General features: G+C 39.4%; 1 protein-coding gene and 2 long non-coding RNA genes across 3 annotated transcripts; 2 read left to right on the forward strand and 1 right to left on the reverse strand.

Annotated features, from left to right (window-relative positions):
• Window positions 1-4,517: 4,517 nt before the first annotated feature.
• Window positions 4,518-211,333, reverse strand: LOC144206056 (cadherin-4-like). Its single transcript, XM_077730752.1, has 16 exons — window positions 210,863-211,333; window positions 209,180-209,291; window positions 71,989-72,215; window positions 65,314-65,508; window positions 43,983-44,138; window positions 41,690-41,834; window positions 40,621-40,793; window positions 33,612-33,749; window positions 27,824-28,009; window positions 26,031-26,287; window positions 23,323-23,465; window positions 14,852-15,091; window positions 12,925-13,161; window positions 10,207-10,346; window positions 9,955-10,119; window positions 4,518-8,510 (listed from the first exon to the last, which is right to left on the reverse strand). The coding sequence occupies exons 1-16, from the start codon at window positions 210,917-210,919 to the stop codon at window positions 8,304-8,306; spliced, it is 2,778 nt and encodes a 925-aa protein (XP_077586878.1). The 5' UTR covers window positions 210,920-211,333; the 3' UTR covers window positions 4,518-8,303.
• LOC144206062 (uncharacterized) lies at window positions 63,258-65,905 on the forward strand. The gene is made up of 2 exons (XR_013328286.1): window positions 63,258-63,771; window positions 65,401-65,905. It is a non-coding gene; the product is annotated as an uncharacterized LOC144206062 (long non-coding RNA).
• LOC144206066 (uncharacterized) lies at window positions 146,725-157,482 on the forward strand. Its single transcript, XR_013328287.1, has 3 exons — window positions 146,725-146,937; window positions 155,030-155,189; window positions 155,268-157,482. It is a non-coding gene; the product is annotated as an uncharacterized LOC144206066 (long non-coding RNA).
• Window positions 211,334-288,358: the final 77,025 nt, after the last annotated feature.

Genomic DNA, 288,358 nt, shown 5'->3' on the forward strand with positions numbered 1-288,358 from the left:
GAGCTTTTCAGACAATACAACCGTACCAGGGGGGTGATTTCCCCGGGAAAAGACTGTGATGGATGTCAATGGCGAAGCGGCAAAAATTGGACTAAAAAGGTGTAAAATCCACTTCCTAACAACATTTAGTGATTAAATACAAACACTGGAGCTTTTCAGATAGCAGAACCAGGCCCACAATTGAAATATTATTGTTAGGAATATAGCCATATTTTACTCACCAAAAATCCTTTTTAACTGTACACAATATCCATCCTCCTTTAGTTCTTCCTTCTTTTCTATCGCCATCAAAGCTAATGATGAAGGCCGAGCATGTCTTGTCATATTTCTGGCATAGTCTGTCTTGAAAATGGCTTTAAATCAACACACCAATATATTTGCTAGTGCAGCTTGCTCCAAATACAGCTTGGTAGCTCTCCTAGTAAGTGCACTGAAATTGGCGGACACACCCTTTTCCCGGCTGTCACAGGTTTGGTAGCTTTGGTGTTGACCGCCCTTTCTTAATGATGTCCATTTTTTTCTGGAAAAGTCCGACTGGAAAATAGCTTTGTGAGCAAATCTGCAACCAAATCAATTTGTTTTCCCCCGTCTACCATCATGGTTTGTGAAAGCGATGACGTATCCCTCCGCCTGCGAAATGGCCTTGGTGTCACCAAATTGAATTCTGATTGTTTAAAGCAACAGTCTTATCGACGCTTGTTTAATGCAGCAGAGCCCGCAGAACTGATTGTGAAGGCCTTGAGGCAGATTTCTAACCCTGGCAACAAATAATGGCTGAAATGTAATTGGTTAAATGCTTCAATATGAAAACACACATCCGGAAGCAGTGCAACTAGGGGGAAAAGCAATTAAAGGAAGCTAACAGACAATTTGGAATTCTTTAATAAGTATTGATGGACAAAATATAATATATGATTCAAATATATTTTAGGCCAGCAAAGAAGGCCTTGAAGACCCCGAGGTCCCGCCACTGCTGTAAAGACCACACAAACAAACATAATATCCAATTACACTATATATATATATATATATATATATATATATATATATATATATATATATATATATATATATATATATATATATATATATATATATATATATATATATATATATATATATATATATATATATATATATATATATATATATATATATATATATATATATATATATATATATATATATATATATATATATATCAGGGAGATATAATCACAACAGTGACTAGTTGTTGTCCTCAATACAACTTTTACTGTCATGACTATGAATCTCACGTGCCTCAAATTATGTGCACCGACACATCAATAATCGAATACCGATACAGACTTTAACATGTCACTCTTGCTATTTGGATCAAGGCACCAATAATCGAACACCGATAAACATCCAATCCAAAACTAGTTGTACATCACCATGTAATCGTTAATAACAAACACTTGTCACAGCATGTCACATTATCATTGAATTGTTATCATTTGAACTCACTTTTATTTTTCCTGAGAACTCACTCCTTCTCGGTGATGCCATTGCTCCCTGCAAGGATTAGACAAAGAGTTCACCGCGGGGGCACCGGGGGATCTGCATAACAGCCCCCCACGGTAGTAAACCAAAAAAATCAACATTGATGTAAGACAATAAAACCTATGAAGTCTACCCCATGTGGTTGTTGTTCTTTGGTATAAATGCATTACATTTAGAGATTTTCTTTCCAAGATATCTCATGTCAGCCAGGTTTGGGTCCTAAGGCTATGCAGACATGTACTACGGCTGCTATTAGATGAAGATTAAATCAGACTTGGGCCATTCCTTGTTCGTTTTCTCATACCCTCAGGCCATGAGTGGACATTTGTTTTAACTTGACAACTCACTGCACACATTTGTGATGATTTCCATAGTGTATTCCATTCCTACAAATGCAGATAAATATCACTGCAAGGGCAAATGGCAATGCAGAAAAAAAGTCTTAAGCAATATAATGTTATGTTATGTTTATTAAAATGATTAAACTAATGTCATATGAAGCTGAAGAATAGAGATTTTGGTTTTAACATGTTTCCTTTGAACAGTTTACTGTTATCCTTCATGGCTACAGTGCATTGTGGTTTTTTATATTATTTATTAAAAAAAGTTCATGAAATGTCAAAATTCATGCTGAAACTAAACGAAACAGGATAAAAAACGGCGGAAGTCAAGTCCCCGCTTCTTCTTCGGCTCTGAAATGGGTAGCACACAGCATTGAAGAAGAAGCGATATTTCAAAGTCGAAGAAGAATAACTCGCCAAATAATATAAGGCGAGAAGGACGACATCTTGTTTTCTCTTGTTTGTTAAAATTCATATTAAACATAGTTGCATAAACTACACAAAAGCACCTCTAATGTGTGATTATTTATTTTCTTCATATTTTCACTTTGGGTTACAATGTTTTACCAAAAATAACACCAGAAAATTGCTTATTATAGATAATATTGTAAGCCTTTGCTCTGAAATTGACCTGCACTTTTCCCTTACGTTTTCCTAAAAAGCACACTCCTCCTTCTGTATATAGTTTACATGTCTTTTTTGCATACTTTAGATACGTTTTCACAGTCATTTTCACCAATTATGGCAACCAAGAGATCTCATTTCGTATCGAGTTGGGAAAGACGTAAACAATTGTAGCGCACTAAGATGGCAGTACAATCTTCTGCATTCTAAAGTGGTGGCGAGGCTTCCACCTCGGCAGGAGCTCATGATTCTGCATCTATATCATGGTTACATAGCCCCGACCATGCTCAGATGTGTATTACTGAGAGTGTGGACTTAGCAGGGGAAATATCAGCTGTGGGGCCCACATGCGTGTAACTGAAATTTTCCTTTGTCTTCTAACCCATTTTTCAAAAGAGAATTTTTTTAATAGCGCAACAATTGTCTTTTGGTTCTAAACAAGCAGTTGGTACTGGTCAAGCCAGGCCCCCTGCTTTTCTATAATCCTTATGAAGCGTGATTTATGGATAGTCTACAATATAAACATAGGAATTTACACCCATCATTGCTCCTTAATCTAGGATTGTTTTACATACTGTGCCTTTAACCCTTTATAAAGCAAGTTACATGCATTTTTTTCATACACAAAAATTAATAACCTTATTCATTTATTCATTCAGCTTCCATAATGTGCATCCTTGTAAGGGTTGCAGGGGTTGCTGAAGCCTGTTCCAGCTGACTTTGGACGAAAAGCAGGCTACATCCTAGATTGTTCGCCACTCAGCTGTAGTGCACCCAGAGATGCAGACGACCATTAGCACTCACAACCATACCTCAACCAGCAGGAATTGCGCTTGTGCCTGACCGCACAGAAATCAGGCGAGAGAATCCCGCCACCATGAGGAAGCAGAACGCTATAAATACTTTAGTTATAATAATTTACATTATATAGTACATTTAAAATACAAGTGTCGCCTTCATGACCCAAAGTTAGTTGTCTACATATGAGGATGCTAGGTCTCAAATTTACTAATATGATTACTATCATAAGACAATTATTCTTTATTTTATCCTTAATTTTATATACTGTCTTGCACATTTGCAACCCGTTGAGCAATTTGAAATGCCAATTACGGCAGATAATCAGTGACAGTGACGTAAATGAATGCCCAATTAAGGGTTAATGGTAAACTTTATTAAGGGTTAATGGTAAACTTTATTTCCTTCAACAAAAGTCAATTAATAATTTAATCAGCCATGCATTATATGATTCAATCTGTGTTACAGAGTCATGCATGATCCATTCAAAGTCAAAAAGCAGCATGGTGTCTAAAGGACGATATTGTGACCGTTAAGTGGATTAATCCAATGTGACCCACAATGGAGTTTTGCCATTTGAGAGAAGTTTTCTTCAATCTCATTATGGTATAGTAAATTTTCTTTACTAAGGGTGACATTTGGCTGAAATCAGTTTGGAATTGTTACGGATTTGGTTTTGTTGTGTTTTTTTTCCCCTGTTTGACCTGTCCCTGTTATTGCCCATTGAGTTCACCTGTGTGACCCTGGTGTTTCTGATTGTCTCGTCAAACCATGTCTGTCTTTTAAAACCCTGGGTGTTTGTCAGTCCTTATCGGATAATCTGTTTTTGTCATTCTCAAATCCATGACCTGTGATCTTTGTTTCCCCACATTGTCCCTGGCAGGTTTTATATTGTTATTCCATTTCTTTCTTATTTTTTGAGAATCCTGCCGTTTCCTCACAGGCCGACCAGACTTTCCTGGTACTCTGGTTTCCTCCCACATCCTAAAACATGCAGCATAGGCTGGTTGAACACTATAAATTGTACCAGTGTGAACGCTACTGGTTGTGTCTCCTTCTGCCCTATGGTTTGTCGGCCACCGATACAGCGTGTCCCCCGGCACAAAAACATTAAATCACCAATTTTATGTACCTTTTATTCTAATGGGTTGAGCCATGTGCAAAACTACTTGAATAATACAGAATGTGGAATTGCAGATGCAAAAATAAGAGAAACAGTATTCTTTAAAGGATGGTTTCTATTCTTTTATTATTTATAACACACAGTGCTGAAATGTATTCTTCTGCTCAGCATCTATTTTACAATGTTGATCTGCATGGCTGCGCAAGTATAGTCGACGGTATTTGGAAATCAAAATTGCTGTAGCACTAAAAACACACGCTTGAAATAACAATCTTTTTTGGCACATTTTTCTCTTTTTTTTTTTACAAAATGGGTACAAACACCAATACAAAATGCTTGTGCTGTCGACAATTTACAAAAACGTTTTCTTAAAGATTAAACACCTGTGCAATTTTCAATATAACTTTTCCTCTGACACTTGTGGATATTGTTTGCCAGATCTCCATGCAACCTTAGTCATGCGGGTTGCAAAATATTCTCACATTTTATGGTTACTATATTTCGGAAGCGTATTGCATTCACTTAAAAAAACAAAAACAAAAAAAAACAGAACAAAAAAACACCTGACCATTTTTCAAAATAATTTATTTTTGGAGTTGTTTTTTGAGTTATTTTTTTCTCCCTCATTTTTTCTTTTTAATTTATGATAAAAACTGTGAGTTGAAAACACCCCAAAAACAACCACTAAAATAAAATACTTATAAAAACACAGTTTTCAAAATAATTACTTTATAAAACAGGCCCTTAAGTAAATTATTTAGAAAAACATAGTGCTTATTAAAATTTCTATTTAAAGTGAAAGCAATGCGCTTCCATATCATGGAACTCATCTGGACATCATTAAAAAATGATAAAAGAAACAAAAAAAACATGCAAAAATCTCCATTCGTACGTTAACTTGGTCTGTTTGGCGAGCAAAAACATTTTATTTACATTTGGATTTAATAGATTTGGTGAAAAACAACAGTGATGAAGATACTGTTTGTTAATGAGTCCTGTGCTCTTTCATCATTTGCTATCTTACCACTCAATGTAACCTTTGAAACAGAATATTTCCTGATGGCATAAATTGGGAACATTTTTGACAGAGGAAGCCATAAACAATTAACCTTTTTAAATTGTATTCCTTGACAGCCATACTCAGAATGTAAAAGTAAAATTATAAGAGTACAAAGTACAAAAGCAAATTGTTGAATTCTTGAATGTTACGTTGTTGCTAATCAATGATGAGAATGTGTATGGACAAACGAGTCAATAAATAAATAAATAAAAAAAGCGGCGTTAATGGTACTGTCGGTGCTGTAGCGGAGTGTCAACGAAACGTTCCTATTGTTGCGTCCGGTACTCAGCTCTTTAACTAGCAGTTTCCACATTTTAGTTTACAGATTGGCGGAGAGGTATATATGGCATGCAAGCCATAGATTCAGTATTCCTGCCATAAATTAACTTTTTTTTAAAGATGCAACATAAGAACAGGTTGTTATTTTTGAAAGGTCAATGTGTGTTAATGCACTGTTGCAATTGCCCCATAATTTGACCTGGATGTGTTTTTAGAGATTATAAACATCAACAAACTTCTGTTTGTCCTCAGCGAGCAACCGGTTTGAGGTCTATTTGGAATTTCCAAAGGAATTACAACACGGTAATTGCACTCACATATGTACAGTAAGGCGTCGAAGAGTGTTTGCATGTTTGTATTTAAATGTGTCTGCTGAACTATACAAGTCGGTTTGGGTTAACAGAGGGTTCACTCCTTGTACTAACAAAACTCAAATGAAATGGCGGCGGTACGGCTGTGTTAGTATGTTCAAAACCAATCAGTTTCTCTTCACCATGACCTTTTAGTCTGACATACCGATCTGATTTGTTGGTCTCACTAGCAGGAGTGAGACAGAAAAGCAAAATCACATGTGTATCATGTTGACAAATGTATATACAGAAAGATTCTGTATAATATACAACATTTGTGTGTCAGAAACAAATCACAGATAGTGGAAAGTAACAGCTGTGTTTATTTTGTGAGGATATCTGTCAGGTGTCGGAGCAACCGGGAGATTAGCGATAATCTGGTAGGTAGGAAACATCACTTCTTGCTTTTAATATGATTGTGCTTGAAGTTGGCAGCAGTTAGGAAAATCATTGCTGTCAGGTTTTGCACTGCAAATTGTAATCTCTATCTATTTATCTGTCTCTGAATTATGAGATTCGAACCCTGTTCACCTGAATGATTACATCATAACTTCTCTCTTATACACATATTTGCATTGTTTCATCAGTGTCAATGAACTTCGTTTTATACTAGTCATGCAGCTACAAAATAGCTACATCAGAGGAGTTTTGCACCCACTACTCTGGAATCCATTTGCCTTTTTGAATGATTTAAGCGTACCATTGAGAAGTCTTTCATTTCTGTTCACCATTGGAGCCATGTAAAATAACAAGCCTATAAGCAGATCTGCCATTTCAGTCAGTCTCAGCAAAAGTTCTTATGATAGAAGATATGTGTTAAAGAGTCGGATTTAACAAGCCAACTTTGATATGGTACTTCGTAACAAACTTGCCGAGTTTAACTTCTACATGAAAACTTTTGAACTTGGAGCCAAATACTTCAGGGCATCGTTTCAGATGAATGTTGAAGTGTGCCTGAACAGAGACAGATTGAGGGACTGAGTTATCCCTGGATGACGCCCAAATCCCTCATTCTCAGCAAGCACCAATATTTTTATATTTAGACATTCTCAAAAAACATCATTGGATCAATCAAAATAAGAACGATACAAGCAAGGAAAAGAGCAATAGAGTGAATAGGCATAACAAATGAATTCCTCTCGTGTGTTCATTTAATGTGTATTAGCAAAGTTGTATGATTTTTTTTTTACCAGAGTTGAAAAAGAGATGTAAAATCTTCAATTGAATGGGTATGCATGCAAATCTCAGCACCCTCAAAGCTAACTAACTATCCTCATCGACTCACATTAGACTGCACACGCTTCTGCTGCGAACCAGTCATGTTAGGTTATGATTAATGCAAGCTCAAAACAAACACAGCTGCTAGCGAAGCCACAACAAAGACACTTCTCTATGACAGTCCCATCTTGCATTGTTGTGATTTCTACAACCACATTCAAGTTGGATGCCATCTGAGGACACACCTATAATATTTAATACATTTTTTGATTGGTCCATATTGGCCAGTGAAGTGCATGCCTACATAACATGCCCCTCGTTTGCCAGTGAAATATCTGGCACCTCACACAGCTACCATAGTCGTACAGGACAATGGGAAGGTCTGAGTTAAAGGGTCAGGAAAATGGAAACTTATCCTGAGTTAGAGGGAGTCTGTTAAAATACGCACCACTCAAGGCACTTTTACTTTTCTTTCTTTCTTTCTTTTTTTGTGTGTTATTAAACAAAAGTGCTTCTATTGTATGTAATTCAGGTTCAAGAGAGAATAAACCAGGGATGTCGAAATATGAAGAACTGTCATATATGGACTCTTGACCTTTTTGTCCCCTAGACAATGATGCTGAAACCTATATCTTCTGGAGAGAGGCAGGCGGGGCCTGACAGAGAGAAGAAAGTGAAAATCTTCAGGAGTACTGAACGACTCTTGTAGAGAGAAAAGGAAAAAACATCATAAACTTAATAAAAAAAACACTGGGAATAAAGGCACAAAAACAAATCTGACAGAAACAGCTGAAGCCAATATTGGGCTATGCAACCCATCTATTCAAAGCTTCTGCTCAGTCAAATATGGAACAGCGCTAGACTTCTGGAGTTTTAATTTGATTGGTTGATCGGTCTTTGTGAACTTTATTGTTTTCGGTAATAACCCGCCGTGTTGACGGGACTGAGCCATCCTGGCCAGTCGCAAAGAATGAGGGTGAGTGATCTTAATTCTGCTCTCCCCCTCCATACATGTCAGCCAGTTTCTTAAAGCGGGGCCCCCAGTCATTGAGGTAGTCATAGTCCTGCTCCCCCGTACTAGAGGAGTTGAGAGAACTGACCGATCCAATAGTGGAGCCACTACCCTCATAATCAAATACCAGCAGAGAGTCATATGGGGGTGCCGTGGGATCATTGTCAGCTGCACGCAGCCCCTGAGAAAACAAGAATAAGAATGAATTGTCAGTCTGTTTCTTCAAAGAAAAAAGAACAATTTGGTTCTGTTTACCTCAGTGAAAACTCTTGTTTGATAAATCGACAAAAAAAACAACAACAACAAAAAAACAGAATTTCATTTTGCAAATGTGGCCGAGTGGTTAGCATTGTAATCATGGGTTACAATCTCCGTGTGTGGAGTTTGCATGTTCTCTTTAAGCTTGTGTAGTTTTTTTCCGGTTACTCGGGTATCCTTCCACATCTCAAAAACATATGTGTTAGGCTGGTTGATAACTCTTAATTGCACATAAGTATGAGTGTGAGCATGAATTGTTGTTTGTTTTATTTTGCCCTGTGATTGGCTAGCAATCAATTCACGGCGTCCCCCACCTACTGCCAATAGTTGGCTACGATAGGCTCCAGCACCCCTTAAAACCCCTGTGAGGATGAGTGATACGGAGGACCCATGTGGGATCGAACCATTGACCACAGAACTCTGAGGCGGATTCTGTAACCACGTGCTCATGGGCCAGCCATATTTCAATTTTTTCAAAACCTAAATCCCCAAGAACTCATCAATATTAGTTTGTGCTAATAAGTATTTTGCCAAATAGTTTCAGTAAAGTATATAAAGTGGGGGACAAAATTAATTGGTGGCCAGCCAATGGCATGGCACAAGGAGACGGACAACCATATCATGAACCGTTTATGTTTTATACAATATTTTCGGGGCCATATCTTGAACGACCGCTTAAAATAGAAAAACACATTTTTCCTTTGTTAACAACTTTGATGATGGGTAGTCATCAAATAAAAATCGCACAAAAAGACAAATTCCAATGAATTCCTGTATAATTAATTAGTGTGTCTTTTTGGGCAATGCTTAAAGGTCACCTGCTTCTGAGTGTGACAAATGAGCGCTTTGAAGTGGAAGCTAGGCAGGTGATGACGACTCCGTCTACTTAAAAAAAAAGCAACGGACAGAACCAAAACTGCCTTAATCCCATGGGACCCAGTGGGTGGCAGGGAAGCTGCATGTTTGTTGTGTTTGTGTATTAACAGGCTGCTGGAACAAGATCAGGAAGGTGTGTGGGTATGTGTGTGTGTGTGTGTGTATGAGAGACAAGGTTGGATGGATCAAAGCTGAACAGCTGCCAACACCTCTCGAGTGCGAACATGCTGCCACGAATCCATCAATCAGCATTTTCTCACATCAGCGTGCGTTCCGACATTCAAGTTGTGTGTGCGTGTGTGTTTGTGATTGCAAAAATCTAAAGCTCACATGATGAGCAAAAGAACAAATCAGCAAAATTGGTTCTATTTATGTCCAAAGTAGAGACCACATACTGAACATGGAAATGTAGCGTATATGCCCAGTGAAAGGCGAGTCTGCCGAAGACAATTGTAACAGCACGTGCTGATTTTGCTTTCTCGAGTGTTCACCTCATGTATGAAGTCTCCGATGTCGCCAGGATGAGGCACAACAGGCCTAATAGGGTACTGGGATTCCGGGATGATTGGCCGTTCATCCACCCTGCGGACACCGGGAGGTTTGCTGATGATGTGTTCCAAAGAGTCGGGCTGTTGCAGCTGGCTCAGGTCGTAGTCCTACAAGTCCGTAGAGTGGCACGGAGGTAATCGGTACAAGAGGTCATTTTAGAGTGCACGCGAGACTGTTGTCTCTTGAGCTCTCACCTGATCCTCCTCTCCACCTCCCTCTTCATCATATTTCAATATGTTGTCCCTGACATCATCCTCAGGGTCAATGAGCAGTTGTTTGGTGTGCCTCTCTTTCTCCTTACGCTTGATCCACACCACAAACAGTAAGACCATGCCTGCGAAAACAAAGAATGTATTCTCAGTGATTGAGATAATACGATTTGTTTTTTTATCGAACCTCATCTACCAGGGAAATCAAAGTCAAATTGGGCCTTCACGGTGGCCGTGTGGTTTACGTATGGAGTTTGTATGTTCTCCCCGGACTTGCCTGTGTTTCTCCAGGTACTCCGGTTTGAGTTTGACTGTGTACCCAAAGGCTAATTCCCATCTATACTCCCTTGTACAGGTTGATGTTAAAAACACAAGATAAAATCAATAAGGCAATCGTAGGGAGGAGGGTGAGAGAAAAAAAACATCCCTTAAACAAGCAGGCTAAAAAGGTTGAAAACTCTAAATTGCCCCTCAGTATGAATTGTTGTACGTCTCCGATTCAGGGTGTCCACCTCCTGGCGCACATAGTTAGCTGAGTTAGGATTCTCTGGGGCCCTTGTGAGCAAAGGTGGTTTGGAAAATGAATGAATAAAAAACGATTCAACTGTCTTGGCACTTAATTTAGGTTAGTTAGTTAGGAATTTCATGTGCTGTTGCTGGCAAAGACTTCAGAATCCCTGTGGAAAGACCAATCATACCCAATTGACAAATGAACTGCTTTGATTTTGTTTCTTGTATTGAAAAATGTTTTTTATTTACTTTTTAAATAAAAACACATTTGGAAAATGTGACCCTAACATCTGACCCATTAAATCGGTGATAATAAATGTGTGGTAACGTTTCAGATTCGGGGGAATGCAAATTTTCAAATCACTGTTTGAAAAATAATTTATTTTTTAATTAAACTGAAAAGTAAATATATTGTCACATTTAAATACAGTGTTTTACCATGTGTTGTTACAAGAAACCTATCATTGAAATAGTTGACATGATATTGAAAAACCTTCAACAATTCTATATTCGGAGGAACAAAACTGCGTGATTAGACATTTTTATTAAAAACAATTATCAACAATGATGTTTTTGAGTAATCTTATTATCATTTGTTAAAGGGCTGTATGAAAATAACTGGGTCTGAATTGAAAAATACAGTAATATGAAGAGACAATCAGGTGTCTCTCCGATGTGTTTTCAAATCCCTCAGCAGAAAAAATCTATTTGTCAAGTCTGGCAGCGACTTTTTTCCAATTGTTGGGGAATGTGAAGATTTTCAGCTGTCCGACCTCCATTTTATATAGGAATCTGAAAATTATTTGTCCAAACTTTAGGTACGATTGTACCAAAAATAATCCAATTCATATCTCGCTATTCAATTAAATACGAAACAAACAGGCATGATTGCATTGTTAATCTAATATTATGTCTGTATAAAAGTGGGTTTTTGTGTTGAGACAGTAACAAAATAGAACACATAGAGAAAAATACCCAACCTCATAGGAAAAAAACAGATAAGTTTTGAATTTCGTTGTTAGACGTAAACTAAAAAAAAAAATCGTCCATTATCATTGATGAATTGCAGCAATTCCAGACTATATACAATGTTATCTATCCTGAATTTGTAGGATGTAAGGCAACTTTTGCTGTTATTCATCAAGGTTAAGTCTACCCAGGGGTCAGTAATGTTTCTAAGGCTGCCTGAACACAAGGTTGGAACCAATCACCATCGTTCATGTTAAATACAGTGGTGCCTCGAGATAAGAGCTTAATGATTTCCGGGACTGAGCTCGTATGACGATTTAACTCAAATGAACGTTTCCCATAAAAATTAACTAAAACAAATTAATTCGTTCTAACCCTCTGAAAAAATACCAAAATCAGCATTTTGGATTGTAAAAACATTTTTATTTGTTCTAATTTGGTATCTAATAACAAAGTAACAAATAACTAGTTGTTTAATAGTAATAAAATTTGACAGATTTCGCAGAGGGGAGAGAGGCAGGGAGGGACAGAGAGAAAGAGAGAGAGAGACTTTTTGCATGGCAATGCGCTTGTAACATAACATAAACCAATTTAAATGAACTTGGATTACGATGCAAACGCCCTAAAAAATAAGTTTAATCAGCGCTTGCACTAAACTTAATTCAAATTTAGTTTTACATTTTTAAACCTTTCTTCCCCCAAGTTGGCTCTATTTGCCCCGCCTCCACCCTGACTTTAAGATGAAACCTATCGAGGGTTGTTTGCTTTTGTCTTCTCTTCAAAATATTCCAAAAATGATGCACACAAATGTCCTTACAATAGGATATGGCATGATCACTTGCCAACTAGCCCAGGAAGTAGCATTCCTCTCGTATTAGTGAGCAAGCTCCGCTATTTGCACTGACTAACGGGAAAAAACACTGAAAAAATGCAACGCTCTGTCCACGCAGTGCTCGCAGAGACATTACACAAGGGACTTGCGACCAGAGAGACATTACATGAGGGAGTTGGGGAGAGAGACAGTGCCGATGATGTTCTTGTGAGTAGCCTCTCGCGTCCGCTGTATGCTCATATATCAAAATTTGTCTTGTATCTCAAGATAATTATTTGCTCGAAATTTTACTCTTATCTCAAATTGCTCGTATATATGTATGTATGTGTTTTGGTATCTATGGTAGTCAAAAAGCTGCAAGGTATTGTGCAATCTATGCAAATGATACTCACTGAGCAGAATGATGATGCATATCAGGATGGAGATGATTGCACCGGTTCCCAGGCCGGCAGCTGCCACAGCGCCTACAGTGGTGCAGTCTCCATTTGGATCACATGGACAAACCTTTACTTTGATGACTGATCTGTTATACAAGGTTGGGTTTCCAGAATCTGACACAGTTATGGGAACCTCGTACATCCCCGGCTCCAAATACACCTGATATCGCAGACTAAGACGGGCATAGTAACCTGTGTAAGAGGAAGGAAAACATTGTCAAATATGCTAAATATTTAAAACATATAGTAATCAACAATTGTATTCATGTACAAGCACACACCCTTTCCAGAACTTACTTGTCCTGATTTTAAGACAGCTATGGTAAATTTAGATCAAATAATTTTAATGAACAGTTTTTGGGGGATTCTGGGTGAAAAACAAACAAAAAAAAACACAAACTGATGTTGGGCAGTCGAGAATCGGAGGTCAAAACATTTTCCTTTCCAATTGTACAATAATTTAACGATACAAAATGGTTTTGCAGAATTATTTAGCACCTGATGGGGCAATTTATTTTTTAAATTGCCTTTCTAAAGCACAGTGTATAACATTTCATGTATGGGTTTTCCAGCCCTCTTTTTAAGCAGTTTACTATTTTTTCTTATATACTTATTTACAGTCGTAGCTCTACTTATGAATGCCTCCACGTACGACATTTTATGGTTATTAAACCTTTTGAAATACAAATTAGTGCCTCAAGAATACCAAACAAAATTCAAGTTACGAAAACGTCAATACATTTCCAGTATCCGTTATTTCATTTGGAAATTGTCGCAATGTAATTCTTCTTGCGTGAAAATTTTACTACACTCTAGTTGGCTGTCTCATAACAACATGTTTCAAGATTTTTTAATCTCCTTTTGACCACCGTTCATGGCAGAGAAAAGCAGCTTTTGGCTCTGGCTTAGGAGGAAGGACAGGAGCAACAACAGCTAACATAAACAACGGCTGCAGGACACAACAGCTATCAGCTGCAGGGGGTGACAGGGAGACGTCTCTGTCACTGCTTCGGCGCCCAGAGATGTTCTAGGATTAAAGGAGCGAAACATCAGCGGTGGCAGTCTTGGCTGATGACCCTGCAGCTGACCTGTGGGCACTGGAGGAGGTGTGGCAGAAAGCAATGCCAAGCAGCGTAAAAAATAATAATAATAATAAAATAATGATAATAATAATAAATAAATAAATAAAATAATTATATATATATATATATATATATATATATACATATATATATATATATATATATATATATATATATATATATATATATATATATATATATATATATATATATATATATATATATATATATATATATATATATATATATATATATATATATATATATATATATATATATATATATATATATATATATATATATATATATATATATATATGACGATCAACATATGCTTTTATATGTTTTTTTTAAATCAACTAAAAGCAAGCATTGGCCACTTTACCTTTATATCTTCCAATAATGATGAAACTACACAAACAGGTCAACAGCCTTCAATTGTTGTCACAGCTTCAATGTTTTGATTAGGTAATTATCTTTTGTAATGAAAGAACTTTCTGGCTACCACTGATAGCGATTGACATCCAATCTATCTTGATCATTCACACTGAAACACGATCATTCAATGTCAGCCATCCAAGATCAAACTAATTTTACCTCTATTGCTGTCAATGGCAGTGAATATGTTGTGCGTATTTTGAAAGCGAACAACAAATTGATTTTGATCCTGAGGATAAAATAAAGATTTTCATCCTCTGCTAGCCTCCCCAATGAAAAGGCGAAGGAGTGGAGATTCTTTATGACGGATTAATATTGTCCTATAATTGGAGGGATTTGGATATTTTGGGGTTGTCTCTCACCGCTGATTCGTGTAATTGTCCAATTGGGTCTGATACCAGGAGGATAAGTAGGTAGCTCAAAGACAAAAGGCCCAGCATTGGAGTCCGTATCGGCGTCCATGGCAGTGATATTGACACCGTTGGCATTCTTGTTCATCTGCTCACAGATCTGAGACTCCTTGGGAATGAGCGCTGGAGGGTTGTCATTAATATCTATCAGATAGATCTGCAATGTGCCGGTCCCACTGGCTAGAGGAGAGCCTGCAAGCAAAAATAAGAGGGATCATGTCAGAAGGAAAACATGCCAAGAGAAGATAGGCGCTATAAAAAGCGAAGGGAAGGGGGCTGGTGTTTTTGGGCCCATCAGTTTAAGGCTGACGGATTGAATCCTAAATAGCAAAGGGGGAACAAAATGAAGATGAAGAAGCCATGATACTGTTTGTAGAACGGGAAGGGAGTTTCTTTCTGACAGAAATACTTTTGAGAGCGGTGCTCTAAAACTTCTTAGTTAGCCTTGCAGGCAAATCAAAGGCATCACGATAAAGGTTGATATAGACGAGGCTGCAGCTCTTCTTCGCTCACCAAAAGATCTGCATAATGATGAATGTAATACAATAAAACAAGTGCTTGCCTGTTTAATAAACACTACCAAAAATGTAGAATGCATCTTTGTCTGCCAAAATAATAAGTAATGAATATGCCCTGAATTTGGTGTTCTCTTATAGTTCTATATTCTCACTTTTTCCATAAAAAGCCTTGAAAAAACTTCCGAACTAAGTTTCGTCTCTGAAAGTATATGCTGTATTATTGTAACAATGCCAGTTTGCTTCATGGTTGGCACATCTTAGGACATTTCCGTACTCCAAAATAGTACTGCAAGTAACACAATGCACTGAAGACATAAACTATCTTTGAAGCCTAACAATGGTCTCCAATAATTTTTGGCAGGCTGAACAAACACATGTAAAATTTACTTATTCAAGAGTTTTGATGGTTCAATCTCGTTTTATCTGAGGTCATGTTACGGGAGCAGCAGCTTTAGAAGGGAAGCCGAGACTTCCCCCTCGCCAGCCACTTCATCCGGGGGGATTTAAATGTGTACACGGGCCATCCAGGAGACAGAATCCCTCCGGCATGTCTCAGGTAAGCCCTGAGGCCCCAGCCTGGTGGGATGTGCTCTTAACATTTCAGAAGGGAAGCGTCCAGGGGGAATCAGAAACCTGAGCAAACTCATCTGAGCCTCGATCTCTCCCGAACCCTCCCGGATGACCACACTTTTCACTTTATCTCTAAGGAAGAATCATTTTTCCCGCCTCTTCCCAGACACAAGAGAAGCTGATATTTCAGTATCTGGTATCTTGTTCTATCAGTCATGACCCATGACTCGTGACCATAAATGAGGATAAATTATTTAATATATTTGTGGACAAAACATATAGTTGTATGTCTGGACAGAGGGAAGATTGGCTGTGCCAATCGCCCTCCCGCTCCTCCATCCCGCATCGGTAGCACGGGCGAGAACTCTTGATACAAGATGGTGGTGCGTACTGGTGCAGCGGCTCTATGCTTTCCAGTTTGTTGTTTTGTTTTTTCAATCTTATCGTTATTTACTAACATCAGCCAGAAAAACTTTCTACAGTCGCCAGGATTTATTTACTCTCGGAAGGAGATGTGATGTATCCATCACAACAGATTACCAACGGACCTACAATATCCCTGAGGACATCTCGAGACTACTGGGATCTCCGCGGATATTCAGCCCACTCAGAGTACGACGGAGGCGGCGAAGGGAAAGAAAGCAAAATCGTGGATGCCGGGCAGGCCTAGCTGGCTAAGGAAGCAACCACACTGAGGACCGCTTCCGAGTATCTTCTTGGCCAACGCCAGATCCATCACTCACAAAATGGACAATTTGGAACTTCAGCTTGCTCCCAACAGCTTTGTCAGGAACTGCAACATTATTTTCATCACTGAAACGTTGCTACACCCGCAAATCCCCGATGCTGCAGTATCGCTAGCTAGCCTGACGTTTTTTCTAAATTATCGTTCGAAAGAACTAATAGGGAAGCGCAAGGGAGGGAGACTTTGGTGTGTACATACACAACAAATGGTGCTGCAACAGTATGATCATTAACACTCACTGCTCCACGGATTTAGAGCTCTTAGCAGTTATATCTACCTAGAGAGCTAACGATCGTCATTGTAATGGCTGTTTACATCCCACCCGATGCTAACATTAGAACAGCATTAGCCTTCTGCTAGCGACTGTAAACAAACAGCTGCTTGACCAACCCGATGGAGTCTTTATTGCCGCTGGTGACTTAAACAAAGCATGTTGAAAGACTGTCGTGCCTAGGTTTATCCAGTACATGAAGTGTCACACCAGAGGAGATAAAACTCCAGACCATGTTCAAACATGCTTATAGAGCCACACCCCTCCCTCACCTGGCTGGATCAGACCATCTCTGCCGGTCCCTCATGACAAATCAGACCCAGTCTCAACACATTCACTGCCACCCTGCAGCAGTACACTGGAGTGTCAGGAACATGAAGTGAGAGATGTACTGTGGACTGTGAAAACCTGGAAGGCTCCCGACCCTGACAGAGTACCTAGCAAGGTGCTCAAAGCCTGTGCTGACCAGCTGACTGGTGTTTTCACAAAGATCTTCAATTGTTACCTGCAACAATCCATCATCCCATCCTGCCTGAAATCTGCCACCATCATCCCTGTCCCTAAAAAGCTTTGAAAAGTGTGTCGCCCGCCATATCAGGGATACAATCCCTCCCTCAGCTGACCCTCACCAGTTTGCCTATATTGCAGTGGTCTCAAACCGGTTCTCAAAGGGCCGCAGTGGGTGCAGGTTTTCATTCCAACTCAACAAGGATACCTTTTGCAAGTGCAATCAGTTAATTAGAGTCAGGTGCTACTTATTTTAAAGACACCTGATTGGTTAAAATGTTGGCACTGGATCGGTTGGAACAAAAACCAGGACCCACTGGGGCGTTATGTGGAACCGGTTTGAGACCACTGCCATAGAGCAAATAGGTCCATCGAGGATGCCATCGCCGTAGCTATACACATAGCACTGAGCCACCTGGAGCACCATGGGAACTACGTGAGGATGCTTTTCATTGACTATAGCTCAGTCTTCAACACTATAATACCGGATATTCGGGCTGACAAACTCTCCCACCTTGGACTATCCTCTTCCATTTGCTACTAGATTAAAAACTTCTTAACCAACTGTCCACAAACTATTAGACTTGGTCCCCACTTCTCTTCCTCCATTACACTGAACACTGGCTCCCCTCAAGGCTGCGTGCTGAGTCCTCTTCTGTACTCCCTGAACTCATACGACTGTACACCAACCCACCAGTCTAACTCCATCATCAAATTTGCTGATGACACCACTGTGGTTGGACTCATCTCGGGGGGGGGGGGTGCGTCTGCTTACAGAGATCAGGTCAAAAAACTGTCTTTGTGGTGTTTGGCAAAAACTATAAACTAAATCCTGGACGTTTGCAAATGCAGCACAGATCTGGCCCCATTCCTCATAAATGGAGTATGCTTAGACAGGGTCCAGTTCAAATTCCTGGGGGTCTACGCCAAAAGGCAAGCTCTCCGGGTCTAACAACACCACGGCAACGGTGAAGAAGGCCCAGAAATGACTCAATTTCCTGGGGTACTCAAGAGGAACAACTTGGACACTAAGCCTCTGGTAACCTTCTATAGAGCCACTGTGGAGAGCATCCTGGCATACCACCCTGGTCACAACCTGTGCCAGCTGCTGCACTCTGGCAGATGTTACAGGTCTCACAAAGCACGGACAAATAGGCTTAAGGACAGTTTTTTTTCCCACAGTCATCAGGACTCTGAACTTGGATTAGCATGACACAATCCCTTCTGTGCAATAACTTCGTGGTGTGCAATAACAATGTGCAATGTCTCAGATTGTGCAATGTTTTAGAATTTAACTAGCCGGGATGTGACTTTTTATACTTTTATATTACTATTGATGTTTTTTTTACTGGGAAAAAGCACTTTGTGGAGTAGCACCACCAATTTCGTTATACGCAGCTCTGTATGGTGACAATAAAGGCTTTTGATTGTTTGATGTTTGGTATCTATACTTTTCCTATCAAGGCTTGCAAAACCAGCATATTTTGGATTTACAAGTATTTTCATGTAGAGGTACAACTGTTCCTCAAGTTAATAGATATATACCTCCCTTTCAGAATACTCATAATGAACTTTCAACGCTAGTTCTAATGACATTGGTAGCATAATTATGATTTTGTTTTGTGCTATTCAATTTTCTCTGTTTTCACCTTTACCCTTCAATCTTCCTAAAACAGGGGTGACCAAGTCTAGTCCTTGAGAGTCCTTTTCAGTCTGTTTTCCATGTCTCCCTCAACAGACACACCTCAATCAAATACCCGAGATTGGTCTGAAGCTTCTGGACAGCTTGCTGATTAGTTGATGAAGTGGGGTAGAGGAGAGAGCTATTGAAAATAGTCTGGATAGGGGCTCTCGAGGACCGGACTTGGCCACCCCTGTCCTAAATATTATTCTCTCTAGGTGAATTCTCTTAATAAAACAATTCAAAATAAACCACAAGAGCAATAGACTAAACTCCAATGAGGCACATTAAAACTTTGGGGCTTTGTAGAGAGTCAGATTTATCATTCTCCATGTTAAAAAAAGCTGAACACGGCAAGTGAAAAATTGGCAGATTGTAATTGATTCCATTACAATCGTAATGTGTAAAAATCTGTGATGACCACACATAAACCTTAAGTGGAGCTGAATGAGTTAATAGGAAGAGATTGTGATGCATTAAACAGTTTTTTTTCTCAATCAACAAAATCCTTCAATAACTTCCTGTGTTGACCCATATTTACATAATACCAACTGTTTAACAAGTGGCTACCTGCACATTCATTGCACAATATGTGCACAGTCTCACATTATGCAGATAAAAGTACACCCGGTACCCAAATGCCGAACACACAATCACAGGGAAACTCACACATCCTCATTTTTCCATGCCACTGCTTTCCTAATCCCAGCCATGTATGGGGGACAAGTTGAAGCAGCTTGCGAGGGTTGATAGGAGAATTATGTGGGTTTTAACCAGCTAAATAAAAAATTATGTTTTTGTAAATTGTTCAAAAGGATTTGTATTCCGTCTTTTCTATGACAGCAGCTCAGGCATATTGAGGCACGGTAAAAAATACAAGTGGTAAGTCTGGTTCGTATTCTGCAAATCACATATTTACACATCAACAAAACCATCAGGAAGGTACTACTAAGTGTGTAAGAGGGTGTGAGGTGATATGACTGTAGTTAGGAAAAACTGTAAATTAAGGAGAAACGATACTTTCATCTGAGTGTCACCACCTCCCCATGCCACCTTGCTACTCACTGTTTTACTGGACTACTTAATTCTTCCATAATCCATCACATTTTGTGATGGCTGGAACATCAGCACATTCTGTCATCAATCACATCAAGTCCTGAACAGTAAACAACTTAAAAGTGAAGGATGTTAGCAGGTCTTGGTGGCAGGTTTGCCCTTAACTCCCTGGTGGGAAAGGGCAGTATATATCTATGTATATGTATATGTATATGTATATGTATATGTATATGTATATGTATATGTATATGTATATGTATATGTATATGTATATGTATATGTATATGTATATGTATATATATATATATATATATATATATATATATATATATATATATATATATATATATATATATATATATATATATATATATATATATATATATATATATATATATATATATATATATATATATATATATATATATATATATATATATATATATATATATATATATATATATAAGAACCTATTGTTGAATCAATGAGGTTAACATTGAATTTAAATAACTTGAAATCACAAGGAAAGCTAAATTTGTCAATAAATTAAAAGTCTGCAAAGTCCATACTATACGTGGGTGTCTACTGCGGGCCGGATCAGTTTACACTTTTGTGTAGAAATATTTGTTGCTGTCAATCATTCCAAATTCACGTCTTGATACATGCCTATATTTCAAAGGAGAAGATTCAGACATGCATGCATAAAGCAATACATATTTCAGAGTGAAGTCAATTTTAAATAAATAGTCAACTGCCTGTCACTGATAAAGTAATTTGGATGGGAGAAAATCTGATGGTGGGAAAGCTTGTCTGCACTTACACTTGAGAAAGGGACATGTATTGGTTTGCAGTGATTTTGTTCTCACAAGTGATATATTTGTCAAATGGATTGGATGCATGAGAAGGAAAGCATGCAGGGACGATAAGAGGGACCGTAGGATCAGCTACTGTGTGGAACCCAGATTTATGCCAATTTCTTCTTGAGTTCACCTCAAAACCTTCTGATGCTATGTCCTCATTTTCCTTCAAACCTACCTAAATTCCTCCATTGTTTGATTCATTAAGAAAAAGCTCATCAGTAAAATAAATACATTTTCTATCATTTGGAATGAGTTGGCAGACAAATGTTGTTTGTGAGTGACATTTAGACTGAGTAAATATGAAAAAAAAACAAAAAAAAACAATGAACTGTCACTCCCTTAGAGTGGTTATTAAAAAATTAACATTGTTTTTGGATTTGAAAAACCATTTGTTTGGACAACATGTCATCAGCTTGTCAGAATAATGATGCCCAAAAATGTCTTCAGAAGTGGACAAAATATAATGACTTAAATTTACTTTTAAAGGCCTTTAAATTATTTTTGCTTACCTATTAAATGATAGAATCTTGTAGAAGGGTATTTAAAAAAGGGGAAATCAAGAAGTATTACAATTGTACCAAAAATAAAGAATTTATGTAACATTGCCATCAGCTTTCTTAAAAAAATAACCGTCATTATGAAATGTAATTGTACCCTACTGCACCATAATATTGCCCCGAGATGCAGAAAAGGAGAGACACTCCTTGCGTGGATGCGTCTTGGGCTCCATTCACATAAGAACTAATGAATGATAAATATTTACCTTTACGACCATTCGACTCTGCAAACAAACCTGGCAATTGAAAATCTATTATTTCATCATTTGAAAATAAAACCCCAATTTTTAATGGTGCACTTTTGACGAAGCTGGCCGAGACTACAACGACAGCTCAAGTCTTTGTCTTGGTTTGCATGCAAAGAGCAAAATGTCATTTTTCACTTGGTCAAAGCAGTCTTGAGGAAAATATTTGGATTAAATAACAGAAGTCTGCCCCACTTCCTTGTATAAACAGACTGGATTTTTTGCCCTCTAGGACCGGAGTTGGGCACCCCTGATTTAGAAAGTTCAACCGGCCTACGATGCATGTTTTTGGGATGTGGCATGAAATCGAGGTACCTGGAGAAAATCCACATAGACATGGGGAGAACATGCAAACTTCACACAGGAAGGTCAGATTCCAATGGGGATTAAACCAAATCTCAACACTGTGAGGCAGATGTGCTAATAATAAATAAATAAATCCAAATAGCCTTGATTAAACAGTCTTTGACTTAACAAAAAAATGCATTTTGTTTTGTCTGTATTTACAAGTAATTTGAGTAATTTGCCGATTTCAACATTGATCAATCAAGTTGTAAAAACTCAGAGGTCTTAGCAAGTGTGGGTACTGAACAGGATATAACAGTGTCTTCAAGCCAATGAATGAATATTCTTTCATTCATTCCCTTTCTGCTTTACCCTCAGAAGGGTCTCAGGGGGTGCTGGAGCCTATCCAAGCTGACTTTCGGGCAAAAGGTGGGGGACACCCTGAATTGGTAGCCAGGGCAACCTAGGGGCAATTAGATAGTCCAACCAGCCTACCATGCATGTTTTTGGAATGGGGGAGGAAATCAGAGTATCCGGAGGAAACCCACGCAGGCTCCGGGAGAACATGCAAATGCCACACAGGTCTCTGACCTGGATTTGAACCCTGCATCCCAAAAGTGTGAGGCGCGCTAATCACTCATCCGCCGGGGCGCTCCATTTAAAATATTTTTTCTAAGCTCATTTATGTAAATAATGAATAACGATGGAGGATAAGTGGTACGTAAAATGAATCAATGAAAAACAATGGACTGAGCACAGATCCTAGGGGGGGATGCTTTATTTTCTTCATTTGCGTTTTCAGGCTCTGTTGGTAAGATATTTTTGGAATCTTTCATTTAAGTAACATGATCAACAGTTTTCAAATAATCTGAAAAAGGGACAAACAGCACAGCTTCTTGTCCAGAGCTTCAACTATATCATTTATGACCTCTGTGGCATCACAAGCAGAAGTATAATTTTCTTTATTATGTTGATATTTATGATTCATCATAACTTTAGTGTTTGTGATGATCAATAAAAGAAGTAAAGGAACCGCTAGAAAATAGTAACAGGAATAATGGGTCTAGATACAAATGACAAATGTACTGATCACATCACATCATGCTTAGTATTTGAAGAGGTTTTTACCATTATCTGTTGCGAGGAATGTGGCTTCATATATGTTGTTTTTGACAAAAACAGACTCTCTGTCGAGGATTGCCGTGGTCATGATCTGCCCATTGCTTCTGTTAATAAACAACCAGTCTGCAGGGTCATTCAGCTTGGAGTACCTAAAACAAGACACAAGACAATAGGCTATTTTGGTGTTTACAAGCATTTATACACTTTCTTGTGCATGTGCATATATAGATCTTTCACACAAAGTGCTATTAAGTCATGAGTCCCTAACCTTCACAGACTTTAATTCCTTATTGACTTCTTTTCCGGAGCTTACAGCCTACAGTCGATTTCACCACGTTCTCACTCCTATCTACTACATTTTGTGGTCAATTAGCTTCCTTGTTAAGCACTATTACAATTGCTTTGTGTTTCTTCTTGTGCAGTATGAGAGGGGTTTGTTTCAGGGAGAGCAGGTTAAACTGCTTGCTAGTGTTATAATAGCTGGATATCTATAGGGGCCTGCACAATATGAATGGGTGCCATGAGTGACCAGAAATATGAGGCCCATTTTTTGGTTCCAGTTTACTGGTTGCATCTGTGTAGTGATCTTTAAACATGAAAATCGACTATGGGATAACGGGCAAAGAAGGACTCATAGTATTTCTCATCTGCCACATTTGTCTCAGTTCACACTTGTAATTTACCTTAATCTATCTTTTAACCCGCAATGCCTTACCTCATATTGCTACTTCTGTGTTTATACATTTTCCTATCACTGTCAGTATATTTTCATCTGCATGGGATTGCGATGGAGTAAGTCAACTACATTCTTTTTAGTTAACTTTCACTCTATCTTAGAATTTGACAGCATTTGGAATCTTGGCCTTTACCTCATTCACTGCCATTGACCGCAAAATATTCTGCAGCAGGAAGAATTTGACACGTTGGCAGCTCATTGTACATTCTGTTTAGACATATTTGTGTGGAATTGTATTGCCATACATGTTTTGTCTCACAAAGAGGTGATTTTTTATTGTTTTCTGGAATTGGAGGATGGGAAATTATACGTTGGACAGGAGAATATAATCCTTATCCTGCAGCAAGAGGGTTGGAATTTTCCCAGCAGGCAGTGAGCATGATCCTGAGTGAAGCAGCATGTTTCAAAAAGGGTTCACAAAGATGACATTCCCACACTCCGGAGGCTTTCACAGGCCAGGCAAGCCTGTGGACACAATCAGGCGGACTGTAAAATCCTTAGCTGGAATACAGTGAATTCATCACAGCGGGGCTGGCAGCATAAGGCAGTGAGACAAGGGAAATGTTTTTTTGCCGCAAGGAGATGCTACAATGGCTACATGAACTGCTTGGTTTACTTATTAAGACAAAACCTATCAATAGTCTACTGGATACATGTTTGTTGGGCTTTCTTTATGGCTCAATTGAAGGAACTCATGCAAGTGAATGTTTTCTGAGTCGTGTTACTACAGATATTTTGAAAAGTGAATTTTTATCGTTTTATCAAGTAACATAGATACATTTTAGTAAGAGATTGTTTTTTTTTATTATTATTATTTTTGTAATATATTACTTTCCTACTGCTCCGGTAACGCTGGTTTTCTTTTGCAGCAAAGGCTGTATGTATGTATTATTACACAAGATACGAAGACACAAGGTTTAAATACACAGACAGGGGTTGATGAGACAACTGCGAACACATGGGTCACAAATGGGAAACAAGTTTGCAATCACACGGACAGGACACACAAGAGAAAACACACCCAACCACAAGAAAACATGACTTAAGTCTTTGAAAGCTCTGCAGTACCTGATATTTCCACCAAATAATGACTTCAAAACAAACAATTTCACGCCTAAAATAAACTGGTATAAAGTCTGGGACAAACTTTTGTGAAACAGTTCCAGCAGCCAGAAAATTATTAGTAACCGAGGATTTTGTTGGTGAGTAAAACTTCCTTCCTTCTGTAGGTTTCTCTCATTTGGGACTTGGTTGTTATGCTTATGACATGATTATCCCGGACAGATGAGTGATCTTAGCAAGCTGCAGGAAGAAATATGACATTTATTTTTCAAACTCCTGACCTAGAGGATGAAAAATGCATGTCTCCAGCTTTGGCAAGGTGTTTTGGGTAATCATTTATGCCTGTGTCTCCAGTCCCATGTCTCGACCTTACTGGATAGGTGTCTGACAAGTGATGCATGAGTCTTCCTCTCACGTACATGTGCATCCACCGAGTACTGTCCACATTGCCTTCCTTCTGTTCCCAACAGGATGCTGTCAGCCTGTCTCTCCTTTGATAAGCACCTGTAAAGTATAAACCTTGACCCAGAGTCGGCGGACATGCTCAAGTCCCTTTTCTCTTTCCTTTTATCACCCCCTCACATTTAGATGTTTCAACAACATTTATATCCCGACACTGTGTCGTATGAATTCATCATCTACTGACAAACGTATCTTTGTGGGATGCAAAAAAGGCAGTACAAATCAGACATTATACAAAATGATTTATATGTCATGTTTAGATCCCTATCTGATGCATTGTGTTTTTCAGTGTTTTACAATGTAATTTTCATTCTAGTTAGGATTTAAAGTATGACCAAATAAGATTCACTATGCATAGTCCATGGAGTTTATCGTTTTGTTTGTCAACACACTCCAGGCTTTACTAAAAATGTGCTGAAATAATATTCTGTAAAAGAATATACTTTGCTAGTACCTGATTGTCTGCTGCATCTGTAGTCGATCGGGATCCGTGGCCGAAAAGGTTGTCAGACTTGTGCCGGCTGGAACGCCCTCCTGAAATCGGATGTGTTTTGGGTTTGTGGGGAAGTATGGGGCTTCATTGACATCCTGCACTGATATGGTGACACCCGCCGTGGACTGAAGGGAGGACTGGATCCCACTGGCCAGATGGGCCTGGTTGGACACCACAACTGTCAGCATGAAGGCTCGGTTCATTTCAAAGTCAACTGCCTAGAAGAAAGGACAACGCAAAAGAGTTATTGTAGTACTGTGTATTTGATCTCCATTATTCAACTTTTCCTAGGATCCAGATTTAAACAAAACATTGAAAGACATAAATAGGTACAACTCTGCTACTTCCACTATCGCACATCACTGGGTCCTTTAAAATTTTGCCTCGTCTATACTTCCATCCGTCTTCTGCTGATTTGTGTGTTCATCATCTTTGATTTGTATACCTTAATGACTCATTAATGTGTATTTTTTTTACTTATGTTGATTGTCAAACCTATTATCTATATCCTGAAATATGAATGCCTTCTTGGCATCTCCCCAGAGAGCTCTATAAATATGACACACTCTAGTTAAGACTTTTGGTTTTGTTCACAGATGGCTTAGGTGCCCCATGGGAGGTTGTTCATATGTGGTTGGTGGGTGTCATCCTGTGTGCACCAGCAACACACCGGGGGAAATAAGTGGGTCTCTTATAATGTCTTGACTTTACGTAAGACATGATTTCTCTGAACCATGCCGCTGTTCCCTGGAGTAGCTCTCTGTTTACCTATCGAGGCTTTCTATTTCTTGTCATTCCCAGGGGGGGAATACTATCTTTTATTTTATGATTTCTTCATAATATCCCATGGGTCACTGTGGAAACTTGTGGCTATTTGGACACCTGCACAATTTTACATTGGGGAGTGTGAGGGATGGATTATAAAATGTACAGCTAAAAATCTAACGAAAAAAAAGCAACATTCCAATGTGAATGAGTCAGTTGTTGTTCTATTTTTGACACCTACAATCACAAAACTTTTGAGATTATGTCAATACAGAGCACAAAATCAAATGACTGAAAACATTACATATCTTTTACCAGTTCATAGTTACAGTAATACCTTGAGATATGAGCTTAATGTATTCTGGGACCGAGCTCGTATGTCAATTTACTCATATTTCAAATAAATGTTTCCAATAGAAAATTAATGAATGCAAATTAATCCGTTCCCTCCCTGTGGAAAAATAGGATTTTACAATGTAAAACATCTTTTTAATTGTTCTAATTCACCACCTACTCAGAAATTAACAAATTCCTATCGAGTGGTTATGATTTTCAATATTAAATTTTTTTAATTACTCAGTACAGACATACCGTAGCGGTGGAGTGCACGGACGAGAGAGAGAAAGTATAGGAGAGACGGAAACGCGCTTGTAACATAACATAAACATAAACATAACATAACATAAACTTTAGATGGAACTTAAATGAACTTGGATAACGATACACCTGCTTGGGAGTTCAACTTTAATTAAGGAAATAGTTCGAGTTGGCAGGACAACAGTAGCTCAGAATGGAGCAATTCTGAGCACTAGATACTTTCTGGTTTCTTTACAAGCTCTTTACTATCACTTTTTTTCTGATGGATACGATGTGTCAAAAACATGGTCTGCCATTATTAAAAATCAAAAGCATGAATATTTCATTGTACCTATAAAGTTAAGAGAAGCAACAATGTGATGAACGTCTCTGTTACAAAGTGATTTGCTTACCTTTACCACTGTCACCATGCCATCATTGGTTACAGGGTCAGTCCGAATGGTGAAGTGCCCGGAAGGGTCACCACTGATGGTCCTGTAAATGGCATTCCAGTTGGGGGAATGAGGTTGGTCGGCATCTATAACTGTCAAGTTAGCTACCACAATATCCACCCGATTCTCAGGAACTTCACCGGAAAACTGCAGAGAATAGAGAGAATATAACCTGTAATTTGAAATCAATATCTTATGACAACTGTCTTTAAGGATATCTTGTGCATTGAGAGTGTGGCGCTTGGTTTAGAGCAGGGGTGGCCAAGTCTTGTCCTCGAGAGCCCCAACCCAGTTTGTTTTCCATGTCTCCCTCCCCCAACACACCTGAATAAAACAATTGGGCTCAGTATCAAGCTTCTCGACAGCTTGCTGATGAGTTGATCATTTGATTCAGGTGTGGGAGAGGATATGAATGGATAAGGGCTCTCGAGGACCCAACTTGGTCACCGCTGGTTTAGAGCATATGAGTGTTTCATTTCTCATAAGTGGGGCTTTTCATGTAGAAACCTCAATGATCAGACTTGTGATCTTTACAACAAGTGATACAACACAATTGGACACCGGGGCGCTGGCTGAAAGTTTGTTGCCTTTTTTGAAACACTTCATTTAAACACATTAGCGTCCACATTGGCTCGGAGACAGTTGGGATTGGGTCCAGCAGCCCCCTGACCATAATTAGGATAAAGCGGTTCAGAAAATGAGATGAGATGTCCCTTTCAAAGCTAAAGTGGAGAGAAAAAAAATAATTGAAGAAAGCAAAGAGGAGCCATCAAAAGAGGAAGAGAAGAACATCTGTTTGGGGGAAAATTAGTGGGTTTTAGTTGTCTTCTTGCAGTGCACATGTTATGTTCTGATAAACCTGAGTACAAGTGAGCTGCTGTCTGTTATTGTGTGGATTGACCAAAGTCAGAGGATGAAGCTAACCAGACAACTGAATCTCCACCTCTCGCGGGTCATTATTCCTGGTTAGAAAGTTGTGTCAGTGAAATGATCTTCATGGCATGGCTTCTTAACTTTTTGTGAGTCATTATGAGTAACTATAGCTGGTGCCTTCTCTGAGGCCATTCAAATAGGGCTCATTGGATGCAAACACCCACAAACACTACAATGGGAAAGTCAAAGGAGCTCTACATGCTGCTGAGAGAAAATTCGTCAGGAGGGTGAAGATTCAATCGAGTACGACCAAAACAGCAGATCTGCCAAGAATTAGAAACTGCAGGAACACAGGTGTCAGTGTCCACAGTCAAGCATGTTTTGCATCTCCATGGACTGAGAGGTTGCCATGCCACCATCAAGAACGGTGGTGGTGGTAACATGCTGTGCGGCTGTTTTGCTGCCAATAGAACTGGTGCTTTACAGAGAGTAAATGGGATGATGAAGAAGGAGGATTGCCTTCAAATTCTTCAAGATAACCTAAAGTCATCAAACTACACATAAGACGGTCTCAATCTCAAAAGTGTGAGGCAGAGATGCTAACCACACATATTTGGGCAGTAAAAATAATGCAAAAAATAATGTAACCAGGACATGACAAATCATTATTTTTAAATTTTGTATAAGATGAGCCTTGCTAGTACGTAATCATAAGGTGCGACTGAGCCAAGATCAGGGTAGTGGTAGAGTGGCCAATCCCCAAGTCTAATGATTCCTCTGCTTTGCAAATTTCCACACGTCATTTATCTGCAATTATAGCATGGAGGCCTTTATTTAGTTTACATGCCCTTTACTTACTAGGCTAAGTGTCCGAGGCCGCATTCCTAGGTCTTAAACGAACGCTCACAAATGCTCCAGTTTCAGTTGGATACTGAACTGCCTTTTGTGGTCGAGGTTGATGCGCCGAGCTCCGGAGTGGGGGCCGACCTGTGCCAGAGGTCCAAGGTTGACGAGAGCCTGCATACCTGTGGAGTCTACTCTGCCGCCTCAGCCAAGCAGAGGCAAATTATAACATGGGTGACCGGGAGCTACTGGCCATCGCCAGGCACTGCAGGTATGGAGACAGTAGTTGTGGGGAGTGGTGGCGCACTTCCAGGTCTTCACAGACCACAGGAACTTGAAATACTTTATGGCCACCAAGTGACTTAATCCACGGCAAGCCTGTTAGGCTATGTTCCTAAGGCATTTCAATTTCACTATCATCTACCGTTCAGGTTCAAAGAATGCCAAACCCGATGCCCTGTCCAGTTATACAAATTGGCAGAGGATACAATCTCCTGGGAAACCTGATTGTAGGTGCATTGAGGTGGGATGTCGAGGACCTTGTGAAAAAGGCATCAAAGGGAGTTATTGTAAGGATATGATGGACTACGTTTCAGTCTGCTCAGTTTGCACCCAAGGCAAGTCTGTGTATCAGGCACCAGCGGGATTGCTCCGCGCCATGCCGGTCTCGCCCTGTTTGTTCATGGTTCCACTTCGTGCTTGACTTCGTGACTGGCTTTCCTCGCTCCACGGGACATACTGCCATTCCGATAGTGGATCGTTTCTCCAAAGCTCCAAACCTCATCACACTTCCGAAGTTTCCATAAGCCTTGGGAACTGCTAATTCATTGGCAACTCACATTTTCCAGATTGATGGGCCCCAGTTTGTTTCACGAGTCTTGGAAGCTTTTTGCAAGTCTCAGACATAAAGCACCTACCAGGATCTGGAATCGGCCCTCTGCTGTGTCTCCCTCCACAACCCGAGATCCTGGGATCTGCATCTCCCATGGGTTGAGTATGCACACAGCACCCTCGTCCTTTCATGAGCGCCTATCGATACCAACCTCCTCTGTTGCCATGCCAGTCGACTTAGGTGGTGGTTCCGTCAGTACAAACCCACCGTCGACGGGCCCATGAAGTCTGAAGGGAGCTTAGGGCAGTACTGGTCCACATGGTAATCCCAGGGATTGTTGACCGTCACAGGAAACCTGCCTCGATCTATCAACCAGGCCAGATGGTGTGGCTCTCTACACAGGATTTGCATTTTTCCCGGGTTATCTAGAAAACTGGGCCCGAAGTTTGTGGGCTCATTTGAAGTAGACACGATTGTGAATCTAGTTGCCATCAGGCTTTTACTCCCCAGCTCCATAAAAAGGCATCCCATGTCTCACGTCTCGTCATGTTCTACTCCCTACTATTTACGAACTCTGGTCACATCCATTGTCGGAGTATTGCGTGCCTTGGCCTCAAATACCGTCCTGCTTGCCCAACATTTCACTGTTTTTGACATTTGTACTTTGAAAACCTTAGCATACTCGTCGACTTGCTCGAGTTGTTTTGTTGTACTTTTTGATCCTTAGTTTATTTGCTGACTTGGTTGTGCTGTTTTTGTTTTGCCCTTCTGAGACTTGTGTTTTTTGGCGTGCTCCTTTCGTTCCATAAATTCTAGTTTTTGTGAATTGACTCCTTCATTCTTTAGTTGTTGTGTATCCATCTTTAATCAGCTTGCCGATTCATAAAAATTTCGTGTTGTGGATGGAGTCAAGCTCAACTCCCAATCCTACTGCCGGTTTCTGGAAGACAAGGTGGTACTACATCTTTCTGCATGCATATCTAAAAATATGATTTTCATGCAGAACAATGCTCCATCACACACAACCAAGTACTCCATTGCATATCTGGCGGGAAAGAGCCTAAAAGAACAACAACTAATGACATGTTGTCCTTGTTCACCTGATCTGAATCAATAGAGAAAAGGTGTTTCCTTCTTGGATTGGATTGGATAACTTTATTCATCCCGTATTAGGGACATTTCGTTGTTTCAGTAGCAAGAGGGTTTGGATGCAGAAATAGGAAAATAATTTTAGACATAAATAGATAGGTAATAAGTTAATAAATAAATACATGACTAAATATATAAATAAATAACCGTGTTGCTGAAATATATATATATATATATATATATATATATATATATATATATATATATATATATATATATATATATATATATATATATATATATATATATATATATATATATATATATATATATATATATATATATATATATATATATATATATATATATATATATATATATATATATATATATATATATATATGATGGACATCATCCTGGTCAGCATCATTTGCACGGAGGGAAAACAGAGACCTCTCTGAACGGTTTCTGGGAGGCTGTGGTTGCTGTTGCATGCAATATTGATCGTGAGCAGATAAAATCACGGACATAATTCATGGATTGCAGGATTTTGAGTGTCCTTGCAAAGAAAAGTTGCCATATTGGTCACTAATTTGTTTTTGAATGTCAAAAATGTATACATGGGGATGTTGAACCGTCATATTGGTTTCCCTAGTGAAAAAGATGCAGATATTTTATTTAAGTTAAGTTGCCAAATAATTATGCTAAGTGTCCTTGCAAAGAAAAGTTGCCATATTGGTCACTAATTTGTTTTTGAATGTCAAAAATGTATACATGGGGATGTTGAACCGTCATATTGGTTTCCCTAGTGAAAAAGATGCAGATATTTTATTTAAGTTAAGTTGCCAAATAATTATGCTAAGTATTAGTCACTTAAACACACAGATATGCTCCTTAAATAGCTAGAATTAAAAAAGCCCCAGGCGAAGCTCCCAAAATATTCAGCTTTGCTATTACTGAGTCTTTTGCGTTCATAAAGAACATGGTTGTTGTTCAATAATGAAACTAATCTTTAAGAACACAACATACCTAATATTTCTTTACTCCCTTTATACTTCCATTACAGGAGACATTTTATATGAACTGAATAGTGAGTCCATCAATTGGCCTTTAATTTACAACATATGATGTCTGTTTTTAAGTTGCTGGGGAAACGCTGCTGAAATTGAACAATCCTTCATTTACTCATTATGTTCGTTTTTCTTGGCGTCCACATGTTGGCCCACTCATCAATTCCCAGCTCATCATGTTTGTTATCTGTGAATGTTTTTTTTCCCTCTTTTGCTCATCCTTAGTTACCCATTCTCGGAATATTTCCACCATACCATTTTTACATGTCTGACACATGCTAACATGTTAACTGTTAAAGGTTCTTAACTGCCTCGAGGGTAAGTGCTAATGTCATATTTTGTCCACTGCAGCACATCATATTTCCGTCTTTCACGGAACACTTGGAGCGTCGAAGAAAATCAACATGTACGATTGGTTCGCCTTCCAGTTTTTGCCCAGAAATGAACTCTAATCTCCACTACAGATTGATTAATGCACAACAAGAGCATGATAAAGTATACCACACTTTTTAATAACCCGAAATCTCCTGTTTTTCCAAGTAATTATCTGAGAATGCAGCTAAATCGATATCTATTTAGGTTGATTAAATCATCCATTATATAATACTATCATAATACAACATGGATTTAATTTAGACTTCAATTTTTACCTCTCAACTAATGACCTTGTTTCATGTAATAATTATTCTGAATATTACGATCAACAGAACAACCATAAATATTTTCCTGGTTGCAGGTTCATAGCAATGAAAATCAATTATATGGATCATTCATTTGCTTGTGTGTGCTATCTTGTACAAAAAGAGAAAGTGGCATTTGTTCCACTTATGCTTCTACAGAAAATCTTTTTTCATTCTACCCCTTTTCCCACTGACTTTCTCATGGGCATTTGAGCGGTGTCACACTGTCATTGTCACAACAATAGCTTCCACCTGTCTATAGGTTTTTCAGACTTTTCATGTTGGTGTTTTTCAGTGTTTGTAATTCTGTAACACTCAAGGACCATGGACTATTCTTCCTTCCTGCATTTTCAGACACTCACCGTTCTGGCTGTTAGCATAGGAGGGTTGTCATTTATATCGGTTATGGAAATGATGGCAGTTGCTGTGTTGGAAAGACCAAAATTCAGGTTTCCCTCCATGTCTGTGGCTTGCACAATTATGGTATACTGGGACACTTTCTGTGAATGTGAAAAGAAGAAAAATAATGTTGTCATTTTTCTGTGTCAGGTACAAAATTACTTTCAGAATTTTGTGTTTTCTTTTAACAAGCAACATGTACGTACTAAACCCAATTTCGGGCAAGTGACTATTTTTGCTAATGAGAAAACAAATAAACAATCAAACAAACAAACCCTTATAAAAAATACCTACGGTCCATCTATGTGGGCATTTAATAAATAAAGTATAATATCTGTTCACAATAACAAATGAAGTAATTGATAAATTAAATATTTATGGAACGCAAAATTACAACTTAATTTGTTACGATTAGCTCGGTTGTGGAACGTGGTTGGACCCAAATGCAGGGAAGCCGGCAATGGAAGTCAAATGTAGTAATCTCACAAAATTTAATTACTCAAGGCAGGGTCTTTAAAAAAAAACAAGGACTTAATATCAAATAACAAAATCAGACCTAACGTAAAAGGCATGGGGTAACGAGGAACTTGGCATGGAAATGTGGCATGGTACAAAGCATATGGTCCAAACAAGAACTAACAAACACATAGGGTTTAAATCTACAGACAAGGTCTAAGCAGCTGGTCACAAGAGGAAGGGAAGCCCAGAGGGACACAACAGGTGAAAAGCAAAAACATGCACCTCCATCCAAAACCCTAACAAGACATGACAACATTGCAGTTATGGTCTCCAAATAAACCAAAAAGTGAACAAGTTGTTAGCACGTCTTATTAACAGCTATAAAATCGAGGGGTCAATCCTCGGTGGGTTCCCTCCTTCCAGTGGGGAGTTTGCCTGTCCTGCCCAGGCCTGGGTGGTTTTACTTTAACTACTACGGTTTCATCGCACATCCTAAAAAAGTGCATTTTAGGTTTGTTGAAAACTCTTAATTGACCCTAGCTATGAGCGTGGCCATAAATGGTTGCCCATAGTTGGCTGGGACAAGCTTAAACTCCAGCACCCACCGTGACCCTTGTCTGGATAGGCTGCACAGAAATGGAATCATTATTTACTATTAACTCAATGCCCTCCATTTACAATGTTAGACGGCAAATTCATTTAAAGTGGCAGGATGTGAATGATGATCTTCCTTTGCCACTGACAACGTTAATTGTCCTATACAGCGAATGATGGCTGCCAACTCGATTAGTCAGAATGAAATGGGCATCTAGCGCCATCAGTGTCAGCCAATAATTAAAATAAGTGTCAGTTGGGATAGGCTCCCACACCCTCTTATGATGATCAAGCGGTTTAGAAAATGAATGAATGAATTCAAACTCCCAAGTTATTCTTTTGATGGCACAGTAACCCCTGAAATATGGCTGATTTCTTGTTGTTTGTTTCTCAAAAACATGACCAAAGTCAAGCCACCTCATGGTATAGAGGAGAGGTCTCCAAACCGGTCCCCAAGAGGTACTGTGGCTGCAGGTTTTTGTTCCAACCCATCCAACACATACAGTTTAACCAATGAGGTTTTTGCTGAAAAAAGAAGCAACTGTCTGCAATCCACTGATTGCATTTCTACAATAGCAGATTGGTGGAAAGGTTTCCTCTTACAGGTTGAAACGAAAACCTGCACCCACTGCGACCCTTTGTGGAATAGTTTGGGGACCACTGGTGTTCACTCGACTGACTTTGGTGAGGGGAGGCGCAGGTTTGATGACCCCTGGTGGAGGTGTGATTGGGAGAGCAGATGGCCGCTTGTCTATGTGTGCCCTACGACAAAATGGCAACCAGTCCAGGGTGTAGTCTGCCTTTTGTCCGAAGACAGCTGGGTTAGGCTCCAGCCCCCACAACCTTTTCGAGGATGGTCGGTATGGAGGATGAATGAATGAATGAATGACTAGATTTAGTGCCAATGATGGACAGATGTGAAAAGAAGAGCACAACAGAAGATTAATAGATGATCAACACACCCCCAATCGATGAATGCCTTTGGCATTTAAGGACGCTTGCCACAACCAGCATTTGCCGGATTATTGCGAGTGTCCCTTGCTCTTGCTTGCCGCCCTGCGTAACCTACACCTGGTTGAGACTCTTGATACTAGTATTCTGTGATTAGGATTTTGGGTTCTTAGCGCCGACTCAGTTGTGCCTTTTGTTGTTTTGATTCCAAGTATAATTCGTGCTTTTTTTACACTTTCATTTATAGTTTAGTTGCCTGACTCAGTCGTGCCTTTTGTTGTGTTTTGATTCCTAGTAAAACTGCCGACTCGGTCGTGCTTTTTGTTTAATAAATTGTAGTTTACTGTGAATCGACTCCCCTGCTAATTGCCGTGGATCCAACTACAATCGCCTTGCCCATCCTAAACAGGAATAGGGAATAATGAATGTCATTTCAAATCTTGAATGACACTGTTTCTTAAACAGAGAATGAAAAATATGGTTGATGGAATTTTGTATTTAGGCATACTTGTGTGTCTGCGTGATCATCTACTTGCAGTGGGAACCTTACCACCACCATCTCTCCCCTCCGCCCTCTTCTGTCTTTCCTACTGTCCCATGGTGTAGTTAATGGGCTGCGGAAAGGACAGAGCGCCACAGCCGACTGTCTGGCTAATGTGTCTTGTCACCGAGATTCCAAATTACATTTCAAGTGTTTCTCTAACCTGCTAATTATGCAGTAAATATCCCAATTAGGGCATGACGCCACATCAGCAAGGTCAGACAGCTTCTTTTGGTATGTTCCTGATGTTAGACAAGATATTGAACTTCACATGAACACCCTCATTACCTCAAATGCACAAACACACCACGGACAAACATGTGCGTACACACTGCTCCACTTTGGGTAGCCTTGTTTTGAGGTGGTGTGTACTTGATTGTCCCATCAGCCAGTGTATGGCATGTATACAGCACTCACACTAATTAGACAAGGGAGTTATTATGTACAACTCCTCTGAACCGCTCAGCGTTGCAGCAACACTGCAGCAGCACCAGCCGTCTCTGGAGGACTGTGGTCTATTACTGTCAACATGCATTTAAAGGTCCAAACCAAACGTGGGAGTTTGGAAAGCAGAAAAAGTTATTTCAGAAGGACAGAACACAGAAGTAAAGACTAAGAAACTGTTGGGACACAGTTGAAGCAGAGGGAAAAGGATTACAAAAATAGAATCCCATATTTTGCTCTCCTTGTTGTTGTTGTTTTGTTTTGTTTTATAGAGCCTAACATCCTTTACACGGAAAATGGAGGATGGGGGAAGGAAGCACATATTGTAGATGTTTCATGATACTTCCTAAACAAATAAACCATAAATTCAAAAATATTTGATAGCTATTCATGTTTTGTGATGGTGTAAAAAAAGGGTTTGCGCATTGTAGATATTTCTTGATACTTCCTAAAGAAATTATCCAGACATTCAAGGATGTTTGTTAGCTATTCATGTTTTTGTGATCAACCTCAAAAGTCTCCAACTAATGCAGAAAGAGACTGAACATGAATGATGAAAAAAACATCCTCAAATGAAATGCAAAGAATTTTCATTAAAAAAAAAAAAAAACTTGCCTTTGGCTTCACCTAAATAAAGAGTATGGTTGACAGTTCCAAATGAGAATTCCGCCTCCATACGCATAACCCTCATTAAAACAAGTCTGTTATTAAATAAAAGTGACACGGACTGCAAAGAATATGCCAGGAGGGATTTGCAGAAGAGTGAACATTGCATTCCCATGAGTTCTACTTCAAGAAAAGCTTTTTTTTTTAAAGTCACACAAAAAAGTCAGCATCACAATCCAAAATATTCAAGGACTGTTTGCTAAATATATCCATTTTGTACTGTTGGAACAAAACATTGGGATCGTTCCAAACTATTTAAATCAGGGGTTCCTAACAGCCAGGGCGGGGACCGGTACCAGTCCGCCGTCACCTGGTGCCGGTCTGACAGAGAAATAAAGAATAAAATAATTTTCAATGAATGAATATTTGATATGAGAAAAGTTGTCATAACACACTGTATTTCTACCTACGAAATGAATTGGTTCCAGAGCTTTTTTCGTAAATTCAAAATATAATACAGTGTGACCTCGCTACTTCGCGGTTCCACCATCGCGGCTTCAGAGCTTCGCGTTTTTTTGGGGGAAGAAAAAAGAAAAATATTACATTGAAATTCACCGGGGCTTTCGCTCCGAGCCGATCGGGGTCCGTCCACCACATCAAACTTTTTTTGATGAGACACCGCCATTTGACATCCTTCATCCTTTTTTCTGAGAACCAGGAAATTCAGCGGGACTTTTGCCCGAGCCTATCCGAGGATAGTGCATCCTTCGGACTGAACCATTCTGACGTCCTGCCTTTTGACTTAGAAAAATCTTCGGACTTAGAACATTTTTTGGACTTAGAAAATTTTCGAGAACCAGGAAATTCACCGCTCCATGGGAATTACGTGAGGATGCTTTTCATTGACTACTTATTTTAAAAGACACCTGATTGGTTAAAATGTCGGCACTGGATCGGCTGGAACAAAAACCAGGACCCACTGCGGCCCTATGTGGAACCGGTTTGAGACCACTGCTATAGAGCAAATAGGCCCACGAGGAGGCCATCGCCGTAGCTATACACACAGCACTGAGCCACCTGGAGCACCATGGGAACTACGTGAGGATGCTTTTCATTTACTATAGCTCAGCTTTCAACACTAATGCCGGATATTCTGGCTGACAAACTTTCCCACCTTGGACTATCTTCTTCCATCAGCTGCTGGATAAATAACTTCTTAACCAACCGACCACAAACTGTGAGACTTGGTCCCCACCTCTCTTCCTCCATTACAATGAGCACTGGCTCCCCTCAAGGCTGAGTCCTCTTCTGTACTCCCTGTACACACGACTGTACACCAACCCACCAGTCTAACTTGATCATCAAATTTGCAGGAGGGTATGAGTCGGCCTACAGAGAAGAGGTCAACGATTTGTCTTTGTGGTGCTCGCTGAGCAGCACAGATTTGGCCCCACTCTTCGTAAATGGAGTATGTAGACAGGGTCCAGTCCTTTAAATTCCTGGGCGTCCACGTCACGGATAAGCTCTCCTGGTCTACAAATACCACGGCAGTTGTGAAAAAGGCCCAGAAACGACATTTCTTCAGGGTACTCAGGAGAAACAACGTGGAGACTAAGCGTCTAGTAACCTTCTATAGAGGCACCGTGGAGAGCACCCTGGCATACTGCATTACAGTGTAGTATCCTGGTAGTACGGCAGCAGACAAAAAGGCCATGCAGAGAGTGATTAACACTCCCTGGAAGGCATCTCTCTGCCCTCAATGGAAGACATTGCCACCCCTCCTTACCTCAACAGGGAACATTGTCGGGACACATACCACCCTGGTCTCAACCTGTTCCAGCTGATGCCCCCTGGCAGATGCTACAGGTCTCACAAAGTACGGACAAATAGGCTTAACGACAGTTTTTTCCCACAGCCATCAGGACTCTGAACTTGCGGTAGCACCACACACAGTCCCTTCTGTGTAATACCTTTGGTGTGAGGTAACATGAAGGACGTTGATCTGCCTCCTACTGGCTGACTGAAGGTAAGTAAGGAGACAGTCAGAGGTAAGTGATCCGTCTTTTTCTTTTAATGGCATCTGCGAGGCAAAATTTTTCTGCAGTTGGCAGGATTTTGTTGCGCTCAGAGGGTGATGCGATGTATCCATCACGGCAGAATGCCAACGGGTCTGAAATCATCACTTATTTGGGTATTTTTCTGGGGAAAGAACACCTTGTGGAGAAGCACTACCAATTTCGTCATACGCACCTGGGTATGATGACAATTATGCTTTTGTCGAGTCAACAATGATGACAAAGCCTATGTCTGATTATTATTATTATCATCATCATCGTTATTGTTCTATTTTTTATTTTCTCCTTCTTCTTCTTATTACTATTTTTATTATTATAATCATTATTATTATTATCAACAGATTGAATGCCATATCAAGTACAACAACAATTGTGTGTTCATCAGGGTAGACGTTTTAATCCTACATTAACCCCGACAAGTTGTACCCCCAATACATTTGACTGAGACTATTTCACTTAAAATCATCGATCCGGATTGAATCATTATGCTTTCAGGTCTGAATTGTCAAAAATTAACTCCAAATTGACTCTTGACTTTTGTCTTTTATGCAGTAGTTCTTTCACTTTATTTTTCATCCGTCATCTTTGGATCTTATTTATCAAGTTGTCATGTAGTCATTAGAAGAATTTAATTGTCGACATGAGTCAAATAAATTTATTCTGCAATATATCCTCACAGGGGCCGCAGGGGGTGCTGGAGCCCATCCAAGCCAACTAGGGGCACCAGGCCAGGAACAACCTGAACCGGTGGCCAGCCAATTCCAGGGCAGTAGTAGATGAACATCCATTCATGGTCACACTCACACCTTGGGAAAATTTAGAGTGTTCAACCAGCCTACTCTTCATGTTTTTTGGATGTGGGAGGAAACCGGAGTACCCGGAGGAAACCCACGCGGGCCCGGGGAGAACATGCAAACTTCGCACAGTGAAGGAACAAACACTGGACCGCAGAACTGTGAGACCTATGCACTAACCACTTGGCAATCAGGCCCACTCACGGTATTTCTTTATCTGTTTCTCCTTTAAACACAGTTTTGATTTCAAAAGTCACCCAGAAAAATCCAAAATAACAACATTTCAATATTCCCTTTCAACCTTTTCTTGTTTTGAATACAAATATATATATTGTTAACTCTTTAAGAAGCCAGGCTCAAGATTGTGTCTTAGTGGGCGCTTCAATGTGCCATATGAAAATAAAATGTAAACCACAATTTTTGTGGTAATTATAATATCGCAGAGCGAAAGAAAAAACATGAAATTAGACATGAAATTACTGAAATTCAGAGTCAGTATATTACATACCTCTCGATCGAGACCAGGTGCCACCGTCACTATATCCCCCGTCTCACTATTGATGGTGAACATGTTTGGGATGGGACTGTGTGGTGTCTGGGACAATATTCGATAGCGCACCATTCCATTGGCCGTTGTGTTGTCATCAGCATCAAAAGCAAACAGATGCATGACATAGGTTCCTGATGAAAAAGTTTGCCAAAATGAAAAAAAAACACAAACAGATTAATCAAGCCTTTTTCTATTATGTGAGTCCGTCTAAAAAATATAAATGAACAGATTTAAATAAATAAATACAATATACAACGGTTGTTTTTTTAGCTGAAATGTTATAAATCCAATTAACGGGGGAGAAAACAGGTTTGTTATTACAATGTATGGAGTAAGTATAAAGAGTTCCTCGTCATATCACAGTAGTGACAGCCCCTGTCTGTGGATCATTGCAACCACAGCTCCAATTTCAAACTTCATTACATTTCAAAGCAACAATTTGGAAATGACGGGGCTCAGAGTAAGACTGTGAAGGCTTCATAGCAAGAAGAAAGCATTCAGTGTGGGATAAGAAAAAAAAAAAAAAAGAACAGGACAGGCCCTTGCTCAATTTGGTTTAAAGTGCAGGGGCTAATCAGTCCTTCGCCCTATGCTTTTCTTGTGAAGATAGTGCGATAGATAGGAAGGAGATAAAGAATGTGTCACACATGGGGGAGGTAATTACATTAAGCCCCACTCTTAAGAGGTTCAGTGCAAGCCCTTTGTACGGGTGTCCTAAATCGTGCCTGACAGGATTAAGTCCTTGTAATGACTCTTTAATTAGTAAAGTAATTCAAGTCTGTAATTGGCCTTCCATCGAAACCACTGGAGCACAAAAAAATCTTAGAGAGAGAGATGGAGAGAGAGAGAGAGAGAGAGAGAGAGAGAGAGAGAGAGAGAGAGAGAGAGAGAGAGAGAGAGAGAGAGAGAGAGAGAGAAAGATAATTATTTTGACAAGGTGGGCATATCCAACATTTTTCAACAAAGCTTAAAGCAAGACCAATGCCTATAGATGTACTATTCAAGCTATTTGATTCCATTCTGATACCTGGTTTTGAGCCTTCATCCACTGATCCATTATAGACTTGGTTCTTAAACTCTGGTCTGTTGTCGTTCATGTCTATCACAAAGATATATAGATCGATGGGGTTCTCCACTTTGTTTCCATTCATATCCACAGCATGTGCTCGGAGCTAAAAAAAAAAAGACAAGAAAAGAAAAATGAAACAGAGTGTGTGTGATTCATGTTGTTCAATTTGCTTGTACATTTTAGAGGTGTGTTGGAAAAGGAAGCATGTTGTCCAAGTACCCCCCTGAAACATTTTCTTATGAAATATTTGAAAGCTAAAATCACAAAATATTTATTTACTGCAAAAACGAAGGTGGCGACTTGAGTGGTTAGCGTGTCGGCCTCACAGCTCTGGGGTCCTGGGTTCAAATCCAGGTCAGCCCAACTGTGTGGAGTTTACATGTTCTCCTTGGGCATGCGTTGGTTTTCTCCGGGTACTCCGATTTCCTCCCACATTCCATGAACATGCAGAGTAGGCTGATTGGACACTCTAAATTGCCCTTAGGTATGAGTGTGTGAATGAATGGTTGACCGTCTCCTCGTGCCCTGCGAATGGCTGGTCACCGATTCGGGGTATCCCCCCGAAGTCAGCTAGGATAGGCTCCGGCACCCCCCGCGATAATGAGGATAAAGTGGTTCAAAAAATAAATAAATGAATGAATAAACAAAGGTTTGATTGATTAGTATCATGTGGTACTTTTTCTCTTTTATTCTGGTGAACGGAAGAGTGGCTAATCTATAATCATGTTAGAACTCAGCACAGGTGAAGGAGCCAGTGCAGAATATGATAGCTTTCCCAAAGCAAAGCAAGGTACATTTATCAAAAAGGGGTTGGGGGATGAAAACTCCAATGCTGACAAAGGCTTTGGGGAAAATAAAGTGCCATTTAATTTACAATTAATTGCTCTACCATGTATCGAAAATTGAGGTAGTCTTTTATCTGAGCTTGGCTGATGGGGAATAATATTTCTGGCTACTACGCGGACATGAGAGTCAGATAAGGGAAATAGCTCGCTGGCTCATTGCGGCAGGATATAGAATAAGCATAATCCTTTAATGGGTTCTTCTACTATGAGAGGTGAAGATACTGTCTTCGTCACCATTTGCTTCCATTCTCTACCTCCACTGAAATTGCTTCAGCAGGTCTCCTTGGGGTTAATTTAACTTTACTTTCACAATATGTCTGATTTGTCCTACACCCAATATCCGTGTATTGCCATCCCATCTCGATGGCTGAGAACAAAGTCCTTTATCTTTGCTCAACCTTCTCTCAACATTGCACATGTGGGGAACACTCTTTATTCACTAGCAGTGGGAATTGGACATTAAAGCTATATGATTAAAGTGGGCATAATGTAATTCTGGATTCACATTATCATGAAACACATAAGGAGAGAAAAATAATAACAATTGGACATTTTACTGGATTAGAGAATACAATGGCACGCGGAGACGGACAATCATTCATGTTCACACTCATGCTTAGGGGCAATTTAAAGTGTCCAATCATTCTATCATTCATGTTTATGGAATCCTTTTATTGGTTGTTCTATTTATTTGGGGGCCAACATGTGCCACATGCAGTAAAACATAAAAAATAGTTACTAAATAGGTTGAAAGGTGTTTTGATGTTACACCATACCCATATTTTAAGTATTTTTTTTAAATTCAAATGGAGCAAAGTGGAAGTCTAGAAACAGTTTTTTAAAATAACTATATATTAAAATTATTTTGTTCCTACATTAAAGTGGAATTTAGTTAAATTGAATTAAGATTTAGTTTCCATTTAAATAGTGTAATACATCAACATAAAAGAATCACAGATACATCTGCATCATTCCTATTATTTCAATTAATAACCTACAAATAGGGAATTCAACTAAGCTGCTCTTTCCAAACTCTCTTCCTCAACTCATTGAGAGGAGCTTAATTTTATTTTATGAATATATTTGCTTATTTATAAATAAACAGGTAAAGACTGCTTCATTAATAAGTTTATTCTTTGATTGTTGTACGCATAGTAAATATTTGCATTAAAGTGTTACAGTGATAGTGTGAGAAAGATACACAATAACAGAAATATAGTATGAAAGAAGAATAAGCTGGGTAAAGGTTAAGAATGTCAAATTTAATTCAAAGCACATAACATAAAAGCAGCTGTGATCGATATTGAACATGAACTCTACCATGTAGCTGGCATCATATTTTGTCACATATTCACAATAAATATTACCCTGAGGCATTTTGTGAAAAAAAAAAAGTTTTTACTTACATGGTAGGACGACCGATGTTCTCTATCCAGAGGCTTGGTGACAAACATTTTTCCAATCACCGGGTCAATGTTGAATACCTCATTGGGTGGCTGATCTGCACCCACACCAGTGATGCTATATCGTATTGAGATGTCCTGGTCCTGGTCTGAACGAATCTATGGTACCCCAAGTAAACAGAACAACATACAATGAAAGGCCTGCAGAAAATATTGGTTACAGATTGATTTTTTGAAGTGGCATTATCTGATTTTCTCACTTTCCCTCATTTGGGTCGCAGGGTGAGCCCAACCAGCTCTCTCTGAGCCAAAGACGGGACACCCTGAATCGATGGCCAGCCGATCGCAGGGCACTAGGAGACGGACAACCATGCACACTCACAACCATACCTATGGAAAATTTTGAGTGTCCACTCAGCCTACCATGCATGTTTTGGGAATTTTGGAGGAAATCGGAGTACCCAGAGGAAACCCAGCCAGGCCCGGGGAGAAAATGCAAACTCCACACAGGTGGACCGACCTGGATTTAAACCCAGGACCCCAGAGCTGGGAGGCCAACACGAGAACCACTGGCCCGGCCGGGCGGTCTTGTAGGTGCATTATGCACAAAATTATACCTGCCTCTGCATCTAATAATAATTTACTTAAATTGCGATCTTGGAATAATGACATTGCAGGTTATTCACACAAAGTGCATCCTGAAAAATGCTACAAAGGCCACGCATCATGTTGGCATCAACACACATTTATCACCAACTGGCATTTCAAGTTATCACATGCTCATTGCTCAAGTACTCCATTAGTGCTGCCCCAGGGACCATACTGTCTGCTGCACTTCAGCATTTGAAAGGAGAAAGAAATTCAATGCACAGAAGAGAAGGAAAAGAAATCCTTGTATATTCACTATTAAGCAGCAGTCGGGAACCTTTTTGAAGAAGAGAGACATAAACAATTCATATTTTCAAATGTTATTCCCTGAGAGCCACACTAAAAATTTAAAAGTAAAAATACACCAAAACGTGTACTATTTGAAGTAATGTCATCACTTTTGAATTACAAATGTTCTCTGAGGTCTTTTGACAACATTGTCCCGCTGTTGCTAATCAATGAGAGTATGCATTCAGAAGAATGTAATGTAAAAAAAAAAAAAAAACGATTAAAGCCACACTAGATGTAGTGTCGGCGCCACAATGATCACGTAACGCTCCTATTGATGCATTCAGGACTGAGCTGTCTCAACAGCATTTTCCATATTTTACCTCACAGTTTACTGGAGAGCCATATGCACCTATCAAAAGAGCCACAAATGGCTCCCGAGCCAGAGGTTCCCTACCCGTGGTTTAGCTACAGGAACCTTGGTTGGAATACAAGCAAGATGAGAGCAAACATAAGTAGACATGAAAACAGAATAAACGCAAGTTAATATGAATTAATTTATTTATAAATACACAAAGCAAAGTCATATAGCTTTACTGTGCAGAGTTGCCAATGTAGAAGGCCAACATCAAATCAGATCAAATTCACTTTGTGTTGTTAGCAACTTCTTTTGAAGGAAGGCATAGAGCCTATACATTCCATACAGAATGATTTAACATGTCAATAAACAAATAGATCCATAAAAATATGGCAACAATATACAATACCCAGTCAATGCTCCTGGAGTCAATTAAACTTTTATAGAAGGCAATGCGGTTAGCCTGGTGAACCTAAAGTTTGCTGAGATGTAGGAGAAAGCAGAATGTCTTCTGTCACTTTGAGTTCATTGTTGTAGGGTAGGTTTTACAAGCACCACATTTTTAGGCACTAATTAAGTTTGACGGAATGAATATCACTTTTCAAAATTAATGATCAAGACCCACAATGATCAATAACTAGTGTATTTGTCAAACAAAAAAGCCTCATGCCATTTCCTAAATTGTAATTGTACAAAAGTGTATCATTTATTAATTATGAACTAGTCTAAAAAAAATCATAGGGCCACTGGGAAAACGTTTTCACAAGTTCTGTGATGCTTAATTGTGTCATGGATCGATGTATACCATACCTGTCAACGTATACACTTTTCCCATATTTATTTTTGATGATTTCAATTTGTGTATGCCATATAACTACTTTTTTACAGGATTTTTTAAAAGTTTGTTTTAAAAAACTATCTTGTTTTACAAATTTCAGCTCTAATCCAAATTTTCTCGGCCATTGGCAGCAGGCGAATACGTCATCGTGGACTGTTAATATTGTCAGACTTTAAGCATGTTATGCACACGCGCATTCTCCTTTCACTCATCCCCTAATTCACTATACACTCATACCTTGACATATGAGTATCCCAATTTACAATAAATTTAAGATACGAGGAACATTCCAAGCAATTTTTTCCCGTGAGATACAAGACAATTTTGAGATACGAGTATATGAGATGATGCCCGATGTGGCCATCCGGCTGGATGAGTATGCAAAAGGTTGCTTACAAGAACAACATCGCGCCGTCTTTCTCGCTGCATCTGCCTCGCGTAAAGATGCTTACGAGCAGCGGCTGTATAGGTTACATTTTTTAAGTGTTTTTTGCGTTAATCTGTGCAGAATTACTAAAGATGGCTGTGCCCGAACAAACATTCATGGGAACGTGAGTTTTTTCACGTTTTATGCAACATACTTACGTTTTTCCTTGAATTTCATTCATATGCGTCAAATTAAATTTTGTTTAGCGTTTTATCTGTTTAGCCTTTCTCTATTTTGAAATAAATGAAAGTATCGGCCGAATTCGTTTATGCCGTGACATCACGCTCCGACCATTTTTTGTCGTGACATCAATGTGTAACTGTGCAATCAATTTGCAGTTCATTTTCATGTAATGTTTTTGTGAGAATATAAGCCGTACCTTCGATTCAGTCTTATTGTTTTTGTCCGACAAAAGCGTAATGTAATTACACTAAGGGAAAAAGAGGAATTGTCCGTTCGACGAAATGTCCGGTGGCAAATTCGTCGATCAAACGCCTGTTCGACAAAACGTCCGTTCAACGAAACGTCCGTTCAACGAAACGTCCGTTCAACGAAACGTCCGTTCAACGAAACGTCCGTTCAACGCAAACGTCCGTTCAACGAAACGTCCGTTCAACGAAACAACCATTCAACGAACTGTCCGTCGAGCAAATGTCCGTTCAACAAAACGTCCGGGGACCAATTGTCCGTCGACCAAACGTCCGGGTGCCACCGGGTCCCATTTGAAGACAAAAGCAAGTATTACACTTCACTGTTTGTACCTTCCTGCCTCAATCCTTGTTTCCCCTTCCTTATCTGTGTCTCTATATTTCTCTCCATGCCCCTCTACCTATATCCTCACTCTGGCTCAGCAGTACTCCGCCCATATTGTCTGATCTCTACCCTATGCTGTGTTCTCTCATCACTTTTACTTACCTTGCTTCAGGTCGCAGTGATGACAGAGAGCATGCATGAAAATAAAATTACTTCAGTCCGTTAGCCGTTAGTCAAATAAATCCTTCTGAGATATGAAGCAATAGCTCTCAAATATTCTGTTCAGAATACCCATGCCGCTTTGTTTTGAGTCTTATTTTCAAGTAGTCCTGTTTGAGGTTGGGATTGTATGTGCTTTTAAAAGATAGTCCAGGCTGTTAGTTTCCACATGGTCACACGGATGTTTATTGGGCCATGTTGATGACCTATATTCTCAAATGATCACCATTTACTAGCAACAGTAAAAAAAAACAAATAAAACACATGAAATATCAAATTCCAGAGTATTTCTATTTCCTAGACTTGTATGAATATACAGTAATCTGATTCACCTCAGCTGAACACTCAATATGCATGCATATGTACTCAGTGGTCAGATGTATTTTTCAAAGGGGTGCAATTTGATTTTACACTTTTTTCCACATATCCAAGCTTTCCTTTTTTTCTCATGGAAAAATATTTCTGTGTTCAAATGTTAGTGTTGTGCTTAAGACCACACTATTCAAGACCAAGACGTGTGGGGGCAAGAACTCCCACCCTAACTCTCTCGCCCATAAAAGCGACATTTGGAAGTTGAGATTGACAAGTGTGTTGGAAGGTTAGTCCCACAGTAATTGAGGGTATTTACGAAAAACCGCAAAGTAGGGTATCCCTATTTAAAAAATAAATAAATAAATAAATAAATATATATATATATATATATATATATATACATATATATATATATATATATATATATATATATATATATATATATATATATATATATATATATATATATATATATATATATATATATATATATATATATATATATATATATATATATATATATATATATATATATATATATATATATATATATATATATATATATATATATATATATATATATATATATATATATATATATATATATATATATATATATACATTTTTATATATATATATATATATATATATATATATATATATATAAAAATGTATATATATATATATCTATATATATTTATTTATTTATTTATTTATTTTTTAAATAGGGATACCCTACTTTGCGGTTTTTCGTAAATACCCTCAATTACTGTGGGACTAACCTTCCAACACACTTCCAACATTTTTATATATATATATATATATATATATATATATATATATATATATATATATATATATATATATATATATATATATATGTATATGCATATGTATATATATATATATATATATATATATATATATATATATATATATATATATATATATATATATATATATATATATATATATATATATATATATATATATATATATATATATATATATATATATATATATATATATATATATATATGTATAAAATAATACATATTTATTTATTTTTTTTTAAATAAGGGTGACTCCACTTTGCAGTTTTTCGTTTATCATGGCCATGTCTTGTCTACATTAACCGCAATAATCAAGAGATTACTGCACTTGAAAATTAAAAATCGGAAAACCCCTCGAAATACACTTCCCACATTCAGCAAAATGTCACTGAAGCTGAAGTCTGAATAGCGCCCTTTATCAGAAAGGTTTGGTGAGGATTCTGTACAGCAGGGGTGGCCAACCCGCGGCTCGCGAGCCGCATGCGGCTCTTTGCCCGGTTTCATGCGGCTCTTACGTCCATATCAAAGTTTGTATTTGTGTTTTATTTTTATTTGCGTGTGCGCTTCGCTTGAGTTCAATACGGTATTTTCGTCCAATGCGCATGTGCTCGGGATGAAAATACCTCAAAGTTTCCCAGTAGGAGCAAGGTCATTTAAGTAAACGTTTTTAACAGATTGGGAGAGCTCCCGTGAACCAGAAGCGACAATGAACAGCGTCGCGCACACAAAAAGTATCCCAAAGATCGAGCGTTGGCTGAAAAAGCCACACCCCCTGCGAGGCAGACCAAGGCGAGAGTGCTCACCCGGGAGCAGCCAATAGGAGAGCGAGGTGTACACCCACGTGGTGGTATAAAAGCCATTCATAATAAATGACAGCTCACAAGGAGCGAATGTTGCGCAAAAATAGGCTCTGATTTTATGACAGAAGTCCCACTAAGTAACATGCATAGTAAAAGAAAAACACTATTGTAAATTATTATATTTTTGTTTGTGGACTTGGTTGAACTGAGAGTTTGTCTGTGTGAGACAGTGCACACAATGTTCATTGTTGATAATGACTGGCCTGTGCTGTTAGTACTGTAGGAGTCAATTTATTTCATTACTATGCTGGTGTGTGACATTTAGAATAAATCTGGCTGAGCAAAGGTATGTGTGTGATGTGGCTCTTTGCGGTAACACAGTAAAAAATGTGGCTCTTTGCGGTAACACAGTAAAAAATGTGGCTCTTTGCGGTAACACAGTAAAAAATGTGGCTCTTTGCGGTAACACAGTGAAAAATGTGGCTCTTGGTCTCTGACTGGTTGGCCACCCCTGCTGTACAGCTTTAAAAAATAATTAGGTTTGTTATATTAAGTGTTTTTTTACATGATACCCAAAGATAATCTACTTTTGCGATAAATTCAGTATGGTTAAATGTGTCTAATGCAAAGTGGAGAATCTTCCATCCATGAAAATCCATGATAGAACTAAAAAAGCAGCGGTTCTCTCAGTATTTTTTAGATGAGATGATCATTTGAAGAAGGGCAGACTTTGTTTTAAAAAAGCCTCTCAGTATATTAACAGCAGATATTCAATAAATGGTGTTTCTGTTCATGCCCAATGACTGACTGGAGACCAGTCTAGGGTGTAGTCTGCCTTTCGCCCGAAGACAATTGGGTTAGGCTCCAGCAACCCCTGCACCTCTTTCGACGATAAGCGGTATGGAAGATGAATGAACAAATGAATGTTTCTGTTTATTGCGCTTCTTAATTGGAAGGCTGTTACTGAGTGGGTTGAAAATTCAAGTAAATTCAGATTAAACTTTTTTGCCCTTGTATTTTTACTTTACTGTTTTAGTGAACTTAGACTGACAAATGTGAGCACAATAAATTACTTCCATTATCCCAGTTCTTAGCCTTATGCAGAACAATAAATATTTACATTTAAGGCAGCTACAAAAAAGGGAGAATTAAAAAAAGCTGTTTTCCTAAATATCGAGTTGTGTGGATAAGAGAGTGCGTTTATTGTGCCTTCATGTCAGTCAATGTTATGTATGTGACTATATTAAAACACCATCCTTAGCACTACTCTGAATAACATGGTGAAATTGAAGTTAAGCAGTCAATGACTTTTCCTGGTTTTGCTGAATGAAAGGTGCATGGTCATTAATAGTGCAGGCTTATGGAGAACTAGAGGCGTTATGCTCCTTAGAGGTAACAATGCACAGACTCGCACTTCTTCCAGGGACAGATAATGAAAATAAGCCAGCGTTTGTAGCAGCAGACAAAGAGTGGCCCCACCCTTTTCCTGGGGCTTTTCAGGGTGGAAGTGTGAGGGCTTTCTATCCTGTGTCTGTGCTATTTTTTTCATTAGGGGATTGATTAAATTGTGAAATGGGGAATGTGATGGATGTATGAATAACTTTCCAAGTTGATCCCAGAGGCTTGGACAAGGACAGAATCAAGGGCCCCCTGGTTTTCTCACTTCTTTCTCAGCAAACCCAATCTTCGTAATTAGAGGAAGGAACATCAGGGACTTCAAGGGTAGATGGTGCTACCATCAAAGCCACATGCACTTTTACATGCACTGTGCACTTCGTGCACACACTCACACAGAAATGACTAAATAAATAACAGGAAAGTTCAACAGATTTAACCTTTAATATTAAACTCATTGGTTGTCATTGAGTGCACCAATTGTCCAATCCCTTTCCACTGGGAAATTTGTCAGCAAATCCTGTCACAGTTGAATGTTTTATTTTATTTGAATGACTAAAAATAGTCACAGCCTAAAATGATTTCGTAGTTAAGACTTAATAGAAGGGCTTTCTTTCATTACTTGAGCTCCATTCTTTGATAACCCGCATGAAAGCAGACATGACTGACCATCCAGTGCAAATCATATTGTATGATGAAAAAAAAGCCAATCAAGACTCTCCTGCAGGCACCAGTAAATGGATACTTAAGGGCATTTGTGGAAGGCAGAGAGGGGTGGGGGGGTTCAAGGTGTTATGCTCGAGTAATGGGTATACTTGATGCTGACTGGAAGCCTGACACCATGTTAGTGTTCCTTGCCAATTTGTGGCGATGCTACACTTCATTGTGATCTCTCATTAACACACGCACACATGCTCTTACCAAAGGCCAAACTGCTAAGCCATGTGCTCACACCAACATGCTCAAACACACGCACCCACTTCACACACATACATTCTCAGCAGTCTCTTGGCGGGTCAAAATGTTTCTGAGGAATGTGCTGGCGCTGACTCAAATAGGCTTGCATAGGATTTTGCTTGGAAAACTGCATCTCAGTGAGAATCCAGCTATCATTTTGACAAATGAACATTGAGAAGATCAAGTAGGTGTTGCATGTTCTTGCAGTCTGACCAGAAGCCACTGGAGTTTTTTTTTTTTTGCCAAATGAAAAAGGCACTACATCATATGAATACATCTGTGTAGGATTCTCCATACACCAAATTCTTACATATTCATCAAAATGCCTAACTGAGACACAATAGACTGCATTTAAGTGGGCAGGGGTCATATTTTTCACAAAAGAGAACCCTTTAAGGGTTTAAACTATGTATAGCAAACCAGTTGAAGTTACCTTACAAAAAGAAAGCCCAATGTACCATAACACTCTCTCATGAGTCACAAACTCAACACGTAGCAAGAAGTCATGCATCATTCTGTTTTTATGAACAAGGTGGGATGAAAAAATGCTTTAAGGGCTTAAAACCGGAAACAATCCTATTTTCTGAGAAATAAAGAGGAGATAAAAATGTACAAGGTAAAATGGGTATTAGGCAGATACACTTAAAGTGAAATGACAAGTTACAGCAAAATACAGAGGAACTTTTTATCTGGTGAAGATAGGCAGTTTACTGTCTATCTTAGAGGCTTTTTTGATAGCCTGTAATATAATGAACAATATGAGGACATTTTTTTTTACAACAAACTTGAAAAAGAACTCTATGTCTAAGCATGAGTAGGCTGTTAATGGCTTGTACCAGCACATAGACTTCCCATGACAGGTAGCATTATACTTGCATGAAAAGCCTCAACTCAGACCTCCTATCCTAAATGACAAGTAAATGGGATGTAATTGTTCTGGCGCCGCTTACTAAAAGAAAAAGACTCCCTTCCTCCAAAAAATAAATCAACAAAACCACGAGCATATGAAAGCCGCAAAAAGTACTCAGGAGACATTAGAACAACAGAAAATTGTGTTAAAAATTGCTTGTTAATGAATCCGTCATATGTTTAAAGGAGCGTTATTTAAGATTTGCACTTCAATTGGTAAGTTGCCTGATGATGTAGTGGTTCACTCACCTGACTTCAGTGCAGGCAGGTGCGGGTCGGTATGATTGTGTGAATGGTCGTTTGTCTCTCTTTATGCCCTATGGCTAACTGAGGACCTGTCTAGGGCGTAGTCTGCCTAGGTTCCTCCAATTCCCGCAACCTTTATGAAGATACAGAAGTTGAATTGTCTGCAGGTCGGTCCACCTGCGTGGAGTTTGCATGTTCTCTGTGTAGGTTTTCTCAGGCTACTCCGGTTTCCTCACAAATTCCAAAAACATGATGTTAGGCTGATTGATCACTGTAGGCGGAGGAGTTTGTTGTTTGTCTCCTTGTGCCCTGCGATCGGCCGGCCACCGATTCAGGGTGTTTTCCGCCTCTGGCCTAAAGTCAGCTGGGATAGGCTTTCTGTCCGGTGATTTCAAGGTATTTATATTCTTGGACAACATACAGAAGTGGTCAAAAGTCTACATACACTTGTGAAGAACATAATGTCATGGCTCTCTTGAGTTTCCAGGTATTTCTACAACTCTGATTTTTCTCTAATAGAGTGTTTGGAACAGATAATTATTTTTGACAAAAATAAACATTCAGGAAGTTTGGTTCATTTATCACTTTATTATGGGTTAACAGAAAAAGTGATCAAATTTGCTGGGTCAAAAATATAAATACAGCAATACAAATTAGCAATTTTGGTGACTTAGACAGCTGTGTCAGTGAAACGAGCTTCATAGCATGGCCTCTTAACTGCGTGTCTGATCTGCCAAGAATTAGAAGCTGCTGGAACACAGGTGTCAGTGTTCACAATGAAGCGTGTTTTGCATCTCCTTGGACAGAGAGGCTGCCGTGCAAGAAGGAAGCCCTTGCCCCAAAAGCGGCACCTTAAGGCTCGACTGAAGTTTGCTGCTGATCACGTGGACAAAGATAAGACCTTCCGGAGGAAAGTTCTGTGGTCAGACGAAACAAAAATTGAGCTGTTTGGCCACAATGCACAGCAATATGTTTGGAGGAGAAAAGGTGAGGCCTTTAACCCCAAGTACACCATGCTTACAGTCAAGCACGTTGATGGCTGTAATATGTTGTGGGGCTGTTTGCTGCCGATGGAACTGGTGCTTTACAGAGAGTAAATAGGATAATGGAGGAGGATTACCTTCAAATTCTTCAAGATCATCTAAAGTCATCAGCCAGAAGATTGGGTCTTGGGTGCAGTTGGGTGTTCCAACAGGAAAATGACCCCAAACACATCAAAAATGGTAATGGAATGGCTAAATCAGACTAGATTTAAGGTTTAAGAATGGTCTTCCCAAAGTCCTGCTTTAAACCACATTGAGAACTTGTGGACAATGCTGAGGAAACAAGTCAAAATCAGAAAGCCATCAAGATGAACTGAACGGCCAATTCTGTCAAGAGGAGTGGTCAAAGATTCAACCAGAAGCTTGCCAGACGCTTAAAGACGGCTACCAAAAGCGCCCAACTGAAGTGAAAATGGCCAAGGGACATGTTACCAAATATTTCGAACAAATAATTATCTCTAGATACGAGACACATTTCAAGATACGAGAAAGCCAGATGACCAAGAATATGCTGTTTATTATTTTAGCGTCTTTTTTGCCGCATCTCTTTCAGTATTTTTTCCCCGTCACTCAGCGCGAATGGCGTAGCGATCGCTAGTACGAGGAGTATATAATACTCTCATTGGCAAGTGTTCGTGCGTTATTCTATTGTGAGGACATTTGTGTGCATCATTTTCGGAATATTTTGAAGGGAATACAAAAGCAAACAGCCCATCGATGGTGAAAGTCAGGGTGGAGACTGGGTGCTTAAACTAATTTTTGAGTGTGTCTGCATCATAATCCAGGTTCATTTAAATTTGTGTTTCTTATGAAACAAGCATGTTTGCACTGCTACTATCTTTTCCAAGAGGATGCTTATATGTCTGTAGTTGTTGGTTATTGCGGGGTTCCTTGATTTGAGGATGGTGTTATGACTAAGCACTTCCAGGGTTTCCTCCCACATTCCAAAAACATGCACAAAAGGCTGATTGGCACTCTAAATTGCACCTAGGTATGAGTGTGGTTGTTCATCTCCTCACGACCTGCAATCAGCTGGTCACCAATTCAGGGTGTCCCCCGTCTCTGGCCCGAAGTCAGCTGGGTTAGGGTCCAGCACCCCCCACAAACCTGAAGAGGATAAAGCAGTTCAGAAAATGAATGAATAAATGAATGAATGGTTTGCAACGGTTAAATTAAGATTTCCCTAATGAAAAAGATGTTTTGCGACGCTGAAATGTGTTTTTGTTTTGATAGTGTTGTCTGGATACCCCACCCTCTACCATTAGCCAATCATGAGATGAGTTTTAGCTTCGTAGGTTATATGAACTAAGGTTGAAATATGTTCTGTGAGAATTAACAATGTTGTTTACCAATAAAATACAAAATAAACAAAGAAAAATATGTGTTGGAGATGCCGTCGAACAAGGGAGACAACTGACAAGGAGTAACAATTTCACGATAGATGCCAAATAATGCACCACTTCTCCTAAAAAACTAATGTTCTTTTGACCTGTACTACTTCCCTTAATCGTAAATGTTAAATAGGAATAGAAACAAGTTTTTTTCTGACATTTTGCACACTTGGATAGTCCCTTGATCAGAGAAAACAGCGTCTGTAAAATTAAGTGACGAACAACTAATTGCACTCACACTCCTAACTAGGGGCAATTTAGAGGGTTCATTCATTTTACCACGCATATTTCTGGATTACGAGAGGAAACCGGACTACCTGGAGAAAACTCACACAACTTTGGGGAGAACATTCCACAGGGTCTGAACCTGGGATTGAACCCTCAATTTTTAGAAGTGTGAGGCTGCCGCGCTAACCATTGGACCACAGTTATTATTTTATTTGCGCACCTACTTAACTCCGTGACCGGCCAATTCGGCGAAAGACGTTTTGCCGACGAACGTTTCGCCGACGGACAGTTCGCCGACGGACAGTTTGCCAAACGGACGTTTCACCTAATGGACGTTTCGCCGAACGGACGTTTCGCCGAACGGACGTTTTGCCGAAACGGGATTTGCACACTCACCCCGCCCCCGGATCGTGTGTGTGTTTTTCAACCGTGCACAAAAAAACAACACAACGAGAAACATCCCCACTTTTATTTGTTTAATAAAATAATAAATTAAATATAAATTTTTCGGCGAAAAGTCTAATCGGCGAACTGTCCATTCAGCAAAACGCCCGTTCGGCGAACTGTCCATTCATCAAAACGTCCATTCGGCAAACTGTACGTTTAGCAAAACGTCCGTTCAGCGAACTGCACGTTCGGCGAAACGTCCATTCGGTGAACTGTCAATCGCCAAAAAATCCGTCAGCAAAACGACTTTTGGAGAATCGTGTACCACTTAACTCTAGTGCAATTTCAAACGCTTACGTTTCAAGAATATGGCTCCATGTAGTACAGATTTTTTTGTATTTACAAACCAAGCAGCGTAAACTGATTGAACATTCTAAATTGCCTCCAGCTACGAGTGTGAGTCTGAATGGTGGTTGCCCTTATGCCCCTTGATTGGCTGGCCACCAATTCAAGGTGTCCCCTGCCTGGGTTCACAGTTAGCTGGGATAGGCTCCATCACCCCCATGACCCTTGTTAAGAAAATGAAAATGACATTGAAAAATATAGAGGTTGTAGAGTAGCATGCTAAATTTTCACAACCATAGCTTACACTAATGTGTGCAATCTGTGAGCTTCTGCCTTTTCTGCAGCATTGGTTTTATAATGCATGAGTTTAGCTGGCAACCCTTAGTTAAAGGAAAGCTGCGCACTTCAATATTTCGATCCTGGTTGCATTTCATTTTTAGCTACCAATCTTACTGTTAAAACGCTGTTTTGAAAAAAGATAATTTTAATAATGTATTGCTTTTAACCATGACTGAACATTCACTGAACAACACCATCCTCAGTTAAAAGTAAATTTGACATCGACATATTTACATCTCATGATTAAGTGAAAAATTGAAAACAAAAGACATCACTGTAGCTTTAAACTTGCAGTGGTCTCAAACCAGTTCCACATAGGGCCGCAGTGGGTCCTGGTTTTTGTTCCAACCGATCCAGTGCCGACATTTTAACCAATCAGGTGTCTTTAAAATAAGTAGCACCTGACTCTAATTAACTGATTGCACTTGCAAAAGGTATCCTTGTTGAGTTGGAATGAAACCTGCACCCACTGCGGCCCTTTGAGGACCGGTTTGAAACCACTGTTTGCAGCAATATGGAATCAATACTTCAGTTCACACATTTTGTTGGGACATTTCATCACATCCACTCTAGAATGCAATTTTACAAATTGTTCATTGATAGCCACCTCCCAGCATATTACATTTTCATGGCTTCTAAAGAAAACAAATTCTTCATTGTTGATGTTTGAGGTTACCGAGGCCAATCTCAAAGGGTAACCACACACTGGCTGTTTGTTAATCCTTTATTTATCTCTGTCATAAAGTCCTCTTTATATCCTATTAAAAAGCCCAGAATGGTTACCCTTGACTCACACATAACTCATGTCTTTTTATGAGAGATGATTTAGTATTTCATATCATACCATTTCAACCGAGGCGGGAACCTGCCCGCCAGCTGCCATATCAGAGGTGAATGTGTTTTAGGGGGCTTTAAGGCAAAAAAAGTGCGTAACTGCTTACCATTTCAGTGCACACGAACGAGGGGGTGGATGATCTAGGTCTTTTTTTGTTGTTCATTATGACTTGTGGTACCAGCTCAAGGCCTAGTTAATGCAAGAATGCTGTCTTGGGAAAATGTTCTCTCATTGAAATAAAATAAACCAAAGTTAAATGTGCCCTGCGCAAATGTTTACATCAACTTTCTTGCACCAGTTTCTGAATCTTCCAAATATAGACACACTGTGATTATAACCAGAATTCAGTTCATGAGAAAATTAGTTTTGAAAGTTGAATATAATGGTATTATATATTTTTATATATATATATATATATATATATATATATATATATATATATATATATATATATATATATATATATATATATATATATATATATATATATATATATATATATATATATATATATATATATATATATATATATATATATATATATATATATATATATATATATATATATATATATATATATATATATATATATATATATATATATATATATATATATATATATATATATATATATATATATATATATATATATATATATATATATATATATATATATATATATATATATATATATATATATATATATATATATATATATATATATATATATATATATATATATATATATATATATATATATATATATATATATATATGCATGCATGCATACATACATACATACATACATACATACATACATACATACATACATACATACATACATACATACATACATACATACATACATACATACATACATACATACATACATACATACATACATACATACATACATACATACATACATACATACATACATACATACATACATACATACATACATATATATATATATATATATATATATATATATATATATATATATATATATATATATATATATATATATATATATATATATATATATATATATATATATATATATATATATATATATATATATATATGTGTGTGTGTGTGTGTGTTTGTGGAGCTTGTAGGCTTATGACATTAATTTGATTGATCATAAGTTTACATTGAAATACATTTTTTTTTAAATTTTCATGAGAACACTAATTTTGGTGTTGATAAACATAGTATAAAAGGAAAATGAGCTTCTTTAGAAAATAAAAGCCAACTTTTTGAGAGGCATGTGCAAATCCTTTCCATTGATGTTACAATATTTAAGTCTGAACCTCTGTGATTACCGGAATAAGAGTCTGACTTGCAATCTCAAGCTCCAAAAGGGTTACATCCATCATGGTATCACTATCACCGAGTATTTGATAGAATTACAAAGTCGTTTTAAGGTATCTCAATGTAAATCCCAGTTAATCTTGTATAGAACTGTCGGGAGATTTCAATGCATCGAAGGATGCACCCCAACTCCAAAAAACAGTTGCGTTTCTAATAAAAATTCCAACTGAAAAAAAAATAGCAGTCCATTTTCAAATATCGCATTTGAACCTGTTTGGAAATAACATTTAACCGAAATTAACTCAAAGCAAGGTCATTTTTGTGTCTTCACACTATACAGTAATCCCCCGAATTTCCCAGATAATCATGGCCGCGAAAATCGAAGAGCCTTCGCAATTTTCTAAGTGGCAAGCAGAAGATAAAGTGATATTTGCTTGCGAGTTTCAGCGTGTATTTGGATACCTAATATAAAATACTGCGATATAGTGAAGCCGCCAATATTAAACTCAAGAAGTAAAAGATGACTGTAAATGATTTATTTACATGTAAAAAATACCTCCTTGCCAAGTGAAGTCACCTCCTTTTTAATAGCATCACACTCTTAAAAGCTGATCAAATGTTTCATTCATGAGCAGACATGTCAAACACACAAAAAGAAAGATGTTCTTTCATCACTAGGAGTCCATTAGTCACTACAACAATGCAAAGCACTCATCTTTCTCCCATTAAACCCCCTGGCTGGTTGACATTTTTCATCTGAGAACAAAGTAGTGTTCATATAAGACAGTGATCATCTGCACACTTTGAATGTATGAAAAATGATACAGTGGTACCTCAACATACGAGTAGTCCGACATACGAGAATTTCGAGATACGAGTACAATTTTGGCCAAATATTTATCTTGAGATACAAGACAAATTTTTATATACGAGCAGAAAGCGGACGCAAGATGCTGCTCATAAGAACATCATGGCCACCTTCTCTCTCCCCGCAACTCCCTCGTCTTATGTCTCTGGTCAGAACTCCCTCTTTGTAATATCTGCGAGCACTGGTCGTAGCATTGCATTTTTTCAGTGTTTTTTTCCGTTAGTCTTTGTGAATGGCGAGTCGATTGCTAATACAAGTTATATATACTACTCGTTGACAAGTGGTAGTGCATTATCCTATTGGGAGGAAATCTGTGTCCATAATTTAAGAATATTTTGAAAGGAATACAAAAGCAAACTACCATTGATAGGTTGCACCTGAAACTCAGGGGGTAGGAGGGGCAATCAGCCAACCCGGCCGGGAGAAGAAAGATATAAAAATGTAAAACAAAATTGGAATTAAATTTAGTGTAAGGTTAGATTAAACTTCTTTTTGATTGTGTCTGCATCGTAATGCAAGTTCATTTAAATTTGTTTATGTTATATTATGATTCAATGGTGCAACAAGTTAGCTTTTATTTCACTTTCACAATAATAAACTAATGAGACATTTCTTTCAGAGTTTATTGCACTTGCAATATAGTGGCAAAGTTTTAGGTACAGCATATCGAAGCGCAAGTAAAGAATTGCTGTTTCCGTCACGAATGAAGAAAACTGTAATGACTAAAAACTGCCAAATAAATCATCTAAGACTCGCTAATGCAACAAATTTTAAAAGTGTTACTTAACTCAATGCCTGCCATTGACAGTGCTAGATCTCCAATCCATGTTGACTGGGAAGGTTGACAGTGAACATACATAAGGGAACAGCTCCAGCATTAGAGAAAATGAACTGTCTTGGGTTTCACTGCCAATGGTGGCACTATAAAGTCCGTTGAACTCGGAGGGGATGGCAGGGAAAATGCATAAGGGAGCAGCTCCAAGGTTGGACAAAACAAAGTGGCTTAGGTTGATTTGGAGTTATCTACAAAAGCATACCAGTAAACCAAATAATGCAAAAACAACAAAAAAACAACAAGATTTGTCCATAAGAAAAATCCTTGAGAACCAAGTAAGTTAGGCCTGTGTCATCGTGTCGATGAAAGATGAGACAACCCTCATTCCCTAACACTGCTTAAATCCATGAGTGCATCAATATCACACTGTATATTTCGCCAAATGGTGGTTGTTTGAGCTGGAACAAAACTCATAGTAGGGGTTTGTAATGTCAATAAAGAGTGAATTCTCCAGGAGATAAAATCTAACAAAGAGCTTAAAACAGCCAATGTGTTATTGAGGAAACAGATGAAATGCTGACATGATTGTTTGAGTTATGTACCCGAGTGGGCCAAAGCCTTTTTCTTCCTAGGCACTTCACACAATTCGTATCCCTACAGAATACATTTAGTGCAAATACATCATACTGGCAGAAAGCCTACCAGAAAAGAGGTGTTTGAAACATGAAAAACATAATTTGTTGTATTTTATGAATTTAGAGACCATTGCAAAACAATTGTCTTCATACAGACAATATTTTCCCAAACTTTGATTATAGCTATTAACTTATACACTACTAAAGATCATGTAACAAGAGATCCCCATCTAATATATATATATATATATATATATATATATATATATATATATATATATATATATATATATATATATATATATATATATATATATATATATATATATATATATATATATATATATATATATATATATATATATATATATATATATATATATATATATATATATATATATATATATATATATATATATATATATATATATATATATATATATATATATATTGTTTGCAGTCTAGCTCTGATTGCTCAGTTGAAGCCAACATCTAGCGGCAGGAATTATTTTGTAAATCCATCGGAAATGACGACGAGCACCAAATTAGTGTGTTCGCCGTCATACTGGGTGTATTGACAAAATAACTATATATCCCAGCAGTCATTGCGTACCGGAGAGAGAGAGTCTGGGGCTGCTTGCCGTAGTTGTGAGAGCTGTAGAAGATGGTGTCCCTATCGACTGATTTATTCTATTTTATCGTGATAACAATTTTAGTATTGGTCCCTATATAAAGCGCACTGGATTAGAAGTCTATTTTGGAGAAAATTAAGAGACTTTTAAGTGCGCTTTATAGTCATGAAAATACGGTATATGATTATTTTACGGATTCAAATCCATTTTGATCAACTGCTTTGTTTATTTTTTTGTGTTGGAATTTGACTTTCCTTTTTTTCCTTGTAGACTTTCACTGTCTGTCTTTCACAGTTTTTTTTCTTTCCACTGTGTCTGCCAGTGAAGCACAGCAGCCATTAATCACATGTAAACACAAGCAGAGGACACCTTAGGGAGGGGAAAGTTCTCTCATTTCTGCTCTGAAAAATGATTTTCTCTACGCACTCCACAGAGAGATATGAAAACTGGAGCACAGGTGCTGCCTCAAAGCACAATAAACATCACAAGATGCACTGCAGCCAACACCAGATCAAATATAGGAGTCATGATCTGTGTAAATTGCCGACTTAGTTAACATATTTTCCAAAGCTATAGCACACTATCAACAAATAACTAAATCAAATGATTTATTTATTCATCAACAGACGTTGCTGCCCCCTCTTGAGGCTTTGCCCACCTTGAAGACAGAAAAAAGCTGTTATAAAGTAACTTGCTTTTCATTTAACGTGAGAGACAAAACAATGCCTTGCTTACTATTTGCAATCATCTTCAATACATTTTCGACATTGTGTAAAATAAAAAAGTAGGCGTTAAGTGTGGGACTCGAACCCGGGGGAAAATATACACAAGTGTGTGGTTCTATGTGGCTCAAATGTTTCTCGCAAACAAGATAGTGTGGACGTTCACTTTTTCTGTGATGGAGGGAGCAAATTACTTTTACTAAAAATCACTCCTAAGTGTGGATATTGTTTGAGTATTAGTTCATTCTTAACAATTAATGTCCTGCTAGCTTGTTCTCCCCTGCTTCATGTAGTAAATCGTTACTTTTCATTTGTTGGTGCTTTCATAAGTTTTGCTTTGATTATTTTGTCCTTGATTTCTCGACTCTGCGTAGAGATTATGCTTGTTCAGCTTCCTTTGTTTAATGTCATCTATAAAAAAGTGTGTTTTGTTGTTTGCTTTGTTGGGAGGAACCAGTAGTGTAGTGGTAATCCAACTACACCTGCCGTGCAAAATGAGAATATGAGATTAATGTGTTCCGTGTCCTAGGTCGTATGTCGATTAACCAACATTTCCCACAGAAATGAACTAAATACAAATTAGAGAAATAGAGTGTATGTGACAGAGAGAGAGAGAGAGAGAGAGAGAGAGAGAGAGAGAGAGAGAGAGAGAGATTGTAAAATAACATTGAGCATGTTTAATATTTAAGATTGTTGATCTTTCCCTGTGTCTGTGTTCTCACCTTCTTGCCACTGCGACAATGAATTTCCCAAGTATGGGATGAATAAAGTCTATCTAATCTAATATCGGGACCAAAAAGAGGGGCATAACATTTTTAAACGAATGTGCAACGTGACAGTGAAAACCAATTTGTTGATCATTTGTTTTCCAATTGTCTTTTGTCAAATTAAAATATTATAATCAGGAATTAATAGTGAAAACAGAGGAAGAAGGTCAAAACATGCAATAATGCAGTGCCATGGCAACATGTCTGGCTTTGCTACAAAGGGGTTAGAAAAAAGAATCTAACAGAGGTCTGAATCATCTTAGCTTGAAAGAGGCTTTTCCAAGACTACATGCGAAGTCAACAATGCCCTGCAGTAAAGTCAGGTTGTGAGCTTATAGGGACATCAGTAGTGTCCTGCCAACTGGCCTGATCAATGCAGTGGTACTGATGAGATGTAGGTAGACCTACTGACACCAACCTTGCAACTGATGGTAACTAGGTTGAGGTATAAAAGCAGTGGCTGTCTGCTTGTCACTCAACAACAAACCGAATGACAGATCGGCCCATTAGGGAAGAGACTGACTTCACAGGCCATTAAGGCAGGCAGCACATGGCAAAGAGACCACTGAGGAATGGCAGTTTCAGGTAAGCATAAAAGATGAGACACAAAAATGATGCATAACTCGGTCTTATTTGCATAAGGAATAGAACTGGTTGTCGTCTTCTTAGCACAGAGTTCCTGATAGTTTGACAGTAAAACGAGCTAAGCAGCTTAAATTATCAGGGGCAGAAACAAAGTGAAGCAAACAAATAACACTAAGTGAAGTCAAATTAGCCCTACCCCAGCCATTTCCCAGAGCTGTCTCCTTGTTAATGCGCCTAGTTTTCAATATGGCCTTGGTTACCCTCCAGTCATCATTAAAGACACATGCAGGCACAACAGATGCATCAACATGCATCACATCCCCCTTGTTCTTACCAGGCCCAGATTGACTTATTTACTGTGTCGAGGGGACAGTGTTTGGATGAAAGCTATACCCTCAAACATGTTTCTGTTGTTGGGGAGGGGGTTGAACTTCTCCATAGGTCCTCCAACTGGCTTTTTTCTGCAGCCAGTTTGAAACAGGTTTAGTACTACTGAAAAGCGCTGTATTCTGAGACTCCATACTAGAATGGGGAAGAATCTCTAATAAAAAAAATAAAAAACAGCATCCTCTCCCTTTTAGCTGTTCCTTGTCTTTTCCTTCCATGTTTCCATAAAGATAGGATAGAAAAGAAAAGAAAAAACGTTTGTGGATTATTCCCAGGCAGCTAGATAAAAATACCTTCTCCTGGATTTATTGTAAAACAAAGAATAGGAAAATAAGAATACATGAAAACAGCTTACGATGCAGCTTTTACGCAATATAAGAGACAAAAGATGATGTGGAAGATTTTGTGCAGACAGAGCAAAGCTGATGACAAAATGTTTTAGACCATATACCCCCCCAACTCCCCAAAAAAAGGAAAGGGAGATGAGAATGTAAAAGCTCTTTCAGACTGCAGTAGTTTTGAAGAATTACACCACGGGCAGATCATCATAAGTGAGAAATATCTCACAATCTCAGACAGGACTTCTTAATCTTACCTCATACTCTCATTCAACACACAGCACATTTGCATCAATTTTCTTCCCAGTTTCATTTATTTTTCCAGTCTCAGAGTCACTTTACAATCTGCCAAAGCTTGCATTTTTACACCCCTTAAAAATATGCAGCATGTATTCTGTCTCAATGAATTCTTTAAAAATAACTATGAACTGTTACTAAATTGGCTGTTAGTTGGATTTTGTTTATAAATGGACCCATAGGTGAGCCGTGTTATGCTTAAAAGGTAATGGTATATTAACTTCTGAAAAAGTGTGATAAAGACAACTGTAGAAGTGTGACAAAGCAGAATTCATAATTAGTTTCACTGCCAAAACTGAGTCCATCACATCAAGTTCTGCAATGTATCTGATAAAGCTTCGCCTACTAGGGTGTTTTAAAACACATTACAATTTTGTGGCTTTCAGAGCATAAAAGGGACTCCACAGTACCATCGGGATAAAAGTTAGATTTAAGGCAGTTTCCTACCAGATTGCTATTTTGCATAAATTGCACTCCCCTAAGAGAAGTTAGTTGTTATTTATCAACAAATCACACTTACACTGACGAGCATCTGGGGGAAGGGTCCACGAGAATTTTCGGCAACATTTATTGGGGGGATGACCCAGTCTCTCTTCTGCCTTCGTAGACCCTTGGAGGTGTTCCGGCTGACCCCCGAAAACATGATGATGGGCAGCAGTTGTTCGAATGTTTCCTTCTCTTTCCTTTCAGCAACATTTCTATCTTTGGTTGTGACCTTCAAGACAAAGAAAAGGTTGATTACTTAAAGCTAGATGTTCTTGTTAATGCTCATGTCAAGTTTTGTTGCGGTTTTGGTGGTTGGGTGTATTTCCTTGTGTGTCCTGTCCACGTGATTGTATGAGTTTCACCTGCTGTATTCTTCCTGGCTCTCCTTCACTTGTGTGACCCAGGTGTTTGTTCTTGCCACCAACCGCTGTCTGTGTATTAACACCCCGTGTTTGTGTGTGTCGGCGTGCGACTATTTTCTGTCTTTGGTTATTTTGCCTTTTCGCCATTGTGTGTCTTTGTCCTTCCCCGTTTAGTTTAATGCTTTGTAAATGTTTCCAAGTTTTATGTTTGTAATGGTTTTTATTTAGGTGTTTTTCATTAAACCTTAAGTTTGTGCACCAGCAGTCCCTGTTTTTTGTCTGCTTCCTGCGCCTAGGTTCCCACTCTTCTCTGCAGGCCAGGCAATTATAAAAGTTCAATGTCATTAAAAGCTTAGTTGAGTGAATTAAACTAACATTTTCTCAGAAATTTGCTTTGCTGTTTACTTAGAGGATATTATTTCTACAACCAAGAGATGAAAAGGGAAGTAGCATAATTTGTTTAAACAAAAACACAATATCCAGTTCTTATGTAAATAAAATAAGTAAAAGGAGTATTACCCACTACTCCTTGTCAAATTGAAACCTTTTTTATTATAGTATTTTAAAATGATAAACTCTGACGTATGTTGTTGCATTATCATTATTGCATCATATTCTAATAGGTGTAAACAAAATTACATAGAATACAACTGGAAACCAAAGAATCGAAGCTGCTAATCGTTCCAGGAATATGTCCATACGGGATGAATAAAGTTATCCAATCCAATCCAATAAAGAGTTTGTGGTGGGATTACCAATCTGATTCACAACACCATGGTAGCAGATGTGATACCACTCCGTTACGCAAAAAAGAAAAACCCTTTTAACAAATTATGATTTATTTTAAAAATAATACTATTATAATATGAGACTCCCCATTTCTTCCAGCAGAAACAAATGTCAGTTATTCAAAATGAGAGCTGTAATGTTTACATGAAGGGTAGATATCCCATGTCAATATATTCAAGAACTTGATTTAAAGTGGTAATCTCTTGTTGGTATGCATTCTGGATGATGCAACATGTGCTCAGGTGTTGTATTGCAGAGTAGAGTCAAAGGTTGGATTAGGTTGCTAATGCTCTGAATGTGTTGTGCAGCTTTTTTATGAACATACCCCAGGATACGAGGCAGGCCAAACATGTCAAGAAAGCGGGCACAACCATCATTGCTGAAGCAGTGCATAACTTCTGCTCTCTATCTCAATCACTCTCCCCTGAGCTATCTCTTGCTCACATACTGCCCCAAGCCCTCTCCTTGCAGTGATATTGTTTTTCTCCCTGACAGATTGTTTCAATAACATGATTCCTGTAGCACTCTTATGTGTATGGCTGATGCAGTGACGTGTAAAAACAACAGCAGAGGTTTGCTGAGACGTGGCAGGAAGTAAACAGTTGTGTGTGTTTGTGAGAGAGAATTTCTTTTTGCATCTATAAATAGTAAATGGTCTGGCCTGACGGATGAGTGGTTAGCATGTTGGCTTGTCGGTTTCTGGGGTTGAGGGTTCAAACCCAGATCGGTACTCACTGTGTAGAGTTAGCATGTTCTCTCTGGGTTTACGTGGGTTTTCTCCAGGTCCTCCGGTTTCCTCCCACATCCCAAAATCATGCAAAGTACACTGGTTGAACACTTTAAATTGCCCCATGGTATAAATTGTTGAATTGGTGTGAATTGTTCTCCGTCTCGTCGGGCCCCACGATTGTCTGGCCACTAATTAAGGACCCCCCCTCCCCAAAAGTTAGCGGGGATAGGCTCCAGCACCCCGTGACCTTTGTGAGGATAAAGCAGTTCAGAAAATGAATCAAAGGAATTAATTAATTTCATATTTTCACAATTTTTACTTGTTTGAAAATCATCCTACACACATGTTAAACCAAAACCTCAACATTCAACTAAAATCTGTGACTGTTAATGTTGTGTAAGAATTGCTTGATTCAATAAAAAGATCACTTTGGAATGTGCAAGATTTCAATTTTAGTAAACATTTAAAACAAAATAAAGGAGTTGCAGTGACTTTCCCAGGGAATTTACCGAAGAGTAGACCATTCCATTTGGGTACTAAGTTGGAAGGCCTTCCATCAGCAGGGTTGTCCAGAGTCCTTATTCCCCCCCACCGCTGAATTGGGAAAAAGCTGTTTGTCACGAATTAATGTAATTCAAACCAAAATAATTGGCTGGTGAACAACGATGCACTACCATTTTGTTGCTCAAAGTTCCACTAAACTTTAATCAAAATTAAATTAAGGGGAAAAATGCTTTCAAACCGAATGAATACAGGTGGACTGCAATTTCAAAAAGCCATCAGTAAAGGAAAAGGTAACACAATGGAGCAGATTAGGTATGTGGGTGTTTTTACTGAAGAGAAAATAAAAAGTTATATTTGTAACAACGATTCTGTGAATCCCGAATGACTGCCAGAGGCGGTGCTGCAAGCCCTGAATGATCCATTCACGCATGTGCAGTAAAAGTATTAATACCAACAAAGTCACCTGTTCCTCTAGTTTGACCCCAAGAAAAGGTCCTTGCAGCGGCCACACCACGCCAAAGATCTTGGTGCCAAAACTGGCACCCCATTTGGGATAGATCTCTCCTATTGGTGAGACACCAAGGGTCGCCAAGACGCAGGCTGTTCAGCAGCAGACATGACAGGTGGGGCGGCCAAAAGGGGGGCACAAGTTGGGTTGAGTGCCCTATAGAAGCACGGAACACACTGGCCTACCTTTGTCCACATAACAATTGCAAAAAGTGACGCGGCTTTAGGATGGCAAATTTGCCAACACACTGTCACAAGGCTATTTGCACCACGCTAGCAGGTAGCAATTGTTACGCGATACGAAAATAGGAACCAGTACAGGTTGCCACCGAAACGTATACATTTACTGGGGTCAACCTGGTGGTTTGCCGCAGGTGACTTTGTTGGTATTAGTATTCGCTCTGGGTTAGAATAGAAATGGTCCAGAGAATTTTATAGATTAAGAAAGAAAGAGTAGTTTAATTACCAAAAATTTACAAGAAAATTTTATACTGCATTACCTGCTTTTTATTAGTTTACTTGTGTGCAATATGTTGCGTGAAAAGTTCCCCTTCGGACAATGACATTGATTCTTTTTCTGAACTGCTTTATCCGCAATAGTGTCGCCGTAGGGAGCTGAAGCCTTTCCCAGCAGAGGCAGAAGACACCCTGAAATGATTGCCAGCCGATTGCAGGAAACAAGGAGATGGACAACCAATAAAATGAACACATGAAGCAACAGAGCAGTAACAGCTTGAGTGGTACAAAGTTAACAATTATTAAATGATAAGTTACATCAAAGTGACCCTTCGTTCAGAATTTGAAAATATCTGAATATGAATGCAAGATCATTTTGGGCTTCTTTTCATAATTTAATGTACATAAAATATCACTATTCCATATACATCAATATGCAACTGGTGAATCTCCACCAAACACATGGACATTTAAATGGTTGCTGTAATGTTTGGCAAGTGTGCTCAAACATGCATACATTTGTTTGCTTTTAGGCATTGTCAGGATACCAACATCTGACAGACACCAGCCAGTTTTCTACAAATGTATTCTTTTACTTATGGGAGAGCCAAATCTTGCTAGAGGTCCTTGGGTCACATTGCACTGTTGTTGTATCGAAAGCTAAAAAAACAACAACTAGTATTTCGTGCAATAAAAAATTTGAAATGTCAAAACAAGTACATTAGCTGACCTCCATATTTTTTTTAAAATGAATAATGTTCTCCATTCCTCCCTTTTTTCAAATGCGCAAATAGGTATGAGTGAATTCCCAAGGGAGGGATACAGGGAGGAAAAAAGATGAAGAAATAAACAAGAGAGAAATAAACTGGTATTGCACCCGCTAGGGCTGCAAGAAGCTTAGAGGGTGCGCCTTTTGCCAACCACGGTGGATTACTGATCAAAACGTCTTGCTTGGATGCACTCCCACGTTTGATTCTTAAACAGAAAAAGTACAGACACTGATCAAAGAAAGAAATATGCCTTGTTCTGGCATCGGGCAAAACCTATAAGACATCCGAAATGTTCTAATGACCATCGTTTAGTTAATGAAAATAAATCTCAGAGTCAGTGGTGAAAACATGTCGAATTAGATCATGTTAAGTTGTTGTTGTTGCAATCAAATATTGCTTAATATAGTATAGTATTTGGCATTGAAATGACACAACTTAAAAAAAAACACACGATTGGCTACTTGCCGAGCCAGATTAGATTTTTTTTCTAATTGTTTTTCCACACTTGCAGATATTTGAAGTAGGAGCGGACACAAGAGATAATTTCCCACTACCTTCCACCACCACTACTAAACACTGATCATATTACCTCCCTATCGTGAGCAAACATTTTATAGAATTCCACCCCCACTATCTGACCCATTTTTTGGAACCTTTCTGGGAAAAAACATTTCAAACAACTGCATTGTATTCTTTTATTCTTGAAAACTGTGATGAGTGCTACACTTTCTTTACCATTATTTTAAATAGAATTATTTAAAGGACAAGGGACTGTTTGGTATTGAAAATTATAATATTAATCCCATATAGACCCACTTATGTGAACATCCCATTGTTATGTTCTATTGTAATTTATTATTGTTTTTTTCTTTTATAACATTTTGAAAAAAATATGAAAAAAAATAAATGTTAAGAAAAACAAAATTAAAATGAATGAAAACAGAATTACACTCAAGGCCCCCAATAAAAACGGAGGGGTTGGTCAGGGACAACGGTTTTTCAGAGCATTCCAATTCGGGTAAAGGGTGGAACACAAAAAGTGTCTCTATGGCATTTCAAGTTTTACTTATAAGGTAGCATATTGCCACAGGTCATACGGATTGATGGAAAAAATGTTGTAGCGTCTTTTCCGGACTTCCGGACGTATATTTCGTCTTTGTTTCTGATCAAATAAAACATTCCCCTCCTAAAAATGTGATGTATCCCCTTAGTAACATATATATTCTTTCCTATTCATTGTTATTTGGCTGGTGCGGTTTATTATATACTCAGGTGTGACTTACAGTCTAAAAAAGAAGGTAGTAGGAAATGCAATAAAAACAGTTGACTGGTTTGATGTTGTAATATCAGGTATTGGTATCCCAGTTCAAAATGCTTTTCCTGTCTTTTCTTTTTTTTTGAGCAGCAGATGAGGGACATTTAACACTTAACACAATCACTGGGTATGTTTGTGTTCACTGAATATTAACTTCATTAATTCCTAATTAGTTATTGCTCTGTTTCACAAAGTGTGCATAGCTTGGCTGTTGTTATTGTTGACCAGACACTAAATATTTGTATTCATGGAGGATAAGGATTATTTTTCTTTTTGACCAAATCAGCAAAGGTGGCACATCATTGTTAACATATCTGTTAGGAATCGGTCTTGTTATGTTTTTTTTCCCCAGTGTGACCTGTCCATGTGATTGCCCAGTGAGTTCACCTGTCGTCTTCCTGCCATTGGGGTACCTCCTGCTTGCTGCGTCTTGTGTTACCTAGGGGTTTCTGATTGTGTCGTCAAACCATGTCTGTCTATTTAAACCCTGTGTGATTGTCACTCCTTGCCAGATCGTCCGCGTTGTTATGCCAATGTCTCGTGATCACGATTTCCCAGCGGCCTGCCCGTCAGGTTTGGTTTTATTATCTGATTCCCTAATGTTTGTTGTTTTCTGAATATCCTGCCTTGGTTATGCAAGTTTTTGTCAGCGCAATACATTACCTGACCTTGTTTGCTTTCCTGTGTTTGGTTCCAACTAAGCTCTACACAACCACTGCCCAGCAGATTGTGATAATGACACCACAAACTTGCATAATTTGATATAAAAGAGAACGATGTTGCGAAAGAGAGCAAAGAGGTTTGAGAGACATTTCAAATTGGCATGGTCGTTAGTGTTTGTGCATGCATTTTTCAACCCCATTTAAATTAAAAATACTCATTACAAACAAGCAGCAAAGCAGTAATCACACATTTCAGTTAAACATTCCTTTCACTACAATTGAGAGGTGTTGTTTATGAGTCACCTAAAGCTGGTCAACAGTCATTGCTGGTACAGTTATAGTAGTTGATTAGAAGAGGACATGTCAAGGACCTGTGGGGTGCCCAAGGCAATTTACAGCTTGTGGATGGGGGAAATCACCCTTTCCTCTTCTGCTGAAAGATTCTAGCCCGTTTAACAATGAGGTACGCCACTTTTTTTTTCCTGTTCACTTCCTCAAACCCCACAGAGTTCTGACCTGAATTATGGCTGTTAGCCTAACGGCTGGTAGGAGTGTACAGAAATGTCGAGATGGCTTCACAATTAAAAATCAAGTGTGATGGTGTGTTGACTTACTTCATTTTCATTTTGTTTATGCGAGGCAGGATCTATCAGTGCCAGCTGGATCATAGTCTTCCAGACTTGAGAGTAAGGCCCCCTTGCTGTTAGTTTAAACTGGACTGGCTCATCCATGGAAGCTCCCGTTCCCTCAGCAAAGATAGACCCATCTGGTGACACATTGAAGTTGGGATCGCTGCTCTTGAAAACCACTGCCGTGTTTCCCACACAGTCGTCAAATTTTACTGTAGAAGAGAGAAGAAACATTTAAGAGTTTACTCTAAGCATCTAATAATTAATGACGCGGGCAATTTATAAAGACTTACAATGTGAATTGTGGCGCTAACCTGAATGTAAATATACTCCTTTCAGCAAAAATACCAAATAATTAGGAAAATAGTTTCAAAAATCTCAAATCTCATTTCATCTCATTTTCTGAAACACTTTATCCTCTTTAGGGTTGTGGGGGTGCTGGAGCCTATCCCAGCTAATTCCAGGCCAGAGGCAGGGGACACCCTGGATCATTGGGCAGCCGATCGCTGGGCACAAGGATACGGACAACCATGCACACTCGCACTCATACCTAGGGGCAATTTAGAGTGTCCAATCAGCCTACCATGCATGCTTTTGGGATGTAGGAGAAAACCGGAGTACCCGGAGGAAACCCACGCAGGCCCGGGGAGAACATGCAAACTCCACACAAGTGGACGTGAATGGTATTTTAAAATCAATATTATTTACAACTTCCACAACACAGAATACAAAGACAATAATATTATATTTTTGACTGGGCCTCTTTGCAGGTGCCAGGTCAAACCGACATACTATCTTTACATTCTTACTCGTACATGCTCTTTTCTTGCCTCGCCTTTCACAGCCACATCCTGTTGTTATTAACGTCAGACCTTTCCTCTGTATACAAGTAGCGTGTCGGTAAGAAATGCACCCAATGAGTTGAGCGACCAGGGTCATTAAGTGCTTTAGGCGCACCAACTAACTGGGGCTCATCCTTTTTAGAGAAAGTTTTAGATAGTGCCATTCAATATTACTACCATTGCTTGCAACAATTTCCATCAAAAAAACCAAGGATGATTCTGATTTGACAAAGGCATCTGAACTTTAAAAACCGAGGCACTCACAAAAATGATAAAACAAAGCAAAAATAACCAATTTTGCACCAAATAAAGAAAAGAATGCCAAGATTATTGAAGCAGCCCAAGGAGACCTCCAATAGTTCCTCAGGTCGATGCTGCCAAAAGAGTTTGTTTTTGAATGAGGCAACGGACTAAAAAAGAACCCCAGCGGCACCGACCAAAGCAAAGAACCCACGTTGTGCATTGATCTGGTGTTCAAGCAACTAGCTAGTCACATGGCACAAATACTAACACAACAGACGTATGGACAGAAACTTGTTTTCCTGAATAAACCAGTAGTTTTCACTTTCACAAAATACAATTATTGCATTGAAATGATTGAACCCACATCATTAAAAATGTATGCAACATCGTAATCTGACTGTGTTCTTTTTTTGTCAGATTAGCACAACCAGACACAATGAACATTCCTATCTCTTCTATGCAAAACAGTTTTCTCAATTGAAGACAGAAATTTCTTCTGCATATACTCGTGTTTACAATAAAGGCATCAATCATGCATTCATTCATTCAATTTTTGATCCCACTTATCAGTGGGGTTCTGGAGCCTAGGACACCCAGAATTGGTGGCCAGCGTATCGTAGAGTAATAAGAGACAGACAACTATTTACATCAGACAGATTTGGAGTCTTTAACCAGCCTACTAGAAATGTTTTTGGAATGAAAAAAGAGTAAGTCTCATTAGACGAAAAGCCATAAACGAAAAGTCTACTTGGCCTCATCACCGCATAGCCGTGCTGGGACAGAAAGAGTCTGGCAAGACAGATCTGAAGGCAAAGAACTGTGTCTCTTACGAAAGACAGTCATAGTTCTCACTAGGAGGATTTCCAACTCAAAGACATATCTACTCTCACTCGATTTACTATCAAAGGTACTTATTCAATCTAAGACAACAAACATAAATAACACAGAAGAGTTGTGACGAGTGTTAAAAGCAAAAGTGAAAGGGAAATACCCAGGGGATAGGGACAGACGGATAGAATATGAGTGAAGGTGGTTGTCACACAGGAGGTGAAATGAATTGAACAACGAAAGAAGAGAATCTGTTCATACTTTATCGGCAGATGGAAAATTTGCATGTTTGAATATTTTTACTGAGAGCTACATTATGTCACTCTACATATACATATACAAGGAAACGACTCAAACCAAATATAAAAATAAAGGATGAAATGAGCAGAGTTTATCTTGTTTGGGACTAGTTTGAGTCAGAACTGTAAATGGCTGTTTATATTTTTATTTTATAGGTTTCACATTCTTGTAAAGTTTTGCTCTCTGGTCCTCCAATGTCTAGTTTTGAAAGCCTGCAAAATTTCACACTACTCCAGGCTGTCTTGCAATGGCTGTCTATTCACTTATGATGCTTATTTTGCAATTTCAAGGTCATGATACTTATAAAATATTACAAAACTATACCTGTGGAAATTAGTTGCTGCATCAGTAGATTTTTTTTTTAATTTTACCTTAGTTTTTGCCTCTACAATGGCTTCTACTTAAAAGCACATGTTGGTCATGGAAATGCCTATTTAATTTCCCAAGTGGTCGGGCTAGTGGGGAGTAACTGTTACTAATATATAATGTACTGGCTTCATATTTACCAGCCTAGCACAGTTCGTATGTGGTCATCTTCCTCTGAGACAAAGTTGAAGGAGTCCAGTTTTTGATCAACAGGAAGAATCATTCTCCATAAACTCCTAAAAATTGTGTCTCATTATATTAATTGGACTTTCAAGTTGTTTTTGATTGTTCTTTGATTTGTTAAATGTTGCTCACTTGATACCTATATTGTTGCCAGGTCATCCCAGACTGGAAAGGATCTCCCATCTGTTAAACCTTGTTGGGGTTTTAATCCTTGCTCCTTTTGCAACTCCGATCTGACATTGCCAAAATTGTGTGTCAACTGTGTGCCTATGAAGCACTTTGAGACATTAATTGTAACTAACACTTATTAACATAAATGTAACATGAGAAGACTCATGTTACAAGTTTAGATTAGAACCCATGAGCTGAGGGAGTATGGTGTTGGTGCGTCCTAATACAGGAATTCTGGCTCAAGCAGGCACTGCCACACTGTATAGGTAATGGCTGCTCAGATGGCTGTTAAAACAGGTTAACTGGGCCTGTGAGATCGAAACAGATGGATAGTGAGAATGAGATGAGAGACCAAGAGAGAACAAGCGACTAAAGAGGAGGGGGGTCGATAGAGAATACAGTGATAGATGAAGAGGACCGGCCAATGCAGAAAAAAAACAGTATGGATGATGATTAAAGTTACAACAGAGACTTTGCAGTTTAATCAGAGCAGACATTCTACATAAAATTTGGCCCACAACAAGAGATTCAACATATCCAGGTCCACTGTCAATTTGCCATAACTATGAAAGACAATCAAAGCATTGTTTGAAACAGATCATAGAGGTTGCTCAATGTTTGATGGCTATCTTGAGGAGTTGTTCATCTTCATATTGTGCAAAATATACGCAGAATATACTGGCTCTGTAACTGTAGCATAGACCATTTTTGTAGCAATTACCTAAACTGTTTCTGTCAACATCGAAATGTTTGAAAAAAGAAGAAGAGGCTAATGCATTTGGAATGCACCTACCACAACTTTTCACTCAAGAATCCTTCAGATTTGAAAAAAGACAGACAGAAAACCAAAATTATAAAAGGACAAACACTGGTGTGCGGTACTTAGGAATTAAGACTGTATACTCAGGACCCAAATTGAAATTATGACATATAATCTAATAGTCTGTGGAGGATGGAGCACTGGCCAGCATATCCATAGATGTCATAATACACAAAAAATCTATTTGCAAGTGTAACCTAACCCCTAACCCTAAAACAAAACAAGAAGTGAGAAAAACTGTCAGAACTAGCGAAGACGAAGGAACTGAGTCTTTTGGGAATTAAGTCTGGCCCTAGCAGTGATTAGTAGAGACAGCAAAGAAGCATGTCAAGTCAAATAAGTAGAAGATATGTCTGCCCCCCTCTAGACCAACAGGGGGCAGAAAACCCAATCAGACCTAACTCTTCTCGCTCCCTGCCTGAGGTCATGGGTCATAGCCAGTATAAAAGCTCAGTAGTCCAGCCTTGAAAGACAGGACAAGACAGGCAACCAAGGAACCAAAGATACCTTTCAGTTCCCGATCATATGCAACTGATAGGATCAACTTTAACGACCAATTAGATTTCTGCGCATTGATGCTCAGTTTGTTTCTCACAAACATGAGTTGCATTCTTTTCACTTTCATTTAACTCGAATGTTGTCACATGCTTCCCTCTTTCCCCCTTTCTATCACCACAAACTTCAATAAAAAGGACAGAATAATTCGAGTTGTTCTTGCTGTGAGAAGATCGGGGCCTTTTTTCAAGTTGGGGCAAAACATTGAGGAAAGTACAAAATAACTTGACGGTAGGATTTGGAAGAAGAAATTCTCTCTCGTCAAGAGAAAATCCATTTGTTGCAATTAAAAGAGACATAATAAGAATGAAAAGCAGGCTTTTAATACCCTCTTTTTAAATGCAAAAACACATTTTGCCAGTGTAAAAAGTTATGCATAATTCAAATAATCAAATAAACAAGAATTTGGCTTTTTGCTTTGTCTTATAGTGGTCATATTCATATTGTGAGATGTTGTGGCTCAGTAGTAGAGTTGTGGTTCCCCAAAGCGGAAGTTGTGGGTTTTATTTCCCACCCTGGTGATTTTGCCCTTGTATTCGTGAGCAAGATACCGAACCCTATGTTGCTCCTGAGGCTGTATCATTAGTAGGTAAATGAGTATATAGCTGGATATGCGAAAAAAACGGAGTACCTGCAGAAAACCCACGGGAGCACATGCAAGCTCCACACAGTGAGGACCGACTTGGGATCGAACCCAAGACCCCGTGAAGCTGGCCCGCCTAACTACACAGCCGGTGGGTCTGACCGTTTACTATTTATAAATGCAAAAAGAAACTCTCAGGAAAATCCTTTGGGTAATTCGTAAAATACATTATATGACCAGTATTTGTTGTATTCTCCAAAATGCATTCATTTATTCATCATCTGTACCGCATATCCTCGCAGAGGTCTACTCCCCAAATTTTGAATCAAATTCCATCTGTATAGCTCAGTAAAACACCCAGCAGTCAAAATTAATGGACCAAATTAATGGATAAAATAGCTCTACAGTCTGACCTCTACTTATGAATGTTTCTAGGTATGAAATGTTCTGGTTATGAAAGCTTATTATATGGAAAGGAGTGCCTAGAGATATGAAACAGATTCAAGTTACGAAATCCCCCAAAAAGTAAATGCATTTCCTTATCCGATTTTTTTTTTAAATTGTTGCAGATGCATTGATTCTCACTTTAGAACGTCACTACACTCTCCCGGGCTCTCATTGGCTGTCTTGCAACAACCAATATCTATGTTTCAAGATTCTCTCTCATGTACTTTTGACCGCCGTTCACTATTACGGAGTTCTGATGGTGTCTTTTTTGTTGTTGAGTTTTTTGTAAGTGTGGGTAAAGCAGCTCCTTCTGTTTTTATCATCATGCCTCCCAAGAAAATTACCAATGTGAATGAAAAAAGGTGGTCAGTGAGAAGGGCTATGACGAGTTGGTTGAGGGGCATAAAAACAAACTCTCTAGAGTTAATGGAACACTACGCAATACAAGGGCACCAGAAGGAACCAGGGAGCACTACAACAACAAAACCTACCACAAAAAAAATATTAACAACTAATAAACAGGGTGAAAAATTAAATTCCAAAGAAATCCTATAACGTTCATGTTTATTGTTGATTCATGTGGTTAATGTTGTTGTTTGAATTCTGAATATTGCATTAATGAGATGAGTGTTCATTGTGTTCTCTCTCTGTTGTCTACCCCAATCTATTTCCTCTGTGTTTTAAAACGGATATATTTTGTATGCTTGTTATTCATTTTAAGACATTAATCAATCATTTTGATATAACGTTCTCTCTTTTGTGTGTTTCTCACATCATTCATACCAAATTGTGACACTTTGACCAATTTTAACCTCCTATAACATGGCGTCCACACGTGTGGACATCACATCTAAGACTACAGTGTTAAAATTTGGACTTATGGTGTGGACATAATTGTACTCAGAAACTACATCATGTAAAAATATATTTTTTGTTTTTACACTCAGGTCCCAATTAGCCTAAATATCAAAGAGAAAATAAAAATACATGCCTTGCAAGAGTAGGTGGTTAAAGGGTTTAGTTGGTAGTTGTGTGAAGACCGTGGAACAAATTAGAAAATATACATATAAAGTACTGTTCTACTTAAGGAATTTTCAAATTACAAAAATTATTCTGAAACCAATTAATTTAATAAGTAGAGGTACGACTGTTTATTGAGGTCAGTGTGGATGTGATTAATATGGACGGTTCTCTGTAGCTCATTGTTGATGGTGGTCACATTGCTCACAGTTAAATGAGACGAGAAAAGATGAAAGTGAGATTGCTGCTTTAGTGCAAATAAAGTTCACTCAAAGAGAGACTTGTCAGCATTTTGCAAAAAATCAACCTCTAAAAATTAAGGCTTAGCTCTCACGTATTCTAATTCCGCTAACCTTCTTCAGACAACCCTCAGGTGTCGACTCAAGGTAGGAGAGGGGCTATATTTGATTTTGTTCTTATCTGTAAAATTAACCACTTCAGAATAGCTCAAAACAACCCCTCAAAGACAACTACCCAGCCATACATCTTGTCATATTTTAGGAAACATAATAAATAATGGTATATACTGTAGGTATTTTGTTTATACTAAATGTTAAATGTTGTAAAGGCCATTCACTATCAACAAAGTTATTTGGGTTTATTTTCTTTTTCCACAGTGTCTGACAAGCAACAGAAATTGTCCTTGATGTAAAGGAAAAGAAACATTTTCATAACATTTTCATGAGCTTGCCCGAGGAGGCAAAGAAAATTGAATTGGTTTCCCCAACTCCTGGCGGAAACACAGTGTGTGTTTCCAATCTGATCAACATCTCCCAATCAAACCTTTAAATAGTTTCTATTTTTCATTTTAAAAGGGATCAGGGCATAAACCAGAAGAAATACTCCCTCCAAAAAACACACGTAATTATAAAATATCAAATGGAGTATAAAGAACATATTTTCTTAGTAGCAAAAAAAGGTATAACATTTAAAATAAAAGTGACCCATTAGATCTGGGGAACAGCACTAACTATAAGTGGCATTTTTATTTGTGGCTTTGTGAAGGCAGGTGCAAAGTGCCATTATTAATATTTTTTAAACCAATCCAATGAAACATAGTCCAAACTCTAACATATATTTCTTTTCTCAAGGGCCTCAGCCGGGCACAGACCAAAGTGACGACGTGGGTTCCCCTTCACATGTGCTCACCACCTGTTAGAGGGGCCAAAGAGATCGTGTGCGTAGACTGTTGGGCGGAAGACAAAGGAGGGGACTGATCCCCAGCCGCAGAAATTGTTTTTTGGGATGTGGAATGTCACTGCTCTGGTTGGGAAAGAACCTGAGCTAGAGCGCGAGTTTAAGGAATTCCGGTTCGATGTAGTCAGGCTCACTTCTACGCACAGCTTGGGTTCTAGTACCAATCCTCTCGAGGCGCTTGGACAGTCTTCCACTCTGGAGTCTCTCACAGTGAGAGGCGCCAAGCAGGTGTGGGCACACTTATTGCCCCCCGGCTCGGTGCCTGTATGTTTGTATTTACCCCGGTAGACGAGAGGATAGCATCCCTCCATCTTTGGGTGGGTGGATGAGACCTGACTTTTGTTTTTGCATATGCATCAAACAGCAGTTCACAGTACCCACCCGTTTTGGAGTCCTTGGAAGGGGTACTGGAGAGTGCTCCTTCAGGTGCAGCGGCTCTTTGCTCTCCAGTTTACTGTTTTGTTTTCTCAATCTTTTTGTTAATTACTAACATCTGCCAGGCAAACTTTTTCTACAGTCGCCGGGATTTAATTACTCTCGGGAGGAGATGCGATATATCCATCACAACAGATCCCAGGCAAGACTAGCTGCTAAGCTAAGGAAACAACCACACAGAGCACCGCTTCCAAGAATCTTCTTGACTAACGCCAGAACCATCACCCACAAAATGGACGATTCGGAACTTCAGCTTGCCACCAACAGCTTCGTCAGCAACTGCAAAATCCCGTTAGCTAGCCGTACGCTACAACAAAATGATCCATTGAAATAATCAGGGAAAAGCAAGGGGAGGGAGAACTTTTCATGTACATACACACTGACTAGTGCTGCAACAGTAGGATCATTAACACTCATTGCTCCCCTGATTTAGAGCTCTTGACAGGACGGTGCAGGCCCTTCTATCTACCTAGAGAAATAACGATTGTCATTGTAATGGCTATTAACATCCCACCGGATGTTAACGTTAGCATGGAACTTAGCCTCCTGCTAGCGACTGTAAACAAACAGCAGCTTGACCATTTCGATTGAGTCTTTATTGTGACTTCATCAATGCTTGTTTAAAGACTGTTTTGCCTAAGTTCATCCAGTACGTGAGGAGATACAACTCTAGACCATGCTTATTATAACATGCTTTTAGAGCCACAGCCCGACCTCACCTTGCTGGATCCGACCATTTCTGCCTGTCCCTCATCCCCTCATACACCACACTGCGGAGGCTAACCAGGCCACAAATAAAAATAATGAAAATATGGCCATAGGATGCCCTTTCTCATCTGCAGGACTGTTTTCCCCACACCATTTGGGAACTTTTTGAACACCAAAACCTTCAGGACTACACGGACAAAGTACTCTCCTACATCAAAAACTGCACTGACAATGTCACCGTTAAAAAATGGATACAGGTTTTGTCTAACCAAACCCCTGGATGACCAGTGACACAAAGGCACTTATCAAATGCCGTAACACCGCCTTTTTAACTGTGCTGAAAGTCGAGCCTGTCCAGTCGTGTTTCTGGCATACATTTTTATTCGATTTAGTGCTGAAAATGTTCCTTCCTGGGTGTGACAGGCTTGCCACCACTGTTAGTATGACAAAAACAGGTTGGATAAGTTGGTGAACTGAGAGATCTCTCTCTATCTCCTCTCTCTCTTCGTCTCTAGCTCTCTCTCTCTCTCTCTCTCTCTCTCTCTCTCTCTCTCGCTCATGTACTAACACAAACTTATACTCTTGCAGATAGGCTAATATGAGTGCTTAGGAAAGAATACATATATCATTTTTCAACGATGTTGTGCTAATTGTTGTACAATCTAGGAAAGAACTCTTGCAGATAGGCTAATATGAGTGCCTAGGAAATAATACACATAATTTTTCATCGATGTTGTGCTAATTGTTGTACAATCTAGGAAAAAAAACCCTGGAGCCCTATTTGAGAACATGCCACACATGGTGTTAAGCCTGTGTAAGCCAAGGCCAAGTGTGACTTGAAGAGCATTTGAGCAGCTGTGCACCAGTGTTCTACCAAAGTGAATTCCTTTTTTTGCGGGTACAGGGGAAATGATTTTGCAGCGTCAGCAAGTTGCTCTGAGGGGCCCTGTTAATGAGAATTTCCTCCACAGCCTTTTTGGACCATGAGAGAAACCAGAGGCTGTGATCATATGTTTATCCTGGAAGATGGGATTGAGGGAGACATGCTGAGAAAGAGCACAACGACTGCACAATTACACCACACCATCTGCTGCAAACAAACACACACACACACACACACATATATATATATATATATATATATATATATATATATATATATATATATATATATATATATATATATATATATATATATATATATATATATATATATATATATATATATATATATATATATATATATATATATATATATATATATATATATCTATATATATCTATATATATCTATATATATATATATATATATATATATCTATCTATCTATATATATATATATATATATATATATATATATATATATATATATATATATATATATATATATATATATATATATATATAGTAACTTTAAGTATTTTATAATTAACTATTTTTACTGAGAAAAACGGAGTACCCTGGTAACCCACACAAGCTCGGGGAGTACATGCAATCTACACATAGTAAGGACCACCCTAGAATCAAACCCACAACGTCAGAACTGTGAGGCCGACAGGCTAACAACTCACCCACCTGGCTTTGGATTAAAAACACCAACATTTTTAATACTGAGCCTCCACAGCAACTCTGCAATTGAAGAAAAATGCGAATGGACAAGATCTTAATGTAGCAACACCTGAGGTAAAAGTACTATTAAAATGTAAGAAAGAGTTCTAATTTTAACTCATTATTTTGACGAACCGAAGCCTAGTAAGAGGTTTTTACAAATACAAATGCATGTGGAAATTTGCAGACTAGCATTACTATGATTCATCTTCACAATACCGCAAAAGCTTCTAGTAATCTTGTTATCTAATCCTTGCACGCTTCCGGCAAACAAGCATGGATAGAGTGAAGGTGTGGTACGTAATATCCTGGGGATGAACTGGTTGATTGTGCAAACATGGGTGCAACATGGAAAGTGATTGCATGGTCATCATATATACAGCATGCATGTGCTACTCCATGTAACTAATATTCATACAAATTCTGTCAAAATGAAGTTATTTGAAAATGGAATGGTTTGCAGTAATCTATATTCGCAAACAACTAGTGTTGCACCGATACTGGCATCCATACTGATAGCAATTTTTGGATGGACGAATGACGGGCAGGCAGATTAACTTGACCGTCTCAGCTAATGCTTTGCACCCCATTGCAGAATCAATATCAAACCATGTCCATCATTTTCTGTCATACCTTTGACAGAATCATACCCTCTCACTCCAAGCATTCTCTGCTTGCATGGTTTATTCTATTCTTGGACTTTGCATGTCAAACGCAGAGGAAAAAAGAACATTTTAAAAATACTAAGACAGACACCTTGCTAGGACATGGGCAGAAGAGATCACCTCATTAGCATTGGAAGAAGCTCTGGTTTGTGACAAGTGACTCGACTGCACTTCTCACAAAAAATAATGAGCAAATATAACCTCTAACAGCTAAATATAGGTAACCACATTCACAGGAAAGTAAGGAGCTGCAGTTATACACCATGAAGTAATATTTGAACCTTTCCAAAGTTTGTTTGCAAAGTGGGATTGTATAATGTGAACAGTTGAGCTTAAAAAGAGGAAATGATAGTTGAACAGTGTTTGATGAGAGCTTTTTTACCCTCTAGCTATGGTGCATTAGGCACTGATGAGCCACAGTCGGCTACCACACTGTTAATACACAACTCATTAAAACTGCACGATGAGTTACGATTTCCATTAAAGAGAAAATGACTCAGACTTAACAGCTAGATACGAAAGGGTGGTGACTAGGTGGCCTTTCATCTTTTTGTTTCTTCCAAATACAAAGGGGAATGGTGACAAACGCATGCCCTATGCCCTTTTTTTCATTTCATTTTCTGAACTACATTATCATCACTACCTCTCTTCTCTCTCTCTCTCTCTCTCTCTCTCTCTCTCTCTCTCTCTCTCTCTCTCTCTCTCTATATATATATATATATATATATATATATATATATGTATATATATATATATATATATATATATATATATATATATATATATATATATATATACATATATATATATATATATATATATATATATATATATATATATATATATATATATATATATATATATATATATATATATATATATATATATATATATATATATATATATATATATATATATATATATATATATATATATATATATATATATATATATATATATATATATATATATATATATATATATATATATATATATATATATATATATATATATATATATATATATATATATATGAATGATAGACAGGATTTTTCTTTCAGTTTTGAAAGAAAAGTAATGAAAAAGGCCAAGCAAGCATTTAATAAAAACAAATCTCTAACGTCTAAACGTACAGAAGCTTATTGCATTCACCTTAAAGCTACCGTATGTAAGAGACTTCAACTGTCTCTCACCATTACGGAAAAACAACTGTAGACGGTAACAGTGACCAATTATTTCAACTCAAAAAATAAAAAATCAATCAATGAACCTCTCATGACATGAAGGTTTGAGAGACATTGTTTTTATATATGAACACCACAGTCTTCAACTGCAAGAGACAATAAATACATCTTGAAATAATTTTGCATCTTTGTAGCGATACAGTTTTGACTACATCAAGTCATCAAATGAATGACCAATATGAATTATCACTTCAAGTTAAGAGGAGACAAATAATTCAAACATGAATATAAAGTCCACTGCATGGGTTAGATTGAACCTCGTTTATTTTTGGTCTTGCTGGAGTGTGGATTTGTGGTTGCTAACGGCCATGCTGTGCGGAGGCAGATGCTTTGTTATGACCAAACGAGCAAGGACAACACTTAATAGTACATCCTCAAACCTGAAACGCAGAGGAGGAAAAGGGGCAGCAAAGAAACCTCAATATCGCGGAAGAACAGTTAATTAAACAACAACAGAACACAATAACCAAGTGCCATTCTGTGATTGATTCCCGCTTATGTCTGACAATGATGTAAAACGAAATAAAGTGTGAGCTGGAATGAGTCTAAAAATTCTAAATTTGATCAAGTTGATCGCAAACACTTACACAGCATATTACGAGAAGAAAATTATGTTGCTGCTGCTTCATTTGACTGCTCATTAGGGAGCTGTCTTATAATAACACCGTAGATAACTATTTGTGTCACTCAAACTCACCTATAAAGTTGAAGGCGTGGGGTCAATAAGGACCATCATTATTTCCATAACATTTTTTTTATGAATAGCTTGAATATGGTATGACCCTATTTTAGAGTCAGACAGCCTCGGGTTGTATTTCACACGCATGACTTCCTCTGCTCTGCGTTTTACTGTACATTTGCATCGTCTTGAAGCAGTAAATTGCAGCAATTTCTTTTGGTGACCCTTACCAGAAAACTTTTGATGTCTCATCATTTTTCTCTAATCTTGTAATTCTGCAACTCTACTAGTTTAAATTCTATGTTTTCCCATTTAAACTAAAAAATCCAATTTTACTGGTGGATGCCTCAAAACAATTGATTAATGAACAATTGAACTGACAAGGGTAGAAAAACATCCAATTTAGAATTAGTGATGATAAAGGTTTGATAAGCATTTGTCTGTGTTAAAAATGTAATCTAATGCCAGAGTAACCTTTGTTTTAGTGCTGTGTAACGTTGTGCCTTAAAGTCATTTTGTAAAAACAACAATAGCACAGCCATGAATTTCTTAATTGTAATGTGACTATTGACTAAGTGATATGTTAGCCTACTGTGTCTTTCCCCCACTGTGTCGATTACGCTAACTTATCCTGACAGCACATCCCTCCTTTCTGGGTTTCACATCGAAGATCGGATGTGTTAAGTGAATCAGACAAAGAGAAGTCGTAGAAAAATTTGCTTTCATAAGTGCACAAAGAAATTCATAACAGCACTATTGGTTCAGACAGATAGAATTATGACTCACAATTATAATACTAACAAAATGATATTTTATTTTGTAGTTGTTGAGAACAAGACATTACTATTAACTTAGTGTTACTTTTACTGTGGAAAGGGAATTCGGAGTATTTTCAGAAAATGTTTCCTGCTTTGGTTGGTCATTCCAAATCTCTTTCTGGTCTTTATTGCAGTTTTACAAAGATACAATTTGATTTTGCCTGAAGACTGCTGCTCTCCAACCCTGCAAACCTTTCGAGGATGCACGGTATGGAACATGAATGAACATCCAACAAACATACACCACATTTACTATTGTGACGTTCTACGATTTCAGGATTACGCCCAGTGTGTTATAAGACTGACAGGGCGCCATGATTTTCTTGCTACCCTAAGCTCAAAACAGTGTGACAAAAGAACTAGTAAAAAGATTACAGATTTAACCTCATCTCCTGATGTGGCGTAAAATGTAAAACAAAATTGACACAGTTCTCTGCCAAGTGCAGGGACAATTCTATTTAGTTTGGTCTGAGATATTTAAATGTTCTGATCTGGCCTTTTGTGTCTCAATCAATCCACTGCCCGCTCGTGTCACCCACCTGTTCATCATTGTTTCGTGCCCTTTGTTCCATTTGCCATGTTTGCACTATTTTTTTTTTAAATTCAATGTTTTTTCTACTTTATGAAGTGACCAGGATTGAATTGTTTAATCATTCTATAGAGTTAAAGAAAATTGAAAACAATTCAAATAATTTATTACAATCGTAAAGTTGTTTGTTAAATATTATTAACATATTTATTTACCCAAACTTGGAGGGCTGCCAGTCGGCCTCACTACCAATAGGCTTTGAAAGTTTTCTTTTGGAAACACACTTTGCCCAACATCATAATTTAGTTCATGATCCAGTTTATTGCATAATATTTTGATGTCTTTGTTGTTTTTGTGTGTTTGCTGAAACACAATTGATGATGTTGGATGAAAATTCTGCTCCATAAATGAACATCTTTTAACGTGTCGCCTTCAGTTGCACTGAATCTTGATCACTCAATGCCAGCCATCGCAGTTAACATGGATTTGACACCTCCATGTTAACGGCAGTGAATGAGGCAATGTCATTACAAACGTTGACTAAGGGCACAAAACCTATAATTACTGTATGTACTATGCACATTTTCTCTTGATAAAATAGGTGGTGGCCCGGCAGGCAAGTGTTTAGCGTGTCGGCCTCACAATTCTGGGGTTGAGGGTCAAGCCCAGGTCTGTCTCCACTGTGTGGAGTTTGCCTGTTCTCCCTGAGCTTGTATGGGTTTTCTCCGGGTACTCTGGTTTCTTCCCACATCACAAAAAACATGCAGGTAGGCTGGTTGAACACTGTAAATTGCCTTTAGCTGTGAGTGTGAGCGTGAATAGTTGTCCATTTTCGTGTGGCCTGCGATTGGCTGACGACCGATTCAGGTTGTCCTCTGATTGGTGCCCAAAGTTAGCTGGGATAGTCTCCAGCATCCCCATGATCCTTGTGAGGATAGGGTGAACGTCCGATGGGTTGATCGCAATAAGTAGCGTGCCGGCAAGAAATAAAACCAGTCACTCAAGTGTTTGAAAATTGAAGTTAGTGCACAGAGAAGACGCACCGACCGATTGGGCGCATCAACCATTTTAGAGAAACTTTTAGACTTTTAAGTGTGCCTCATAGGTGTGAAAATATGGTATTTTGAATCAATTCAATTTTTTGGTACTATAACCATATTACTGTACTTGTTGTTTTTGATGAGATTGCATGTGAATGTTGGATTGGATCATTTTATTCATCCCGCATTCGGGAAATTTCATTGTGACAGTAGCTAGAAGGGGTGGGTGATACATATACAGAAAAAAACATATTTACAAGTTAGACAGTACAGTCGCAAAGGCCGTCTTATCATAATATCATTGAAGTAGACACACTTTTTTTTTGTTTGAAAGAGATAACGCAACCATCTGTTCTTTATCTTCAAAGATAGGTAAGCAGATGGACGTTAAATGACACAGTCTGCTCACCTTCAATTATATGATGTGACTAGAGATTAAATGAAGAGATTCATCCCTGAATTGTCCTTGCGCTGTATCTCAGGGGCCAAAAGAATCATGGGCAACACTAGAACAATTAAGTCTATTTCCAGATACTATCAGAGCTTCACAGTAAACACAAGTAGATTAGGAAAGCGCTCCAGGAAGTGAAATGGATCACAGTCTAGGTCTGGTAAAGATAGTCACAGCCTCACAGAAAAAAAGCACTGCAGCATCTGCATTCATCACTTGAGTGCATATTTGGTAGCTTCTGTTTTGCTGAATTGCTATAAACCAAAATGTAAAGTTTTCATCACCAGCCAACAAGATCTTCACAGTGTTAATAACATGATATGGATTAGAAATGAGATAAGAGGTAACTGAATCTGCTCATGTCAGTACAGAAGTGGCCATCTAGTGCATCAACACTTTGACAGTACATCCTGTCAGATTAACATATTGACATGCTCAACTCATCACTGAAACTACAAATGTTCACTGTAATTCTGTAATTCTTCTGAAAGATTGATGGAAGATGATCTAGCTTGCAAACTAGAAATAAGTAGGTCATCCTCACTTGCCTTGACTTCGATTGCCCTCAGTCCTAAAATTAAGTAACTTTTCTATTTTTTCCATTACTCCTACATCAAAGTATCAGTCCTATGCTGAAATGAAACAGCACTTTTAGCAACCAAACAGCTCAAAGGCAAGCAGATGTCTTAAGTAGAGCTCTGTAAACCAATGTCTTCTAACAGTAAATTATCTTTCAAGAGACTATTGATCTTCTCTCTCTGTCTAAAAGGTCTAAAGAATATCACAAAAGCAGCATGTGCTGAATTATATCTACAAAAGGCTTCCACTCTGCTCTTTTTACTCTTTTTCTACCAATATCACTGGTAAATGCATTGGCTGAAAAATGTAAAAATGTAGAATGGAGGATTAAATTTAATTAAAAGATACTACAAACCTATTTTGGCGAGCAACCAATTCAGGATAGAGCACAACTACTGCCAAATGTTAACTGGGATAGCCTTCAGGACCTCAGTGACTTTTGTCAAGAAAATAAGTCAAATAATTAATTGTTGCAAACCTATTAGAAAATGAAATACCACTGTTTTTGTCATGATATCTCGTTTTAGAACATCCCAGGAGGATGCAAACAATATTAAACAGTTTCCAATATATATTTTGAGTTCAATCATGGAAGGACTTTTAACTACTACAAATTATACTCCATTTTAGCTTTACTTAAACTTAATGTTTTATTTTTTTTAAACTTTGGCCTATGTATCTGAATTTAATCTAGCAAATGTTTCAAAGCATCACACAACAGAGTAGTGTTGGTGTCCAGTTTATATCAAAACAATCAAATTAACAGGTCTGTTATAAAACATTAATAGTCTCTCATAAAGGTATTTGTCACAGGCTATCGAACTCAGTGATCTAACAAACGGTGATTGTTCCCTGATCTTTTATGATTGAAACATTTACAACTGCTTTCAGCCAGTTCATTAAATTTCACATCTAAGCAAAAAAAAAACAGCCCATTACATTGTTAAAAGAATACCACTGGCTGGCAAAGTCTATAAAAAATACTTTGTGTGCATATAGTTTTATGAATAGCTACTTTAAATTTCAACCTCAAAAAACACAGCTGCTCTACATTTCACAGAAATGTGCTCTGAATGTTTTTTTAGATGTCTTGTTCACTGAGAAATGAACAATAGAGAACATCTCTATGGTAGAGATAAAAGCATCAACTGAACCATGACATCCCCAATGTGCACATCTTGCGCTCGTCCCAGACACGACATTATGAATGGGCTAATGTTCCAGTGCCGGTGTAAATAGGTGAATGTTCCAGCGCCGGTGTAAAGAGGTGCTTGGTGTGCCGTATAATGGTGCCATGTAGGACCGCACAGGGAGCTTGATGCACTTGTAGACCCATGAAATGCCATCCTGTATTAAAGATGACATGTTCTCCTAGTGCACAACACCAAAGGCCTTCTCCCCTGCACTGTTGCTTTTAAATGCACCACTGGGAGAGTGTGCTGTAACACATTAAACACAGTGGCTCATACACTTCGATTTTGCCATATAAAGCCCACTTACATGGATGGGGATATTTAATGCGTATGCATGTTCAGGCATGAGTGCTGATTGAAGTGTCTCTTGAGTGATCCTTTTCCTTTTCTGTACAGTAATCCGTGTCAGAGATGCATTCATTCATTTTCCGAATCGCTTGTCCTCACAAGGGTACCAATGGGGTGCTGAGCTGATCTCAGCTAACTATGGGTACCAGGCGGAGGACACCCTAGATCGATGGCCACTAGCCAGCCAAACGCAGGGAACAAGGAGGCAAACAGCCATTCACGTTACAAATATAGAAACATTTAAGTGGCAACCATAGCCATTCCCAAAGAGTCTTAGTGACAACTTCTACCCTCTCAGATGGTCTCTAGCCCCCTCCCCTCGCTCTGTCAAGCTTTTTGCCTCTCTCCTTCTCTTCTCTATCAAGCTTTCTGCCCCTCTCCCTCTCTTCTCTCTGTCAAGCTCTCTGTCTCTCTCCCTCTCTTCTCTCTGCATCTCTCCTTTTCTGCTGTTGGTAGCTCTTTCCCTCTACCATTTGTATAGTTATGTTATTGCCATCATTGTTACTAACTGAGAGAAGAAAAAGGCAACCACAAAATTCCTGGCACCCCACCCCACCAACAAACACACATTCGATCTGCTATATTGGTCTACCCGAATAAGAATTAATAATCTTGAGCAGATTAATGTTTTTCAAAGCCATGATGAGTGCTGTTTATCTGGTCTAGGTTATAATCTTTCAAAAGAATCAAACAATTATTGAAACCAGGTATTCAGTATAAACATGAAACATTTTATTGGAATGATATTTGCGTGCAATCCCTCAGAGTTGCAATAAAGGGATACAAATTAATTATGTCTGAATGCCAAAACTGACAATCAGTTTGAATCACCTAAGCCAAATTGGAGTACGTTAATTTCAGTGTCACACTGTAAAGAGACTACTGTGTCGGGGATTCAGATCGACATTAAATGACACCAAAGTGAATTATAAAAACTGATTTGTGTCCCTTCACACATGTCAACGCTGTTCAGATGGGCTATTTTATGAAAAAAAAAGGTCTGAAATTCCATGCCTACCCCTGCGAGAGATTTTAAAATTCATGAAACAGGAAGGGCGCCCGGTGAGTAGCGTGATTAGCATTACGTCTGCTTGTGCCCTGCAATTGGGTGACCACCGATATAGGGTGTCCCACGCCTCTGGCCTGATGTCGGCTGGGATAGGCTCCAGCACCTTTTACGACCCAAGTGAGAAGTAATCGGTTCAGAAAATGAATGGATGAATGAAACAGGAAGTACGTGTAGCGTTTCAACTGATTTGTTAGCCTCTGCTTCATTCCTCAGATTACTGCCCTCTTAAGGCTGTGTAATGATTAGTGTTAATGTTTTAAGAGTTCTAATTTTTGAACCGCTTTATCCTCATTAGGGCCTGCTGACTCTGGAACAGGGGCGGGGGACAACACCCTGTATCGGTGGTCAGCCGATCGCAGGGCTAAAGGAGACGGACAACCATGCACACTCATACCCAAACCTAGGGGCAATTTTTGTGTCCAATCAGCCTACAATGCATCTTTTTTGGATGTGGGAGGAAACCCGAGTACTCAGAGAAAACCCACGCAGGCCCAGGGAGAATATGCAAATTCAAGACAGGTGGACCGACCTGGATTTGAACCCAGGACCCAAGAGCTGTGAGGCCAACGCGCGGACCACTGATCCGCCGGGCCGCCCATTCATAGATATTAATCATTACATTTCATTATTACTAAATCATTTATATGTAGTAGACATGCACCTGCTTATGGCAGGTGTGATACTGTGCCCATAGCGAGCAATGATGATGTTGCTCACACTCAGTACTCAGTGTGCTTAGGGAGGTTGTCTTTCTGCCCAGACAAACACAAAATTTGAGGGAACATTGCTCATGACCAATTTTCTCTCAGCAGCAGGTGATAGCTTGCATTTTCTTCCTGATCGTGGCAGTCACGAAATGTCCGGTCACGTTAAGCTGGTGTATGTTTTGCCATGCCTGGCTGCATCTTTAAAAACTTTGTGTGTGTCAAATACAGAAATGGCACTCGATACTGACACTGTGGCTTTAACTGTGATGCGCCATTGAGTCATGAAAATACGGTATATATATCCTAATGAGCCTTTCATTTTTTTGTGGCTCCAAACATTTGTTATTTGACCTGCTATCCCCTACTGTTCAATTGTGCCAGATAGCAATTGAAAATACACATCACATTTTAAGACAATGCCCAGCACTTGCACAGTCATTTTAGTTCAAAAAACCATGAATAAATAAATCACTTAGCAGTCATCATTATAGTACCTTATTTGTGTAAATAATTTTTTTTCAAGGAAGTGTTTAAAACACTCTTTTCCATTAATGTTATATTCTTTTGGGAATGCTTGCTTTATTCCATTAAAAGGCCGATGTAATAGAAGATAGGATTGTTGCAGAGGTATATATTTGGATCACAAACATTGGGAGCTGATATCAATAGTGACTGATCCTTGTGTGTTGACAGGCCATAGCTCTTTCCTCTACGGAGTCTTACTCTGGCTCCTAGTTCAAAGAATGCTGACACCCAGAAACATGACACAACTTTGATAGACACACCTTCATTCATTGTGGGTGTCCGTCCAAGTGTGTGTGTGTATGTGTAGAACGATTACTGTGCAAATGCGACATGTTGAAGTGTTCAATTTGCACCCCATTAACGATTAACAACTAGTTTTGACTGGATGTACCGTATGTTTACGACTATTAGACGTACAAAAAAGTCTTACATTTTCTCCAAAATAGACAGGGCGCCTTATAATGCAGTGCGCTTTATATATGGACCCAAACAAAAATTGTTATCACGATAAAATAAAATAAATCACTCTACTATTTTCCCGAAGACAATGTACTGCACAGTGAATGCTGGAATATGTAGTAGTTATTTTGTCAATACACCCAATGGATTGTGGCCTGGCGATCGGCATAGACACTAGCTAGCTACAATTTGCGAATTGATTGTGGTCTAGCGATCGGCATCAACACAGTTGCGAAGCATGGAAGACAGCCTTGGAATAGTTACGCTAGCTTCTACGTAGTTACTATTTGCAAATGGATTGTGGCCTGGCGATCAGCATCAACAGTTACGAACCATGGAAGACAGCCTTGAAATAGTTACGCTAGCTACTAGCTAGCTACTATGGATAGTGGCCGCCTGGACGAACGTATTAAACTCAGCGTTCGATGACAATTGTTCAATTCGGACACATAAAATGAGGACTTTGATGGTTTTTGTGGTGACGATGATAACGTGAGTACATTGTAAAATGGCTATATAAAGTACAACCAATCTCAGTCTTGCTTGCATTACCTTTTTAAAAATGTGTTTTTAGCGTGCGAGTGTAGCGTGCATTTGGTGCATGTAGCACCAAATTCGCGTAATATAGTATGTATATCGATATTCGATTATTGATGCCTGGATGGGCGCACCTTGACCAGCATGGGAGATCTTCCTCATATCAGTGAAGTTGGATTGAGGAAGCAACAAAAAATCACTATTGTGATTATTTCTCCCTGTGTTTCAAGGTATGCTGGTTGTTGTAGAGGCCTGATGAGTTTGTGGTTTGCAATATGCACTGTTTAGCGTGTGAGAGAGAAGGTAATGTTTAGTAATGTTTATCTACTTTTGAAGTGAGCACGTGAATGTGCGAGTCCCGGGTCATGGCAAGGAATTTATCTTATCGATATTTCATTGATCACCCTGTCAAATAGTTGAGGACTTCTATACTGAACGGGTGTCATTGTACCTTATGTTTTGGGTTCTAGCGGGTTTCTATATAATAAATAAATAAATAAATAAATATATATATATATATATATATATATATATATATATATATATATATATATATATATATATATATATATATATATATATATATATATATATATATATATATATATATATATATATATATATATATATATATATATATATATATATATATATATATATATATATATATATATATATATATATATATATATATATATATATATATATATATATATATATATATATATATATATATATATATATATATATTTATATTTATATATATATATATATATATATATCTATATATATATATATATATCTATATCTATATCTATATCTATATCTATCTATCTATCTATCTATCTATCTATCTATCTATCTCTCTCTCTCTCTCTCTCTCTCTCTATATATATATATATATATATATATATATATATATATATATATATATATATATATATATATATATATATATATATATATATATATATATATATATATATATATATATATATATATATATATATATATATATATATATATATATATATATATATATATATATATATATATATATATATATATATATATATATATATATAGGTATAGGTAATTGTATATTATGGGTTTTTGTTCTAACGTGTTGATAAAGATCAGTAAAGTTAGATTAAGGAAGCAACAACAAATCACTATTGTCATTATTTCTCCCTGTGTTTCAAGCGTAAATACCGGGTACAACACAAACAAAAGGTACTGCCATCCATAATTACATCTATAAAAAATTCTCTATTTGGGTGCAGTGTGCAAAATCTAGGCCCCGCATAGCTTTGGGGTTCTGATACTGGGGATAATATTTCTTCCTGTCTGGATTCATCCCTCAATTGCAGCTGGAATTCCATTTTATAGACAGCACGCACAATGTGATCCACAAAAGAGTTCCTTTTTGTTCCCTTTAGGCAGACATATTTTCACAGACAGGTGCAACAACTTATGTTTGTGGGCGCGTCTGTTTTCCCTCAAAATGCAATTACAGAGAGATTATAGCAGATGAGGTGCCACCCAGAAGTGACAAACACACAAGATGCACACTAGGATTAAAACGTAAGTTAAACAATTTGAGTTTATTTCATTTTACAATCCAGTTTGTGTATTAGGTTTGCTATAGATTGGGTGTCTTTTTCACATTACTTTCACCACAGGTGTGGTATTTTGTAAGTTGTTATGTTTTTATTGTTTATTTTATTTTTGGGGAGGCAGGGGGTTTTGAGATTTAATGAGTTGCTTATTCATTTTTTGATTAAACAAAAAATATAATTCTAAAATATACAGTGTTCCCTCGGTTATCGCGGTTAATGGGGACCGGAACCCCCCGCAATAGCTGCATTTCCGCGAAGTAGGCGTGCCCCTTCAAAAATGCTTAAAGACATGTTTAACACGTGCACAAAAGCACCACCAAGCAAAAACATCATGGTAGTCCGGATGGAGGATCTTCTGCAGTTTTCTTTTGCACGTAAGAAACATCGTTATTGGGAGTTGTGAACATTGTTTTTTTTTGGGCGGTGAAGATGCGCCTGTAAACAGCCATGACGTCATCAATGTGATTCCTGAACTCTCAGCATGTTTTTGACCATTTCTTTGGCCTTTTTTTGATGCAATTACTCATTCATATTGAATATTTTGTTTCCACCTCTTGTAAAATGATGTAATTTATAATTTTAACTTCTATCTTTAAATTTTTTATTTTTATAGCTCTGAGTCCGCGGTAGCTGAAGCGCGAAGTAGCGAGGGAACACTGTAGTTTTCATACAGCTTGGAACTAATAATTTGTTTCCTACAGAATATCTGATCTTGATCAAGACTCAAGATGTGGTTATGTTGTGTGTTTTTCAGTTTCTCATCATTAAAAAAAAACTAATTGTTTGCATTATTTGGACAAGGTGTGGTTGTCATTCAGGGGCATGCTTCAACACTTGTAATACAAACATACACTAAATACAAAATATACAGACTTGAGGAATTGTATATGCAATATTGAAATAAACATTCCTGGGGGGCATTATTTACTTATGTAATAGGCGCAAATATATTTATTACCTGAAAAATATGTTAATGTTTAAAAGACATATTCATCTTAGGATTTCTGAAAACTTTCCAGTTCTTCCTTTGATGAAACTGAAAACTAAGAAGTAGTGCCAGTTCTGTATTGAGGCTAAACACTCCCACCAGGCATTGCTGGCTTGAATTAAAGGTCAAAAGAAACCCATTTTTGCTCGTAGTCTGTCTGCACAGACTGTACTGTAGCCAGATGCTGGGTGGAGTTTTAGTCTGCTATTAAGATACTTTTCAAAGTTCTGCTACCAGTTATTTATGCACACACCCTTGCACTGTGTAGTACATACAATGTAACACACATCATTAAAGCTGATGCTCGACATATTTTGGAATTTGTTTGACTGATCAACATAAAGATAGTTGTACACGCACTACTAACAATTTAGAGGACGGAGGCCCACTTGTTCAATGCCACCAGAGAGTGAGTCTGTTTTAAACACAAAAATACTAGTGATCACGGTGGAAGGTGGCTCTAAATGCAGCTTTCCCCTCATACATTTCAAATTGTAATCTGCTCGTGAGACTTGCTCCAGGTGGTATAGAGCATGAAAGCCCCCTCGTCCATGTTGAAGTCTTCGAACCACGCTTGTGGTCTCGGCGGCCTCCCTGATCCAGCGCTGATGTTTGACTCTGCCCTTTTCTCATCCATGATATGGTTTTCTTTTTTGCAGTGGTCGGTGATGGCTGACTTGTGGTGTTCCTGTTGTGCTTGTTATTTTATTGGCCTTGTTTTTCTTGTGATTAAACTGCTTCTGGTTTATCTGATGTATGATTTATGGCATAATTTTCATGGGATTTCATATATGGTGTTGAATTTATTTTAAGGGTGTATTTTGTCCTTTGAATACACCAAGTGTGTTGACATTGTGATTCCTCAATGACCATTGGATATATTCCATAAACCCTCTCACATAGGGATAGATTACCATTTCCCTGTGTTCTTGTTTGTTTGTTTTTTCTTTTTGCTCTCCTGTGTCGTGTTGGTTTTGACCTGTCCTGCACCCTTTATTATTGTGGATACACACCAGTCAAATAAAACAAAACTCTTCGCCAGATATCGGTGCATCCAAAGGATAAAATACCATTAACATTTTGAAAAACATAATACAACTACTTCCGATGCATCTAAACAATATTTGCTTATTAGTTTGTACATAGATAATTGTACCAAAACAAACTATTCCCTCCATGATTTATGACATACTAAAATGACATAAAACATATTTTTTTTATTCCAAAGATGATGCCACATTGCACTGAAACATCTGCTACCTATTGCTTGTTAAGTTATTTTCATTTACGAAAAGCTAGGTGCCAAATATTATGATAATGTGGTGTTTGCCATAATGATCCTGCAAATAGCACTATATGAAAGTGTGAAACATTTATACAGTGACAGTAAGTTAATTTAGGGAGGAACCAAAGATAAATGTAGGGGATGCAGGGGAGTAGGAGTGAAAAGAGGAGGTTCATAAAGACTGGATTAGATTTATACTTATTAAATAATTCCAAATTGTCTGTTACCTTCCTTTCATTGATTTTATCCCTGGTTGCATTGCTTCCAGATGTGTTTTTTCATAATGAAGCTCTTAACCAATCACATTTCAGTCATTATTTGTTGCCAGGGTCAGAAATCTGCCTCAAGGCCCTCACAATCAGTTCTGCGGGCTCTGCTGCATTAGGACAAGCGTCAATAAGACTATTGCTTTAACCAATCAGATTTTGAGTTGGCAACACCACAATGCCTTGTCGCAGGCATAGGGATACGTCATTGCCTTGTCGCAGGCGTAGGGATACATAATCACTTTCGCCAACTACGATTGGCTAGTGATCCAGTAGGCGGGCCAAAGCTACCAAACATTATCTGGAGCGAGCTGCAAAAGCAAGTATATTGTAGTGTTGATTTAAAGCCATTTTCAAGACGGACAATGACAGAAATTTGACAGGACAGGCTCGACTTTCAGCATTAGCTTCGATGGTGATATAAAAAAAGGAAGAAAGAAAGGCGGATGGATATTGTGTACAGGTAAAAAGGATTTTTGGTGAGTAAAATATGGCTAAATTCTCTAAAATATATTTCAATTGTGGGCCAAGTTCTGATATCTGAAAAGCTCCAGTGTTTGTATTTAAGCTCCAGTGTTTGTATTTAATCACTAAATGCTGCTAGGAAGTGGATTTTTACGTATATGGATGTATCGACGTTCATCGCTCTTTGTCCCGGGAAAATCACCCCTGGCCTGGTTGTAATGTCCGAAAAGCTTCAGTATTTGAATTTAATCATTAAATGCTGCTAGAAAGAAGATTTTACCCGTTGAAGGTGCGACGAGAAAATGCATGGACCGCCACTGTTATATATCACTTCATCCTCATTAGGGTCATGGGGGTGCTGGAGCCAATCCCAGCTGTCTCCAGGCAAGAAGCATGGGATACCATGAATCGGTGGCACAAGGAGACAGACAACCATGCTCACTTACACCCAAACTTAAATTGGCAGCACTGGCTGCAAATGCTTCCATTTTTCATGCCAGTAACGGTGATAGACATCTAATCTATTATGACTGGCAAGGTTTCAGCAATTGTTCGCCACTAGCATCTCCCTGTCAAATGGATTTGGACGTCTAATGATGTTGATGGCCTCCAATGAGGTGAATGTATGTGTGATACTTTTATGTGTTTCTGGGGCTAAGGTTCATTTCATTATACATTTTATCAGTCAATTTTCTCACAGCTAGCGAGCAGTTCATAGGGACTGACAGTTTTCAAGTTATTTCTGTTCACACAAAACCTCCGACGGATTAAAACAGATCTTTCTCTATTCAAAGCTTTGCACTCTTACAATTGCTGAACAAGAGAGTGCCAAAACTATTTCTCATTACTTGCCTTTTGTATTGTTCACGACGGATCATAGGCAGCACAAATTGGAATCAATTGTTCTGTGTTAAGTCACAATGGGAAGGAAAATCTATGGGGAAGATAGTTTCAGAAAAGATTCCCCCCTTTCCCTTGAGACAAAGAACGCAAATGAAAGATGTTTGATCCCTGATATGCATTCACTCAAATGTAAGACTTTTACATTGTCAATGTGTTTTAAGATATCTAAGTAGGATATTGTTCTCTTAAGGGAGAAACAAACAAGTCACAGGAAATGGAAGCGTGTCATAAAATAATGTTGGTTGAAAATTTGCCCTTTTGCCCTTTAATCAATGTTTTCCCCTCAAACATTAAACTTGGTCTTTCAACAAGTCTAAGGCAAACAACACCAAAACTGATTATTTGACCAAGTCAGGGATTAAAATATGCATTTCTTGCCATCTACTGAGAGACCAAAATACAAGAAAGAAAGCAAGTGCTGATGATAGTAATAAAGAAAAAAATCTCATTCAAATCTCTAACATCTTGATCTCAAAAAGCCATTTCTCTTTGTCAAACACCAGATACTGCTGACTAAACTGTCTAATTTTCATTACTCACCCAGAAAGCTGAATTGGATTGAATCATACTTATCTGTAAGAGCGCAGTGCTTCAAGAAAACACAAAATCTACTCTGTGGAATAACAGTCTAGGGATGCCACAGGGATCAGTGCAACGTCCACTGCTCTTCAGTTTTTACATAAATGTAAATCTGCCAAGGTGTCCTCCAACTGTTACATGCCAAATTTATGCCGATGATGTTATATGTTCATGCGAAAGACAAAATACTTGATGCACATTAATAACTGGCTTTAAAAATCCCCACTGCCCTTAAACATATCTAAGACTATATTCATGCACTTCTTAAAAAGAATGACGAATAACTGACCCCTATGTTTTTGTCCAAGGAAAAACAATCAATGTAGTCCAAGAAATTAAATGCATAGGAATCTCTCTTGACTCTCAATTTGTATTTAAATGACAGATAAAAAACACTCTGAATAAAATTAAATTAATTTTTTCAAATAAAAGAAAAAAATAATAACTTATTTTGACACAATGATCATATCAGACATGACTTATTGCCTAGCCAGTTAGCCATTGGCCTACAAAACAACATTCAAACCTGTCTGATGTGTCATCGTTTAGCTTCCACCTACACAAGGGACTTAAGATGTAAATTAGTCCTCGGTTACAATCATACATACTCAACTCGAGTTCTGCACAGAGGACCAAGACCTATTATTAATACTTATACTACTTAATTATTATGTTGACCAATTATTCATTCATTACTATATCATGATGATTTATTTAACATGACTATTTACTGATTATTTATTTATCATTACAATATATTGATTTTCTATGTTTGTTGTTGGCTCCATAGACTCAGAGAGTGGTGCAACTAGGCGTTGAACATCTCCAAAACCGTGGAATCCATTCTGGACTTATGATGGAACTAGTCCGTTCCACTCGGCTGACCTCACTTGAACTACTTATTTATTGATTACTTATTTGTCTGTCTGTTGTTATTTGTGGAATATGTGGTGAAAGCTTTAAATCTCATTGTACACCTATAATGACAATAAAACCATTCAATTTTTTACACATGTTCAATCTCATGAATACAAATATGGTCGTTGATATGTGCTCTCCCACATTAAATAAATCCAACTCAAACTCAAAATAAGGTTGATATACAGGCAGTTAAAGGTGCTCTATAATCAATATCATGATTTTTTTCTAAATTAATGAAATCATTTTGAAAGTAACTGCTGAATAAATGGGCGTGACCTTTGAAAAAGTTATCTCTGAATCTCTTTGTGATAGAGACAGGACTTATTGTATGATTTTTAATTTTTTAGTTTTAAACACAAATTGTTTTCATCACTAGCCCAAGCCATATTTGTCACTGCCTTCTGGCCCATCTCTATAACTATAAAAGTCAGTTGGTTATTCAGGTTAGCAGGGATCAATACTACAATACAATGCCTTTTTTGCACATTTCCTGGATCCCACAAGACACTAAACAACATGGGCGAGTTATTTAAACTACTAAAAAATGAGAATGTAAAAAAATACTTCATTAAGAGCCACACAAATGGAGACCTGTCTTATTGGAAATGTTGGTATGTTCTGTTTGTAAAATTCATGCACTGCCGGAAACCACAATAGATAAAAAAACAAGAATAACAGTGTCAAAAGTGGGATAAAAAGCATGTTCTTCACTGCCAAAACACAAAAGTGCAAAGGATTTGGCAAGGCTGCAATCAACAAAAGGGCCATGCCAACTTTTCCAAAACAAAGGGGTACAAAAGCCATCTGCAGAAAGTGTGCATTTTACTAAGGATATTGTCCGGCCCAGGGTTAGCCAGATGGGTGGATGTGCATGTCACCCAATCACAGTTCTAACACCAAATGGATGGAGCAATGACAGGTGGCAGCAATCATCATCACTGATCTACGTAAACTAGCCAAAGCTCGACCACATCGCTTCATCGTCTATATCAGTTTACTGTCAGTGTCTTCTCGCGTTACTTCTTGTTGACCAATTGTCTCCTTTTTGTTTTTACCCGAGGACCACATCTACACCAAAACTTCTTGTATCCTTTCCTCAGATTCTCCTTGGGACCTCACGGCTATGTTCACTGACCTGTCAGATGCAAACTCCTGTCACATTGGCCCATGCTTTCCATGTTCTAATAAAGATATATCGTCACCGTTAAAGTGGTCACTCTTGATCGTAACAGTTTTGTTGACAGTAACCCCACCTACAGATACTGTTATCAGCTCTCTGGTCAGCCATGTCATCTCCAGAACAATTAAGTTTGTGCCTTTCTAAAATCAAATATGTAAGTACTTTGAATAATTGTGTTGGTTGCCGTCGGCCCCACGGATCCGGGGTGCAGGCCTCTCTCCACTGTGGGGAGTTTGCATGTTCTCCCCGGGCTTAAATGGGTTTGATCCAGGTATTCAGTTTTCCTCCCACATTACACAAATATACATGATAGGTTGGTACACCACTCTGAATTCCCCCTAGGTCTGAGTGTGAGTGTTGTCCATCTCCTTGTGCACTGCAATTGGCTGAAGTACCTGGTGCAAACTCCACACAGGTGGACTGACCTTAATTTGGACCCAGCACCTCAAAGCTGGGAAGCCCATGCGGTAACCACTCGAGCCACCAGGCCACCACCCGATCGAACAATTTATTCATATTAATAAGACTTTATAGGACTCTTAAAAGAGAGAAGACCCATTTAGATTAGGTGCGAGATATGATTGGCAGTAAAAGACAGGTAAGAAGCACTGCAAGCACATTTTCTTTCACTGTGACATTAAGGTACGACAGGGCAAGGAGCCAGGAGAAATAAGACTTGGCAGTAATTATTAGATGTACCATAGGTTTAGAGTTCAAAAGCTTACTTAATTTCACTGTGTGCCTTACCCTTGAAGCTGGAAGCAGAAAATGAAAGGCAAAACATAAATTATATTTCGCAATTCATTCATTCATTTTCTGTACCACTTTTCCTGAAAAGGGTCGTAGGACGCTGGAGTCCCAGCAAGTTATGGGCACAAGGAGACGGACAACCATTCACTCTTACACTCATACCAGGAGGCAATAAAGAATGATATTGAAAATAGATTAAAAAAGTGAAACATGGAAAGTCAAATAAATTGTCATCAGTGCAGTAACAGTTTGTAAGAAATATACACATCATTCTCATTGTGTATTTGTGTGGGCGTGGTTGTGTTAAATTAATTATTCAATCAATGTGCATGTTTAACAAGCCACAATTAGTCTGAGCTCAAAGCTGGATGAGCATCACAAAATGGAAGGGATAATGGACTACATAGCAAACCGCTATTAGTGGGGAGTCAAGGGGGGAGTACCTTAAGTGGAGGGCACAGTGAATCCGTACAGAATGAATAAACAAAACAGTTAAGCTCTGTCAACATTTTTTATTTTTATTATAATGACCCTAACCCCCACACATGTACAGATGATTGCTATTAGGGCAATGTTTTTTTCTTGTTTTCCTGTAGTGTAGCAGTAGTAGCAGTGGCAAAGTCAGGTACTCTCACTCAAATTAATTTTACATATGAAACAGAATAACTAATTACCCATTGGAAAAGGCGTTCTACGAGCATGTTGGGGATGTTTTGTCGTGACTACTATTTGTACATTGAATTATTCATCTATTTTGCAGTGATGTTCAGCAAGGGCTTTTAATTTCTTCTTTTTTGGCATAACAAAGATTAAAAAAATACTAACCTTCATTTCAGTCTTCAGTGAAATTGAAGTAATTTAGTTTCAATGGTCTATCACCCGTGTCAAAGTGGTGGGCCGGGGGCCAAATCTGGCCCACCGCATCATTTTGTGTGGCCCGGGAAAGTAAATCATGAGTGATGACTTTCTGTTTTGTAATCAAATTCAAATGAATATTATAGATGTATAGGGAATATTTCCTGTGTTTGCTCATTTTAAAACAATAGTTGCAGACAATTTGTACACATTTGAATATCCAAAAATGATCTATTGATCAGCTCCATTGAAAAAGCTGTCAATTTATTAATCAATTAATTTTGACAGCCTATTTGGAAGACATACTGGCCCTCCGGATGAAATCGAAACTACAACGTGGCCCGCAACAAAAAATGTAAATGTAATGTCTAGTCATTGGTGTGATACATTGGTGTTTCCCCAATTAGATCTCAGCTTCTGACAATAATTTTTTAGTTTTCATATTTTTCTCCAACCCAACATTCATTAACTAATTGGCTGCCATTAATGGCAATATACATCCAATCCATTTGAAGTGGAAGAGTTGTCAGATTTGCTTATTCGCTGCCCTCTGAAATTCAAACCAGTGTACGTCTTCCACCACCAAGGCAGCGGATGAGTTAAATGCTTAGAAAATAGGTGCCATGATGCCGTTGGTAACTCAAGTTTTCTTGGGAATGAAGGGTCGGGAGTTTGATTCTATATATACATTTACACATTGGTTGTGGATGGCTACCAAAAGCACCTAATTGAAGTGAAAATGGCCAAAGGACATGTTATCAAATATTAGCGGTGCTATATGTATATTTTTGACCCAGCACATTTGATCATTTTTTTTCTGTTCACCCATAATAAAGTCATAAAAGAAACAAAATTCATGAATGTTTTTGTGACAAAAAAAGTATCTGAGTTGGAGAAATAACTGAAACTCAAGAGAGCCATGACATTATGTTCTTCACAAGTGTATGTAAACGTGTGTGTGTGTATGAAGGATAATTGCTTGCTTCTCATCAAAAATTCACCCTTAAATAATGCAAGATAAAGTTTTACAATCATATGGTAAAAGCAAGGCAAATCCTCACACTGCTTGGGATGCAAGAAACACTGGGACCATTAGCTTCACTGGATGGTGGTAACATAATGGTAGAAGATCAGACACTCCACACGAATAAACACATAGCCACTGGCCACCTCCTACTCTTACCCTCGGGCACTGTGATTCAGCCAAGAAGGAGTGGAAGGGAGGGTTAAGGTTTGTGAGTGTTCACCAATTTGAATTCCATGAGCGGCTAAAGTTGGAGTCTGTTTTGTGTTCTTTTCCCATCGCAGCATGCCTGAGGCTGCAACGAGCTTCTTTACTGGAGCTGACACACCAGAGCCCTAATTGCTTCACGGCCTTCTAAAACTGTGCGCTGTATTCATTCCGAACATAGATATCTCACAGAGAGAAAACAGGGTGCCGTGGAGTGGGATCATGGCCCATGTCCATTTTCAAGTACAACTGGGTTATATGCTTTCAGAGAATGCACTACCCACCCCCCTACACAATGCATTTTTTTCACGCCAAGTCTCTGGGAAGTTGGGCTGTCACACTGAAATAAATTCCATTTCACACACACTACCTAACCATATTTCATATTTTAAAGTGTAAACAATCATGCAATGTTATGTGGGTGGCAGCAATGATATAAGGCAAAAAATAAAGAAGATGCATTGGAAAGATATTGTCAAATCCCTAGGTAATTGTTGCTATTGTGAGGATGTGTGCATGATTATGAGTCGACAAATACCTCAAATGGAACAAGTAGTGTCCCTCAGGAGGCTTTACACATAATTTCCTCTGCTATTCATTTATGTGAAACTGCGAGCGAGCTGTAGACAAATATTATAATAGCTACAAAGCTACAACGATTAAAATTAGCATACCCTTGTTATAATGAATAAATAAATAAAATGCTGTTTTAATCATGTAGTGGCATCAAATAATAATTTTGTGTTGGGGAAAGTGTGAATTATTCAAAAATAGATCCTGATGAAGACCTGCTCAGTTTTGGTTAGTGTGGAAATATTTTTTTCTAATCTTTCCGATTAACTACAAACATAAAAAACAAAATCTGTCCTTTCACATTGCATTTTTAATGTATGTTGGTAGCAATCATCCAAAATAACATAATCCGCATCTGACAGGCTAATTAGTAATAAACAGACTTCATGTGCACCCACCCGACCCCTAAAAAATATATAATAAAAAAATAATGTCCATGTGTAAAATTTCCCAAGATCACTCCCACTGTGTTACTCTGGCAGAGTTCTCTACCAAACTATGTGCTTTCTATGGTGCCAGTGCAGGTTAGCAGAATAATTCCCACAAGACATTAACAGCAAGAAGTAGGGCACAGAACTCAGTGGTGTGCCCCTCTTCCCACCCTTGCTCTCAATTCCCTCATCAGCAGACTGTTAATATTTAATTATACAATCTTTACTTTGAGCCAACTCCATCTGAGGCCTTTAGGTCAGGATGGTGGTCTCCAGCAGATAAAAGGAAAAGGGCAAATGGGCAAAACACACGGGATGAGATGAAATCAGAAATCAGAAATGCAGGACACAACAAAATTGCACGGCAAACGATAAACACACGCACCATGCTCTCCTTGTGTTAGGTGTATGTTTTTTTGGGGCGGTTTAGTTGATTTTTTTTGTAGTCTGGGTTTTTTTTTGCTTTTTGACTTGTCTTTGTGATAACCCATTGATTTCAGTTGTTGTTTCCCACCCCTGGTGTCCCTCATGCTTGCTGTCTCTCATGTCACCTAGGTTTTTTTTATTTTCATTTTTATTTTTATTGTCTTGTCAACCCATGTCTTTGTGTATACGGTGTTCCCTCGCTACTTCGCGCTTCAGCTATCGCGTACGCAGAGCTTCGCAATTTTTTTAAATTAAATTTATAATTAATTAAAATGATAAATTACATTATCTTACAAGGTGTGGAAACAAAATATTCAATTAGAATTAGTAATTGCATCATTTTACAAAATTTTAAAACACAAAGAATGCACGTATGCACGAAGTATCACGGGGCATCACGAAAGCATCACGGAAGCATCACGGGCATAAACGCAAGCTGATTGCTCACTGAATGTAGTCGACACCTCATTGGCCCATTCACCACAGAAGCCGAAGCTTCTCCCGATGCCCATTCTCAGTCCACGCTTATCTCGTGATGTACAGTACGCTTCTCGCCAAGTTAAGCTCAAAAGTTTTGTGAAGCCCTTCGTGATGACTCCCAAACGTTCTCCATCCCTTGGTGCTTCCAGTGAGCCGAAGAAAAAGCGAAAGACGTTGAAAATTACCGAAAAAGTGAGTTTATTGGACAGGTTGAGAGCAGAGAATGTGGCCTCAATGAATCCACGGTGCGGTACATAAAAAAGGAGAAGAACATCCGCAAAACTGCTGCAACATCTTTCACGAAAGATGCCAAATAGGTTGTGAACACCCAGAATAAGGTCATGGTGCGAATGGAAAATGCACTGGTTATTTGGATCCGTGATTGTAGGGCGAAGCAAATCAGCCTGGATGGAAAATTAATCCGTAGTAAGGCTAAATCTTTGTTTGATGCCATGGTGCATGAGAGTGGTGACAACGACGTCAACGTTCTAGACAAGGAAGAAGACGTCGACGAAGGTGATCCTCTGCCCGGTGCCTCAAGCCAGACTAACCCACGACCACGTACGGCTTTCACTGCAAGCAAGGGCTGGCTTGAGAGGATTAAGCGGCGAGTCGGACAAAGGAATGTGTCGTTGCATGGCAGACTACACCCTAAACTGGTCGCCAGTGAGTCATAGGGTACACAGAGAGACAAACGATCACTCTCTCTTTCAATCTTGCTGCCCTGCACCAAAGTCAGGCGGAAGAACCAGAGCACCATCAGGTGCTGTTTACACTTTTGACAAAATTTAGTCAGAATATTCAATTGTTCCCCTGACAAATCAGACGTTACAATGAGAAAACAGGATGGGGATATTGTACCAAATGTCTTAAGGAAATTATTATGGCTTTTTCAACTTTTGAATTCAAATAGTTATTAGACAATTTCCTTTTCAGACTGCTCTGCGAAATTGAAGACGAGGTTATGGAGCATTAATAATTTGCATCTTAGACTTTTTCCAGTGATCTTGCCTTGAGATTCCTAATATCTGTCATAATAGGATATAAATCATGAAATTCAAGTTTCCTAAATATATATTGTATCAAATTTAAATTAATAATCAAGTAAAAGGCATTTGCTAAGTAATCCATCATAGTGAGAATGCTACGGCCGATGCCCTATTACAGGGGTGGCCAACCAGTCAGAGACCAAGAGCCACATTTCTTACTGTGTTACCGCAAAGAGCCACATTTTTTACTGTGTTACCGCAAAGAGCCACATCACACACATACCTTTGCTCAGCCAGATTTATTGTAAATGTCACACACCAGCATAGTAATGACATAAATTGACTCCTACAGTACTAACAGCACAGGCCAGTCATTATCAACAATGAACATTGTGTGCACTGTCTCACACAGACAAACTCTCAGTTCAACCAAGTCCACAAACAAAAATATAATAATTTACAATAGCGTTTTTCATTTACTATGCATGATACTTAGTGGGACTTCTGTCATAAAATCAGAGCCTATTTTTGCGCAACATTCGCTCCTTGTGAGCTGTCATTTATTATGAATGGCTTTTAACTAGCGCGCCCACCACGTGGGTATACACCTCGCTCTCCTATTGGCTGCTCCCGGCTGAGCACTCTCGCCTTGGTCTGCCTCGCAGGGGGTGTGGCTTTTTCAGCCGACGCTCGATCTTTGGGATACTTTTTGTGTGCGCGACGCCGTTCATTGTCGCTTCTGGTTCACGGGAGCTCTCCCACTCTGTTAAAAACGTTTACTCAAATGACCTTGCTCCTACTGGGAAACTTTGAGGTATTTTCATCCCAAGCACATGCGCATTGGACGAAAATACCGTATTGAACTCAAGCGAAGCGCACACGCAAATAAAAATAAAACAAAAATACAAACTTTGATATGGACGTAAGAGCCGCATGAAACCGGGCAAAGAGCCGCATGTGGCTCGGGAGCCGCGGGTTGGCCACCCCTGCCCTATTATGTTACTCTCCACACACATGGTACCAAGTACAATGTCAAGCGACAAACACCGGCATATCTTGTCTACAACTTCACCCTGAATCGATGGCCAGCCGATTGCAAGGCACAAGGAGACAAACAATCATGGACACTCGCATCCATACCTTGGGGCAATTTAGAGTGTCAATCAGCCTTTCGTGCATATTTTTGGAATGTGGGAGGAAACCGGAGTACCCGGAGGAAAACTCCACACTGGTGGACCGACTTGGATTTGAACCCAGAACCCCAAAGCTGTCAGGCCGACGCGCTAACCACTTGCGTCACCGGCCGCCCCTATGTAAAATATTTTTGTCAGATTGTGGATAATCTCAGATTCAACTTTTCTTTCATGTGCTGCCATGAAGGCTTGGAAAATATTGTTTCTTGAAGTCTTGTCTGGTTGCACATCTGACCATTTCACCACAATTTCCTTGCATGAACCTGATGGTAGACGTTGGCATAAAAATGACTTCTCTTGTGTAATTGGAACTGTAATTATTCTGCTACAGATTTTTTTCATTAACATGAACAAGCAGTTAAGATAAAATAGAATTGTGAAACTGAAATAAAGAAAAAGCAAGCAATAGCAAGACCAAAACATGGAGTAAAATAAAGAAGCGGCGAAAGAGCACTGTCTCAAAGAAAGACAGCGAGTAGCTCTGCTTCTTTGCTCCTTTGCTTCCCAATGCAATTGATTCACATATCTGAAGAGGTACCACACTGCTTTTCTTCTGTTTGGCTCTCCTGCCCCTATTACATACCTGTCCAGAGGAAGAATGATCTACACATTACCCACGAGTACTGTTAAACATGACATGCATCGGTGTGTCCTAGTGCTTTGGTACTTGGCAGGTGCAGAGCTGAGAAAGAGAAACACCAGAAAAGAGGATCTGGGTATGGAAGCATCGCTCATAGCATCAATGAGAGATACAGGATAACAGTGATGAGAATATTAGAGAGAGGCTAAAAAACATCACTGAGGTTATTTTTCCTTACACAATGATATTATATCAAATCTCATCTCATCTTCCTCATTAGGGTCATGAGGGGTGCTGGAGCCTGTCCTAGCTGACTCCAGGCCAGAAGCGGGGGACACCCTGAATTGGTGGCCGGACAACCATTCACGCTCATACCTAGGAGCGATTTAGAGTGTCCAATCAACTAACAATGCATGCACATGCCCCGGTGTCTTGGGTTCAAGTCCAGGTCGGTCCACCTATGTGAAGTTGTCATGTTCTCCCCGGGCCTGTGTGGGTTTCCTCCGGGTTCTCCGGTTTCTTTCCGCTTTTCAAAGACATGCATGGTTGGCTGGTTGGACACTCGAAATTGCCCAGGTATGACTGTGAGCGTGAAGGGTTGTCTGTCTACTTGTGCCGAAAGACAGCTGGGATAGGTTCCAGCTCGCAAACTTTGTGAGTTTAAAGTGGTTCAGAAAAAGAATGAATTAATATAATATCAGAGGCCTGGTGGTGCAAGTGGTTAGCGTGTCAGCCTCACAGCTCTGGGATCCTGGGTTCATATCCAGATCGGTTCAAGTCTAAGGAGTTTGAATGTTCTGCCTGTGTGGGTTTTCTCTGGGTACTCCAGTTTCTTCCCACATTCCAAATACATGCATGGTAAACCGATTGGGCACTATAAATTGCCCCTAGGTATCAGTGTGAGTGTGAATGATTGTTTTCGTCCTTGTGCCCTGCGATTGGCTGGCCACCAATAAGGATGGGTGGATAGTTTTGAGATGTGGGAGGTAACCAGATAACCCAAAGAAAACCCACACAAGCCCAGGAGAACATGTAAATGCCACGCAGTGAGGACTGACCTGGGATCGAAACCTCGGCCTTAGAACTGTGAGGTCAACATGCTAACCATATACAGTACTGCCTCTACTTACAAATGCCTCTGGTACGAAAGTTTCAGGTTGCACATTTTTTTACGCAAATGATAGACTTGAGATACGAAATAGAACCCAGTTACGAAATCACCCAAAAAGTGAACGCATTTCCTTATCTGTCATTTTATTTTGAATTCCCCTTATTAAGTAATTAAAAATTGTACAAATGCAACGTGGCACATATTTTAGCACACACACACACACACAAACAAACAAACGCATAGGGAGCATGTAAAAGTCTAAAATCTACTAGAAAGTGGATGGCTTTCAGCCCTGGTAGAACGGGCCGCCATCGGGCGGGAAAAACACGTGTATCACATCTATAACGGCCACAGATGGAGATATTTCAGCAGCGCAGGACACATTTTCATATGCTTTATTTAATTTAAGAAATAAAAAAAATCATTTCCTTATCATTTTTTCTCCTTTTTGTGTTTCTTCACATTTTTCATACAAAATTGGGGCACGTTGACCAATTTTAAAGGGTTCAGTTGGTACTTGTGTGAGGACCGTGGAATGAATAAGATCATTTACAAATAAAGTACACCTATACTTACAAAATTTTCAAGTTACGAAAAAAGTCTTGGAACCAATTAATTTGTATGTAGAGGTACGACTGTATATGATTTACAGACCATTAAATAAAGAGTTGATCCATACAGGTTGATTACAGAGTAGAAAATAAAAAGGAAGAAAATGCATATCTTTAAAATGATTAAAAACTAAATCTAAAATGTGTTAAGAGCGCAAGCCGTTCACAGGGGCTGATGGCTAACAGCACCACTTTGATCACTTTAGAATTAAGCTGTTTGCAGCTTTGTAGAGCGGGACTATGGCACGGTATGAAGAATTCTAAAAGGTTAGGACATTTTTACGAATAATACAAGCACATGTATGATAACTGCTAGACTGTGGTAAATTATGCTCTGGCCGATAGAAAATAGGTGGAACTGCATCAGTGATCACTGCTCAGCCACTTCCTGTTTACAACTTATAATATGACTGAAACCTCTCTAGACTGCTACTTTCACTGATGGCACTGTGACATAAGAGATCTGGAACCATGCACTGAAAATATTTGAACATTTTAAGTAGGGTAGAATATATGTGCACGAATGAGAAAGTAGAGTGAAGAGACTAAGTAAGGCTAAAGGGAGAAGAGGTAGGAATAGTGGAAGAATTTCAATACGGAGGGTCAATAGTCCAAAGAAACTCGGAGTGAGGAAAGGAGATGAAAAAAAGACAGATCGTTGTTGGAACGAGTAAAGGAAGGCAAAATTTTGCGGTGTGAGCTGGAGGAAAATGGGAAATATTTTAAAGACAGTGCCTAAGGCAAGGCTTGGCAACTCAACATTTTGAAAGAGCCATATTGAAAAACAAAAAACTCAAACTACCAATATGTCTGGAGATGGAAAAAGAACATAACAAAAATTATATGTAAGCCTACTAATGAATGCAACCCAGGCTGTATGTATAAATATTAGCCAATGATCGAAATGACTGCTTGCTAAAAATACATGTTTGCATGTCTTACACCACTGTACAGTAGTACCTCGACATGCAAATCCTCCGACATACGAGCATTTCGAGATACGAGTAATATTGCGAGCAAATAATGATCTATAGATACGAGAAAGCCTGGTGGCCAAGACATGAGAGGCTGTTTATGACCTGTCTTTCCTGTATAAGAGATATCTACTATCACTTGGTGGAGCATTGTAACATTCCAAGGCCTCCCCACCCAGCCCTCCTAGCCTGTTAGCTCCCGTTGGCGGAGCAATCACAAATACAAGACTACTTCTCGTTGGCAAGTGTTGTGCGTTATCCTATTGTGAGGACATTTGTGTGTATCATCTTTGGAATATTTTGAAGGGAATACAAAAGCAAACAGCCCATCGATAGTGAAAGTCAGGGTGGAGGCGGGGCAAACTGCCAACCCAGCCGGGAGAACAAAGGTATAAAAACATCCTTGGCTCCAACACCCTAGTACCATGACAAGGATAAGCAGTCTTGGAAATGAATTCATGAATGGACATGAAAAGTCCATCAAACCATAAATATGATGATGTTCTATGAGGCACTCTTGTTTAAACTATAAGTACAATATCATTATATTAGCACATTCTTTGCCCGAATTAAAAAAAATATTTGCAAACCTGGAAACAAATATGGCCACAAATAAATATGCAGTTGAAGAGAGACAGCAGTCATTGTACCTCAAATCTCTGGGCCTAAGGACAACTGATAACAGCCTTTAAATGGGATAAAAAAACATTCATTTTCATTCCCAGAATCTCCTTATCCTGGCTACCTGCAAGCTGTTCAGCCCAGGATAAGAATGGATTCAGTATAATCCTCCTGTTTCATCTATCAGTAGTTTCTCAGAGCTTTTTGGATCCCCAGATGCCACCTGATGGGTCTAATTGCCTTCTTCTGGCTGGAAGCATAGATGAGAAATGACTAAATACCGGGTGATTCAAAAAGAATGTGCCAAAAAGACCTTGCTCTCTGCGCTTGGCCTGCCAACTCTCCCGACCTCACGGTGCCCGACTTTTTCCTGTGTAGGTTGAAGACATTTCTTTGTTCCACCATTGCCAGTAAATATCAATGACTTGAAAGGTCGAATAACAGCTACAATCAACACAATGAATGAAGATATTCTGAAGCACGTGTGGTAGGAATTTTTATATTGACGTGATGTTGTGCGTCCTGTTTGGTGGTCACATTGACCACTTGTAATGCATGAAATAAAAACTTTAATATACACACAATACTTGTATCTAGCTAGTTGTTAATTGGTTAATTAATTTTATTTTTAAAATATATCGTAATGGTTTGGGGCCATTCTTTTTTAATTAACCTCTATAATAACACATGCCAGTGGCTGCAATACATTATCTCTAATCCCTGTAAAACGTGATTTATGGGTGTGTGAGCGTGTTAAGATTCTCTCGTTATATTTGTGCAAAACGGGCAACATAGACAGTAGAATTTTTCTGCTCCCCAGAAACAAGTGTTGGATTCTAATAGACGAGTGATTGAATTTCTTCAACTTCTCTAAGTGTGTATATTCAAATTTTATTTATTACAGCTGAAAGCAGAGTTGATGTATGAATCGTCGTACATGATGTGACCTAAACGCACCGCATGGCTGATTGGTCCGCCAGTAAGTTTCTAGTGATGGCGTGATGTACGGATGTAGGTGTGTGTGTGTGTGCACCTGGAAAGTCACTGGCTGAAATTCTCTCCAAAATGATGTTTGAAAATGATGTGGAAAGGCATCTTGGGTCAACACGTACCGCACCATCGTGTCTCGCCAAGTCTTTGGATTTTTTTAATGGCCAAAAATAGGTACGAGCTCTATAAAACATGAAAGGTCTCAAGTGTGAACAAGTAACTGTCCACTGTCCACTACAATCCCTCAAAGAGCTAAATACTTTGAAGCACAATTGTCCAAATGATGGTAATTTACTGCATACTACTTGGTGTCTAGGCATTTAAAATAAGATATTTAATATACCACATTGTGTTTCTAAGGGTGGCCCAGTGGTGCGAGTGGTTTGCGCTACGGCCTCACAGCTCTGGGTTGAAATTACCTGTGTGGAGTTTGAATGTTCTCCCCGGGTCTGCGTAGGTTTCCTCCGGTACTCTGGTTTAGTTCGACATACATAACCCCACCCCCCCACCAGCACGCCCTGCGACCCTAATGAGGATAAAGCGGTTCAGAAAATGAGATAAGATCATATGTTTCTAAGGTTGGCTGTAATGATACAAATATCCTTTTTCCTGTGGAATTTACACTGCTGTCTATATAGAAATCGATTTTTTTTAATGCCAAAAATTTCCTTTTTGGAAAAAAAGGGCGTATTGTCTGTGCAGTGATGTTGGATTCGGGGCATTGGCCTCTTTAAGCTTTCGCCATTTACTGGCTAAATGAGGAGGCAAGTCTCATATTTGTGTGAAGAGCACAGTAACAACACTGACAGAAGATCAGTCAAACAAATGCAACACATTCCTGCACCAGCTGTCACTGTAATTACCTTCAGTAACTGTTATCTTTAGCATGGTAATGTGCCAGGTGATAGTGGCAATTGCTGTGAGTATTTTCTCCTCTCTCCTAATGAGCATCGCATTTCCGTTGAGACCAACATGTCTTCTTGAGCAGACTGCATTTAGAGTTAAGTGGTATATTGTATTTTATAACCCTTCGCTATCATACTGGTCAAGATTTTAATGGTCTTTGCAGCATTTACTTTACAAATATTCCACATGAATGGTTAAAAGCTGATAGGGTTTCTGCACTCTGAATTACGTGGAGAAACATGTTTGGCCCAATTGGTATACAATGTGAAATGTGTTTCCTCAGAGTAAACAGAGTAACTGGAAAAGTGGGTAACATTGCTCGTGATAATTTGTTATCCAAATTTCTCTTGAGTATCTTTAGTCTAACCTGAGATATTTTACGAATGTGAGGTTGTTGTCCTATAGATGTGCTTTAAAAGCACATGAATAGGTGGTATCTCTTACAAAATGGGCCAAATGCTGATCCTCCATTTCTAAAAACTTAATTTGGGGGAAAGCAATATTCCCATGGAGACATTTTGGACTGCAGCGATGATGTGTACTTTCCTCCCTGACTTAGATCATGAAGAGTCCTTTATTGACCATGATAATGACAATCTATGTTTTTATGCAAACAACAAAGAAACATATGTGATACCTAAATTCCCAGTAACACAACAGTCTTCTGGCCATGTTATCTAAAGGGTTGATGTCTCAGTTTTTAGCCTCATCTTTGGATGTAACAAATTAGTATCTTCAAACAATTTCACTCTTGGAGCCCTTACAGGCCTTTTGAAAGTCAGTGAAGTACATGTGAAGTTGATGTTGCAATTCACTGCTTTTCTCAGAGAGAAGTAAACCTCTGGTCTGTGGACTGATATATCTCATTTAATTCTACTTGTTCATTTTGGGATGTTCTCTCAGTGGCTGGAGCAGTTTTCACCATTTATGATGACATTGCATTATATAATGCCGGGCCTACCATCAGTTGTTACAATCCTGTACCGTAGCTTCTTTCGGCACTTAAGACCAATACTCATTTGTCCAATAGGTCCCCTATTGTATGCATAGTTCTATCTAGTATATGTCATTTAAGAGTGGGGGAGATTTTTGGAATGTATTCTGGATCAATTATGAATAGTTCTGTTTTGAAATGATTAGTATATTCTTAGGAACTTCATTGTTTCCTTAATTTACCTTTGACAGTTTTCATTCATTTTCATCAACTTGTTGATATTGGGGTCTAGTGTGATAGCACCCAACCTTCTCCTTGAATTTAAGGACTCAATCTGGATATTATTTGGCCCTTTATTGTTCAACAAAAATAATATATGATGCACCTTTAAAATATGGTATAATTATAATAGTAGCTTGGACTATTATATGCTTTCAGGTGTTATTGAATTCCACAATAGCAAATTGTCTAAATCATCGCGGAATTCGTGCATGCAAGATTGTCATGTATTTTCACAATTCTATGGCACATGTATTCTAATATTTCATTGCTGATGGGCTTGACAGAGTGACACCACCGATCCCCATTAGAGGAATTAAAGGAGCTGACTACATTAGTTCTTTTAGCACTAATCTGGTTTACCCTCACTCATGCCTGGTTTAACTTGCACACTGATACATGTGAAATGGAGAGTAGGAAATATAGGTGGAAACAAAGCGGGCTAAAACTAAGGGAGCACAGGGACATAGGCATTTAGACCATGAGGCAAAGGTGTCAAACTTGAGTACAGAGGATGAGAAAGTGAGAAACCAGAGGGGAATTGCGGGGCGTAGAGCGTGTGAACCTGGGGCATGAGAGAGAGTGAAGCTTGGAGCGACAGATGAATAGATAGGGATATAGAATGCAAAGTCTAGCAAAACAATCAATTAACTTGTATAGTGGCTAATCAATTACACGTCTTGCTCGCTAACGTCTCAAGTGGTTTACTGACATTCCATCAAGAGCGTGTTGGGGAATTAACACAGACCTTTGCGAACATCTTAGCAGCAACATGGTTGATGGAACTAATAGATGCATAAAGTATTCTACAACATGCATGATGACCCATACATTCATTTTTATTTCAATGGTTCTGTGCTCACCAGGAATTCTCTCAATACTCTCTCCTGATGGTGGTGGGGCTTTTTGGCTGGGTTAACTACACCAACAGTCGCCTGATGGGACAACCTGTGACGGATGACTGCGCGTGGGACTCCGATTCGATTCAGTCCATTTGATAAATTTATTGCTGGCATTTTCTAAATGAAATTAGAGGGATGTCTCAGAGAGACTGGTATTTCGGCACAGGTGCCATAAATATAAAGTCTGTCAGAGAGGTGGGGGTAGTGGGAGCAGTGCTGTTGATCAAGGGATGTTATGCTAAGAAAGCACATACGGTAATCAGTGATGCTGGAAATCGAAGAAATGAGGTCATGTTATATCAAGCTCTTATATTAATCACCATATAAGTGAGAGCAACAGGAAAAGTTATTGAGAAAACTGAACACTTTCAGCCCTTAAGTCTAAAATGAATTAATCTAGATTTTCTCACACACACACACACACACACACACACACACACACACACACACATACACACACACACACACACACACGCACACAGCTAATTGTTTTTATAATAAAAACAAAATATTGAGAGATAAAATACAACAGTTTTCTCTCCAAAAGTAAATTTAGAGAATGTTCAAACATGTTTTTGATGTTACCTCAAGCAAGTTGGACATATTGAAAAGACCAAAGGAGTCAACCCAGATATGGATGGAACAAAGAAGACTAAATTGAGCGCTCATCCATTATTGTAGTGGTGTGGATTAATTTATGTTCCTCTCATTCAGAAACACGAGCAGTGCAGCAGTAGCAAAATGATGAACGTCAAGCAAGACCTTTAACATTCATCAGAGACTGATACCCGGCCAACACACATCACTTTCCTTTATGGGGCCGTTTGACAGTGTCGTACACTGCTATCATCACAGGCATGAGACATACAGTACAACATTCATTGTGGGTGGGAGTGTGTCTATGTGGGCGAGAAGGGTCAGAGGAGGTTTTGGAGAAAGCTGCATTAACATTGAATCTGTAGCCTTTACGTTGGCATTTACTGTGGGTACACGCCTAATGAGTTAGCACTGACGTTAACTATGAATTATGCTTAAAATATCTGGAAATACATAAATTGATTCATCATTCAAAATCAGCTTTTTGTTATAATTGACTTACAAACGTAGCAGACTCAAATAAAATTTAAAAAAGTAACCAATATTTCAACACTATCTTGAATTGAAAAATCTGATGGTTTGATATGAAATTCCACCTCTTGTAAAGATGGTAAAAACTCATAGTGTGGTGACATTAATGGTAGGTAAAAAAAAAAGCATGCTTACCTTTGTGGGATGACACTTTGGTGCCTGCAGAAAGAAAACAAAGGACTAACATAAATCATGATGTAGTAGATGTGCAAAATTCAGTTTTTAATATGTAAGTCCAAAACAATGTATTTTTTACTAAAGTATTAAGTCTGAAATTATATTTTAAATAAGAGGTGACCTTTACAAAAGAGACAGAAAAAAAACACTAAACAGACAGCAACACAGTGGGGGACATGAACAGACACATGGAAGGCTTAAGCAGGGAGATGAGAGAGGCTAGATCAGGGGTGTCAAAGTCCCTTTGGTCTGCGGGCCGAATACAGCTTTATTTGAGATCAAGCGGGCTGGACCAGTAAACTCATTGCAAAATTACATAAAACTAACAATAAGCCCACTTTTTTCCTTTGTATTAGTCACTAATACTAATAATTAGTGCAAAGAATAAGTAAACTATCAAAATGTTTATTAAAATAATTTTCCTTTTACATTATGAACAATATATTATACACAAGAGAATACCATAAGAACATAAATAAATGTCAATTCATGTTGTCTGCACGTACTAAAACACTGGGACCCCTAGCGGATACAAGAACTACAAATTTTAAAGAAAATTCATATTTTTTTTATGCAATGCAGCTTTCTTCCCCGGGCCGTACCAAACCACCAGACGGGCCAGATCCGGCCCGCGGGCCATATGTTTGACACCCCGGGGCTAGACCAATGGTTTCAGACTCGGTTGGTTCGTGGGCCGCATTAACGTCAACCTGATTTTATGTAGGCCGGACCATTTTAGATATAATATTTAAATGTTTTTAATAGATCTAAAATAATGTTTATCTTAGCTTTTTTATTTATTGTTAGATTTTCCAAAATTATTTTTAAAATAAATCCTCAGAAAAAATGATTAAAAAATCATAATTATTGATATAAAAGGGGGATAATCAGGAAATGTAATATACATCTATACTCATCAGTTTAATTTGATCCTAAAACAGAAAGTCGGAAGTCATGATTTACTTTCTCGGGCCGCATAAAATGATGCGGCGGGCCAGAACTGGCACCCGGGCCGCCACTTTGACACCAGTGGGCAAGACCTTTTGAAAACCTGTTAAACAATTCACCCTGGGCACCCTTGGACACTGCTGAAGAGCACTTAGTTGGAGAAAATCAAATTGTTCCAAAAGCAATTTGGACTTTTTTTTTCATTGTTGTACAATACATTCCCATCTCAAAGGATGTGTTCCTGAGTAGACAATAATGCATCACTTCTCTGTTTTTGGAACAGTGTTATGATTGTGAAAACTGAAAATAAATATTGAGTAAATTGTGAAAACAGAAAACAATATAGAGAAAATTGTGAAAACAGAAAATAAATATAGAGTAAATTATGAAAACAGAAAAAAATTATAGTGTAACTTTGACATCCAAATTTAATTCAATGTTATTTTAGTGTTATTTTTTGTAAAAAAAAAAAAAAAAGGTTTTGCATGTGGACACAAGGGTTGGCATCGACATAGAAAGAGAGGAAAACAAGAAGGAACAATATTTTGCACTTTTAAATTTGGCATAAAAAATAATCAAAAATTCCCTTATGTCCAAAGGGCAACTTGTATGAAAGCAGATGAGCTATGTCTTGTATAGATGGCTTTTCATCGATGGCACAGTTGTACTTGAGCGTAAAATTTGTGTGCACTTGATTTTCATCAGGCCAACCTCGCAACACGTGTTTGAGAATTTGGCAGACTGCTTTACTTAGTAAAATGGTTCATTCAGGCCTCGCTCTGACTATCCAGACCCTAGTAATTCATTTTCTTCTTCCGTCATAACTACAAGTATGTTATTCATTACATATATAAAGGGGATGAAATTGCTCGTTGTGATTGGTGGTGAATGGAGTCAGCTGTCCCTCTTCCATTAGCAGCACAAACTGCCTGCTTTCAAATACACCTTCTGACGTGTGCTTAGGGAATTTCATATCTAGTCAGAGGTTAGGACGTTATTTGCAGTGGACACAAAAATGGAGCTCACAGTCCATTTTACTAAACATGGCAGTGTAGTGGATGTAGTTGATTGCAATCTGTTTCGTCCTCATATCCGATTTTCAGGTCTGTTTTTCAGACTCTTTCAAGCATGAGTCCAAATCTTAATTGGACTTGTCCAGACTGGCCCACATTATTGAACCATCTGACAGGTTACTGTGGCAATGACAGCTGTTTTCACTAGAATACATAAATCCTCATGCTCAGTGCGTTAATGATATTGAATAAAATTGATTAATCATTTTAATTTCTTTATCCAGATTATTTAGCCTGAAAAATACTGTATTGGTTTATTATATAGTGGTAACATGAGAAGTGCTGCAAACAGGGACTCAACTATTTTTATTGCAAATATACATTCAAGATTTATGGACATTCAATTTACGAGGTTAATCGAAGAATGGATTGTGCTCATATAATTAAAGGACATTGAATTTGTATATTGTGCACATAGCATCACATTCATAAAATGGTGACCAGGTCAAAGTGTACCCACCCACTCTAAGTCAGGAGTTAGCTGTGATGTTGTTGAAGAAAAGAGCTTAAAAAAAGAAATGCTTTGATGAATGGATGTAAGATAGATGTACTGCAAATGCAAGGTTGCACCATCAGTACCAGAAAAATACCATGTCCTTGTAAAATCCTGAAAACACTTTCTTCTCTTCTTACTTCTCATTTATGGTGTCAAAGTAAAGGTGCCACTTATTACAGCTACATTATATTGCCAACATAAAGTATATATCTGTTCGAAACAGATTTGACACAAATATAGTATGGGGGGGTTTGACTGAGCCCCACAACAGTAACATTGCAGCAAGGAGTATGAAGTTAACCATTTGCAAATCTCACAGGAGACACACAAAATGAAATATTTCAGCATGCCTGAAAACAAAAATGCTTTTAGCTAATTTTCTATCTAACAACTCTAAATTGCCCTTAGGTATGGGTGCGAGTGTGCATGGTTGTCCTTTTCCTTGTGCCCTGCGATTAGCTGGTCACCGATTCAGGGTGTCCCCCGCCTTTGGCCCGGAGTCTGCTGGATAGAAATTTGGCAGGACCAGCTCGATTTTCAGCATTAGCTTCGATGGTGATAGAAAAGAAGGAAGGAAGAAAGGAGGATGGATATTGTGTACAGTTAAAAATAATTTTCGGTGAGTAAAATATGGCTATATTTCTAAATAATATTTCAATTGTATGAGGTAATAATTGATTATTTTTCATGTGTCACAGCTGTAGCTAAGGAAGAGGTTTTATAGCCATAAAATAGTTTTTGAGGGTTGGATTGATTCGCTGAAGGCGCTGCTAGAAAATGCACGGACCGCCGCTGTCAGAATATGACATATACAGTTGAGCTTGTTCCAAATGTGAAATATACACACCATAACAACACATTTTTTCTTTTACTAATGATGTTTTTTTTGTTTGTTTCAACTTGAATCTAAATGAAAAATAGAAACTTGAAGTGATTTTATCTTATCTTTAGATGATTCATGAGGACTAAACGCAATGAGTTGTAGCCATGTTTGCCTGCCCTTTCTCTAAACACATTCAGTTTTTTTCAACCCAAATGTTTACTTGACTTATCTTTTAAGATGTACAGTTGTAAATGCAATACTCCCTGTTTTGCATTCGTACATAAGAATCTATGCCTCAGGCAATCAGGCATGTTATAAGTTTCCAAAATATAGAAGTAGCAGTTAAATCATATTCTGAATCACTGATTCAATTCCACAACAGTTTTGAGCACCTAAAATCCACAAAAATTTATGTCATTTTAGTGAAGATTCGAGGTTTTTAGGTTTTCATTGGTGACGCAAACGGCCTATGAGAGAGAGAAAGAAAAACAGTTTGTCGCTGCATTTAATCAATACAACTGGACAATATTATTAAATGATTAGATTGGTGCCTTAAAGGGAAGTTATTAAAAACCTGAACAAAAGCTAAATCTAAAATTGTCATTATTTTAGTGTAAATCCAAATATTTCTGATTGGTTTCATTTGCTAATTTCATTCCAGCACAGTGTCCAAGCAAAGATGTATATTTGAGTTTTCTAACGGGACTGGCACAACCTTCTTTGGCACAAGGAATGCCATCTTCTTGCTCATTATATACTAATGAGTTGTCTATTAATGAAAATAGAAAGCATTTATTTGGTGAGCCCAAAGGTTTCAGCCGGATTAATTACTGCAATACAGCAGCAAAATGAAAATGGCAAGTACAACATCAATCTTGTGTGGCACATTACCCATTAGCCAACTGTTATCAACGGCTGGCAAATAGCCCTGTGTGATACATCGAGGAACAAAAACACTTTGTATGAGCAAGTCAAACTTCACCATAAGTGATGCAATTTTGTCAAACTCTTGAGTGCAGGAAGGAGTTGTGTACTTTGTTTGACCGTAAATAACATTTGAATTATGTTTCTGTAAAAATTTGACATTGGTCAAGCCCAATGAAAAATCATCCTCATTATGATTGCGTGATTTGATAAGCTTTTAAACTCATAGATCTTCCACAAACAGCATGGATATGCACTCTCTGAATGATTGCTGACTGCTGCATAAGTGGCCACATTTGAGGAGAGAATACATATCGGAGCAAAATCATAATAGCAAAATAACACCATAAACTCCCACTATCACCTCAGGGGTTACTTAACAAACTTGATAGATTGGACTACACTGAGCCACAAACTGTAGTACTTGTTTATGTAAAATAAACCAGGAAACCACAAGACATAGTTTAAATCCCATTTCAATTTTATGCGTGCATCATCTGTTTAGTTTCAGTGCTCTGCCTGTGTGTGCTTTGTGTTTTATAGTTTTCCCCATGAAATGGAATTATTTTTTTGGAAAAATTGTGAATAAGTGTTATTAATGGGATAATGGTTAATGTGTGTTGTTTAGGGAAGTGTTCCAATACGAACACTCCCAATATAAGCCTCTACATTTTTTCTTCTTTTCAATCCACCCAAGTGGTTAACGGAATGGTTTGAACACGTAGAAATAAAAAACAGCCGGTAAGTTGCCTATTCAGATGTATCACAAACGAGTGGCCAATGAAGAGATATTTACAATGACACTGTAAGCGAAAGAACTAGGCATTGTTGGCGGTAGATACGTTATTCATTTTTAAATCACTATGCTTCCTTGTAGAGCCGAGATCCAATGTATGGTGATTGTTTTCCCTAGTTTGAATTAGCATGGTAAAATATCCCCGGAGACGGCCCGGTGGAGTGAGTGGTTAGCGCATCGGCCTCATAATTCCGGGGTACTGGGTTCAAATCCATGTCACATTCCTCATTATAAAAAATTGCATGTTCGTTTGATCGGTGGCTGGCCACCGATTCAAGTCAGCAGGGATTGGCTACAGCAACCCCCCTCCCCGCGACCCTGCTGCTTGTTTTAGAAGAAATCTCAGAGAAGAAACTTTCCATTGTAAATAAAAAAAATCAGTAGCCACTCACTGCAGGTCTTTGTGGAATTGTTCAGATGCTTTAATTGACTACAGTGTTCCCTCGCTACTTCGCGGTTCAGCTATCGCCTCAGAGCTTCGCAGATTTTTTTTGAAAAAATAAATAATACAAATATTACATTGGAACAACATATTTTACAGTTTTTTGTTATAACATGAATTTCATTCTCTCTACCCGTATTCTATATGGTGTACTGTATACAGGGGGGTAAAAAATCTTTAAATTAAAAAAAAAAAAAAAATTATTATTTCTTTCTTTTGAATTAAATTCAAATTAAGCATTTTTGAAGGGGATTCCCTACTCCGCGGAAATTCACTTATTGCGGGTGGTCCCGGTCCCCAATAACCGCGATAAGCGAGGGAACACTGTATTTGTAATTTGAGGTGAGAGGGTTAGGTGTGTTGGGTATGTTTTATCCTCCGAAAATTAGTTACAAAAGAGATCTGCAGAGCACATATTTCGAGTACACTAATGGTAATTTATCTGTATTGGATTTAGAAATGGAATCAGAATCAATGGAATAGCATGATATACTGTCTGGCTCTCTTTGGAGAGGTCATTCACCAGGAAGTGGTACTGGAAGCTTGTCGAGGCCTTGGTCACCTCAACAGAAATATCTTGATCAGATATTAAAGCCCGGGCTAAAGGGTCGTGCAAACGTGTAAAATGTTTGGCTTTGCCTGACCGAACTACCCTGTTTGAACTTCCTTTCTATAGCATTGTTTTTTGTGCCAAGGCTTGGTCTTGATGACAGACTGCGGTCCATAATATGAACATGACATGACTATGTATTTCCACTTAATGTGTTTCTGAGTTGATATTGTAGCAGTGGCTGCCCACATTATAATGAAAAATTACTCATCACAATGACCCTAAAGTCATTTTCAATAATAAAGAAAATACACTGGTCCTTCAGTCCCATTTCCATTGTGTACAAGGGAAAATAATAAACACTACAGATATTTGTGTGTTTGTGTTTGCCTGCATCAGTAACTTTGTCTTCAACCAACCACAGTCCCTAATTCCTGATTCTGTTTCCATAGTAACGTTGTGGCTGTGACAGACCTTGCTCCTCTTTATTGATGGTTTCTAAACACCATAGCCATCAAGGAACACATACAGTGGGGTTACCGACAGCAGTGATATCTCTTTTTTTAACTGTTACCTCCCTCTTTCAATTAACTTTATTTGTTTTACATTCTGTTTGAGTTACACCCGTCTTTGTTTTTCACAACATGAGATAAAATCCATTAGGACATGGGTAAGTAACCTATGGTCACATGTGGCTCTTTTGATGGTATGGTTCAATGGTAACCTGTATATACCATATATATCATATCATATATATATATATATATATATATATATATATATATATATATATATATATATATATATATATATATATATATATATATATATATATATATATATATATATATATATATATATATATATATATATATATATATATATATATATATATATATATATATATATATATATATATATATATATATATATATATATATATATATATATATATATATATATATATATATTTCAAAATATGAACTGTTAATGGTCAAAAGGTTCCCAACCCTTGCTTTAAGAGGAAAGTGTTAATGCCTGACATGATATATTTTGTTGAACAGATTCAACCATGGAAAAGCCACCAGAACAGTGAAAATATAAAGATGGTTGTGCATATGTCAGGTATAAGAGCTAGTTATTCAACAACAAACTAATCCCTAAACCTCAAAATAGTGAAAAGGAGATTTGTTTTCTTTAACCCTGGTCCATGATTGAGGCTAATCAATTTCACTCACAGAAGGTAGTCTTTTTCTTTAATTAATTCATGTTTGGCTTTTACAAAACAACCTTTATGGATAAAAAGTGAAAATGTCAATAGCTTATTAGAAAGTGAAAGTAAGGATTAGTCTTCCACATAAGACTTGAAGTTGACACTACTTTGCGAATGGCGCAGTCTCAGGCGCTGATGTTAACGCACATGGTCTTATTACATAAACATTCCCCTCAACAGATCATGTATGTCTAATCACCGTGGTGTTCATAGTGTCATGAAATTCTCCGCTGGGTTTCATTCTCCTACTGTAGAGAGCAGGCTTAATGACAATGTGCCATCCCTCCACACTCTCGATAGGTTACAATCCCTTTATAAGGCACTCATTTAATTAATTTCCTGTCGATGTTAGGGCTAGACATCCATTTTCACTGCAAAAGGTTGGCAGTGAATAATCATTGCAGTACTGGATTGAACGCTTACAGCTTTCATTGTAACTGAGACACACACCTACTCTTGTTTTTCTGTTTTCTTTATTTCAATCAAGGGTCTCCAATCTATTCCACACAAGTGGTAGGATTCCATTGTTACCAACCTGATGACTAGTTTGGAGACTACAACTTTAAATTGTAGATTTTCACTGAAGTAAATTATTGAATTAAAACATTGAATGTATATTATTTTCCGTACCACGTACCCTCACAAGAGACTTGTGGGGTTGCTGGAGCCTATTCCAGCTAACTATGGTCACCAAGGCGGGGGGACAGGAGACAGACAATGATTCACACTCATACCTAGGGAAATTTAGTGTTCAACCAGCCAACCCCTCATGTTTTTTTTCTTCGATTTGGTTATTAAGGAACAGAACTTATTAATGACTATATTCATATTCATGTTAATGAACATATATATGCAAATATGTAAGATTGTGGCCGAGCGCTAATTTCCATCTTTAGTCCCTTGTGTAGGTTGAAGATAAACGATGACGAATACCAAACCCACACGCACACACGCACACTCACACACACATCCTCACACACTCACACACACATGTAACTTCTTCATTTAACATAGCAGTTTCAGACAAACCAGAGTATCCAGTGAAAATCCACACAAGCCTGTGGAGAATGTTCAAATTCTATTCAAAAAGGTCCAGACCTTTGATCAAACCCTCAATTTCAGAACAGTGATGTCGAGACATTAATCAGTCTTCCACCAGGCTGCCTTAAATTATGAATTCATGTATGGAATTATGTACATTACAAAAAAGTGAAATATCTAAAAATAAGTGTCATATTCTACTTTCGTCAAAGTAGCTACCTTGTGTTTTGATTGCACACATTTTATTGATAAGCCTCAATAGGTAGTTGGCTAAATTGTGTCATATTCTGTTGACTAAAGTGACGTGTCATTTCAGCAGCAGATTAAGCCAAAGAGATTGGGCAGGATCAGCACACTTGCAGCTGATTGACACTTCTGGTATTTAAGGATTCCTGCCAAAGCTGGCGGATTGTCAGAGTATTGCGTGCCTTGCCCTTGCCCATCTTGTCCAACACATCGCTGTGACTTTTGACATTTGTATTTTGTGGGTTTTTTTTGTACTGTGAAAACTTTAGTTTATCCGCTGACTCGGTCGTGCTGTTTTGCTTTACTTTTGATCCTTAGTCTAGTCGCTTACTTGGTCATGCTGTTTTCATAATCTCCTTTTGATAGTCACATTTTTTGGCGTGGTCCTTTTGGTCAATAAATTCAATTTTTTTGGTGAATTGACTCTTTCGTTTCTCAGTTGTTGTTCATCCAGATTTAGTCAGCTCGCCAATTTACAACAAAATTCAAATGTAAAATTAATTAATTTTTCTCTAATGTCTAAGCTTTTTAGTTTATTTTCTGCACTCGCTTCGCCTTGCCACTCATGTACATCCAGGTTACAGGGCTGATCGATGTTCAATGTCTAATAGCATTCAATACACATCCGACCAATATAACTATGACATTTGTGCATCCAAGTTTGTCAAGTGACAAGTAAATGGAATGTATCATGATAACATCTCATCCGTATGTAAAACTTACAATTTATCAAGTTTGTTTGCAAAATTTTTAAAATTAAATGCTTAGAATTCTTCCCACCACTTGTTGTGATAAGGACAGTGAGCAGTCAGTCAGAATGTTACCTGAATCCTGATTGGTTGAGAACAATTGCAGACTTCTAATATTAAAATGAATCACAAGCAAATTTAAAGTACTTATCACACACCAACTTGTATGTGAGTGAGAATGGCAAAAAAACACACACAAAATGAAATAAAAATAATAATAAAAACACTTATTTTGGATTTATACCATTAAACACTTCCGTGGACATAACACATCCTTGTGAGCACAGATCATGTACTTGTTTTCCGTATGTAGTAGTACACATTACGCATACGGAATTGTGGCATAACTTTAATATTATAGACTGGCACCTTTTGCAGAGTAATTACTTTAAATTGTTTGGCCAACAATACAGCATGTTCCCGATCACCGCAAGTCATAATTCAAAATTTGAAATGCATTGGAAGACAATAAAATATGTATTCCAGTTTACATGTGCATAAACAGGCGGCCCAGGGTCGCGAGTGGTTAGCGCGTCAGCCTAACAGCTAATGGGTCCTGGGTTCAAATCCACTGGGGGCGAGTAGGGGAGACCTTGGGCACCGGTGAATTGTAATATAACATTAACACATTTAAATGAACTTGTATTACGATGCAGACACTCCAAAATAAGTTAAATCAACGAGAAGTAATATATACTCCTCGTACTAGCGATCGCTATGCCATTCGCGCTGAGTGACGGAAAAAAAAAACACTGAAGAAAATGTAACGATCCGCCCAGTGTTCGTAGATATCTGTTATACACGAAAGAGTTGCGGCAAAAAAGACAGTGCGCTAAAATAATAAACAGCCTCTCATATCTTGGCCACCTGGCTTTCTCGTATTCCGAAGTGTTTCTCGTATCTAGAGATAATTAATTGCTCGAAATTGTACTTGTATCTCGAAATGCTCGTATGCCGGGGTGCCCGTATGTCGAGGTACCACTGTACACACCATTTCAATTCCCAAATGTACTATTGCTGCCCTACAGCTGCTAATAATGTAATGAATGTTGTTAAAAGTGGTATTAAATGAATTTGACTAAATATATTGTATCATATCTGGTTTTGCTGTTTGCATGTATTTTTGTTTAATGCCTGTATTATAATCATATATTGGATTGCCTTATATTATGAGGCTTACAAGGTCAAATGCTCAATATGTGCAACAGGTATCATATCTGTGTCTTGATATGTCTTGCTCTCAGGCGATAAGTGAGTTGGTCTTAAGGTTCTGGGGAAGGGCTAGGTGGTTTTTCACTGCATAGAGTATGCATGTTCTGCATGTCCCTGCGGGGCTTTTCTCTAGGTCAGGGGTGGCCAACCAGTCAGAGACCAAGAGCCACATTTTTTACCGTGTTACCGCAAAGAGCCACATTTTTTACTGTGTTACCGCAAAGAGCCACATCACACAGATTTATTGTAAATGTCACACACCAGCATAGTAATGACATAAATTGACTCCTACAGTACTAACAGCACAGGCCAGTCATTATCAACAATGAACATTGTGTGTGCACTGTCTCACACAGACAAACTCTCAGTTCAACCAAGTCCACAAACAAAAATATAATAATTTACAATAGCGTTTTTCTTTTTCTATGCATGTTACTTAGTGGGACTTCTGTCATAAAATCAGCGCCTATTTTTGCGCAACATTCGCTCCTTGTGAGCTGTCATTTATTATGAATGGCTTTTCGCTAGTTAAAAGCCATTCATAATAAATGACAGCTCACAAGGAGCGAATGTTGCGCAAAAATAGGCGCTGATTTTATGACAGAAGTCCCACTAAGTAACATGCATAGAAAAAGAAAAACGCTATTGTAAATTATTATATTTTTGTTTGTGGACTTGGTTGAACTGAGAGTTTGTCTGTGTGAGACAGTGCACACACAATGTTCATGCGAGGCAGACCAAGGCGAGAGTGCTCAGCCGGGAGCAGCCAATAGGAGAGCGAGGTGTACACCCACGTGGTGGGCGAACTAGCGCGCCCACCACGTGGGTGTACACCTCGCTCTCCTATTGGCTGCTCCCGGCTGAGCACTCTCGCCTTGGTCTGCCTCGCAGGGGGTGTGGCTTTTTCAGCCGACGCTCGATCTTTGGGATACTTTTTGTGTGCGCGACGCCGTTCATTGTCGCTTCTGGTTCACGGGAGCTCTCCCACTCTGTTAAAAACGTTTACTCAAATGACCTTGCTCCTACTGGGAAACTTTGAGGTATTTTCATCCCAAGCACATGCGCATTGGACGAAAATACCGTATTGAACTCAAGCGAAGCGCACACGCAAAAAAAAATAAAACACAAATACAAACTTTGATATGGACGTAAGAGCCGCATGAAACCGGGCAAAGAGCCGCATGCGGCTCGCGAGCCGCGGGTTGGCCACCCCTGCTCTAGGTGCTCCGGTTTTCTACCACATTCAAAAAACATGCATGGTAGGCTGGTTGAACACAATAAATTGGCCCTAGCTATGAGTGGTTGTTTGTCTCCGTGTGCCCTGCAATTGGCTGGCCACTGATTCAGAGTGTCCCCAGCCTGGTGCCCATAATTGACTGAGATAAGCTCCAGACTCTAGTGAGAATAAGTGGTTTGAAAAATGAATGAATGATTTCCTACTTTTAAGTCTGTTAGGATGCAATTGCATTCATTCATCTTCCATACCGGCCATCCTCGAAAGAGTTGTGGGAGTTGCTGGAGCCTAACCCAGCTGTCTTCAGACGAAAGGCAGGCTACACCCTAGACTGGTCGCCAGTCAGCCCTAAGGCACACAGAGATAAAAATGACCATCCATACCCCAAATCATACTGCCATTAGCGGGAATTGAGCCTTCTCCTCACAAGTGAACCTGTACACAACAATTTCATAAAAAAATATATAGTTCAAAACTCCACATCCGATGAGAAAAGCCAAATTCTTCCCGTTCACCTATTAGGCTAAAATGGCTTCACTGCTCTAAATGTTAAGTGATATAGATATAGTGACATATACAGAACATGTTGTTCCCTTCACACCTATATCAGCACTCCCTGCTGACCCACAAGCTGATGTATTTCCTACTTTTCTAATGAAGCTGCCAGTAGTTTAGGGTAGGAAGAGGTTCAGTTTATCTCGATCCTGCAAAGTACTAATAGGGAGGATGCTTGTCTCTTTACTGATCATTTTGAAGTGGTAATGTGCTTAAGGTGCGTGTAAATTCCTGCCGACAGCACATCTTAAAGACGAGCACACCTGAATGCCTTGGATAAGAAAGTGGGACAAGGTCCTTGCCCAGTAGCACTGTTTACCAGCCATGCTATTTTGTGGCTGATAAACAAGCACCTACGATGCAGAATTGGGGTCGTAATAATTGCAATTGAAGGGAAGGCTTTTTGAACTTAAATGAAACAAAATGTGTAGCAGTTTTATTTGAGTTAATATTTAATTAATCAGAGAGAATATCTAAATTATTTGATGGCAAATTCACAGCCAACATATGTTCTGACTTTCTTCATACTATACTAACCCAAAAAAAACATAAGTTTGCTTATGTAGGTGGGGAGAAGGATGGATGGGAGCCTTTTTGTCCTCTAAAGTCCCTTGTAGGCCACAGCTAAATTCACCTTCATCTATCAGATGCATCACTATGAACACTATAACTCATCACCTACACAACAAGATATGGAGGTTGAATTCTAAGGTCGAGAGCAAGGACGGCAAGGGGGTAAAATAGAGATAAAGAAAATAGAAGAGAGAATCACTGGTTCCCATAATCCAATACAATAAATGTTGGTTTTAGAAAACGGATCAGCAGATTAACTCTGAAGATGAAGACGGACTAAATTTTCATTAGAAAAATCTGAATTGGATTACTTGGAGACATATTGTTTGTCTTTATTGCGGAGGTCCTCGTCGATTTAAGTCAGTGATAAATTGATAATGGTTCAAGGCCACCTGCTGGGCACCGTCTTGCAACGATCACATGCAATAGCAAATCAATATCACACAAACCAGTTCTCATTGCCAGTAGTGACTTTATAAAAGTAGATGGAGATATAGTAAATGACTACATATCCAACGTGTTAATCGTCCCCAAAAATAGTCTTAGCTCTTATTTTATATATGCAAATGAGTGCCTCAAGATGCAAAAAGTAAATGCATTTCCTTGTCCATTATTGAATAGATTTAATATTGTCCCAAATGCATTGACTCTCACTTCTAAAACCTCACTACACTCTAATGGGCTCACATTGGCTGTCTCACAACAACAACTATCCATGTTTCAAGATTCTCTCTTACATACCTGTCAACCTCGGCTAAATGGTCCCTTTACTGATGATTACAATTATTATGCAATGAAAAATGTACAATGCAACACAGTACATATTTACAAATACACACACAGGGCAGATATCACAGACATTCATATATTCATTAGTCAATTTTCTGAACCGCTGTACCCTCACTAAAATAGTCTAAAATGAGTTACAAATTGGACAGTTCTCTAGCGCGGACAGGTCAAAGGGGAATGCGCGTGCGCATATCATCATATATATATTAAGTAAAATGAAATGAGATATATTAGGGTTTTTTTCTTTTGACGGCAGCCAACGAATTAAATGTGTGTCCTCTTGTCCTCTAAAGGGTTAAATATTTTGAGCAACCATTTTTAATATTTTTTTTGGTACTTGGCAGTTAATTTAGAGAGGGAGCCATGGTGTTTTGACAAGTGCTAAATGTATCGAATGTGTGCATCTCGTTTCAAACAGGTGTTGTGGATCTCCTGAGAGGCGTTCCACATAGAGTGACCTTGACCAAGTCCGTGTCCAAATTGAGTGTCGAGCAAAAGGAAAGCCTGGCTGATTGACACATAGAGAGGGGTTATACTCTCTCAAGCACAAAAGCATACATGTTGAAAGAAACTATCATCCATCCATGTTATGTACCACTTTTCCTTTGTGCTGGCTTTGGGCCATGTTACACACTGAACTGGTCGTCAGCCCATTTGCTGTTGAGGTAAAAAAAAATATTAATAATCTTGAATGGACATTGGAGGGACAGATGTCCTGAAGAGGGCTCTCTGTCTTTCCTCCCATTTCCACACTGACAATAGATGTCAGACCCAGAAGTAAATACTGTCACTGGAGCACGCTGAACAGAAAAAGCAAGCAATAGGGAATGCACAACAAAAATAACCTTAGTTACACATTTGATGGCATTTATGTGCAGTGTAAATCCTACTTTAATTAAGAGGAGCAAAACATTACCGCCAAACGAGCTGTGATAATTCCACCTGCCTCCATCATCCTGTTTCCCAGCAGTTTTGTTTGGGAGGAGGGGAAGCTATTCTATGTACTGTGGGTATTAAGATGGTGACACAATCCTAAGCTCAAAACTTAGAAGGGAAAGAAGAAGAAAATGGTGCACAAACAAATGGGGGAACACATGCATCTGCTAATTGGAAGGAGTTGCTTCATGCAGTGTTCTCTCATGAGAAATTAAAAGTGAATTTCACAGAGTTAAGAACTTTCGTGTGTTTTAACTGGACTATTTCTAAGGACCATGACTGTCAGATTGCATGTGTATTGCAGTTGAGTCTGTCTAAAAAAGGTTGTCCACAACACATCACTGAGTTTCAGAGGTTGTTCAGATGAAGTATTCCATGATAACATTGGCCCAGGAGATATGGTCCCTCTTAGTGAGGTGCGTGCTGATGAAAATGCTGAAATACTAAGTCTGCAGAGTGGAGATACGAGTGTAGAGATAAGGAGCATAGAGGAGATTGGCCCTTCATCATGTTTCAGAACAGTAAGAGATGAGAGAACGCGTCTCTCGGAAGAGACCTACTGTATCTGTCCTGTCTGACACCTGTCAAGTGACTACTCTTCAGTGCTTTGGTGACACTTCCAAGTATATAAGTACCTCTGTGGTGATCTTTGTCATCTTCACAAAGAAAGTTTAAGCACCAGTGTTGTCATTCTCTCAAAGAGTTGTAAAATGTAAATGTGTTGCTCCTATACAGTGGGGCAAATAAGTATTTAGTCAACCACCAATTACAGTTCTCCTACTTGAAAAGATTAGAGAGGCCTGTAATTGTCAACCTCAACCATGAGAGGCAGAATGTGGGAAAAAAACCTGAAAATCACATAATTTGATTTTTAAATAATTTATTTGGAAATCATGGTGGAAAACAAGTATTTGGTCAATACCAAAAGTTAATCTCATTACTTTGTCATGTGCCCTTTGTTGGCAATAACGGATACCAAAGGTTTTCTGTGACTTCACAAGCTTTTCACACTGCTGCTAGTATTTTGGCCCATTTCTCCATGCAGATATCCTCTAGAGCAGTGATGTTTTGGGGTTGTCTTTGGGCAACAGGGACTTTGAACTCCCTTCCACAGATGTTCTCTGGAGACTGCCTAGGCCCCAGGACCTTGAAATACTTCTTACGAAGCCACTCATTTGTTGGCCTGAATGTGTGTTTGGTATCATTTCCATGCTGAAAGACCCATCCATATCTCATCTTCAATGTCCTTGCTGATGGAATGAGATTTTCACTCAAAATATCTAGATACATGGCCCCATTCATTCTTTCCTTTACACCTCGTCCATTTGCAGAAAAACAGCCCCAAAGCATGTTTCCACCCCGATGCATCACAATTGGTACGGTGTTCTTCGTAAGGCAATTCGGTATTATTTTTCCTCAAAACACTGAAAGAATAAAACGCTTCGCCCAGTGCTCGCAGAGACATTTCAAAGAAGGAGTTGCAACCAGAGACAATACAAAGAGAGAGTTGCGGGGAGAGAGCCAGTACCCCTGATGTCCTTATGAGCCAATGAAAAGTAATATTTACTTCTCGTATTGGCGATTAGCGTCATTCGCGCTGAGTGAAGGAGAAAAAAAACGAAAAAAATATCACGCTCCGACCTGTGCTCGTAGATATCTGCTATACACGAAAGAGATGCGGCAAAAAAAATGCGCTAATATCATAAACAGCCTCTCATGTCTTGGCGACCTGGCTATCTCATATCTCGAAATTTGTCTCGTATCTAGAGATAATTATTTGCTCAAAATTCTTCTCGTATCTCGAAATGTTCGTATGCCGGGGTGCTCGTATGTGGAGGTACCACTGTATTACTATTTATTATTCCAGCTTCAGTTTTCTCTGAGGTACCACAACATGCATGAGCACTCAAAGGGGAGTGCGCCTATCACTTTTGAGTCTGAAATTGTGGGTAGATTATCTGTGACAGATCCCCAAGGATGTTATTTTTTGCATTTAAGGTTGTCAAGTCTGGTGAAGTACATTTTGTATAAAACTACACTTCTCAAATTATACTGAGAGTCAGTTGAAATTAAGATATCACATGGACAAAGTCTTACCATCCCTCGAAAGATGAAGACAATAATCTTTCTAATTATATGCATAACCAATAGATACTACCAATTCTATTGATTGCGTGCTACCGACTAATTGTCATCCATCAAAAGTGTTCTGCAATGAGTGTCATTCAGGTGTCAGATTTCTTTAGGAACAAGAAAATGTGAAGAGACGATGAACAGATGAACAGAGCTGGCCCTCCTGATCAGGCTGAACAAGCTGATCAGGAGGGCCACCTCTGTTCTGGGCTGTCCTTTGGACTCTGTGGAGGAAGTGGGAGAGCGGAGGATGCTGACCAGGATGAGGTCCATCATGGACAGCACCTCCCACCCCCTGCACGAGTCGGTGGAGTCCCTTCGAAGCTCCTTTAGCAGTAGACTGCGGTACCCTCACTGCAGGAAGGAGCGCTTCCGCAGATCCTTCCTCCCATCAGCCGTCAGGCTCTTTAACTCAAAAAAGGCTGTGGGTTAGGACCTCCTGAATTCGGATACAGTGTGGATGTGCTTGTATATATATGTATGTGTATGTATATATATATATCTCACCAACACAGTTACCTATTTATATATTTATTCATGTATTTATTTATTAACTTACTATTAAGTACCCATTTGTGTATAATGCCTTTCCTATTCCTGCATCCTCACCCTCTTCCTATTGCAACAAAGAAATTTCCCGATTACGGGATTAATAAAGTTATCCAATCCAATCCAAGAAAAAATAAATAAAAAACAAACTGTCAAAAGTGAGAGAGAACGGCAAGAGCCAGTTTACTCAGTCATTCACAGCAAATTGAGTTATTGCCCATTTTCTTTCTGTCTGCAATCATTTTGGAAAACATGCCAACTTCAGACAGAGAAAATGACATTTCAAGAGGGAGATGTAGGAATAAAAATGGCCTGCTTTGTAATGCAATGAGCATTGAATAAAGATAAGACATGACTTTCCAACTCACGTGGTCAGTCTAGCAATGTTGAACTATAAATATTCGGGATTTGTGTTTTTTTTTGGCCTCTTTCAGATGACATGTTCCAATGCAAAGAAGTATCCTTATGTTAATGGACTATAAGAGATGCAGAAAGACAATTCATGGATAGCAAGGGAGAAAAGCAAAAGGACACAACTAAAATGGTGTAGGACAGGATAGCAAAATGTTGAAATGAAAAGGACTGGATGATGGCATTTCCCCAAACAATAAATGCAGACATTTAAGAAAATGGCCATTTTGTGGTGTATGGAAGTCAGCGTTTTTTTTTTGGTTTCCACAGAGTAATACATATCACATCTCATTTTTTACAGAAACTTGCTGCACTTCACATTTTAATGTTGTTAGTTAGTTAGTTGTATATTCCATTCAGTTGACATTCAACCAAAAAACGATTCATTTTCTGATCATAACCCCAATATTCTGACTGTGCCTCCAATTATTGTGTAAGTTTGGTGACATAATGACTTTGATTTGCTCAGTTCGCAAAAACAATGAAAAACCATCTTCATCATGTCATGTATTATTTTATCATTTGTATAAAATGAGACACGTCATTGAATGAGTGGTTAGCGTGTCAGCCTCACAGTTCTGGGGTCTTGAGTTTCTTTCCACATTCCAAAAACATGCAAGGTAGGTTGATTGGACTGTCTCAATTGCCCCCTAGATAAATATTTGTGTATAACATCAACATTAGCCTTAACCTATCAATATTTATAGTAGGCACCGACCAATGCAGCCTTAACTACCGATCAGTTATGTAATGTCAATGGCTCATCAATATCATATGAACATCTTTTGAGGGAGGAAGTGAAGGTTGTGATGGCGTGCAACTGAGTAGAAAGTAGCCCCGTATATTGGCTACCAACTGTGGCATACACCGCCAATGGCCTATACACACTTTAATGGACCGAGGAAGTGAACCATACGGTGGACGAGAATTGTCAGGCATAGAACAAATGCTTTGGAAAAGAAAAACAGGAATGCAAATCGGCCAATGCACGAATGCAAATCGGCCAACGCACGAATGCAAATAACCAGGACACAAACCTCAATTGTTCACAAAAAAATGCAAATAGCTGCAACACAAATGCAAAAAGCAAGTGCACGAATAAAAATGGAAAAGGTGGAACTATACTAAAATTCATAGAAGTAGACATTAGGACTAAAACTCCTGCATTGTTGCTGTAACACAAAGCAATATAGTATGACAAAGTATACATTTGTGAACACATTTCCTTAAGTTACACTTTTAAGCTCTACAGGTTTTTATTTTGTTCTCTATTTTTTGTGAGAATGGACTGAAATAAGTCTCACACTAAATGTGTGAGTTGAGAAGCCTAAAATTAATTCTTATACTTTTTCTGTTCATGAAAGACATACTAAAAATGCTAAGTAAATCTTTTAAGGTGGAAAAAGACAAAGCTTTTTAACATAAAACAACACTAATTCAGAAAAAAAGACAACATAATATAGTAGAATGAATAACTACCACTATTATAAGGTCTTCTCCATCACTCACTCATTTCTACATTATCCCCATTTTTTTCATGAACAGTTTAATTACAAGGCCCATAATTTTGCCTTTCAGCAAATACTAATGCATACTTTCATTAAAAAGCATTAGGTAGCACTGGTCCTTCCTTCCTGTGTGTGTTCATAATGGAACCAGTCCCTTGAGCGCATATAATGAAGTGCCCTGACGTGCATGATACATTTTAATTCTACAGCATATTGCGCACATAGTGATGTGTCAGCAACAAAATGATTTGCTCAAATCTGTATTCATCTCATTATTCAACTCCAGGAAGTAAACTATAACAGACTACGATGCACTTCATCAAGTTTTTCTTCTTATTATTTTTTTGTTTTGTTTTCTCTTGCAATGGTTTTTTAAATAAGATACACTAGTTAGGAATCACTATTGACTCTCAACTTATCTTTCGACAACAGATAAAAAACACTGAATAAAATTAAATTCAATCAAACTGTAGCATTATGTCAGGATATCTGTCTCAATTGTTGGAATGTATGTTCATAAAATGCTGTATTTAATAAAACTGGAATTGATTGAGTACATTTACCAAAAAATATATGAAAATATTAACATAGGTCAGAAGTTGTCATGCATAAATGTATAATATTCCAAAGACATGACATTTTAAATATAGCAAGTTGACATTAAAAATAAATAATTCATAGTTAGGCTCTGTGTTGAGATTACAAAAGACGGTGAGTATATAAGTGTTTTACCACAAAATGTTCAGACGAGTAACTGCAGGGCATATTTATTTTAGCCTTAACACCTCTTAAAATAAAGGCTCAAACAGAAACTTATCCCAGTTTCGAAATATAAATCTAATTGGTAAGGACTTAACAGTGGTTATGCCCACCCTCAGGGCTATCTTCAAATTAGGCTCTTCATGCTCAATATCTGATACCTTTTAATAAGATTGGCGGGATCATTTATGGCAGTCGATTTCACGCTAACATGTTTAATTAAGCACTTGACTTCCAACTGTCACTTTAGAAAATCACTTTTTTGTTTCCTAAACCATGACATTAATGATAATAATCTTTTTCGGGTTTACAAAGCAGCATTTCTGTTTATTTATTTATTTATTTATTTATATATATATATATATATATATATATATATATATATATATATATATATATATATATATATATATATATATATATATATATATATATATATATATATATATATATATATATATATATATATATATATATATATATATATATATATATATATATATATATATATATATATATATATATATATATAACATATATATATAACATTGTTCTCATTTGGATTAATTACTAATACAACAAAGAACAACTAGGTGTTCAAAGACCATGTATCTATAGAGACAGCTCTTTACAGACTATCGGAAGCACCACTTACACTCAATTCATTTTTTCTTGACTTTTTTTTAAATTGTCACTACGCAGCTTTCTGATTTGTGAGACAAAGATGGAGGGAGGACATAAGATTGAAGACTAATATAGTCCTAGTATTGCCAATGACTGCGCATAAGGGACATGACATGCAAAACTGTTGGTTTTATGTGATTTTGGTTAGAGTTGATTTCGTCTTGACTTTTTGCCTGTGTAACATTTCCCGATTGTCCATTGGTATCGCCTTTTCTATGTCCCTCAGCCTTTCTGTTGCGTCCTTGTCAAAGTCCTGTGAGTGTTAGTGTGTATTTGATTCTACGGCTTTTGGTTCATTATGGTAATTTTGGATTCCATGATTTTGTTTACACTTTGTTTTTGGTCTCATGAATTAAAATCCTTTGATTATACCATTGTCCTGCCCTCCCTGTTTCCCTGTGATTGGGTTCATCCACCTGTGTTCATGTCTGCGCGCCCACACCACATGACAGAAAGGCTAAGACGCATTGGGCTGGCGACAACAAGTGACAGCAATTGACAACTAACACAGGGAAATAGGCAAGATTAAATAAAAACAAAGTACTAAAAGCAGATAAACATAACACAAAACACTCACAAAAATAATGCCTTTATCAACAAAACGGTAATACATTTACTGTAAATGTAGCTTAATTGCACTAATGTTGGGATATACTTTGGATCGGACAGGCAGTAAATAGGATTTTTGACATCCCTTCAATGATTTCACCCACAAATTGTCTGATTTCTTCATGCTCATAATTCTATGGGTTTTTAACAACAAGAGTCTGCCTTACCCGGATGCCCTATTTGTGGCAATAGCACAACATTATAACAATGACACTGGGTTCATTTTCCTCATTTTGAGGATTCTGAAAAGACAGAGAAATTGATTTCAAATTATATTTAAATAAATGGAGAAAAGAAAAAAAAAAAAAAAAAAAAAAAAAAAAAAACGCCAACCAGATAAGGGTTTTGAAATTTACTTGCCAATGACTTTGCCAGTCATTTGCTTTTTATGTAGCTCATTGGATTCAGTGTGATAAATACTGACTTTACTCAGTAAAACAACTGCCAACTAAAAACGATCTCTCTGATCATATTTCTAATTTGAACATTAAGCACCAACTGCTCCTTTTAGGTGTGTACCTTTTTAAAAATGTTGAACCCCGGTCCACTGAGACCGGACTCGAACTAAATAACTTCTATCCCTCTGGCCCAAACAGACACAAAAACAGCATAATGTACTCGTATGCATAATTTAAAATCCAAGAATGTGAAATTCCACAGAGTGTAAGTATTCTTATATTTTACTATGGCATAATTTTAGTTTACCCAATTCAGCTGGCACTGGACTGATAGTGATTCACATTGTGCAGCCGTGCAGGGCTGTTCTCAAGTAACTGAAGAGGGTTAATGGAGGCTCCCACGGCTTTTATTAGCTGTGAAATTCAATGGCATCAAATATTAACCACTTCATTATGGAACATTGCTTGTCTTGTTCCATGAAAAGCCACTTCAAGCTACAACAGCCTGAAGAAAATAAGGAGGAAATAAATATAAGATGACAGTAATAAATGTTGGGAATCTATTTTTTGAGATGTGTTTTTCAGGAGAAACGTGCACAATCGTGTGCACGTTTAAGAAAAGAATATCGGCACGACATTCAACAGCAACTACTGTTAATAATGAATCTTTATATAATAAAAACAACAATTAATTTCACAAAGTGCATTCTGTGGCGTAGGCAACAGTAAGTAATTAGCATTTCCTATCACAATATCCATCCTCAACAACCAACTAATCTTTGTTAAAACACATTTTGAGATAAACTCTATTAAGTATGCAGTCTAGAAAACATGTTGCCTATAAAGGGCAAGCTAAACTATCACTAACTAAGATGACCCACATGACAGTGTTTATGTGGCTAAAATAAGTGGTCTGGGTCACCAGTAAATTAAGGAGACCCTTTGTATCATAATATTAGCTTGTGTTGGAGTAATTGTGTTTAAGAAATTATCTTAATCGTTTCACTTCACGTGTTCAATGCTGTATGGCATTCTCTTTAGCGAGGAGCTGCCATTTTGGCTGACCTTAGGCCAGTCGTCTTGGCTCCAGAGTGTTATCTGCATTAGATCTGATGGTAACGATAATTGAAGTGAAATTATTTAATAAAAAGTTGCGATAAAAATTATATAATTTTAAACTGCAATTATACCACTCGATCACCACAGAGAAAGGGGGCACTGTTGCAACATGAACGCAAGTTCCAGAAAAACGCTCTGGAGAAAAAGGGGCTGATAAGAAAATGCGTTTTTAGCTTGGTTAGCAATAAAAGTTAACGTGAAGCATGAATGCAAAAGGACAAAAGCATGGCCCAAATACCGTATTTTCATGACTCTAAGGTGCACTTAAAAGTCTTAAATTTTCTCCAAAATAGACAGGGCTCCTTATAATCCAGTGCACTTTATACATGGACCAATAATGAAATTGTTATCATGATAAAATCAAATAAATCAGTCCATAGGGTACACCACCCTCTATAGCTCACAACTACGGCAAGCAGCCCCTGACTCTACTATTTTCCCCGTATTGCGCAGTGACTGCTGGGATATCTAGATATTTTGTCAATACACCCAGTACGATGGCGAGCACACTAATTCGGTACTCGTGTCATTCCGGCTGGGTTTACAAAAGAACTCCTGCCGCTAGGTACTAGCAAGCTACTATTTGCGAATGGATTGTGGCCTGGACATCGACATCAAAACAGCTTTACGAACGGTGGCAGGCAGCGTTGGGCTAGTTACGTCAGCTACTATTTGCAAATGGATTGTGGCCACCTGGGTGAACGTGTCTGCTTGCACGATTGTTCGAGCTTTTGCCAAAGCTGGCATTTTCTCTGTGGAGCCACATGGCAATGACGGTGACTCTGAGAACGAAGAGAGGGGACCGAACGTTTTCGATGACTCATTTGGACAATTGTACAATGAGGACTTTGACGGATTTGTGGGTGACGATGATGTGAGTACATTGTAAAATGGCTAAATACAGTACAACCAAACTCACTTTTGGTTCCGTTGCCTTTTTAAAAACGTATTTTGAGCTTGTGGGTGTAGCGTGTATGTTTAAGATAGTGTATGTTTTGCCATGCCTGGCTGCTTCTTTTTTAACAGTGTGTCCTTTGTGTGTCAAATACAGAAATAGCACTTGTCACTGACAATGCGGCTTAAAATGTGATGTACCGTATAGTCGTGAAAATACGGTGAGTTGTTATGAGATGCAGGACAAAACAGGAAAACACTGCCATTTTCTTTATTTTTTAACAGCCTTATTGATAATGTCCTTAACCCACTGTCCTCATTTGAGGACAGCTTGTAATATTTTTTATCCTTAAAATCAAGGTGTTTCCTCATTTTATTTAAATGTTTTGAAAATGTTGCAAAAATCTATAACTAGTTATCTTGGGTTAAAATGGGTTAAGTTCTTGTTTTATTTTTTTTGTAAATGGCCATATGTGAGGTAAATTTTCTTTTAGTGAGGCTGAAAATAGTCTGCCTGCCAATGGTGAAGATCTCTTCAGTTGATTATCTTATTTATTTCATATTGCACAGCAACTTTTGATTTGAAGGCAAAGTTATAAAATAAAGACCCCTGTCAAAATCTCTGCAGGTTTTATTCTTTAAATTTTATAGTTTAATGAGGGAGTTGTCTTATCCTCATTGCACAACAGAAAAACAAAAATAATTCTTAAAATCATATTTCATATTCTCATTGCTTATAAAGTAAGTTAAAATAGTTACTTTCATATTTGAATAAGTTTGAAGTTTCAGAATTTGAAACAAAAAAAGATGTGATAGTTATCGAGATAGCGCCTGCGTGTTTATTCTAAAAGGCACTCTACAATAAATCATTAATTCTACAAACTGGACCCTATTTTCCAATTTCCTGAAAATAGGGGACAAAGCGCATTACTTGTAAGCTCAATACGTGATGTGCACTTTCGGTTGTGAATAAGGGACAATTTCATTTTTCAAGGAATAGTTGGCAAACCTAAGTGAGGGAAAGAGACAGATAGCCATAGAATGAGTTGGAATTTCAGAAGAAGCAAACGACACATTTATTCGACCGCATGAAAGTCAGATTCACAGATGACCAGGAAATGATTTATCCCTGGGCATAAGTCTGTCCATCAGAGCATCAGAGAACATTAACATGAGAGAACATGCTGAGCACCGACAGATAGGAAGGAGCCCTGCCTCATTTTTTATTATTTAAAAGTTGACCCTCAGGAAACAGGCAACAAATCAATCTGTGTCTTTTTGAAGTTCTTATGTCCTCCAAAGTAGAGGGTCCTCAGAAGTAGCACATTGATGGCCTTTATTTTCTCTACTTTTTTGTTAGGTTTGCAGCATTGAAAATTGAGCAATTTTAATTCGATTTACCATGACAACAAAATATGAAGGTATTCTTTCCCTTAAAATTATATTCATTCATCTTTCGTACCACTTATCCTCACAAGGTTCGTGGGGAGGCACTGGAGCCATTGTGTCCTAAAAGAGATAAAGGCAGGAAATTATTCAATTATTTTCCAAACCGCCAATCCTCACAAGAGTCTGAATCTCATATCAGTTGACTATGGGACCCAGCAGGGCGACATTTTGAATTGGTGGCCATTCAATCACAGGGCAAAACGAGAAAATAACAAGGAAAATATATGTACCAATAGAAATGTATATATAATGTAGGCATTCATTTTGAAAAATATCAATCCCCTGAATATGCCACCTAGAAAGGGAAGCTCTTATGAGGCACAGTTAAAACTGGAACATGTCTGCTACGCAGAGAAAAATGGAAATGGAGCTACTGCAAGGATCCCCAACATAAACAAGTCTGTGTTGAAAGTGAAGAAAGCGGAATAATCAGTTAAGAGATGTAAAAAGACAACGCTGAGTTTCCGCGGGAGTGATGGGTGTCCGATGTAAATCATACAACCATACAAAGAATGACAGGCAACGTTAGGCAAGTTTACATACACTTGTGAAGAACATAAAGTCATGGCTCTCTTGAGTTTGCAGTTACCTCTACAACTCTGATTTTTCTCTGATAGTGATTAGAAAAGATATTTCTTTGTCACAAAAAACATTCATGAAGTTTGCCTTTTTTTATGACTTTATTATGGGTGAACAGAAAAAAGTGATAAAATTTGCTGGGTCAAAAATATACACACAGCAGTGCTAATATTTGGTAACAAGAACCTTGGCCATTTTCATTTCCATTAGGTGCTTTTGGTAGCCACCCACAAGTTTGTGGCAAGCTTCTGGTTGAATCTTTGACCACTCCTCTTGACAGAATTGGTGCAATTCAGTTAAATTGGATGGCTTTCTGACATTGACTTGTTTCTTCAGCATTGTCCAAGTTCTCTAGTCTCTCTTAAGTGAGGACTTTGTTGAAGGCCATTCGAAAACCTTAATTCTAGCCTGATTTAGCCATCCCATTACCACTTTTGATATGTGTTTGGGGTCATTGTCCTATTGGAACACCCAACTGCACCCAAGACCCAATCTTGAGGCTGATGACTTTAGGTTATCTTTAAGAATTTAAAGCTTATCCTCCTTCTTCATTATCCCATTTACTCTCTGTTAAGCACCCAGTGCAACCCAGTTTTAATGGCAAAAAAAAAATGCCCCACAGCGTAATACAACCAGCACCAAGGTTTACGGTAGGCATGGTGTACTTAGGGTTAAAGGCCTCACTTTTTTTCCTACAAACATATTGATGGGCATTGTGGCCAAACAGCTCAATATTTGTTTTGTCTGACCACTGAACCTTCCTCCAGGAGGTCTTATCTTCCTCCATGTGATCAGCGGCAAACTTCAGTCAAGCCTTAAGGTGCCTCTTTTGGACCAAGGGCTTCCTTCTTGCACAGCAGCCTCTCAGTCCATGGAGATGGAAAACACGCTTGACTGTGGACACTGACACCTGTGTTCCAGCAGCTTCTAATTCTTAGCAGATCTGCTTTTTGGTGAATCTCGGTTGAATCTTCACCCTACCGACCAATTTTCTCTCAGGAGCAGGTGATATCTTGCGTTTTCTTCCTAATTGTGGCAGTGCAAAACAGTGCCATGCACTTTATACCTAAAAACTATTGTTCGCACTGTTGCTCTCGGGACTTCCAGCTGCTTTGAAATGGCTCCAAGTGACTTGCCTGACTTGTTCAAGTAAAGGATTCACTTTTTCAGATCCATGCTGAGCTCTTTTGACTTTGAGGACAAGAGGGTATGCTATGGAGCTCATTTTAATAACACAACTTTCTAAGTCACCAAAATTAATAATTTGTGTTGCTGTATGTATATTTTTGACCCAGCAGATTTGATCACTTTTTCTGTTAACCCATAATAAAGTCATAAAACAACCAAACTTCATGAATATTTTTTGTGACAAAGAAGAATCTGTTCCAATCACTACATGACAGAAAAATCTGAGTTGTAGAAATAACTGGAAACTCAAGAGAGCCATGACATTGTGTTCTTCACAAGTATAAGTAAACTTTTGACCACAACTGTATAGCTCATAATTAAAACTTGAAAAATTCAACCTGAAAATAATGTGGCAACTTTCGCATAGCTGTCTTTGGAAAGTTTTGCTCATTACTATGCAGCACCTTTCAAGATACATTTGTTTTTACACAATGTGTCAGTGCATACTGGAAATGAATTTTAAGATCAATGCAGTAAAATATAAGTCTTTGCTCTGGCCAAGGATATTCCAGACATTTCAAAAGCTGTCTCATAGGCAATCCTTTTATGTCTTGTGTGTGAGTTCAGTGTCACTGCCTTACTGAAAGATGAACTGTAATGCTGTGGTCAAGCGCTCTCTGGAGTTGTGCATTTTGCTTCATTAATCTATTCCTTATACTTTATTGCCACGTCTGCAGGGGAAAAAACTCAGAGCATGACGCTTCATAATACTAACTGTCAAGTGAGTAATGATATATATACAGTTGTGGTCAAAAGTTTACATTGTGTCAGCGTGGCATATGCAGCACATTTTGGTATTTGGCAGAAACGTCTACCTCAAGTTAGGTGTACAGGTACAGCAAAGACTCGTATATGTACAAATGTCCAGTGCAAGTCATAATTTTGTTGAAGCAAAGTTCACTTTTGCTAAATTGCCGAAGATGTTGTCTCAAGCAAGTAGATCATTCTTTTTACATATGATGCATACTCCATTGATAAATATATCAACAGCGTGTATTAATCTCTTTGAATCTTTCTTTAAATTAATTCACTAAACATATTCTTAGTATCAAGACAAAAGAGTTATCTATAGTAGGTCCATCAATCCTCCAAGATTATTTATAGGTGTGAATTTTTGTTTGTCTATTAGTGCTCTGGATTTGGCTGGCAACCAGTTCAGGTTTAACACTATTGACAAGGTCCATAACTGAGAAAGTGGCATGGATACTGAGCAATATTGTTGTTGTTGTCGATTCACCCAATGTAACCTCAGATGTGCTAGACTCGCTATTGGGAGGACGAGCAAATTCACCAGAGGAGAGACCCAGCTGCCAATGGTACCGGGCAGAATAAGCGAGAGAAAAAAAAGAAACTAAAAAAGAACAAATACTGAGAGAAACGGAGAGAAAATAAAACCACCTCTTATGGGGGTGTTGAAATATATTTGTAGCTCTCCCGGGGGAGTCCTTCGCGGGACACCACGAAAAGGTGAGCAATAATGTTGCAAAAGCTTGCATTTTCTTTTAAATGTTTTTTTTTATCTTTTACTTTAATTAAAACAACGAACAATAATAACATATGATGGTGCCTTAACATGTCAGAATTTACTTTTGGCTTCCCTTGACATCTTGCTCTATGTTAGCATACCAATAACCTCTTATAAGATGTGCCTTATTCACGATAGAGAGAATCATGTGGTCTGATGTTTTGACCATCACATGCAGGTTTGAGGGATTGGCATCGGTGCCCATGTTCTTTTTTCGTGTTCAGATGGTGTAATTACACCTTAAATGTATTGAATTGTATTGGACATTTCTTTAAACATGTCTGTTTACAAAAGGGATATGACCAATTTACCATTATTGTTTTATGTTCTATGACTCCTGCCTACGTTATCAAAGTTTTGTCTGAGCATTCCGCGTCTTTTGCCTGCTTTCCTGCATTTGGGTCGACTTCCACGCTCCCACGCCACGACGTCGCCATTGACGTAACATTTGCTCTGCGACAATAGCTCAAATTTTTTAAATCAAGCATTTCCATAAGACAAAATAAAGGTGTTTACCATTCTCACAAATAAAAATTGAGTTGTCCTTTGTTGACTATGGCTATGTAAAAATAATCATACGATCAAACAAAAACAATGCTTAGTGCAATACAATCCTTCAATGACAAAGGACACTATATATTTGCCATTATCCTAAATTAACAACTCTGATCTCATGAGAGAGTGGATCACTGCTACGTTCCTTAATACATAAACTCGACAGACCCGATAATGAAGTCATAAAGCAATTCCATCCTTTGCCATCACATCACTTAAAGCAAGCAGAGATTGAAACCATTGATTTTCTCCATGGCCCTCGATCTTGTCTGTAGACTGCCAACTATGTGCATCAATACACACCGGCCCCGTTGAGCCATTGGGAGCCTTTAAAAGGTGTGGAGAATGTGCAGGGTGGGGGGTGCTTTAGGAGTATCTTTGAGGAAGCTGCCTACAGATCAGAAGTCCTGATGTCAAGGTAATAACAATGAAAATGGGTCAAGATACGTGTTAGCAAAATGTCAATGATTCAAAAACAAACCTATTTTATGAGTACAAGGATTCAATAGTATCTCTTGATCATATCTCAATATGAGTTGTGAAATTGTTGTTAAGAATACATTTTAACATACTTAATATTTTTAGACAACCGTTTGTCAAAAGCAAGTCACATACAGTGGTACCTCGAGATACGAGCTTAATTGGTTCCAGAACTGAGCTCGTATGTCGATATTCCCGCAACTCGAACGAACGTTTGCCATTGAAATGAGCTAAAAACAAATGCATTCATTCCAAGCCTCTAAAGAAAAAAAAACAAAGTCAAGATATTGGATTGCAATTTTTTTATTTCTTCTAATTCGCCAATTATTAACAAAGTAACACATAACTAGTGTCTAATATTCCCATAATATGTTTAATAGAAGTCAAATTAGACAGATTTTGCAGAGGGTACAGGGAAAGAGGGACAGAGAGAAGGGGGGGACTTTCCACGACAATGCACTCGTAACAAACAAACTAATTTAAATTAACTTGGATTAATATATACAGATACACTCAAACATATGTTTAATGTAACTTTACACAAAACTGAATTCTAATTCTGAAATTGTTTTAATTTGTTTTACCTTTGTATTATGCATTGATTAACAGGGAAAACACCATGGGAAAATGGCATGCTCCGTCCAGTGCTCGTAGATATATTTTATACACGAAAGAGATGCTGCAAAAGAGACAGTGCGCTACAATGACAAACAGCATCTCATATCTTGGCCACCTGGCTTTCTCGCATCTCGTGTTTCACTAAATTGTGTGCATTTGAATCGTGGAAAAATACAAAACAATTATTCCAGTAAAGCAGACATACTGACAGCGAGGCTACCACACAGATGAAAGCAACTGGGTATTACTTTGCAAGTGACATTTCCAAGCACTAAAAGCATTGGCACTCCGGTGATGGTGCCATTTTATCAACCGTGGTCTGGATTGAGATGCCATTGTCCGCTCCAAAAGACAATCGCCCTGGATTCATCTCAAAATCCAGAGGGATCGAAGTTGTTTGTTTCCACATATAATAATACGCAGCAGATAACAGTAACCTTTTGAATGAGAACAGCATTTGAGGAGGCTTTATTGTGATCCTGTTTTGTGTGGATTTTTTATTTACAAAGGTACCTCTACTTAGAAAATTAATTGGTTACAGAATTTTTTTTTTTTTTTAGAATGCTACCTGATGGTGTAGTCCAGGGGTCGGGAACCTTTTTGACAGAGAGAGCCATAAACAATTCATATTTTCAAATGTGATTCTTTGAGGGCCATACTCAAAATGTAAAAGTAAATATACACTAAAATATGTGCTATTTGTAGTAATGTCACAACTTTTATAGTACAAAAGTTCTCTGAGATCTTTTGACAACATTGGGTGTTGTCATTAATCAATTATAATCAATGGGAGTATGCGTGCAGAAGAATCTAATGGAATAAACAAATGTTTAAAGCCACACTAGAGGTAGTTTGGCGCCACAATGATCACATAATGAGTTCTCTCAACAGCGGTTCTCATATTTTACTTCACATTTTAGCGGAGAGCCATATGCACCTATCAAAAGAGCCACATATGCCCCCCCCCAAAGAGCCATGTGTTCCCTACCCCTGGTGTAGTGGTTCACTTGCATTACTTCGGTGCGGGCAAATGTGGGTTCGATTCCTGCAGGTGGATTTTACGATTGGGAATGCAAATGGAATTGCAAATTGACAACCGGTGCAGGGTGTAGTCTTCCTTTTTATAAGTAGAGATGCATTTCACCAACAATACTAATCCAATACTAACAACTGAACCTTTTTAAAAATGATAAATGCCTGCCAATTGTGTATGAAATATGTGAGAAACACACAAGAGAGTAAGAAAAGGTTCTAAATTAAAGGATACACATTTTCTATTGTTGAACGGGTAGTGTGCAGGTGTGACGTTACATTAGGCAACTGACCTACAATTCAAATGCACACACTTAAAATTATAAATTCAACAATCATGACATAAAAAAGAATAACATTTCTTTGTTCATGGAAAACAAATGACGAAAAGAGGTTGAACGCACTCAAAAAGCATCAGGGAGCAGCCATGGTGTTGGAAGATAGCCAAAGGGAGAGCAACTATACCATGCCAGATTCAAGAGAAAATTCAGGATAAATGCAGTATTTAGGTTTCTGGGGATGCCTGAATTTTCTTTTCACTTTTAACTTTTTTTAGATTTAGGTTTTGTAACCCTAATTGCTATCGTATCTTGGAACAGGTATGAGTAACACTTAGCTGAAACTACATGTAAAAATGTTTTTTTCTTTTGTATGTTGTTTTTTTTTATTCTCATTGATGACACCTTTTAAGTATAAGACTAAAGTGGGTTTCAGAGGGTTAGGGTTGTGGAGAGGAGAAAATAGAGACACAATATCTGTCAACAATCAAGGCAGCGGTTTAAATCTGGTAGTATTAAATGAGCAGGCCACCTCGAGTTAAAAAACAAAGAATATCAGTGAAGCAGTGGCAGCATGCCATTTACTAAATGCAGAATATCAATTTGTTTTTTTTTGGAATAATTTATAAGGTGATTTGAGGTGTGTTGTAAAAGAAAAGGCTGGGATGGAAGATGTACAAAGGAGGTGCAACTCCTTTGGGAAGAAAAATGCTCTGAGTGGATTTAGTAAAAATAATGACTCACAAAATGTAGCACTTTAAGGATATTCACACTCAACTCTCTCTGCTCTCTTACTTCACTCTTGTCTCTGCTTCACTGTTCTCTTCACTGCTACATTGTCTGCTTAGCTCCCAAGAGGAATACCCAAAAGGCATAGAGGAACTTGTATCACTTTCCAACATCACTTTACAACGCATACGCAAACACACACTGCTAGGCTGTATACACCTGCAAATCTTCAGTGTTGGTGACCTTTTCACACACCTCATGTTCTTCACAAATAACTTTTTTTGGTTATTGCTTTTCAGTGTGTCTCCATGTAAGCTTATCTTTGTATAGTCCACGTGCACACTCCAGTACACGTTTCCAGCTATAGCACTGCAGAGCTGACCTTTCGATCTGTGCCTTGTCCCAGATTAAAACTGACACCACCCTCTGTTATAGCGCCAACTAATGCGCACAGTGACAGTCACACACCTTCCACACACACACACACACACACACAATGACAAAACAAAGAGTGACACTTGTAGATTGTGATCATTCACGCTGTTACAATATGTTTTTCTGTGCCCTCACTGCACATTACTCTAACAACAATTAAGAAAAGTTATAAATTGTTTGGAATAAATGTTGGTATAATCTGAATTATTCAGATGATTTGACGGGCGTTTGCATGTTCTCTGCGTGGGTTTCTTCCTGGTACCCCGGTTTCCTTCCACATTCCAAAAACGTGAATAATTGGCTGATTGGACACTCTAAATCACCCCTAGGTATGGGTGTGGGTGTGCTGGCCACCGATACAAGGTGTCCCTCACCTCTGGCCCGAAGTCATCTGGGATAGGCCCCAGCACCCCCCGGGACCCTAATGAGGATAAAGCGGTTAAAAAAATGAGATGAGATGAAAAATAGTTTGACTGTCATTCAATTTGATAAATGACAAATTGTCAAGAGCAGCTTCCTGCTGTTTTTCCCACTCCCGTTTGTCCCTCCTGCCATGCCGTTGTGGTCGCGCGGCTGCATGTGATTTGTAATTAGTTTTGAGTCGTTCCACAAGTCCTTGTTATTTTGTAAGGTCCCTACTAAGTTATTAAAGTTTTGGTTATGAGCACAAATTGTCTTGCCCTCACCTGCTTTGCCGCGACTGGGTCCTAATCCTTCCTGCCTTGCCAAAGACTATTCCCGTGAACATAACATGACAAAATTCAATTGTTTCAGATTACACTTAGGACCAGAATAAAAGGAAATGGAGTTTTTAATGAAGGCTCCTTAAAAAAAGACTATTTATTCATTGGCATGTGTCAGGAAGCATTTCCTCTGGGAGAAGTCAGGTTAAGTGCATTAGCTTATTGCATTGAGAGAGGGCAGAGGATTGAGGCAACTGCCAGTGATGAACCCTGACATCTGAAAAGATGCAATTTTGCGAAGCACACAAAGATAACAGTGCATATTTCAACTTCATTAAAAACTAAATTTATATCAATGTATTTTTTAACCACTACTCAGGAGGCAGATGAGTGTTTACCACATCGACTTAACAGTTTCCGAGATCTTGCATTCATTCCTTGATGGCTTCCACGATGACGCTATGACGCAATGGTGTTGTGGTGTCATTATGTGACGCAATGTGGTTTTGACGACATGCGGCCGATTTGGTCATTCATTTGAAAATACAGAAAAAATAAGCTGATAAAACGGTAATCAAAATTTATTTTGACGTCTGTGAATGAAATTCAAGAAAAAAGTTTGTAACTTGCATAAAACGTGAAAAAATGTTACCGTCACTGCTCACTCGGGGGCATTGCCATCTTACTTAGGTCCCGGGGCAGCCATCTTACCTAGTGCACGTCCATCTAAACCAGTGGTCTCAAACCGGTCCTCAAAGGGCTGCAGTGGGTGCAGGTTTTCATTCCAACTCAACAAGGATACCTTTTGCAAGTGCAATCAGTTAATTAGAGTCAGGTGTTACTTATTTTAAAGACACCTGATTGGCTAAAATGTCGGCACTGGATCGGTTGGAACAAAAACCAGGACCCACTGCGGCCCCATGTGGAACCAGTTTGAGACCACTGATCTAAACCTAGTTAAATGTGCTGACTGGCCAGACGCGTGTAGCCTTGATTTTGAAATAAAACAAAATTCCACTTTGATTTTTTTAAATTTTATTTCTAGTTCGAAAGTGATCTATTGGAGTTACATGAACTATCGAAAAATGTGAGATATTTTTACATTAGAAACACTATGGCTGCAACAACATCTTAAACTTCTGGTAAGAAATTTGTCATTTCTGTAATTAGAAAGCATCAAGTTGACATCAATATGGACTCATTTCTTATTTCAAATTGAATAATTTATTTTTTTCATTTACAAAGACAGGCATATTAATTTATGATATTCACTCTAATAATATGCTTTTGATTCGTAGAGTATCTCAGAAACGACTTGTGAGGATTTTTCTTAAGTTGTTCCCTTCAAAGTAACCGTTTGTACTCCCTATTAGAACTATGAATATGGAGATGGGAATTGGGAATCAGAGAGGGCAGCTTATAGCTGAGAAATTGTAACATACAAAAAATGTAAGGCGATTAAAGACTATGTATTGTTTGTAACTATTTTTTAAATGGCTTTTATGTTTCATGCATTTTCAGAAATCCCCTCGGCCTTCTATCAAAGCATAAAGGTCTCAGTAATCAAAGCTCTGCTTGTTTTGAACAAATCAATATCACTACAAAAAACATGAATGTTGATTAAAAGTAATTTTGCAGGTGTTATTGCTGCTGATCCTGCTAATTTGGCACAGTCCTTTATGAAAAATGATTTACTAAATGAGAACGTCTCACACTATCATTATGAACTAGGAGATCACAGTTGAAATGGTTAAAACACTAGCGAAATATCATTTTATCAGTCTGTAGTTTTAAAAAGTAGTTTTGAACCTATTCATTCATTTTTCACACCACAGGGTGCTATAGCCTATCCCATGCAACTTCTAGCTGGGGACACTGCATTGGTGTCCAGCCAACAGCAGGTTTTTTTAAATTAAAAGGATTAAGAGGGTATGATTAAAAAAAGTTTATCCCAAGCATTCATTCATATTCTGTACTGCCTATACTCACAAGGGTTGTGGGAGGTGGTGAAGCCTATCATCATCCAACCACAGACATGAGGTTGGGGACACTTTGAATTGGTTGCCAGCCAATTGCAGTATATTTAACATTCACCAAAAATATTATACCAACCTTTTATTTAAAACCCATTTAACAGAAATTTCCTATTTATCTCAAAATGTACAACAGCTAACTGGCAAAACAGTCCAATAAGGAATGACTGTCTGTAAAAATAGATCCATATACAGTGGCACCTTGAGATACAAGCTTAATGCGTTCGTACGTCAATTTATTAGTATCTCAAATCAACGTTTCCCATGGAAATGAACTAAAAACTGATTCAATCCAACCCTCGGAAAAAAATCACCAAAAAACAGGATATTGGAATGGAAAATCCTTTTTATTTGTTCTAATTCACCATGTTTTCACAAAGTAACAAAAAACTAGTGGTTATGAAGTCAATAGTACTAAAATTAAACGTATTTTGCGGCGGGGAGAGAGAGAGAGTGACAGAGAGGGACAGAGAGAGAGAGAGAGAGAGAGAGAGAGAGAGAGAGAGAGAGAGAGAGAGAGAGAGAGACAGAGAGAGAGAGAGAGAGAGAGAGAGAGAGAGAGAGAGAGAGAGAGAGAAAGAGAGAGAGAGAGAGAGAGAGAGAGAGAGAGAGAGAGAGAGAGAGAGAGAGAGAGAGAGAGAGAGAGAGAGAGAGAGAGAGAGAGAGAGAGAGAGAGAGATGTTGCATGATACGTCCTTCACCACTTTGCGGCTTCAGTCTATGACATTATTTTATATTAAGTATTCAAATAAAAAATGTTCATAAAAATGTCAAAAATCATGCTGAATTTTAGAAGTAGAAGACAGGGGACTGTTATTAAAATCAGCGCCGAAGAAGAATAATGGTATCCATAGGCGGACGTCGTCACCCTCATCTGAAAATAGAACGCTCTGTGCGGACAGGACTTCTGGGAGCTTCGGGTTAGCAGAGCTGAAGGTGCATTTTCCCCGAAATTATTTCTAAGTGCGAGCTCCAGGGCCACCTTAAGGCGATGACCATATCCCTTATCCAAAAAATAGTGCTCTGAGCGGACTGGACGGGCCGGGAGCCTGACTTGAAAAAAGGTCTCAATAAACTGCACACTAAATCATCAACCTTTCAGTTTCAATTCACCTTAATCAGACTGCACAGGTCTCTCATAGTCATTATTGTTTGAATTAGGATTAAGCAGATAAGTTATTTTCAGAGGTTAGTACATTATTTTCACCTTTAGTATACAGTCATACCTCTACTTACGGTTGCCTCAGGGTACGAAATGTTCAGGTTACGAAATGTTTTATATGGAAATGAGTGACTCAGGATACAAAAAGATCCAAGTTAGTACATTCCCCCCCCCCCCCCCCCCATAACTAAATACATTTAATAATCCATTATTTTCACTTTAGTACCTTGATAACCTCTACTGGGCTCTCATTTCATCGCTCTCATTCTATCTCGAATAATGACAATAAAAGCATTCAATTGAATTCAATTGGCTGTCTCACAGCAACCACTGTCCCTGGTTTCAAGATTTTGTTTTACATACCTGTCCACCTCGGCTAAATCCTCCTCTTATCAATTCCCCTTATTAAGCGATTAGAAAACAGTACAAATGCAATGTGGCACATATGTTCACATACACACACACACAAACACACACTCATAGTGTAAAACGTAGTACTACATAGTGGACGGCTTTCCGCCCTGGTAAGACGGGCTCATCCCGCCATCTGGCAGACAAACACGGGTATTACGTCTCACACTATAACAGCCGTGCAGAGAACTATTTCAGCAGTGTAGGGGCACATTCTCAAATGTTTTTTTCATTTTACGACTTTAATGAATAATTTCCTCATAATTTTCTCTCATTTTTGTGTGTTTCCTCACACATTTCATACAAAATAGGGACAATGACCAATTTTGAAGGGCTTTTTAGATAGTTGTTTGAGTGGTTAGCGCATTGGCCTCACAGCTCTGGGGTCCTTGATTCAAATCCAGGTCACGTCCACCAGTGTGGAGTTTGCATGTTCTCCCCAGGCCTGCGTGGGTTTTATCCGGGAACTCCAGTTTCCTCCCACATTCCAAAAACATGCATGGTATGCTAATTGGACACTCTAAATTGCCCCGACCACACTTTACACTCCGCAAATATAACAGAACGATCTGACAAGCTATGGATCCCACTCAACTTTTTGGAATTTATACAACCTGGTATCGCCACCTCTTGGCGAATTTCTCCACAGAGCCTTCCCTGAATGCTTTTTCCGCAGACCCCTACCTGGGTTCCCGTTTGGCCATCTATACTGGACCTCTGTGTGGTGCCCTGCGGCGGAGCCCAGGTCATTGTTTTAACCAGTGCCTACTAACCATAACCTCCGCAGTCACTGCAGAGTGGGGCCATCAGTGAGTGCAACACATGCTCGCCTGTGTCCCGTTCCAATGCACCCGTCCCAGCGCCCCATTCCTATGTGCCCATCCCAGCATTTGTCGGCGACCTGGAAGGACGGCGGAGGACCTGACCACAGTGACTTGAGCTCCAAGAGCTAGACCGCCTGTGACCCATCATCCTTCCATGGCAAGGCAGCCTGGTACCCATCCTGTTTCCAGGGCAAGGCAGCCTCTAACGGTCTAACCCATCATGCTAACAGAGTGAGGAGGACTGCAACTCATTGTGCTTCCAGGGCAATCTCTTTTGTCTTCCCTGTCAGGTTTGATTTTGTTCTTTGATTTGAAGTCCTTGTTATTTTGAGAATTTTAGGGAAGTAATCAATGTTTTGTGAATGCTACACCCCCCCCCCCCCCCGTTTCCACCTGCTTCCCTATATTGGGTCCTAGCACATTTCACACTCCGTAGATATAAAAATGTATTTATAAATATTAATATGTTACAGTATTTACATTAATTTATTTATTTTCAAAACCACTTATTCTTACAAGGGTTGTGAGGGGTGCTGGAACCTATCCAGCTGGGGACACCCTTAAATCTTGGCCAGCCAATTGCACGACACGAGGAGAAAGAACCATTCATGCACGTACTAATACATAGTAGACATTTAGAGTGATCAACCAGCCTACCATGCATGTTATTGGAATGTGAGAGGACACCAGAGTACCAGGGGAAAACCCACAAAAGCCCAGAGAAAACATGCAAACTCCACACAGCATGACCAACCTGGGTTTGAACCCCAGAACTGTGGCCCACGCGCTAACATAATTGTGTAACAACTAATATCTACTCATTTTGATATTGTTTGGATGAGAAGACACATTTATGTATGGTAGAAATAATAGGGGTGATCCTATTTCATCTTCTTTTGTTTATCACGGCCATGTCTGGTCTACATAATACGCTATGGTCAGAGCCCATACCTACGGTAAGACGGACGCCCCGAGCAGGCAACAGCAGACACAAGTAAGTATACTCATGTCTAACCAGTCTGAGAACGTTTAACAATTGTAAGATAGACGTGCCCCGAGCGACCAATGTCGGGAACGTTTTCCGCTTTATGCAAGATGCTATTTTGTCATGAATTTCATTCATTGCATTAAAAATAAATTTGGTTTTATCTGTTTATCTTTTCTCAATTTTGAAATAAATGACCACATTTACCAATTTTATCATGTGCAGTTTCTGGGTAAGTAGGCTTTTGTTGTTGATGATAACGACAGGGCCTATGTCCGATTATTATTACATGGCCAACATTTTTGTCATGATGTCATCGTGTCATAGTGCCGTGTTTTTATGCGCACACAAGCCCTACTCTCGGTTAGGCCATCATTTTTTTTGTCCGACAAGAGTGACTTATATGTGAGCAAATGCGGTATATCTGCTTTTTGCAGAAATGTCTTTTCGCAACTACGACTTTGAAGCAAAGTGCCTTCCATCTGCATAGTACGTTGTATTTTACTTCAAATATTTTTCTGTTTTACAACACCTTCTCACAGGCAAAAAAACTGTGCTTAAAATTCACTGGGTGTGTTAACATGTGACACAGTTAGTTCCGTTATTAAATGAAACATTATGAAATGAAACGTTATGATATGAAACGTTAGGAAATTTAAAAAAAATAATTCTGCTCTTTTGCTGGCTGACAGCTTTTTTGTCTGTCACTTTAGCTTAGCGGGCAGCAAAGGAAGAGGTTAGAGGAGTTGTGGTGGAGAGGCAAAGCTGACGAGTCAGGTGTCAACTGTCAGACCTAACCGTGATGTTCCACACTAAGCCCGGGGGATACCAGTAGTGTAAAAACACTTGCAGATAGCGACAAGACAAAAAAGGATTAGAGAAGTAGAGACAGATAAACAAAATAAATAAGAATGCATGTGGCCTTGTTATAAAATAAATCAGGAAAGAAGGTAGACCAAAGGAGTTTGTAGTGGTGGTATTGCAAATTGCAAATAACTGCTGCTGATGTGCTGCCACTTCAATTACGCGCACTGCACTTTCATAGGTCTGAAGCTAATGTGTCGCTGTCAGTCTCATTTAAGCTTCCACTGCTAGTTGCCACAAACTTATGTCCTTCTTCTACAACTCCCACACCTTCTATTTCCGTAGTCCTTTAAAAGGTCAAACTTGGAATATGGAGTGTACAATGTAATTGTCTGGAATTGAATCTGTTTTATTCATAATATTTCACCTTTAACCAAAATATCTCGCTTTTAAGTGTAGACTCAATGTATTCATGCATCTGTATGTTCCCTGGGCGTGGTCATCATTTGTGTTTAGCCTTTTGTCAAGGCTAAACGGATGTCTTGCATGCCAATCAGTTGTCATTTCTACTTTCCTTTCAATTGTACTATTTTGACTTTGCTAAATTACCTGCATTTTTACAGAAAGTCGGATGCAGAAACTGCATTGTGGCAATACTGGGCAATCCAATTTTGATAAAGGTGAAACCAAAAAATGTTGTCACAGGCAAAACCTGAATTCAAATGGAACTATTCTGATTGGAATGTCATATACTTCGATGATTAAAATTCAATAGCATACTGGCATCAAAGCACAGTTGAAACATGAAGCCAACAAATGATGTCAATACAAAGACAAAAAGATCTGCTGTTCATTAAAGGACTAACACCCAACCGGATTTTATATAATGTCCTAACACTCGATATTGGCTTCAGTCGAGTAGCCTTTGCCATGAAGGGCTACAGGGGTTAGAGGTAAGGAGAGCTAATAGGGTGCACAGGGGGTTTGAACGATTATTATTCATTTGGGCCATGTTTTGAAAAATTTATCTCGAGGATGGGGGGCAGCTATGGTTCCATAATGAAGCAAAAGGCAAAGTTGGAAAGACTTTGAAAAGTTAAAAACGAGTCAGCCAAATAAAGGCACCTCTAACTTATTTTAAATTTTAATATTTCTGTATGCTTTGTTAATCATTGGGCCTTGCGAGCACCGTGATGGGATATGAGCAACATCAACGGCAATTGAAACTTAGTACACCATGTAGAAGATATTAGGGTGTCATCAGTGAGTGCAACACCCACACTAAAGTAGCCACAAGAATCTGTCATTCACCCTGACTTTCAGATGCAACTGAGATGTTTGCTTTCTTCTTCCCTTCAAAATATTCCCAAATTGATGCACACAAATCCCCACAATAGGATATCACACAGCCACTTGCCAATGAGAAGTTGTATATAAGCTATTCGCACTGACTAACGGGAAAAAACACTGAAAATAATGCAACGCTCCGCCCAGTGCTCGCAGACATTAGACGAGGGAGTTGCAACCAGAGAGACATTACACGGGGAAGTTGCGGGGAGAGAGACAGTGCCCATTATGTTCTTATGAGCAGCCTCTCACGTCCGTTGTCTACTCGTATCTCAAGAGAAATATTTGCTCAAAATTTTACTCGTATCTGAAACTGTTCGTATGTCGGGGCACTTGTATATCGAAGTACGGGTGTACATTATTAGTGCACACTGCAGTGCTTCCGCTAAGTAATTTCTGCATGAAGTTAGTTGCATGAACTATGCAACAGCACCGCTATTTTGTGAGTTTTTATTTTCGTCATATTTTCACTTTGGTTTACAATGTTTTAACAAAAATAACACACTAACATTGCTTAAACAGGTAAAATGTGTCATCCTTTCTTTTGAAATAGACCGTCAGTCTTCCTGACTTTTTCCTAAAAGGCGTAATCCTGCGTCGGTATACATGTCCATAATTGTATACATGTTGTGCTACGCGTGTAACTGAAATGTTCCTTTCCAATCTAACCCATTTTTCAAAAGATAATTTTTTTCTCGTCTCACCCCATCACATTTTCTGAACCGCTTTATCCTCATTGGGGTCATTGGGGGGGACATTCTGAATCGGTGACCCGCCGATCGCAGGGCACAAGGAAACGGCCAACCACCCACACTCACACTCATGGCACACTAGGGGCAATTCAGAGTGTCCAATCAGCAAATCGTGCATGTTTTTGGAATTTGGGGAGAAACCGGAGTCCCAGAGAAAACCCACGCAGGCTCGGTGAACATGCAAACCTGGATTTGAACCCAGGACCCCAGAGCTGTGAAGCCAACGCCTATATATACATATACAGTGTTCCCTCGGTTATCGCGGTTAATGGGGACCGGGACCACCCGCGATAAGTGAATTTCCGCGAAGTAGGGATTCCCTTCAAAAATGCTTAATTTGAATTTAATTCCAAAAAACATTTTTTTTTAAATGTACCCCCCTGTATACAGTACACCATATAGAATACGGGTAGAGAGAGTGACATTCATGTTATTACAAAAAAAACTAAAATATGTTGTTTCACTGTAATATTTGTATTTTATTTTCCAAAAAAAATCCGCGAAGCTCTGAGTCCGCGGTAGCTGAACCACGATGTAGCGAGGGAACACTGTGCATATACAGTGTTCCCTCGCTACTTCGCGCTTCAGGTAAAAAAACACTGAAAACAATGCAACGCTCCGCCCAGTGCTGGTAGATCTGTTATACACGAAAGAGATGCGGCAAAAAAGACATCATAAACCTCCTCTCATGTCTTGGCCACCTGGCTTGTATTTCAAAATTTGTCTCGTATCTCGAAATGCTCGGGAGTCCTGGAGTTTGCGTCACTAGACATCACATATTCACGTGTGGACCGGTTCGGCGTCCACCACAAACTTGATTTGGACAAAGAACCTTACTTTGCTGTAAACTTGGGAAACCTGGAGAAGTTAGCAGTTCTGATATTAGTGTGTGTTGAATGATATAAGAGACGTTGACATCCATTTACACTAACGACACTAGAGTGAACACTTAAGAAACTGTCACATTTTGGTAACAGTAAAAGGGCATCTGTTGAAAGCCAGCTGTTTTTCTGTAATTGCATTGACATTTTAAAACATCATGACATTTTCTTTGCTAATCCACTAAAAGCAAAGTTTAAAAAAGGGTACAAAATAAAATATAAAAACAATGCTGGGAAACCATTGTTATGCTTAAAAGTGTCTTTTTTCAGTTTTTTAATACACATTCAATCATCTCTCTCAAATGGCCCGCTTTCCTTGTGGAGTTAAACAGCAGGGGGCACTTGGCAGGAATCATGCAGCAGTCCTCCTCCCTTCATATTTCATTAGCGCTTCCTGTTTGCACTCACTCTCTTTATAGACTCCCTCAGGGATGTTCACCAGAGACAAAAAAAGGATTGTGTGGGAGAGAAAAGGTTTGAAACAACAGCACACACAGACATCACATCTTCATCTGTGAACTGGTTCGGCGTCCATCACAAACTGATTTGGACAAAGAACCATGCTATTTTTACGGTTGTTTATGTGAAAGAAAACAAAGGATTGACAGTCTGTCCTTAATTACTCTTTAATAGTAATGATTTCCATATATAGAACATACAAAAGTGCATTGATGTTGTAGGGGTTCACTCATCTGATTTTGGCGCGCGCTCAATGGTGGTATGAATATGAGTGTGAATGGTCGTATGTCTCTCTCTGTTTGACCTACAGCTGACTGGCAACTGATCTAGGGTGTAGTGTGACTTTTGCCCCCGCAACCCTTACGAGGATGTGTGGTACGGAAAGTGAATGAATGAATTCGTACATACATAAACTCTAGATCCCTGATTAATTGTAGAAAGATACCCAAAGAGTAAACAATTAAATGTATTACCTATTTCACCCTTTATCGTTCACTCAAATGCTGGCTAGTAAAAACGTAGGGGACGTCTAGTGCTGTTCGTGATATTTAAAGATAAACATTCACGGCCTCATAAAGCACTTCTGAAAACCCTGATGTACGGTTTAAGAAACTAAAAAGGCAGGCGGAGCTAGAAGACAAATCTAGTGTAATAAGGGAAGGAGGCATCAGAGTACTGAGAGTAATCTGTGAAGGGATTGGCGGCCTAAGGTCAGCACCACTCTTTAAAGAGAATGGTTTTCATGATGGTCATCTTTTTATTTACTGCCTTTGCACTTAACAAGATGCATCTCTTTAAGAAGACCGCCAAGCCTCTTGTCCAAATGTATTTCATTTTTGATGTGAACACTCACAAAGATTAGTAAATGGTTAGTTGTGACAATGAGAAACACATAAATCAGTTTTTCGTTGTGGTGTACCTGACTCGTTAGGTAAAAACAAGTAAAAACCTTTCGCACGGCCTCAGTTCTAAAGGACTGAAGTGGGTTCAAGCCAAAAGCAGCCTTTATAGTAATTAGTGAGAAAACTAATATTTGGAGTTCATTAATATTGTTGATCTGGGGTAATGCTGAGGCTAAGTGCACCAGCTGGAACTTATTTGCAGAATATGCTATTGTTGGCGAGTCAATGTAAAATATCATCTGATTCTTATGTAACACTGTGGGCAACTGAAGATAATATATTTTCTTATTTATTCATAAAAACAATTTAGCGTCATTTTTCAGATTGGTTGGATAATTGAATATTTTCCTTACATTCTTAACATTTATCTACTCAAGCCTCAAAAAGTCAAGCTGTTTGCTTCATTTTAATTTTTTTAGCATTCATTAAGAATATTTTGCAGGGGCCCCAGTAGCTGAGTGGTTAGCGCATCGCCCTCACAATTCTGGGGTCCTGAGTTAAAATACTGCTTGCTCCTCCTGTGTGGAGTTTGCATGTTCTCTCCAAGGCCTGCGTGGGTTTTCTATTGGTGCTCCGGTTTCCTCCCGGCCCGGTAGATGAGTGGTTAGGGTGTCGGCCTCACAGTGGAGGACCTTGGTTTAAATCCAGGAGAGTCCACCAGTGTGGAGTTTACATGTGCTCCCGGGCCTTCATGGGTTTTCTCCAGGTGCTCCGGTTTCCTCTCACATCCATCCACATGCATGGTAGGCTGATTGTATATTCTAAATTGACCCTAGCTATGAATGTGGGCGTGATTTGGTGTCCCCCGCATCTGGCCTGAAGTCAGTAGCCAAAATTTCATTTCAGTACTTTTTTATGTACCCGTTCCATGGAGCCCCAAATGGAGGAAAATTATCAGAGGTCTTTAATGTCTTCAATTTTCCAATAATTTCTCCCAAACTTTATTTACACCCAGCGTTTTACTTATAGCAGATTCAGTCTTTCCAGCCCAGTGCAGGTGTACAATTCTTTTTCTGTGGCGTCCTTTGACAGCTCTTTGGTATGGGCCATAAATAATGGAGTTTGGAGTGTGAGAAATAGGTTGTGGACAGGTGTCTTTTATACTGTTAGACCTCGTTAGAAGAAGTTAAGACTTCTTTGACAGCCATGAATCTTGCTTGTTTGTAGGTGATCCAATACTTATTTTCCACAGTAATTTGGAAATAAATTATTTAAAAATCAAACAATATGATTTTCTATTTTATTCTACATTCTGTCTTTCAGCTTCACCCATTTTGAAAATTATAGGACTATATAATCTTTTCAAGTAGGAGAACTTGCACAATAAGTGGTTGACTAAATACTTATTTGCCCCACTGTATATGGTTGGCAAAAAGAGTACTTATTTTGAAGATGGCGCCACAAAGTCACAGATTAATTGCCAAGCATTGAACCAAAACATAATATATGTATTTCTAATTTCCTTCATCTTGGAATGACGTTATCTACGGTGACTGGTCTTTAAAAAGAAGAATTTCCTCTCAAGTGGCAGCCGGAAAGCCACATATGAGGTGCCACTGTGCAGGAAAAATGTCCTGAGGTAACTGGAGGAAGGCCAGAACGGTATGTAGGGTGTCACTTCCATTTACTCCAACCTCCCACACGGTTCATAATATTACAGTGAATCTGCTGAGTGGAGCAGAATGGGAAGGAAGAGCCATATGAAAGTGGATTTGAACTATGGCTGACAGGCAAATATGTGAGGCAATAATGGCAAATATCTAATAAGTAGTGCATCAGTCATGCTTTCCAAAGACAAGAGAATTAAACATATTGATGCAATTATAGTTTTCTCATTATTCAAAGTCAAAAACATGGAGATTAATTTTGTGCATGAATACAAAGGGTGACAGTGACTCAGCACAAGGACAACTCACAACCTAATCCTTGAATTAAAACATACCATATTTAAAGCCTTACATTCACATGCTATCGTTTGGTCATTCTTGAAACTGTTTTTCCTCAGCGTAGGTCATTCATATCAATCGTGTAGACAGTAGCTGTTGTTCCCAATAACTGTTATTTCAGCTCATTTACCTCGCTGGTCCACATTAAAAATGACAACCCCATATCTCTGGCCACCACAATGGGTCTAATGTATCACCCTGTCGGCAAAGATATCCAGAGAACCGCGGCTTTCACAATGAGCCTATCCTTTGTGCTCAAGTGTCAGAATCCATTAGTGCTGGCTCAGTCATGAGCATGTGTGGTTACCCAGCGTGGCTGCAGATTGAAACATGACTTCACTTCTCGTGAGCGGAATCAGAGTCAACATCTGTGTCCCACTCATGTATCTAATAACTGAACCTATAAAGACTATGGTGTTGTACCCTGTATTTATTCTTGAAACACAGGGAAAAATAATCACAGTAATGATTTTTTGTTGTTTCCTCAGCTTTTCTGATATCTTTATTTATATATATATATATATATATATATATATATATATATATATATATATATATATATATATATATATATATATATATATATATATATATATATATATATATATATATATATATATATATATATATATATATATATATATATATATATATATATATATATATATATATATATATATATATATATATATATATATATATATATATATATATATATATATATATATATATATATATATATATATATATATATACACACACACAGGGAGAAAGCATCACAACAGTGATTTGTTGTTGTTTCCTCAATGCAATTTCACTGATATGAGGAAAATCTACCGTGGTTCAAGCTATGTGCGTCAATGCATTAAAAATCGAATACCAATATACATCCAATCCAAACTATTGGTATGGGTATCAAGGCATCAATAATCGAATATCGATATACATCCTCAACATGCGATCATTAATAAATTTAACTTTTTAGCATGTCACCCTCCCCCACAAAACAAATGTCATCTCAACATCAGTACATTCCAAGTATCTCTCCACTTGTTGGTTGTTATCCTGAACAGTCTTGTGAACTTGTCACTTCACATCCTGTTCTCTGAGCTGATACTCATGACAACTCCAGATGGCAAGGGCCACAGTTCAAATACAATCCACAACTCATACAGTACATGTTTATTGGATGAAAACTGTAATCACAATCGGTAACAGTCCATGCTAGCATTAAAGATGTCACCCTTATAGGCTCAAGTCTGTTGGAGTCCATGAATAAAAAGGTGGTTGAATGTAATATGGCGGCAGGTGTACTAAACAAGGGACCACTCCTTGTGCAGGTTAAACAGGTAGCAGCTGATCTGGTGACTAGATACTGTAACAGGAGGGGACACCAAGCTGACTATAGGCCGTGCGTCATGGTGGATGTCTCTCCCTTCTTGGCCGTTCGTAAGTCAACGCCTCAGGTTCAGTCACAGCGGTTGGCGGAGAGGTCTCTGATAAATGATCATCACGAGGATCTTCAACAGCCAGGTTTGTTCCCTCACCAAGCCTCCACAGAGGGATCAAGCTTCTCCAGCTTATAGTCATCTTCTGCTTGTACTGGTTCGGAAGCAGGGCCCTTCACTTCAAGTCTCTGATCAGCTGGCAGTGGCCACTGCTGAGACTCCATCCCTCGCACATCTCTCACATTTAGCACCAGGAGGGGCTCGTCGTGACAGTCATATTCGTCACCACTGTCTTCGTTTGACTCTTGAAGATGAGATGTCGGCTGCTGTTTAGTTCTCTGCATGTTAATTTTTCCTTCTTCTGGTGTTGCCTCGTTGGGTAAATGTTTACCGGACATCATTAGATTTCTGTGCAAAACTCTAGAATACCCTTTGCCTTTTTCTGGCCTGACTTCATAAATTGGTAGATCAGATCCCATTCGCCTCACCACTGTGTGAACTGTATCTTCCCACAAGTCAAAGAGTTTTTCAGGTCCTCCTCTTGGTGTCAGGTTTTTTTATCAGGATGCGCTCTCCTGGCTGCAGCACAGAGCTCCTCACTTTGGTGTCATAGTGCTTTACCTCGTTCTGCAGCTTTCTGTACACTCTTGGTTGCAATGATGTACCCCTTCTCCACCCCCTTCTCCATTTCTCCACATAGTTCTCCTGACCATTTTTTTCGGACCTGTTGCACAGTCCAAAGAGCATGTCCACTGGACGCCTCGGCGATCTCTCAAACAGTAGGTAAAATGGTGAATAACCTGTCACATCACAACAGGTACTTGTTTGCATGCACACGCTTGTTCAAAGACTCCTTCCAATTCAATTTCTGTGTCTTAGTCAGTGTTCTGAGCATCTGTAGTAATGTCCTGTTCTTTTGTTCCACCTGACCATTACCCATCGGGTTATAAGGTGTTGTCCTGGATCCAGCCATGCCACTGAGTCTCTTCAACTGTGCGACAACTGATTTTCAAATTTTCTTCCCTAATCATAGTGGATACGTAAGGGGAACTCAAATTTTAAGGCAAATCAATTGAAGACAAGGTTTGCAGCAGCCTTCCCTGACTTGGAGGTGGTGGCATATGCTTGGACAAAACGTGTAAAGTGATTGACAATGACGAGGATCTATTCATATCCGCCTTTGCATCGATCAAGATGAAGAAAGTCAATACTGACCAGCTCAAAGGGCTGTGTTGTCACAATATTTGTCAATGGCGCTCTCTATTCATGGCATGTTTTTTTGGTTTTAGACAAGGGCAGGTTTTAGTCACATAATGCTTGATATCAGACTGCATATATACGGCTAGAAGAAACGATCGCGCACAATGGATACTGTGCGGTCGACACCCTGTTGCCCCATGTTATGTCTGAGGTCAGTCTGTCCCACTGCCTCAGCAAACATTTTGTCTTTGGGCTGAGCGACTTCAACTCCTCAGCTGATGGCTTACAACCTGACAGTTTATAATTCAACACAGGTTGGATTGTTGTGCTTTCCTTACCTCTTCTTTTGGTATGGGCTTGATTGACACAGCAGCTGTCTCATCTACATCTGATACTGAACAACACATTTGTCAGGAAGGCAGAATCAAAGGGGACATTTCCTGTGGCAACGATGGCATCGGGTGGTAGACCACTCAGAACATTCTTTCATCAATATGCACCGGCTTCCTTGACAAAGCATCATCGTCATTGTTCTCCCTCCCTGTCCTATTTTTTATTGTAAAGTGGAAATCAGCCAATTCTGCAACTCACCTGGAAGTGGTTGCATTGAGTTTTGCAGTGGATAGAATGTATGTGAGCGGGTTGTTGTCGCTATATACAGTGAATGCCGGGGCATAGTTCAAATAATCTCGGAACTTGTGAGTGATTTCCCATTTTAGAGCCAAAATCCCAGTTTACAAGAATGTAAGTGATAATTCTTCTCAGCTGCGATCAGTGCGCGGGAGCCGCAGGCAAAGACTCTAAGTTTGTCATCCTGCTTCTGACACAAAACTGCACCTAAACCTTGGTGTGAGGCATCCGTGAGTACAATGAATGGCTGGGTAAAATCTGGGAACCCTAATACTGGTGGATGGAGCAGGCATTCAATCAGTTGTTCAAGCGCCTGCTGGTGCTTGTCACTCCATATGATCGGCTTGTTTGAGGGAACGACATGGCTTGTCTTTATTTTGTTTGGGGCATTACTCTGGTCTGTTTTTAGAAGGTCATACAGACAACTCACTCTTCTGGAAAAGTCTTTGATATTTTGTCTATAATAAGTCAGTAGACCAAGCATCTTTCTGAGTTAACCCACAGTGTGTGGTTTGATGTCTTTTAGTTATCGAACAGCATCAAAATCTACAGGATCCACCCTCATGCCCTCTGCAGATACTATCCTGCCTAAGTAGCGAACCTCAGCTTTGAAGAGATTGCACTTGCTGGGTTTTAGTTTGATGCCATACTCTCTGAGGTGCCTAAGTACTCGTCTCAAATTTTCTACATGCCTTTCAAAAGTTTTATTGAAAACCAGCGAATCATCCAAGTAAGGGATGCAGATGCTGTCCCAGAGTCCTTCCAGACATTCTTCCATGCAACGCTGAAACGATGCAGGGGGATTCATGAGCCAGTGCCAGGTGTTCATATATGTCAGTGCCCCGACCATTGTACCAGGAGATGAAGGGTTACCTCCATGACTTAATAGCACAGGGCTGGGTGAGAAAGTCAAACTCATCATACTCCTCGCCGGTCGTGTGTGTCAGAAAAAAAAGATGAAACTCTTCGGTTGTGCGAAGACTATAGAGACCTAAATAAGAAGACACATCCCAATCGACAGCCTATCCCCCGAATCCAAGACATCATGGACATCTTGGGCGGGAACTCCTGGTTTTCCCTCCTAGACCAGGGCATATCATCAGGGGTTTATGTCTGAGGAATGTCAAGCACTGACTGCTTTTGTTACACCAAATTGAGGTTTTGTTAGTGACAGTTGTAGAAACTTGTACATCAGTTCTGACATCAGACTTCGTAATTTTCGTAATGAGGCAGTTACCAATGAAGTCAATAATCATTGATGCAATTTCCTAAAAGAGTCCAAATCTGTACCATTGGCCAAATTTATACTGTATATCGCATAAACAGGGTATCCGTAGCATAGAGGGTGCTGTTGACAAAGACGATAAGTGAGCTCGTCAGCCAGCATGAATTATACATGCGCTGGTGTTTTACTACAGTCCCCTGACTTACCCGCTTTGTCTGTATTAAATATTCACACCAACATCTTTACAGCCATAGTTGATTACACATCACACCAACAAAGGCTTTCTTCCACAATTTGCCTGTGTCAACTACGATTAGTAAGTGCAGAATTTCTAATAGACAATAGGTTGTGATCTCATTATAATCATTCAAAATTTGAATTTGCAAAACAGGATGGTGCAATTATTCATGAGTATGAAAATGAACAACTCCATGATAAAATGGATGCTTTTTTCTTGTGTTCTGACATTTTATTCTATGAAACCTGTTAGATATCACATGGTCTTTTAATTTTTGCCGATTTCTTAATAAATAAACATACTCCATAGTTTACCAGTTGCTGCTTGTTATCTGATTGGCTTGATGTATTTGGATTCAGTCTTCCAGTCTTTTAACAATAAGTAATGTATAAATTTATTTTATCTTTCAAATGTCATCTAATGCCACTGAATACGGCCACATGTGTATTTCCTTTGTATATGGCAGTTATAAAAGTTTTCCCTTTTCAATATCTGGGTAAATATTCTCTAGTATCATGGCAATGAATAAGGATATTTTACACAATTTGCTAAGTCACAATCAGTTTATTTTATATAGATAAATATCAACCATGAATTTGTATAATTTTCTTTAATGGAAATGTTCTAGAGATGTCCCCAATATAATCACATGATTGGAAATCAGACAACAACATTGTCAGCGGATGACAATTGGGTGAAAAAGATCAGGTTTAAAAAATATGTATATATTTTTTTAAAGTGGATTTAAGCAGTTTGTCTTTACTTGCATTCTCTTAAATGGATTTATATATCTTCTATGTTACTGGAATTAGTGGTTTTAAATTGTTTTATACATATATTGGATTATTTGAGACATAATAACAAAATATCATTTCTTCTTCATCATAATTTCTATGCAAACCTATATAGGGCTATGATCAATTACAATACTAATGGAAGTAATTAATGGTAAAATGTCATTCAACTGTCATATTCTGTTGCCTACAGTGAAATGTGTTTGTTCAGCAGCTGATTAAGCCAAAGAGGTGTGGCGGGATCAAAACAGTATTGCTTATCGCCCTGTGTGTCCAACCCTTCGCTGTGATTTCCCCGAGAGTTTGACGTTTGTATTTTGTGTTTTCGTACTTTTAAAATGTTAGTTTATTTGCCGACTCGGTCGTGCTGTTATGTTATCTCCTTTTGATACTCGTGTTTTATGGTGTGCTCTTTGGTTTAATATATTCTAGTTTTTTTTTGTGAATATTGACATGGGTGTTGTGGATCAATCTTTTATCAACTTGCCGATTCATATCATCAACTATATAATTGACTTTTACAATTCTATTGCGACCTGTTGCAACTTTTGGGAGAAATTTTGAAATCATGCTCTTTTTCTTTTATTTTTTTTCTTCAGTTTAAACAATTTTTCTATCATCTGAATTTGAATAGAATTCCTATTTGGCACTTCTTTATCATTGCAATTTGTTTATATTCACAATTTGTATAGCGACCCAACATTTCTGGGATCTGGTTATCGTAAATAATTAATTCACGACAAAGAGCATGACTGATGCTCGAATGAAGGGAGCCAAGACATCTAAACAAGAGTTGTGGTCAGTGGCCCAGTAAGGTGTAAGGGGGCTCGGTATTGTAAATGCTCCAGCCTACAAAGATTGGGTGAGTATCCAGCTTGTCACTTTTTGCTATAGATCCACGGTGGATGCAATGCAATTTCTTCCAATTGACCTCACAGCCACGGACGCAATCACTCTCTACTGGCGACACAACCGCCCTGGAATACGGAGCAGTCTCTGCTGAAAAGAGGTGGGGATTGAACTAACCACGAAGCGGAAATGAGATGAATTAGAGAGCGAGGGGGAAGGAGGAATGAGGAGGTGAAAGAGTGAATTTATTCGGTGCTGTAGTGGCAGTGACAAAGTACAACCATTTAGAGATCAGCTCGAGAGGAAATTATGAGCATTACAGCTAGCCCTGGTTGTATCCGCATTTTTTCTGTCTGGCTTTCAGTTGTTTCTCTGCTGGCAATAATGAAATGAAAATGCAGCGCTGTAGAGACACGGTAAAACACACACCCATTCGAATTTCCAATCCAAGCAAGAAACTTGTAGGTTGTTGAAACAAGCATTACCACAATTATGAGGTTATGACCATAAACAAATATCTATAAGTAATGGTGCAATAACACAAACATGAGGGAATTGCCCAAAGGCCAGGAGTTAGAATTATGAGTGCAATAGCCCAGCCAAGGGCTAAAAGGTTTTATAACAAAAAGGATTTCCTATAAAAGTGAAGTTGGAGCCCACTAAGAGCTGCACTCTGGTGTAATAGGATTAGTAGAAGTCGAGAGCACGGCCATTTTAACTCTTTATGTAACAGAAATCGCTGAGAAGCATCTTTTTCACAGCCAATAAAGCTCTGCTGAAAGTGCAAGAAATTTCCTGAACATACTCCTCCTTCTGACTCACAAACACATACGTACGCATAGAAAGAGACATCTTATGCTATCTTAGTCTGCCCGATGTTGACCACATTCTGGGAAAGAGGACGTCTGTCAGAGGTGAAAGGAATAGTTCAAATGAGAAAGACGGTGCGTGAAGTACTGAGTGAAATATTAATAACCATCTCCCTTGAGGTTTCAATGCATGGGTTTTCTGCGTGACCGGACGTTTGGTCGCTGGTCTTTTGGTCGCCGGTCTTTTGGTCACCGTTCTTTTGGTCCCCGTTGGTCGTCGGTCTTTTGGTCGCCGTTAGGGTTAGGGTTGGGGTTGGAGTTGGGGTTAGTGTTAAATATCTAAGTACATTTGACAACCATAACCCTAACCCTAATGCCGACCAAATGACCGGCGACCAACGGGGACCAAAGAGCGGCAATCAAAAGACCAGCGACCAAATGTCCGAGCACCGTTTTCTGGGTACTCTAGATTCCTCATCCAGTAGGCTGGTTGAACACTTTCTCCCATGTATTAGAATATGCATGAATGGTTGTATGTCTCCCTGTGCCCTGCAATTGGCTGGCCACCGATTTAGGGTGTCCCTGCCTGGTGCCGGAAGTTGGCTGCGATAGGCGGAAGCAAAAACTCAGCCCCCACCCCCAGCTCCATCCTTGTGAGGAAAAGCAGTTCAGAAATTGAATGAATGAAAGTCAAAGGTAAACAGATTGAAAATCAATTATTCACCTATTGCATATATTTTATTTACGAAAACAGGTCTTGCTTTGCATATATTGCCCAATCATTTTGCTCTTTTTTTATTTATTCATTTACTGAACTGTTTATTAATACAGGCGGTGCTGGAGCCTCCTCCAGCTGACTTCGGGCACAAAGCGCACTCTAAATGGGTGGCCAGCCAATCACTCTGAGGCCATTGCTCGACCCATCAGCCGCCACTCGCCTAGCCGCCCAATCATGTTACCCCATTAATATATATATATATATATATATATATATATATATATATATATATATATATATATATATATATATATATATATATATATATATATATATATATATATATATATATATATATATATATATATATATATATATATATATATATATATATATATATATATATATTTTTTTTTTTTTTTTTTTTTTTTTTTCAATGATAGCAAACATTTCTCAAATGTAAAAGTGTTTCATCTATAAAACAAAAGCCTTAGGTTATTTTATTTATTTATTATTTTTGTTTTTTAGCAAGCTGTTTTTCATACCACTCAGAGAAATAGAAGGGTTTGATACCTCGGTAGGTGGATGCGAACGAAATTTGGTTTCCATGTTTCATTCAAAGTTTACAAGATAAAAGATGATACTAACAACAAATGGTGCAAAGAAATAGTTATATGTTTTTCTCTGTGGTCCGTCACTGTTCTCTACGACTTCTGAGTCAAGTCCTGATTTTCGTCTCTCAAGAGTCAGCTGTCACATGCTGTGACACTTGGTGTGGCCTTTTATTCCACACTCACACACTGATACTTTGTTAGCAATCACACTCAATCAGGACGTGCCATGAAAACAAAACTAGCTCTGCTGCGGGTATGTTACTGGAGAAACACACTCAAATGCAATTAAGGACACACGCTGTGGGTCCTTAATCACACACTCTGGCATATGTGGAAAGCTCTTTTATCAACTATAACGCAAATAAAACTCCAGTCGAAAACTGGACATCTACAAGATAGTAAATAAGGAAGGCAGATTAGAAATATAAAGTACAAGAATATTGTGAGGTAACATAAAAAATGAGATGAGAGAGGGTCAGAAGGCGAGACAAGAGGTAGTGAGAGAAAGACTTGGAAAGCAAAGAAGCAGTCTACACTGCTGAATTAAAATTCATTGCTATGTCCTGTCTGCTTCAGCTTTTCAACTGTCAAGTTCAGCTTTTTCTAAGGCCGTCACAAAAGCATTCTTTTTAGGTTTTAACATGCCGCAGCCACCCCCACCCCCCTGTTAGTTTTTCACACCCCCTCAAAACTAAAGGCCTTTCTCTGCACTCAGTCTGTGACTGTCCAGCACTTTCCTCAGAACACAGCTCTGCATGGGTGAGTACTTACAGCTTTCAACTTCACTGCCATTATTTCCACAATAGGGTCTAATACAGTAAAGATGATAAATCAGTGGCTAATTTTTTTGATGACTATAAGGCACACCTAAACGGCTTAAATTTGCACCAAAATAGTGTGCTTACCAATACTAAAATTGTTATCACAATAAAATCAATCATTCGATAGGGTACATCATCCTCTGCAGATCTCGCAACTACGGTAAGCAGCCTGCGACTTCATTTTCCCCCCGTGCGCGATTCATGCTGAGATACATAGTTCTTTTGTCAATACACCCATCATGGCGGCGAGCACCAAAATAGTGTGCTCGCCGCCATGATGGGTGTCATTCCGGCTGGATTGACAAAAGAACTCCAGCCGCTAGATTAGCGGGATTCAAAGCTAGACTGCGAACTATACATATATATGTATGTATGTATGTATGTATGTGAGCGCGACGCGATCGGGGGAAGGTTTACCCAGATGCGGAGACGCCGAAGGAAAAGGGAGGCCGTTCCGTTGCATTTGTTTCTTGGTTTAATTAACTGGCAAAAAACGTAACATAAACAACTTGGGCTTGAAACAACTTACTATGACTGAACTGAAACATGATCTCCCACGATGCAGCGTGGCGTGGCGTCAAGTGACGTAAGCATGATAACGTGGAACAACTCAGGGGAACAAATCAGTCGATCCAACCATGATCAACACAACTCTTAATGCTTAAATAGCCAAGGAAAAGATAATCAGATAATTGCAACAGCTGATAACAATCATGACATCACGCCAGGAGGGGCAACCGAGCCACTCCTGGCAGTATGTATGCATGTATGTATGTATGTACGTACGTACGTACGTACGTATGTATGCATGTATAAGCCGCAACAGCTCTGACAACTATTGCAAGCAGCCCCAGACTCTACTTCCAGTGCGTAGTGAATACTGAGATATATAAAACGGTGTTGCATTTCGGTTAAGGTCGATCTAGCACATTAAATGTGATGCGCCATATAGTAGTGAAAATACGGTAATATAAAACTAATTATTTATAAATGCACAATGTCACTATCCACCCATTATGGCTCAATTTGGGTGTTTCATCATCTGATGAAACAATCCTGTGTTAAATAAAATAGATGGGTGAGTTTAATTTAACAATGCTAATGAGCAACTAATTAAAAGTGTTTCAATCAAAACAGCCACTAATTACCTGGACCAGAAATGGATAATGAGCACGCTACAATCGCTGGTAGACAGGCAACCCCGCAGAGGTCTGAGCCGATCAATCCGCTTCTTATTAATGGAACACTCTCCCCTTTCTTCGCCCTACTCTCCAAAGATGTTTTGCTAAAGCGTGTTAAAAGTGTCTTACCATTCTGAGGATGACTTAGGAACAACAAAGCACCTTAGAATAAGTACAAACCTGTAGACTCCACATCAAACATTATTTCTCTGATTCTTCACCACTTCACAGCCTCAACATGCGGAGCTGCAATATGTCGTGGTTCTTTATCTTAAGTATTTTGAAAAAAAGTTCATAAAAATGTCAAAATTCACACTAAAACTCGCAAGCGGAAGAGAGGAGATAAAAAAAAAAATGGTGAAAGTCAGGGATCTACTTCTTCCGTGCTGAATTGAGTGGCCCTCAGCGCTGAAGAAGGAAATATTCACTGTAGAAGAAGAAGAAAGACATGCCGGATATTATATAAAGGACCATAATGCACTGCGTCTTGCCATTTCCTGTTTAGTTGTGAGTGAATTTCACGTTCGCACATCACTAGTGGAGAAAGACTATGTTCTCGAATTGCCGTCGAACATGATCCTAAATATTGACATTCCTTGAAAGGCGTAGCACGCTATTGCGGCATAAATTAATGTAAGGTGTTCTTTTGTACATAGTTTGGATGGTAGGAACCATGTTAATGTTAATGTGTTCCGCCCTGCAGTTTAGAAAGTTCCCAAAAAATTCTCGTGAGGTCCAACAGCATGGTGAAAAGGTCCGAGATGTAGTAGCCGCACGACTACGGCCAGGGATGGTGTACCCCATCGACTTGGTGCCTGGCTACGCATGAAGCTGGCATGATGATAGGACATCAACACACTGAATTGGGCAACAGAGGAGACTCTATCAGAAGATTGATGACAACATGGTCGGAGCCACCTTTTTCGCATATTATCGAATCAGTCACGCTATCTCCTGGTCACTGTTTATCTTTAATCCACATTAAAAGATGGCTCTCCATCTTGTTATCAATGTCACTGCGCATCTTGGAAATTATGGTTAGTCCTTTGGAAGGTTTGATACCCTTTATAGCATCCTTCTGCTTAATGATGATACATATTGTCTCTCGTACCCTCATATTGGCCAGCCACCTCGTTCACGCATGCACCACTTTCATGTTTTTATTATTATTTTGTCCTTAATATAGATTAACATCATATGCTTTTTCTTCTCGCTACCCTTCATTGCACCGGCTCGCCATTGACCCATTAATTTTTCCCCTTAATTCTGCACTGATTAACGCAAAAAACAAGTAAAAAATGCAACATGTACGTCCAGTGCTCATAGACATCTTTATGTGAGGGACATGCAGCGAGAAAGAGTGTGTTGTTTGTAATGAATACAATTAAAATTTCTGTGGTATAATATGTAGTAACAATAGGGATGATCTTCTTTTGTGGTTTTTCGATTTTTGCGGTCATGTCTGATCTGCACGTGACCAGATGTTTGGTCGCCGGTCTTTTGGTCGCTGGTCAAATGTACTTAGATATTAAAACAGTACTTAGATATTACACTCATTCTCTTAGACATTAAACTTTCTCTCATGAATATAATTTCGAGAGCTGGCTTCAACAGTAAACCATTTGACCAGCGACCAAAAGACCAGGGACCAAAAGGGACCATAAGACCGGCGACCAAACGTCCGAGCACCGATCTACATTACCTGCGAATATTTGTGGGATTACTGTATTATTGTTGATTATGTAAAATTCTTGAAAAGGCCGGTATCACTATTTGTTGCCTGAGCAATTTTAAGATTTTGTGTCTGAATGTTAAAGAACATATTTTTGCTGATGTAGTGATATTTTCTATTCAAACATGAAAGGCTACTAAGGTATGTATCCATGGAGAGCAAGTCAAATCACAGCAAATGTCAAAAAGTACTGTATAACAGAGGTTTACAGCTGATGTGTATCTGTCTGCACCAGCACTGTGTTTGAATGTGCCGGTGTGACAGGTGATACAGGGGGGCAAAGGATGAAAGACTTGAAGTTTTAAAAGTGCAAAATTCTACTGATTGACAAAGACGCCCAAAGGCTTGTTAGATAAGATGAAAAAACCCATGACGGGAAGAAAATGGCATGAGAAAATGAACAGAGCAGCGAAGTGCCTCTGAATATAACAAACGGCTAGAGGGTATAAATTTGGATATGTGGGACAAGCAGAAAAAAGAGAGATAAATAGATGAAAAGATAGTGAACACATTATTTGGATTATTTCTCTTTATGATACTGTGAATTAAACTGAAAGTATTTAGGCAAATGTAAGTGTTATTGTCTTTGTCCTTGTCTTTGGTACTATAATTTTGACAGTAAACATATTACAATAATGTGCGCATTTAAATATTATATGATAATTCTAATGGGTTGTGATTGTTTTTTGTTTTTTTTTTATTTTCTCATCTGATCTCTCATCTCATTTTTTAACCGCTTTATCCTTGTTAGGGTCGGGAGGTTAACTGTCATTTATATCAATCGTTCAGTGGTTCGCCAATGAAATGAATTTGAATCGCAGTTACGTGCCAAAACAGCTGGCCAAATGGAATGTACAAAGACTTCCGTGCATGCTAAAAAATACATTGCTGGCTTTACCTATGGCCAAAACACAGAACTATGTCTTCTGCCTCTGCCTTTTTTCCTTCAATTTCCATCATGCAATAATAAATGATAAAGTCTAACTTGGATGTGGAGCCTCAAAAAGCCAGTAAACAGGCTATACAATTCCTACCTCATCCATGTTTAATGACAAATGAATACAAAATTATTAGTGACAAATGAGATTTATAACATTTTTGGACATGCTTGTAATTTCCCCCCCAAAAAACAGTTCTACCAATAACACTGGAGTGATCTCATTCTAAAATGGCATTCTGCAAAAGTATTAGCGGTAAATTAGTTAACATATGAAGTTAAGAATTGCATTTCAAGGTTAAGGGTCTACGATAATCCTTGATTAGTTACAGTACAAACTAAAAAGTTCCTATTATTGTGCCATTCACACTCACCTGCGCAACCATAAGAATTAATGCATGATAATAAATTTTAAAAATGTATTTGTTAGGTGGAGCTTGTTTTTGTTTTCCCCATTGCCTTCTCCCAGTTTTCTGATATTGGTTTCCCTACTCTTGTTTGTCCCTCTTGCCTTGCCGTTGTGCTCGTGCAGATGCGGGTGATTCAAAATTAGTTCCTGTTGTGTGTATTTAAACCCCACTGATTATCATGTCATTGTCGGATCATCTGCCTTATTTCCCTTGCCATGTGTCTGCGTTACCTTGTTCCTCGATTCCCCGTGTTTGCCCGATTCTGGTTTGGTTTTGTGAGTTTATTCTTTGTTATTTTCTAAGATCCTGCCATTATTCAAGTTATTAAAGTGTTGGTACGAACACTATTTCCCTTGTCCTCGTCTGCTTCCCCGCAATTGGGTCCTATTCCTAGTAACCTCGCCTTGACATGGCAAAAATTCGGTTTGTCCGCGTTTATTTTTGTAAACGTTTTTTAGTCAACCTCCATCTGCTCAATGTCGGATAAAACAGTATACTTTTGCTGGCAGCAATCAGCAATCACACATTTCTGTCTCTATCCTTACCTCCTCATCTTTGTAACCATTCTTCCCAGCATATAGCAAGTGGGAGAGTGGACAGATAAGGCTAGTTCCTCAAGATATGGACTATCAAAGCTTGTTTGTGTTTTGCTTTTGCTTCCTGGGGAATGCTAATTTACCGTATCGGCCCGAATATAAGACGATGTATTCCATTGAAATAAAACTGAAGAAGTGTTGATCAGTTTAAATTCGGGGACTAGACATTATTCCCAATCACAATGCTAGATGGTGCCACCTACCTTTAAACGGAATGCGGAACAAATAGGTGGTTAATTGAATATAAATGAGTTCCTTTGTTTTCTATACATGCAGTAATACCTTGACATGAGGGTGCCCCGACATAGGTGGAATTTGAGATACAGGTAAATTTCTGAGCAAATAGTTACCTTGATATACGAGACAATTTTTGAGATACGAGGATAAGAGACAGCCAGGTGGCCGAGACGCCAGAGGCTACTTATGCTTTTCTGGCTGCATCTCCTTCATGTAAAGATATCTACCAGCACTGGGCAAAGCGTTGTGGGAGCTCAGTTGCAAGCAATGTTCCCTCTAAGCTGCGCGCGTGCGCAATTGCGCACGACTCTCGTCTTCTCTGCGCAGCAGCAATCATTCATATATTGCTGCAAAATATGGCAACACCCGTTATCAGGTTCAGGGGGCAATTGCTTTTTCACAAAGGGCTGACCACCAATTCAGGTTGCCCCCCCCCCCCCCCCCACCGCTGCCCCGAAGTCAGCTGGGACAGGCTCCAGCACCTCCACGACGCTAGAAGGAGGATAAAGTGATGCAGAAAATGAAAAAAAAAAAAGCAGGGCACAAGGGTACAAACAATCCTTCACGCTCACACTCATACCTAAGGGCAATTTAGAGTGTCTAATCAGCCTACCATGTATGTTAAATATATTTTTAAATCTTCGTATTTCATATTCTCTTGTCTTATCAAGTAAAGTAACATAGTTACTTTCATATTTGAATATAGAGGAAAGTAATTTATTTACTTATTCCCAGTTCCAAATTTGAAATGTTTTTTTTTCTGAAACGAGCTGCACCAAGACACCACATTGGAATCAAAACTTGTACCCATTGCGGCCCTTGATAGACGCCCATGGTCTACTGTGACTCATGACGTGTGTACAGCCCAACTTTATGATGAGTTTATATACTACTTTTGCTTGAAACTATATAGTAAGGTGAAGATTTCAGTTTTTTTGTCAAGAAAGATAATGAAACTAAATCTGCATTATACACATCTGTATTATTATAAAAAGTCAAAAGTATATTATCTAGTAATTAAGGCAAATCAGTTATATTGACATATTGTAGTTGGAAAATAAATGTGAGGTTCCACACCATCTGTTAAATCCTAGGAGAAACGTTGCATGTCTGGGTTACACTGATGTTTAAGGATCTATCTGGGACGCTTCTCAACATGGCATAGTCAAACTGGATAAGAGATTCAGTGCTCTAATATGAACAGATCGTAGTATCACTCCTCACCATTTTGCATACGATTTGATGATGGAAAAAGAAGAAACTTGAACTTTCCATATGTACTAGGACCTCATTCAATAGGATGTATTATTAAGTTTCTTAGGTCAATTATTTTTGGTTCCACATTCTTTCTGAAAATATATCCATTCATTCATTTTCTGACCCGATTTATCCGCACTAGGGTCACGGGAGGTGATAGAGCCTATCACAGCTGACTTTGGTTCAGAGGCAGGGGACACCCTGTATTGGTGGCCAGCTGATCGCAGAGCAAGAGGAGACAAACAACCATTCACACTCACACTCATACCTTGGGGAAATATAGGGTGTCCAATCAGCCTACCATGCATCTTTTTTGGAATCTGGAAGGAAACCGTAGTATCCAGAGAAAACCCACACTGGCCTGGGGAGAACATGCCAACTCCACACTGGATTTGAACCCAGGACCCCAGTGCTGTGCCCCACTAATCACCCATCCACCTGGGTGCCTGAAAATATATGATTTAAATATATTTACATTTTACACAATTTCCCAATTTAATTATAAATGGGGTACCTTTTTACATATTTCACATTGGCTGTGACTAGCTGGAAACTAGTCATGAATATGCCCTGCCATCTGGCCAATACCTTCCGGGATAAACTCCATCACCCCTGTGGTCCTTGCGAGGATAAGCCATACAGATGATGCTTGGACAAGCCATATAGATGATGCTTGGACTGATGGATATCTCATAATGATTGAGGCTTCTGTGGACCATTTACGGCTCGGCTCCTCTGATTAGTTGTCGCTGTGAGGCGTGCATTTCATATTTTCATCTGCTTTACAGCTGTTGCAATCCTCTTCAGTACCATCAATAATTATGTGTTGATTACTGTAAACATGGATTAGTATTAATTTATAAGTACCAATGTAAAATGGAGAGATAAAGTGGAAATATGTTGATTTGACAGTTATATGGATTAAGTTAGACTTGCTTTGTTTGTTATTTTAGCTTGTCTTTCCTTAAAGAAGTACTTAATGTTTAAAATATTAGTTTTCTTAAATGTTGTGTGTGTGGAAATAAACCAACTTTTTCAGATTATTGCAGTGCACTACTATGCTGTGCATCCAAGGTGGGGCTGGAAAACTTGTGAAGCTGTACAATAACTGGAGGCTGCCCACAATCAAGACATAGAGAAACACATTGTAAAGACAACTCAGGCACTAGTTTTTGAGTATTGAGATCCTTTTGTATAAAGACTATTATTAGAGCACTGTGTTATATTCTTGTAAAATATCTATCCATTAAAACTTGTTTTCACAATTGCCTAATGTAATTTATCCTCTCCAAGTAGACATTTAGTCTTTTCACGTTAAAAGCACAATATAGCAAATTATGATCAATTAGGTCATAACTTAATTATGTCTTAATTTGGAACTCTTACACATTTGGTTTGGTTTGAATAACTTTATTCATCCCGTATTCGGGAAATTTTGTTTTCTTAGTAGCAAGAGGGTGAGAATGCAGAAATAGGAAAGGCATTTTAGACATAAATAGATAGGCAATAAGTTAATAAATAAATACAAATAAATACATGTAAAAATAAAAATAAATAAATAAAATAATTGTATTATAATTAGAGTTATACTATAATAGTATTATTGGGGGTTAGCAATGGGTTAGCCAAAGGAGTAAGGAGAACCTTTGAGCAAAGTCAAATGAGTATTCTCACCCAAATAGGCACAGGCCCTCAGGGTCAAAAAACAGGTCACACAAAGACATTTAACAGGAGATGAAAGATTGTCACAGTCACACAACCCACTGAGTCTTACCATTATCATTAGAGATGTTTTTCACAACATAACCTTGGGATGAAATAAATGAACCTTTAGACAGAATAGATGGCTTGTGTTAAAAAAGTCTTGCTTGGCCACATTGAGGGCAGGCCTACCTTCAAATATAAGAGACAATGTGAATCTATTTTAGTGGCCTCTTCACGACCTCTTTTTAATGTGACATGAAATCATGCTTGAGCTATAGCCAGTGAGGGTCAACATAATGACTCCAACTAGAATCACTCCACCACAGGAAATGAATGTATAAAGCAGGGGTGGCCAACCCGCGGCTCCCGAGCCGCATGCGGCTCTTACGTCCTTATCAAAGTTTGTATTTGTGTTTTATTTTTATTTGCGTGTGCGCTTCGCTTGAGTTCAATACGGTATTTTCCCAATGCGCATGTGCTTGGGATGAAAATACCTCAAAGTTTCCCAGTAGGAGCAAGGTCATTTGAGTAAACGTTTTTAACAGAGTGGGAGAGCTCCCGTGAACCAGAAGCGACAATGAACGGCGTCGCGCACACAAAAAGTATCCCAAAGATCGAGCGTCGGCTGAAAAAGCCACACCCCCTGCGAGGCAGACCAAGGCGAGAGTGCTCAGCCGGGAGCAGCCAATAGGAGAGCGAGGTGTACACCCACGTGGTGGGCGCGCTAGTTAAAAGCCATTCATAATAAATGACAGCTCACAAGGAGCGAATGTTGCGCAAAAATAGGCTCTGATTTTATGACAGAAGTCCCACTAAGTAACATGCATAGTAAAAGAAAAACGCTATTGTAAATTATTATATTTTTGTTTGTGGACTTGGTTGAACTGAGAGTTTGTCTGTGTGAGACAGTGCACACAATGTTCATTGTTGATAATGACTGGCCTGTGCTGTTAGTACTGTAGGAGTCAATTTATGTCATTACTATGCTGGTGTGTGACATTTACAATAAATCTGGTATGTGTGATGTGGCTCTTTGCGGTAACACAGTAAAAAATGCGGCTCTTGGTCTCTGACTGGTTGGCCACCCCTGGTATAAAGGCTAATTTTGACATTCATTGCACTCAAGTTTCAATCTGTTCAGAGGAGGAGCATTAACTTGTAATTATTAGTCTAAGAAGCTGATCCACCCCCGAAAAAAGCAATTCAGAAAGTGCACCTTAGACTCAGGTATTCAGTTAGCCTTTGAGTCTAAATCAGTGTTTTCCACACTGGTGTGCCGTGAGTGATGCTCTGGTGTGCCGCAGGAAATTATAAGAAGTCATACGTTGTTATATCCTGAGAGAAATCGCAATATTAAGAGATCAAAATCGAACTATTACGAGGGTAAAATTTAAATATGAAATCATAGATTTTACACTAACAATATTAAAATGGTAATAGTATGAGATTTAAGTAATTTTTTGCCTATTTATATGTAAAGTAAACCGGAAGCTCTCTGTTTTTTGGGGCTTCAACTTTTGTCAGCGTTAAGTCTGGTGGTTGAAGTAATATTGGGACGAAAAATAGTCTTAATTTTACGAGTCATTTTCCTGTTTTTACGGTATGTGAACTGATGGCTGTTTGGTTTCAGGGGCATCAACTTATGGCTATATAAATTCTGTTACTTTTTGCGTAATATAGGGAGAAAAAGTGAAAAATTTAAATTAGGTAAAAAATACTGCATTCATTAATTTAACATCAGTCAAACTGAAAGCTGTTTGGGGTCTGCAGACATCAACTTTAATGACGTTAGATTGGTGTGGGGGGGAGGGGGGGTGTATAATTGCTGTAAATAAAACTTTGATGAGAAGGCCTTTATAATGTTAATATAGGCGACATAGTTTTAAATCAGAAGATTTTCTGGTAGAGGTGTGCCTAGGGATTTTTTCAATGCAAAAACTGGGCCACAGCTCAAAAAAGGTTGGGAAACACGCGTCTAAATGTCACTGACTCCACGGACATTAGGCCATTACCAAAACATAACACACACACTTACATTTGCACTCCTTTCAATCAGCTAAAGATTAAGAGGAAGCATAAACCAAAGGTCATATTAAACAATTACACTGAAGTTTAAACGCAGTGATATATCCTGCGGTTTAACTAATTACAACACGGCTTAGGTTATTCAAGTAAACATAAAAGGCTTTCTGATCACAGCAGTTTTTAAACAAGCCGAAATAATTTCACATTACTATCCAAAATGCAATAATTCAAGTGTTCTTATCTTAATGCTGTCATCTTTCATCACTTCGGGGCTTCAACATTAGGTTTTACATTAGGTATCCAAATAAAAAAACACTCTTAAACTCGCAAGCGAAAGACGGGGGATCGCCATTTAACGCAAGGCCGAAGAAGAAAAATGGCGGGCACTGGGTGGACAACGTCACACTTATCCGAAAATAGAGTTCTCTGGGCGAGTAAGACGGCTGTGTGGGCACTGGGCAGATGCCCTCACTCTTATCCGAAAATAGAGCCATCTGAGTAGACAGAACGGCCGAGAGCCTCTGGGTTGTGAAGCTGTGGGTGAATTTTCCCAGAATTTTTTTAAAGTGTGAGCTTCTGATCAACCTTGTGACAGACACTGTCACCCTTATCCGAAAATAAAGACGACTGGACGGACTGGACGACCAGAAGCCTCGGTTAGAGTGGATTTTTCCTGAAGTGTGAGCTCTAGGCAAACTTACGACAGGCACTGTTACTCTTATACAAAAATAGAGCCCACTCAGCAGACAGGACGGCCAGGAGATTTTAGCGAGCATAACTGAGGGTGGATTTTTCCAGAAGTGTGAGCTCCGGGCGAGCTTATGGCGGACACTGTCGCCTTCTGATAATAGAGCCCTCTGAGCGGACAGGCCGGCAGGGTGGCTGACTTAGGATAAAGCTCCCAAAAACTTGAGCACTAAATCATCTTCATCTTCGATTCACCTTAATTATACTGCACAGTTCTGTCATCGTCATTTTAAAAAATTTAAATTAAGGAGAGAATAGCTGTTGTCAAAGGTGAGTACAATACTTAAAGTAGTTACACATGTATTATATACACATTGTATCAACGAATTAAAGTATTTACATATGTGTATAATTTTGTAACATTTATTATCTTTACGTCTTGATATTGTATGAAGGCGAAAACATGTACGTATAGTAGAAATAATAGGATGATCCTACTTCACGTTTTTATTTATTATTGCCGACACGTCTGGTCTATATTATCCACATAATTCGAGGGGAAACTGCATTGTTTCTGACAACACACTGTATGCCCATAGCAAGTGCTACAGTAGGCTGACAGTTTTCCGCAGAATTTTTGGGAGTTCAAGCATGCCTGATGCCGCTGCGTGTCATGACAGAAATTCAAGTTGTTGAACCAACAACTTGTTTTTTTTTTTTAAAACAGATTTACCTCCATAATGATAAGCCATACATATTACGATTAAATGTATTCACATAACGGAAGAATGGAAAAATCTAATTCACGAATGGCTTTGAAATTCTCATCTCGCTTTATCCTCATTAGGGTCACCTAGGGTGAAATGGTGGCCAGCCAATCGCAGGGCACAAGGAGATGGACAACCATGCACACTCACACACATACCTAGGGACAATTTAGAGAACCCAATCAGGCTACTATGCATGTTTTTGGAATGTGGGAGAAAACCGGAGTACCCAGAGGAAACCCACACCGAACATGCAAACTCCACACAGGTGGACGTGACCTTGACTTGAAACCAGGTCCCCCACTGTGAGTCTGACGTGTTAACCCCTCAGCCCTTAAAAACATGCATTCTGCTCATAAATGTGGTTTTTTTTCACAATATAAAAAGATCCACGAATGCCGTTGTAATTTCAAGTGAGCAGAGTACACTGGTGTGATAAGATAAGTGTTCTTCCTTACTGCAGAAAGGAAATGTAGCTGTCAATCTCTTTCTAAGTGGGCATAGCTGAACATTTATCACACACAAACCATCAAACGTGACCAATTAATGATTGTTGTCTACGTTTTCAGGCAAAAGTTGTGCTCAAATGAACGGCTAACGTTAAAATAAGGAAATTAAAACTAAGATGTAATTTTTCGGGACTATAATGTGCCCCTGACTCCCCATCGGACAAACTCTGAAAAAAATAATAATAAAAATTGTAAAAATATGGTAAATGGTAGAAAAATGGAAAATATGAAAAAAACTATTTGGTACATCTTTCTTCTCTCTTTTGTCATTTAAGAGGGATAACACTTCAAATGGCCCCAGCAAAAGCTGCTTTGATACAAGATGATTTTAATCATTAACTGAGTTCAAGACATATTTTAACATACCATTTCAATGCCACTTCATAGCTATGTAATTGAATTATATAAAGACTAGCCCATTTTATACAAGCCCACTTTTTTATCACAGTAACTTTTGTGATGAAATGTCCTAATTGGGTTTTCTCTATTTCTGTAGCCACGAGCTAGACTAATCTGTGCCTCAGATTAATTGTTGTATTAGGAGTATAAGGAGCAGTGCTGCATCAAATGTTGTGTTGTTCACAGGTTCCGTAATTGGAACACAATCCATAATTAAAGTGTTATTTTTTTCTTAACTCGTTCAATATTTTTGCAATTAATAATCTTAATGAATGTGCCTCACTCAACTTAAATTTAGTTTTTGTTACAGACATAAGTATATCCTGAAAAACATGTGGTCACTTTATACACTGCTCTTTCTAACTAATGAATAACCCACAAATTCACTGAAGTTTCCTTCCCTTGCTGCAGGTCCCTGTGGGATTGACCTAAAATAAATGACACTTCAAAATTAGAAAGTTGGTCCTCAAATGAAATCTTTGTTTAGCAAAACTGCTCTTCAAAAAAAGATATTTTGAGCTCTACCTCTCAGCATTTGGTTATAATAACTGTAAAGACAAAAGGGTTGACGTTTAAAACGATGTGAAGTGGAAACATCAAGCATGCAAAAAAAAAATCCATATAGGAAAACAAAGACAAAAAAATAGGGTACAAGACTTTTATTGAGATCTCAAACAGATCAAAAAGTAATGTTCTCAGACTTATACTTCAGTCTTAGCACTGCAAAATTTTACCTTGCATTATGATACTTGCACTAAAACACCATAGCAAGCATGTACATGTACATATACATGTACATGTACATGTACATGTACATGTACATGTACATGTACATGTACATGTACATGTACATGTACATGTACATGTACATGTACATGTACATGTACATGTACATGTACATGTACATGTACATGTACATGTACATGTACATGTACATGTACATGTACATGTACATGTACATGTACATGTACATGTACATGTACATGTACATGTACATGTACATGTACATGTACATGTACATGTACATGTACATGTACATATACATGTACATATACATATACATATACATATACATATACATATACATATACATATACATATACATATACATATACATATACATATACATATACATATACATATACATATACATATACATATACATATACATATACATATACATATACATATACATATACATATACATATACATATACATATACATATACATATACATATACATATACATATACATATACATATACATATACATATATATATATATATATATATATATATATATATATATATATATATATATATATATATATATCTGGACAACGTCCGCAGGCCGGAATAAAACGCCTCGTGGGCCGGATGTTGCCCGCGGTCCGTAGATTGCCCATGTCCGGTCTAGCTCTAGTCTCCTGCTCTCCCTCTCTGTTTTGCTCACTCGCTCGCTCTCTCTATCATCAATCACTTGGAGCTATGTGGCCAAATAATGCTTGCTCCTGGTGGTGAATTCACAAGTGCAAGGGTATGCAAGATGGGTACGCAATGGCATCATGAATGTAAAAAGTAGTGAAATGGGTTATCTAGTGTGGTTGTTACTGGAAGGTGTATAACTAGTGAGTATAGCATACATGACTGCTTTAGAAATTGGAGTATATAGAAAGGATTGAAGCATTTCTTTGTTGTATTTGTAAACTTAACCTCTATTTATGTTTTTAAATTCGGACAAACCATTGTTTCTTGGGTAAATAATTTAAATATCAAAGTGTTTTGTAACCTGTAAAAATCCTATGTTGAAGCATTTATATGTAGAACTACCACTACATAGAATGCAGTACATACAAAGAGATAAACATCTTGGAAAAGAAACAGATAGGAATACCTCCATTCCATAAATATTAACTAGATCAGTCAGCTCTAAATGCTCTTGCTTCATTTTTTTTCTTTTGTAATTGCAGTATTTTATTACTCTCATCAGTCAATTGGCATTTCATTCATTGGGGGAACTAATTCTGGTCATGTAAGATGTATTTGAATACCTCTGCAATTTTAATAATGTATTAACATACTCAAAGGTGTTTTTCCAATTCATCTTCACATGACTTCGCCAAACTATGCTTCATCATTTATTTATTTATTTATTTTGAGTTCAATCAAAATACAATCATTCAAGAACACACATTCAGGGCTCCCTGCTTGGTTGTGTAAAAAAATAAAAATTGGCACAGATTAGTGTTCTGGCTGCGAGGGAAGGACAGCCCAATTTGTCAAGACAGAGCATGGAGCTAATCAAACAAAAGAAGTGCCTTCCAAAGTTAATATGAGCCAACAAACAGGACACCTCATTCATTAGTCTCCCTCTATGGGACAAATAATTTCTCTACTGACATCCAGAACTAGACATCCAAGTAATGACACACCAAGTGGAGCTTCTTAATCATGTTCTATGTAGATCAGATCTTCAACATGTACAAAACAACTAGCCTGGCGCAAAAAGAAAGAAAATGTTGCACTGTTTGGCGAGTTTACTCAAAAACTGTTGTTAGTTTTGGGGGATTTAGTTTGGGTTTTTGTATACTTTGACTTTTCACCTTGTGATTTGTTCATTTAAGTGTCATTGAGTTCACTTGTTGCTTCCCACCCAGGGTTTCTCTCCTGCATCTTGCCTCTCGTGTCACAGAGGGCCACGGTGGGTGTTAGTTTTTGGGCCACAGTGGGTGCAGGTTTTTATTCCAACCCATCAAGACGACACCTTTTCTTGTGTCCTTCAAATGCAATGGGTGAATTACAGTCAGGTGCTTCTTGTTTTCTGCAAAAATCTCAATGGTCAAAGTCTCAGTGCTGGAATGGTTTAAACAAAAAGTTTTGGAGAGTTAGGAGGAAAGTGGTGTACTCTGAGAAAATCCATGTAAGCCCGGGGGGAACATGTCAAACTCCACACAGTGAGGTCCCACATAGAATTGAACCTTCAACCCCAGAACTGTGAAGCCGCCGCGCTAACCCCTCGGCCGCCGGCCCACCCCTGTGCAGAATCAGTATTACAAATAATGATATGGTCAATACCATTTTTTTTTATTTCTTCCATATCAGCAAGCGTTATTTCTATGTTTGCTTCATCTGACTGGAGTAGTCGAGGTTTTAGAATTCAAGAGATTTATTTTGTACATATTATATATCACACAATGTTAAAAGCCTTTGATAACCTAGTTAACTGAGAGAAAGTAGGCACAAAAACTCATAAGGGATGGAAGATTGATTTTATGAAGAAGTGATGCACAGCAATGATCTTTAAATATACTCTGTGAAGAAACTCTCCAGTAGGAGAATTGCAACATACTCTTTTTGCTCAAATGCCGCCCTTGTCTAATAATTTTCTCTCCTTCGCTCAGGGTTTGTGCCTAGGGCGCACTTCACAAGAATCTCCCTTCACTCTGTCTCATTGCCCATGTGCTGAATCAATTCTTAATAGACCATCTGAAGCCTTCCTCTGCTACACCTTTCATTTCCACCCCTCAAAGCTGCTGGGCAAATTAGCCTGCCAAGAGTATAAGAGCGTGGAAGAAGCAGAAGAAAGCAAAGGTGAAAAACCCCCTTCACCTACAATTAAATTAACAAATCTCTGTTCTTAATTAATAAGTGAATTACAAGTAGGTTTAGTGGTATGAGACGTGACTGAAATGGCAAGTGCTTCTTTATTTGTCATGGTTGTTGGAAATGAAAGCTATCTTTTAAAACTACCTATAGAGATTCAAGGAAGAAGTGTTGCTGTCTCTCTCTTTGTTTACTTCCTCCTTCCACAGTATTTTACATCCGTCATTTCTTTCATACCCTTGCTTGTTACTCCAACTACAACCATTCTAATTTCTTTTACCCCACAATTTCCCTGAATTTCTTATATACAATTTACTAGCTATGAATCACTCAATATGCCTTCTAATGAGGTGTAGGATTGACAGCTGGAATAAACCATATTTTTGTATTCATTTCCTGCCTGTGTTTTCAGTAATTATTAGAGATTAGAGAAACTGCATGCATGATTCCATGCATGTAGATAATCCTCGCATAATAATTTGTGTGTATATGGATTTTCTTCATGATCAGATTCTACAAGGTAAATTAAACATTGATTAAGTCTATTGCAATAAAGTAAACAATCTGCCAATCATACAAAAAACATTAATTTAAAGCATCATTCTGCCTAAAGCCCCACAATATTTCATTTCAAAGATAAAAAGGATAAACGTAAAAAGGATCTTATTTTGGTAGTCCTATTGCTCCTTTCCCCGGCACTCTGGCAGGAACTTGTTCCCTTGATGGCTACCAGAATTCTTTTGTTTTTGATCATTCTCAGACTTAGAGAAATACAAGTTCTTTGTTTCAACAGTCTTCCATGCCCAGAGGAGGTTTGTAGGCCTTTTATTACCCTCATGCTTTGGCTCTTCTAGTGATGTGCTGAAAAAGACATTTGACAGACATAATGTGGCTGGCTAAAAGAAAGACGTTCTGGGTGTGCAGTTAAAGGCAACTGACTTTGAAAGCCTGAAACGATTATCACAATTTTGGAGAGAATGAACCAAAAGCCCACTCACTCTGCTTGCATTGCTAAATAGAAATTCTCTCTGACCACTGACAGCCTTTTTTTATAGTTGTCTGAAAAGGCGTCATGTTAACAGATGCCTATTTATTCTGCCCTTCTCCATTTTATTATTGTTACTTTGAAAAATAAGAAAATTGCCTTCCCAAAAGTGCAACTTTTACTTTTACTTTTACACGATTTATGTTTTGTTACCTCTTCAATACAGTACTGTAAATACAAGAAGACAATACATTGGTACCTCGACATACGAGCACCCCGACATAAGAGCAATTCGAGATACGAGTAAAATTTTGAGCAAATAATTATCTCGAGATACGAGACAAATTTCAAGATACGAGAAAGCCAGGTTGCCAAGATATGAGAGGCTGTTTATGATCTTAGCGCACTGGCATCTCTTTTGTGTATAACACATCTACAAGCACTGGGTTGTGCGTTGCATTTTTTTCAGTGTTTTTTTCTCATGATTTTGATTGATTGCTAGTTTGAGGAGTATTTATTAATTCTCGTTAGCAAGTGCCCGTGCATTATCCTATTGTGAGGACATTTGTGTGCATCATTTTCGGAATATTTTGAGGGCAATATAAGAGCAAACAGCCCATCGATAGTGAAAGGCAGGGTGGAGAAAAAAGGTATAAAAATGTAAAACAAAATTGGAATTGAGTTTAGTGTAAGGTTATATCAAAATAATTTTTGAGTGTGTCTGCATCGTAATCCAAGTTCATTTAAATTTGTTTATATTATATTACGATTACGACCCCCCCCCCCCCCTCTATGTCCCTCTTTCTCTACCCTCCATGAAATCCGTCTAATTTTAGTTCTGTTAAACACGTTTTATTAATATTAAACCACAAGTTAGGAGTTAATTCGTTAATAGATGGCGATTAAAAGAAATAAAATTAAACATTTCAATCCAATATCCTGTTTTTGGTGATTTTTCAGAGGGTTGGAAAGAATTAATTTGTTTTTAGTTTATTTCAATGGGAAACGTTTGTTTGAGTTACGAGAATCTCTGCATACGAGCTCAGTCCCGGAAAGAATTAAGCTCGTATATCGAGGTACCACTGTATCTGTATATACAGTATTGCAGCCGATTCTTAAATTACATTATACTGTTTCAAAGAATGGGCTTGATGACATAAATTTTCACTCCAATGATTAATCATTAAAATCCAAACATTTCTTGAGATGAATCATAAAACATTCTGCAAAGAGAGAAAATCCTACCGGGATGATTGGTTTTACCCTTTTATTAGCCTTCTGTAGCATCAGCCAGGACACATGAGGCACATCATTTTCCTCTGATTAATTGTGTTATGTTGTGTCTTTTGACCCCAGGTCCTCCATCCCTTTTCTTTTGCTTCCCTTGTGTCCCCTTCAAATGCATGCTAAATATAAGGAATTAATACGGTCCATTCATAGAGAGTTCAAGACTCAATTAGTGATTAGCATACTGTAATGACTTGTGGGGCCTTCATTGTAACTATCACCCTCCCTTAACTAAGGTACAGGATATCAATGCAAAGAGAATAACATATGAGGTTGTATGCTTCCGGATTAGCCATGACCACAGTCCAAAAGGGATCAAATAAAGTTCCATTGGTTGATTAGATCTCATCTCATCTAATTTTCTGTACCGCTTTATCCTCATTAGGGTCGCAGAGGGTGCTGGAGCCTATCCCAGCTAACTCCGGGCCAGAGGCGGGGGACACCCTAAATCAGTGGCCAGCCGATCGTTGGGCACAAGGAGACGGACAACCATGCCGACACAGCCATACAAGGGGCAATTTAGAGTGTCCAATCAGCCGACACTGCATGTTTTTGGAGTGTGGGAGGAAACCAGAGCACCCGGGAAGAAACCTATGCCATTAGACATTAGCTCTGCTGGTAGGATCTCAGACAAAAATCTTAGTTATGCATAGTAACAGTGGTAACCATATTTATTGTTTCACACGAGTGCCGAATAGACTCAGAGTAAATTGGTGCTGTCATTTTGCTAAGTTTTAGGATGGCTCGTGGCTTGAGCGATGTCGTCGCAATTGTTGACTCATCACTGCATTAATTGCCTTCACAGTGAGTTCATATCTAATTGAATCAATTAGGCTGTAATTAAAATGCTGACATTGCTAAAATGAGGCAATGGGTGTGTAAGAAGCTAGTGGGCAGGAAGAGGAAGCCAGCACCAGTTTGGGCTAAAGCCAAAAATGGTACTTGGAGCAGTGGAAATAAAAAGAGGATTAACATTTTGTTTTCTCACAAGGAATTCGAAACTGCTTCAGAGTCTTTGCCAGCACAAAACCTTCAAAAACCTGATAGAGAGCTTAACACAGGCTTAACGTTAATCTTAAAAGAAAAAAAACAATTCAGATGTAAACATTGTAGTTTTTATTAATGAAGGTAAAAAGTTTGAAAAAAATGATTTATCGTCTTGAAATTTTCTACCACAGGGAAACCATTATAAATGAGGTGTGCAAATTGTAGGCCTATGGAATAATAGTGTTTATAAAAATGAATAATAAATCATGGAAAAAGGTCAATTCTACATTCAGCTGACTTCAATCCTTTAATCACAGAGCACTCAAAAAGGCAGCTTGAATGCATTTTGTTGGAGTATGTGTTTACCTGCAGGAAGGAGCCCAAAAGCTGTTAATGTCCTTTTGTCATTTTACAGCCTTCACAGTCTATACACACCATCTGCGCATTAAAGTGCGAGAGTTCAAGCACAGCTTTTAAATGACCTGAATGTCTTTGGAAGAGCCATAACCTTCGTATTGTAGGACCCCCAAAGGCCTGTCAAACCAAGGTAGGAGGTCTCTTAATATACCAAACAGATGACAGGGATACGGTGTTCAAACACCCCATGGAGTAACTCAATCTGCAGGAAGTCGCCCTCCAATATTTTTTCTCTAATCTTAGCTTCTTTTGTCCCTTCTTTTAAAAACAAAGTGAGGAGCTGTCAAAAAACTCATTAAAAATAATGGGCTCCACCTGCTTGTTTTATTTGTTCTCTCTTTCCTATCATCTCCTGCTTGCCTTTCTAATGAGCATATTGGAAAAGGCTGGAGGACACTTGGTACCTCAACACGCACAGCACGTTCAAGCTTATACCACAAACAAACAAATAAAAAGAGCTATGTACATTAATTTGAAGAAATATTGGTAGTCAGGGAATTGGAAGATTTCAACCTAACATGGCTAACACCCTTCAGTCAGCACGAGATCAATTCGGGTTCAACGAGTGAGCGCATGTGTAAAATGTTTTTATGTGCATGCTTATTGGTCTGTATAGAACAGGTGTGGCCAACTTCGGTCCTCGAGAGCCACTATCCGGTCTGTTTTCCATGTCTCCCTCCACCAACAAACCTGAATCAAATCATCAGGATCGGTAACACACTTCTGGACGGCTTGCTGATGAGTTGATCATTTGATTCAGGTGTGCTAGACGTGGGAGATACGGAAAACACACCGGATAGGGGCTCTCAAGGACCAGTGTTGGCCACCCCTGGTATATAACCTACAGAGGGGACGTGCGACCAATCTGTGGCATACAGTGCATTTAATTCACAGTCGTTTCAAAGTTGAAACCTCAAACAGCAAAAATAGTACAAGATAGAAGTCCACATCGAACGAGGTCTATCTCATCTTTGTCACAAGCCATTTTGTAGTTATGTAAAAATAAAATTCGATGTCTGATCTCATCTCATCTTCTGAACCGCTTGATCCTCATTAGGGTCGTGGGGGGTGCTGGAGCCAATCAGAGCTGCACGAGGCCAGAGGCAGGGGACACCCTCAATTGGTGGCCAGCCGATTGTATGGCACAAGGAGACGGACAACCATGCACACTCACACCCATAACTAGGGGCAATTTAGCATGTCCAATCAGCTTACCATGCATGTTTTTGGAATGTGTGAAGAAACCGGAGTACCCGCTAAAAACCCAGACCAGGGAAAACATGCAAAGTGAATCGTGATATGCTTTGTTTAAAATAAAAGGGTCAGCAATAATTGTAGTGCATGAGGTCGATTGGTAGATAAAAGCTTTAGGAATATGCTTTAGAGGGCATATTTCGAGTCTATCATCTATTTCTGCGTACTGTGTTGGTATAGAAACCTTGCAATAACGGTCAAGAACCCTCGAGGGGGGAATTGTACGCACTGCTTAAAGACTGGCTGTAGTGAATTTTAACTGCCTAGATCAGGATTTTCGCACTCAAATGCAGAAGGAAAGCAGCAACCATCCAAGTGATCAGTCCGACACCTTGAATAAAGAATACTCGCTTCTTCTGGCTTTTGCTTATCCATTACAAACTGTCGCAGTAAGATTTGCACTGACTATCTTTTTTTATTTTATTGAAATTCTAAACTACGATTTTAATATGCTTCATTCATTATCTCTACATACCGTTGATTCCCACAAGGGTCGTGGAGGGGTGCTGGATCCTATCCCAGCCAACTAAGAACACCAGGCGGGGGACACCATGAAGTGATGGCCAGCCAATCGCTGGACGACCATTCATCTTCACACTCTTATATAGGGACAATTTAGTGTGTTCAACCAGCCTACCCTGGAAGTTAAAGTTAAAAGTTTAAAGACACTCAAATTCTTCGGGGCCCGTTAAAAATTAATAATAAATTATATTTTAAAAATAATTTGGCAAGTTGGATTTTTTTATGCTCCTTCCGATTTAAAGGACCGTGACAATCATCTCCCCAGGTGACGCTTAATGCCAGGGAATTAGCAAAACATTTAATTCACTGTTTTGGCAGGTCACTCACTTCATGGTGTGGTTTTTGGCTCTCACAGTTTAAATATTTTACTCTTTGTTTCTGACTTGTTTGCCACCCCTGCACCAACCACTCACCCTATGGCTGTATACTATTTTGTCTTTTCTTAAATTGTTTTTTTTTCTTTTTTTAATTGTATCTCCTGCAAAATCTATGCCATACTAGGCCGCTACGAAATAGAATACACTTTGTTTTTGAAATATCTAATGTGGGGAACTGCTATACCATATTGCTGTACTTGTTTTGAATGTGTGTACTTGTCATTTCATGTCATGTCTGTGAACTGCTATTAAACAAATCACTCTAGAAGTGAAATCAAATAATGTTGATTGAAAAAACAAAACATTTTATTGTTATATTAAATTCTCTTATTATATTTTGATGTATTTATTTTTCTTTTGTGGATTTAAATTTAGAAAGGTATGGGGATAAATGTTATTTTTTATCTTATGTTTTTTTATTCAAGAAAGGGGAAAACAGTCAATGTTTTCTTTTTATCGCTTGCATTTAAAACTATTAAAAAAAAACGAAAAATGAGAATTCTTCATTCATTTATCTGAATTAAAAATGTGTTTTTAGCTAGTGCTTTTGCAGCCCACACAAAATGACAGGCCGGATCAGACCATCGGCCCACAAATTTGACACCTCTTGTCTGGATTGATGGAGAGATACATAGATGGTTATTATTCAACATTTGGAAATACACTGATACCTCGTCATACGACCGCTTGTCATACAACATTCTTGTCTTACGATGAAAATTTCGATCGAATAATTCGCCTGAGATACGATAAAAATTTTGGGATGTGACCAAGCCAGGTAGCCATGAAACTGTCTTTTTTGCATCTCTTTCGTGTGTAAAATATTTCTACGACCACTGGGCGGACTTTGCATTTCCCCACTCGCCCGCTTTTTCCCCTCACATTGGTCTACATTTACATACCAGGTAAATAATATTACTATGGATCGGCAGAGTTTTGCAAAGAAAAGGCGACCGTTGACAATGAACATGAAACGCGAAATAATTGAAATATATGAGAGTGGGGTACGCGTATTGTGATGATATTTGTGTGTGTCATTATCGAAAAATTTTGAAGTGGATGCAAAAACAAAGAACTCTTGATGTGTTCGTTTTGAAGACACTGGCAAAACATCCGGGTGCGGTCAGCCCGTAGAACTAAGGTAAAAAAAAGATTAAAACAAAATTAGAATTCAGTTTTGTGTGAAGTTACGTTAAAGTTGAGTGTCTGTATATAGTTATCCAAGTTAATTTAAATTTGTTTGTTTGTTTACAAATGCGTTGTTGCCGTGGATAGCCCCCCGAACAGCCCCCACCTCCACCTCCGTTTGTGTCATTGTCTCTCCACTCCGCGAAATGCGTCTAATTTTACATCTATTAAACACATTTTTTATTACTATTAAACCACTCACTATTTATTACTTTGTCAATATATGGTGAATTTGAAAGAATAAAACCTTTTTTCCAATCCAATAACCTGTTTTGGGTGTTTTTTCAGAGGATTGGAAATAAATTAATTTGTTTTCAATTCATTCCAATAGGAAACGTCCGCTCGAGTTACGAAAAGCTTGTCATACGATCAAGGTCACGGAATGGATTACGATCGTAAGTCGAGGTACCACTGTACTATTTTGGTGTATATTCGAAACTTTTGCACTTTGTCAAACGACTGTTTTGTTTCTATAGTCACAATATCACCTCAACTGGTACTTTACTGAATTTGTTTGCTTGGAGTTGACTGAGTCACAACCCGTTGTCCTTTTAAAAAAAAAAAAAAAAACTTAAAAGGCACAAAACACAGTTTTAGTCCCATTTTGTTTCTGGCGACAAAACTATAGTTGTTATGGAAAGTGATGAAATGCAAGGCCAACTTATTTGTTCACTGCACCCTCTCCTATTTAGGTGGCCAGTGTAGAAACCAGTGGGTTTTTTTTCCATCACAGAAATCCAAAGCTTTTAGCAGAAAAAAATATTTGTAGGTCTTTTGCTCCAACACTGTTGGTAAAAGCCACTTTATTTTTTGTCTGACCAAGCAATGCACTAAGTAGATTGAGCACAGCAAAGAAGTCGAGCAGCCGGTAGATCGCCTATTCTGTTGTTTTCATCAAAACATTTACCTGAAGACTGCTTTGTTCAAGTAAGAAATTACGTGTGAAGAGTTGTTAACAATGACATTGGAATTGAAACATTAAGGCTGTATCCAATATGCTTGCTTTTAGAGTCAATAAGTGTAATTGTAAGATAAATACTATTTAGTAGGAGGCTGAGATCTGTTGTCAATTGAGCCTAAGATGCTTCCATGTTGGACTCCATCTCTCCTGTTGTTCCCATTTTTCTCTAGAAACTGAGTGAAATCTGCCACGTTTTTGATTAACATACAAGTAAAACTATGTGAAAACAAAAGTAAAAGAGCATATTTTTAGAACTGAACTGAAAGTCAGTTTGTACATATCTTAAAGGTATACCTCTGAGAAATGTTGGCAGCAAAATAGCATATCCATCATCTGCTTACAGGTGTTAACACTGAAAACCTCCATAACACCTACCCTCCATTCAACCCCAAACCTGCCTATGTGTACCCTCATAAATCACTAACGTCTAGACTAGGAGGGAAATAAAACGCCTGACCATGTGTCTAAATCATCTAAATGATCCTGTCTGGAAAACCCATGTAGCATTCTTTGAAATAATTTAACCCATACAGTACAATGCGTTCTGACTGATATGCCTAATGAGGATGGAGGATATTCCTATATATAACAGGTGTCAAACTGGCAGCCCGGGGCTAGATCAGGCCCAGTGTGGCCCACGAAAGTAAAATGTGTGTCAACTTCATGTTTTATGATAATACTAACAAAGATCATAAAGGGGATAAATCAACAACCTAACCCTTACCCTAACCACTCATCATTCATTCATTTTCAGAACCTTTTTTCCTCACAAGGGTCATGTGGGGTGCTGTAGCCTATCCCAGCTGATTTAGAAAGGCAGGCGTCGGGCACTAGATTGGTAGTCAGCCGATTGCTGGGCAGGTTTGGATAAAAAGATATTGTAAATACAATTTAGAAATTTAAAATGCTCAAAATATTTGGGCTAATTTTAATGTAAGGGTGGCATGGCGGCTGAGTGGTTACATCTGACACAGTGCTGGGGTGCCCTGCCTGGTACCCGTAGTAAGCTGGAATAGTCTCCAGCACCCCTAGCAACCCTTTGATGAATGAATTTTAATATATAAATGATATCGACTATCAGAAAAGCTGTCAACTCATTAGTTCTTTACCACTAAACCATAACTATGACAATGGCCCACGACAAAATATGGGTTTGAGAGCCCTGCTGTAATTGATTATTTCTAACATATACCAAGCCTCCAATTAGCCAGAGAGCATAAAACAGCCAAGTAATTTTGGAATGATCCCTTTGATTCTACCAGCCATTCATCTTAAAGAAAAATAATCGGACCCGAAAAAAAACCCTCAAAATCTAAGAAGGAACGGAATTTGCAAAAGATTAGGAGGAAATCCAAGACAAAAAAATAATTTAGGCAGGAGCAGAAAGTAGCGAAAGGAGGCAGTATTTCAACAATATCTAATCTCCACAAGGGTGCTCGGCTACTATCGACCCAGATAATGCTGCAGTCTGTGTCATCCGATTCGGGGCAAAAGGTAAGCAGGAAATCAAAACAATGTCATTCTCTTTGAGGTTAGGGTGGGGAGAAAACTGTTCCATTGCATATCAGAGTAATCAGCTCCTGTATTCAAGGTCCTCTGTAGCAATCTTTCAAACCACACCTCTTACCAAATCGTTCAGCTTGTGGTTTTGGTGTAATTACTCTCTGTAGGGGGGAAAATAAAGAAACTCTTGTTCTTAAATGACTCATCGCAGATCTAGTATATGCATAACATCTAAAATAAATTAAAATCTTAGAGAGGTGTCCAAACTACTTCACTCAGAGCAGGTGCAGAATTTTATTCCAACTGATCCAGCACGGATAGTTCAACCAATGAGCATAAACAAGCAGCCTCCAGCTGCGATCGATTGATTACAATATTAAGACACCAGATTGATGAAAATGTATCCCTGCAATGAAAACCTGCAGTCACTCCAGCCCCTCAAGTACCAGGTGGACACCCATGTTTAAGAACGACAACAAGCCTAAAAATGATTGTCTCGCTAAGTAGGAGTTTTGCCTTTGTTGTCCATTTCATATTGAGGGACACCATGTGTTATCTGAGAAATGCAAAACTGGCTTGTCCATTTTTCCTACAGAATTTCTACACAGCTAAAAGTTAAAAATTGTGACCATAATATGTAGCTGATATCATCACCTCGGCATTAGTCATAAGGGAAAGCAACAGGTTAAATGTAACAATTTGACTGCATCTGAAATGCAGCACCTTCTATGTGTATGTATTTTTATGAGTAAATGAATATTTAAAACAGCATAATACAATCAATCCTGATGAACACAGATTGGATCACTCATGCCTTATTTCAGATTATTTGAACAATAACATCAGAAGAATCACCTTCCTCCGAATTTGACCTCATAAGGACAAGAAATGCCCATGCGGACATTAAAAGGGGTCATGTAGGTTACACTTAACATTTGGTATACATATTATTGTATGCCCTCACCTCATCTCATCTCCTTTTCTGAATCACTTTATCCTCATTAGGATGGCGGGGGTACTGCAGCCTATCCCAACTGACTCCGTGCCAGATGCAGGGGACACCCAGAATCGGTGGCCAGCCGATCGCAGGGCACATTGAGACGGACAACCACGAACACTCACAGCAATACCTAGGAGCAATTTAGACTGTAGAATCATGCACGTTTTTGGAATGTGGGAGGAAACCCACACAGCCCTGTATTTGAAACCAGGACCCCAGAGGTGTGAGGCCGACGCGCTAACCACTTGCTCGACCGGGCTGCCCTCATTGTATGTTCTATATTTCTATATTGTATCATTCATATTTGTTTTTTTCACAAAATAAATACATTTACAAAGTAAAAAAGAAAGCAAACAAGTCCACTGAGGATGCTATCGCCACTGAGCCACCTTGAGTACCTTGGGAATTACATGAGGATGCTTTTCATTGAATATAGCTCCGCCTTCAACGCTATAATACCAGACATTCTGACTCACAAATTCTCCCGCCTTGGATTATCCTCTTCCACCTGCTCCTGGATAAAGAACTTCTTAACCAACCAACCACAAACTGTTAGACTTGGTCCTCACCTCTCTTCCTCCATTACACTGAACACTTCTGTACACCCTGTACACATACGACTGTACACCAACCCACCAGTCTAACTCCATCATCAAATTTGCCGATCACACCACTGTGGTCGGACTCATCTCAGGAGGGGATAAGTCGGCCTACAGAGATGAGGTCAATAAACTGTCTTTGTGGTTCTTGGTGAACAATCTCACACTGAACACCACAAAAACTAAACAAATAATCCTGGATTTCACAAACACAGCACATATCTGGCCCCACTCCTCATAAATGGTGTATGTGTAGACAGGGTTCAGTCCTTTAAACACCACGGCAGTAGTGAAGAAGGCCCAGAAACGACTCAGGGTACTCAGGAAAAACAACTTGGACAATAAGCTTCTGGTAACCTTCTATAGGGCCACTGTGGAGAACATCCTGGCATACTGCATCACAGTGTGGTATGCTGGAAACACGGCAGCAGACAAAGAGGCCATGCAGAGAGTGATTAACACTGCCCAGAAGATCGCCGGCTGCTCTCTGCCCTCACTTGAAGACATTGCCAGCCCTCTTTACCGCAGCAGAGCAGGATCATTTTTGGGGACCCATACCACCTTGGTCACAACCTGTTTCAGCTGCTGCCCTCTGGCAGACGCTATAGGTCTCACAAAGTACGGACAAATAGGCTTAAGGACATTTTTTCCCACATCCATCAGGACTCTAAACCTGCGGTAACACCACAATCCCTTCTGTGTAATAACTTCGGGGTGAGGTAACATGAAAAGACGTTGGGTGGTGATCTGCCTCCTACTGGCTGACTGAAGGTAAGTGAGAGACAGTGAGAGGTAAGTGATCCGCTCGGGGGGTGGTGCAATTTGTCCATCATGAATGCCAAATTATGAGTCTGAAATTATCCCTTACTTGGTTATTTTGCCGGGGAAACACACCTTATGGAGAAGCACTACCAATTTTGTCATATGCAGAAGGGTATCATGACAATTAGGCTTTTATAGAGTCAATGATGATGACAAAGCCTATCTCCGATTACTAAAGGTGCACTGTGAGAGTTTTCAACCTTTACGATTGCTGGCATGGCATCACTTTTCTCTTCAAAGTAAATAGGCTCATCCATCATCAAGTTATTACTTTTTCGAGCAGGGTAAACTTTGACTTCATTACTCCCAAATTTGATCACCTCTTCCACTACATATTAAAAAAATATATCTTGCAAGATTGACAGTCATCATTGAGGTTTCCTAAAGATAAACATACAGACAACCATACAGGCAAGCAAACCGGTATATGATACCAAATCCATGAACTTCCATCTACTGGCAGGGCTAATAAAATGTTAATTGAAAAGAATCTTAATAAAAACAATATGATTCCTTCTCTCATTTTCCAAACTGCTTATACTCACAAGGGTTACCATTACTAAGAAAAAAAACACTCAGGTGAATAGTTACGCGTGTAGTCCCCTTTGATCCCATATCAACTGCGATAGGCTCCAACACCGAGTGGCCCAGCCAGGATAACTGGTGCCAAAAGTTAATGAATGAATGAATAAAATACACCCACCCTAGTTTTGGCCCCAAATAACACTTTCCACATTTTTTGACTCATCAACTGCCATGGCCAATGATTATTGCCAACCTCGCCTAGTCAAAATGGATTGGACATATGGAACTGTCAATTTCAGTCATTGAGTCTCTCTATAAAAGATAAGCTTGCCTGGGTTGCAGGTGTTGTAGATAAGGCCTTTCCCTTCTTAATAAAGATTTTTAAAAAATATTCAAAATTTTAAAATAAACACCCTGACGACTATAGCCAGAGCTTAAGAAAAAAGAAATTACAAACATTATATAATATACCATTCAAACACACAACCTTATTCAAACACTAAAATGCTGGTGTTGTCCTAAACCACACACTTCAATTCAAACATATTAAAATGACCAATTGAGATGTCAAGATTATCCCTGCAGCGGAATCCAAAACTCAAGTAGGATATGGGATAAGGTTTTGTTAGCTGGTTGTGATTACATGTGTGTGACTCATCATGAATGAAAACATTCTTTAAACACCAGGAATAGTTTACAAATTATAAAAACACATATTTTTGCAAAATAAAAAAAATAAACACCAGATCATAATTTTTATCTGACCCAAGTACTGTAAAGCGCCCTGGTGGTGCAAGTGGTTAGTGCATCGTCCTCACAGCTCTGGGGTCCGGGGGTCAAATCCAGGTCGGACCACCTGTGTGGAGCCTGCGTGGGTTTCTTCCGGGTACTCCGGTTTACTCCCACACTCTAAAAGCATGCATGGTAGGCTGATTGGACACTCTACATTGCCCCTGGTATGGGAATGAGTATGCTGTCCGTTTCCTTGTGCCCTGCGATCGTGTGGCCACAGATTTAGGGTGTCCCCCACCTCAGGCCCGGATTCAGCTGGGATCGACTCCAGCACCCATCGCGACCCTAATAAGGATAAATTGGTTCAGAAATGAGACTTTCTCTAAAGTCATGCATGCAGTAAATGACTCGATGCAGGCAGGAAAAACTATTGGGATCTAAGTATTGAAAGTTAAGCTTTCTGTGACAAATGATGACTTTACCATATGTGCACTACTTCATCCAATGTATGTGATTCTGCTTCAATACAGTGATTGTGCATTGGAATATCACCAAGAACGTGAAGGAAAATATATAAAACATATTTCCTTAAAATGTGAACATATGCCTGTGTGTACACGAACACATTTTCTTTCATAATGCTATTGATCCAGCGAGAGGAAGGCGGTGAGAATTTGACATGCACAAAGATTGTAACTTTCCCTTGCCTTTCCGGGGAAAAGATTATTGATTGTTTAGCAATTTACTGCCCCATTGCCATTCTGTGCAGGTTGCATTGGCATACAATTCTGCATCAAATACAATAAAGCCCAGCTACAAAAATTGGCAGGGCCATTTGTAAATGGATAGTGTATACATTTGATTGTTTATTAGGACTTTTCCAGACAAAAAGAAGGTAGACTCAAATCACTAAACATTATTACAGTAATTACTTGAATACGGCAACTTCAACTTTTGCGGATTTACTAAGTGGCGGATTTTTTCTGGAAAAAAAATGTGCATATCCAAGCTGTAAGCCACTCCCTTGTCTTCCGCTTGCCACCAGGAAAATGGCGGAAGACAGAAGACTCAGCATTGAGGAGGAAAAAATGGCAGGCAGCGGGCGTTGATCATCATTTTTATCCAAAAGTAGAGGTGTATGAGCGGCCAGGAGTTGTTGTGAGTGTGGATTTTAGCTCACGCGCTTATTTGAAAACAAAAAATGCTTGGCGAATTTGACGGCAGAGAACATCAGCGGCCCGTACCGTCGGCCGTAGCTTCACCGGCCCCTACCCACAGCGTCGGCCTGTGATTTGGCGGCGAGCGAGGTCTGCCCTGGAACACGCAGTGACATGTTTTTTTTTGAAGAGGAGTGTCTTTTTTCAAAAACAAACAGGAAATACCAGGCTTCACACAGATCCCATGTATGGGGATGCTATTGGCTGGCTTCATGGAAAGGCCAGCCTAAATCAACAAGTTAGACCACCCTCATGGTTTAAAAAACAAGAACGAGGCCTATGTTTTAACAGACCATGGTGTTTGTTAAGATGTTTTGTTATCTCACATATTTAGTCAGGCGAGTACAGTAATCCCGCGAATATTGCGGACAATGGACCTATGGCCACAAGAAGACAAAGGACTTGGACTAAAACTCCCATTAACCATTTTGTGTGTATATAAAGCTGAGAGGAACTATTTAAATTAGTTACATTTTTAAAAATATACATTATATTCAGATGATAATACATTTCAATCATTTGACATGCTTATAGCTTGAATATTTAATAAATATACACTGATAATTGTACTTGCATATTTGTATTTCAGTATAGGGGCGAAAATTTATGTATTGGGGTAGTTATAATGGGGCTGATCCCACTTTGTGGTTTTTCGTTTATGTCTGATAAATATTGATTGTGATATACGAGGAATTACTGTATAGCATACAGATAGATTATGCACACATCGACTCCACACGAATTCACATAACTTTGAACGAGGTTTGGGCGATATGACAAAAATTCTTATCACGATAAAAATATGTATATCAGTCGATATCTATTAGTAAGACGATATAGCTAACCATGGTAAAAATATTTGTTTGTTCCTTACTATCTTCTTTGTCTACTAAACGTTGGTCTGGAACTAGCGTTCACATCACAGCAGCGCCCCCTTTGTTGCAGTGTTCATCTGGTCTAATTGCAGTTTAGTTGTATCAAGTTTTTTATTATTAGTGTTTTATCGTCCAGGTCTACTTTGAACTCTATCCATGAAAAAAGGCTGCGAATGCTGTGGCTAAAGTCAACAAGGTAATAATGTTTTTTTTTTTTAATTCATACGGTCAGACCTTAAGATACGAGCTTAATGCGTTCCGGGACTGACCTCGTATGTTGATTTACTCGTATCTCAAATTGTTATTCATAGGAATGGACTAAATACAAATTGATTCATTCCCACCCTCTGAAAAATACACACACAAAACTGGATATTACACTGGATAAACATGTTTGTATTGGTTGTATTCACCATCTACTAACAGATTAACAAACAACTAGTGGTTTTGATGTTTAATGATAAAATGAGGCAAGATTCAATACAAAGGGGAGTTCGCGGATGGGAGAAAGTGAGAGAGAGTGAAAGTGAGAGTGAGAGTGAGAGAGAGAGAGAGAAAGAGAGAGAGAGAGAGAGAGAGAGAGAGAGAGAGAGAGAGAGAGAGAGAGAGAGAGAGAGAGAGAGAGAGAGAGAGAGAGAGAGAGGAGACTTGACGAATGCACTCGTAAAATAACATAAACCTTATATTGAAATTAAATGAACTTACATTCCTATAGACACACTATAAAAAGTTGGAATCCTACACTGCACTAAATTTAAACCTTGTTGTGCAATAACCAAGGCAAAGTGGTTAATGTATTCCACCGTGGCTTTCGAGGTGAACTTCCTGCTTCTCCATACATATTGGCAAGCACGCTCAATCACGCATACACAACTTATGTTTTTTTTTTTTCGTGCTTACTATCGATTGTCACTATATGCCTTTTCTTCGCACTACCCTTCATTGCACGGCATGCTTTGGATCTATTCCTTCCCTTAATTCTTCACTGACGAACGGAAAAAAAGCAACGCTCTGCCCAGTGCGCATAGAGATCTTTGCACAAAAGAGATGCGGCGAGAAAGACAGTGTGCTGAAATCATAAAAAGCCTCTCGCGGCTATCGCAAATGTTCATATCTCAAAAGTTGACAGGTATCTCAAGATACATTTTTCTCAGAATTTTACTCGTATCTCAAATTCCCTCAAATGTTGGGGCATTAGTATGTCAAGGTGTGCTGACACATTAGCATTTGTGCCACTTGAGTATCTCAAAATATCTCCAAATCATAAATTAAATTAACCGTCTGTCTAATGTTTTATAACCCAAACTGAGGTCCTAGATCTGTCTATCCCATTTTCCCAGAGGACTAATACTGTATGTATTATGTTTTCATCATGTTTTCCAGACATAGATCTGTTTTCATCATCACTTCCTGAGGTTTGCAACCTAAGAAGCATGATCCTTAAAGAGATGACATTCTGGATCCTTGTGAGGTAAAGGGAGGTAATGAAACTAAGTATTTTAAAGGGATGTCATACACAGTGCGTTTGCTCGCTATGGGTTACTAAAAAAAATTAGAAGAGTCGTAATTACAGCAACCACATATAGTACATTATTTGTTCACAAAAATAGTAATATTCCCTATAGTGTTTTAACTACATATTAGATCCAGCCAAGTTCAAATGAGTGTGTAGTTGCTGGTCCCTAAAAGCACATATATAATGTATGGCAAAATGCATCATTATTTGCATTGCTCAAAGGCTTATGCAAATATCACTTGTCACTTAGGATGTGCGAACATTAGCAAAAAGAATGTTTCCGAAGCCTTAAACTTTTCAATGCGGTCACCTACATGATTAAAGCAGTGAGAACATATTTGCCGAATGAGTAACTTTGAACACAAAATAATGACGCCATCGAAACAAGAGAGGGTTACTTGGTTCCTATAGGAACCCTAAAAATGAATGTAGCAAAGGGCATTGTGCTTGTTGTGAAGCACTGTTTCATTGGACATGTTTGTAGTTGTTTTGAATATAAAATGTTCTCAGCTACTGCACAGAGGAAAATTACATAATAGGCAATAGGCAAACTCCACACAGTGGTGGACTGACCTGGGATTGAACCCTTAACCCCAGAACTGTCTGCACAGAGGAAAATTACATAATAAGCAATAGGCAAACTCCACACAGTGAGAACCGACCTGGGATTGAACCCTCGACCCCAGAAATGTTAGGCCGACCTGCTAACCACTCTTCTGAACCACCAATCACACGCCCCCTGGGCCGCCAAAGTGCTTAAAAATAATTAATTAATATTCAATGGGCGGCCCGACTGTTTAGCACATCAGCCTCACAGCTCTCGACTCAGGTTCCCTCCCACATTTCAAAAGCATGCATGGTAGGCTGATTGGACCCTCCAAATACCCCCTAGTTATGGGTGTGATTGTGCATGGTTGTCCGTCTCCTTGGGCCCTCCGATTGGCTGGCCACCGATTCAGGGTGTCCCGGACTCTGGCCTGTAGACAGCTGGGATTGGCTCCTGCACCCCCCACGACTCCTAATGAGAACCTGCATTTGAGCCCAGGACCTGAGAGTTGTGAGGCCGACACACTAACCACTCAAGGCGCCAGCCCGCTAATTAAATAATGGTCAAAGAAAAATTATCTTGAATGGAGCCAGTTTCTTAGTCAGATGAGCTCTTAACCATCAGATTGAGGGTGGAGTGGCATCCATACCATGTCATATCTGTGCGCAGGAGTGGATTGCGCATTCCCCCCAGAAGAAAAATAACATACATACATAGATTCAAAGCACTTTGACATGATAACTCCTTAGGTTCTTTAAGACAACCAATACGAGTTGACACATTCTCATTCGGACTGACTATGTGTTGATGCAAAGTCTTCCATGGAGAGCTCCACCCAGCTGCATAAGAATAGCGATGGATTTAATCAAAACACATTTTACAAGGCAAAACAAGGTGTGTGCGGGTTTTCATTGATGTGCTGTGAGAAGCAACGAAAAAAGTGCCGCGGATGCATGTGCATGACTTAACCGATAACTTTGGTTTGAAAAATTATTATTAAGATGTCCTCTCAGATGCTACACTTTCTTACATTGTCACCCTTACAGTCAATCAAGTGTCTGAAGGGTATGCTTCTGTGCACTATTGTTCAGGCTTGCATCTAGCACCTGCAACTTTGATCTCAAACAAAGAAAAATGACATGTAGCTTGGGACCTACGCAGTTACAGTAAAGCGTTACAGTAAAGATGTCCCTTTATGGCCAATGCTGAGAAATATTATATAATGGGCATGGGCATGAATTTTTGAAAGAACTGAAAAGAGTGCAAAATTGATTGCTCATGCAATATGGAGGTCTAATCTAACAGAAGCCACCAGGATCCCGTCTACAGAAGCACAAAAATAATCCACACTTTATTTTATGTTATAATCATAGGATGTGTGGATTTTGAAATGTGCTACAAGAACAAGATGAGACAGATTGTGATGGCTGATTTTGTTTCTTTTAGCGTAAACTGAAATCTGGAAGTAAAATAATCTAATTGTCATCCTGATGTGACACATTTACCTAATAAATATGACACTCAATTCATTCACATCCCATATATGTTAAACAAAAACATTACAAATTTAATCCTGTAGCCTGTAACGTATATTTCAACACAAACTGTCAATATACTGAATGTAGTCATTGGAGTTACCTCATAAATTGATAGAGTGAATGAAGTTAGTACATAAACAAAACAGCCCTACTTCTACAAGATAACTAAGTATTGTGTGGAGCATAACTGCATTTAGTTTTGATCAACTAATGTTAAATTATATATAATGCAAGGCAGCAACTGTTAGTGATTGTAGTGACACCCCCTGCTGGGCTGACGAATTCACTACCACAAAGAATGCAACCTCACTAACAGCAAGTACGCCTGTTATCCAATCTCCCCTAGCAGCCAGACCAGAACAGGCAGAATTTTGAGAGACATCCATCCCGTGTTCCATAGAATTCCCACCCACAAAAAAATAAAAAATGTTGCAGCCAAATGGAGCGTACACTCACGGTCTACATACTTAAGCACACTGTCGAGAGACAGTCTACTCTAGACAGTTGACTCTTAGTCAGGACTGTCCGAGCTACAGAAAATGAGGGAAATGTACTGTGCTGTTGCATTCAACAATGCCAAGACACAAAAGGGCTATTGTGTGCCCATAGCTAAACAATACAGCTGAACAATGAGGGGAAAAGGCAATAGGGATCAATAGAGAATTGCAATTAGCCTGCATCGGTAGGAGCAGTGCCAGATTAGACACAGGATGTCGATTCCGTTTCCTGCACTATCATCCCAAAAACTTGCCGGATTGGCTCTGTAATTGCAGCAACAAACAGAGCCGCTTAAGATATTGTGGCGTGATGGTGACATAAGTTAATTCATTCAGAACTCTTATGTGCCGTTTATACTCACAAGGGTCACGTAAAATACTGAAGCATATCCCAGCTGACTTCAGACACCAGGTGGACAACACCCTAAAGTGGTTGCCATCCAATCGCAGGGCACAAGGAGAAGGACAACCATTCACACACACTCATACCTGGGGCCAATTACAGTGTTCAACCAGCCTACTCTACATGTTTTTGCGATCTGGAAAGAAACCTGGGAAAACCCACAACAAGCTTGGGAAAACATGCAAAATCCACATCAGAAATTCCGGACCTGGTATTGAACCCTCGATCAGCATCGTGGTCCCGGTCCCCATTAACCACGATAAGCGAGGGAACACTGTACTGTTTGACTAATTTGTGTGTGTGTGCGTGTGCGTGTGCGTGTGCGTGTGCGTGTGCGTGTGTGTGTGTGTGTGTGTATGTGTGTGTGTGTGTGTGTGTGTGTGTGTGTGTGTGTGTGTGTGTGTGTGTGTGTGTGTGTGTGTGTGTGTGTGTGTGTGTGTGTGTGTGTGTGTGTGTGTGTGTGTGTGTGTGTGTGTGTGTGTGTGTGTGTGTGTGTGTGTGTGTGTGTGTGTGTGTGTGTGTGTGTGTGTGTGTGTGTGTGTGTGTGTGTGTGTGTGTGTGTGTGTGTGTGTGTGTGGGAGTGGGATTTATGTTTGTCCTCTTGCTGCAGTTTTTTTGAGTTATATACTGCATGTGACTGAATATAAAGAACAGAAACAAGTAATGAAAAAGACGGGTCTTGGTTTTAACCACAGTGCAGCTCTTTTTTTCTCATTAATACGTTAGTATTCAAGAGAAATTTTAAAAGCTCTTTTACCTTTGAAGGTAACCTGTCCTTGCAATATATCCCTTGGAATCAAGAAAGAGTAGAAGCTCTGTGAGAAGCCAGGTCGACAGTGGCCGTCAGAGGAATCTTCGCCATTATTCACCTGAAAAGAACGGTAATGTGTGAGTCATGAATAATTGTGAATTAATTTTATGGATTTATTTCTTCTAGTCCAGAGGTTGACTTCAAAGCATCATGTAATCTGTTGTATAAAAAACATAAACTAAATGGTGGGATGGTGGGATTAACTATCCGATTCATCAAAATATAAAGAGTTAATTAAAATTAAAAATTAGACGGCAAATGTTCAGGTGCCAGCATGAGACTGCACATATTGACAAATGAATAGAGCATGCAGCAAATTAAAGTGGCATAAAGAAGGTAACATGCATTGATTTACAAAAGTTGCATCTACATATAGGGCGCCCCGGAGATGAGTGGTTATTCGACGGCCTCACAGTGGGGGAAATGGGTTCAAATCCAGGTCGACCTGTGTAGAGTTTGCATGTTCTCCCCAGGCCTGTGTGGGTTTTCTCCAGGTACTCTGGTTTCCTCCCACATTCCAAAGACATGCATGGTAGGCTGATTGGACACTCTAAATTGACCCTAGGTATGAGTCTGAGTGAAGGGTTGTTTGTCTCTTTGTGCCCTGCGATTGGGTTAGGGCAAATTCAGCTGGGATAGGCTCCAGCACCCTCCATGAACCTCGTAAGGAAAAAGCAGTTCAGAAATTTAGAAGAAATGAGCATCTTCACACACACACACACACACACACACACATATATATATATATATATATATATATATATATATATATATATATATATATATATATATATATATATATATATATATATATATATATATATATATATATATATATATATATATATATATATATATATTTTTTATTTTTATTTATTTATTTTTTTTTTTTTTGATATACTGTATTTTAACATATTAGCTGCCATTGATGGTGCTGAACTGGAAAAGGCTGGCAGCAAATTATTGGTTAGCTGTGGCAATGCAACATGGACATTCACGGCCAATTCTTCAGGTTCACAAGAATTGGACGTCTGTAGTGGTCAATGCCAGGCAGTTAAAGGAGTTAAAGACCTGGCCTAGGGAATTAAAGCTACTGAATGTGCACCGTCATATTTCAGCAAGACCTTGTGGTTCACGTGAGAACATCCTGTGAAGTGACTAATAAAAAATGCAGGCGAATCACGCCTTAACCATCACATTCACCAGAAGATAACGACACCCGTGGAAATGAATTGTGATGCTGATTTACGAGACGCAACTTTAAAGGTAGTTTTAATACCTAGCAAAGGTTTTAGAATGAAAAAATTACAACAAGAGTAAATGACTTAATCTCCATAGACAGCCGTATTTCTACACACTTGAATGCGTTTCAGCACGAACTGCAGAAACCTACAGGCGAACACTTAGAGCAATATTTAGTCTAAAAAAATAGATCGTTTATGAACTTACAAACTACTATTCATTACAGAGGTGGTTTGAAGTGTCCGCGTGAGAAATCGTCACCAATGATTCTATCCGCTGACTTTCTGCAATGGGCAATATAACGCTTTGAAAATGCACCATACATCACACTATCACGAGTCGCTTTCTTTCTTTCTTTCTTTCTTTTTTTTTAAGAATGAATCTCACCCGAAATGTGTGAAGAAGGAGGACCGCTGTCAGCACCAGAGGCAGGTCAGCCCTCATCGCTGCGGACGGAGCGAGCGACAGCGAGAGCAACCGAGGACTCTCGAGAAGAGATGGCAAGAGCCCAAAATTTTCTCCACAAATTCTTCAACGTGTCCACGTCCTTTTTGCCTGCAAGGTCCCGTGCTGGTTGTAGTGCGGCAGCGCCTAAGTTTGCGCGACTCTTGTGTGCAGGTGAGCGCTTGACTCCGCACAAAGGCGCAGTCAGCATCAGACTACCAGCCTCCCTCTCAAGCTTCACAACCCACACACACCCTACCCTTCCCTCTGAAGAGATGCACACAACTCCACAACGCCTCTGTATTAGCTTTTATTTTAAATTCATCTCAATTTCAATCAAGCGTTTGGTAAATTAAGCTCCTCCAGCAAATTACTTTAAGGCTAACGGAGTGTGGTTATGGGTTTCTGATTCATTTTGCCAATTGGCTGGGGATTTAAAATGTCAAATTCAAGTAAAACTGACAAATTACACTTGGTGTTATTAATTCACATTACGGTAGCCTATGTTGCCTACTTCATGTCCCTCAAGTGTAAAAGGTACCTGGGGCTCATTTTTTGGAATAACATTTTCCTGTATAATTGAGTGTAGCATCTCAGCAAACACACAATACCATTTCCTGATGTATACATGTATTGGACAGTATTGTTCTGAAAACAATAACAAATTACTAATTTTATAGAATTTAATTCTGGACAAATTTTCCTTGGAATAGGTCACACAGGTCTTTACCACCATACTGTGAACTGGTACTCACTCATGCGAGGCTGAAGTGTAATAATGATCTTCATTTGAGGGGAAAACAAATGAATATGTAGCAATTCCACCAAAAAAATGAAAGTTGGAAACAATATTTGAAAAACTGAAGGAGCAAATTAATGGGAAAAGAGCTAAAAATGGGAAACAAAATGTACATTTTGCATTCCGTAGCATTTTCTCCTCAAAACTAGTTGTACATTCTGCAGATCTGTAAAAGTGTGTTGGCTGTACAGACGTGGAATAAGATGGTGGATCAAGTTCAGGAAAACAACGAAGCAAAAACACAGGATTTGGTACTGCAGCTGTCCCTCATAGGGTGTGCCAATGTATGTGTCCCATTGATAATTTTGCCTAAGGTTTTGAGTTATATGTGTATTTAGTTCCTTTTCTTTCTATATTTCTCATAATGTAAACCGCCAAGTGCAATTTTGAGGTTAGAAATTACATCAGGGCGTGAAAGAGTGGTCTTGTCACCAACACAGAGGGCTGTTGGGAATGACGTGCTCTCAGTTGAGACGAGCAGTGGACTTGAAATCAGATGTGTGTGTTAGGTTTATCATTATTATATATTTACTTGTAATATAATCATTATGTATATATGTGCTTGTGTGACAGGGTAAAGTGAGTTAAGTTATAAATGATTGCATGTGTGATGTAAAACTAGTTTTGGGATGGATGTTTATCAGTCTTCGATTATTGATGCCTCCAGCCAAATAGCAAGGGTATGGATCGGTATTCGATTTTTTATGTCTGGGCTCATGTAGCTGAAACGCGGGGAAATCTTCAGGCATTTCAGTAAAAGTTGGCTTGAAGATAACAACAACTGACCTGTCTGATTATTTCCCCCTGTGTTTTAAAGGCAAATAAATTGCCGAATTCTGGAGTACGACACTTGCAATGAAGAACGCTTTGCCTTATTTTGTATATTAAACATTACATATATGAACGCTTTGCTAATTAGGAACGCTTTGCTTACTAGGAATGTTATGTTCATAATTATTATAAATGTGAACGCTTTGCCTTATTTTGTACATTAAACATTGCATATATGACAATTGCATTTTTATACATCTCTTGCAAAAGAAGTGCTCGCTCCAAAGTTAATCAAAACACCTTTGGAGGTCACTTCTCCTTCACACCTGTACTTCTTGAGACGATGCTTCATCAACAAGCTCTTGGGAACTGTGGATTTGTTTTGGGAAACAAGGGCTTCTCAAGATGGTCCGCATCAACTCTCTCTCTTTCTCGGGAAGATTCAACAGACCTTCAATAGTTTTGAGAACTGAGGCTAATTGTTATGAGACTCTGAATAATGTTTAGACTTCTGTTATGCATGTTGTTTAAATCTTATGATTATATTAGCAAAAGGGACACTGGGGTCTTGAGAATCATCTGACCGGAGGCGCGTGTGGATGGATTCTCTTCTTTTAAGAATAAAAGGATATGATCTCAGAAGCCTCCATTATTGAAAGTTGAACTTGGAAATACTATTTGGTAACTCTATCAGTGTGCAACAATTTGTTAAAACTTTAGCAGCTCCTAATTGTCCAGTCAGAAGGCACATATGGTAAGATAAATTGTAGTTGTTGTCCATTCTGCTTAATATATTTATTTGTTGTAATTTTGCATCGTAAATAACAATGTTATTCCTAATATGTAGGTGGTTTAATGCTTGGAGTTAATAAAAACATCACTCTCATCATACATCAGTCAGGGCGTGCTTTAATTCTGACCAGGCGAAGAGTGTTAGAGGCAGTTAAAGGTACCAACCTAGAAGTACAGTCGTACCTCTACTTACTAAATTAATTCATTCCTTAAGTGGTTTGGTAACTTTGTATTTTTCATAAATAGAGATGAATTATAAAAGGAAAAGCTGTAATTTGTTCCAACTGTTCTTAAAATCTGTGTTTGGTCAAATATTGATCCAAATTTTTTTTGACATGTTTTGTTAAGTTTTTCCTATTTTGGGCATTCAACATTTGTGACTTGTCCATGTGATAACGTGTGATCTCTCCTGCTCAGTGCCTCTCGTGCCTACCTGGTGTTTCGGATTGACTCGTCAACATCTGTCCATCCATTTAAGCTTTGAGTCTTTGTCAACCCCTTGCTGGATTGTCTGTTTTTGTTATGGTCAAGCTTGTTCACGTCTCGTGCACCTCGTTCCTTCTCCTGTGTTTCCTCTTGTATGTTCCTTTTGTTTTGATACTTTGAGTTTACTTCTGCTACTGCTTTTTAATTGTGCGCTTCTAACAAAATAATACATATGAAATGACTTGTGCCACCTGAAGGTGTAGGGGTTTACTTGCCTGACTTCGTTGCCAGCAAGCGTGGGATCAATTTCCGCTTGGTGTGGAATGATTAGGCGTGCAAATGGTTTTTTCTGTCTCTCTGTGTCCCCCTACACTGGACTGTCAATCAGTCTAGGGTGTATTAAATCTTTTGCTCGAAGTCTGTTGGGATAGATTCCAGCAACCCCTACAATTCTTGTGAGGAAATGACTTGCTACTTACAATTGAAATCACTCTACACCCGTGTTTCATATCCCAAAACTATATGAGACAGGCTCTTTTTGTATTTTTGTTTTGTTTCATGTTATACTTACTTTGTCAGAGGTTTTTTGAGGAAACTATCAAAAGAGCATTTACCAATCATTAAGTGCAGCTTGATAAAACCTTCCTGCCACAATTAATTATGAGAAAATGAATGAAATTAGATTTGCTGGGGTTGCTGAAGCATTACCCAGTTGACTTCGGGCAAAAGGCGGACTACCCCCTGGACTGGTCGCCAGCCAGCCGTAAGGGGCACACAGAAAAACAGACGATCCTTCGCACACACTACCATACTGTCACCAGCGTGAATCGAGCCCACGCCTGTCTGCACTGAAGTCAGGCGGGTGAATCTCTACACCACAGGGCAGCCTTGATAATAAATGTGAGGACCACAAAGGACAAGGTGAATGTTCCAACTTTAACCCTATTAAGAGCTATTATTGTTTTTTTCTGTGGAAGACTTCACCAGATTTATCAGGCCAACTTTTTAAATGCCTTTGCATTTAAAGTTGTTATCAGAGCAGATTAATTTGGCGTATCCCAGAAGAGAGGGAAATTGCCCTCGTTTGATATTAGCTTAAAACACACGTGCAGTTGCCTGTTTTAGCAAACTTTTATGGTAATTTAAGGCTAGTATGTCAGAAAACATTAGTGTTAGGTGTTGACTTTTGGGGTTTAGTTTGTATTTCTAGCCTTGGCTTTTTAACCTGTGTGACCTGTCCTTGTGATTGCCCATTGAGGTCACCTGTCGTTTCCCTGCCCCTGGTGCCTCTCATGCTCACTGTTTCTCATTTCACACACGTGTTTCTAATTGTCTCTTGTCAACCCATGTCATGTACGTATTTGCAGTGGCGGTCCGTGCATTTTCTCGTAGCGCCTTCAACGAATCAATCCAACCCTCAAAAACTATTTTATGGCTATAAAACCTCGACTGCAGCTACAGCTGCAACACAAACAATAATCAATAAATCAATGCACAAAAATGGGGTCAAATCCACTTCATAACAGCATTTATTGATTAAATAAAAATATTGGAGCTTTTCGACATTACAACCGGGCCTGTGGGGTGATTTCCCCGGGAAAAGACAGCAATGGACGTCAATGGCGAAACGGCAAAAATTGCACTAAAATGGGGTAAAATCCACTTCCTAGCAGCATTTTGTGATTAAATACAAACACTGGAGCTTTTCAGATAACAGAACTGGGCCCACAATTGAAAGATTATTCAGGAATATAGCCATATTTTACTCACCAAAAATCCTTTTTAACTGTACACAATATCCATCCTCCTTTCTTTCTTCCTTCTTTTCTATCGCCATCGTAGCTAATGATGAAAGTAAAGCCTGTCCTGTCATATTTCTGGGAGAATCCGTCTTGAAAATGGCGGACACACCCTTTTCCCGGCTGTCACAGGTTTGCTAGCTTTGGAATTGACTGCCCTTTCTTAATGATGTCCATTTTTCTGGAAAAGTCTGTCTGTAAAATAGCTTTGTGAGCAAATCTCCAACCAAATCCATTTGTTTTCCTCCGTCTGCCATCATAGTTGGTAAAAGCGATGACATATCCCTCCGCCTGCAAAATGGCCTTGTGTCACCAAATTCAATTCTGATTGGTTAAAGCAACAGTCTTATCGACGCTTGTTTAATGCAGTAGAGCCCGCAGAATTGATTGTGAAGGCCTTGAGGCAGATTTCTGACCGTGGCAACAAATAAAGGCTGAAATGTGATTAGTTAAATGCTTCACTATGAAAATACACATGTGGAAGCAGTGCAACCAGAGAGGAAAGCAATGAAAGGAAGCTAACAGACAATTTGGAATTATTCAATAAGTATTGATGGACAAAATATAATATATGATTCAGATATTTCTTAGGCCAGCAGAGAAGGCCTTGAAGGCCCTGACGGCCCGCCACTGAATATGTGTGGGTTGTTGGTGGATAGTCTGCTGTCCATGCCCTTTTTCTGTCCTAACCTATCCTATCCTACCCTACCCTGCCTTGTCCTGTTCTGTCCTGTTTCCGTTCATGTTTGTTTCCCTTGTACATTATTTTTGGACAATACAAACATCATTGAGGTGCACAGCACACTTATCACCAGTGTGCCTGTTTCGTGAGGGTCTCTTGTCTGAGTGGAGGCCTAAGACTGCAGGTGGCTGTTAGCTCAAAGGGAGAACTGACATGCATTTTGTAGATAACATAAATATTTCCATACTGATACTTGACCAATGGTGGTACTGTGATAGAATTCAAGGACACATTCATGTAGACACATTTGGGAAGTATATGCAGCCCACAAAACCTTTGCAAGGATGTGAAATTCTTCAATAGATGTCTATTTTCTGTCATGTTTTTGTGCGTCCTTGTGGGTGTATTTTCTGTGTATTGTTATGTTTGCCTCGCATCAGTGTGCATGTCCCCCATTTTCATCCACCCCAGTTAAGTTTGTATTTTGTTTTTTTTTTTCCCAGTCATAATTTGTTAGGCTTTTCCTGTTGTTATTTTTTCATTAAACCTTCAGTTTGTGCACCAGCACTCCTTTTTTGTTGGCTGCTTCCTGCTCCTGGGATCCGCTCTGCTCCAGAGTCGTGGCAAATCATAACTGTCATCTCTCCATCAGCATCATATGAAGTAATTTAATTTCACCAAATAAACTGCGTGACTCAAACAAAGATGCTGAATGTAATCAGTACATATCCATCGACTATTTAACTAACACTGAATATTTCAGATTTATTTATATATTTATTTATATATATATATATATATATATATATATATATATATATATATATATATATATATATATATATATATATATATATATATATATATATATATATATATATATATATATATATATATATATATATATATATATATATATATATATATATATATATATATATATTGTTAGACTAAACTATTTCACCTGACTCCAATTCCTTAACTCTGTAGTCTCCAGTCTAACAATGGAGCGTGTTCAGCATCGGAGGAGACAAACCAGGGTTGAGCGAGTTTATCCACAGATGGTTTATTCCATTCAAATTGATTCATACAGAGCTCCGGGTCTCCCTCCCATAGAATAAGCCCGCTGAGTGTTGATGTCCCAAAGCGGAGGATGGAAAAGACATTGTCCAAACCCGCGTTTGCCCAGTTATAGTCCAACAAAAATGCATATTCATTCGCTGATTAATAATGAGATGTGGGCTGGTCCAGGGCTGCTGTGAAGGGGGGTTTCTCTGGGCTCCACATCTTCCAGCCTTGAATCCACATCATCCAGACCTCTGTCTCCGCTGGTCCTATAAAGTCCCAACCCTCTGCCCTGCTCTTTGTTCCTCTGCCCTTTGAAGTCCTCCATCTGGTCTCTTATCAGTGTGAATCCCACCTTGAAACAAGAATCTCAGGAAGAGCCTTTTGTTAACATTGTAGTCGAGGAGTCTCGGACCCATCCTTCTGTTCATATTGTAATTGAGTTGGGAACCAGTGGCGACTCTAACACAAGACCGCCACAACAAAAGGAATGAGTAAAATGTGATATCAAAATGAAACAGCTATACTAAAAAGAATGAGTAAAATATGATATCAAAATGAAACAGCTATACTAAAAAGAATGAGTAAAATATGTCAGATTCTTCAATATATATATATATATATATATATATATATATATATATATATATATATATATATATATATATATATATATATATATATATATATATATATATATATATATATATATATATATATATATATATATATATATATATATATATATATATATATATATATATATATATATATATATATATATATATATATATATATATATATATATATATATATATATATATATATATATATATATATATATATATATATATATATATATATATATATATATATATATATATATATATATATATATATACATATATATATACATGGAGTTTGCATGTTCTCCCTGGGTCTACATGGTGCCACAATCCAAGGACATGCATTGTGGTCTACAGTCTGCTGGCCACCGATTCAGGGTGTCCCTCGCCTCTGGACTGAAGTCAGCTAGAATAGGCTCCAGCACCCCCCGCGGCCCCACAGAGGATAACGCAGTTCAGAAAATGAAAAGAAATATATAACATTTTTTTATACAATTCAAAATAATTTTAAAAGAAGATGATTTCATTACTGTTGCTCTCTGATGGGGGAAATTACACAATTTTAATGTTAGCATTTTCGAGTTTTTGTGTGATGAAATTCATGTATCCCTTTCAGATTTGTGCCAGAATTTTGAAAGAGCATATTAATAACATTAATTCCACTCTACTTACCACAAAACCTGGACTCCCTTTTGACAGTTGAAGAAGTTGCATTTCTCAGTTGGAAAAATATAGCATTTAATCCCTGGGTATGGTATTTTAAAGTCAAACTACCTTGCAAAAAAATTAAGAACGGAGCTCAGTTATCCATTTTCATCAGCAACCTTGTCAGTGTCAAGCAATCAGACCGCCTGCTTTCTCATAAACAGCATCTCTCTGCCAAACTTGCCTTCTGACTTGACACTCTACAGTGTGTGGAGATGTACATTATGTCATCTTAGATTACTCAATTCAAAATTGCCAAATAAACTTCAGCCCAGGGAGTAGTAAATAGGTTGGCAGCCCCGGTCTAATGGCAGTAAATGAGAGTCAGGTAGACAGGCGCCATTTCTCTAAGTCATCTGTAAGCATATTCTGGGGAGCCTTGTCATCAGTCTAGATAATGATGCTTCAATTAGCCATCAAGATGGCAGGCATGCCTCGTACACTCAAGTTGGTAACCATCTTTGGCTACCTGGAGCGATTTGACTACAGTTAGTGATCTAATTGTTGTATTCCTATTTACACTGCCCTGTTTACCCATTATTATATATCTTATTATTATTATAATTACCATTATTATTATTATTTTTTTTTTAAATTTTATTATTTTTTTAATATCATTATTTTGGCGTGTGGATGGCTATTCATCTGTGTTAAAAGAGTGATTAAACCGTAATTGCACCATTAGGTTTGGCATTCAATTGAGTTTCTATCGCAGAGATCTAGGGACTATGAAAATGGACCATTAAGGTCATGATCTTGATATGGTTTTACTTTGTTTCTCACGGTGCATGCATACCTATCCCTAGATATGCAGCAACTGGGTTTTCCATGCAGTAGTCCCAGCATCCTGCTGTATTGGTCACTTTTACCCAGACAAGGTATTCACAGTGTAATGAAAGATTAATGAACTGCTGAAAGTTGGGTAACAATGGCAGAGGAAACAATGAGGGAAAATCCGACCATGCCCAAATTTGGAATACCATTGTCCTCATCATTTTTGTGCAGACACTAATAATAAAAATACAGCTGGAGAGATACAATGGAAAGATAGATGCAGTATATGGGAATATTCTGGCATCCGAAATAAAGCTGCAAAGCAATCGGTTAAACAATGTCTATTATTGCCTCCTTGAATAACTGCTAAAAAGGTCAGAAGAAGGAGACATTGTTTTCATTCACTTTTGAAATGAGTAATTCAAATCTAGCTTTTGGGATCAACGAAAAATTACTAATATTTATTTCAGCATCGTGTAAATTTTACTTTTATATGTGCAAAGGATCTTTCAAGAATGTAGTCAGCATAATTAACTTCTGAGATAACAATAATCTATATTGAACAGAGTCTCAATCTTGGCTACTGTTTGGATGACCAATAGCTTATACCCTTTTAGGATTTCACTCAGCCTTGCTTAACACAATGTGTATTACATTCTCTAACATCACAAACTTTAGCCTCCTATGACCTGCCATCTACGTGGACATCACATTTTTGGTTATCAAAAACTACAATGTTACAATTTGGACTACAGGGGCCTGTATCCACTTATGATTTGGACATAATTTTTCTCAGAAACTACATTGTGTAAAAAGATAATTCTTTGTTTTTACACTCATCAGGTTAACCTAAATATAAAAGAGAAGATAAAAATGCATGCTTTGCAAGAGTTTGGGCCTTAGGAGGTTAACAGTGTAAATGACCATCTAAAAAAATTGATGCACAAAGTATTTAAGTGTGCAAAGCATGTATTTTTTAGACCTCTCATAATGGACAAAGTAATTTCAAAACACAAAAAAAGGTACACCTATAGTCATAGGCATAGACAGAGCCACCATCTGATGAATACAGGAGAAAAAAGAATGGTATGCAAATGACACATTCATTCATTCATGCGTTCATTCATTCATTCATTTTCCATACCGCTCATACTCGAAACCGTTGTGGGGGTTGCTGAAGCCTAACCCAGCTGTCTTTGAGTTAAAAGTAGACTACACCCTAGACTAGTTGCCAGTCAGTCGTAGGGCACACAGAGGCAAACGACAATCCGTACTGCCTATTATACCGTCACTAGTGGGAACCAAGTCCGTCCGCCCAGCACGCAACCAAGTCAACCGAGTAAACGCCTACACCTCGAGGCAGCCCAAATGAAACAAATAATGAAAAATATAATGAGTTTTCTTTTACTAATGAAAAATTTACCCGTCAAACAAATATAAGTCGTTACAAGTGCATTCTGACAAATCTGGTTGTATTTGGATTGATATGGATTTAAATTTGCTTACATATTGATGTGCATTCTCGTGTGCCTCGGCAACATAAAAGATTACTGCCAAAAGTGACGTCACAGTGCCATATATCCCGTCTCTAACAGGAAATGGTGCTGTTTAGTATCAGGCCACCAGGATAAAATCACACAGAAAACGAAAGTACCCTCTACTCTATTTGTCTGCGTCCTGTTATACAGGGGAATGGTTGAAGTTAGTAAATAAAATCACTTTACATCTTATGCCCTTGACTAAGACACGCTACTTCAATACTCAATTCAAGCGAAGCAACAGGAGATAAAAATATTTATTCATTTTTGTTTTCTTTCACTGAGTTGGATGGGGCCCCAACTACTCCCCGTCTTATATGGAACTGGAATTTGTGGCACCATACCCTTACATTTTGCAGAAAATGTTCACATTCTGCTGAATGGGGAGAGCTCAAACAGCGTGATGACTCACAGTCTGTTGTCCTTGCAGGAGGGAGTCTAATATACAGGCAAAACTGACAATTGTCAGCAGGACTTTGGACAGATACGTTTTAGTCATTTGCAGGGCAAAAAGTCATTGATCAGTGTCGGAAAGTTGAGTGTTTGTGCTGACATGTCAATCCAATCACAAGACTAAGATTGACTAATCAGTCAGACAGTTTAGTGTCTATCCTGACATGTCAGCCATTCACAGTTTGTATGACAACGATGCTTTTATACTCACCAAAACTGATGTAATCCTATATCGTGCAACGTCGAGCATGGAATGTAGTGTAGGACACAAATGCAGCTTCCCTGCATTTGTGTCCTACACGACATTCCATGCTCGACGTTGCAGTCAAGGGAACAATGGCGTATATTGCTCTAAAAAAATAGGACAGGACAGGCTCAATTTTTGGGATTAGCTTTGATTGCGATAGAAAAGAAGGAGGAAACCTCAGTCGAGCCTTAAGGTGCCACTTTTGGAGCAAGGGCTTCCTTCTTGCACTTCAACCTCTCAGTCCATGGAGATGCAAAATACTTGACTTGCTTTACGTGGACAATGTCACCTGTGTTCCAGCAGCTTCTAATTCTTGGCAGATCTGCATTTTGGTGATTATCGGTTGAATCTTCACACATCTTCACTCCTGGCAGTGAAAAAACAGTGCCAATTACTTTATACTTAAAAACAATTGTTTAATCAATAACCTTGTAATTGTTTTGATTCATGGCTTCAAAGCCGTATGAGAAATTACTGTTCGGGAAGATAACGCAGAGACCGAGAGGAAGTCTGGATGTATTCTCCCTTATAAGTATATTCCCCATTTGCCTATTTAATTAAATGTCAATAATTGAATCAGATGTCTGCCTGCAGTGTTTTAATAATTATATTAAAGTATAATTATTAATGAACCTATCAGCACTGTTGTTCATGGGACCTGCAGCTGCTTTGAAATGGCTCCAAGTGACTTTCCTGACTTGTTCAAGTGAATGATTTACTTTTTCAGATCCATGCTGAACTCCTTTGACTTTCCAATTGCAGCGTTTGTGGGCGTTTGCATCCAATGAGCCCTGTTTAAATGGCCTCAGAGAAGTCACCAGCTGTACTCACTCCTAATCACTCACAAGAAGTTAAGAGGCCATGCTCATTTCACTGACAAAACTTTTTATGTCACCAAAATTGCTAATTTGGGTTGCTGTATGTATTTTTCGACCCAGCAGATTTGATCACATTTTCTGTTAAGCCTTAATAAAGTCATATTAGAACCAAACTTCATGAACATTTTTTTATGACAAAGAATTATCTGTTCGAATCACTCTATCAGAGAAAAATCTGAGTTGTAGAAATAACGGGAAACGAGAGAACATTATATTATAATCTTCACAAGTGTATGTAAACTTTTGGCCACGACTGTATGTACAGTGCCTGATGACATTGACTGAAAAAATGACATGGCTATGCTAAAGGCGTAGCACGCCATAGCAGCATGAATGAATCTACCATCCGTTTTACCAAGAAATAAGCGAACATTTTGAAGAGGGCCACAATATTTTTTTTCCAATAACATTAAGGGAGTGGTAACCACAACGGATAAAAAAATGAACCCGTATTATAAGGGATTTACGCTGTAGAAGCTGGCACGACAAAACACCCACAGGGTATCTTCAATATAGCACGCAGTTTGCCACAACGGCTCCAGGAGATGGACATCATGGCCGGAGCTATTGAATTGGCAATCGTTTTGACAGTGTCATTATCTTTGTACAAAAGCATATTTGTACAAGAAAAGAAACGACGGTTGCTATGTTCCTAGTGTGCGGAAAACCTTTGCAGATTTCATTGAATGCCTCAAATCTGTTAAAGAGGTCTAAGACTAGAGTATTTACTTTTTAATTTATAGATTATATTTAAATATTCATATATTATAGGCTTTTCATATGGCTATAACTATAATATTTAACAATACACTTCTTGATAATTGTACTTGTGTATAGGTGCGAAAATATGCTATATGGGAGTAATAGGGGGAATTCTACGTTCTTTTTCGATTATTGTGGCCTTGTCTGTTGTATTTTATCGGGACTACTCTATTACTGTATGTAGTAATAATAGGGGTGATATTACTTTGCAGTTATTTGATTATCCTGGTCATGTCTGTTCTACATTATCTGCTATATTCGAGGGATTACACGGTAAGAATATAGATTATGAATATGATGATATTAGTTTATTTGTAGTTTGCACAGCAAAAGTGAAGCAGGTGAACTACTCTTGTTAACCGGGAACAAGTTTATAGGTTTTCTTTGGCATTGTGACGCCATGTCTACTTGTTGTGGTGTATTAATAGACCAGCTAGGGTACACATGCAGGTGTTTTCATGTACAATTGTGATCTTCCTGGCAATGGATATATAGACAAATATGAGAGTAGTACCAGAAGAGAGGTGTTAAATTTATTCCTTGGCAAGAGGAATTTTTAGCAGCTTTGGGAGACAGTCAGCAGAGATGCCCTGAAGGCTGATAGGATCCTTTGATCAGAGATGGAGGGATATGGCTGTTAAAAATCCACAACCACATTCCCTTTCCATGGCCTCAGATTACATACCCCCACCCCCACCCCTCTGACTTTTACATCTTCACACCTATTTTTCTCCCTCAACACTGTCCTGTGAAAAAAACATAACAAAACTTTCAAGGAAATACTTTGTCATAACAGGCAACCAGCTACATTGGCGGTCGCTCAGTCACACCCACAAAAAACAAGCAGCTTGGAATGACACCCAACATTTGTCTTTCCATTCTCCTTCATGTGTTTTCCATAGTCTGTTTAGTTCTAAGAATTCCCTTACACCAGGCAACAGTAGTGAGTAAATTATTCCATTGAGCATTTGTCAGTATAAATACCATCTGGGTGCTTGAAATAAATCAGTTTATGGCCATACTATATTATTAAACTATTCCCAGGGAACAAGTCCCAATTCCCCTTTAAATGAGGCACACTTGTGGGGTTCATATCAAGCCTCTGGTCATTGGACATGTTCGGAAGTGAAATTGCCTTTTCCCAGAATGCACCCATCCAATTCTAAATGTGAAATGTAGATCCACCGTTTGACCCATGCTTCTTTCTGTGAACCAAGTAGTTAACCCATTTTCCCAACGAGATGCTGCCAAGTGGGCATAAAAACAGAGTGCCTGCCTGAGCTTCATGTAACTCAGTTTGCAGATGAAACTGAAGCAGTGGGTTGTATTAGAGAGAGAGAGGGGGTAGTGGGTTCATTAAAATTATAGAACACTGATAAATATTGTGATACGTTTTTTATTATTTATACAATTATTTAAAAGAATCCTCTCATATTTCTAAATGAAGTTTAAATGCCTATTATTGTCATCTATTCAACTCTTGAACTAACAGCTTTAGTTTTTCCGCCACTTTCAGTTCGCTAACTACGATCACTACACCTGGCTCACGGGGTCCGAGGTACACTGCAAATTGTATTGCTGGGAGTTCTTGTAATTTGCCACCGATCGACATGGTGTTTAGAGCAACACTGGATTTGCAAATTTAAATTGTTTAACAAAAGCAGCAACAAGACATCAAAGCAATGCCGGACACTTACAAGCAACGGTGCTCTCCAAACCTTGGGGAAACCCGAGTGGAGTTACAGTTCAGCGAGCAAGTGTGCAGGGAAACAGAGCGCCACAACGAAAAGGTAAAGAATAATAGGGACATCTTAAAAAGTTTGATAGACTGTGTAAACTTTACTTTTGGGGACACGATGAAAGAGCTGCATCCCAATTAAAGGAAATTATGTTGGACTTCTTTTTCTCATTGCTGAGAGAAACACAGATTTACATTACCACCTGTCCACTAATAAAGTGTTTAGTGGCACGTCGGGGGAAAATACAAAACAACCTGACCACTGCTATTGGTGAAGTGATGGAGGAAGAGATGAGAATGGAAATAAACATACTGTGTGTCTCTGTAATGGTGAATGATTCTGTGCGGTGTGCTGATGGATATAAAGCACATCTGGATGTTTTTTTTCAATACTACAGAACAACAAACTGGATGTACAGTTTTGTCCTGCAAGAGTAAAGAAGTTTTGTGACACAGTTGAGCGCGAGAGGAGCAGAGGTGAGGAAATCTACGAGGCCACTGAATATAGTGCGGGTGCTCCAAGAGCACAAAGAGGTCAAGCGCAAGATTCTTGCGCACAGTACCACGAACTCCACGACAGGATTCTGAACAATATTACTTGCCAGACGCGGATCAGATTTCAAGAAAACGAACGACTGATGTTTCTCCTTCCTCGACCCACAGAAGTTTTGGAAATACCAGAAAACTTTCCCACATGCACCTTCTCCATTTTAACGCTGAGCCACAGTACACTTTTCGATCTGATTAGGTCGGCTAAGAACAGAACTGATTGTAATGTATGCCACGGATGATTTTACAGGAAAATCTCCTACTAATCTCTTTGACTTCCTTCATCAAAAAAATCTGAGTGAGAGCATGTGGCGGCTGTACACATTAGTGGGTTTGACACTGACCATCCACGTGTCCACTGCTTCTGTCGGATGGACATTTTCAGCCCGAAACAGAATCAAAACTTATGCCGGAAATACAACTGGACAGAGTCGACTGTCAGCATTAGCTTTGACGGCGAAAGAAACGAACTTCTTGATGGACCTGAAACGCACGTGTAATTTGTACCACAGAGTAATTGAAATCTTCTTGAGAAGAGAATGGAAGATCCATTTTGTGTATAAATAAAACACATTTTTGGTGAGTAAAATATGTCTTTTTTCCTAAATAACGTGTTTTAGGTTATTATTGATATTTTTTGTGTTGCAGCTGTAGCCGCATCAAAGGTTTTATAGCCATAAAATGCTTATTGAGGCTTGGATTGATTCACACACAGCATTACTGAAGGCATAAGTGTGAAATGAATGGCCGGCCACTGTTAAGATGTAAGACATAAGAGAAGAGAGCAATGCAAAAAGGTGAAAAAAGTGACAAGCCTGAAAGGAGAAGACATTCTAAGTCCTCTAATAAATTCTAATACGTACTTATTTTAAGCATTGCAAGGTTACAGAGGCTTGAAACCTACTATTTCATTAATTCATTTTCTGTACCAATTATCCTCACAACGGTTGGAGGTGTTGGAGCCTATGCCCACTGACTTCGGGAACCTAGAAAAAGACGTTGTAGAGTTGGATAAAATTGGAACTACACACAGGAACTCTTCCACAAGATGGGGAACTTCTGTAGACTGTGACCGTGGTTGAAAATATGCAGAGTAACTCTTCCAAGCTTATCCGCGCAGTCCCTGACTAATCTGGAACTGAAGACTCAACAGTAGCAGAGTATCACCCCTCAACTCTGTTTCCGGCCTGGTAAGGGCCAACAACTCTTCCATCTTATCGGGAAGGGATCTCACTTTCTCCCTAATAATAGATGAAATGGTTGGTGTGAAGAATCCCTTCTACTCATGGCAATTTTGTCCAGCTCCAGATTTCCAGCGGCATTCTGCGGCATGCTCCTTCTACTGCGAATTGTTCATAGCTCGTCCCTTGTGTATGACAGCCAATGTTCACTCAAATTTTTCGTTCGTTGTGGGCAGAAAGGCAACCTCCCTGAGCACACTGAGTACCAGTGTGAGCGACGTCATCATTGCTCGCGATGGGCAAACCAGTATCACACCTGCCATAAGCAGGTGCATGTTAATGTTCCCTCTAATTTTTCATGTAAAACATGCTGCAAAACACAAAATACATAAGAGTGGACAGAGCTACTGCCACTGGCTGCCACATAAACAGCGCCATCATAGGGAAAGGGGAAAAAATATAAATACGAAAAATGTGTGGATTTTATTTACGCAATTGCGCATGCATGCAGCTTGGAGGGAACATTGAAAGAGCGTAGGCATGACTGAATGGTTCCAAAAAAGAAGTAGCAGAAAGAAGCAAGGCTAACAGAACAAAGGAAGTTGGAAAAACATTAAAATAAAAAGTATAAAGTACAAAGTAAAGTAAAAATAATGTATTAATAATTATTAAAATGTAATTAAAAAAAAAGGTAGAAAGGCTGTAAAACAAACCAAAAAAAGACTGGACCAAGCTACTGCCACGTGAGGACCTCCGAAGGTGTTTCGGGCTTGCAAATTTTATAGGTGTTTTATCGGCAATTACAGTATGAGAGCCGAATCAGCCGAAACAGCATTTGTGGGGCTAAAATGGGCAGTCACGTGGTCACGGGTCCTTGATCGTCCGTTTGTGGTTGAGGTCACTGTGTCAAGTCCAGGAGTGGGGCTTTCTTATACCGAAGGTCCGGGGTCGACCAAAGGCTGCAGCTTTGTGCTGCCTCAGCCCAGTGGAAGCCAAATATGTTGTTGGTAACGGAGCTGCTCGCCATTGTCCAGGCACTACAGGAAAGGAGGCCACTTGTTGGAAGTAGTGGAGTTCCTCTTCTAAATTCTCACAGACAATAATAACTTTGATAATCTGTGGGGTTGCCAAGTGCCTTAACTTGCACCAGGCACGTTGGGTATTGATGCTCACCCGCTTCTACTTCACCATCACCTACCTGCCGGACTCGAGGCATGCAAAGTCTGATGCTCTGTTGAGACTCCACGAATCGGTGAAAGTTCGTGACCAGGTTATACCTTCTGAGGAGCCGATTTTCCTTGAGAGCCTAATCATCGGTGCACTTCGTTGAGAGATTGAGTGTCTTGTGGAAGAAGAGCAACGAGTTGTTGCGGTGCCTGCAGGCTGCACCGAAGCAAAGTTATTCTGGGGACTCAGCTGGTGGGAAATTGCTGAGGTGGGGCCAATCATCAAAGTTTGTCTGCCACCCAGGTGTGTCTTGCACGGTCTTACTAGTGACTTGGACGTTTTGGTGGCCAGGCATGCGTAAGGACATTCTGGACCTGTTCAGTCTGGGTATGGGGGAATTGGGTGCATCGACACCCAGTAAGATTGCTCCATCTCCTGCCTGTCCCATCTCGCCCATGGTCTTGTGTCACTCCAGAATTTGGGATGTAGGTGGGAACCAGATGGACCAGTTTGTGGTCTGAGCGGCACAGTGGGGGTAGGGGGACTGAGCTGTATGCCTCCTTTGTGTTGGCATACAGCAGGTCCAGAGTTTTTCGTTCCCTGGTGTGGCACTTCACATACTGAGTGAAGGTGGGGAGAGTGGAAGCCTAGGTGCCATGGTTAAAATCACCGGAGATAAGAAGGAGAGACTGGGGGTGTTACGTCTGTAGCCGGGACACAGTAGCGTGGAGCAGCTCGCGAGCCAATGCCGTGTCGGCCGGAGGAGGTATATACGCAGTTATTACGATAATGTGCAAGAACTCCCGGGGGATGTAAAACGGCCTGATGCTAACAGCTACTAGCGCGATATTTTGGGTGCAGAGTTGCTCCTTCACAGTAATATGACTGCACCATCTACTATTAATAAAAACAGCTAGTCCCAACCTTACTTCCTACCGCTCTCCTTAGCATCTCTTTCCGCCCTAACCAACTGAAAGCCATCCAAGGAGGTGAGAGAGTCTGGTGTTAGTTCAATCAGCCAGGTCTCCATGAAGCACATAATGAAGATTCTCCGATATTGTCATTGTTTTTTGGTAAGCACCGTTAGATCTTCCATCTTATTGGGGAGAGATCTTACGTTCCCCATAATAATAGATGGAATGCTGGGTCTGAAGCGTCGCTTATTCTCCTGACATTTTTGTCCAGCTCTGCATCCTCTTCTCTTCCTCTTTAACTCTGCGGGGAGGTCCATGTCCAGGGGATTCCAGGTAGTAGGCATGGCTGAGTGGGTCAAAAATGTAATGTCCAAAGTTTGAAAATTGAAAAGATAAACTAAACTAATAGATCAAAGACTGCCTCTCAGCTGGAGTCTTGGGGTAGAGTCTAGAAAGTAAAGTTTTAAAATATTAAAGTTAAAAGATTAAAATTTGGGGAAGGACTCTTAAAATGTTTTGACTTGGATTCCGAAGAAAATGGCAATATCGAATAAACCTCTGAAGATACTCGCAATTGTTTTAAAATTTCGTTGCTCGGTCAAGCTGTCGATGTGCAATTGTTTTGATTTAATGGATGCTTGCTTGTTTTAATTCTTATGCAATTGCTTACTCGGGTTACCTCTTATGCAATTGTTTTGAATAGATAACCTTGTAATTGTTTTGATTTGATGTCTTAATAGGGCAAGAGAGAATTCGATTCTTTAAAATAATCTGTGGCGAGGACGAGCCACGATGGATTCTCCTTGCAAGACAACACTAGAGGTGTGCAATAACAGATGTCCTCCTTGTATTGTTTTATAATTCTATTAATTATAAATTATATTAATTAATTATTAAATATAATTATATAATTATATTAATTATAAATTATTAATTTATCCTTCATCCAGCTCATCAAAGAGGATCCAAAGGTATTCCTGGGACAACCAGTTGGACATGCGTGGAGCACCTCACCAGACAGGCATCCAGCAGGCATCCTTCTCAGAGGCCCGAGCCAACTAATCTGACTCCTCTCAGTGAGTTTATCCAAGTTAGGTTAGCTTCAGGAGGGAAACCCAGACATCCCCGTCTCCAGCCACTTCAACTTCCTTTTTCAAGAGGATCCCAAGGCGTTCCTGGGCCAACCAGTGGGACGTGCGCGGAACACTTCACCAGTGAGGCATCCCGGAAGGATCCAGATTTGCGAGTTTAATCATCTGGTTCCTATCGAGGCAGAGGAGGATTATCGAGCTTTTCACCTTAATTTCTAAGAGAAAGCTCGGACATCCTGCACAATAAAGTCATTGTAGCCGCTTGTATACGGCAGTGGCAGGCCGTCAGGGCCTTCAAGGCCTTCTCTGCTGACCTAAGAAATATTTTGTCATCAATACTTATTAAATAATCCCAAATTGCCTGTTAGCTTCCTTTCATTGCTTTTCCCCCTGGTGGCACTGCTTTCAGATGTGTGTCATTTAACCAATCACATTTCAGCCATTATTTGTTGCCAGGGTCAGAAATCTGCCTCAAGGCCTTCACAATCGGTTCTGCGGGCACTTTAAACAAGCGTCGATAAGACTTGATTTAACCAATCAGATTTTGAGTTGGCAACACCACAATGCCTTGTCACAAGCAGAGAGATACGTCATCACTTTCACCAACAGGTGGGCCAAAGCTACCAAACTGTATCTGGAGCGAGCTGCTCAACGACCTGCTTTAAACTCCAGTGTTTGTATTTAAGATCCAGTGTTTGTATTTAATCACTAAATGCTGCTAGGAAGTGGATTTTACCCCATTTTCCGTGCAGTTTTTTGCCGTTTCGTTATTGACGTCCATCGATGTCTTTTCGCGGGGAAATCGCCTGCTGGCCCGGTTGTAATGTCTAAAAATCTCCAGTATGTGTATCTGATCAATAAATGCTGCTAGGAAGTGGATTTTATCCCATTTTAGTGATTTTTTTGCCGTTTCGCGCATGGAAGTATTTGGACGTATTAACCTTCATCACTGTTTTTTTCGCTGGGAAATGATATTCCGGGCCCGGTTCTGATGTCTTAAAAGCTGCAGTATTTGTATTTATTTATTAATGCTGTTTTCGGCTGGATTTTACAAAAATTTTGGGCAAGGTTTGCCAGTACGCCATTGATGTTCATTGCCGTCTTTTCCCGGGAAAATCACCCCTCGGCCCAGTTGTAATGTCGGAAAAGCTCCAGTATTTGTATTTAATCATTAAATGCTGCTAGGAAGTGGATTTTACCTTTTGAATGCGCTACGAGAAAATGCACAGACCGCCACTGGTATACAGTAACTTGTTCTTTTGGTCACGACCCACAGCTGCGATACATGAACTGGTGTCTTGCAGGGATTACTTATTTAGTCATTTCTTATTTATTGATCATTTATTCACCTGTTTGTTGTTGTTGTTATGGGTGACCTACGTGGTGCAAGCTTTAAATCTCATTATACTTGTATAATGACAATAAAAGCATACAATTCAATTCATTTGAAAAAGGATACAGCGTTTCAAGATTTTCAGATGCAGTTGTGCCAAATTCAAAAAAAATGTGAACCTCTGTTAAAATAATGGTTAAAAAAACACTTATTTATTTAGACTGAATTTTAATTCATATTCAAATTTAACGCAAAACTAAACTTACAAAATAAACGGGTCAAAAAATATAAACGTAAGTAGTTGGTTCCCTTCAAAGTGCAACAATTTCCGTATTTTAACGCTTATGCACCCACTTAAACGGCGCTGTCTCAGTTGCGGGTGCAATTTCTGTTTGCTTCCCATGGGGAAAGTTGCTTCAGCTTCATGGATGCAACAATGGTCGCGCGAGCATTGCACATATGCTAGCATGCAATCTAGCGTATGTTTTAAAAGGCTAAAGGAACAAAACTAAGTTTAATAGTTGTTTTAATGTAATGTGTATTCGCAGTAATATAAATCAAAGCATTCAATTATTTACAAATCCGTCACAGTCTTCATCCTCTGCATCCGACATAAAGAGTTCAATCAAGTGGGAGAGTTCGCCAACACTGCTGGGTTCCATTTAATTGTCACGGTCAGAGTTGTCGCCGTGAGGTTTCATAAAAGTTTGACAAATGCTCACACTATAGTGCTCGCTGACACTTTGGCATCGAAAATCCATTCCAAATAGTCACGTAACATGTGTGATGCTGCCTGACAGTCTTTGTAAGGAACTATGTTTGCCATCTGACATCCATCACTCCCAAGCCATTCACAACGCTGCTTATCCCGCCTGCTCTTTTGTGTTTGAGCCATGGCTGCAGTGCATCTTCCAAGGTTTTACAATCACAGAGAGTGTTTTTTGAGGTTTAAAAGCGCAATGATCACGTGAAAGTCAACAATGTTTTGAATGGATTTACCGTAACACTTGGAGTACGCAGGCGGGCTATTTTTGGTCTATTGATCACGAGAACATGAACGTCTGCTGGGTTGACTCCAGTAAGTAGTGTAACATCAAGAAATTAAACCAATCAGTGAAGCGGTCAGGGTAATAAAACATTTTTAATCTATTCCAAACACAAAGTGACATCAACTGTTTGGCGCAGCGCCCATTTTAGAGAAAATGTTATACTTTTAAGTGCACCCTATAGCTGTGAAAATACGATAAACTAGTAATTATCTAGTGGTGGCCCGGTGGCTCGAGTGCTGTATCATTTTCAAAATTTTGGGCCATGACTATACAATCTCATATTTTTCCTTTTTTCATACAATATCATGAAATTATAATGATCATATCTTCGTTTTTTTGTGATTTATTGGTACCAGGTAAAAACTGTAAGAGAGGTTGAAATATGTGCTTCTCAATAACATTGATAGCAGCACTGAAGTAGTGATGTAGTGATGTAGTTTAGATTTTACTGTGCTTTGAAGATGGCATGTTATTGAATAAGTTGGTCTGATCACAGTACTTCCGACTGGAAGCGTTTGTGTGGTCATATGGTTGATGTCTATGTCTGTTATGTAAAGTATGGCGTAGTAATCTACTGTTAGAAGTATATTTTTCCACTAAGTAAATGAAAAAAGGTAAATTTAATTCAGTACGACCCACATCTGGACCTTGTTTTACTCAGCAAAGATAGTGCAGTTAGCCAAAGTCATAAGAAGGGGAGGAAGTTGCATGTGTCAAGCAAGTAAACTGAAAATATATCAGGAATTAAGCATTTAGCATTTGTACAAGGTGTCTGCTAGCGAAAACTTCACAGTGACGGGACTTAAATGCCACATATGTTCACTGGTGAACTATTCAAGTTCAATATTCTCCTCAGGCACAAAACTCTTTAAAGCCCATTATGAAGTATTCAGGCTTCAAAGACAAATTGCTGACATCAAAGCTGCCTCTGCTGACTCCTCCACCTGTCTCTCGAACACTAGACTGCGTCTTTGCAGTTTGGTTGTTAAAAAACACATTTTTCCACAACACGTTTTTGCACATGGCATGCGAAATTAGTGCAGCAATGTCCTCTGGTCAATAGATGGCTCAAGAGTACTGACTCACCATGTAAAATAGCCACCACAGTTGTTTCTAAAAAGAACAAATACATATTGTTTTCAAAAAAGACTATTTATAATCCAAAAGAACCTTTTAAACAGAACATTAGGAAAATTGTCAGAGTGGAGCTATGGTCTTCACTTTTAGCTGTTGGAAAATTAAAATAATCCATACGACTGCAGCAGCATTGGGTAAGGAGCTTCCACTGTGGTAGCTCTGCTCTGCTGGCTGTAAAATGAATAGCTTCTTTATGACTTCACATGAAATTAAACAATGAGACCAGGAAAGGATTCACATTCACTTAATCAGACCCCCTCCCCCAAACACCACAAAAAGGTGGTGAAATTTACTAAACCCTTTGATATGCAAATTACTGATACAATACAAGAAAACGATCCAAGTCACAAAAGATCCCAAGTTATACATACATTTCCTGTATCCCTTTTTTGTATTTTGAAATTGTCGCGGCAGCCTGATAATTTCCTTGTACTCAACTGGGCTCCCTTTGGCTGTTTCCCAACAAAACCTTGCCGTGTTTATTCATTTATTGTTCTTCATTTAAAAATTCTGGTGCAAATTAAATGAAGAAGAAAAAATCGATGACTGTTTTGCATGGGTTGGGGTTGGGAGTAGGATCATAGGGCATTTATGCACCTGCACGAAAATAAACTATTTTTGCATGCTTCATATTTATTTTAAAACATTTGTGTGTTTTCTCATTTCTTTCAAAGACACTTTGATCATTTTTAAAGGGTTTAGTTGTTAGTTTTTTTTAGGACCGTGAAACAAGAATTAACAATTTTGCTCTATCTAAAAAGAATCCAAATTATAATATAAGTTCTGGAACCAATTAATTCAGTAAGTAGAATACTCTGTATTTCCCTTTTATATTGTCTATTTACCTATTCTAGTGATTTTATCTCTGGCGCCCAGTGGAGAGTCGTTAGTGCATCTGCCTCACAATTCTGAGATCAATGGTTCAATCCCTGGTGGATTTCCACCGGCATTCCCTATAAATTGCACCATGGTCGCACACTCACGCTCTCCGTGCACAAAAAAAAATCCAATGCAGTGAACCCACTGCAAATATATTAGATATATATTTTTTTGTATGATCATGCTGTGCACCATATTTTCACACCTATAGGGCGCACTTAAAAGTCTAAAAAAAATCTCTAAAATGGTCGATGTGCCCAATTGGTCGGTGCGTCTTGTCTGTGCTCTAAATTTAATTTTTATATGACCCTGATCGCTTGAGTGACTGGTTTTATTTCTTCCAGGGGAGTGGCAAAGCATTTGACTTCCGTGTGCTTGTCGCGCTTTTAATCCTCAAAAACACGCTCAATACTCAAAGAAACAGCATATTATGAGCTATAGAGAGGAAGTGCTTGACATGAATGACAACAATGCGGGTGTGAATGCTTGGAAAAGCCATGGATCGAACACAATTTAACAGATATACTTACGAATTTCTAACGGATGGCCAACATTGTAGTTCTGGCAGGCAGCGTCGCACGAGTTACGTGATCTTTTGGAATGTATTGTTGATGCTGATAAATGCTAAGCTAAATGCAAACAGTTGCAAAGCATTCAGTGAAGGTAAAGTTGTAAGCAAGTTTTCCGATGGAAAATCATGAACTACATGGAAGCCAGAGGCTACCCCGAGGACAGACTTGAAAAATAAGGTAAGTTAGAATTTTGTGCAAATTCTAGTGCCATTCATTAAGATGTTTAATGTATGGATATGAATAATTAAATGTTATGGCTAGACCATGTATACCTAATTGTATGAACCGCTTTATCCTCATTAGGGTGCTGCAGCCAATCTGTCTCTGGGCCAGAGGTGGGGGACACCCTGACTCGGTGGCCAGCCGATCACAGGGCAGAAGGAGAGGGACAACCATGCATACTCGTGTATACCAATACCTATTTAGAGTGTCCAATCAGCTTACCATGCATGTTTTTTCGATTGTTGGAGAAAACCGGAGTACCAGGAAGAAAACCACGCAGGCCCAAGGAGAACTTGCATACTCCATACAGATGGACGTGACTTGGATCTGAACCCAGAACCCCAGAACTGTGAGACTGATGGGCTAACCACTCACTCCACCGGGCTGCTAGACCATTTTTGGGTAGTAAAAATACACCTGGTGATGGCAGCTGTGATACTGGTGTGTGGCCATAGTGAGCACTTCTGATGTTGCTCAAACTGGTCAGTGTGCTTAGGTAGGTTGTCTGTATGCCCAGATACAGTGGGGCAAATAAGAATTTAGTCAACTACCAATTGTGCAAGTTATCCTACTTGAAAAGATTAGACAGGGCTGTAATTGTCAACATGGGTAAACCTCAACCACGAGAGACAGAATGTGGAAAAAAAACACATTGTTTGATTTTTAAAGAATGTATACGCATGGTGGAGAATAAGGATTTGGTCAATACCAAAAGTTGATCTCAATACTTTGTTATGCACCCTTTGTTGACAATAACGGAGACCAAACGTTTTCTGCAACTCTTCAAAAGCTTTTCATACACTGTTCCTGGTATTTTGGCCCATTCCTCCATGCAGATCTCCTCTAGAACAGTGATGTTTTTGGGATGTCGTATGAGTGCAGGCATATCTGGTTGGTTATCCTTGTGCCCTGCGATTCACTGGCCACCAATTCAAGGTGTCCCCTGCCAGCTGCCTTTAGTTGGCTGGGATAAGCTCTAGCACCCCCGCAAACTTGTAAGGATAAGAGGCGATGGAAAATATTTTTTCTTAAGATAAAATTTGCCGTTATGCTGTACAGTGATACCTTGACTGAGTGCCCCAACATACAAGCAATTTGAGAGTAAAAATTCAAGCAAATATTTACTTTGAGATACTTTGAGATCACAATTTTTTACATACAAGCATACAGCGTATGTGAGAGGCTGCTAATGAGAACATACACTCACCACAACTCCCTCGTGTAAATGTCTCTATGAGCACTGGGCAGAGCGTTGCATTTTTTCAATGTTTTTTTTTCACGAAAGAATTAAGTTAAGTGTAGGGTTAGATTAAAATATTTTTGAGTGTCTATATCATAATCCAAGTTCATTTAAATTTGTTTTGTGAGCGCATTGCTGTGCAAAAAGTCTCTGTCACTCTGTCCCTCTCTCTCTCCTTTCCACGAAATCTGTCTAATTTTAGTACGATTAAACATCATAACCACTAGTCACTTGATACTCTATTAATAGATTGCGAATTAGAAAAAATAAAATAAAAATCCATTCCAATATCCATTTTTTGGTATTTTTTCTGAGGATTGGATCTAATTAATTTGTTTTTAGTTCATTTCTTTGGGAGAGGGTGATTTGAGATACGAGTAAATTGACATAGGAACTCAGTCCCGGAACGCGTTAAGCTCGTATCTCACGGTACCACTGCATTGTGTTCCGATTCCCTCCAGTTTGTCTTGAAGCATTACTCAATTTCCCAATTCTGTCCTCTCCTTTACAGCTTCACTGCTATGATGAGAACAATGATAACAACTACACAGAACTGATTCTCATCCACTTTATTACACTTGTGGAACATCAAAAGTTACACAATCACTGTTCTCTCATGTTATCTACAGACTAAAACCCCCAAATTGTCATTCACTCTTCATTTTCTAAAATAAATTAATGATCATTGTGGAGTCGAACCAATTTGACATCTCCCTCTGTCCTTCTCTCTCACTCTCTCTCTCTCGCTCTCTTGCTCTCTTGCTCTCTCGCTCTCGCTCTCTCGCTCTCTCGCTCTCTTGCTCTCGCTCTCTCACTCTCTCGCTCTCTCGCCCTCTCGCTCTCTCGCTCTCTCGCTCTTTCTTTGTAGCTCTCTCTCGCTCTCCCTCGCTCTCTCTCTCACTCCCTCACTCCCTCTCTCCCGCAGCCTCTCTCCCGCCATCCATTTTATGTGTATATGTGTGTGTATGTGTATGTGTATGTGTTTGTGTGTGAATGTGTGTGTGTGTGTGTGTGCGTGCATGTGTATGTGTTTTGTGGGAAGTTCTCTTTGAAAGAAAGTAAACAATCCATGAAAACAATTCTACTTTGATTATATCCTGATCTCCTGCTGGGACTAAAAGGCCACTTGGCTTTGTGAATTTGAATAAATAAATAAAAATTTAATTTGATTAAATTAAAAAAAGACTTTGTGAAACGACACACGTAGACTGTTGATGCAATTCTGCCACCCGTCCGGGATTTGTTTAAAGAAATGTTCGGTTCTCACACTGGTCAATTGTGTAATAATGGGTATTAAGATCCACTGGTCACTTAGGGTTACAGCTTTGTTTCTCATAGCAGAAGTTCAACCCGTCAGGTACATTTTACATAACCTTTTCCTCAGCCGTCTTGGTAATTAGAAAATTATGTTATAAAGTTTGTTACCTGGGTTTGATCTTTTTTTTACAAAGTCACAACACTACAACCTCAATAGCTTTTAAACCGCAGAACTTTTTGAGTTTTTGCTGTGATCTGTGAATTTCATGTTTGAAAACGTCATCAGAGGTGAAAACATTCCGTGGCAGAATCGTTTGTCAAACTTTTGGGCATAAAACTAGGTCAACATTGGACTCCTGTTGGTAAGCTCCTCAACAAATGTGAACTCCAGTATTATTTTCAGTAGTGATATTTTTTTTTTCTTTGCCGTAAACGAAATTAAAAAGGATTAGTATTTTTATTCTCCGTATTTTTTGCAGGAAGTCTATGAGTTCAGTTTGAGTTGAGTTCCTACACTAGCAACCCAAATGTCCACATTAGTAGGATTTTCATGTAAAAGTTAAAATATATGTGGAAATAGCTCAAATAAAAGGCAAATATAGAAAACAATAATGATAATAATAAGATGCTGTACTTAAACATACGTAATTGCTGAGATGTGGACGGAGAATTAAGCTTCTCATTTCATCTTCCTAAACTCATCCGAGGCCGGGTCGCAAGGGCTACTTCCTTCAGCTCTTTCTTTAGGATCCCAAGGAATTTTCTGCCCAGCTAGGAGACATAGTAGTCTTTCCAATGAGTCCCGGGTCGGCCCCCTGGTCTCCTCACAATAGGACATGCCCGGAACACCTCACTAGGAGGGCTTCCAGGTAGGAATCCTAATTAGATGCCCAAGACCACTCATCTGGCTTCTCTCTACACCCGGAAGAACAGCGGCTCTACTCCGAGCACCCATCAAGAAGGCGCAACAAAGGCTACATTTCCTGAGAGTACACTGGAAGGAGCATCTAAACACCAACCTGCTGGTGACCTTCTACCGGTTTGCCCTTGAGAGCATGCTTAACTACGCTGTGTCAGTTTTGCACTCAAACTTCACAGATGCCGAAAAGAAAAGACTGTAAAAAGTGATCAATACAGACATAATAAGACCGCTCTATTCTGCTGATCTCATTTGGACCACTCATTCATTTTTTATTTACTGATTATTTATTTGTCTGTTTTTTGTTGTTATTTGTGCACTAAGTAACAAAATGTTTAAATCTCATTATACTCGTATAATGACATAAAAGCATTCAAATCAATTTAATACAATCTTTCCAGTGAAAGTTGGAAATCACAGCCTGATGAAGCCAACAGAGTCATATTAACTGCAAAGAGCAGGGATGCAGAACTGTAGCGATCCGCCATGTGCTGTAGAGGTTCGCTGGCCTGACCTAGCTGGTGGCGGTATGATTGTCAGTGTGTAGGGTCGTTTGTCTCCCTTTGTGCCCTATGACTGAATGGCAAACAGTCTTGGGTTTAGTCTGCCTTTCGCCCGAAGACAGCTGGATAAGGCTCCAGCAACCCCGTTGAAGATGCACAGTAAGGAATGAACGAACCTTTAGTGATTAATATGGCAATACTGAGGCCAGCAAACAAGGCCATGGCTGTGTCAATGTAATGTTCTGTTCTTAAAGGTAATGAACAGGATCATTGGAAACAGTTATATGCTGACACCAGTCATGGAGATCCTGGAGTTCCCACAACAAGACTGCATGGGGGACATGGTTGAGTGCACTGTCCCCGAGTTCCAGGGAATGTTACAGAGCCGTGTGAACCATAACAACCCCACAACATCCAGAGCCTTGAGAAACTTCAGGTGGATCTCATAAACCCCCGGAGCCTTTCCTGGCCTATGGTTACTCAACCTCCCGATGTCAGCAGCACCCCATTCTCACTATATACTGTGTTGGTAGTGCACCGCTTACCCCTCATGAGACATCAGATGGTGCACCGCCTTCCCCTCCTGAGACATCAGAAGGTGGATCAAATTTCCTTGCAGCCACCGCAAAGTTGTTTTCCATGGTGCCAATGAACTCCTTTCATGTTGGGGTTTTTGCTTCAGAGACCAGCAGAGTGGTTGCCACTTAGCCAGTCGGTACCCATCGGCCACATCCAGAGTTCCACAGACCAAAAATGCCCAATAGGACTCTTTCAGTCTGACGGCAATAGTTTCCACCGGTGTCCAGCAACGGGTTCTGGGATTGCCGCTATGACAAGCACCGCCACCTTGTGGCCGCAGCTCGGGCTGCCCCTAACCCTAACCCTAACCCTAACCATAACCCTAACCCTATGAAACCAGGATCCCAGAGCTGTGAGTATGACGTGCTAACCACTTGCGCCACTGGGCCACGCTGATTGGCAGGATGTGTAGTTCAGACATAACACATAAAATCAATTAATTTGTTAAACACAATAACCCAAACAGAGAGAGTGAAAGACTTACCTAAAAGTTGAAGTACTAGATCAAATAATTAATGGAAATTTACCTTTGTCACCCTATTAGTCATTTCCGATAAAAAAAAGCAGGATGTGTCTTAAAAGTGTTAGAACAGTGATATCTCCAGTACTTATTAAGTTTATTGATTCCAGGAATTGCTTCTCAACTTGGATTTTTCATAAGCAGAACCACATTTTACATTATCTTAGCAAATGTTTTTATTCATTTTTATTCAAGATTTTTAATGCTACACAGTGAAACTTTTAAAAATGATAAAGATATACGGATTTCTATGAAACACGTATGCACATATATGTATGTGTGCAAAACAAAAGTTAAAATATTGTTTAACAAACCAGTAAAATTAATAGTTATTATTATTTATGTATATATTTTTGTTGAATCATATTATGCTTATATGATGGTATATATATTGTTTAAAATACCACTTAATACGTACTGGTGTTTACCCTACCGTTGAACGCTGGTTCTTCCCACATAGGCTGAGTCAGCAGCTTGTGGGTTTGCCAGAGATGGTTTCATTTCGGAATTATAATCCTTTTGGTCGATCAGATTTGCTTTACTTCCCACGTGAAATTTCATCTAATACAGAAACCATTGGATGTTAAGATGTGTTATATAACATGAAAAAATAAAGTGGATTGAATTAGAAATGCTTTTATTTTAAGACAAGTAATTTTAAAGAAAATACTAATAAATATGTGCCATCAGCAGAGTATTTCATTTCTCTGAGTGGGGGCAGTTTTAACTTTAGTTTAAGTGAAATCCACATTAAAGGTCAGTCTATGGACAAACTGTCTGTATCGAACATGAGTGTCTGTTTTGTTTTAGAGTAGTCAGAGTCAAACATTCACACAGTGACAACCTGGTAAAATGTACTAGAAATTCATTCAGATTGGGCTATGACTCTCACAAAGCCATCCGAGATCAGATACAGTTCACCTAATGTCACAATGACGACAAAACTATAGAAAGAATATAATTTGAAAAAATAATGAGCTTGTTACTTTATTGGACTATGTAATGTGTTTTTTCAGGTCTTGTGGAAAATGCACCACTGGTAGACTATTAAAATGTAAATTTTCACTCAACTGTGTTGTAAGATTAAATTAAATAAAAAATTAAATGCAAATTATGCAGCCCTAATGTGCCAAATGCCCATCCAGTGAGGACAAAATTGAATGCTGGGGTAAATTAACTGCATTTGCTCTGTTATTGTCTTTCCACTGAAAGCCTTTCATCAAAATAATCAAATGACTGGTCCACGATGAACATTCAATTGTCCGGTCCACGATGAACATTCAATTGAATACAAGTAAGCATGCCAAGAGAGATAAGTAAGGTTTTGATGCTTCTGCAGAAGGAGAGCACGGAGCGAGAACAGACAGAGTTACACTACGTAAGACTCCGGACAATCTTCGACTGTTTCCGTTCTCCAATCTCCGACAACTCTCCTTCTGCATCAACAGTATGATTAGGGCAAGATTGCGTGACACACATTTTCTCTATGACAAAGGACATACAACTTCTCTTTGACAAAGGACATACAACTTCTCTATGACAAAGGACATACAACTTCTCTATGACAAAGGACATACAACTTCTCTATGACAAAGGACATACAACTTCTCTATGACAAAGGACATACAAATTCTCTATAACAAAGATGTAAGGCTGTGACACCGATGAAGGCAGTGACACAGATTGAAGGTTGTGACACAGATTGACGACTGTGACACAGATTGAAGACTATGACACGGATTGAAGGTTATGACAGATTGAAGGTTATGACACAGATTGAATGCTGTGACACCGATTTAAACATTCTTTTTGTTTCTGCAAGATTATTTGACATTAACCGCAGAAGCCAGTAATAACATGTAAACTCCATACAGGAGGAACGACCTGGGTGTGAAGCCGACGCACTAACCACTCCTTACAGCACCCTAAATGAACCATTTGTGGTTTTATCAAGAACACCAAGACACTAGATATATTCGCGAATAAAGCTTCCACTTATTCATTCGGAATGGTGGTGTACTGTCATCCGTCAACATTCACGGCTTTCATAAATCCATTTTTTTATATTGGGTATCCAAATGACAAAATGTTCATAAAAATATCAAAAATCCCACTGAAACTTGTAAGCGGAAGACAGGATATAAAAAAGTTCGCAAATCAGCACTCCTTCGAGAAGAAGCGAAATTTCACCGTAGAAGAATGACGCTCTGCATAATATAAAAGGCCGAGAAGGACGACGTCTTGCCAAGTGACGTTGCTAAATATGCTAAAGGCGGGCAATAAGTATGCCAATGTAGCACGCCATTATGGCATAAATGAATATACTGTGCGTTATATCAAGAAAGAAGAAGCAAACATTCGGAAAGTGGCAGCAGGAGTGGTAATGACAATAAATCAAAAGATGAACCAGGATTATGATGGAATTAGCAGTAGATATGGCTCTGAAGATGGCTTGCTTTGTAGCCACTGAAGACCACTCAGAGGTGACGGGTTAGGACGTCAACACACTGTTCGAGAGCCAGTCCAACCCCCCCCCAACTGATGAGGACATAAGTAAGATTTACTCCCCTACGACGCCTCCTGAAGATTCCATCAATAATCAAATGACTCGAATTTGAGGACATGGACCTTTTTTTCACTCGGAGAAACTATTTTCACTGTAGTACAGGACTTTACAGTATTTACATTTTTTTATTTATAGATTTTATTTAGACCTTAATAAATTACTGTCTTTCCATATTCCTATAAGTACAAACATATTCATGAATAAATAAAGGTACAGCATTTAGTAATTCTACAGGGCACAGCAACATCTTTTCTGAGGCAAAAAGTCATGTTGAAAAGAACTGCTATAAGAATTAAAGTATCAACAATTCTCACATAATAAATTAACTTTAAGCCATTTTCTGAACCGCTTTGTCCTCATTAGGGTCGCTCGGGTGCTGGAGCCTATCCCACATGACTTAGGGTCAAAGGCAGGGGGACACCCTGTATCCCAGCCGATCGCAGGGCACAGGGAGACGGAGAATCATTCTCACTCTCACTCATCCCTAGGGGCAATTTAGAATGTCTAATGAGATAACCATGCATGTTTTTTGAATGTGAGTGGAAACTGGAGTTTCCAAAGAAAACCCACGCAGGTCCGGGCAGAACATGCAAACTCCACACAGGTGGACCCATCTGGATTCAAACCCCAGACTCCCACTGTGAAGCCCTTGCGCTAACCACTCAGTCGCCAGGCCACCAGGTTTCAGAACAACAAACCAATTTTAGTATGTTACAGAGACAACCCATGGAAATAGAAAATGTAGTTTCTAAACTATGATTTTATTTACCAAGACAGGAAAAATTACAAACCTGTCTGGCCCTCTCGGAAAAAGCACTTGCCCCAATGACCTAATAACGGGTTGAGCGAACTTTGCCAGAAAAAACTTAAATCAAGCATTTACGATATTTTGTGATGAGTCTTTTACAATGCATTGGAGGAATTTCGGCCCACTCTTCTGTGTAGAATTGCATTTTGAATTATTAGAGACGTTTCATTAGGATTTACGTCCAGGCTTTGTTTTTGACTTGGCCACTCCGAATCTTTTATTTATTTATTTTTAGCCATTCAGGGGTGAACCTGCTGGTGCACTTTGGATCGTTGACATTCTGCATGCTCCAAGAGCACTGAAGTTTGAGCACACAAGGCATATTCACAACAAGAAAGACTATATTTCTCTTTTATCCGGACCAAAATACATTCGGTCTTGGCTTTTTTAGTGCGGTAAATCTTCACGTTTTTTTTTTTTTTTTTAGGTAGCCCATAATTTGACAACAAACCACTGCATGTGCAAACATCGTTCAATCAGTGGAAAAAATACGGTCTTGGCAGGATAACATTATAAAATGTGAACGTGAACAAAATACCTGTCAACCTCGGCCCTTTATTGATGATTGCAATTCCCCTTATTAAGCGATAATAAACCTATCAAACAAAATGCAGCACAAAATTACTCTCATAAGGCACACTAAAAAGTCTATATATATATATATAAATATATATATATATATATATATATATATATATATATATATATATATATATATATATATATATATATATATATATATATATATATATATATATATATATATATATATATATATATATATATATATATATATATATATATATATATATATATATATATATATATATATATATATATATATATATATATATATATATATATATATATATATATATATATATATATATATATATATATATATTCATATAAGAATACATTATTTTAATTCATTATGCCACCATTCCTGTTGCCTGCCTTTAAATCAAATGAAAGCAAACAATGCACTGTAATTCTTTGCCCTGCTTTGTGGAGCTCAAGATTATGAAATGATACAACATGACATACATTCAGCTGTAGTTTTCTTTTCCCAGCAATGCAACATTTTTGCCTTGGTGTTATGAAAAAATTGCAACCTAACCATCATGCTCTGACATTCTCTCAACTCTGCTGGTTTATCTTCATATAATGGATACAAACCCATGCATTTTTCATGACATTCCAAAGACTGTGTTGGCCAACCTCTTGAAGCTCATCTCCAGGCAAGAGAAGTTCCTTGGATCCTCTTTCATGGAAAGAGGGCAATGCCGGCATAAAATGAGAAGACAGCATACGGCAGTATTTCAGTATGGAACGCTAGTAATGACTTCAGGGAGGTAATTAATTAACAATAAATGTGTCCAGGCTGGGTTATGTTGTCTCACATCTCTGTCCAGGAACGGATGACTGGACTCAAGAATCGTGGTCACAGTTAAGAATATGATTTCTGTCAGACAAAGCAATAAAATTCAATTCATGAGAGCAGATATAAATGAAATCCTCCTATCTTGAGAAGGCTACAGATTTTTAATCTTTCACCATCGGTCGCACAAAAAGAAAAATACATTAATATTTGTTGTATTTTAGGCAAATGACTCATGACGACATATAATTTGAATTTAAGGTGATCTTATCATTAGAAAGAATGTCATAATTAATTTAAACTCAAGTGAGTATCGGTGTGGAGAAGCTTTGTGATGATTAACTTGATCTTTAAATATATTTCTCAAAATAATTTAATTTATATTTGCAGTATGTCAACCCCTTATAGGAAACACATTTAGTTCATTGGCTGCCACTGACAGCACTGTCTCGCTAGCTCTCTCTCTCTCTCTCAGATCAACAGTCCATCATTCATCACATTTATAATAGTATCCCAGAATAATCCCAACAATAATAATAATGAATAGTAAAAGTGCAGGAGCTTCAGTGGCGCGAGTGGGTAGCATGTCGGTCTCACAGGTCTGGGGTTCCTAGTTTCAAATCCAGGTTAGGTCCATCTGTGTGGAGTTTGCATGTTCTCCTGCGTGGGTTATCCCTGGGAACTCCGGTTCCAAAAACATGGATTGTAAGCTGATTGGACACTCTAAATTGCCCATAGGTATCGGAGTGAGTGTGCGTTGTTGTCCATCTCCTTTTCCCCACCTCTGGCCATAGAGACAGCTGGGATTGGCTCCATCACCCCCACGAACATAATGAGGATAAAGCAGTCCACAAATTGAGATTAGATGAGAAGTGCATTTCTAATCACGGACTTCCAAGGAAAAGTAATGAAGGAGGTTATTTTTTGTTATGCAATGGCAAGCTGTTGAGACTGGATCCGAACACAAATTCTCTGTCCATTGGACTGTGCGTGGTACCCTGATGATCTGCTTCATGTTGTCCACAAAGTCTCGTTATATTGGGGCCCAATCTCAGAGACAAGATTAGACGTCATGCCCTGAGTTCGAAAAATTTGAGTTACCAGTAGGTCAGCAGTATCCAGAGACAAGGGCAACTTGAGCAGCGCAATGTGTGCCATTCTTGAGAACTGGTACACTACTGTCAAAATGAAAGAATATTCCATGGAGTGTGGACTAGGGGTCCTTAAGCCTAAAAGCACAAGGGACCAATATGGGGTGGAATGGGCAGTCCTGGTGTGGAACAATGAACTGCATTGCCGCGAACAGAGGTGGAACAAGCCGAGACATAGTCCATGATGTCACTGTGCAAACCTATCCATCCATCATCTGGCATAACAAGAAGATTGTGTGAGACACACCAGGATGGAAAGAGAGTGTGGATGAGTGACCTCACTTCAGCAGTCCTGCGTGTAAGACCTCTAGAACAAACGATTTCTCCAACGGGGCAGCCGCTGGGCGCCTGGATACCCTGCTAGGCCTTTTCCACTAGGCACTCGACTTCCCAACTCAGTGGGCTGACGATAATGTTGCCATGAAAAATTGCTCCTCTGACAGCCCCCTCGTCCATCACCTCTATCAAGAGTACATCCAGTTTCCCATTACTTGATCCTAAACTGCAAGTAATCCTGAAGTTAAACCTGGCGTGAGCAATTAGTAGAGCGAAGAAACAGTGCCTACACTTCTGTAACCCAAAGACGATGGCGAGCAGCTCCCTATAATAATAATAATAGTAATAATAATCGGACAAAGGCCCTCTCGTCATCATCAACAAGCCTACTTGTCATCACACCCAGAAACTGCACATGACGAAATTGGTAGAGCTTCTCCTTAAGGTGCGGTTACTTGGCAAAATACCTAAATAAGTGATAGTTACAGACTCGTAATATAGCATTATGCTGTTATGGATCTAGAATATCATCCATATATACAAAACAGAAGATGTTCAACATATCTTGAAGGACATTGTTTCTAATTAGAATTAAGTTTAGTGTTAGGTTACATTAAACTTATTTTTGAGTGTGCCTGCAGTGTAAACCAAGTTCATTCAAATGTTTTTGTTATATTACGATTCACCGGTGCAAAAAGTAATTTTCCTTTTTCTTTCAAATTTCAAACTTTCTGTGAATAGGTAAATAAATAACTTTAGTCGCCTTTTCAATTATGAAAGTAACTAATTTAGCTTACTTTGAAAGAAAATGTTATATAAAATATGATGATTTTAAAAATCGAGGGAAGTAAAATAGGTGAGGGTTGGAAGGGAGGGTGGAAGGTATGGAAGAGAAGGAAGGGAAAGAATGAAAACGACAGGCAAACTTCCCTTGGATCTTTTAATAGGTTGGCTCGGTGCTGTCCTACATCGCATAATTGCTCATTTTCTTTGTCTGCTAAATGTTGGTGTGAAACTAGTGTCATCAGCGCCCCCATTCTTTTTGATGTTCGGTTGGTGTAAATCCAGTTTAAACTTTGTATATCATCGAAAGTTTTTATAATTACTGTTGACAAAAATTATTTGACGATAATATATAATTATAGTTATCATTTTATCGTCTATGTCTATGCACAATGACTCAACGTACATTCGTACTGACCATGTGATGTGACAGCAAATACATGAAAAATGCTTTCTGAGTCTCTGGTCCATTCGGTCCGACTATTTTGTTATAAAATGGAAATCCATTCAGAAATAATCCGAACACAAACTGAGTGTAAATTAAAAGTTGTGAGGAGGAAGAGTGAAGTTACAAGGAGTAGATGTGATGGTAATAGACTGCAAGTAACCACGGTCAATAGTGCATGGTTATGGAGAATTTGGAAAGGAAGTGAAGAAAAGCAGGAAGGCGGGAACAACTGGAGGAAAATTTCAGGTTTGTTATCTGATGGGAGTGTGTTGTAAAATTCAAATAAAACTAATTAAATAATCCATACCGCTCCACCTGAGTAGTCAGTCAAATGCATCACTTCTCGTTGAAAACCTTTGCCAATGTGTGGAGCAACCCATTTCCATTGTTTACTAGTCCACGAATGAAAACATCATCCCAAGTGCTGGAATCACATTATAAAGAGGCAAACAACCTTTCCGTGTGTTTTGCCATCCTACCTGTTGTATGCAAAGAGGATCCTGTCTTGCAACAGGGTCTGTTTTATTAGCTCCCTCAAACTCAATTTCCATGCCTGGCAGCCAAAGCTGTAAATCTGGCCTTATCTGGCCCCTGCATGCACACTTCATATCCACACCCAGTGCCAGCAACAGATCCATAATTCATCGCCAAGCACACCCATGTCATTTGCTCCCCATTTATTAGAAAATACATAACAGCGAATAATATAATTCCATGTCATCAAAACAAATCAGAAGGCAAAGAGGGTACATCCTGCCTCTCCAAGTACCACACACGTCTTCACTATATTTGACTTAACCTGTCAAGCATGCAGTGGATTAAACTTTCAGAACATTCATATTCTGCTCTGAAGATGTTTGTATCATTATGCCAGCAGGAGGGTTAACTTTGGTTTGACCCCTCAGGTAGAATGGTGCTGTGTTTAACAGACGGTGTATTATTCCTCCAATTTGCCTAATTGGATGACGTAGGTCAGGACATATACAATGGGCCAGTTTATTTAAACAAACATAATAGTCCATCTCGTTTTGTGGAAATGTCTCTTCCAGTGGTTATTATTCATTGATATTCTCCAGCTCTGAATATGTATTACATACTTCATCTCACTTCCTCAAAACCGGCATTTATCAATGGTAAAAAAAACTTGGTTTTGAAAAAGATGTCGTCAACATTTTCATTTTACTGACATTCACACAGTAGGGGTCCGTGCATTTTCTAGTAGCGCCTTCAGCTAATTGAATCAATCCAACCCTCAAAAACGATTTCATGGCTATAAAACCTCTACTGGAGCTACAGCTGCGACACATAAACAATCATCCATAATAATCTCATAACATTGAAATATTTTTTAGGAATATAGCCATATTTTACTCACCAAAAATTATTTTTAACTATACACAATATCCATCCTCCTTTCTTTCCTCCTTTTCTATCGCCATCGAAGCTAATGCTGAAAGTCAAGCCTGTCTTGTCGTATTTCTGGCATACGTTTTAATGTTATTTTATTTAGTGCTGAAAATGTTTGTCCCTGGTTGCGACAGGCTTGCTTGCTATGGAGGTGTCTAACCTTTTTAATGTCCAGCTTTTTTTTTCTTGAAAAGCCCGTCTTGAAAATGGCTTTGACAGTAAATCTGCAAACAAATCAATTTCTTCTCCTTCAGCCATTGCGCGTTGACAAAACTGCTATTAAATCAACACAACAATATAGTTGCTTGTGCAGCTCGCTCCAGATACATTTTGGTAGCTCTGTCTACTCCAATCAATCACTAGCCAATCATAGTTGGTAAAAGCGATGATGTATCCCTACGTCTGCGAGAAGGAAATGACCTTGGTGTCACCAAATCGAATTCTGATTGGTTGAATCAACGGTATTATCGACGCTTGTTTAATGCAACAGAGCCTGCAGAACTGATTGTGAGGGCCTTGAGGTAGATATTTGACCTTGGCAACAAATAATGGTTGAAATGTGATTGGTTAAATGCTTCAATATGAAAACACACATCTACAAGCAGTGCAACCAGGGGGAAAGCAATGAAAAGAAGCTGACAGACAATTTGGAACTATTTAATAAGTATTCATGGACAAAATATAATTAACATTAGTCTGTGATTCAGATATTTCCTAGGCCAGCAGAGAAAGCCTTGAAGGCCTTGACGGCACACCACTGCATTTACATATACCTTTGAATGTATTGTCTATTTACTTGATATTAACTGTAAATACTATATCTTTCCATCTCAAGAACCAAGGTCATTTTCAACTTGTTCTAAAGAATTTAACTCCTATTTCTTGTTTCAGTGCTTGTGTCTGGCTATGACATTCTATTATGGAATGAGAGCAGAGTTTATTGTCCAGAGGGATATTGTGCCTAATTTGCAAATACTGGGGTTTTGAAACCAGAAATGGTACAGAAGTGGAAATGGATTGGTGGCGATGAAGCAGGCCTGTTTTGCTCTTGTCATGTGGAGGCAGTGAGTGTAAACATAATTACAATTTTATTTCAGTGAATTCATATGCTTCCACTCATCTGCTTACTTGACAAGCATATGACTATAGTTATCTTGGGTAGACTATACCAAGCATCTCAAACAACCTATAATGCTTTAAGTTTCTAGAATAGCTACAAATTTGGAGCGTATTCGCACCAGGACAGTCCATTGTTTGCGTTCTTTGGTCTGGACAAAACACTTGGTCAAATTCTCACCATAGTCCCAGGATTTGACAAGAAATCCATGCATGTAGGGACATCATTTAATCATTTGGTAAGACAGACCAAAAAAAATCACGGTGCTGCAGTGCTAGCAAATCACTGTTTCCCATAAGACCTGTGTGTGATATCAGAACTGGATCGCACCATGGAACCGACGTGAACTATGACCACATCTCCGAGTATATACTGCTGAATAATTTGCGGAATGTAAAAGGCCTTTTGTGTAAATTGTGCCAAACCTCTCTTGATGGTTATGAGAGTAATGGTTATGGTAATGAATTGAAATTGAAATATAAATATACATTTTTTTCCATTACGTCATTTACGGCAGGTAAACTGTTGGATAGTGTACAATGATAGATATTCTAGGTATTTTTCAATATCAATCTGCTCTCTTCGGAAATATGTTTTTGTTAGGATACATTATTGATAGGTCATGTCCCTGAAGGTGACATTGAAGATATCATAAGAGTTCCTCAAATCATATGAGACAGGGAGAAATTTTAAGTAAAAAAAGAGAGAATGTGCTTAAGAAATATAAAGGGTAAATTCAATTCAATACCCTTTGACCATTTGAAAGCCTTTGAATAGACAGGCAAATGATGGCTATCTCAGCTCAGACAAAGACGCAGCAGAGAACTTTAAAGGCGTTTCTTTTGTCCTCTTAAGCAGGTCTTCTGAAGCTCTCTTGTGAGCTCCAAAGAGCTTAATGGAACTTGGGTTGATCAGTAGTGGCTTCCAACAAATATATACATCTAAAAATAGCTGATTTTCTCTTGCCCAAAGAGTGAACCTAATACTAAAAAAAATGCTGGGTTTCTGAAATGTAGACTAGTTTATACTTATGAGCAAAGAAGCAAAGGGACAAAGACCATATGCTGTATGTCTTACAGCCAAGGAGAGGAACTCCTGAATATTTTATAGGAGCTGTTGCTGAATTAATTTTGGGTGGAAAGCATACATATTGTATCGTGAAGGTTGGTCTCTGAAATAGTTTCTGTTCACGATTATTCCTATACCAGTCAATGGTTAACTAAGTAATTTACATTTCCTAACTAAATATTATAGTGTTAATATGATGAGCAAATTAAGTTAATGAGAAGTTTATATATCACATTACTGTGACAGTGCTAGAAAAACTGTACAGGCTTAAATTGCATTTGTCAATGGAATGGAGTTGTAACACTCCTGTATCAAATGATTATTGCAAGTATAGTTTGCTCATTGTTAGTTGTTAACATTTCCATATTTTGAATTAGAACTTCACATTTCACAATTATAGTCACCCATAAATGTCAAATGCTTATGTTATAAACCCTCTTAAAAATGAACAGATCTACTTTAGCAGGTTATAGTTTGGATGTAACATTTTAGAGTATGCGCAGAAGGAGCCAATGGCACATTGATGGCATTTTTATTCATTAATTTGATAGGTAATATTTTTGTCTTTTTGCGGGGTGAGTGTGTGGTCTTCAGAATTCATGTGATGAGACTATTAAAACTTCATCTATAATTTCCAAAGCAGCTCAAAGAAGAATGAAAACGACAAGTGCGAAAGGGCAATTTGACCTATCAAAGCATTTCATTTTAGTTTTTTTCCAGCTCATCTCTCTACATGTGTCACCTGTCCTCTGTTGTTGCCATTCTGAGCCTTTTTCTAAAAGTCTGTCTCTCTATGCTAAAATGCATTTCCTCTTCTAATCCCAGTGTGCCTGTATTTAATTTGTTTCCTACTTTTTTATCCACCACCCACACATACAGACATGTTTTCCCCAAATTTAGGTGTTTTTATTCTTTTGTCTTGTATTTACACAAGAAGAATTGTATTAGGGTGGCCCGGTGCAACATTGAACGATATATTGTACATATACTGACATAAAGCCATATGTTTTGAGCCACAAAAAAACTAAAATCCTCATGCTGTATCAAAAGGACTAAGTTGCCAAGAAATATAACATGAGCATTCATGATTAAATGTTTTGCCTGTAGTGGATTCTTTGGAAAACGATGCACATCATGACTGCTCAGTTGTACGATGGAGCTTCAAGTTAATGAATTATGTAGAACTTGGTACTACACAATAATATACCACGAGGAGTCACATGAGTGAACGAACAATTCTTGATAATTTACTTGTGAATACTCTATGACAAGATTCCATCCTTTTATTCATTTCATCAAGAGCTTTGGGGGTGCTCGAGTCAATCCCAGTGGGACTTTGGGTGAAAGAACTACACTCTAGACTACCACGCATATTTTTGGGATGTGGGGAAACAGAAGTACCCAGAGAACACCCATGAAAGCCCGAGGAGAACATGCTAACTCCACACGGTGAGGAGCGACTTTAGATCGAACCTTCGATCCAAGAACTGTGAGGCTGACCCATTATCCACTCTTTCCATGAAGCATACATTTTTAATTTACATTTAATTTTATCACGGACAAAAATCTCACACTGCTGAACATTCATGTATAAACATTACATTTTTGACCATATGGGGCTAAAATGTTGTCGTATCAATGTCACACAAAACACATAGAACCGAAACACTCCAAATCAGTTTTGGGGTCAAAGGGAAAGGCTCCAGGATTGCCTGTCCTATTAATAGTCTTCCAACCTCTCTAGGGTCATAAAACCCCACTGTTTGAGAACCCTAGGGAGATGAGGATGGTATGGCTGGACTACTATTTATACACAGACATTGTGACATGTCACCTGTGAGTAATTATCATTCTAATTAGATAGTAAAGTAGTAAGGCACTATATGCCACATTCACTTTTACAGTATGTTGGATTTTTTTTCTTGCTCGAGATTCAAGTACCGCAAGTGCTCTTCTATGTTGCTACTCTAGTTGATTTTGTCATAATTTTTCACCTGTTGTGACCTGTCCTAATGATTGCCCATTCATTTCACTTTTGATGTCGTAGCAAAAAGGTCACTTTTCACATTCATTTCTCCTCGCCCTCTGTGCATCTCCTGTTTGCTGCCTCTTGTGTGACCCAGGTGCTTCTGATTGTCTCATCAACCCGACTGTCTGTCTATTTTCTGTGTTTGTCAGTACTTGTCGGATCAGATGCGTTTGGTATGCGTTGCTGTGTCCTGTGATCCTCCTTTCCCCACATCCTCCCAGTCAGGAAAGATTTTCTTATTTGATTCCAAAGTCTTTGTTACTTTGTGATAATCCTGCCACAGTTGTGAAAGGTTTTGTTAGTGCTCTCCACTTCATGTACTTGCTGGCTTCCCCCGCGTTTGGATTCCACTACACAGTCACAACCCTGCTACATCCTCTAACTCTAAAACCAGAATTATTTTGATATATTTCCAACTCACCGCATCATGATGTAGGCATGTCAGCATAAACTCTTAACTGTCTGACACTGATTAATCAATCTTTGCCCTGTGACTAGGTTGACCTGTCAGCACAAACACTTAACTGTCGGACATTGATTAATCAGTCTTTGCCCTGCAAATGACTAAACGTATATGTCCAAAGTCCTGACGACAACTGTCCGCTTCGCCTGTATATGAGACTCACCCACTGTTCATTCAGAGAGTTGTAGTGATACGGGTGTGGCGCGTCGTCGTGGCGCGACCAGGTGAAGTTAGACCCATTCGCGGGGACGCAGGATAGAACGAGGCGGGCTGTCCTCATGACGGTAGCTTTTAATCACTCACACAAGGTTTACAAAACAACAGGGGCTTGAACAGAACCGGAGTATGGAGAATAATACCTTGTAGCGATGGATGCTGTGACACGGCGTGTCACGCAGGAAGTTACGCATGGACATACACAGACGATCCGACCGTGACTACCACTTCTGTGGCACTTAAATACCCACATCAAGAAGTACTCAAGGATTATATACAGCTTCTCTGACCTGACGGCAAGCCAGGAGGGGCAAACGAGCCGCTCCTGACATGCAGGACAACAGACTGAGTGTTGACGCTGCTCTTTCACCATTATGCAGTCTGGTAATAAACCTATATCCTTTAAATTGGTCTCATTCTTTCTGTGCCTGTTCCTGAGGATGTATTACAGACCCAACACCTGAGTCAAATACTTGGGATCGGTATAAATTTTCTGGAGAGCTTGTTGATGAGTTTATCATTTGATTTAGGTGTGGTATAGGAGGTAGATATGGAAAACAGACCGGATAGCGGCTCTCAAGGATTGGAGGTGGCTTCACCTGTCTTCAGTGCAGGTAGGCGTGTGCTTCATTCCTGCTGGTGCCAGTATGATTGTGAGTGCAAATGATTGTTTGGCTTCCTGTGTACTCTAAGGCTGACTGGCGACCAGTCTAAGGTGTATTCTGCCTTTCGCCCAAAGTCAGCTTGTAACCCTAACCCAATCACCATAAACCTTACAAAGATTTGTGGTATGGAAAGAGAATGAATAAATGCATATGTATAACTTTGAATTAACCTCCAAATCACATGCCATGGATAAAATTCTAATCTTTTATTCTTCAACTAAATTCTTTCCATTTAACAGATCCAGCAACCATATGTAATTAATTGTAGAGGTGTGCATGGTGTTAGGAGCAGCCCGCTATTGTTTTTCCCAACTCTCGTTTGTCCCTCCTAACCTTGCCGTTGTGTTAGCGCAGCTGCGTGTGATTCAAAATTAGTCCCTGATTTGTCTATTCAAACCCAAATGAGTTTAATGTCATGGTCGGATCGCCTGCCTAAATTCCCTTATCAAGCATCCACGCTACCTTGCTCCTCGATTCCACGTGTTTTCCCTAATCCGGTTTGTTATCATGTTTCGTTTCAAAAGTCAGCGTTATTTTGTAAGGTCCCCCCCTAAGTTATTAAAGTCTTGGTTATGAGCACCGTTAGCCTTGTCCTCACCTGCTTTCCCACGGCTGGGTCCGAATCCCTCCTACCTCGGCTCAACGTCTCCCTTGGACGGAACTCATGGAGCATGAACAATAAATGATCCATATAAAAGCGCTTCATGATTCTGATTGGTTTCTGAAATAAATTGCAGCTCATGGTCGGACAAACACATTACATGTGCATTTAGGACATTGTGGATAGTTGTTGCTCCTTAGATGTACTCATGATAAATCTTTTTTTTAAATTATCAAGATATTCTTGCTACTATTTCATGTTTATGTTGGTGAAATGTGTTTGCTTGAATCAAAAAGGCAGATGGGACATTGATGAGCATGGTACAATCGTACACTGAATATTATTCTACACGCCTGAAAAATAATCCCCCACAGTGCTGTTTACACCTAACAAGTGTTAAATTTGCAACTCTAATCACAGGAAGGCGTGAAACCACAGCATAGTGTTCTACACCTTAATATATTATGGAATATTATTGTTAGTCATCTCCAATCTCATTATTACTATTCAACATTTCAATCGCAAAGATGGAGATGAACACAATCAAAAACACAATACATCATAGAAAAAAACATAACCACACACTGCTTTCATATCTGAGCATGCTTTTTCGTTTCACACAAAACCATCTGTGATGTATGAATAATACTATATAAATGTTTGGGGGTGGGGGTGAGGGCACCTTTCCCTATAAAATGCAAACAATATGTAATGGCACCGTTCTGACAGTATCAAGAAGGGGGGAATGCAGATGCAGAAAAAAAAACAATCTATTTATAAGGAAATTGTAAATAGAGTAATATCTCTACTTACGAATGCCCCTAGGTGCACAATTTTCAGGTTACGAAAGCTTTTTACATGCCCAAGATCTGAAAAAAGTTACGAAAACCCCCAAAAGGTACATGCATTCCTTATTCTTTATTTTATTTCTAGATTATTGTCGCAAATGAATTGAGTCTTACTTTAAAACCCCCTTAAACCAAACGGGGCTCTCATTGGATGTCTCACAAAACATATCCATGTTTCAAGATTCTCTCATGCTCTTTTTGATCACCGTTTGTCGTTACGGAGTTCTGATTGTGTTGTTTTTTTAAGTTTTTCCAAGTTTGGATAAAGAACCAGTTTCTGTTTTTATCATCATGCCTCCCAAGAAAATTACAAGTGCGTAGGGAAAAAAAGTAGTCAGCGTGGGACCCACCCCCAATAGTCGATCTCAGAACTGTCAGGTCGATGTGCCAACCAAGTGGCCGAGGTGCATAAGACAAACTCTCTAGAGCACATGTGTCAAAGTGGCGGCCCGGGGTCAAATCTGACCCGCCGCATCTTGTGAAAGTTCTGCATCTTGTGAAAGTTTTGCATCTTGTGAAAGTTTTGCATCTTGTGAAGTTTTGTGAAGCCCTTCGTGATGCCTCCCAAACACTCTCCATGCACTGGTTATTTGGATCCGTGATTGTAGGGCGAAGCAAATCAGCCTGGATGGAAACTTAATCCGAAGTAAGGCTAAATCTTTGTTTGATGCCATGGTGCATGCGAGGTGACGACGACTTCAGCGTTCTGGACGAGGAAGAAGACTGCGTCGAAGAAGGGGATCCTCTGCCCAGTGCCTCAAGCCAGACTAACCCAAGACCGGTTTTCAATGCCAGCAAGGGCTGGCTTGAGAGGTTTAAGCGGCGAGTCAGACTAAGGAATGTGTCGCTGCATGGAGATGCAACCTCTGCAGACGGAGCAGCAGCGAGGCGTTACGTTGAGGATGTGTTTGCGGGAATGATAGAAGAAAAGGGCTATGCCCCGGACCAAGTCTTTAATATGGATGAAACAGGACTCTACTGGAAGTGGATGCCGTCCCGAACATTTCTTTTCAAGGACGAAATTCAGAAGACAGGTTTCAAAGCCCACAAGGATCGAGTGACTCTGCTATGATGCAAGGATCGAGTGACTCTGCTATGATGTTCTTGAATTTCCGAGTTTTCTGAATAAAAGTTTATATTTATTACATTTGCAGTTTTTTACTCTATATATACTATATTTGATTTGTTTGTATGCACCAACATAACACCTGCATTCTAATGTGGAATAAAACACCTGAATGAACAGCATATAAGCCTGGTGGTGGTTTTGTGCACGTGATATACGTTTCTATAAGCGTTTTTTAATGGCGCCCGGCTACTTCGCGGTTTCACCCTTCTACGGGGGTGTCCCGGTCCCCATTAACCGCGATAAGCGATGGTTCACTGTATTTAAAAAAAGCTAAAATAAACATTGTTTTAGATCTATAAAAAACTGAATATCCAGGGCTTTCAATCCACCAAAAAACACCATCCAGAAAAATTGTGCGCGAGACGTACGATTGCCCACTATGACGATGTTTGTCTGTGTCTGCATAGTAGAAGGGCAAGTGAAATCCAAACAGGTAAAAACCAGTAGCGACTAATAAAATGGGTGAAAAATGTAATTCCAAAGAAATCATAGAGGTAATGTTTGTTGTTGATGTTGTTGTTTGAATTCTTAATGTTGCGTTTATAAGACGAGTGCTTATGTGGTCGTGTGGTTGTATTGTCTTTTTAGGGTTTTGGATGTGTGTGTACGTGTGTACATGCGTGTGCGCGCGTGCGTGTGTTCTTTCTCTTGTGTCCCATACCCGAGGGGCTTAACCTGCCTTGCGCCGCCCCGCAGGGACACGAAAGGGAAAAGCAAACACACGCACACACACATCCACTCAAAACAAGACATGACAGTGGTTGTGTGCGATCTCTCTGTTGCATACCGTTCCTCTTGTTCCAATGCATTTAAACACGGATAGATTTTGTATGCTTTATTGTTAAGTCTTTGGCGACGTTGTGGTGAGGAAACATGGAAATGGACCCAATTGCAGGGAAGCAGGCAAGAAAATGTTTTAATAGCTTAATCAGAATCTGTAGAAAATAACAAAAGCTTGGTGTCAAATAACAAAATCAAACCAAACGTGGAAACATGGCAGGATAACGCAGATGATCCGACTATGACAAAAAAAATCAGTGGGGTTGAAATAGACTCACATGGGTTGAAGAGACAATTGGGAACACTTCGGAAACACACATGGTGCAAGCAGAGGATACACCAGCGGCGGAGAAACGAAAGGAGAACACAATGTGCAATCACTCGGACAGGATACCAGGGGGAAAAAGCATAACAAAACAAAGCAAACCTAACATGTATTCGTTTTAAGACATTAATAAATCATTTGCTTATGATTTTCTCTCATTTTTGTGTGTTTCCTCACATCTTTTATATGAAATTGGGACACTAATGTACTGCTCTACTTACAAAATGTTCAAGTTACGAAAAAAGTTCTGGAATCAACTGATTTCGTAAGTAGAGGCACGACTGTAGGTGGCCCGGTGAGTGGCAAATGAAAAACAGAGATGTGTCTTCCGCTTATGAATGTCAATGTAAATTTTGACATTTTATGAACTTTTTACATACTTAGTATAAGAAACCACAATCTGCTGAAGCCGCAAATGTTAAAGCTGCGAAGGGGTGAAGGATGACAGATCTGTATTGTCTTGTAATTTTTTTTTTCAAGATGGGCCGTCACGCAGAAGCCAGTGGCAGTAGCTCTGTCAACTCTTACTCGTTTTCACAGCCCTTCTCTTATTTTAATTACATTTTAATATTTCTTAAGACAATCCTTTTTTACTTTGCTTTGTACTTTTTGCTTTGGTGTGTTTGCAACCTTCTTTGTTCTGTTAGCCTGGCTTCTTTCTGCTGCTTCTGTTTTGGAGCCATGCCTACGCTGTCATGCACATGGGACAAGCTGCCGCGATGCGCAGCAGAAGGAGCGACACCTCAATTACCACTGAAAATTCGGAGCCGGACAAAAGTGCCAGGAGAAGAAGCAACACTTCTGACCAACCATTCCATCATGGGATAAGATGGAAGAGCTGTTGGTGCTTACCAGGCCGGAAGCAGAGTCAAGGAGTTCTGTCCTGATGCTGTTTTCTCTTCAGCTCCAGACTACTGAGGAACTGCGCGCATGAGCTTGGAGGAGTGACTCGGTCCCAGTCTACAGAGGTTCCCAATCTTATGGAGGACTTCCTGTGTGTGGTTCCAGTTTTTGTCCAACTTTACAACTTTTTGAATCTGTATCCGTTTTAGCTACTGCAACCAAGATAGCGCCGTTCAAGTGGCAGCTGGCGGCGGTAGGTCCGTCCACTCTTGCTTGTTTTGTGTTTGATTTGGTGATTCTTGATGATCCCGTTTACTTTGATTTGCATTGTGCATTTGCTTTGTTTTCTGTCTAATCACCCTTGCTACTGCCACAAAGAAAATTCTCGAATACGGGATGAATAAAGTTATCCAATCCAATCCAATCATTGGAATGAATAAAATTTCCTCACCAGGCTCTGATTAATCACATGCAAAGTTTAGCCGCGTTAGCCTTTTCCTGACATTTCTATGGTCACTTTTTAGAGTGCAGTCAATAGCCAGCATAGAGCTTCAACAGAGAGTGAGAATCAGTCAGGAGAAAGGTACACAACAATTTCCAAGGCAATAAAAATGCCATGTAAAATGCGGAAAGCAGTCAACAAGTGTCGAGAATAAGTTATACGTGACGCTACCAAGAATTGAATGCCCTTCCAAACGTCCCTCTGAAGATTGCATTTGTATTCCCTTCAAAGAGCAAGTGACTATTTTTGATCATCCAAAATAACTATTAATTACCTGGTGCCTACACATATGAAGATCCTGTTGGGTCATATACAGTGTATAATCTTTAGAGCTCATTTGTTTTTATTTTATTTTTAATGAATTCTTTAATGACAATATAAACTAAATAAATACAAATAAAAGTTATTTAAACAAAAAACGCTAGGCTGCCAATATTACTTTGTGCGTGATTTGTTTTAATTATTTTATCTTTTCCAAAGTATTTAACTCATGGCCTACCATTAAAAAATACGTAATCCGTTTGAACGGTAGGCCTGGCTGTTAATTGTCATTTTTCTCTACTATTGATGGCACACGGGAAGCGCTAGGTGTCAAAATAGATTGGATGTCTAGTGCTGTCAATGCCAGCTAATGATTTAAAAGCTCGCACTATCAAGGGATAATATATTGCCATAATGTTTCATCCGCATCTCTGCAGTGTATTCAAACCATTTAGTCATTTGGTAGTAAATGAAAGTTGTTGATGATGAATTTGTGTTCTGTATTCTATGAGGTCATCCACATGACACGGGGAGTGATTATTGGCCTTGTCAAGTTATAGAGTTCATTTTATCAACACCTCAACCCTTTTAGTCCATTCTCAAAGCTGTATGGGTTATTGCTCATCAAATAATTTGAACGTGTGGTCACAAAGAAGGTCAGATTCCAACTCTACATACTACAATATACTATTATGCTCTTCCTTAGTTTTTAAACATTCTGATGCATGCAAGTAATATCAAGCCAGATATTAGTGTGGAAGGTCTGGCTGCAACAAATAAAGACGACAGTCAGGATGACTAAGCGTGTTAGTGTTGATATAGATGTGCAATAGGGAGGAAACAGCTAGGTTTTTAATTTGTAGATCAGCTGTAGGCAAACCGGTCCTCGAGGGCCGCTGTTGTTCCAACCGTTCCAGAACAGACACTTTAACCAATGAGATTTTTGCAGAAAACAAGAAGCACCTGACTGCAATCCACTGATTGCACTTGTAGGACACCAGATTGGTGAAAAGGTGTCCTCTTTATGGCTTGGAATGAAAACCCTACGGCTCTTTCTGGAATAGTTTGGGTGGGTGGGTGATCAGCGTGTCGGCCTAACAGCTCTGGGGATTTGGGTTCAAATCCAGGTCGGTCTACCTGTTTAGAGTTTGGATGTTCTTCCGGCACCTGCGTGGGTTTCCTCTGGGTACTCTGGTTTAATCCCACATTCCAAAAACATTCATGGTAGGCTGATTGGACACTCGAAATTGCTCCTAGGTATGAGTGTGAGTCTGAAAGTTTGGTAGGCTCCATCACCCCCGCGGCCCTATCGAGGTTGAATCGGTTCAGAAAATGAATGAATGATAAATTGTCTTATGTTGTATTTTGAAGAATATGTCCACGTAATTTGCATTAAATCCATCCATGCAATTAATAACCATTCTGACGTTGTGGCAATGCAACTATTTCAAATTGTTGTGCATCCTTTTTGTGCAAAGGATCCAGGCCCTGCCGTCGAGAATGCTCAGCCCTACTATGGGAACCAAATGCTCATTCAGTAATGGAAAGAGGTGTAAAATTAAATGCATGAGTGCAATGGAGCAAATCCTTTAGGAGACAATCATTTTGACTTCATTAAGAAATCTCTTAGATCAGATTATGAATTCATTGCTATTCATAGTGGCTAATGATAACCATTGTAGCTGGGGAACCAACTGAAGTGCTGGAAGTAAAGTAAAATATCACCACATTTTAGAAGCTTAACATTTCTATACTGCTAACACAAATTCATTCAGCTAATTTGGGGGAAAATTAAGGGTAATACCAAAGTCAGAAACATTTGGTCTGAATGAGATTTAAAACTTAATTTTCACACATCGATTTTCACAAAAGGCTGTGCAGCATTTGTACTTGTCTGGCTTTGATTACACATGCTCATGGTAAATGTTTTTTGTTTCCAATTTCTTTAGTAGGCTGGATAAAAAAAAAATTCACCCCCTCCAATTATAACAAATGGCATTACGCCAGAGATACCCATAGTTTGGTGTCTCTGGTTGGCAGTTGAGGATGAGTTCTGCCCTCAAGTATGTTGATTCTTGATTTTTTATTTTTTAGCATGGCTAAAATTCAGCAATTTAATGTATGCTGGTTAGTTACATAGTTTACAAAATCTTCGAACACAAAGCTCCTCCTCTGCAAGATTTTGGACAAAACAATTCCAACATATCAAAAAGGACTGTTGGTAGAGGTGACTGTGTAGTTACATTAAAAATAGAGTGCATTCAGCCATAGCACCTTCTCTGTCTGTGCAGAAAATACCTGGAACTCAATACCAATTAACCAGTGGCAGTTTGTGCATTTTCTCGTAGCGCCTTCAACGAATCAATCCAACCCTCAAAAACTATTTTTGGCTATAAAACCTTGACTGCAGCTACAGCTGCGACACGTAAAAAATAATAAATAAATCAAAGCAAAAAAAATTAATTAAAATCCACTTCCGAGCAGAATTTATTGATTAAATACAAATACTGGAGCTTTTCAGACATTACAACCAGGCCAGTGAGGTGATTTCCCCGGGAAAAGACAGCAATGTACGTCAATGGGGAATCGGCAAAAAATGCACTAAAATAGGGTAAAATCCACTTCCTAAAAGCATTTAGTGATTAGATACAAACACCCGAGCTTTTCAGACATTACAACCGGGCCCACAATTGAAATATTATTTGGGAAAATAGCCATATTTTTCTTACCAAAAATCATTTTTAACTGTACACAATATCTATCCTCCTTTCTTTCTTCCTTCTTTTATATCACCATCAAAGCTAATGCTGAAAGTCGAGCCTGTCCTGTCGTATTTGTGGCTTAGTCCGTCTTGAAAATGGCTTTAAATCAACACAACAATATAGTTGCTTGTGCAGATAGCGACAGATACAGTTTGGTAGCAGTGGCTAATCACTAGCCAACATAGTTGGTGAAAGCGATGACGTATCCCTACGCCTGCAAGAAGGCAATGACGTATGTCTACGCCTGCGACAAGGCATTGTGATGTTGCCAACTTGAAATCTGATTGGTTAAAGCAATAGTCTTATCGAGGCTTGTTTAATGCAGCAGAGCCTGCAGAACTGATTTTGAAGGCCTTGAGGCATATTTCTGACCCTGGCAACAAACAATGGCTAAAATGTGATTAGTTAAATGCTTCAATATGAAAACACACATCTGGAAGCAGTGCAACCAACATCAGACATAGGCATTGTCGTCATCATTGACTTGACAAAAAGCCTAGTAGTCATCATACCCTCAGCTGCGTATGACGAAATTGTATAGTGGGTGAAAACCAGGGTGAAAAGCAATGAAATAGAAGGCCTTGAAGGCCCTGGCGGCCCGCCACTGCAATTAACATACATATATGTACTCCCATCAACCTCTTCGCTGATCTTCTTAAAGACTGGCTGTTAGATGAACAAAATGTGCATGTGCGTGGGTGCGTGGGCGTTTTGCATGTGTGGGTGTATGTGGGTGTTCGTTTGTGTGTGCATGTGTGTGGGTGCATGTGTTTTGCATGTATGGGTGTATGTGTGTGTCTAGTATGTGTAATCGTTTTTTTTTCAACCTACACAAGGAAGTAAAGAAGGAAATTAGCCCTTGGCTACAGTCTTACATATTAAGATATGTTCATTAACATGAATTTAAATATGTTTATTAATATGTGGTCTTCCTTATTAAATAACTCAAACTCAAAATCAATACAATTCCACAGGTTTGTTTATATACACTGTTTTGCATTAGTCCACTAAAACTCTTAACATATAATGGTGGGCTATAGCCCCTGTGTAGCATCCACTTCTTTGTCTGCTGCAGCACAGATTTGCAAGTCAGTATGTATCGGGAAGCTTTGCTTTCTATCAGGGGCTCTCAAAATGCATAAGGAAGTGTCTCAGTGCAAAATCAGCAGAAAGATGACATTGATGCTTTAGCTTGCAATTCGTTTTACCCAGGCTCGTCCTGCTAGATTATATAACCAGATAGTATCTTTAATTATACTTATTTAAACAAAAAAAGGTTCATGTGCCGGTCATTACAATTCCATTCATCACATCAATTTCCTGATAAGAGTACCTAAGGGAAGATGGGCAGAGATGCTTTTAAACAATGGATAAAATAAAATGGTTGGTTTACACCTGTCTGCAAAAAGAAAGATACATTAATTGAGTCGCTTTTTTTATTTTAACCAAAGAAGACTAGTAATGTAATAATTGCAATTTATGCAGCACTTTTCTTTAAATTTTTGGTGCTTAGTCCTAATTTGTTTTGTAGTTTGCCCTTCTTGGCAAAATATGTTAAAAAGTCACGCTGCACTGTCTTCAGTGACTGAGTATGAGAATACTCTAACACGCAACAAGCCTTTCTTTTTAAGTGAATGGCATTTCTTAACCTTAAAGGATAAAAATGCCAAACGTTACACACAAAAACTTAAAACGTTTCTGCACAAGCTTTGAAGATTTGAGGTCATTCTTTATTGACATACGAAATGGGTTAAAACATTTTGGAACACCCGGGCCAGAGGCGAGGGACACCCTGAATCAGTGGCCAGCTGATCACAGGGCACAAGGAGACAGACAACCATGCACACTAACACCCATACCTAAGGGCAATTTAGAGTGTCCAATCAGCCTACCATGCATGTTTTTGGAATGTGGGAGGAAACTGGACCACCACCCATGATCCAGTTTGCGTGCAACCCCAACCTAGACAAAGTGGGCCACGCCGCCGAGCACAGGTTTGCCTTTTAAGAAGGTCCACGCCAGCCTTCCCTTCTCGTCTTTATGTCACTGCGTAGCTTTTGCCCCCACAAAGATAGTGCCTTACATCTAAGGTGTCTATTAAGCATTTTTACCACTTTAAAAACGGATTAAAAAATGGGGAGAAGATGCAAACTCCATACCAAATGTGTTGATAATCTGAATGTTGCTGCATAGGCGCATGGCTCCTCTACCAATCGTCTACAAATCTCATCACTCTGACTCATATAACTCACTTCCTAAATTTGAGTTCAATTAGCTGAAGTAAAATCAGGTTTCAGGTTTTGATATTTTAAAGTTAGAGCAAGTGAAGGAATAATCCCCCTTAAAGGAAGTACAGGACTGCACAAAAAATATTTCATTAGCATAACCCAAAGTAACAAAAAAAAGAGCCAACTTAACCCAATTTATGGGGAAACACGAGGAAGAATCAGGACATAATGGTCAGTGTTACAGACATATATTATATCGGCAGATGATTTGACAATGGGCAGACAACAGCAAAGGGTTTAAAATCTACACATTTTGATTAGACAATGAAGAACAAGTGAGTGAAATGAGTGGCAGTGAGTTGGGAGAGTCACAAGGGGTGAACCCAATCCTTAAATGACCTATGACACTTGATAATCCCTTTACAAAAACATGGGTTCAAACCCAGGTCACGTTCACTTGTGTGGGTTTCCTCCGGGTAGTCCGTTTATTCTTACCACATTCCAAAAAGTCTAAATTGCCCCTAGTTGTGAGTGTGAGCGTGAATGGTTGTCCGTCTCCTCGTACCTTGAGATGGGCTGGCCACCATTCACGCTCACACTCACACCTAGAGGCAATTTAGAGTGTCCAATAAGCCTACCAAGCTTGTGTTTGAAATGTGGGATGAAACCGGAGTGCCTGGAAAAAACCCACGCAGGATCGAGGAGAACTTGCAAACTCCACACAGGGGGACCGACCTGGATTTAAACCCAGGTTCCCCACTGTGAGGCCAACATGCAAACCACTCAGCCGTCGGGCCCCCTTTATCAATAAGTGTATTAAATATTACAGTCATAGGCATATGAAAAGAGTGAAATGTATTAATATCTAAATTAAATCAAAATATATATATATATACATACTTTATTATAGTTCTTCACTTTGTCTGAAAAAAAAATAAAAGATGTTATTGGGAGCTTTAGTCTAAGTCCTCTTCATCAGGTTCGAGAGGCATTGGATCCTCGATGGAATTATCAGGAGGCACCTTAGGGTAGCAGGGGAAAGTTCTTTCTGGAAGAGATTTTCGGCACACAAGGAGCATGGCGACTACTGTTTCTTTTGTGCAAAATATGCTGTTGTGTAAGGACATGACACTGTCAAGACGATTGGCAAATTAAATTAATGTTGTTGAAAACTGAGTGCCATATTGAAGATCTCATGCATAAATCTCGTCATTTCAGCATCACTTCCGTAACTACTGCGTAAAACCCTCATAATACTCTTTCATTTTTTTAATCATAGTGGTTTCCACTCTCTTAGTGTTCTTGAACTCGCCTTTAGCATAGCATTTTTTGGTCACTGTCATCATGTCTCGTTATTTCTCGGACTCATTGCTGCTTAGCAGGCATCTTCAAGGAAATCCAAACAAATCTGGGATAGGCTCGTGGTAATGTTTCTCCACAGGTTATGTGCGCAATTCAAAATGTAATCCAAGAAACCAGGAAATGGCAATACATGATTCTTCTCGGTCTTTTATATTATTGGAGTGTGATTCTTCTACGATAAAACATTGCTTCTTCAGCACTGGATGTCCCTCTCATCAGTGTCAAAGAGGAAACAGAGCCCTGACTTCCACCACTTTTTTTAGCCCGTGTCTTCCGCCTTCGAGTTTCAGCGTGAATTTTGACAATTCTATAATTTTTTTACACTTAATATAAAAAAAAAAGCGATATACTGTAGCTGCGAAGGTGAAGTGGTGGAGGATTACAGCAGTAAGTCATCTTTCTGCTCAGGGTACTGTAGCGAGCAAGCACCCAGTATGAAAATATGAAAATGTTCAACTGTGGGGAACGCATTGCTTTTTTTCTATTGTGATTGGACTAACATGTAATTTACCTAGATATTATTAGAGATGGAGGCATGAAGACAAATCTGTGGTAAAACAAAAAAAAGCAGGGTGCAGTGCGTCGCAAGTATCTCAGAAAAAAAAACTTAAACAACAATTGGAACTTTCCAGGACTGTTCATGCTAATTTTCAGAAAACAATCAGTCACAAATCCTACAAACCAACACTTTCCACAATTCCATTGCACAGAAACCGTCTTTTTTACATTCTCCCCATGCACATCACACTACAAATATGCAAATAAGATAGCACACGTGGACTCATGGATATGGCACACACAAACACAAACAGAGTCTGGTTGGAAAAAATTAGAAAGTTAAAAGAGGTGCCAGTGCAATTATAATTGGAAACACTCGGCACGATTCAAAATAAATCTCTTACTACGGCAAAAACCTCATACACACAACATATGGTAAACTTTTATTTATATTCCATGATACAGTCACCATCACCAACAATAATTTAGAATGGTTTGGAACCTCACAGAAGATATTGTTGATTGTTTTTTATTTAAGAGGGCTGTGAGGCGGAAAGTCAAAACTGTTTGGAAGGTGGGAAGAAAACAGGAGAAAGGAATGGAATACAAGAATTCTTTATATATACAGGGTGGTAGTTCCGTGCAGGAGCCGCAAAGGACATGAAGAAAGCTCATAGCAGGTCAGCCAATCGCAGGGCACAAGGAAACAGACAACCATACACACTCAAACTCATAACTATGGGCAATTTGAGCCAGGGTGATGAGTACGAACTCGGATGGCCACTTGGCATTACTCAATATTTGTGCTTTTACACGTGTGGATGAAAAACTGTAACACACCTCATGGCGCATTGAGACACAGTATTGGCGGCCCTGAGCACAAAGAAGATTGGCGTGTCAGACGAAACGTAACTTTGGATTTTTTTTTTTAGCTCAAATGGGACTCAAAGGCACTTTTTGGCATTGAAAGTCATTTATTGAGCTGCAGTGCACAGATAAACTCTAAATGAACATCTATAAGAAAAAAATCTGCCTTCACATGCCTTTCTGTTTCTTTTTTCAACTGGTGATTGTAAATATTTGAGGTGGTGTCAGACAAATTGCTGTATATGTACATTCATTAAATATTCTGACTGAACTTAGTGGGCTCCCCTCGTTTCATCATTTTGACAGGAGTATCAGCAGGTTATTCATGCCACTTTAATGTATCTCTTTAAATGTTTCGGTAGCAACAGTAGTGTTTGTTTTTGTATGCATTTTGTGTTTTTAATCTTTAATCATCTGGTTCCATCCTTGTTGAGTGACGCTAGGGATGGTTTATGGTTCTGAGGATCATGCAAAGTATAAACAACTGAGGTCTAGCATTTTTCTTCACTAAGAAAACCAACTACCTAAGCTGGCTTGTTCCTAATCAGTGTATGAGCCATACAGAGAGTGCTCATGCAATAGCTTCATGAAACCTGAGAGACTAAAAGAAACACCTCTTTTCAATTAGCCGTGGCCGGTCTACTTGCCGAAAGACATTTAGCCGACTGACATCTGGCCAACAGCCAACTCGCCGAAAGACCATCTGGCCGAATGTCGAATTTACCAAACGACTATTTGGCCGACCGACTATCTACCGACGCGCTCGCCCCGCCCCCGGTTGTGTGTGTGTACAAGTTTTTCAACCTCAGCCCGCGGGCCATATACGACCCGTTACTGATAACAATATTCATTTAGAATAACAAGGACATTTATTCACGGCCAAACAAAGAAAGGAGTTATAACAGTAGATACTGTAATTTACACCAGAATAGAACACATTGAGATTAATCTTTGAATTAAGGTTCTCAGCAAATCATTTTGAATATATATTTCCTAAAATATTGGGAAATTATTTAAAATTAAAATATATTTAACAGGTATATATTTCTGCGTATCTCGAACTCCAAAGAGTTATCAATTAAACAACTACTACAAGTTCAAATATGGTGCTACTGCTTAATAAAAATATTCCTGAATACTCTTCCCATGACAAGAGTATTCAGGAATATTTTGTATATTTATAATATTTTTAATGTGCTAAAATCACGCGGAAACCTGCATTTAATGATTAGATACAGATACTGGAACTCTTTGGAAGTTTAAACCGAGTCCAGGGTAGTGATTTCCCTGGTAAAAGACAGCCATGGACGTCAATGGCGAAAAAACCCAAAATGCACAAAAATGACTTTGAATCCAGCCGAAAACAGCATTAAATTAATAAATACGAATATCGCAGCATAAAAAAGAGTACTGGCAATTTTTAGACACTATAACCGAGCCCAAGGTGCTTGATTTCCTCTTGACATTATTTTAATACACACTCTCTGCACTGTTTTCCAGCTTGAATGCCACACTGACACAGCGTAGGTCAGCATGCTCTCAATGGCAGACCAGTAGAAGGTCACCTTCAGTTGGTCCTTCCTCAGTTGGTCCTTCCTGAGTACTCTCAGGAAATGTAGCCTCTACTGCGCCTTCTTGATGAGTGCTGTCGTGATTGCCGCCCAAGTGGGATCTGCAGAGGTGTGGACTCCTAGGAATTTGAAAGTCTATACCTGCTCCACACATTCACCATTAATATACAGGGGCGACACAGCAGCCTTGTTCCGTCGGAAGTCCAGGATGTGTTCTCTGGTTTTGGAGACGTTCAGTGCCAAGTTGTTGGGAGTGCACCACTTGCTGAATCTAAGAACCTTATCTCTGTAGGTCGTTTCATTTTCTCTTGTGATCATCTCCACCACCGTTGTATCATCCGCAAATTTCACAATGATATTCTCTCGGGTAAGCCGGTGCTGGCGGCAAAGCGGGCAAAAAGTTTTCATGCTTTGAAGCCCCCACTGGCTTCTCCGCTGCTGCTGATCAAGTGATATGAAATTTTAGGAGGATCTAGGCAAGGAAGGTGATCACCTCCAGACTACTGAAAGAGTAATTCTGCACATTTAACCACAGTCTTAGTTGGCAGAAGGTCCCCACCTTGTGGACTTCCTGTCTTTGGCTCCAGTTTTTTAGCTAGGTCTACAATGTCTTCTGTGTGTGTCTTTCTACTGCAACCAAGAAAATGTCCCAAATAAGGGATTAAATAAAATTATAATCAGTCTAATATGATTATTTATCTGTTCATTTTTCAGAAAGACAGCTGGGTTAGGGTCCAGCACACAACCCTTTCAAGGATGTGTGGTATGGAAGATGAATGAATGAAACAGCAAAGATATTTGTCTGTTTGTTTGTTGTTGTTATTTGTGCACTTTGTGGTGAAGCTTTGTATCTCATTATAATTGTGAAATGGCAATAAAAGATGGAAATAGATTTAAAAAGGACAGGTTTTATATGCTTTGAGGACCATAGATAACATCATTGTGAAAGGAGTACAGTTGGGGTACAGCAGGGCACAAGGAGACGGACAACCATTCACACTCAGACTTATACCTAAGGGCAGTTTAGAGTGCCCAATCAGTATCTCATGCATGTTTTTGGAATGTGCGAGGAAACCGGAGTTAACGGGAATCAAAACACGCAGGCAGGGAGAAAATCAAACTCTGCACAGGTGGACCGACCTGGATTTGAACCCAGGATCCTAGAGGGCCGCTGCTTTACAAAAGATTAAACTAAACTTGTTGCATTTGACTTGTACTGGAGAGGGCTCCAAGTGAGGTGATTTAATAAGGGCCTGGAGCTAGTTGAGTTGGGAAAGCAAGTGGAGCAGCAAAAATCAGCCAAAATTATAACAATCTCTTGTTCTCCTTTCACTTCAATTATACACTGTGTATGCAGATGTATTGCAGTCCCGCTTACCGTATTCACAAAGGATTGAAGACAATATTTCAAAGCTTAAAAGCTAATTTTAATGCATAATCTCAGCATCTTTCGGGATCATGTAGATTTCGATTTTGACTATTTATTTGTGTATAACAGGCAATAATGAGAACCTAAAGAGGATTACATAAGTGATTCATCATTTTGCATCTACATCGTAAAGCCATTCATATGAAGTCTATCTTACCCACAAAATAAAGTCTTAATGTCAGTTCAGCAAGTTCTTTATCCAGATTGCCCGTGATGAAATTAAATTGATAAAAAAGAAGAAAACACAACCAGAGAAACGTGATTTCTCCTTTCATCATGAATAATGAGCTGGGCAATGCGATTAACAAAAATGGCTGTCAGATTAACGGCTCCTACTGTGGAGTATGAAGAAGGAGGGGCTATCCATAACTCTATGTTTTGTCATGCTGAGCCACCACGAGCGTCATGATGAAAGTTATATCTCCTTTTACAGGAAGGAGGCATAGGCTAATTTTTTTCTTGCCACGTTTGCTCAATAAAGCTAGCATGCCCACATGACCCTCAGAGAAGACACAAACCATGTTGTGTGACATGCATCCGTGTTTCAAGAATAAAAACAAGGTACAACATTTGGAGGCACCGCTGGGATAGCTGTTCAGATGTCCATTGTCCATGACCTGCTCACTGAATTCTGAGCCAGCTAAATCCCTCCAAACACTACCAACCAGACAGATGGCATTGAGGAGAGGTGTGGCTGTTTGAGAATAACTGGAAGTTGGGGGTTGAACACGTCATCTGAGGCCAATCCGAGATCATCAGAGGGACAGTAAAGAAATGCCAGTTCAGAGTTCACTCCTGTACAGTAAAGAGAACTCCTACATTGTCAACAAAATGAAACAGTTGCACAAAGTGGTGGTCGTAACATTGAACAACCTGACGGAAAATAACCTACTGGAAATATGTGATTTTCTCAACATAATAGGAAGTGTTAAACGCAAATCGCGTATGTCATTAGTGACTCACATTATGAAGTACACAGAAAGAGAAGAACTAGTGGAACTAGAAGATGAAGGCATGTCTGAATTGTTGGAACTGAAAGATAAAATATCAGATATGAAGTATCAAGTCAAAAGGGATGCAAACAAAAAGCAAAGATCAAAATTGGGAGAGACTCCAATAATTTTGCCACAGCTACCAGATGCTGCGGACCCTCAGGGGTGTGTGTCTCCCCCACCCCAGCCAAGCTCATACTGGCGCAAGTACTTCAAAATTGCTGGCCAAATAGGTGAACCAGGCCACAGGAATAAGCTGACATTCTCCAGCTGTTATGATCGGGGAAGGAGGACCCCAAAGTAGGCGAGGGCTGAGAGTCTTGTCTTTTCGAATCTCTAATAGAATTGTCAAAGAGACAGGCAAGCAGGTTTGTTACTTGGGCAGGATAGTTTCTGTAGAGAGCAGCAAGGCGGATCCTGCAGATTTTGAAGCTGTTTGATCACTGAAAGGCATCAATCCACACACTGTTGGTGAACTCAGAAAGATGCTTGGTCTACTGACTTATTACAGACAATATATCAAAGACTTTTCCAGAAGAGCCAGTTGTCTGTATAACCTTCTGAAAACCCAAACAACCCAAACAAAACAAAGACAAAGAAACCAAGCCATGTCGTTCCCTCAAACTAGCCGATCATATGGACTGAAGAGCACCAGCCGGCACTTGAACAACTGATTGAATACCTAACCCATCCACCAGTATTAGGGTTCCCAGATTTTACCCAGCCATTCATTTTACACAATGATGCCTCACACCAAGTTTTAGGTGCAGTGTTGTGTCAGAAGCAGGATGGCAAACTTAGGGTGCTCTGACATTTGGTCACTGGTCTTTTGGTCGCCGGTCTTTTGGTCCCTTTTGGTCGCCGGTCTTTTGTTCCCTTTTGGTGGCCGGTCTTTTGTTCCCTTTTGGTGGCCGGTATTTTGATCCCTTTTGGTCGCCGGTCTTTTGATCCCTTTTGGTCGCCGGTCTTTTGGTCCCTTTTGGTCGCCGGTCTTTTGGTCCCTTTTGGTTGCCGGTCAAATGGTGACAGAGTTTACTGTTGAAACCAGTTCTCGAAATTATATTCATGAGAGAGTTTAATATCTAAGGACTGTTTAATATCTAACTACCGTTGAAAACAGTATGCATTTAGATTTCAAACTCTCTCATGAATATAATTTTGAGAGCTGGTTTCAACAGTACTTAGATATTAAACAGTCACAGTCCTGTGACCATTCACCCACTGAGGCAACAACAGAGGAAGGGAAGGAAGGGAACAAGCACAGCCTCTTCGTGGCCCCTTCCATTCAACCAGACCTCTGGGCGAATGTGCTTCGTCAGGCGCGCACCCCACGACTCGGACCATCGGCCCGCTCAGGGAGCTGGCGCCACCGAGACCCTGGAGTCCCCCCCCCTCCCCTTTTTGAGGTGGGGGGCCTGGTATCCGGCACTGGCCTCCCGCCTCCTCCTCCTTGCCGGAGATGTCGAAACGAACCCGGGACCTGACGGAGATTGCCACCACTGCCACCGTCCGATCCGTCGCGGCCAACCTCCGCTCCATTGCTCCGCCCCTTCCTGCCCCGCCCTATGCCACAAACAGTCGGCATGCAGCGGCCTCTCCCGGCGGTTGCAGACCGGCCCTTGGAGGTGCGTGGCCCACGGAGGCCAACCTCCCGGCCCTCCCCCTTCGGGAGGGCGGATTTGTTGCTCCTGCAACAAGGCATTCAAGACTGGGATCTGCTTCCTTGCATGCGCGGAAACCAGTTGTGGAGCGATGACCCACCGCGGAAGGCGCTGCCGTGGAGACACCCCCGAGGCGTCCCCATGGAGATGCCCACTGCACAGGCCCCGAATCGAGACAGTCGCCGGCCGCTTTGCGGCCGGCCTTGCAGTTCAACCCCTGTCTGACTCCCAGCACAAAGTGAAATGCACCGGCTGCCAGCGTACCATCGCCAAGACGACCCAGCCCCTCACCTGTCGACTCTGCAGAGCCCCCTACCACCGGTCCTGCTCAGGCACTACCCGTGATGCTGCGGCAACTATGAGGCCATCTGACACCTGGTCCTGCCCACAATGTGCCACCGCCCCGACACCGGTTGCCTCCCAACCCCAACCCAACCCCCCAAACCCCCTCCTACCCTTCCCAAAACCAAAGACGGACATCCCCGACGTAGCCAAGAGATCCACGCTGCGCATCTTGCAGTGGAATGCTGACGGCGTGAAGACAAAGTCTGCCGAGCTGGAAAAGCGGATGGTCGAAGGCAAGTACGACATTTGCTTGATCCAGGAAAGCAAGCTGCGGGCCAAAGACTCCACCCCGACCTTCCCGGGGTATGCTGTCGTCCGTGCCGACCGCCCCAAAGACCAACCCGGGGCGGACTCATGACCCTGATCAAAGACGACCTCTCCTTCATGAACCTGGGCGCCTCCCTGCGGGGCCTCCTGGAGTCGTCCACGATCAAGGTACGTGTGACCCGGCACCGCTGGCTGATGGTGCACAACCTCTACGCACCCTCATGCCGAGATCCGGGACCAAATTCCGAACTGGACCTCACCTGGATCGGGGCGAACACCGACGTGATCATCGGCGGTGACCTAAACGCCCACTCCGGCCTCTGGGACTACAACCAGCCAAGCGACAAGCGTGGGGCCGACATCGAGGACTGGCTGCTGAGCCACTCCATCACACTCCTTAACAACGGGTCGGCAACAAGGGTGAACCGAAGCACCGGCGGGCTTAGCACACCCGACCTCACCTTTGCCCACTCGCGGCTCGCCAACCATGCCGAATGGACTGTTGATGAGGACCTTGGATCCGACCACCTACCCCTGTCCATCTCAGTGGCCTGTGTCGTCCGCCCGTCGTGCCCGCCCCTACCAACGGCACGGTGGAACCACAAAGACGTCGACTGGGCAACCTTCACTCAAGACGTAGAAGATGCAGTACTGAGTTTTGGAACCAACACGCCCCCGCCGCTGACCAACCGCCTCTCCCGCTTCACGACCCTGTTGAAGGAGGTGGGGAAGCGCGTCGTTGGCAAATCCCGGAGAGGCAAGACGAGCAATACCTGGATGTCGGCTGACGTGAGATCTGCTATCAAAGACCGCAATCGCCTACGCCGCTCCATAAGCACCCACGGAGAAGACTGGCTGGCCGCTTGCAGGAAAGTGAACTCACTCACCCGGTCGGCCAAGGAAGCAAAGTGGGCTGCCCTATTGGAGGAGCTGGAGTTCAACCCGGACACCAGCAAAACGTGGCGTTTGATCCGCTCTCTCAGCGGATCACCCGATAACTGCGCGCTCACTGAGTCCTTGCAACACAACGGCCGCCTCTACACCACCAATGTGGGGAAAGCCGATGTTTTTGCAAAGCACTATGCCGCAGTGTGCAGACTCTCCTTCTCCAAAGAAAAACGACACCGCATCCGAGAAGCGAAGCAACGGCTGGATGCCCCATCAGCTGACGGCGAGAGCTGCGCGGATTTCAGCGAGCGGGAGCTCAAAACTGCGATCCATCAGATGCGACCGACGGGCGCCCCAGGCCCGGACGATATCCCCCCATCCTTCATCAAGGCGCTGGGACCTGCGGCCAGGCGGGAACTCCTGGGAATCTTCAATGAATCCTTCAGATCCGGTTCCTGCCCGCAGGCATGGAGAGAGGCAACCATCCTACCTCTCAGGAAGACTGGCAAACCTGCCAGTGACATCTCTTCCTATCGTCCAATCAGCCTGACCTCGTGCGTGGTGAAGACCCTCGAGAGAATCATCCACAACCGAGTGTACTACGAGGCAGAAACCGGAGGTTGGATCTGCAGAGAGCAGGCGGGCTTCCGCAAACTGAGGAGCTGCGAAGACCAGATCCTCCACGTCACGCAGACCATTAGCGACGGCTTCCAACGGAAAAAACCGCTCCGCGGAGTGATGGCCCTGCTGGACTACAGCAAAGCCTACGACCGTGTCTGGAAGGAGGATCTCCTCCTGACGGCGCTGGACGTAGGCATGCCAGCCCAAACTGCCCGGTGGTTAAAGAGCTTCCTCTCCGACCGCCGAGCCAGGGTCCTAATAAACGGGGAGCGGGGAAAGTCCGTTCCACTGCGCCAAGGTCTCCCCCAAGGCTCTGTCCTTGCACCCCTCCTCTTCGTGTTATACATCAACAACCTCCGAAGAGTCATCCCAGCAGGGGTCGACATCGCGCTTTATGCCGACGATGTTGCCCTGCTGGCACAGAGTACACGCAAGGAAGACGCTGAGGCGGCGATCCAGAACGCAGTTGGAGCTGTCTGTGAGTGGAGCTGCAAAAAGAAGATGAAGTTGAACGCCTCGAAGAGTGAGGTCACTTTCTTCTCAACCGACCCAAGGGAGGCTTCCTGGACCCCGTCCGTCAATGTGGGAACAACGAGCCTGCGCTTCAACCCCACCCCCAAATTCCTTGGGGTAAAGCTCGACAGGTGCCTGAGTTTCTGGCCACACGTGAAGGCCGTCACCAAGACAGTGGCTTCCCGAAACCGCATCCTTGCCTCTCTGACCACAAAAGACTGGGGTTGGCAGAAAAACAGCCTACGCTCTGTCCACCTCGCCCTTCAGCGGAGCGTCATGGACTATGCCGCCCCAGCATGGCAACCCTTCCTGTCGCGGTCCCGACTCGACGACCTTGGTCGCGCCCAGAACAGTGCCCTGCGCATCGTGACGGGCCAACTGAGGACTACACCAGTCGAGGCGCTGCAGCTAGAAGCGGGCATGTGCTCCTACTCCTCGCGAGTAAACCAACTAGCAGCCATCTCCTTTGAAAAAGCCCTCCGCCTTCCTCCTGATCACCCTCGGCACGAACTTGCTACTAAGACAGTCGTGCACCGTCTCCAGTGTTCCAGCTGGCGCAAGACCGCGTCGGGAATTATGTCCGCCCTCCCCCCCGCCCTGTCCAGAGGTCCTCCCGCCCCCCATCGAGTGCCCATGGGTGAACGACACCGACCTCTGGACGGTCTCTGCAACCCTTGGGAGTGCCACAAAACTCGATCCCCTGCCAGTCCTTCGGGAACGTGCCATCTCCGCCATCCGTGCAGTCGCACCAGAGGTCACCATCTACACCGACGGCTCTGCTACCGATGGAACAAGGGCCGGCGGGGTGGCAATGATCGTCACCACTGGAGATCCGGCAGACCCAATCACCACGCACTCAAAGCCGATGTGTGGGGCCCCTTTCACGTCCTCCTTCGAGGAAGAGAAGGCGGCCATGACGATGGCCCTGCAATGGCTAACTGACACGGACATAGCTGGTGACGTCGCAGTGTGCTCGGACAGTCAATCACTACTGACTGCCATCGCCAGCCACTCGGCCGACACCGGCGAAATCCGTCGGCTGCTGAACCAGCGCAGGGCTCGGACAGCCCTCCTGTGGACCCCAGGTCACTGCGGGTTGCCTGGGAACGAGATGGCAGACGCCCTAGCGAAGGAAGCCGCCTCCTCCAAGGTCGACGAGCCACGACCAATCTCATTCGCCCCAGCCAAGGCAGCCATCAGACGACTAATTCGCGACAATCCACCTAGACCGGATCATCGCGCAGCGGTCGTCTACCCAAAATATAACTGGCGCCTAGACTGTGCGCGCGTGAAGAACCGGAGCGACGCGGTTCTCATCGCCCGCCTCCGCTCGGGCCACCACCCAAGCCTGAGAGCCTACCGTCACTTTCTCAACCCCACCCTCGACCCAACCTGCCCCCTCTGCCGGGAAGAGACGCAAGACCTCGAACATTGGCTCCAGCGTTGCCCCGGCCTTTCTTCCTTCCGCCTCCAGATCTTCGGTGTCGCCTCACCCCCCCTGGACGTGCTGGTGACTGAGCCGTCGAAGGTGCTAGCGCTAGCCAGGCGTACCCTATGTTAGGGCCACCTGGGCGCTGCCTCTACAACAACAACAACAACAACAGAGGAAGGAAAAATTGACAAAAGTATCCAGAGAAATAAACAGCAGCCGGTGTCTCATCTTCAGGAGTCAGGCGAAGACCGTGGTGACAAATATGACTTTCACTATGAGGCCCTCCAGGTGCTAAATGAGAGAGATGGCCAAGTGATGGAGTCTGAGCACCCGCCACTGGCTGCTGATCAGAGATTTGAAGTGAAGGGCCCTGCTTCCGGACCAGTACAAGCAGAAGATGACGATCAGCTGGAGGAGCCAGGCCCATCTGTGGAGAACCTGCCTGGTGAGTGAAAAAACCTGGCTGTTGAAGATCCTCGTGATGATCATTCATCAGAGACCTCCCCGCCAACTGGTTTGACTGACCCTGACAACGAATCACTATTGTGATTATTTCTCCGTGTTTCAAGAATAAATACAGGGTACAACAATTGTAGTAATTCACTGCCCACAGCACCTTTGTGAGAGCTCCACCTCTTTGCACTCTTCTATTCATTGTTATGACTCCACCATCAATCTGCTCATCAGGACACATTGACGCTAACATGTACTGCTAATATTCACTTCCCGCAACAATTTCACGTTTGGAATAGATCAGGTATGTCCAAACTATTCCACGAAGAGCTGCAGTGGGCGCAGGTTTTTGTTCACACTTATCAAGCACAGACAGTTTACCCAATGAGGGTTCTTCTGAAACCAGCAGGACTTGACTGCAATCAACTGATTATACTTTTAGGACACCAGATTGGGCAGCCTCGTTGTGTTGAGGATCAGTCGCCTGACTTCGGTGTGGACAGGCACGGGCTTAATTTGAAGTGCGGATGGTCCTTTGTCTTTCTCTGTACCCTAGAAATGACTAGCGACCAGACTAGGGTGTAGTCTGTCTTTTGCCCGAAGGCAGCTTGGTTAGGCTCCAGCATCCCCGCAGCCCTTTCAAAGATGGGCTGAATGGAAGATGAATGAATAAATGACACCAGATTGGTGAAAATGTACCTTCTTCGATTGGAATGTGATAGGTTCACCAATAGGTATTCCCAAATTCACCTTTCAACAAAATAGACATCTGACTTCTAACCAAGTTTCTAGCAAGAGAGAATCTATCCTCACGTGGATTCGGAAAAGATCATTCTAACGAATCGAAACCTCTCCTGCCTATTTATTACATAATATTAAACAACAAGCATCATCTATTACATAACAGTTGAAGGTCTGTCGGATCTTCAGAAATCAAAACAATTGCAAGTCCTTCAGAGGGGAAGCGATATCCCCACGTGGTGCGAAGTCGAAGTCAAAACAATTGAAAGGCCTCCCGGATCTTCGGTGACTGTGTGAGAGGTCGATGTTTCTCAAAACAACTTTGATAAGTCCAGCTGGATAGAGAAGCGACCTTCCCATTGTTTATCACAGTTTTATGCAAAGCGTTATTCGTTGCGAGCAAATATATAATAAACCTGAGAATAATGTACCTAACAGAATGAAAACACGCACCAAGTGCGGCCTTTTTGGACCAGTTTGGACACTTTTGGAACAGATGAAGTGCAGTTATGAGAGAGTAATATCATTTCATGAGAAGTGTTGTACAAAAATAAGTATTTTATTAGACTTAGATTTTTGTTGTTTTTGTCGTTTTGTTTTATCACATATTTATTTGTTGTCACAGTAATCCGTGCAACAAAATATCCCCCCAGATACAACCTGCCAAAGGTAAACAAACCAAATGCATATAGTACTACATGGGAAATGAGAATATCCTGCCAAATCAGCAGTCTTCCCTGCTTCTGAACTCTACAGAAAAAACTTAAGATTTCTTGAAGGCTCATGACCAATTTCAATGTACACGTAATGACTCAAAAAAATTTGTTGGTTTCAGGCTCCGATATTTTTTTTAATTTGCCAAAATAAACCTTTTACTTGATATTCATTTTTTTTGCATGCACCAAGTTATAATAATAATTCAATATTGTCATGTTACTACTGTTACGGAGCCTAATGTACATCACGTGATCATATCCAATCCAATTCTATTAGCCATGTGTTTTTGGTGACTACATATTCCTCTTTCGTGGGCAGCCATAATGAAAGGCTTAAAAGGCTGATAAAATCTAAATCAGTAACAAGAAAATAAGGTGTTTGTTTTGAAAACACTAATTTTGAGTCTCCACACCTTTGGCAGTTGTGACAATGTCACTCAAAACATGTCAAAAATGTCATTGTTGAAGTCAAATCGTTTAAGAGCTGCACGACAAACAATGAAATGGCTGGACCAACTAACCCTGACCTGAAGCATTAACAAACCAATGTTCTCAAGGGGAAAAAAATCTATCCATGAAGGAGTCTACTGCCTAAAAGGATTTCACTTGCATTAATCATTTCTAAGGTTTTGTAGGGGATTTAGGATTGGCTTTTTAACATGGCATATACTTTATTTCTTTGCTTCCTTTTGTCATCCACTCTGCCTGGCCTATTTTTGGTAAGCATGATATTTGTGAAGAACACTGTCCCTGTGGTGTAAAACGTTTGAGAAATAATAACTGAGATTTTCCCCTTCTAAGCAATATGTGCTTCATGCAAATGGGTTTCCACTGAAAGCCACTTCTCGGAGATAATATAAAGCATTAATAGCATAGGGAGGAAATAAATGACTGTCCCACAGAGAAAAAGTAATTAGTTTCATTCATACAATATTTTTATATTTTGTTCTTTAAGAAAAATATTGTTTTTTGTAATGTCCATACCTTTTTCTGAAAACTTTAAATAATTCTGGATGTTGTCATGTTCTACTGCCTACGGTGTTTTTTCAGCAGCTGATTAAACCAATGAAACAGGGGCGGTATCAACACACCTGCAGTAAATTGACGGGTCCGATATTTAAGAATTATGGCCACATCCAGCAGATTGTCGGAGTATTGTGTGCGTAGCCTTTGCTTACCACTGTTACGATCGCCGCCGCGTAGTGCGAGGCGATCGGAGGGGAAGTTGAACCCAGATGCAGAGTCGCCGAAGGAATGGAAAGGTGAGGCAGATCTGTAGCTCTTGTAGGTTGATTTATTGAACGGGGTAAAATAACTTCAACAACTTAGCTTGACCACTCATTACAAACGAAAACAACATGCGGCGGGGCGTCATGGAAACAGCAATGACTACGTGGATTAACAGGAAACGAAACCAGAACTAAACCAGTACTACACCAGGACGAAACCAGACGATCCAACAACGTCCACAGAAAATCACAATGCTTAAATACCAAAAATAATCTAATCACGAAATTAGTCACAGCTGAGTATTATCGTGACGTCATGTCAGGAGAGGCAATCCAGCGACTCCTGACAGTACACCCCCTCTAAGGGACGGATTCTAGACGTCCCAAGGTCAATTACAACATGAAAAACGGGAACAAGCAGGGAGGGTGGGTGGGAGATCTAGAATTGTCCGGTGGTCTTCCACACCAACCCAAGAACAGACGGAGAGGTCGCTCCGGCGGGCGTCCGCGCCAGCCAGAAACGAGACAAGTCAGTGGCAGGTCTGGCGGGCGTCCGTGCCGGTCAGAAACAAGACGGGGCAGAGGCAAGTCTGGCGGGCGTCCGTGTCGGCCAGAAACAAGACGAGGCTGTGGTCGATCCGGTGGGCGTCCGCGCCGGCCAGAAACGAGACGAGTCAGTGGCAGGTCTGGCGGGCGTCCGCGCCGGCCAGAAACTAGACGAGTCAGTGGCAGGTCTGGCGGGCGTCCGCGCCGGCCAGAAACGAAACGAGGCTGAGGTCGATCCGGCGGGCGTCCGCGCCGGCCAGAAACGAGACGAGGCGGTTGTCGATCCGGCGGGCGTCCGCGCCGGCCAGAAACAAGACGAGGTTGTGGTCGGTCCGGCGGGCGTCCGCGCCGGCCAGAAACGAGACGAGGCAGTGGTCGATCCGGCGGGCGTCCGCGCCGGCCAGAAACGAGACGAGGCAGTGGTCGGTCCGGCGGGCGTCCGCGCCGGCCAGAAACGAGACGAGGCAGTGGTAGATCCGGCGGGCGTCCGCGCCGGCCAGAAACGAGACGAGGCAGTGGTCGATCCGGCGGGCGTCCGCGCCGGTCAGAAACGAGACGAGGCAGTGGTCGGTCCGGCGGGCGTCCGCATCGGCCAGAAACGAGACGAGGCTGTGGTCGATCCGGCGGGCGTCCGCGCCGGCCAAGAACGTGACGAGGCTGTGGTCGATCCGGCGGGCGTCCGCGCCGGCCAGAAACGAGACGAGGCAGTGGTCGGTCCGGCAGGCATCCCAGCTGGTCCCTTAAGTCTTTGCCAAACTGCCTGCCTTCAGGAAATATTAGAAGTTTAGTACGGTCGGGCACCTTACCCTGTTTGCTCGGGGGGTGGACAGCCCTCGTCTCCCAGGAACCCGGATCATTGCTTCTCTGGACGTCGCCGGCCCCGTCCTCCAGGGGCACCGGCGAATTGCCACTCTCGACGTCACCGGCTTCTTCCTCCAGGAGCACCGGCGAATTACCACTCTTGACGTCGCCAGCCCCTTCCTCCAGGGGCAACGGCAAATTGGCACTCTCGACGTCGCCAGCCCCTTCATCCAGGGACTCCGGCGAATTGCCACTCTCGACGTCACCGGCTTCTTCCTCCAGGAGCACCGGCGAATTGGCACTCTCGACGTCGCCAGCCCCTTCCTCCAGGGACTCCGGCGAATTGCCTCTCTCGACGTCACCGGCTTCTTCCTCCAGGGGCACCGGCGAATTGGCACTCTCGACGTCGCCAGCCCCTTCCTCCAGGGACTCCGGCGAATTGCCTCTCTCGACGTCGCCAGTCCTTTCTTCCAGGGACTCCGGCGAATTACCACTCTTGACCTCGCCAGCCCCTCCTTCCAGGGACTCCGGCGAATTACCACACTTGACGTCGCCAGCCCCTACTGCCAGGGACTCCGGCGCATTGCCACTCTCGACGTCACCGGCTTCCTCCTCCAGGGGCACCAGCGAATTTCCACTCTTGACGTCACCGGCCCCATCCTCCAGGGGCAACGGCAAATTGGCACTCTCGACGTCGCCAGCCCCTTCATCCAGGGACTCCGGCGAATTGCCACTCTTGACGTCACCGGCTTCTTCCTCCAGGGGCACCGGCGAATTGGCACTCTCGACATCGCCAGTCCCATCTTCCAGGGACTCCGGCGAAATACCACTCTCGACGTCGCCGGCCCCGTCTTCCTCGAGCGCCGGAGCATCGTCGCCACTTCTGGGCGGGCATGCGCTGGACGGGCAGGCGCTTGTGAGAGCGGTGCTTGGGAGAGCGGTGCTTGGGAGAGCGGTGTTTGGGAGAGCGGTGTTTGGGAGAGCGGTGCTTGGGAGAGCGGTGCTAGGGAGAGCGGTGCTAGGGAGAGCGGTGCTAGGGAGAGCGGTGCTAGGGAGAGCGGTGCTTGGGAGAGCGGTGCTTGGGAGAGCGGTGCTAGAATGGCCGTCCGTCACCAGAAACCTGATCCGTGGCTTCGGTACGGGTGCGACCGGCGACCCCAAAGGCAACGGGAGTAATTTGCGTGGCCTTGGCACAGGAGCTTGGGGCACTTGAAACGGCGCGCTGGGCCCGATTAACTTCGGCCACTTGGACAGGCGTGGTCGGCCGAGTGACTTCGGGCACTTGGAACGGGGAGGGCTGCATAGTCCTTAGGAGCTGCTGGTACAGCGGGGTCGGCCGAGTAACTTCGGGCACTTGGAAAAGCGTGGTCGGCCGAGTGACTTCGGCCACTTGGAACGGGGAGGGCTGCATAGTCCTTAGGAGCTGCTGGTACAGCGGGGTCGGCCGAGTAACTTCGGGCACTTGGAAAGGCGTGGTCGGCCGAGTAACTTCGGGCACTTGGAAAGGCGTGGTCGGCCGAGTAACTTCGGGCACTTGGAAAGGAGCTTGGAGGAACGTGGTCCTTGGAGGGACGTGGTCGGAAAAGGAGCTTGGAGGGACGTGGTCGGAAAAGGAGCTTGGAGGGACGTGGTCGGAAAAGGAGCTTGGAGGGACGTGGTCGGAAAAGGAGCTTGGAGGGACGTGGTCGGAAAAGGAGCTTGGAAGGACGTGGGCGGGCGCGTAACTTGGACAGTGGTTAGTGTGTCCAGGCATTGCTTTCGCTTCGCTCTACGGCGTGGCGCTCGGCGCCTCCTCTGGGAGGACTGCACAGCACCCCCGCCACCACGCCGCGCCCCACAATTGGTGGCCAGCCCACTCTGCAATTGCTGGTCGGGGTATTTGTAATAGGAATTATCGGGGGAACAATCGGGATAATCCTCCTCCAGTGGAAGGTCTCGGGGTCCGAATTGGTCAAAGAATTCATCATCGGATTCCGAAACGCCAGCGAAAAAATCAATTTCCTCAATGATGTCCTCCTCACCAGACTCTTCAGGCTCCCTCCATGGTGAATCAATTCCTCTGGGCATAGGCATAAGATAACTTGGGCGCTCTCTGGTGGTTGTACGCACCTGGGCATCATGATGAAACGGTAAAGGCTTCCCAGGGCGACGTGCATAGCAGTGGTGGGGCGTATGAGTACGCTGCGGCTCTAACTTTTCTACCAGTTGTGGCTCATCTCTACTAATGATGTGCCTGAGAGCCCCGCACCACGGTGTGTCCATTACAAAATTCCTAAACGATTCTGAGGGGTTTCTTATACATTCCAAGCAGTCCGGTGTCTTCGAGGTGGATGGTTTGCGTCGCCGAGTGCGTCGGCGCGAGCGTGGGTGGCGCTCCGCTGGGTCCATATTGGTTGGATCGTGCTGTTACGATCGCCGCCGCGTAGTGCGAGGCGATCGGAGGGGAAGTTGAACCCAGATGCAGAGTCGCCGAAGGAATGGAAAGGTGAGGCAGATCTGTAGCTCTTGTAGGTTGATTTATTGAACGGGGTAACATAACTTCAACAACTTAGCTTGACCACTCATTACAAACGAAAACAACATGCGGCGGGGCGTCATGGAAACAGCAATGACTACGTGGATTAACAGGAAACGAAACCAGAACTAAACCAGTACTACACCAGGACGAAACCAGACGATCCAACAACGTCCACAGAAAATCACAATGCTTAAATACCAAAAATAATCTAATCACGAAATTAGTCACAGCTGAGTATTATCGTGACGTCATGTCAGGAGAGGCAATCCAGCGACTCCTGACAACCACCCTGCTTGCTCAACACTTTGCTGTAACTTCCCCGAGACTTTGACGTTTGTATTTTTGTGTTTTAGTACTTTGAAAACCTTGATTTATTCGCCGACTAGATCATGCAGTTTTGCTGTACTTTTGGTTGTTAGTTTATTCGCCGACTCTGTTGTGCGGTTTTTATTATCTCCTTTTGAAACTCAATTTTTTTGGCGTGCTCCTTTTGTTCAATAAATGCTAGTTTTGGTGAATTGATTTATCCGTTCCTTAGTTGTTGTGGATCCATTGTTAATCAGCTTACCAATTTATACCAGATGTATTTTGACGGAATACTTATCTGTCTTCCCCTTGCCACTAAGAAAATAGTGAAAAACCCTGGAAGGGACTGTCACTCAACTCAGCACCAAGAAAAAAATGGAATTTCCCAAGAAAGTTTCAATATGGCATGCAGTTTTCAATAACAGTTCCTGGAGATTGATGACGAAATCATCATACTCATGGAATACGGCAATCGTCTTGACCGTTTCATGTCCTTGTAACGCATGTCTAGTATTTGGACCAAAATGAAAATTGCGGTCACAACTCCCGATCAATCTTTCTTGTGCACCGAAAACTTATTGCACAATCTCTTCTTCAGAAGCTTCACTTTGGCGTTCCTCTGTTTTAACTATTTCAATGTATTTAAATTATTTACAATTTGTATACATAGCTTATATTCAGATGTTGATATGCACCAACCTAGGCAAGGGTGTTAATGTATTCCACCGTAGCTTTCGAGTCGGAATTTCCCTGTGCCTCACAACCGATCGTATCCCAGTTCATTTTTCAAAATGATCCAAACACCCATAACTCGCTTTAAGTGAGATGCAGTGAGAAAGACAGAGCGATGCTGTTCTCATAAAGAGCCTCTTGCATACTTGGCCACCTGGCGGCCGCATCGGAAGCCATCTCGTATGCCCGTATCTCAAATTTGTCACGTATCTCAAGGCAAAAATTTGCTCAGAATTTTCCTCCTATCTCAAATTTCTCGTATGATGGGACACTCGTATGTCAAGGTATTACAATACTATCATAGCCACTAACACGTAGTTTCTGTTTTAAAAAGAAAAATCCATGTTTCCATCACAATCTGCTACTGATAAGCCAAGCAGTGTCTGTGTGATCTCACCAACACCTCTTGGGGTTTTTAAAGAAGGTTAGCATCCTCATCACTAAGATAATGAAAGAAATCACCACAGAATCATCCCTTTTGACTGGATGATATAAAACACATCCCCCACTTGTCTTGTTTGAGATTTGGATCAGAAATTAATGAGGTGATTTATCATTTTTCAGCTTCAGCTTGTCCGCCACCGGAGTTAATAAACCTGTCAACATTAAAGGTGCTTCTTGTGGTGGGTACACTGCTAATTATTGTTTAAAGTCCCACTGTCACCTCACAGGGTATTTTACTGAATTCGATAGAATGGACATCATAAAACCACGACCACAATGAATCAAGTGAGCACACAATATAATTTAACTGATGCAGAGTCACTAACCGGAATTAGTGAAATCAAAAGTAGTAATTTTTTTCTTGCGCAGTCCATTTAGTTTCATTGTTGCTGTGGTAAGTTTTTTTGTTGTTTATTTTTTGCCAAGGAATGCAATCATTTTATCAGAATTTTTTTATGTGTAGTCTAAGGAATTGCCCCAGCACAGCAGTGCCGTTATAATCCTCTATTTCGTTTAGTCCGCACAAAAGGTGAGCTGAGTGGATTGAGCACAACGAAGGAAAATGATAAGCTGGTAAGGAGCATTCTTTTGATCAAAGGTTTTTACTAAAGACTGGATTGACCAAGTGACAAATAGTGTTTTGCTAATGATAAAGTTGTTACCAATGGGAACCAAAATAAAAAAAATCCAGTTTTTAATGATTTCGGATGATAAATTATCAGTACTTCAATCGACATGCTTGCTTACAGAGTCGCGAAATGAAAATGCCATTTCCCATTCATTAGGTCAGCGAGATCTGATGTTAATAAAGTCCAAGATTGTCGTGCTCTCCTTCCCTTCCCCAGGTGTTTGTAATTTTCATCAACCACTGTTTGTGTATTTAAACCCCCTGTTTGGGTGCGTCGGCATGTGAATATTTTATGGTTATGTCGTCTTTTTGTCATTGTGCATCTTCATCTTTCCCTGATAAGTTAGTTTCTTTGTTCATTTATTCCCAATTTTAGGTTTGTATGTGTTTTTTCTGTTGTGTGTTTTCATTAAACCTAACGTTTGTGCATGTTTGTTGCCGTTTCCTGCTCCTAGATTCCACTTTGCTCCACAGCCGAGGCAAATCATAACAGAGATGCTTCCGCGTCAGAATTTTTTTTCCCTCACTTGGCCCCAGAAAGAAAAAAAATCCGGACATATTTCCTCCCCTGACCCACTTTCAATTTCATATTCCGATTAATTGCCCAGTTAAGTCAACGGGTGTCAAATACATAAATTTCGTTGTCACAATAGCAAGGGGGTGAAAATGCAGAAATAGCAAAGGCATTTTAGACATAAATAGATATGTAATACGTTAGTTAATAAATAAAATAAAGACATGAATGAATAAATAAATAAGCGTGTCGCTGAAATGCATATATATATATATATATATATATATATATATATATATATATATATATATATATATATATATATATATATATATATATATATATATATATATATATATATATATATATATATATATATATATATATATATATATATATATATATATATATATATATATATATATATATATATATATATATATATATATATATATATATATATATATATATATATATATATATATATATATATATATATATATATATATATATATATATATATATATATATATATATATATATATATATATATATATATATATATATATATATATATGTCAGGTTTAGAACCAGATACATTCAATAACTTCGGATCAGAGGTAGCACACGCAGAGTCGGCTTGATGAGATTTTCAAAGACATCAGCTGAGGGAGGGGTCGGGAGGAGCCAGCGCTGGAGATGAGTCCATCTCCTTGCCTGACCAGTTCCAATCCCTGCCTCCCTCCAACAGTTGAGCTGGATTTATTAACAAAGGGTCATGTGACCTAGGTACAAACTTAAGGCGGGAAGAAGTAGACAAATAAGTGGGTGTCGTGATAGATGACACACCCTTAACTAAAAGGTGTCATGATGGAAGTTTCCACTGGGTCATGCAGAATTCTATTCTAGTGACTACACTATATAAACCAAAAGACAATAATAAGCATAAAATACATTCATACTTCACAACATATATATATATATATATATATATATATATATATATATATATATATATATATATATATATATATATATATATATATATATATATATATATATATATATATATATATATATATATATATATATATATATATATATATATATATATATATATATATATATATATATATATATATATATATATATATATATATATATATATATATATATATATATATATATATATATATATATATATATATATATATATATATATATATATATATATATATATATATATATATATATATATATATATATATGTGTATGTATGCGTGTATATAGGTGTGTATGTGTATGTATGCGTGTATATATATATATATATATATATATATATATATATATATATATATATATATATATATATATATATATATTTATACACGCATACATACACATACATACCTATACATACACGCAAACATACACACATACATACATATACATACATACCTATATAAACACGCATACTTACATATACATACATACCTATATAAACACGCATACTTACATATACATACATACCTATATTTACA

This window comes from Stigmatopora nigra, chromosome 1, assembly GCF_051989575.1.
Source record: "Stigmatopora nigra isolate UIUO_SnigA chromosome 1, RoL_Snig_1.1, whole genome shotgun sequence".
NCBI lineage: Eukaryota > Metazoa > Chordata > Actinopteri > Syngnathiformes > Syngnathidae > Stigmatopora > Stigmatopora nigra.

What these genes read in the sequence shown, in the direction of transcription:
- LOC144206056 (XM_077730752.1), bottom strand. Translation starts at nt 210,919, where the DNA reads ATGAGGGCTGACCTGCCTCTGGTGCTGACAGCGGTCCTCCTTCTTCAC. An exon ending in ATGCATCATCATTCTGCTCA is followed by an intron (nt 10,347 to 12,924) that starts GTGAGTATCATT and finishes TTGTTTTCGCAG; the next exon opens with GCATGGTCTTACTGTTTGTG. An exon ending in GAGGTGGAGAGGAGGATCAG is followed by an intron (nt 10,120 to 10,206) that starts GTGAGAGCTCAA and finishes ACGGACTTGTAG; the next exon opens with GACTACGACCTGAGCCAGCT.